Source organism: Zootoca vivipara, chromosome 14, assembly GCF_965207765.1.
Source record: "Zootoca vivipara chromosome 14, rZooViv2.hap1.1, whole genome shotgun sequence".
NCBI classification, from domain to species: domain Eukaryota; kingdom Metazoa; phylum Chordata; class Lepidosauria; order Squamata; family Lacertidae; genus Zootoca; species Zootoca vivipara.
In genome coordinates this window covers 28,109,776-28,379,798 of record NC_142597.1, presented here as the reverse complement: position 1 = coordinate 28,379,798, position 270,023 = coordinate 28,109,776, and the positions used below count along the sequence as shown (strand labels likewise).

The 270,023-nt window shown below is 44.7% G+C and overlaps 4 protein-coding genes, 1 long non-coding RNA gene and 1 other non-coding gene across 22 annotated transcripts; 4 read left to right on the top strand and 2 right to left on the bottom strand.

Moving 5' to 3' along the window:
* Window positions 1-27,899: 27,899 nt before the first annotated feature.
* On the top strand, window positions 27,900-112,997 carry PRDM10 (PR/SET domain 10). Of its 7 annotated transcripts, XM_088657549.1 has the most exons (25): window positions 27,901-28,027; window positions 52,984-53,239; window positions 55,346-55,528; window positions 56,996-57,160; window positions 58,969-59,028; window positions 60,549-60,676; window positions 65,154-65,306; window positions 68,992-69,235; window positions 70,541-70,782; window positions 72,240-72,443; window positions 74,956-75,028; window positions 76,262-76,379; window positions 77,586-77,715; window positions 78,156-78,380; window positions 89,516-89,863; window positions 95,893-96,048; window positions 97,449-97,628; window positions 101,937-102,047; window positions 103,496-103,696; window positions 104,681-104,827; window positions 106,304-106,474; window positions 108,370-108,510; window positions 109,568-109,736; window positions 110,787-110,899; window positions 111,872-112,997. In XM_088657549.1, the coding sequence occupies exons 6-25, from the start codon at window positions 60,665-60,667 to the stop codon at window positions 112,082-112,084; spliced, it is 3,351 nt and encodes a 1,116-aa protein (XP_088513675.1). In that variant the 5' UTR covers window positions 27,901-28,027; window positions 52,984-53,239; window positions 55,346-55,528; window positions 56,996-57,160; window positions 58,969-59,028; window positions 60,549-60,664; the 3' UTR covers window positions 112,085-112,997. The 7 variants fall into 7 exon arrangements, with proteins under 7 accessions (XP_088513673.1, XP_088513675.1, XP_088513674.1 ...); XM_088657547.1 differs by lacking the exon at window positions 60,549-60,676 and having other exon boundaries at window positions 27,900-28,027; XM_088657550.1 differs by lacking the exon at window positions 52,984-53,239 and having other exon boundaries at window positions 27,917-28,027.
* On the top strand, window positions 59,199-59,271 carry TRNAW-CCA (transfer RNA tryptophan (anticodon CCA)). The gene has a single exon. It is a non-coding gene; the product is annotated as a tRNA-Trp (tRNA).
* A 3,918-nt stretch (window positions 112,998-116,915) lies between the features above and the next one.
* On the top strand, window positions 116,916-144,386 carry NFRKB (nuclear factor related to kappaB binding protein). Of its 6 annotated transcripts, none has more exons than XM_035138936.3 (28): window positions 116,916-117,094; window positions 118,779-118,928; window positions 119,544-119,644; window positions 120,491-120,646; window positions 121,805-122,006; window positions 122,590-122,717; window positions 123,520-123,694; window positions 124,611-124,712; window positions 125,632-125,705; window positions 126,872-126,956; window positions 127,833-128,034; window positions 128,903-129,011; window positions 129,447-129,573; window positions 130,608-130,673; window positions 131,505-131,584; window positions 131,669-131,712; window positions 132,615-132,672; window positions 133,804-133,978; window positions 135,980-136,086; window positions 136,962-137,085; window positions 137,805-137,884; window positions 138,127-138,347; window positions 138,851-139,139; window positions 139,540-139,809; window positions 140,197-140,982; window positions 141,310-141,416; window positions 142,172-142,307; window positions 142,655-144,386. In XM_035138936.3, the coding sequence occupies exons 4-28, from the start codon at window positions 120,512-120,514 to the stop codon at window positions 142,775-142,777; spliced, it is 4,005 nt and encodes a 1,334-aa protein (XP_034994827.1). In that variant the 5' UTR covers window positions 116,916-117,094; window positions 118,779-118,928; window positions 119,544-119,644; window positions 120,491-120,511; the 3' UTR covers window positions 142,778-144,386. The 6 variants fall into 6 exon arrangements, with proteins under 6 accessions (XP_034994827.1, XP_034994822.1, XP_088514244.1 ...); XM_035138931.3 differs by having other exon boundaries at window positions 132,612-132,672; XM_088658116.1 differs by having other exon boundaries at window positions 117,019-117,174.
* On the bottom strand, window positions 135,728-147,339 carry LOC118096779 (uncharacterized). Of its 2 annotated transcripts, none has more exons than XR_004693970.3 (3): window positions 147,040-147,339; window positions 145,210-145,354; window positions 135,728-136,147 (listed from the first exon to the last, which is right to left on the bottom strand). It is a non-coding gene; the product is annotated as an uncharacterized LOC118096779 (long non-coding RNA). The 2 variants fall into 2 exon arrangements; XR_009556809.2 differs by having other exon boundaries at window positions 147,015-147,275.
* Window positions 147,340-147,348: 9 nt separating this feature from the next.
* ST14 (ST14 transmembrane serine protease matriptase) lies at window positions 147,349-190,117 on the top strand. 2 transcript variants are annotated; one of them, XM_035138938.3, is made up of 19 exons: window positions 147,349-147,900; window positions 162,619-162,778; window positions 165,200-165,327; window positions 166,348-166,418; window positions 167,056-167,216; window positions 169,546-169,581; window positions 170,323-170,560; window positions 172,564-172,703; window positions 173,725-173,822; window positions 175,931-176,040; window positions 177,507-177,637; window positions 178,052-178,156; window positions 179,353-179,460; window positions 179,611-179,724; window positions 181,189-181,311; window positions 182,192-182,375; window positions 183,589-183,863; window positions 185,240-185,379; window positions 186,497-190,117. In XM_035138938.3, the coding sequence occupies exons 1-19, from the start codon at window positions 147,790-147,792 to the stop codon at window positions 186,656-186,658; spliced, it is 2,595 nt and encodes an 864-aa protein (XP_034994829.2). In that variant the 5' UTR covers window positions 147,349-147,789; the 3' UTR covers window positions 186,659-190,117. The 2 variants fall into 2 exon arrangements, with proteins under 2 accessions (XP_034994829.2, XP_034994828.2); XM_035138937.3 differs by lacking the exon at window positions 147,349-147,900 and adding an exon at window positions 159,593-159,851.
* A 44,512-nt stretch (window positions 190,118-234,629) lies between these two features.
* Window positions 234,630-269,559, bottom strand: ZBTB44 (zinc finger and BTB domain containing 44). Of its 4 annotated transcripts, none has more exons than XM_088657540.1 (7): window positions 268,990-269,541; window positions 261,127-261,207; window positions 253,850-254,916; window positions 240,842-240,926; window positions 239,100-239,263; window positions 237,775-238,075; window positions 234,630-235,342 (listed from the first exon to the last, which is right to left on the bottom strand). In XM_088657540.1, exons 3-7 carry the CDS (start codon window positions 254,865-254,867, stop codon window positions 235,060-235,062), a joined length of 1,851 nt encoding a protein of 616 aa, XP_088513666.1. In that variant the 5' UTR covers window positions 254,868-254,916; window positions 261,127-261,207; window positions 268,990-269,541; the 3' UTR covers window positions 234,630-235,059. The 4 variants fall into 4 exon arrangements, with proteins under 4 accessions (XP_088513666.1, XP_060124547.1, XP_034995263.1 ...); XM_060268564.2 differs by having other exon boundaries at window positions 239,100-239,284; window positions 268,990-269,122; XM_035139372.3 differs by lacking the exon at window positions 261,127-261,207 and having other exon boundaries at window positions 268,990-269,559.
* Between the last annotated feature and the right edge of the window lie 464 nt (window positions 269,560-270,023).

The following is a 270,023-nucleotide window of genomic DNA, read 5'->3' as shown; positions in this document are numbered from 1 at the left end:
GGGATAATTTGGAGATAAGGACACTTGGTTCATAGGAGACAGACCACTGAGTGCGAGGTCAGAGGGATAATTCTAATTAAAAGTGATGGTTCAATGGCAAGGCAAGATAATAAAAGGAATCCAACTGTATGCAAGGTTGTAATAAAAGTGTAATACGTGAGGTGAGGGAGCTGAGCCTTTCCATCACAGAATCGCAGAGTTGGATGGGTTCCCAGTGATCATCCAGTCCAACCCCCTGCAATGCAGGAAACACAGCGGAAGGAGCCCTGGCAGATGGACACTGTGATAAGAATTTTAAGGTCATATATATAAAAAAGATAAATGTTCATAACTGTATATATAAACCACATGTCTAAAACCCCACAGAAAAAAAGTCCTGAACAAATTGACCTCAAATATTTCTCTGCAAGGTCAAAGTGGGAAACCTCCCCATTGTCTTTTGTCCTCACAAATCCTGTCTTAAGGGCACATTTAAGATATGAATAGGGTGTGAGCCTGTGACCTGGCTCAGGAACTAAGTATTTATCATTACAAAAGACTGGCCAGGCTCCCTAGGTAATCCAGTCAAATGACCATTAACAGGTAACTTGCCAGACAGGATAAAAACAATGCACTCAGATTTCTGTTGTAAAAGGTAAAGGGGCCCCTGACCATCAGGTCCAGCCATGTCCGACTCTGGGGTTGCGGCGCTCATCTCGCTCTATAGGCCGAGGGAGCCGGCGTTTGTCCGCAGACAGCTTCCGGGTCATGTGGCCAGCATGACAAAGCTGCTTCTGGCGAACCAGAGCAGCGGACGGAAACGCCGTTTACCTTCCCGCCGGAGCGGTCCCTATTTATCTACTTGCAATTTGATGTGCTTTCGAACTGCTAGGTGGGCAGGAGCTGGGACCGAGCAACGGGAGCTAACCCCGTTGCAGGGATTCGAACCACCGACCTTCTGATCAGCAAGCCCTAGACTCTGTGGTTTAACCCACAGCGCCACCTGCGTCCCTCTTCTTTTGCGATGTATCTATGATGTTTCTGGGGGCGGTCTTGGACTCCAGGGCGGGCAATTTAAAATTTCTATATAAGAGCTTGCACACCTTTGTTCTGGGTCTCTATTGCAACAGCTTTTAATAAAGATCAGGCTTAACTAGCCACCTTGCTTTTCACTAGAATTGTGGTCTGGTCCGGTAAGGGGATTTCAATTGTGCTCTGCTGGAGGTCCAGGCTCCCTCCCGGAGAAGGACCCCTTTTAACTCTTATAACCCAACCTCTGCTGAAAAACCTCTGTTATAAAATAATATTGGGGGGGGGTTGCAGGGCACCATTACTAATGAACAGAGGGGTGACCGAACCTGACAGCTGCAGTTACCCAGAATCCCTCGCAACACCACCTTCTTCGCCTCTGCTCCACTCCAGAGACCCGCACCCCTCCCGCTTGGACTCAACCCTGCCTTAAGGAAGGCTTAAGGATCAGCATATGCGCACATTTCCACATGACTAGCAACTTGGGAGCCATAATTCGCTGTCAGTGGTATCTCATTCACAATGGAAGACTCCTCTGAACAAAAGACAGTGATCAAATGTTAATTTCTCTTTGTGTTTAGGAATTCACACCTGGGATGGGTGATAGGAGGACTAGGAGAGGTGTCAAAAGTGCTCAGATTTCTACCTTGAACCCTCCTTTTTTGTGAGGTATTGATTACATAGCTGTGATATAGGAATGATGTATTGGGGGCGTTTCTTGGTGATGGGGAAACTGATAAAAGTGGAGGTTCTCTTTTGTTCTGGATTCCTTCCTTGTTCTCCTGCGTGAGGGAAGGACCCTGTTGCAACAGCAAATAAAGGCTTTGCTTCTCAAACTTCTCTGGTTGGCCTCTGTTATATATTCTCCGACCGATGGAGAACCCAATAAGGCTCTTGTGTACCCCATAAGGGAATAAGAGCAGATTTTTGCTTAGAACACCTCCAATGTAGAAGAGCTCACCACCTTCTGAGGGAATCTGTTCCTCTGTAAAACAAACAAACAAAAAACTCTTTTTGGAAGCTGCCTTCCTCTGAGTCAGACCATTGGTCCATCTTGCTTAGTATTATCTAAGATTCTAAGACACCGTGGCTCTCTAGGGTTTCTAGACAGGGGTCATTCCCAACCCTACCTGCAGATGCCATGGGGGACTGAACCTGAGACCTTCTGTATGCGGAGAAGATGCTCTGCCATTGAGCTATGGGGGCAGCCAGCTTCCCTCCACCCAGGCTGGCCTCAGTCCAGCTGGAAACAAAAACCTAAGAAAAGTCCTGCAATTCAGAGCAGAGGTCTCTCTAATCCAGCAGCCATCTTCCTACGGTGGCCGAGCAGATGCCCCTGGGAAGTCTGCAAGCAGAATGTCAGGGCAGTGAGAGACGCTCTCCCGCTGCAACTGAAATTATAATATAGACGCATGATACCTCTGGATCTGGCAGATTAACCCATGGCCATTGCGACTTTGCTTTCTAAGTAGTTCTGCTTGCTAGAGAACAAGCCCGATGGAGTCCAGCAGGGCAGTTCTAAGTAGGGTCCTTTGAGGAAAGTAAGCCTCGCCATAGGAAATGTGTGTGGACCCCTACCCACATTTGATGGTGAGATATTTGTAAAGGGGAAACAGATGGGGGGAAAACCTGTGGCTCCCTGTATTATTTATCTATTGCTTGCATTTATATCCCACCTTTCCTCCAGGGTGCACAAGGTGGCGTACTTTGTTCCATTCCTCCCCATTTTATCCTCACAACAACCCTGTGAAGTAGGTTCGGTAAAGCGCCCAAAGCTTCGAGGCTGAGTGCAAGAGGTTCGAACCCTATTCTCCAAGATCCCTACTCCAGCGCTCTAACCACTGCACCACGCCGCCTCTCATCTCTTCCAGATGTTGCTGGACTTCCAAGTCCCATCATCCCTAACCCTCTGGTCATGCTGCCTGGGACCTGGCCACATCTGGCCACATCTGGAGAGCTGCAGTACATAACAAACTACATGCCTGCCATCCATAGTGGGGGCCCCGCAGTTTCAAAACAGCCCATTTGCAGAAGATGATTGGCAGGGGGAGGGGGCCTTAACACCTCCCCCTCTCCCCTGCCTGTTGATTATCCCTTACAAGAGCAGGACCTGCCTACAATGTGCTCAGGATTACAGGATCCAGCCTGAGATGGGTGAGTGTGGGAGGCAGCTTTAAAGCAGCCCCAGGGATATTTACAGAGGACCACAAGATGGTGAGGGAAAGTCAAGCCCTGCCCAGCTCCCAATTTTGCTCTGTCAAACGTCCTCATGCATTTTCCTTAGGAGGAACATGCAGTACTGGGAACCCTGGGTGTATATATATATTTTTTTCTGGGTGCAGTTAAATTTTGAAGAGCAGGCTCTCACTATGACAACCCACACCGCCACGTCCCCAAGGAGAGTCAGAAATGCAGGCTGCTGTGTTGCTCCATATTTTTTCACATGCACACATCAGATAGATTTCTGAGAATCAGGGTGACTGTGATCCAGGGCGTAACTTCCTGGGGCTATGCTCCATTGAACTCAGTGGAGTTGACGTCTGGCTGCACAGGACCCAGGTTCGAATCTCAGCATCTCCAGGTAGGACTAGGAAGGATCCCGGAGACCCATGGCCGGTCAGTGTGGACAAGGCAAAGCTGGGTGGGCCAGTGGTCTGACTCTGCATGAGGCAGCTTCCTGTGTCCGTGTTGTAATAAAGCATATGGACCTTTAACAAAAGGTCTTCAGCCAGCTTTAATGCAATCTTGAGTATTTAATTAGACAGGTAAGGCATCTTGCACAGAAGTAATACCATTTAAGCTTCCTGGAACCCCACCAAAGGAAAGAAGAAGTATTCAGCCTCTCTTGGATTCTTTTCCCCATTCTCTGACTTCCTGTATGCTAATCTGTCGCAAATGATAACTAAAACTTGAAAGACTCGTTATCACCTCATTCACTTGCCAGAGCAAGGAAGGACCATCAATTTCCCTGCTGCTACAGCAGATGATAGCATTTGCTTTTGCTCTGAAAAATAGTTCTGTAGCTGTTCCTTGCGGTTCGAGGACCAGCCCCCCGCGATAAATGAAGACACAGTGACACATGGTATTAGGGTTAATGGGTAGAATAAGGCCACAACTTTATTGGTTAAAGCAAGTGAGAGGTATTGGCTTAGGCATTGGACTCACTACCAAGCGTGACTCCACCCCGCTCTGCCGGGGGGGGGGTCATATCAGGTTAACACCCCAAGGAAGGAGCCTGTTGATGCAAATACAACTGAAAGCTCCCCCTGGTGTCACTGGGGGTCATGCCATGGCCCTAGCCACCCGCAGGGCGTAGGGCGGGATCCACGACCACCGGATCCCTTAAGGGGATACCCCTATAAGAGGAGGGTTGGATGATGGCCACAACCAGTCCTCGAACACACCAGACAACTCCATATTCCAATGCCTACCGCCAAATACCGAAGAAGTTGTGACGAATTGCTATGAGGTAGGCGGAAAAACCAAGAGGCCGGTGCCAATTAGCCAATTGGATAAAAAACTCCTACCAGGACTCTTTGGGCAACCAAAGGCGACCAACCGAAGTCCATAGCAAGGTCAAAGCGAACATCCTAACTAAGGGAAGACCTAAAGGGCGGGTGGGTGGGAGATCCGATGAGGCGCAGGGGCGAAAAGGGGCGATCTGGAGCCTGCCACACTTTTTTAAAGACCTGGTAGCCCCGCCCCCCAGCTGGCCCTATTGGCCAGCCCTGAGTGCGGCAGGTAAAGGTGGAGCAGGGGGCCGGCCCCGCCCCCTGCTCGCAGCGAGGAGCGGGTCCCGCTCGCAAACTCCCCCCTCTCTGAAGAGGAGGGATCTTCCTACATTCCCCCTCCACATCACCACTGTTTCATTTTATAGCCAATGTGGCATAGTAGGTAGCCCCCCATATGTTCCCAGACTACAACTTCCATCATCCTTGACCACTGCCCATGCTGGCTAAGAATGATGGGAGTTGTAGCCCAACAGCATCAAGGGACCCATGGTTGAGAAAGGCTGGGTGAGAGTGTCAGACTAGAACCCAGAAGGCCAGAGTTCATATCCCCACTCAGCCATGAAGCTCACTGGGTGACCTTGGGCCAGTCGCTTTCTCTCACCCTCACCTACCTCACAGGGTTGTTGTGGGGATTAAATGAGCAGGGGAAGACCTTGGGCTCCTTGGATAAAAAGGCGGGATCTGAATGCAGTCAATAAATCCATTTTCCATGTAGCACTCCCCTAGGCCAGTGTTTCCCAACCAGTGTGCCTCCAGATGTTTTGGGACTACAACTCCCATCATTCCTGACCACTGGTCTTGCTAGCTAGGGATGATGGGAGTTGTAGTCCCAAAACATCTGGAGGCACACTGGTTGGGAAACACTGCCCTAGGCAGTGGTGTCTTGTGCCCGTTGCAACTGGTAGGATGGAAGGCAGGGAGCCCAACTGTAGGGGGCGCCAGAGCCAATGGCAAGCAGAACCAACTGAGTCTAGTTTTGTCCCTGTTCTCTGGCCTGATGGGTTTTGCAAAAGCATCATTGAGACCGACGAGGAAGCTTGCAGGCAGGAGTGACACCCCCTGGCCACGTTGCAAATAAGAAGGCAGGTGTGTCTGAAATTTTGAGGTTGGTGGAGCAGCTCCCCATTTGCCCTGTAGGGCAGGTCTGTAAGTGGAGAACGGGGCATGGTGCCAAGAATTCTCTGGGCCCCCTGACACCTGAAGACCTTTTTCCTACTGTTTTGCATTCTCACTCTAAAGCGCACCATTAATCTGGCTTTCAAGCTGGCAACGCCAGGCAGGTATTTTAATTAAAATATTTTCTTAAAGGCTAATAGTGGCTTATGTTATCTATTATGCTGATGGATTACGATGATCCTGTCGCGGGGAGCAGGCTCCTTATTTTCTACGTATCGCTTCTCGAGCGGAATCTGCGATACTTTTGCAGAAGCACAAAGAACTCACCTACGGACGCATGAGGGGGAGAAGGGAAATTGAGTCTGGGCCAGCTCCCTAGCAGAAGCGACCGTGGTCTGGCCTTCAAAGTGGGCCGTAATGTATGCCACATGAAAAATAGCACTTAGCCAGCAAAATCATGACTCGCTTCTTAATGAGACGGGAGGAATTCTCTTTGTTCGGCCTGGGTTTCTTCGTGAGGCAGCTCTTCTCACTGCCTGGCAGTTCGGCAGCCCTGCTCACGAGGAATACAATGCATGGAAGTAACTGAAGGAGTAATAGTATGTGGAACAGCGACGGAGCAACAGCCTGTGGGCACACCTGTGGAAAGAGCTCACCCTCACAGCCTCTGCCTTTCCCCACACTTTCCTCTATCCTCTTGCCTCTTCCCTACCCTGCTGAGACACACACACACCAGAACATAATACGAGCCCGCTGGATCAGGCCAATGGCCCCTCTGGTCCAGCAACCTGTTCTCACACTGGACAACCAAATGCAAGCAGGATTCGAGCACAAGAGCACTCTCCCCTCCCATGGAAGCAGGACGTAGCCATTGTGGCTAGTTGCCCTCGATCGTCCTCTCCTGCAGGAATTTGTCCGGTCCCCTTTTAAAGTCATTTAGGTTTGGTGGCGATCACTGCCTCCTGTAGCAGGGAGTTCCATAGTTCGCTGCACGACGAAGTCCTTGTGTTTATCTGCCCCGAATCTTCTAACATTCTGCTTCATTGGATGTCCATGAGTGTTGCGGGACAGGGAGGAAAAACATTCCTCTGTCAACTTTCTCCATGCCGTGCGTAATTTTGCTTCCCGCATTGTCAAAAATTTTAATTGTAAGCTCCTTGGGGCAAAGCCTTACCTTCCTGTTTGTGTCATCCTGCAGAGAACAATGTGAATTGGTGGCTCTATCCAAATCAAGTGGGAGGCTTTGCTCAGGGGGTGGGGCGGGGCAGGGCCCTACTATTGGGCAGAGTGAGCTGGCTGCTTCAGGTTGCAGAGTCTAGGAAGCGGCGGTGAGGTGTTGGAAGCCAAGCCAGAGATGTCTGTGCCACACACGGACTGAACCTTCGCCTCCTGAACTAACCTGCTGCTGCTCCCAGGTGCAATGGGAGATTTATTTATTTATTTATCCAGTTTATTTGCCTCCCTCCCTCCAAAAGGAGTCCAGGGTGGCAAAATGATGGTCTGTCACCGGCTCCAGCAGTGATTCAACAGTCTAGTCAGCTTCTGAACATGGGAAGGTGCTGGACGCCATCTTGGGGTTTTTTTGCCCCCCCCCCCAAAGAGGGTACAGATTCATATAACATTTCCCTGGGCTGATTTACAGTGGTACCTCGGTTTATGAACACAATTGGTTCCGGAAGTCTGTTAATAAACTCAGGCGTTCATAAGCTGAAGCGAACTTTCCCATTGAAAGTAATGGAAAGTGGATTAATCCGTTCCAGACGGTCCGCGGAGTACTTAAACTGAAGCGTCCATAAACTGAAGTGAACTTTCCCATCGAAAGTAATGGAAAGTGGATTAATCCGTTCCAGACGGGTCCACGGAGTACTCAACCTGAAGCATACTTAACCCGAAGCATGGGTGTAATTGGTTCCGGAAGTCTGTTCATAAACTGAAGCGTTCATAAACTGAAGCGAACTTTCCCATTGAACGTAATGGAAAGTGAATTAATCCGTTCCAGATGGGTCCGCGGCGTTCGTAAACCAAAAATTCGTAAACCGAGGTGTTCATAAACCGAGGTTCCACTGTATATGCATAGATGCATGCTTAGAAAGCTTGGGTGAAGTTCAATGTGGCACTAATGGAATCATTCCATCAATTTCTGCTTGCCAAACAGAATGATCTTCCCTGCATGCTGTTCTGGGGGTTCTCCTGGCACTCCAGAGCAGTTTGGGGTGGGAGGTTGTGCATGAGGGGAGCAGAGGAAATCCCTGTTGCACTAGCAGTATCCTTACTCTGGCTTCTGCTAGTGTGCCGGATTAGTTGAGTCTAGCCCTATTACTATAAACCAGGCACCCCCAAACTTGGCCCTCCAGATGTTTTAGGACTACAACTCCCATGATCCCTAGCTAACAGGACCAGTGGTCAGGGATGATGGGAATTGTAGTCCCAAAACACCCGGAGGGCCAAGTTTGGGGATGCCTGCTATAAACAAACGAACACTGCATCTCACCCATTGAGCTGTTTGTCAGCCCTTATTACTCTCTTTTCTTAGGGTTCTTTTTGTTGAAACAGGACGTGGGACCAGGCAGCCCTACAAACAGAGGTCCTCTGCAAGGCAGGACAGATGGCCACCCTACCTCAAGCTGCAAAATACGTTAGGGCAGTCCTCTCCTCTAAGGAACGCGGTAAGCACTGCAAACTTCTCAAGATCAGGGTGAGGGGCAGAGAGCTCAATGGAGCTATGCAAGATGTCTGGGGTGTCTGCCGGTGTGGTTTAAGCTGTGAGCCTCCACCCACACCCACCCCATAAACTTGTAAATAAATGCAGGTCTTGCCAGAGATGAGCCAGTCTGCAGTGAGTGCACTCTGCAGGAAACTGAACCCTGGTAATACAGCACTGGAATCCCTGGGCCATCGCCTGCTGGGGGACTTGAGCCATGCATCGTGATAGATAAATAAAACCCAAAGTTCCTGCTCACAGAAAGTTACTCCATAGGCCACAGAACTTGGAGGCGCAATCGTACAAACCCAGGTTTTTTTGGGGGGGGGGATTTGTTTTGTTCTCTTTCTACCCGCTTTCCGGAAAACCAAGTCCTTTGGGGCCTGATTCACCGGCTGTTCATCCAGACACTATGAAATGAACCTGTGCCGACAGGCCTTTTTCTTAAGGCATCCTGAAGTCACCTTTTTATTGTTCCTCATCATTTGTTTGTTGTGGTTACTCATTTCATGAGCGGCAAGGCTGTGATAACTGAGACTGTATGACGCACAAACGTTGCCTCCCGAAGAAACCTAATTGCTGCCACCCATCCAGTAGGCAGCGTTTGTAAGGCAGTGTAAGGTTTTTTCCCCGTAGATACAAGGGATTCATCTCTTTATGTAGGCCATATCATCTAGAGCATTTTTTCCTCCTTGCTTTCCCTGATCTTCCTCTGCTTCTGTTCCCCAAACCATTCCATTTATAAGTATTTTTAAAACCACCTAATATTTTAATACCTCCAAGTCGCCATCATCATCCATTAATAGCCCTACTCACAGTTGACCCATTGAAATTAATAGACATGGCTGGCTACATCCATTAATTTCAGTGGGATGCAACATAATAATAATAATAATTTCAATTTCCAACATGAGGTCCTGGGGCAATTTAAGAACACAGTATTAAAAAACAGTTTAAAACACATTACCGTTACAAGAAGAGTCAGAGGGTCATAAAAAACAGGCATGCAGACAAAAAAACAGCAAAACGTTATTATAAACACAGAGATTCGGTAGTAGCAAGCTCTGATCTTATGGGTCATGGAAAGCCCGCACCAAAAGGGTTGTCTTTACAAGACCTCTGAAACAACTGGTGGATGATGTTTCACAGAAGGCAGAGGGAAGAGATCCCTAGAATGCCACCCGGGCAACGGCAGAAAACATCCATTTTCACGGCACCACCCTGATATTTATAAAAATATCCGTATACTGCTACGTCATTAAAAATATATATATCAAACCGCTTTACAGCAATAAAAACTTAAAACCGCACAATACAAATTCATATTAAAAGGCTAAAAGCAGACATCAGTTAATCACTGTGGGATATGTGTTCTAAATTGCCTGGCAGAACAGTAAAGTTTTCAGCGGGTGTTTAAATGTGGGTGCTTGCTGAATCTCTAGTGGCAGAGAGTTCCACAGGGCTGGGCCGATGACATCAAAGGCTTGGTTCCTTGTTGTTGTCAAATGAGCCTTGCTAACTCAGAAGACGCCCAGCGACGCTCTTGCAAATTATCTCAGTGCTCGAGCTACAATAGAAGGGTTCAAGCGATCCGTGAGGTACCGCGGAACCACGTTGTTCAGGGCTTTGTGAATTTTAATTCAAGAAGCTTGAACCTGGCTCAGCAGCAAGCGGGCTTTGTAAGGTATAGAGTACTGGGAGTAAAAGTTCCCCCCAGAGATGATCTAAGTCCATCAGGGAACAACAGTGTCACATCAGGGCCAACCCATTCCTGGGACAGATGCTGAGAAGAATGACTACCTGAGGATTTTGTGGCCAGACGCCAACCCCCCACTGTAGTTCAGGCCACAAATCCACCAGTTATATAGACCCCTTTCCTGTGGTCTCTTGGGGCCACAAGAATCTGCCTTACCCTGAGTCATAGGTTGGTTGATTTGACTCAGGGTTGCCTACAGGAACTGCAGCACCTCTCCAGGGGTTCAGGCAAGGGGCAATCCTAGCCCTACCTGGAGATGTTGCCAGGATTGAACCTAGGACCTTATGCATGTGCAGCAGATGCTCTGCCACTGAGCTATACAGCTGTACAGAAAGGAGAGACTGAGGATCTGGCAATGTCTCCAGGCTGAAGGCTGTCGGTGGCAGGGGTAGAACTCCTTCCACAAAGGAACTTTTTTCCAAGGGAAAACAAGGCCCAATTATTATTATTATTATTATTATTATCCCTGTTCTCCATCAATGCAAAGGTCCTCAAAAGACAGCCCCTGAGCTCCGCCGGAGTACACAGCACCTCCTCTCGCACCCGCTCCTTGCTGCTGCAATGTCTGCTTTGAAACCTCTTGTGTTAAAAAATATAAGCCGTATGTGTGTGTGTGCGCGCAGGCTGAGTGCTTTGCAGCTCAGCGCTTCCAATTATGAAAGAAGCTTCTGCCTCGGGGTCTTCAGGAACAATTCACTCCTAGATATCTGGGCTCCAAGTCAAGAACACCAGTTAGAGCAGCAGCAGCAGCAGCAGGGGATATAGCAGGACACAGAAACAAACCAGGAAGGAAAAGCGACAGCTCAGAGGCCCATGTGGTGTCAGTGAGATGACTCTCTTTTTAAGAAATGAATGGCAGGGCAGCTGATTCTAAATTTCATGGGCTTGTTTCAGTCATTTGTCAGCACCCCAAAGGTTTACAAGCAGAGATGGAGATAGCTGCTGGGTATATATAGAGGCCTGTGGAGATGTTCAAGTTTCCTTTAGAATGCAAATTGCTGGTAGTTAATTCTTCATTGGAGTTTGAAGGGAGGAGAGAGTTCTGCAAAAGAATAATCGTGTGGGGAGGAAACACTGACTTTTGATTCAGGAAGCGTCAAGATACTTTACCAGTGACTGGCACACCATAGTCCTGGCTGCAACTAACTACATATTATTATTATTATCATCATCATCATCATCATCTATATTCCTCCCTTTTCCCCAAAGGAGCCCAGAGTTGCAAACTGATGCACATTTTAAAAACAAAGCAAAAACGTTCTAGAGCAGTTAAAATATTCTGGGCAAAGGGAAACCAGTTACAACATTCTAAACATGCTCCACCTATTGATTCACCACCATATTAGAGACAGTGGAAAGTTCGGTGTGGTGTGGTGTGGTGTGGTGGATGATGTCTGGGTTGAAGACTGGAGAGGTCTAAATCCCTTCACAGCCACATCGTTTCCTGGGTGATATTGGGCCGCTTATTGGTCTCTCAGCATTGAGCTACCTTACAGGGATATCAGCTTACACTTCTGCTGTGGTCTCTCTAGCACACTTTATTAATGTAACAACATTCAAATATGGCACAGTCACTTCTAGAAAGGCCCAGGGGTGCTTTTGGGCCTAAGGTGTTCAGCCACCATAAAAAAAACCCTATTATAAATGGATGAAAAATTCATATTGTTCTCACATGGGGAGAGCTTGAAAAATTGCTGGACGACAAGGAAAAGGAAATTGTTTTGTCTGCTTTTATTGCCGCGCCGAACTGTCTCCTCAGAACACAACAGGCTCTCCCACTGGAGACAGAAAGTTCCTGGAGGCAAAGGCAAGTCACTTGCAACGTGATCCCTGGAGAGATGGAGAGGGCAGGGATTTAAACCGCTTTTGCAACTTCTCTGTACAGTAGCTTCAATTGGTCAAAAGACCCCACAAACGCTGTCAGGTCAAGACATCTTTGTTGTGGAGGAAAAGAAAAGAACAAACGGGATTTCAGCTTGCTAATTCTCACAGAACCGCATCTATTCTTCCACCTGTGGTTACTGAAAGGAAGATCTAACACTAATTGAAAAGTAAGCAGGAAGGAAGTAAAGGCTGAGAGAAAAACAGCCTACAGGTTGTTCATAAAAATGAACTACTGTAGTGAGAGAAGAATAGGCTGCCTTTCTCTCTGTCGCCCCCACTTGTACAGGTAACTTATTACAAGCATTGTTACTTTGCTTCCAATGCCATGAAGGGTGCCTTACCCCAAACATTTGAGCTCTCATTTTGCCCAAACACTGGAATTCCCTCCCTGAGAAGATTGGAGCCATTGTTGCCATTTTAGAGGCACCAAGCTAAGTCTGTCCTGTTCTCCTGAGCTTTTATTAGCAACTGAAGAAAAGGAGGAGGTGGTAACTGTTTGTGTCCTGAACTGCGAGTCGCTGGTTCGGCTTAGGCCACCAAGAGGCTACTGGCTGCTCCCGGCTCCAGGTCACTCTCTTCGCCAGGCTTGTGTTTCATAACAAACCCATTAAAAAGCTTGCTTCTTTTTTTTAAAAAAAGTAATGAATTCCACACCTGCTGTGCAAGTGAATGATTCACCCAGGCCCTTTTAGCTGGCGAATGTCAGCTACTTCGTGACTATTTATGGTGTGTTATTTGGGTGTCGTTTATGGAAAGATTATTTCTATCTGACAGATGAGACAAAGAAATGAAGAGGGCATCAAGCACCACAACCCCAGATGAACCCGTGGTTCTTGTTGAGAGACACACAGAAAAAGTCCAGGGCTGTATGTAAAGCTCTGGAACACCCCCCCCCCAATAATAATCCTGGGAATTGTAGTTTATCCCTCCAGAACTATTATTCCCATGGCCCTTAGCAAAGTACAGTCCCCAGGATTATTGGTGTGTGTGTGTGTGTGTGATATTTAAATATATGGTGTGAACCATCGAGAGGGATTCATGGTTAAACCACTTTGGAAGGAGAACAGGTACCTCATGAAAACTCTCGGCACCCTTAAAAAAAATAACCACAGCTCCTAGAATTCTTTGGGAGAAGCAATGACTGTTTAAAGCAGTATCATAGCACTTTACATTCATGGTGTGAATGTGGCCGTCGTCTTGCTTCAGTCTGAACTTCACGTCTGAACTTCGCTCTGGACCCAATTTGAGTGTTGCATCGCCTCACACCAGATCCTGACAGGAGAATTCTGGACCAAGTTGCAGGTGGCGGTTATATTTTGCTCCCACCAGGCTCCAGGGGTGCTGCATTACAACATCAGTATTTAGTCCGGGAAATGATATGCAAGGAAATAACTGCCTATGATAACAGAGGAGGAGGAGGAATATGTTTCAAATGAATTTATACATAGGATTTGGCAGCTCTGAACCTGATAGAGCTGTCCTTGCACTGATCTGCCTTTTCTTTCAAGGAATCACTTGCGTTCAAGACTCTCATGTGTTCTTGCTGATTAAAAAAAAAAATTCTTGACTAATTGCTTGCACTTCAAATTACATCCCAGCATCACTTTTACACATAGCTCTTCTCCACCTTCCCCTTGCTCTGCTCATCAGACATGTGCTAGGAAAACACAGTTGCTCTGAAGCTGGTTTATCAGAGATACCTGCCCAGCTGCAGTGTGTGATGCTGCCTTAATGCCCATGCGCTGGATGCTACCTTAGTGCTCCTGCGCATGCACTGACAATGGAGACAAAGTGTTGGCTCTCCAATGCTTGTCCTACTCCCTAGGACAGTGATGGGCAACCTTTTGAGCTTGGTGTGTCAAAATTCGCCAAAAAAGAACGAGCATAACTTGGGTGGTGTGTCACTTCGACGATATTTCACGATATTTATAGCTTAAATAACAAAAATGTATAATTGTAATATATAACTGTATTTAATAAACCAAAAACTAATTATTTAACCAAACCAAAACAAACCAAAAACCCCTTATTTATTACAAAGTGCCCAGAGTTGTTGAGCTTTTTTGGGGGAGCTGCTGACCAAAGTTTTGGAGGTTTTTTGGGGGTGCAAAAGTTGCTTTGCTTTTTTGGGGGGGGATGCCCCAAAGCTGCTGCGCTTTTTTTGGGGGGAAGAGAACAGAAATAAATGGCGAATAATACTTTCGCTAGAACTAACATGCAGCACCGACATAGTCTGCCAAAGCGCCAAAAAGAAGCACAGAATGGGTTAAAAAATGAACGCTGTTACACCCAATCATAGTCTGCCAAATCGCCAGAAAAAACAGCACAGAAAGGGTTAAAAACCAATCTCTGGCTACCAGCAACAACAACAACAACAACAAAGAATCCGGGTTTTAACAGCGGAGACAAGCTGTAGGAGGAGCGGGAGAACAAATGGGGGGAAAACAACAACAGCGCGAATGGACCGATGGGGCGCATGCCAGCAATGAGGGCTCTGCATGTCACATCTGACACACGTGTCATAGGTTCGCCATCACTGCCCTAGGAGACCTATTGAAATTCAGGAAGGTTCGACTGGTGCCTTCATTGTACACCTTTAGGCACCAGGCAAAAACGTTTCTCTTTGACAAGGGCTTTGGCTGATTGACATCTGGTGCCCTTTTAAATGTGTTGTGGGTGGCGGTTATTGGTTTGTTGTTCTTACTTCTATTATGTATCTTGTGGTTTTTATATTGTGATTTTATGATGTGAACCATTCTGAGATCTAAGGGTATAGGGCAGTTTACTTACTTACTTACTTACTTACTTACTTACTTACTTACTTACTTACTCCATCCATCCCACTCTTTTCCTCTAAGGAACTCAAGGGGGCATCCATGGTTCCTCCCCCCTCCTCATTTAATCTCCACAGCAACCCTGTGAGGTAGGCTAGGCTGAGAGGCAGTGAGCGGCCCCCAATGACGCCCAGTGAAGTTCATGGCTGAGTGAGCATTTCAACCTTGGTCTGCCAGCTCCTAAGCTGACACGCTAACCTCTCCAAACTTAAGGGAAATCAACTTTGTGAAACAATCCCTGAAGCAAAACACAGCCAATTTTGCAGTGCAGCACTCAAGCCAAGTAGTGTGTACTAGTATCAAGTGTGGGCGGGCCTACTTGGAATCAAAATTAGTTGCATGCCACCCCACGCATTTAAAGCACTTTTATATACCACTATGGGACCCAGGTGGCGCTGTGGGTTAAACCACTGAGCCTAGGGCTTGCTGATCAGAAGGTCTGCGGTTCGAATCCCTGTGACGGGGTGAGCTCCCGTTGCTTGGTCCCAGCTCCTGCCAACCTAGCAGTTCGAAAGCACGTCAAAATGCAAGTAGATAAATAGGAACCGCTACAGCGGGAAGGTAAACGGCGTTTCCATGTGCTGCTCTGGTTTGCCAGAAGCAGCTTTGTCATGCTGGCCACATGACCTGGAAGCTATACGCTGGCTCCCTCGGCCAATAATGCGAGATGAGCGCGCAACCCCAGAGTCGGTCACGACTGGACCTAATGGTCAGGGGTCCCTTTACCTTTACCTTTATGGGACCCAGGTGGCACTGTGAGTTAAACCACTGAGCCTAGGGCTTGCTGATCAGAAGGTCGGCGGTTCGAATCCCTGTGACGGGCGGGGTGAGCTCCCGTTGTTCGGTCCCAACTCCTGCCAACCTAGCAGTTGGAAAGCACGTCAAAGTGCAAATAGATAAATAGGTACCGCTCCAAGCGGGAAGGTAAACGGCGTTTCCGTGTGCTGCTCTGGTTCGCCAGAAGCGGCTTTGTCATGCAGGCCACATGACCTGGAAGCTGTACGCCGGCTCCCTCGGCCAATAATGCGAGATGAGCACCGCAACCCTAGAGTTGGTCATTGTAAATAAAGGGTTAAATAGTCACGACTGTACTTAATGGTCAGGGGTCCCTTTACCTTTATATACCACTATAACAGTCATGGCTGCCCTCCCCACCAAACCCTGGGAACTGTAGTTTGTTAAGCGAGTCCCCATGCCTGTTAAAGTGGTATAAAGGTGTTTTGCGTGTATGGTCTGAATGAGACCTAAGAGTCTGTGCATGTCCCTAGAAGAGCCCCCTCTGTCGACAGCAGCCTTCTAAAGACCATAACTAACTGACTTAACGAAGAAGAGAAGTAATCTGAATATAATAGAAAATGAAAGCCTTCTAGTGAGAGCTAAAGCTGGGATTTTTTAAAGCACCTAAGCCACTCAGAAGCACAAATCCCATTTACTTTGCTCGGCACGTACATGTCAAACAGGGAAGGCCTGAATGTGCAATTGTACAATTTGTTGGCTTCAGTCAGTCTGAGTGCAGCCCTCTTCCAACCAAATGCGACTGTATTTATAAATAGGACTGTTGCCTGATCTCAAAAATCTGTGTTGCTTGAGTTTTAATTGATTATATCTGCATACATTTGCATATTAATAGAACGAACAGGCCTTCTTGCCTCAAAACGCTGCAGTGTGCCCTTTTCAAGTTACTTCCTTTCATCCTATTCCAGTTTTCTGTTCTGCTCTAGAAGGGCGTGTCAAAAATAAAATAAAATCCAAATTCCAAAAATGAGAGGTGCTAAAAAGTTGTAATGTGACTTGAGAATTCAAAAGGGTATTTTGGTGAAATAAATATAATTTAGTTTTGCTTGGTAAGTAAAATGTGTTTAAAGTTGTATCTACTATACAGCATCAGTCAGTCAGTCAGTCAAGACAACATCTTAGAAGAAGCATCCCTTTCTGTGTGCACGAATGCAGACACTCCAAGCGTTCCTATTTTCCAGGGACAGTCCCAGATTTACACAAGCCATTCCGGTTTCCGATTTGATCCTGGAATGTCCCGCTTTTCCTTAGGACATCCCTATTTTCATCAGACAAATGTTGGAGGGTATGGAGTTATGCAATGCCCGAGCCATCTGAAAGCAGCCCTGTGGGTTTGGGGTTTTTTTATATAAAAAAGCTTAATGTTTTATTATGTTTCTATATATGTTGGAAGCTGCCCAAAGTGGCTGGGGCAACCCAGTCAGATGGGTGGGGTGTAAATGTTATCGTTCTTCTTGTTGTTATGGAATAGCACGTCCCTATTTTCGTTGGAGAAATGTTGGAAGGTATGGGAATGCCTCTCCTAAGATGGCTCCTGCCTGCCGTGTTTGTTGTGAGTGCTCACATTGGAAATACGGCTACAAAAGCCCGTTGCCTGCCCCCTCTCTCTGCCAAGCAGTGGCAAGAGCGCATGGGATCACAGGAGCCCCACATGGTCTGTTTTCCTTTGGAGAACAGAAGACGCAATGGAGGCAGTCGTAGCTTTAAGAAATAGGGTTTATTCACCTATTTACACCCTCAGTCTGCATGGAGGGAGTCCAGATCTTACAGCATGGCCCAAAACATTGCAGGCAGCTCTTCCTGTTCCCTTGCCAAAATGAATCTCCCCCTTTCTTCTTCCCAGTGTTATAAGAAAAAACTGCTTCCTTTCCCTCATGGGGTATTCCAGAGCCCATATAGAGGCTTTGACGGTTCCCTATTTATAGGAGGAAATAACAGAGGCCAACCAGAGTGTATTTGATAAGCAAAGCGGCTAGTAAGCCTGATCTTTATTAAAGGAAAATAAACTGTTGCAACAGGGTCCCCCACTCACCACACACAGGAGGGGGGAGCACCCTGAACAATGGCGTGCAAGCCCTTATATAGATTCTTGAAATTGCCCACCCTGTAGCTGAAGACCACCACCCCAAAACATCATACATACATCACAGAAGGAGGCGGTCTACAACAGAAATCCTGTCTGCCGAGATACCTGACAATGGTCACTGATTGCATAACCTGGGCAGCCTGACCATTCTTTTGTGATGGTTAATACGTTGGTTCCTGAATCCAGGTCACAGGCTCACCCTATTCATATACAAATACAGGTAGACCCTTAAGACAGGATTTGCAAGCAAAAGGACAATAGTAAGGCTTTCTCCATTTGCCTCCCTTACTTCAGAGGAATATTTGAGGTCATTGGGAGAGTCAAAATGGCTTCAGGATTGCTCTCCCATACTATTTCAAACACATGGTTCATATATTTAGATATGTGTACATTTATGAATATTTATTCTATATTTGAGACCTTAAAATTCTTATAACAGCAGAAGCCCCTTGCCCTCCCCCAGAGCAGTTAGCCTGGCAACCTTCCAAATCTCCAGTCTCTGGTCACACCTGGGCAAGAAGTTACGTTGTCTTGTTGGCGACCCTTAATGGTTTTCTACTGTAATGCTAACAGGTCCGCTCTTCCCTAAGCCAGCCAGGCTGGCTTGCATAAGGCAGCCCAGGAATTCCCTGCCTGGCACAGCCCTGCAGTTCATGTTTTAATCCATTCCCCAATGAATCAAAACCCTGGGATTTGTTAATTTCTAGGGTTTACCCCGAATCTCTAACAATACTTTTAAAAAAATTAGAAAAAAGAAACCAGAGCATCTTTAAAAATTGAGTAATGGGTTTTAACTGATTAATGGAACCAATTCATCAGCTAAATGTTGCAGCCCTGTTCACAAGCTATGAGTGGAATTCAGTGTAGCACTAAAGAGATTGTTTCATCATCAGCACAAGAATTCGTGCATGCGACTGAACAACCTTCCTTCTCTCTGTCCCCTCCAGAGCAGATTTTGGGGGACAATGTGGGGAGGAGAGGCAGGAAAGCCTCATTGGGCTAGTGGGAGTCCTTGCACTGTAGCTGAATCTGACCCTGTGCATCCAGAATATCACCCCTACATGTGGTTATGTAGCAAGTGACAAACCTTATTTGGGGCAGTATTCTGATGTGAGCAGCTTTTTTATGGCTCCCACCTCTGCACATAATTTTGTCACCTTTTAAAAACAAAGTTCGTTATAAATAAATGTTGCCCCATCTGAGGGTTTACGGCAAAGAAAAATGAACTGATTGGAATGGAGTTATTTCCCCAAACTGACTTTTCGTATCTAAACCTAGAGGGACTTTTGTTTAAGCAAGGTAAGAGTTTTGAGGGAATTAGCTGGGGACTATTAAACTGCACATTCAGCCGTAACTCCTTTAATGATGTTTTCTGATTGATAACACTAATATAATTAATATTCCTTGCCAAGAGGAAAGATAAGTACTTTAGAGAAAATTTGAGAACCGATCCAGGAGAAAGGCTTCATTTGTTTTTATAGTCTTTTGTCATAATATTCTTTTTATTCGAAAAGTATGATGAACTTCTCCAGCTGAAGTTCCTGGCACTGCAACAAAAAGGAGTGGGGAGGTGCAAGCAAGCCTTTCGCTGCAACAGCTTGTTTCCAATTCATTTCTCTAATATCTTGATAATATTTATCATTTATAAAGCACTTTAGGGAAAGGGCTGCAGCTGAGAGCCAGAGCACCTGCTTGGCATGCAGAAGGTCGTCCCAGGTTCAGCCCCTAATGACACCTCCATCTTCTAGTAGCAAAATGGAACTTCACCTCCCTCTCCCTTCCAACTCAACAATTCTATGATTTCTCTGCACACACCCGATATCTATTCTGGGGTTACCCCAACCCTTATAGGAATTTTACTTTATTAGATATTTTAGAATGTGACCCCCCCCCCAATATGCTCCCACAGGGATCCTCCTACCCTCCTTGAAGAGTCAAACCTGGAACTACCAGTAATTGGAGTCTCCAAACCTTCTGAACTAAGCAGTGGTGGGTCAGACAAGCTCAAATGATTTTAAAGATTTGTTAAGCTAAAACTGTAATGGAATATAAAGTACAATTCATACAAAGGTTCTTGCATGTCTGAGACCAAGTCCTTTTTGCTTGCTTAGTTCCTCCATTTCAGATCTTTCTTGCATCTATCTGACCGTGTTGTTGTTTAGTTGTTTAGTTGTGTCCGACTCTTTGTGACCCCATGGACCAGAGCACGCCAGGCACTCCTGTCTTCCACTGCCTCCCGCAGTTTGGTCAGACTCATGTTGGTAGCTTCGAGAACACTGTCCAACCATCTCGTCCTCTGTCGTCCCCTTCTCCTTGTGCCCTCCATCTTACCCAACATCAGGGTCTTTTCCAGGGAGTCTTCTCTTCTCATGAGGTGGCCAAAGTATTGGAGCCTTGCCCCATTTCCATCCAACTTGGGGTGTCTCTTTCTGATTGGTTCCCAAACCTGCCATTCGTCTCCAGTTCATTGCTTATTACTGTCCTGGGCAAGAACATGACTTCATCCTGTCTTACAATACACATGATCTGGCCTCGTTCCACTCTTCTCTCTGAGACAGTCATCAAGCTAGAACGCCTTAGCTAAGCAGTTTATTGCTGAAATCTGTAATGTAAGCATATTAGCTATTGAAATCCCGTGTTCATCAGTTTCTACAACTGGAATGTTAGAAAAATGTTTTGCATGTTCCTTGGTATGCTTCTGCTTTTGTCCTGAATTCCTATTTGCTTTTAGTTGAAACTTGATGCTAATTTCATGATTCCATGTCCTCATAATCTTGAACCTTCTTGATTTTCCCTTAATCATAAAATTATCCATCACCTATATCAGGCATCCCCAAACTGTGGCCCTCCAGATGTTTTGGCCTACAACTCCCATTATCCCTAGCTAAGAGGACCAGTGGTCAGGGATGATGGGAATTGTAGTCCAAAACATCTGGAGGGCCAAAGTTTGGGGATGCCTGACCTATATCAATGTTTCCCAAACCTGAGTCTCCAGGTGCCTTTAGGCTACAATTCTCAGCATCCCTGACCACTGGACTTGCTAACCAGGGATGATGGGAGTTGTAGTCCAAAGACAGCTGGAGATCCAAGTTTGAGAAACACTGACCTAGATTAATATGCACATTCTTTTTCTCTTACACCAGCTATGGGGCAGGTGTGTGGGGAGCATAGCTGCCAAGTTTTCCCTTTTCTCGCGAGGAAGCCTATTCAGCATAAGGGAAAATCCCTTTAAAAAAGGGATAACTTGGCAGCTATGGTGGGGAGACGAGAAGTAAAGGAAGTTCCATTGTGCAAGCCCTTGTGCTAATGGAGCTGCTTGGTTGGATATTGCACCATTTTTCCTGGTATAAGGCACCCTCCTGTGTTGCTGTCTAAACTCTAAATGATAACTGGTGCAGTGATGACTACAGCTGAGATGGCATGAAGGAGATGAAGCTATAACAGTTTAATTATTAAGGGAGGAAATGCTACAACACGGGTGTTGTTGTTGTTTTTAGAAAAAAGGGGAAACGGGGAGGGGCATGACAAAGGAGTATCAAATTATGTACGGTGCAGAGAAAGTGGATAGATCTCATATTATCTATCCCTTTCCCTCAATTTTCTCTTTTTGGACTTCCTCTTTTGGAACTCTACAGCTCCTGGCTCTTCTTAGCCAACCCCTGGGCTCATCCATTACACAGGAGGCAAGCCACACGTGTTGCGAGTCTGAGATTTGGCTCAGACTTGTTTTCTCTACGTGTTTTGCCCTACAAATGTGACTGTAACCACAAGATGAAGCCTGCCTTCAGATTACTGCTGTGAACTGAGTAAGAGGGGAAATAAAGGGGAAATTGCCAGGAAGAACCCCAGTCTGCACAAAGGCATCCTTTCCTGGATTGCTTAATTAAAAGACTGAAACCATCAACAGCTTCCTACAAGCTGCAAGGGAATGTGCTCTGCTGTTTGCTCACTAGCTGAGTGAGGAGGGATTATATTTAATCAATATACACTGGTGCCTCACTTAACGAATGCCCTGCTTAACGAAATTTTCGCTTAACGAAAGGTTTTTTCTAGCGGAGGTTGCCTCGCTAGACGAATTCGTTTTCGTCTAGCGAATTGCGGTTTCCCATAGGAATGCATTGAAATTCAATTAATGCGTTCCTATGGGCAAAAAAAAATTCAAAAAAATTTCAATGCATTCCTATGGGGTTTGCTAGACGAATTTTTTCGTTATAAGAAAAGACCCGTGGAACGAATTAAATTCGTCTAGCAAGGCACCACTGTATCATCTCCTACCTTCCTAAACATTCCCACATTATTAAATTTTTTTGGGGGGGTGTTGTGTATTTGGGGCAGGGTTGTTTTAAATTGTTTTTAAGTATTATGCTAATTTGAACTGTATTTTGAATTTGTATTTCAAATTTTGTCTTGTTTTGTAAGGCTGATTTAATATTCTACTGCAGGGGTCCCCAATCACCTTCTAAATCTGGCCCGCGGACAGTCCAGGAATCAGCATGTTTTTACATGAGTAGAATGTGTCCTTTTATTTAAAATGCATCTCTGGGTTATTTGTGGGGCATAGGAATTCGTTCATATTCCCCCCCCCCAAAAAAATAGTCCGGCCCCCCACAAGGTCTGAGAGACAATGGACTGGCCCCCTGCTGAAAAAGTTTGCTGACCCCTGTTCTACAGCCTTTTAAATAGGTTTGTGGAGTGGGGGTGTTATGTACTGAGTTGAATCCTAGAACAATAGGATTCAGAATCAGCGGGAGCTACCCAATCCAACTCCAGGTGGAAGTGAATCCGCAACCTGATTGGCCTGCTGGAGCAGCCAATCAGGCGGCTGGCAGAAGTGAATCTGCTACCTGATTGGCCTGTAGGAGCAGCCAATCAGGCTGCAGGCAGAAGTCAATCCACAATATAATTGGCCCACAGGTGTAGCCCTGAATTAGCCAATCACGCAAGGCCCATTGTGTAAATAATGTATATAAGCAGATGGTTTTGGGAAAAGAGCTATTCGTCTTCTCTTCTTCTCCTTGATGAATATGAGCTGAATAAAGAGCATGAAATTCACTCTCGACTCCGAGTATATTTCACTGGCGACGAAGGTGGGATTCTTGGCAGGTCTGGCAGTGTTGGACCCAGGACCCAGTGTATGCAAAGAATTTTGGGGCAGGCCCAGCATGGGTACCCGCCACAGTCACCAAGGTGACCGGTCCCGTGTCGTACGAGGTACTAACGGAAGGGGGGCAATGTTGGCGCCGCCACTGCGACCAGCTACGGCGACGATTCCCAGGAGGAACCCGGGAGGAGAGCGGGACAGAGGGGTCCCAAGGGGACAGCAGGGCAGTGAGGCCTGTAGAGCGAGAGGGGTGGGCAGGGGAAGCAGAAGCAGTAGGCACAGAGGGGCGCCCCGAGGCTGGAAGGACACCGGAACCAGAGTCACAACCTAGTGGTTCAGTGGCGCCAGACCAGACAGCCCCGGCACAGCCAGCAGCCTCGGAACACGAGCCAGAACCAGAACCCCTGACCAAGGAACACCCCAGGCCACAACGCACACGGAGGCGGCCAGCAGACCTTGGGGACTACGAATGCAACTTCCCGGGCAGGACTGGAACTTAGAGGGGAGGGGTGTTATGTACTGAGCTGAATCCTAGAACAATAGGATTCAGAATCAGCGGGAGCTACCCAATCCAACTCCAGGTGGAAGTGAATCCGCAACCTGATTGGCCTGCTGGAGCAGCCAATCAGGCGGCTGGCAGAAGTGAATCTGCTACCTGATTGGCCTGTAGGAGCAGCCAATCAGGCTGCAGGCAGAAGTCAATCCACAATATAATTGGCCCACAGGTGTAGCCCTGAATTAGCCAATCACGCAAGGCCCATTGTGTAAATAATGTATATAAGCAGATGGTTTTGGGAAAAGAGCTATTCGTCTTCTCTTCTTCTCCTTGATGAATATGAGCTGAATAAAGAGCATGAAATTCACTCTCGACTCCGAGTATATTTCAGGGGGGTTATTGTTTTGTTGTTTTGAACTATTTACTGGCGTTTCAACCTTGTATTTTCAACTTGTGAACCGCCCTGCGATCTTGTGATGAAGGGCTGTACATAAATCTAAATAAAAATGAATAAAATACTAGAAGCTGGGGGTGACCCAAGACAGACAAAAGGAAACACTTTTCCCCCACTTTCCACACAGTACAGTTACACTACAGAATTTGCTACCACAAGTTTTAGTGCTGGCCACCAATTGGGTTGGCTTTCAAAGGGGATTATACAAATTCATGGAGGGATAGGGCAATTGGTGGCTCCAGCATCAAAGATGGTATGTCTCCAAACATTAGTGGCTGTGGAACACAAGTGAAACATGTTCTGATTGCTTGCTGCCCATAGGATCTGGTTGGGCACTGTAGGAACAGCATTATGGTTGAATGGGCCTTTGGCCAGATACAGGTCTGATCAAAACTCATGGTCTTAATGGAAACCAGTTTTGGAGTCAGTATGCCAGTGAACACCAGTCACTTGGGCGGCAACAGGAGGAAAAGGCAACTGCCTTAAGTCCAGCTTCCTCAAAACATCTAGTCAGTCACTGCAGAAAAACAGAATGCTGGGCTAGATGGAACTCGGGTCTGATTTAGTTTGTTCCCTGTTGTCTATAAGATGATCAAATAGAAAGTCATTTGCTTAAGACACCAGAAAGCCTTGGCTAGTCAAGGGTAGACAATATTGGGCTAAACAGACAAGCGTTTCATCTGGTGTGCATGTGACCTTAAAGTGGCCCAACTCCACTTTGGTTGTAACAGAGATGCAGTGTGCTTAACTGAACCCAGAGGGCAAGTGTAGCAAGCGAGATGGTTCTGGCAGAGTTAAATGTGTTTATTGTTTCAAATGTTAAGAAACAAGACTTGAACCTCACCAAAGGAAAATGACAAACCAATGATGGATTATACAATTTTAATGCTCAAACTCCAGAACTTCCTTCATACAAATAGCCATTATGTACATGAATAGTTCCAGTAAAGTTAAATTTTTCATTGTGCAATTATTCATTTAAGGACCTGCAGGATCCGACATACCATTTCTTTCAGGAAATATTTACCCCACCCACCCACTCCACTCCACTTACAAATTCAAGGCCAGGATTCTGCTAGAACTCATGGTGGGGTTTCATTATATACAATTCCCAGTACAGAAAAAGAAGCCATTTTTAATACCGGTATCAATCCGTATCCTTGCCAAGGTGTTTGCTTTCTGCTTAGTGCCCTCTAATTGATAAAAGCCTGAGAGCAGATGGTAGACCCAAGAAATCACTGTCACACATATCATCTGATACCACGACAGAAATATGTTATTAAATGCTGGTAAATTCAGCTTACATTTTGCAAGCATAGATGGATGTTCCTGGCTGCTGTCAGAAATACAACGGTTCCCAGTGCAAACAGGAGAGGGATAATGGAACTCCCAACAGCCCAAATTCCTCTCCACATGTGACTTCATTTCTTCTGCATTGGAACACTGACTTTTATGTTAGCAGGAAGAAGCTGACTGAGTGGATGTGGGGAATGGTTTATGCTTCTTTGGGGGAGAAATACTGTATATGGTACAGGTTGTCATGGATGAGGTGATGCAGCCGCTTCTTAAGAAGCCCTTCCCAGATCCAGAGTGTGACATATACCACCCTTTTTACAAATATTCCCGTCAGGTGCAATGCTCAAGAGGGTGGTGGTTGTCCAACTTGAGATGTGCATGGAAGAAACATTACCTTGATCCATTTCAACTGGGCTTCAGCAGAAATGCCAAAGCTGGAAGATTTTTAGCAGGACCAACCGAGAATGCTGACACAGTGGAAGGGTGGGTGTGTCTTCTGTTTGGGAATTGGGAGTGGGCAACCTCTTTGTGATAGGATTGCAATCGCCTTGAAGAGGATGTGCGCAGCTTGGTAGTAATCCTGAATCCAGTACATATTGTCATTAGAAGTTCAAGTGGCTAGGAGTACTTACCTCCAGCTCTAGCTGGTTCACTAGCTACTTCTGGACCAGAATAGCCCAGCCACAGTAATCCATGCCCTGTCAACCACCCGGTTTACTCTAAGGCACATTATATGGAGCTACCTTTGAAGATGGTCTGGACCAAGGGGAACCAGTTATGCCAGATTGATTAACGCAACCCTCAAGCTTTTCAGCACGGTGACAGCAACATCTGTGACAGCCTAGGTAACTCATAGCTGTATTTGCTAAACCAGAGATAACTGTTCACACGAATGTGGTGGCCTGGGGTGTTGCTTTCCTGAATTCTGATTATACCATTTGCAGCAGAGAAGGATGGGCAAAGGAGTATCCTCTGCTCCTAGTTCTGAGCAAAACCAGAGACGTGCAAGATGCTGTTTTAGAGCATGCATGTGCGCGCACACACACACAGCACTGTTCTCCTCACAACTAGAGTCCCAAGATTCACAGCAACATTTAAAGGCCTGCTCTTCAATTGTTACTTGCAAAGGAAGAAATTTCCTTTTTTAAAGCGCTAGTTGCAGGTTCTCTTTGGAATTGCCAATGTGGCACCTTTGATATATTGGACATGCTGGCTGGGGCCGGTGGGAGTTGTAGTCCTAGGCTATGTGCCTCTGACAAGCATACTGAGTACGGGAGCTCATTCAGTTACTTAGAACTTTAGTCAGTGTGCAGGACTAGTGCACTGCCGACAGGTATAGGTGCTAAATATCACAAGAGGAGGGGGATGAGACTACGCCCTGTTATTAGGGTAGCCACTTAGGCATTACCCAAAAAAGGCACAACCAAAAGAGGAAATTGATCTACATGAGCTAAAACATGCAAATTTTGAAATGTAATTTAAATAGGACTGCATCTCTGTGTGGAACAAGACTCTGAACAAGTGACCTGTGTATTTATTTGCTCAGTCTGCTGCCCATGTGATATTTATTGATGTGCACCTTCAGGGCCCCTGCTGCTCTCCCTTCTTAAGGTTTTATAGGTTTGCATAGGACTTGGGTATGAGAGGCTTTCAAATAGAAGACGTAAGGACCCTACCTGCCCGTGGACTGTCTTGCCAGAGTGGTGCATGCTCTAGTTATCTCCCGCTTGGACTACTGCAATGCGCTCTATGTGGGGCTACCTTTGAAGGTGACCCGGAAACAACAACTAATCCAGAATACGGCAGCTAGACTGGTGACTGGGAGCGGCCGCCAAGACCATATAACACCGGTCCTGAAAGATCTACATTGGCTCCCAGTACGTTTCCGAGCACAATTCAAAGTATTGGTGCTGACCTTTAAAGCCCTAAACGGCCTGGCAGTTCCCTCACTGTGAGAAGCAAAGCTACAGGGAACCAGGCAGAGGGCCTTCTCAGTAGTGGCACCCATCAGAGGTCAAAGAGATAAACAACTACCTGACATTTAGAAAACATCTGAAGGCAGCCCTGTTTAGGCAAGTTTTTAATCTGTGACACTTTAATTGTATTTTAATTTTTGTTGGAAGCCGCCCAGAGTGGCTGGGGAAACTCAGCCGGATGGGCGGGGTACAAATAATAAATAATTATAATTATAGCAACAGCCTGCTGGATCAGGCCTATGGCCCATCTAGACCAGCATCTTGTTTTCACAGTGGCCAATGAGATGCCTCCGTAAAACCCTGCCATCATGGCTAGTAGCCGCAGATAGCCCTCTCCTCCCTTAATGCGCCTAATCCTCTTTTAATATCATCTAGGTTAGATCCCAATGGGAATACAGTAATCATTCGGGAAGCAATGCGGCTTTTCTTATTCCTCACCAGCAGGTGTCGCTTCCCACTCCCTGCATGCAGCCATAACCCTTTTGTCGCCACCCCACCTGTAGGGGGCACTGCTAAACGCGCCCCGGTCGCTCCCTTTTTCCTACAGGGGGCGCTGGCCCGTGTCACGTTTACCGCCGCTAGAAACGCTCGAATTAAGACGACGTTCGCGATTGGTGGGCGGCCCCCTTGCAACGATGCGGCAGGATGAGAGCTTTGCCGTGATTGGCAGACCGAGGTCCCCGAGTTGTGCTGGCCCAAAGGCATATAGAGAGTGGGGTCTCTCTCCCCACAGATTTGAAGCCTCCCTCCCTGAAGTTTCCGTTTTATTATGTAGCATAGTCATCCCGGAGATGTTTTCGGCGTCATCCCTTAAAATAAGCGTGGCGGCGTACCAATCAGCTCTCGGCCCCGGCTGCGGTTGCTAGGCAGATTATGGTAATAAGTCTGGGCAACCTCTCCCCCCCTCCCGCTCTGCAGCTACCATTGTGAGGTGAGGACAGGTGGGCGGGTTTGGTTTGCGGCGGGCCCTGGGAGACGGTCCGGACACGACACCGCCACTGAACCCCCTCAGGTAATGCGATGGGACGGCCCGAGTAGGGAACGCGTGCCGGGGCTCCCGCAGGGCTCCGGCAAGGGTTTTGGGGGTTGTTGTTTTAGTCGCACCCAAGATGGCGCCGGGACCGGGACAAACCGTTCGCTCCCGCGGGTGGGGGATAAGGGCTAGGGCGCTGCCATTCCCCCCTCCCTGCCGGAGAGGTACAGTCCGCTCCCCCCTCCCCGCCCTGATCGGGATACCCCATCCGCCCCGGACGTGGGGAGAAAGGGCTGCCCCCGTCTGCGCCTCTCCCCCCTCCCCGCTTGGTATAGTCCGGGCCCCAGCACCTCACTGGAGCAGGGGGGGTGTCGAAGCCATCTTAATACCCCCTTCCCTCCCCAACACTTCCACCCACCCTACCCGAGGCAGCTCTTTCCCCCTCCCCCGCGGTTGGATTATTCTTCTCGGCGGCTTGTGCAACACGTTCCCCACTTTAACAGCTTCGCACGGTGCAGGCTCGATCTCCTTTCTATCTCTCTCCCCTCCTATCGCCCAGAGTGGTTGGGACGGCTGTGGGTGGCCGTTGGGCGCGAGCGGATGGGCCTTACTGACGCCCTCGGCTGGGGGCAGGCGAGGGGGGGTAGCCGGAGGCGCCCGAGGCGCGGAACTGATTCTTCCCTTTGATTGGCTGGAGACTTTTGCGCGCCTCTCGCGCCTCAGGCTGCGCGGGGCAGGGGGGGGATGCACGAGGGGCAAAAACGCCTCTCGTTCAGTGTCCTCTTCCCGCTTTTTTTTGCCACTCGTTGACTGTTGATGTATGGTAAAAAAAATGCCCCTCACGTATAATACTGGTTGAATGACGACGTCCATTTCGTTTCTATTTGACAGCAGGGGTGGTGTTGGTGTTAAAAAGTGGTCAGCTATATGGCTGGCAAAGGTACCCATTTTACCGCAGTTCTAAGCAACAGTTTGAGGCTGGGTTGTGGTAAAGTTTCCCTGCTACCTGTGTGGTTGGTAAATCTGCCCATTAAAACATTTTTTTGCTGTCCAATAGGGTTGAAAGTGATGGCTGTTTTACCACACATCTCTTTACACACATTGGCTGTGGTCATGCTATCTGAAAGGATTGATACAAATCCCATTTTAATGTACCATTGCTTTCACATGCTGGCCATTGGCACATGGTAAAAGCTTACCTTTCCATTGTGAATTTGAATGAGACAACCGTTTTACCACACATTTCCACTGCACGTGGGCAGTTGGTGTGTGGCAACAAATTTCCTTCCCATTTGTTAAGGATGAATTGGACATCTGACTTGCTCCCATTCTTTTGTTTATTTTAAAGTGTTTACACAATACAAGTCTCTGAGGGTAGCTCACCCAAGTGATCAGGAATATGCCATGTTTGTTGGTCCATAGTATAAATAAGCTGTTCTTCAACAACTCCTTGGGCTTTCATCTGATGTGGCAGTTGGTATGTGTTTTAAAAGGGTGGGGCAGATGACCAAACCTTTGAATCTCATAAAGGCAGCTGATATTTGGGGAAAATTTCCTTACCATTCAGTAAGGGTTAATGCAGGTGGTCAAATTCTCCTCAGTATTTTATTACACTTTACCCCACATTGCCTATTATGCTCCCACCAAAACCGAGTAGGGCTGAGTACTGTACATATCTGGATCTCACTCCACCTGTGATGAAAGCCATCTTACCTTGATGGTAGTTGGCAGGCAACATAGTAATCCTCTATTTGACACAGGAAGCAGGGAGTATAAAACAAAAGATTGGCACACAGAGGTTAGTTATTCTCTCTGTGTGTATAAATATAACCTGTTGATAATGAACAGGTTGATTTTTGACCAGATGATGTCAGCTTCTGTGATGTATGGTTGCTACAGCAACTGTGCTACCCCATGGCAACCACCTGACAACTTCCACAGCAGAAACGGGGGCATTCAAGTCAATGGCAGTATGGAATTGCTAACGAGCTATTTTGTTCAAATATTCCAATACTGTAATTCATTATCAGCTTGTTAGTACTTGCAGTTAGGGTTGCCAGACTCAATAGAGGACAGGTCTTCTGTGTCTTTAATTGCCCTCTCTTTTGAGTCTGGAAACCTTAAAGAGAAACCAGCAGACCCTTTGTTTAATTTCTAAGCAAAGGGTCTGCTGGTTTCTCTTTAAGGTTTTCAGACTCAAAAGAGAGCAGGGCAATTAAAGGCACAGAAGTCCTGTCCTCTTATTGAGTCTGGCAACTGCAGTCCCTGTAGTATTGACATAAATTGGGTGTGTCACCACCCACAAAGGATACAAGTCATCTTGGGAGGGGGGGCAGGTGGTCCTTAAAAGCTGCAGCAGGGTGGCATGAGTTGTGGCTCTTCCATGGAACCGTGTGATTCAGTTGCACAATGCTATTTGGGGAGTCGGGGAAGAGCTTATGATAAAAAGGCAGAGCTAATATGGCAGGTACAACAGGCCAGTTTTTTAAAAAACATAAACCATGTGTGGAGTGCAAGATGCAATTTCACCAAAGGGGTCCATTCTCAATGTCATTGTGATTGACACTGAATTGGCTGGTGCCAAAGAACTGTACAGTGGTGAGTTGTAGCTTCATCCATAGATCATCATAGCCAATGATTGCTTTCTGTTCATTACCTGAAGCCCAGGTTATGCGTCACTGGAGTGACTTTGGTCACATGATTTTCCAGTTTGTCTTGGGCTGTAGCCATACTTGGTATGTTTTTACCATAAGTTCCTCCACCACCCCTGATTTGTTCATGTTCTACCCCTGCCATTGCCCCAGTGGGCTTATCTTTCTCATTCCAGTTTCCTTTATCTTAAAGTGATAGGATGCTTTCTAAACACCTGGATATTAAAGAATTTTATAAGTGCATTCAGAAAGTGAGTGATGACCTATGCCATCTATCTATGTTAAGTACCCCATTATGTTCTTAGTTCCAAGTCTCTTTAATGGAAAGAGAAATTACGTTGATTTCAGCATCTCAGTTTCAATCACTAGCTGCCACCACGTATTAACCTGCATATAGTGAATATACTCAGAATTGTTCTGTGTCATTTTACTTTTTGGATATTTTTGATCATTTTGTGAAAATAAAGCCATTATTGGATCTGCCGTATTTTGGGATAGGTTGAATGCTTTTCATAGAATTGTCTTGAGAGGGGGAAAGTGAACCAGAAATTACCACAATTGAAATGTATAGATAGGACATTTCCCCCCAGTGCTGAATGCGGAAGATGCATCACGATTAATACTGTATATTCCTGCGTATAAGACTACTTTTTAACCGAGGAAAATCTTCTCAAAAGTCGGGGGTCGTCTTATACGCCGGGTCGTGTTTCTTATACTGCAAGTATATCCCAAACTCTATATTTTAACTGGAAAAGTTGGGGGTCATCTTATACTGTACAAAAAAAGTACATGTTCACTACAGTCAGTTTATTTTAGTTACAAAAAACCAGTATCTGTTTGCTACAAATGGCAGTGATGAAAGTTCTTGCTCATTCTAATCCCCTTTTATGTAGGATTACATGAATTTGTACCAATACACTGCAAGAAGCAAGACTCTTGTGTACTAAATTATGCATCAATGTAACAGAAATTGAGTCAAGCAAACCCATGTGTCACAACTAGAGCAGTGTTTCCCAACCTGGGGCTATATGGTACCTGGGGACCCCCAGAATATTCCGAGTGTGTGTGTGAAAATCATGTAAATGGGGGGGGGGGCACAGCACAAGGCTCGGGGGCCACAGAGGGAAGTGATGGGGGGAATCATTTTTTAAATTAAAAGATATCCTGACTGACTGGTTATCTGCTTGGCCAATCACAAGTGGATAAGGGGGTGGCCCACCAGGGCCTAGCGCTCCTTTTTGCCACATGCATTTTATTTGAGCACTCCTGGTTTGTTTCCTGAGGGAGTGGGTGATTGCTGAGACTCCCATTTTGACCAGTAGAGCCCATGATCCAGAACCCCCAAGTCAAGTAAGTGTGGTGGTGGTGTGGCAAGGGGTAGGGCTGGGCGAGCCAGAGCTGCTTGTTGCTGCCGTGAGTGCTGGGTCTGGTGGCAGCCTGGGCCTAACTCACTAGGCGCTGCAATCCACCCCAGTGCCAAGTGGATCAGGCCCCTTGGATGTTGCCAGGGGGCACAGGGCCTGTCGGTAGCGTCAGCTAGGCTCTGCAAGGCGCGGGGTGAAATCCACCCCAGCGTCTAGCTGAGTGGGGTTGTTGGGTGCTGCTGACTTGCATCTAATAACTATTCAGAAGAAAGCCGCACTGAGTTCTGTGGGTCTTACTCCTAGGTAAGGGTGTGTGGGACATAGTGTTTTATCTAGGCAGCCAGGGCTCCGCTGGATGACAGGGTCTTTTAGTACCAGGTCAGTGAGGACCACTTGCTTTTTAAAATTCTCCCATATATGCAGAACTCCCTGTGAGCCTTTTGGAATGTATCTGTAGGTTCCCCCCTCTGTGTGAAATAAATGGGGTAAATTAAATGGTGTTTACTTTTTATAATACATGGAAGATAGATCTCCCTTGGGAGGTTCTGGACTCTCCTTCCTTGGAGGTTTCTAAGCAAAGGTTGGATGGCCATCCGTCATGGATGCTTTAGCTTTAGTGTTGGTGCTGACCTTTAAAGCCCTAAACGGCCTCGGCCCAGTATACCTGAAGGAGTGTCTCCACCCCCATCGTTCAGCTCGGACACAGATCCAGCGCCGAGGGCCTTCTGGCAGTTCCCTCATTGTGAGAAGTGAGGTTACAGGGAACCAGACAGAGGGCCTTCTCGGTAGTGGGGCCCGCCTGGTGGAACGTCCTCCCATCAGATGTCAAGGAAATAAGCAGCTATCCTATTTTTAAAAGACATCTGAAGGCAGCCCTGTTTAGGGAAGTTTTTAATATTTAATGCTGTATTGGTTTTAACACTCGATTGGGAGCCGCCAGCTAGATGGGCGGGGTATAAATAATATATTATTATTATTATTATTATTATTATTATTATTATTACTACTACTACTACTACATTGCAGGGGGGTGCACTAGAAATATGACACTTCCAGCTCTATGATTCTATGTTTTTCTGCTTCAACAATATTTCATTATGTTCCTATCATTTTATGTAATTGTATTTTGTATAAATGATAAAAATTATGAATAAAATATGTTCTGTTTACAAAAAAGCAACAACATTTAAATAGTTTCCTTTCTACTGGTATGACAGAGTGGGGGGGGCACAGGAAGGAAACAAGGTCGGAAGGGGGCCAAGGTTGGAAAAAGGTTGGGAAACCCTGATCTAGAAGAGTATATTGTTATGAGTGGGGGTGGGTGGAGTGGAAGTAGGCTGTATGTGAAATCCTTCTAACCCTTGGATCCAGCAAGCATTAAAATATAAGACAGACTAGCTTCCTGTGTTGTAGTGATAGGCTGGGTGATGGGACATTTAGGGAAACAAAGGAAGGGGGCTCTGTTTGAGAAGGTAAATGTGTGGGAGACATCCCACAACTCATAGATAGAAGGACAAAGCCTGAGTTTAGAGTTGAGTTGCAGTGATGTGACGTAGAAGTAAAGTAGGAAGCTAGAGAGAGTCAGAGCAACATTTGAGAGCAATGTTTGATTTCGGTTTTAATCCAAGACTGCAGCTGTGGGAGAAACAAGACCCTTTTGGGGTGTTAACCCCTCCATCACAGGCACAGGTTGTACTGTATATATTTGTAAATAAACCATGTCATAAAGACACCCCACGGGCTCCGCTGTGCCTCACTCCTAAAGGAAATACGAACGCCTGTTAAGCACCTGGAACCCCTGGAATCTCACGCTGTGCAGAGATTCTGGTGGTGTGCAACAATAAACAAATTAAGCAAACATGCAAATGGCTACGAATACTGGATAATTTATTTTGCTATCAAGATTCTAGATTTTTCAATAATTTGGAATAGTGATTAGTACTATAGGAAGTATAATGGGGGAATGCAATAGGAGAGCTCTAGGAACAGAAGTCAATGTATTTCGTGCTAAATGAGAAACAGCTATACAGTATTTGAGGCACTGAGTACAGTATCTCTGTTCAGGAGCGATTTGGCACCTCTGGCTGAAAGACTTCAGCAGAACAGGGAGAGACGTCTACCTAAAACCCCTAAAGAATTACATCCAGTCTAGGACTACATAGATCTTTGGTCTAGTTGGAAATAAGGCAGCTGATGCCACCCCCCCACCCCCATTATGGGCTGTTTTCAGGCTAATATGTACTCATTGAGCATACACAGTTTTTAAAAAAGTTATATATAAGCAAACAGAACAGTACTTATTGCAGGCATCCCCAAACTTTGGCCCTCCAGATGTTTTCGACTATAATTCCCATCTTCCCCAACCACTAGTCCTGTTAACTAGTGATCATGGGAGTTGTAGGCCAAAACATCTGGAGGGTCGCAGTTTGGGGATGCCTGACTTATTGTCAAGACAGTGACAATAACATAGCAGAGACTTGGGCCCCCAAATTTTAGCTTAACCTGAGGCCTTCTTTTCCTTCAATAGTTTATTTCTGGATAGAATCTAAGAATGGTCAGGGGCTTTTATGTTGCTGGTATTACTTACACACACACACATTATTTTTTTTGCTATTGTGCTGTTGCTATGTAGTTTTACCCTGAGGTGGGCTGCAGTCCTATACACACATGCTTCAAAACTCATACCTGGTTACAAACATACTGAATTCAGTGGGGATAACCTCTGAGGTGACACCTGTAGATTGCATTGTTAAGCACTGATTTGCTATAGTAGCACGTTTGAAAACTGAGAATGACTAGGGCAAAAATACAGTATACAGTTTGTCATTTACATAATGCAGGTGGGTGGTGACATGTCTGTATTTCCCCAGATATATGCTTTATATTAAATTGTGTAAACCTGCTGGTTGTTGTTTGGATCCATGCAAAATAAACCCATTATGATTTCCTTCACATTAACTTACCCGGTAGTAGTCAAGCACATTTCTAATGTGTTTCTGGCTACCTGCAGTCATTGCCAGCTGTGCAAACCAAATTGTAACGAACTTGCAAAGGCAGCTGCAGTGCAAGGCACTTTTAAGACCAGGGATTTATTTATTTTTATCTGTGGAGAATGTTAATAGACCTGCTTACCAATTTTGTGTGCTGAATAAGTAATAAAAGGAGGAAAGAAGTTGTTGGAGAGTAAATTAAAAATGTGGCTTTCTGTACTAAATAGTTACCTTTCTTCTTTGGCAAATCCTGTGCAAATGAGATAGTTTAGCAGATGTAATTATTTTGGAATCATTGAGTGTGTCTGCTTCTTGCAGGGAAATTGTTCCCATCATTGCCTGTTCTAGATGTTCAAATGACATGAGCTGAATCTCTTGCAGTCATGAAATTGTGTGAAAGTAATGAGGGGATTGGAGAGGTGGGAAAAAGTGACTAGCAATTTGCTTTTCAATGGAACTGAGCAGAGCAGGAGTATGAATGTCCTAATCATGCATTGCATTATTGGATTTGAAGGCTTTTATTGTATAATATATTGTTATATAACTCTAGCAGCAGTCCTAAAGTTTGCTGGGATAGAAAAATGGGCTTCCCTCTCCATTCATTGATTTTAAGGGAAGCTCAACAGAAGTTGGTACCTTTTCCTTGTAATCTTGAAGTGAATTAGAGAAAACAAGTGAGACCTACAACAATAAAAGAAATTTTGTGGTACAGTCTGTGAAAATCTTATTCATTTGGTCCAGTGTAATGGTAATGCAATGATAACACCAGTGTGGTGTTAGCTAGCCTATCATTCCTTCATTCTAAATACTTCATTCCATCTCACCAAAGATACTTAACTTATCCTCAGTCATGTCCATAGCTATCCCTGCCAAGTTTTCCCTTTTCTTGCGAGGAAGCCTATTCAGCATTAGGGAATTTCCCTTTAAAAAAGGGAGAACTTGGCAGCTATGGTCATGTCTGTACTATTTGCGTGTTCAGACCTTTAAACCTCCCCCTTAAATAAATTCACACAAGACTCATAATTTTGGTTTGGTTTTTGGCAGAATTTAGGCCACAACTTTATTGATTACAGGGACCCAGGTGGCGCTGTGGTTAAACCACTGAGCCTAGGGCTTGCTGATCAGAAGGTCGGCGGTTCGAATCCCTGTGATGGGGTGAGCTCCCGTTGCTTGGTCCCAGCTCCTGCCAACCTAGCAGTTCGAAAGCACGTCAAAATGCAAGTAGATAAATAGGAACCGCTACAGCGGGAAGGTAAACGGCGTTTCCATGTGCTGCTCTGGTTTGCCAGAAGCAGCTTTGTCATGCTGGCCACATGACCTGGAAGCTATACGCCGGCTCCCTCAGCCAATAATGCGAGATGAGCGCGCAACCCCAGAGTCGGTCACGACTGGACCTAATGGTCAGGGGTCCCTTTACCTTTACCTTTTATTGATTACAGCAAGTGAGTGGTTGCATAGGCTCTGATTCGACTAGCTCCCTGGCATGCAGGTAGCGCTGACCCAGGGTTCCAGCATAGGTCAGCCAAGGGTGAATACCCGGATAGATGGAAAGCCAGGGACATGCTATGTCCACTACCCAGATGTTCCCCTGGACTCAGGCATGGGCACAGCCCCTCACAGGGTTGACCAAACCATTGTGTCCCTGGATTCCTTTAACGGAATACCCTTCAAATAGGGATGGCGAGAGCATTCCCCCATCCCTATCACTTGAACCAGAGCCTATCCACAACCTTACAAGTTGTGACGATTTGCTACGCAGCAGGTGAAACCCAAATGGCACCGGCTAATTAGCCAAGTGGGGGAAATTCCTGCCATGCCCCTGTCCCAACAACAGACGACACACGACGGCATAGCAAGGTCAAGTGCACAAGCCCTAAAAATAGGGAGCGGTGGATGGGTGTTCCAATGCACACACCAAAAGAGGAAGCTCTGGGTCATGTGAATGGGCATATATAGGTCCCTTGATCCGTTTAGCTCACTTCCCATTGGCCTGATTGAACCCAGCATCAAGGGACCTACCAATAGGGTGTTGTGGCTGTCCAATCCTTCCCACCCACAACACAAGGATTTGGTTGCTAGGTCTCACCGCAACACGTGCCTTCTTTAAGGGAGGACACGATTTGGGGATGATTTCCACCCGCACTTAGATTTTCATTCTTAAATATTTTCTTCTTCTTCTGCAAACTTTGGCCTTCCCCTGGGCACACTGATACATTCCTCTCTCTTTTTCTCCAGGAGCCCCATTTTGACTACATAGAAGTCATAGCACCTGAGTTTGCTATTAGTGTAGTTGCTTCTCTCCCATCCTGTAGAATAATAATTTAGGCACTTTTATAATACTGATATGAGCAATATGTTTCAACATCATAGTAGTGCTCTGCATCTATAATTGCCAGGTCCCTAGCATTCCATCCCAACAGAATGCAAGTGGGACTATGCAGATCTGATCTGATTGGTATGGAATATCTTTTAGGACACCAGACCATACCCTGATGATGCACACTTTATTTATGACATATAAATTAATAGCTGCTTGGCAAGGGGGTTGGACTGGATGGCCCTTGTGGTCTCTTCCAACTCTATGATTCTATGAATTGTTCTTACTTAGGCATAAAAGCAAAGTGCTGCATTTGGGGGACAATAGCAATGGGTCTGAAACCTGCCCACCACTGATACTGAATGGCCTGGACACTTAAGCAGGGGTGTTGCCTGGGAAGTTTCAGTGCAAAATGGTACACAGTTCACATATTGCTCCTTCAGATCTATAAATATATACACTATATATTGCTCTTTGCAAATATGTACACTATGAACACCTATCCTGTGGCAGCACCAGAAAAACAAACAAACCGGGAGGCACAGAAGGGGCAAAGTATATTTCTAGGTGCACAAGTTGTGTCCCACATGTTAAGATCTCTGAAAGAAAAGAATATATCAATAATGAGTCCAGCAATGGGTGGGCAGGGTGTGTGAGCTTCTGGTTTGGGGAAGTGTTTACCCCCCTCTGGTGCCACCAACAACTCTATCTGTACCTTACCTGGCATAATTTTGCTAGTAACTGTTAGTATTTGAGAGGTGGGATGGAGAAAGAATTTTGCTAATGGTTAAAAGAAGAAGAAGAAGAAAGAAATCCGTTTGTGTTGTCACATACAATAGTTCAAAAATAATCTCTGCATGACAAAGGAGGGGTTTGTCCCACTAATCTGCTAAACACATATGGATAACAATTGGCTTTACCTGGAAGCCATTTCCTGCTATAGCCAGCCTCACCTGTTTCAATCTTGTGTCCAAATTCTCTTTTTGCCCCACTAATGATATATAATTTCTGTGGTCGTAAATGCCTGATTTCAGCCAGCCAGCCAAAAAACCACTACCGCCAGTTTCTTGAAATACTGTAATAGGTGTGCTTGATGAATGACAATGCAGAAAGGAGACAGCAGTCATGACCCAGTAGTCAATGAGGCTATAAACCTATAGCACTTTGCTGCCATATCCTTGTCAAAGGCTCTCAGGAAGTGCACTGACTTCCCCTCCTGTACATACTGTGATAATTAAGCTAAGTGTGGGATGTAGCTTTTTGCAGGCGTTCGTGGTGCTGCTTCTAAGCACAATGAACCACTTTGATGTGAAAGTCTGCACAATGACCTGGAGCATAATTCTATACAAAACTTGCCTCGCGCGGTAATCTTGCAGTCTTTGCATATGGCTTGTGGTAAAAGAGCATTCAGGGCTTGGCAGCAGCAACATAAAACAAATAGCAATTGCTGAAGTTGCTTCAGGGAGCTCCAACCTGGGTGTCTGCTCCTCTGTATCCCAGGGCTAAATCAAGTACAGTGGTACCTCTACTTACAAATTTAATGCATTCCGAACACACATTTGTAAGTAGAAAAAAATTGTAAGTCAAATCCCATAGGAATGCATTGGGAGAAAAAATTCGTAAGTCGAAGCAACCCTATCTAAAAATTCATAAGTAGAAAAAATCCTATCTAAACCGCATCCAAGATGGCGGACGGAGCTCCATTCGTAAGTAGAAACATTTGTAAGTAGAGGTACCACTGTAAATCCTTCACTGTGCTGATATTGTGAACAGGCTTTGACATAAAACAGTGGCTTTATGACATTGGGCAGAAGACTGATGATCTGCATTGTAAAGTATTTTTCCAAACGTATCTGCATGCACCAAATGTACCAACATGATAATAATAATAATTTATTATTTATACCCCACCCATCTGGCTGGGTTTCCCCAGCCACTCTGGGCGGCTTCCAACAGAAAAATAAAACACAGTGATCTATTAAACATTAAAATCCTCCCTAAACAGGGCTGCCTTCAGATGTCTTCTAAAAGTCTGGTAGTTGTTTTTCTCTTTGACATCTGATGGGAGGGCGTTCCACAGGGCGGGCGCCACTACCGAGAAGGCCCTCTGTCTAGTTCCCTGCAACTTGGCTTCTCGCAATGAGGGAACCGCCAGAAGGCCCTCGGTGCTGGACCTCAGTGTCCGGGCAGAACGATGGAGGTGGAGACGCTCCTTCAGGTATACTGGACCGAGGCCATATGATTTTCATATATGGTGATATGCAGAAGTGCACATTGCTTTCCCTCATACAGATAGCCCATGCCTTTAACATTCCATATGCTTTCTTGTGGATCACTGCCTTGTCGTGGCGAAGGGGCTTGAATAACTCAGAGAAGCTATGAGCTATGCCGTGCAGGGCTATCCAAGATGGACAGGTCATAGTGGAGAGTTTTGACTAAATGTGATCCACCTGGAGCAGGAACTGGCAAGCCACTCCAGTATCCCTGCCAAGAAAACTCCATGGACAAAGACAACAGGCATATAAAAGTTATGACGCTGGAAGATGAGCCTCTCAGGTCAGAAGGCGTCCAACATGCTACTGAGGAAGAGCAGAGGACAAGTACAAGTAGATTCAGAGCTGATGAAGTGGCTGGGCCAAAGCCGAAAGATTGCTCAGTTGCGGATATGCCTGGGAGTGAAAGGAAAGTCCAATGCTGTAAAACAAATATTGCATAGGAACCTGGAATGTAAGAACCATGAACCTTGGTAAGCTGGATGTGGCCAAAAATGAGATGGAAAGAATAAATATTGACATCCTGGGCATCAGTGAACTAAAATGGATGGGAATGGGAGAGTTCAGTTCGGATGACCATCATATCTACTACTGTGGGCAATAATCCCGTAAAAGAAATGGAGTGGCCCTTGTAGTCAACAAAAGAGTGGCGAAAGCTGTACTGGGATGCAGTCTCAAAAATGATAGAATGATCTTGATACGAATCCAAGGCAGACCTTTTAACATCACAGTAATCCAAGTTTATGCACCAACTACCGGTGCTGAAGAAAGTGAAATTGACCAGAAAGATACAGAGGTCTTGTACACCCCAGGTAGTGTGGTTGCTGATCTTGAGCCAGACATCCTGGAGAGTGAAGTCAAATGGGCCTTAGAAAGCACTGCTAATAACAAGGACAGTGGAAGTGATGATATTCCAACTGAACTATTTAAAATTTTAAAAGATGATGCTGTTAAGGTGCTACACTCAATATGCCAGCAAGTTTGGAAAACTCAGCAATGGCCAGAGGATTGGAGAAGATCAGTCTACATCCCAATCCCAAAGAAGGGCAGTGCCAAAGAATGCTCCAACTACCGCACAATTGTGCTCATTTCACACGCTAGCAAGGTTATGCTTAAAATTCTACAAGGCAGGCTTAAGCAGTATGTGGACTGAGAACTCCCAGAAGTGCAAGCTGCATTTCGAAGGGGCAGAGGAACCAGAGACCAAATTGCAAACATGCGCTGGATTATGGAGACAGCTAGAGAGTTCCAGAAAAACATCTACTTCTGCTTCATTGACTACGCAAAAGCATTTGACTGTGTCGACCACAGCAAACTATGGCAAGCTCTTAGATGAGATCACCTCATCTGTCTCCATTCATAGCTGCCAAGTCTCCCGTATTCCCCGGGAAACCCCCATTTTTCCAGCTGTTCCCAGCCAAAAAAAATGATTTTTTTGTTTTTCCCCGGTTTATTCTGGCGCGGCGGCCATTTTGGAACTGGGCGGAGCATGCTCAGAAGCGACTTTTGATGCTGCTTTGCCCAGTTCCAAAATGGCTGCAGCGTGACTTCTGGTGCGATGGCCATTTTGGAACAGGGCAGAGCAGCATCAAAAGTCGCTTCTGAGCATGCTCCGCCCAGTTCCAAAATGGCGGGAGCGCTACTTCCGGTCTGCTACTTTCGGTCCAGTCCCTTATTTCTCAGGCCGGAACTTGGCAGGTATGTCTCCATTGTCTCTATGTGGGACAAGAAGCTACAGTTAGAACTGGATATGGAATAACTGATTGGTTCAAAATTGGGAAAGGAGTATGACAAGGTTGTATATTGTCTCCCTGCTTATTTAACATATGCAGAATTCATCATGAATGGATGAATCCCAAACTGGAATTAAGATTGCCGGAAGAAATATCAACAGCCTCAGATATGCAGATGACACAACCTTGATGGCAGAAAGTGAGGAGGAATTAAAGAACCTTTTAATGAGGGTGAAAGAGGAGAGCGCAAAATATGGTCTGAAGCTCAACATCAAAAAAACCAAGATCATGGCCACTGGTCCCATCACCTCCTGGCAAATAGAAGGGGAAGAAATGGAGGCAGTGAGAGATTTTACTTTCTTGGGTTCCATGATCACTGCAGATGGTGACAGCAGTCACGAAATTAAAAGACGGCTGCTTCTTGGGAGAAAAGCAATGATAAACCTAGACAGCACCTTAAAAAGCAGAGACATCACCTTGCCGACAAAGGTCCATATAGTTAAAGCTATGGTTTTACCAGTAGTGATGTATGGAAGTGAGAGCTGGACCATAAAGAAGGCTGATCGCCGAAGAATTGCTGCTTTTGAATTATGGTGCTGGAGGAGACTCTTGAGAGTCCCATGGACTGCAAGAACATCAAACCTATCAATTCTGAAGGAAATCAGCCCTGAGTGCTCACTGGAAGGACAGATCCCGAAGCTGAGGCTCCAATACTTTGGCCACCTCATGAGAAGAGAAGACTCCCTGGAAAAGACCCTGATGTTGGGAAATATTGAGGGCACTAGGAGAAGGGGACAACAGAGGACGAGATGGTTGGACAGTGTTCTTGAAGCTACCAACATGAGTCTGACCAAACTGCAGGAGGCAGTGGAAGACGGGAGTGCCTGGCGTGCTATGGTCCATGGGGTCACGAAGAGTCGGACACAACTAAATGACTAAACAACAAATGCTTTCTTGTTAGTGTTCCTTGCTGAGACTCTCTGTGTCCTGGGAATACCCAATTTAGGGACAGTTTTAGGCCACGTGGTTACATGTCTTGTCTTTTCTATGATTAGTGCAAAGTAAATTATATTTTCTTAGGGAATTGCCTAGGAGAATATTCCAAAAACATTTCCAGACAAATTGTGAAGCAGGTTTTCATATATTACACCTAGCGGTTTTGCCAAGGGCCACCCACTGTGGGATTGGAACAAGGCCTAGAGACAGATGCCTCCACCACGTGGCCCAACTTGGAAGGCGTGATAAGGGATCAGTGCCCAGATTCTTATGATGGTTATGGAATCTTCATGGCCGTTATTGACTGAGACCCCCTAATAGTGTCCTGAGCATTCTGTCTGTGAGCAGAACGAGCTAGCACGCTAGAAAAAAATCCTGCGACAATTTGATCGCCCTCTCTAGCCCTATCTTCCCTTGTTTATTCCTCACCATACCACTGGTCTGCCTCATCATCATTGTGTGGATCCCACTGAGACCACCCCAACTGCCAACTGCTGAATCTTTGGGGAGTTCTTGGTTGTTGGCCCAGCTTATGAAAGGTTCCTTCTTTTATACTTGTGTGGCATCAGAACAAAGTCATCTACAACCCTATAAAAGTAATTTCCAGGTAGGGAAATTAAGTGGACATATGTATACTGGGGAGTCCATTGGCTATGGCCCCATGAACATGCCCACTGCATGTAAAGGTAAAAAAAGGTAAAGGGACCCCTGACCATTAGGTCCAGTCATGACCGACTCTGGGGTTGCGCGCTCATCCCGCATTATTGGCCGAGGGAGCCGGCGTATAGCTTCCAGGTCATGTGGCCAGCATGACAAAGCCGCTTCTGGCAAACCAGAGCAGCACACGGAAACACCGTTTACCTTCCCGCTGTAGCGGTTCCTATTTATCTACTTGCATTCTGATGTGCTTTCGAACTGACGGGGTGAGCTCCCGTTGCTTGGTCCCAGCTCCTGCCAACCTAGCAGTTCGAAAGCCCACTGCATGTACTAGCATGCAATATCATACCATACTGCTCCGTACAGAATTGTGAATTATCCCTAAATTGTAATAGAAGACACAGGTTTCTATTAAGGAGTAGCTGGCCCTGCCACGCGTTGCTGTGGCCTAGTCTGTGAAATGGGCCCTCAGAGTCCCCCTTCTGACTCCCCTGTAGGTCCTAAATGGGCCCTCAGAGTCCCCCTTCAGATTCCCCTGTAGGCCTTAAATGAGCCCTCAGAGTCCCCCTTCAAACCCCCCCCTGTAGGCCCCACTGTGGCTTAGTCTGTGAAATGGGCCCTCAGAGTCTCCCTTCTGACTACCCTGTAAGCCCCACTGTGGGTCAGTCTGTTAAATGGGCCCTCAGAGGGTTTGCGGATACTCTGGGAGGCCTTCTCCTTGTACGGGCCTGGTGGTTTCTCCCTGGTGGGACCGAGATGGGGGGGGCGGCGGATTGTGTAGCGGCCTTGTGCCTACGGGGCTTGTCGGTGGGGAGATATCTGCGGATCGCGGCCTGGTGGTTGTTCCCTGCCGGTCGCGAGTTGGGGTGGGCGGATGGGGGGGTGCGATTGTGGCTATGGGGTGGGCTGTTTCGTGTCGGTGGGGAGATCTCCGCCGAGGGCAGGGATCGTGGATTGTGTGACATATGAGTGGAGGGCATGGATTGTGGATCGGGTAGGATGGTGAAGGCCGAGACCTATGGGGGGATATCTGGGGAGTGGGGGGATCTCTGGGGTAGGTACCTCCATGGCGGGAGGGGGTCCTTGGAGAGCGGGCTACTGTTGGGGTGGCCTGGTCCCTGGCAGAGGTCTGTTCTCCGGGGTGAGCTGTGTGGGTGGTGGGGTGGATGGAGAGTGGCGTTATTTTGCCAGTGGGAGGGATTTTGGGTGTATGTTTAATTTTTTTTAGGTGGGGTGGGTGGGGAGTGGGTGGGAGTTTGGGTGTATATTTGATTTTGTTTTGTGGGGTTGATGGGGAGTGGGCGGGATTGGGTGTATGTTTGATTTTGATTGGTGGGGTTGATGGGGAGTGGGCGGGATTGGGTGTATGTTTGATTTTGATTGGTGGGGTTGATGGGGAGTGGGCGGGATTGGGTGTATGTTTGATTTTGATTGGTGGGGTGGATGGGGAGTGGGCGGGATTTTGGCAGTATGTAGGATGTTGTTCGTAGGATGTCCACTGGAGGGGGCAATTTTGGGGTATACAAATCCAGGTTTCTACCTGTCCTAGGTGTGTGTATGGACAATGTAAGTAGATAGAGACACTCTCACATGGGGTCCCGATGTTGTGAGCAAATTTGAGGACGATCGGGTAAGCGGATGTGGGGAAAGGTTCGTTGGAACAAAAAGCACCCTCTACATTTTTATATATGTAGATAGCAGGATTATTATTTTTTACTGCATCATACTTACCCCTGTGCAAAGCAAAGCATTACATCCTTTCAATTACAGATTTATTTATTTTTTTAAACCAGAATTATCCACTCAAGTATATTTTAACATGAATCAAATAGACTCACCATAGTACTGGTTTTCTAGTTCCCACTGGGATTAGGTTTCGAGATCTAAGCTCACAGTGAAGGTTTCTTTATTTATCACTTGTGAGCTGTGACTCTTTGAAAGAGAAATGGTGTTTCTGTATAATTGCTATTTGGTGTGCCAAAGGGTCCATTTTTCATTCTCCAATTCAGACTCTCATCAGTTCAATATATGTCTGAGCAAATTTATTTTCCAACAAAATTTCACAAAAATAGAAGATTGGTTAAGCCTGCACCTGAATCACTCTAAGAGCAGTTTATTGCCTAGTAGGTGCTTTTGAAAAGGAGCTGCCTAATGCATTTATCTGTTCACCAGTATCTGCACTGGAGAGAGAGGTCTTTTCTTTCAGTGGTCCTAGTTTATTTATCACTGAAACAAATAGTACACTTCTGTTTTTGAAGACATAGATGGATCTTTGTTTACTACATCAAAAGAGAACTTTAGGACTTCATTGTCATCCACTGCAATGTAGCAAAGCTTCTGCTGTTCCTCAATTTCAGTGTTTCTGTAATAGACCAACTTCAAAAGCCAACCTGTCTTGCCATTCACAATGTAAGTTGACAATGAAAGAAGCCATATTGAAAAGGGAGGGGCAACACCTTTTGCCTCGTAATAGTACCTTTGGGACAGGTATTTTAGGAGAACATGGCAGCCCATTTGTAGAAGGCGTTCTATACCACTGGAAATGCCAGGAAAAGTGGTTAAATCCAAGGAAGGGAGATATTGCTGCTTTTACCATCCTCACACTACTTTTCACTTTTTCCTATCACCCTAATGCAGCTTTCCACTCCCACCCCCACTTGTATAATCAATTTTTATTAAAAGTTTTCCACATAAGATACAATAAAAATCACACTAATCTAAAAAAGAAAAACAGAAAAAAGATGAAGAAAGGAAGAGAAGAAAGAAAGAAAGGAAAAGGAAATTGCAAAGTCCGGTATCAAAATTAACACTGATTCCGCACTCTTTCAGTCCCAGCATCCACATCCCATTTGCTGGGTAGGTGTCCAATGATAATTAAAGCTTTGGCTTAGCACGACACAAAACAGACAACTGCTGGTAATTTTACAGTACAAGGCCTAGAACTCTACAGAGATTTTCTGCCAGAGCTAGACTAGGGCTGTGGGTGGCTGTGTCTTACTCTAGGGCAGGGGTCCCCAAACTAAGGCCCGGGGGCCGGATGTGGCCCAATCACCTTCTAAATCTGGCCCTCAGAAGGTCCGGGAATCAGCATGTTTTTACATGAGTAGAATGTGTCCTTTTATTTAAAATGCATCTCTGGGTTATTTGTGGGGCATAGGAATTCGTTCATATTTTTTTTTCAACATAGAGTCCGGCCCCCCACAAGGTCTGGGGGACAATGGACCGGCCCCCTGCTGAAAAAGTTTGCTGACCCCTGCTCTAGGGTTCTAAGCTTACACCTGCAGTGCAATAGTCAGAAGCTGTTCCACAAGGCAGAGGCAAAGACAAACTCCTATTACGGTACTCTATCAAACCTGGCCAAATCAAGATGACACACATCTTCCGTTACTGAAGAAGGGCCCGAGGGCAGAGCACACGCAGTCCGAGATGGCTCACAAAGCTAGGTCCAAGTTCAAGCACTGCCTCACCGGTACTTCCCGACTTTGAGGTGCTCTTTTGGGGAAGACGAGGAGAAAATTCTATTCACTTTTTGTGTCTTTGGATGCAATCAGTTTTGTGCAGTATGTATGTTGAGATGTTTGTACCTAGTGCTAGAGTTGTCTGGAAGGGTGATTTTGGATGGTTCCATTGGGTGTAGAATCTTGAATCACTTGCAGTTCAGTTAATGAGGGCCATATTGTTATACATGTTATATATCACATATGTCCAGTATCTTGCACATGTGTCATTTCCAGAGTAGAAACTGCATCTCACATGTATACTGTGAGATACATGTGTCATTTTGCAGCAGGAAGCCCTGACTGGTGGAGGTCTCCTATGGTGTGAAGCTGTGATGAAACACTTGTGTGTGTTGATTGACTAGGACATATGTTGTTTCCAATATGGAAATTAATCCTCGTGTTGGAATTTTGTCGTATGTGAGGTGACCCAGAGATAGCAGTGTAAACCAGGGGTCAGCAACCTTTTCCAGCCGTGGGCCAGTCCACCGTCCCTCAGACCATGTGGTGGGCCGGACTATTTTTTTGGGGGGAAATGAACGAATTCCTATGCCCCACAAATAAGCCAGAGATGCATTTTAAATAAAAGCACACATTCTACTCATGTAAAAACACCAGGCAGGCCCCACAAATAACCCAGAGGTGCATTTTAAATACTGTAAAAGGACACATTCTACTCAAGTAAAAGCAAGCTGATTCTCGGACTGTCCGCGGGCCGGATTTAGAATGCGATTGGGCCGCATCCGGCCCACGGGCCTTAGGTTGCCTACCCCTGGTGTAAACTATGTAGGATCATTGACAATGAACATGAACATGTTGTTTCTGGAAACGGGTAGCTGTATCTCCACTGTGCTTGACTTCTTGGTGCATTTTTGCACTGTGATACTGTAATACAGGGGCAGAAAACCTTTTCCAACCTAAGGGCCACATTTCCTTCTGAGCGACTATCTGAAGGCAGAGTGGTAGTAGTAGTAGGTTCTGTATTTTGCAATTCAATTTTTCAGGTTTGGAATCTTGGTATGATTACACATGCTTCTTCCTTCTAACTGAATTCGAAGAATTTAGTAACATGGTTTTTCCTTAAGCAAGCCCTTGGAGCTGGTAATATGGGATCCAGTTAAAAGGAGAATCACAGCACAGACAGTGTGTGTGAAAATAGATGATGGGGAAGCATCAAAAGAGAAAAGATGACCTCCTCGCATAATTTGGAAGGAGAAGGGAGGATAGATTAAAGAGAGCTTTATAGAGAACATTCTGCCAACATTAAAATAAAAAAGTGGGTGGGAGGTTAGAGTGTGAGAATAATAATTATTTTAATCCTTAGGTTGGTTTAAGAAAGAAGCATAGTTTGCTCTATATTCTGACAACAGCCAGCCAGTGAGGACATGTTCTCATATCACAACATCATGTACAGTATTGAATGTTGATGTTGATATCTGTTTCAAAGGGGTTTCCCCCTCGTAAGCGCTCCAGAAATTTCCTGTATATACTGTACTACCTTAGTAGCTATTAACAATATAGCCCTGTAAGGCAGACCAGTATTCAGACTTGGGGCTCTCTAAGAGACCCAGTGAGTTAATGATTGAGGTGAGATTTGAAGTGTTCCTGCTCTTAACCCCCTACATCACACTATATTTTATTTAGTGAAACTTACTGTTGTGTGAGAGACCATTAGGCTTAATTTCAAGGGCAAGAATATAATGCCGTAACATAATAATGCAAATACTGTACTGTGCTTGCATATTATGTTACACACAATATAGTGCAGCAACAAGAGTTTTAGATTTGGAAGGGGGAAACACAGATTTAGTTCCCCCCCTTTCTTCTCTTTCCCTTGGCTATGAAGCTCATTCTGTGGGTTTGGGAAAGTCACTACCTACATCGCACTGTGAGGCCAAAAATACTATGAATTCTTTGGAAGAAGGGCCGGATACAAATGTCATTAATCACTGAAAGGGATGTTAGGGAACGCTCCCGATATGGCATTGCGTTGAATTTAAAACAAAGATTTTTCTTGACGCAAGGGAACTGTGTGGGCTTCCTCTGGTGCCCTCATGTACTGTTTGCACTGCCTTCTGTCAGCGTTGCGTTGCTTTCCCACTCTAGGATGATGACACAATGCATTTATATCCTCCTGCCACGCGCCTGGCTTTCTTTGCAGCTGCTCTTAGTGGCATAGCCTCCTTTCATGCAGACATACTGCTTGCTCTCGTCACACCCACACTGCTACCTTGCCTTAAGATGCTAGCCTAGGGGATGTTGCAGACATGCAAGGGATTGGCTGATGTCCTTGCATCAGTCTCGCAATGCAGCAGACTGCATTTACTCCCTCCACCCTCCAACACAGGCTGCCACAGACATGCTGTTGACGTTCCTTGTTTTGCAGTGGTAGCTGTCAAGTGTCTGTATGCTATGTGAAAATAATAAGGGAAAGAAACACAAATATTCTATACAGGGCTGTGTGGTGATGGGGAGGGGGAATTCTTCCACTGTGCCTGCTGTGGAGGAAGAGACAATTCTAACGATTTTAGAAGCCCAAGGAAATCTTTTTTTGTTTTTTTGCATAATAATAATAATAATAATAATAATAATAATAATAATAATAATGTGTTTCAGCTTATGAAAAAACAATGTAATTCTTAATTTCTTCTAATTATTGTTGCTTGCGTGGACTTACCTTCAACCCTATGGGGTCATGTCACAGAATAAAAACAAGGCTGAGATCAATGTCCTTGCTTAACACTATCGCTCTGTGAAATAAATTTTGTTTCTGTATGCTGTCATCTCCCTGGAAACCTACAATGGGTAGGTGGCGGAGGGGGGAAGAGCCACACTCTGGTAGCTACGTATGAGATGAGTAGAACTAGCACACCAGTCATTTAAAAAAGAAACAACAAGAACACCAGAATTGTGTGCACAAAAATTATCCATATTCTAGAGCAGGCTTCCTCAACCTTGGCCCTCAAGATGTTTTTGGCCTACAACTCCCATGATCCCTAGCTAGCAGGACCAGTGGTCAGGGATGATGGGAATTGTAGTCTCAAAACATTTGGAGGGCCGAGGATGAGGAAGCCTATTCTAGAGGCTGTATCTTCTGCTAAATGTACACAAAGTAGGTCCATTGAAATAGATGGACACGACTAGCTTAGGTTCATTTATTTAGATGAGTCTATGGTCCACGGGGTCACGAAGAGTCGGACACAACTAAACGACTAAACAACAACTCTCAGTAGTAGACTGAGTAGCAGGCGTTTCCATGTGCTGCTCTGGTTCGCTAGAAGTGGCTTTGTCATGCTGGCCACATGACCTGGAAGCTGTACGCCGGCTCCCTTGGCCAATAACGCGACATGAGCGTCGCAACCCCAGAGTTGGTCACGACTGGACCTAATGGTTAGGGATCCCTTTACCTTACTCTGAGTAGAACGTAGTTGGATACAACCCTGGATGTTTCAACTTGAGCAGAGTATGCACATTTAGTTAGTGTTTCACTTGTCCATTATAAAAATACCGAAGGTGGCTAACAATAGAATTTGCAATTTAAAATAACCAATCCATATAAGATGATAAGGAACAATATAACAAAACTTTATAAAAATAAGTTATGAACACACACACACACACACACACACACACTTTTGGCTTGTTTGGCATAATTAATTGTGGTTCTGTGCCAGAGCTCCATGCGGTGTCCAGTGCTGTGTGTTCTGCACAGCCTTTTTTCTTTTGGAAATTATTTCCAGTTTTATCAATATATTTCTAAGCTTATTGGCTCAGAGTTGCAGCAGAAGAGCTTGCATTATGAAGATGTTTCTCTCATAGCTTTGCTCAGATACAGTCAGAGGTGGGGACCCAGGGGCAAGGAGGTGGTTCAGCAGGCAGCCCAGTCTGCAGCAGCCTGACAGGTTGCTCAGATGGAAGAGCCAGGTCAGGCACAGAAGCTTTATAGGATCCAAGAGGGCACTCTATTGGCTCTGTGTGTCATCTGATCCCTTTTGGCCTAGTAGTGGCAGTAGCAGCCTCCAGCCATGTGAAGCGGTGCTGCAGCACCAGCATAGATCAGGTGAGCTGCTTCCTCCATACTACCTCCAAGTTGCCAAAGTGACAGAGGAAATAAAATGCCTGGAACAGGTATGAGAAACCTGGGGACATCTTGTTGCCGGACTCCAACTCCCATTTTCCATGACCATTGGCCAGGTTGGCTGGAGCTCATAGGAGCTGAAGTCCAACATCTGGAGGGGCACAGGTTCCCCATCCACAGCTGAAACTCTTGAACACGTCCTCCGTTTAGGACCCCAGCATCTCAAAGATGCCCCTGAAATAACAGTCCTAACATAATTGCTGCACTGAGCAGAGTTCAGCCCAGATATTGAACAAAGTAGTAGCTGCTGTTATTATTATTGCTTGTTATGCATCCAGCACAGGTTTTTTTTGTCGTTTTCTCCTCCTCTCAATGCTTGGTTGTGTATTTGTCGGTTGGACTGTTTTCTGGGTGTATAAATGGAATACTGTAACACCCCAAAGACTCAATTGGGAAGACAACACTTCCCGACTTAGCCTTTGATCTTCTTCCCTCCCTTCCCTCCCTTTGTAGAATCAGAAGGGACCATGAGCGCCATCTAGTCCAACCCCTCTGAACGGCAGGAATCTTTTACCCAATGTGGGGCTCGAACCCATGACCCTGCAATTAAGAGCCTCATGCTCTACTGACTGAGCTATTCCTTCTTTTTTTAAAACACACACACACACACACACACACACACACACACACACACACCTTACTTGGGTAAGCCACATGCCTTAGAAACAATTCTGTCCTGAGGGATCTTAAAACTATCCCCTTAGTCCTCTTCATTCCCCCTCACACAATTGCATAGTTGGAAAAGCAGGGTTGCGCCTGATATTTCCGCCATTGCACACCGGCCGCTGGCTGTCCATGCGCAGGAAAAGGGATGCATAGAGGGCATCCGCTCTACGCAGATGAGTTCTGAAACATGCTGCTGGAGCCTACATACAGAGAACAGGCTCGCCTGTACAAATATCCTGCAAACATCATGCAGACTTGTCTGCTAACTGCATTTTTATTTTCTATCCCACTGCTTTCTCCAAGGAGCTCAAGGGGGTATCCTCATTTAATTGGGTCCTCATTTAATTGGGTATGACTGAATTGGGTTCTAACTTCTGGGCATACAGTGCTCAGTTGAAATCCCAACAGCGTTAGTGAGGAAGGCAGGAGTCGAAACATTTAACTTGCTAAAGAGTGTTAAATCTATCTCTGTTTCATCATTCACTTATCAATATATGCCCATGGAGACTGTTTCTCAGCTGCTGTATATATAAAAAATTGGTTTGGAAACTCAAGAGCATTTCTCATGTAGTCTGTGATATGACACAGGGGGCTTTTGGTCAAAGGATTAAAGTAAAAATTATCGAGGGTATGTGGAGTTCCTTAGGCACACGTAAAGTAGTTCTTTGGATCCTAGCCATAGGAACACTTGTGGATGTTTTCGTCTCACCATGTAATAATAATGTATTAAGATCAGTTATCCTGGGGTTTGCTTGTGATGCATGTAAACTTGCCAGATGTTCCTTGATTCCAAGGGGGTGTTTCAACTGCAATAAATTATTATGGATGTTTCTTATTTACCACTGCTGCAGCTCTCCTGAACCTCATAGCACAGAGTGCTCTATTTTTGCAGTGTCTCTTTACCGTATTGTCATGGTGTGGTGGTAGGGAGGAGAGAGAGGTTTGGCAGGCTGGGATCTTGCGCTAAGCCTGAGAGGGAGGCACTGTTTGGCCTCTAGAGCATTATATGCAGTCCGATAAATGTAGAGAAGGCAGTGCCGTGCTGCGTTCAGATGCAGATACCGTGCTGATTTTTCTACTGTTCCACTGAGGGACATTATTGTTCGCCTTTCCTGCATTATTGATTTGAGTCTTCTGTAAAAAGTCATGCAGGGGGGGAAATGTATCGACTCAGAGCCTGCAAGAGTTCTAAAATGCTAGCAAGCAAGATGAATGGAAGGGATGGTATTCACACACACACACACACCGTGCTTAATTTACAAGCCAAATGCCATTATAGGGGCATAAATTATGTCTAAAAATGATTTGCATTTAAAATTGAAATGGGTGGAGCAGTCACCGAGGAGCCCTTTGCTTTCTTTCTTGTGCATTGGCAAGGGTTAACAACTATTAGATCAGCTCAGCCAGCCAGTCAGTATAAAATAAAGTTAATTGGACTTGCCGAAAATCAAATGGCCTCAGTCTTGCACTAATTCCTAAGTCTCTGATTTAATAATGACACGGGAGACGAAGGACTGGAAAGGTGCTGAATGACTGTCTAAACCAATCAGCAGAGCTGTAAATTACACTTCTGAGATTCCCAGTGGCAGATTGAGACGTGTGGTTGAAATCGCAAGGGGTGGATAAAGCTGTACATGGAAGCAATTTGTCAAGATTCCCCAGCTTACGTAAATTGGAATTTAAGCTTCATTTTTAATTCTCTCTCTTTCTCAGCATTTCAGCTGCCAAGAGGGACCACACATTTGGGATCAGGAGGAAGAGACGCCCCTGAGCGGAGGGGCTGGTTAAACGCTGGACTAGAAAATAAAAACAAGTCAATTAGGGACTGAAGGTTTTTTTTTTATTAAAAAACAAAACAACAACAACAACAACAACAACAACAACAACAACAACAACAGACCAGTGTCAATGTAACATTTCATGCTTACATGATGACTCTTCAACATCATCTAATGAGCACATATGAGAGGTAGTTATTTTGGAAGGTAATCTGCATAACTTCCAAATGTCATTCATGAATGTGAAATGTTGCATTGAATGAGCTCATTTGAAACAGGATAACGCTAGTTATAATCAGATAATTTGCTCAGTGAAATACCACCGAGTGTGCGAACAAGTCCACTGGTTGTTTCCTCCCTGCAAATAAGCTGCAAAGTTTGTTGCTATGGAGCACCCCCTCCTGGACAGCATGAAAGCAAGTTCAGTGTCTTGACTTTCCATGCAAGTCTGGCTTTCTGTCTGCTGGAGATTCACTTTGATTTGGGGAATGCAAATGGGTAGGAACAACTTGTTTGTAAACTCTATTGCCTCCCTGTTAGGGGAGTGCAGCATCAGTCAGGGCAAATAATCGAATCGAGTGTCTGTCACTGTCAGGCCTAACATCACTGTTCAATATGACAGTTTGTGCTCCTCTTAAATGTATGCTGCATTCTAAATGCTTCAGGATTGAATAACCGAATAAACTTTCACAAGTGGCACCAGGGGTGTTTTTTGTTTCTGTTCTTGGGACTAGCCAGCGTTGTATGTTTGCTGTCAGTTGCCAATCATCCTAACTGGCCACAGGGAAACAGCACCATAGCCTTCACATACTGGAAGGTGGTTGATATTTCCAGACCCTTCAGGTGTCCCTATTTTCCAGGGACGTCCCTGATTTAGACAAGCCATCCTAGTTTCTGATTTGATCCTTGAATGTCCCCCTTTTCCTTAGGATGTCCCTATTTTAATTGGAGAAATGTTGGAGGGTATGGAGTTATCCGACCCCCAAGCCGTCTAAAGGCAATCCTGTATAGGGAAGGTTTTTGTTTTTTAAAAAAATGTTTAATGTTTTATTATGGTTTTATATATGCTGGAAGCCACCAGAGTGGCTGGGTCAATCCAGTAAGATGTGGGGGGCTATAAATAGTAAAATTATCATTATGGAATGGGATGTCCCTATTTTCATCGGAGAAATTTTGGAGGGTATGTATTTCTAAGAACACAAAAACATGAACATTCGAGCATGCTCAGTCTGGGTTTGCGTGACACCATATTCAAGATCTAGGACAGGGATGGGCAGACTTCAGGCTTGCAGGATCTGCTTCAGTTTTCTCTCATTCATCACACACACACACACACACACACACACACACACACACACGGTCCATCACCTAGTGCCAGGTGCAAAATACATACACTACACTGAAAATTAACGAAACCTAAACCCAGGCTTTTGTTCTGAGTACCAGAACTGAATGGAGCTCACAGTCCTTGCATGCAAAACCCCACTCCCAAGTTACCCTAGGATTTCTTCCTTTCAGCAATATTTGGTGGTGTCAAGTTATTCTGTTGCTGTCATTATTGAGTGTTTGAAAGTCAAAATCCTTGCTGATCAAATTATCCAGAGATGTACTTATAGATCTATCCCGATCCCTGCCCACTACTGATACAGGAAACTGACACTGGTATGAGCATCTCTTGGGAAAGGTGCCAAAGCTCTGATTATATTTACGTAAATAAGGATTTGTATTGTTATGGTAGAAGCAAGATGCCCATCACTGTGCCCGCCAAAGGTGGTGTGTGTGGAAAAGTGCCTGTATAATTCAGAAATTCTCAGGGTGGAGACACTATTGCAGTGTTTCCCAACCTTGTGCCTCCAGCTGTTTTTGGACTACAACTCCCATCATCCCTAGCTAGCAAGACCAGTGGTCAGGAATGATGGGAATTGTAGTCACAAAACATCTGGAGGCACAAGGTTGGGAAACACTGCACTATTGCAGTGGCAGCTAAACCAGCTCAGCTGCTCATGGTGACTGATTGCAGCATCTAGTTTTGTGCTCTCTCTCTGCTGTGACCCAGATTGCATGTTCATTTTGTCCCATAGAAATCAATGGGAACCATGGACAACTGAGCTATTCCCTTTCTGTATAGCTCCACACTAGAGCCCAATGAAGCCTGGGGAGCTGGATTTTTAATTGTATAGATTTAAATACATGGTGGGTGGTCAAGCTTCATGGTTCCCTTTGTATTACTGTAATGTATGCAGTTCTTTGATATATGTATATATATATATATTCTCTCCCCCTCTCTTTCTGTATAGCTATGGTACAGAAGGTTACCTTGTCTCGAGATAAAACAGCCAGATGAATCTTTTCAGCCAAGCTCAGTTTCGATAATTAGTTATCACACTATGGAGCCCGACAGCAGGGACGACATCGACTTGAAAGAGGAAACCGCACAGGTGTGGTCTGAATCGGCTGAGCAGGAACAGAATACTGCTCAGGTGACTAGTGCTTATCGCATTTTTTAACTGCTGATGTTCATGAAGTCTGAATAGGGCATCCCTGCAGTAGTTCAACCTGCTTCTTAAAGGGATTTGTGTGTGTAAATTGTTATTGGATATATATGAAACTGTCTTGAGGGTTGGATTTTTGCATGATACAGAAATTTCCCTGGCTATAGATTTTGTTCTATGAAGTTCTCCTAAGGTTTCAGATACACCAACTAAAATATGTTGGGTTTTTAAAATGTTTTTATTAAAGGGAAAAAGTGACTATAACACAAGAAAGAAAAGGGACATTATCATTTGTGTTCCAGCTTATTAGAAATATCACCTTTCCCATAAATCTTATCAGTCTCTACATTGCTTTTAAAAAGTTACGTTGTATTTCTTATACATATATAATGTAATGCAGACTTAGATAAGAGAGGAAACAGAGGGTTTGAGGATAGCACATTCTGTCATTTATAACTTAATAGCTGTACTTCACAAAACAGTTGTTGGTAACTGTTTTGTATTGGTAAGGCCATTGAAGATTAACAATTAGGCTCAACTTTCATTTGGTCCAGGTATCCTTAGGGTTGTCCCCTTTTCCCTTGATACAGGATTTGTACTTTTAACAGCAGCATAACAGATAGAAATCCAACAGGCCAAGTTTCTTTCACTGCACCTACCTGCCTGCAAGTATTACTGTATATGTAGTGGATCCATATGTACTATGAAGCTGATAGAGGTGCACAGCCTTTTAGGAAACAAGACGGCTGTAATTGACCTCAATGGTACTAAACTGATTTCATTCATAGTATCCCAGTTGAACTGGGTCTTGGGATTGAACTGTTACTGATTTCAGTGGCCAGTTTCCAACAAAAGTGGCATTTTAGGTTAGACTTTCTTATTCACCTAGTTTTGGTTTTTTTCTGTGCTGATTCTGTATGAGTTGCCAATGTAGTCTGGAATATTACTAGGGATACACAGGCAACTCCCCATTTATGTGCCTGCAATTGACACGCAACCACGCAAGCGTGCATTGTGCTGAACCAAGAAGTGAATATAAAAGTGCAAAAACGGCACTAGAGGAGCACAGAAGGGGCAAAAAAGGCGCGGAAACAGTGCCTAGTAAAACCAGGAGCCCTTGCACTGACTCTTGAGGCTGTGGAGAGTTGCTGTTTGAACAAGGAGGTTTGGAAGGAGCGATTGTGGAGTTTAACCAGTCTGGTAAGTGCTACTGGTTTTTTAATGTTTTTATTCAGGGGTTTTCAGAGGTTTAGCGTGTGTGTGCAGGCTTTTTCAATGGTATTTCAAATATACATGATTTCACTGACAAACACAGTGCCTTGAAATGTAACCCCCACGTGATCTGGGAGTAGCCTGTACGTATGTAAGTATTCCCGTACATTCTTATGCACAGCTTTGTGTCTGGACACTTCCTGACATTTCTTCTCTGCCCCTGTTCCCCTTCCCTTTCTCCAGGTCCACTTTGTCCCTGAAGGTGGAACTGTGGCTCAGATTGTGTACAGCGATGATCAGGACCGTCCTTCACAGCAGGTGGTCTACACTGCCGACGGCACATCTTACACCTCTGTGGACACCTCGGAGCATACACTGGTGTACATCCACCCCGTGGAAGCCACTCAGGCATGTGACATCTCGCACCCCCCCCCCAATGTCTCTGTCTACTCATGGCTGCAGAGAGCAATAATTTCATTCAGAACTTGGGCCAGCTGCCTGCAAAGCTGTGTGAATGCCTAATAGTCCTCAGCTGTGCATAATCATCTAGTCATTGGCGAAGGGGGAGTTTGGACTTTTCATGCTAAATGAGAGTGCAGATGTTGTAATCAAAAATGCTGGGAGGCTATTGAGTATGAAGCCCCATCCATTGCGCTTCTCTGAAACTGGAATAATTTAGCCTCCCTCCCCCCTTCAAAAGAGGACACGAGTAATCAGTGCAACAATATCAGCCATCACAGTGTTTTGTAAAACAAGGGGGTTCCTAATCCATTCTTTTCAGATTCCTTATTTGCATAGCCAAGTTTAGGTAACTACTAATAATTTGGGCATTGGAACTTCTATTTTTTTCTATCAATTGTGCTAGTCCGTAGACTTGAACTGGACAAATCTATTGATAGGTTTTCAAACTTTGTGCCTTTACGAAATATTTTAAACAGTGATTTGTTTGCATGCTCTATGCATTACTTGTGCATTGCGGAGGACCTTGGATCCTCTTCTAGGGTGTGCATTTTTTTAAATGCTTTATTTTTATTTCAATATATATAAACATATTACAGAAAATAAAACGGAAAAACAGAAAACATGCACATCCATACAAAAGACAAAGTACATTGGCCCAAGATAAAAAGGATTTTCTCCCCCTCCCCCCACCCCGCCCTCTTCTTTTTCTCACTTTAAGGTGTGCATTTATAGGGGGGGAACACAGGGAGCTGGCTGCCTTGACATAAGTCAGACCACTGGTTAGCTAGCTCAGTACTGCCTATACTGACTGGCAGCAGCTCTGCAGGGTTTCAGATGGCAGTCTTGCCTAGAGATGGCACCAATTGAACCTTGGACCTTTTGCATGCAAAGCATTGCAGTGCTGCTGAGCAACAGCCCTTTGCATCTTTACTGATCAGACTTGTTTGGATTCTCCAGTGGCTCATGTGGGCGAGAGACCGCAAACAACTTGGTACACTTTGGAATTTGTGTTAGTACTTCCTGGATGGAAATGCAACCTCACACTCTACACTTCTGTGTTTGCACATTGCTGAGGAAGATCAGTAGTGGTTGGAAAGCTGTCTTTCAGGAGAGCGTTTCTATTGTTACTGATCTTCTCATTGGGAGACCTCTAAAAAGCTTCTAACGAACCACATGATTTAGAAACCACCGTTCTAATTTAGACAAACCATATAGCTGCTGGTAACAGTACCCTACTAAATTCCCAAATCCCAGTCCATCCTCCATAATATCCTTACGCTGCCCGTTCCTATCCCCCCTCCCCCCTAATCTTCATTGCACTCCATTTTGGTGCTTTACTGTTCCTGTTTTAATCAGGTCCTTCTACTTCTTTACCCCTTGGCTTAAATTGTCAAGCAGGATTTTGCTTTTAAGCTTTGATGTGAGCACTCTTGAGTCTTGACGCAGAGAGAGAGAAAGCACCACGGGCAAACAACCTGCTACAATTTGGAATTCGTGTTAAGTACTTTCGAGATGGAAGCTGTTGTGTCAATGTAACACCACCACCTCACACTTTATAGGTGGACTGTTGGCACTAAGAGTGCATTTCATAAATATTCTGTAGTGGCCAAGGTATTTGGCCTTATGAAAATTGAATGAAACCAGCCATTTTTCCACTGTCACTTTCCTTTCAGCAAGTTTGTTCCGTCACTGTGAGCTTCGCATAACCAAGCGTTACCAAGACCCTCTTAACCATTCTTCATTATTTTGTTCAGACTTTGTTTACAGACCCGTCCCAAGTGGCATACGTCCAGCAGGATGCAGCGACACAGCAGGTAAGGTTCAGGCCTTTCAGTTGAGCTTTACGTGTGTCTTTTGACGGGCTATGCATTTATTTTGTCCTGTTCTTGTCTCTGCAAAACCTGTTCCATGAGAGATTATAGTGGGATTGGCGTGAATGAACATTCACCTTTCTGAAGGAACTCACCTTGGTAGCTCAGTATCCACCTTGGTAGCTCAGTTGATAGAGCAGGAGACTCCAAATCTCAGGGTTGTGGGTTCGAGCCCCACGCTGGGCAGAAAATTCCTGCACTGCAGGGGGTTGGACTAGATGACCCACAGGGTCCCTTCCAACTCTACAATTCTATGATTCTATGATTTGTTTCTTGCCATAGTCATGCAGTTCTAGCATGGTGGCAATAACAGAGAAACCTAAATTTTTAGTTTAGAAAAATGGTAAGTGAGTGGATAGCTCAGGTGGTTAGAGCGTGGTGCTGATAATGCCAAGGTTGCAGGTTTGATCCCCTTATGGGACAACTGCATATTCCTGCACTGCAGGGGGTTGGACTTAGATGATCCTCAGGGTCCCTTCCAACTCTGCAGTTCTATGATAGTTCTGTATAGAAGGTGTGGAGAAAGCTAGTGGAGCTGAATGTTGGAAGATTCAGGACAGACAAAATAAAAGTACAGTGGTACCTTGGGTTATGAACTTAATTTGTTCTGGAGGTCCGTTCTTAACCCGAAACCGTTCTTAACCTGAGGTATGCTTTTGCTAATGGGGCCTCCTGCTGCCGCCGCACCGCCAACACGCGATTTCCGTTCTCATCCTGGGGCAAAGTTCGCAACCCGAGGAACTACTTCTGGGTTGGCAGAGTTAGTAACCCGAAGCATTTGTAATCCGAGGTGCCACCACTGTACTTCTTCACATAGGGCATAGCTAAACTACGAAATTCACTCCCTCCCGCAAGATTAGAAATGGCCACCAACTTGGGTGGCTTAAAAAGGTTGGACCACTTCATAGAGGATAAGGCTATCAATGGCTGTCAGAGGCAGCATGCCAGTTACTGGCAATCCTAAGTGGGCAGAGTTGCTGCTGCACTCAGGTCCTGCTCACTGGCGGAGGAAGAGGAGTGCGGGGGGAGTGCAACGTAACCAGCAGCGCAATCCTGGTGAGGTGCCATTGCGGCTGCTCCCTGCCCGCGCTGGGTGCCACGCCCCCACAGGCAGCGCGCCACGCCCCTGCGGGCAGTGTGCCCCCGCCCCCAGGACACGTACCAGCCCCGCCCCTGCCTGCTCTCCGCCCCCCCGGTGCTGGAGCATGAAGCTCCGCCACTGGTCCTGCTCATGGACTTCCCACTGGCATTGGGTTGGCTACTGTGAGAACAGGATACTGGGCTAATAGGTGGGCCTTTGGCTTAATCCAGCAGGTGTCTTCTTAAATTGTTGAGGTGCTCTTGGGCCAGCTGACATGATGAAAGGCCACCTAGTGTCTAAAGCAGGGGTAGTCATTCTTTTTATACCTACCGCCCACTATTGCATCTTTCTTGATGGTAAAATTTCCTTACCGCCCCCCCAGTGCTCGATGGAAGGAGGATTCGGCTTGTGGCGTAGAACCCCCTACCGCCCACCTAGAATCCTGAAACGCCCACTAGTGGGCAGTAGGGGCCAGGTTGACAACCCCTGGTCTAAAGGATGTCCTGTAAGGTCAGTTTTAAGAATGTTAAGAGGACTGCTTAACTAAGATTTCCTGTTCTGAAAACATACTACTATATCTTTCATTTAAGCTATCAAAAAACAAACAAACCCCCCAACCTGTTTTATTGTTTTGTTTGTACACCCACATAATTGGGAGATAACAGCATTTCCTCATTTATACAGGCAGAAGCTTTTTCGGGTTTTTATTTGGGATATAACTGTAAAAGCTAAAAATTCCAATTATTTGCTGCTGTGTCTGATGTATATAGTCCTAGTTTTGTGCTTGATGTGCTCACTAGTGTGAAATTGACTAGGAGTAGCATGAAATTGAGGACTGGGGATGTGAAGATTTGAGGATGCAAAAGGAAGGGGGGGAGGCCTGTATTTGAAAAGGACTAGCTTCTCATTTAATCTCCCATGGCACAGGAAACTGGATGGTTAAGGTCCAAGGCTTGAGATCCTTTCAGTCCTAAGCCACTATGTACAACACAGGTTTGTGGAAGTAGCCACTTGAAATGATTTGATAGCTGTGTTATCAACTTATAAAGTGAGACGATACATTTCAGTTAATATTCCGGAAACCTCTGGTAATATAGGTGTGAACCCACCACTGATTTGAAGACACTAGGGTGTTTTTTTTAGATGGGATTCCCCCAAATTAATGGCTTGATGCTTTAGTGCTTGGCTTCAGGCTACCTACCCTCACCAAGCAAAAAGCAGCCGGATTCTGGTGGCTCTGAATTTTCCAGCCTCCCTCCTGACAGTTAAGGGAGGGTTTTGGCTTATAGGTATTCATACTGAGAGTGAAAGAGAGGTAGCTACCTGGTGGGCTTTTGTGGTTCTTTCTAATCTCTCTCATCTAATCTCCCCTGCTCCCCAACCAGCTGGGGTGATTAGCTGAATGAGATAACTAGAAATGTCTCTTTCCTTTTTAGTATGACTTCAGGTGAGGTGCCTTCAGCTTTCCTTGACTGCCAGCTGTTGGGAGGAAGCCTTCAAAGCTCTCTATAGCCTGGCAGTTTTCTATTTGGTGAGTGTAATGTGTAGCCAGGCTGTTTGTCCAAAGACAAAAATATGAGAAGCACAGGCATTTTCATTTTTATTTTTAATGGAATATTGTATCTCTATCTCATATCCAGTAACGCCCAGAGCTTACTTGTGGGCAGTGAACAGGTAAATTGAATGGACCCAGTCTCTGTTTCAGATCAGGTTCGTTGTCATGGGCCCTGCAGGGAGTGGCCTGGCCAAGTCAGGGTGAAGGAAGGAAGTGGTTAGCCAATGATTCTGGGGAGAGATCTAGTGGGCTGGGAAGGTCCTTGCCTGGGATAGGAGGGCCCAAGGTTAGGATCCCATAGAGGGTTTTTGTGTGGGTGGGTGTTCGTCCCTGTCATCCTGTCCCATCTCCCTGCTAGTCCCAGGTGGCTCTTTTGATTTCCAAAGTAGTTTCTAGCAAAAGCTTCACGTATACCCTAAAAAGCATCTTCAGTTCTACTGGTGCTGTGGGGCTTCTGCCAGAGCCCATCAGCAAGCAGATCTCAAGTACTGTACAGGATTGCATCTTAAGAAACACATAGAGCAAGGTTAGCTACAAAAACAATAGGAAAATGCCAGCAGTGAAGAAGAGAGGATGTACGGTACGTTAGCAAACTGTTTAGGAGCATAGTAAAAAAAAACAAATAAAAAATACAGGTTTATTTTGGAAAAAGAACAGCAAAGGAAAACACGCTTAACAGATGCATGTTCATTGAGCAGAAATAAGAAAGACAAATTTAGAGAATTGCAGCATGACAGGGTTTATTAAGGCAAGTGTCATGAAGAATTATTTTGAATTTGAATCCTTTTTGCTTCAAACACTAAAAAGGCAAATGGAAGCAGTGGAAGGACTGAACAATAAGCTGAAAACTATTAATGATGTTTTAAAGGAAGAAAAGATGATGGGAAGGAATACATGTGAATTATTGGCAACATACACCTGCTGTATCAATGTTTGATAAAGCTTGCATGTCTTTAAAATGTTAATGTAAGTTTTGAATGTTTTTTTGGTCCAAAATAGAAGAATTAATTTATGGAAAAAAAGAAAGGGGGCGAGGTAATAAACACCTAGCCTGGACATGAAAAAGATTGATAGATTGATAGCTCTTTCTTCTGTTAACCAGAAGGTTGGTGGTTCGAGCCCATGCAGGGATGGCTGTGGACAGGATTCCTGCATTGCAGGGGGTTGGACTAGATGACCCTTGAGAGTGGCTGGGAAATAAATAAATAAATAAATAAATAAATAAATAAATAAATAAATAAAACAATAATCCCTTCCAACTCTACAAATCTATGCTTCTATGAAGTTCTTTTAATAAAAAATATGCATAGAATGTTCACTATAAACAAGAATAAAAAAACAATATTCAGGATCAAAAGAATGTTGCATTTAATTTGTAGTAAATAGTGATTGGGGGGGTGGGATCAACACAAACCGTAGGGACAGAATATTCAAACAGGCCAATTTCCCCACATTTTTCCTAAACCTATTATTATTAGAATCATCATTGTATATGGTGCTTTACAGAGCAGTAAAACCGAAGGAACTTGGAACAATACAATAACTCTGAATTTCCCTGTGAAACAGGAGATGCATAATGAGTGGCCCAAAGGAATGAACATCTCTCTCAGACCTTTCAAAGTCGAGACACAGGAGTCCACAGAGTCCAATGCCATATATTTGACATTAACCAAATTCACAGTTTGATCTTTGTGACATTAACCAGCATGAAGCGAAGGCTGCAACATACTACATTCCCTGTTCTGTGGTAAAAACAGGATGGCATCCAAGTCTTTCCATCAGTCCCTTTTCTTTAGGCCAGAAGAAACAAATTGCACCCTGCCCTCTTTCTCGTGGTGCGCGTGTGTTATTTCAGCAGGCTGGCAGTGGCCAAGAGTAGCAACAGCCTAAACACACACATCCCCTCGTATGCTATGCAGGTCGTGTATATTTAACCCTGGTGCACGCATGCCTTACGCAGACTGATGATAATAGGAAAAGCATGCAAGTGTCACAAGTGTGTTATCGCTGTATCCTCAGTCCTCTTGCTAAAGGCCCGGCGCAGCCTAGACAGCAGCCCTCTTGGCAAGCCAAATGTTCCCATGGAGAGATTTCCAGTTTGTTTGTGAGTGGTTATCATTTTATTAGAGCAGCTGCTAGCCCTGCAGGTGTTGCATGTACCCTCTCCCTGTGAGAATTCCCTGAACTACTATAGCTGCTAAAATAATAATCGAGGACCCTGCTGTTTTTTGGGAAAGACCTATTGAAATCTTAGCACTTCAAAAGCCTTTTGTGTATTCGTGTCTTGGTTTTTCCCAGCATATGTAACCGGGATGAAACAAGAGTTCACTAAGGGTGTTTTTGCTTGTAAGTTGTGTTGATACCCTGCCGCTTTGCGCTGACTCCTCCCTGCCAGCACACCTGGAAGTGTGCTAATGATGCCTTGTGGGTGTGCCTTGTGGGTGTGCCTTGATGCCTTGTGGGTGTGCGCCTGGCAACAGGGAAAAATCACTATGTTCACGTCAGCCCCTTTCGACTTGCCACCCCCCGCCCCCTATTTGTGGCCACTTTATTCCATAAAGCCTTTTGCGGCCATGATTTCCAGCTATTCTGGAGATAAAGCTGAAAAGGCTAAGGAAGAACAGCTATTCAACGCGTTAAGGGTTGGCATGTTGGAAGGATTAAATATATATCTTGCAATAACAATTTTCCAGGGGGGACACACTGGTACCGTCTTCTGGAATGGGGTTCAACAGCAGCACAAGGTTTCTTCTAGTCGAAATCAGGCTCTCTGAGCGGGGCGTTGCCATCCCCCTTCCCCAGTTATCAACCCAGAGGGAGAGGAGGATTTGTGGAATATGAGATTTGGCAACATGCCATTGTGCACGCCTCGGGCAACGCCCTCGCCCTTCTTAAACTGGCATCCCCTAGGCTGCTTTGGGAAGAAACATGGGATACACATTGAAGAAAATAAATAAATAAAACTTGTTTCTGGCCTGTACTGGATAATTTTAAAGGCCCACGTTAACTTCGGGAAGGGTTGTAGCTCAGTGGTAGAGCATCTGCTCTGCATACAGAAGGCCGCAAGTTCAATCCCTGGCATCTCCAGGTAGTGATGGAGAGCCACTGTCAGTGCCAGCAGTGCTGAGCTAGATGGACCAGAGGACTGACTCAGGATAAGGCCACTTCCTCTAGTTCCTAACTTACAGCAGTTGCACAGGCAGCTCCACTGTATTTCTATAGCAGAAAAGATACTCGCATAGGGATTGGGGGGGGGGGATGTTATATCTGCATTGTCTCTCGAAGTTTTAAATAATTACTGACACCCATTCAGACACCTTTCGGATACTGTATTTTGCAACCTAAAAGACCTGGCTTGCAGGACTTGCTGTAGCCAGACAAATCTGAATGGTGGAGATGCCACAGGACTAAAATGAGTGCCTGTGATTTTAGGTAACTGTGCTCTTGCCTGCTACTCCTCCTCCTCCTCCTCCTGATGCTGCTGCTGCTGCTGCTGCTCAGAGCATGAATCCCACCCACCTCTCTGTGCTTGGCAGCGTTGCCGACCCCTCAGCGGCTCTGGAGCAGGACCCTCAAGCAGACAGAGTAAGTTGCCAGTTGCCCTATTGCTTTTAAATTTGAGCTCTCGATTTCATGCCCCCATTAAAAGAAACCAGGACCCAACAAAACCAATAGAAATTTGAGGATCGGCTTTTGTTGTGTTTGTTAAAAGCCACCTGGAGCCAGGTGTAAAATAGCAGGGGGAAGGGGGTTAGCTCAGACATAAAATAATGGCTGCAAGGGCAGCACCAGTTATGTACCGCATCACATCAGCAGTGAACCGTATATTAGGATAGCCCACATCACCCTACCTTAATGTTACTACCGTGTTTCTCCGAAAATAAGCCATACCCCGAAAATAAGCCACAACCCGAAAATAAGCCATAGTGATAGGCAGTTTAACCTTGTAGGTTAAACTGTACCATACTTTTTAAAAAAAGACATCCCCTGAAAATAAGCCACCGTGTTTTTTTTTGAGGAAAAATAAATATAAGACGGTGTCTTATTTTTGGAGAAACACGGTACCTGCCTCAATGGCTCTGCTCTCTCACCTACTACTGGTAGAGATTAGATTTGCAGGGATTAGAACGCGGCTTCCTCTGTGGTGGCTGCAGCATTGCAAAATCCCTGCCAGTCCCCTTTTTATCAGCTTTTGGATGTTGCTTGAAAACTGTTTTATTTCACAAGGTCCTTGTAGTTTGGTTTTAATTTGACTTAAAAAAAATGTCTGCTGCATCTTTTGTGTGCTGTACAGTGGTACCTCTGGTTGCGAACGCTTCTGGTTGCAAACGCTTCGGGTAACGAGCTCTGCTAACCCGGAAGTACGTGCTCCTGGAAGCGAAGTTTGCCCCTGGATGTGAGCGGAAATCCCGCACCGGAGGCGCCCTTAGCGAAAGCGCGCCTCAGGTTGAGAACAGTTTCCGGTTACGAATGGACTTCCGGAACGGATTAAGATCATAACCGGAGGTACCACTGTATTACTGTTTTATTCCTTTCCTTTTTTTAGTTAGCCTCCTTGGGGGAACTTGTTCTTAAAGGTGGATATAATGTAAAAACAATCACACTTGTGTAATTCATATGGACTAGATAAAATAATATGCATATGCAGTAAAAATCTACCTCTGAGTGGCTACAGATCAGGGAATTGAACAGAAACTCTAAAACTGCTCAGCACAGTTACACCAAGATCAGGTCAAAAGCAACCAAGCAATATTAATATTTTACAATTAAAGAATAATGAGGATAAGAGTAAAGAATAATGAGGATTCATTCATGGCCAGTCATGGTAGATTATTTTTTTTTTAAAAAAACCCAACAACTGATAATTTAACCAGAAATTATCACCCTGTAATTTATGCTCAACTGTCTTTTGAACATTTACCTGCGTCAGTATAGAAAGGATTGACAGTGGTAGGCAAGCTGGATTTCAGATTGCCTATCTGCCATTGAGGAATTCCTATAAGCTTTCTCAGAACATGGTTTGGAAAATGCTGAAGTGCATTCTATACTTTTGCAGCCATGCCACACCCTCAGGGAGTTCTGTTATTTAGTGCAAAATTCAGCATTCCGATAAGCTGTTATAAAAAGCAATAACAGCAAACCCCTGCAGGTTTCTAGTCCTTATTGTTGACTGTGAAGATAAACTTAAATAGACATCTGGCAATGCCTTGTGGAATCTCAGAAGCCAGCGTTCCTGCAGCTAGCCTGTGGGGACTTCATTCATCTGCATTCCACTTTATTCTCCAGCTAGGCCTAGAAGAAGTATAATGAACCAGCATAGGCAGATTTTTATTTTCACCATGTATTCATTCGGATTGAAGAATTTTGCATAATTTATTTAGCTCACAAATTCATTCATTTGTTTATTTGAAAAAAGCATCATTTTGGCTACCTTGACCCAGAATTTGGGTCCATTTTATTCAAAATGGCAAGTATACATAGTTCTAAGCATGCCTGGCAACCAGGTTTCACTTCTAACTTATTGAAAGACTGTAATGCTTTGTGACACACGTGTGTGTGTGTGTGTGTGTGTGTGTGTGTGTGTAGCCTGTTCCTTAAGCTCTCTTACAGCAATTCCCTTCCCCCTACACACACACACACATTATACTGATTTCTGCCTCATCTGCAGTGCACTATGGGCATTTAACTCTTCTCTTCATAGAAAATAAAATATAACACTCTTTAAAATTAGAGCACCCATTGCCCTTAAGCAGTTAGGAGGTTGCTTTTTGTTACAAAGTTTTTAGATTTTAATTAGCTAGTTTCTTAACCCGATCCCTGTATTTTGAGTGCATTGGTGTTCTTTTCTCTTGCTTCCATGGAGTGAGAAAATTATAGGCAGGATCATTTTGAGGGCATATTTTAATGTCAAACTAATTAAGGCAGAAAATGGAGACCCTGGGTGACTTCATTTGGAGATGGAATAAGGAAAGGGGTAAGCTGAGTTGCAAAAAGCCTTTCTGGGGAGCCAAAGGTTTTTCTGATTTAATGCCGCCTTCTTGCCAGTCTCCATCATTATTAGTGTGCTAAATACTTTTTGCAAGGCTAAATAATACGTTGGTCTTGTGAAAGCAGGTAATCATACCCATCAACTCCTGGATTGAAAAATACGGGATCAGCAGCGGCGTGGCACCGGAAGTCGCTTCTACGCATGTCCAGACATGCATAGAAGTGACTTCCGGTGCCGCGCTGCCCGATTTCTGGTGCCCAGACATGGGCAGAGCGGCACCCGAAATTGGTTCTGCCCATGTCCAGACATGTGCAGAAGGAGCCTCCCTGGCCGGCAGGAGCTGTTTTGAAAATCCGGGGGGAATTACAGGATATTTCGTCATTCGGGATAACAGCGGGAAACGGCTTTAAAAACGGGGGTTTCCCGCGAAAAACGGGAGACTTGGCAGCTCTTAATATTCTCTCACTTTACAGCAAATAGACCTGAGATGGTGGCTTGGCTCAAGATGCCTACTGTATTCATGGTTGCAAAAGCATTTGAAGCCAGCTGTTCTAGAATCAAGTGTAACACTGTCTACCAGACCCTTAATTGATATGAGATATATTTTCAAACACTTAGTAAAGTTCCCCACCTGGCAATTGTCTCCTATGCCTGAACAATGTGGAGAGCGAACTATATGAGATTTGAGCCCACCTGTAGTCAGAAATGTGGCAGTGTCCAATGGCAGCAGGGCAATTTAGGGAGCAAACGGAAGCCTGTGTGATCCACTCTGCGCTATCCTCCAACACTTCTCTCTCCTTCCCCTAGTTCCCCCCGCCCAAGGCAGCTGCTTCCATCGGCCTGATGGTAGGGCCGGCCCAGCGTGCATCCCTTTCAACATTCAACATGGCAGTAGAGGATTCAGCCCCCATGCTGCCTGCCACCCGTCACACCACCCAGTTGTCCTACTTGCTATAGGCAAAAATTGAAGTCCGGCTTAGGTTCTCCAAACTTGGGTCATCTCCAACTAACTTCTACTGGGAACAGACCCATTTAAATGAATGAACCTAAGTTAGTCATGCTTGTTGTTTAATTATTTCATAAATTTAGCACACTGCTTGATTGTAAAAACAAAAACAAAACAAAACTCAAAACAGTTTGATTTCACTGGGTCTATTCTGAGCAGGGCTAGCAAGGGGTACAACCCCAGATGCCACTGGTATTAGCTGAGGTATGATTACTATTATTTTCTGGTTTGCTGTTCTGGATCACAGCACATCTTTGCTGATTTCCGCTCCCTAGGTATCAATACCAGTGCACAGCCAAGTTTTGCCTCCTATGGAGGCCGTGGATGAGTCTGGTCCTCTAGAACCTTTGCACAACCCAATAAGTGATACGGAAGCGAAAGAGGAAAACGATGAGGATGATGACGATGATGATGATGACGATGACGAGGATGAGGAAGATGAGGAAGAAGAGGGAGAAGATACCGACATGGATGAATGGGATCCAGATCCACCTCATCCCTTTGACCCAAATGACCTGTGTAAGCATTCGAGGGTGTCTTGTTTTTGCTATGCCTCTTCTCCCTTTCATTGGCTTACCACTGCAATATTGGAATGAACCCAAAGCCATTTCGTTTGAATTGCACTCCAGGAATCAGTACTTGGAAGCAAGGGGAGTGTTGAAACTAGCATCACTGAGCAAGAGAAGTAGGGTCCCTCTTGTCGGATTTACTTTGTTTTTAGTTGAACCCTGAAATCTTATCAACCAGTGCCGGGCACCAAAGACAAACATTTAGAATTAGAGAATATGGGAAGGACCATAGCTCCATGGCAGAACATCTGCAGAAGTCCCAGGTTCAGTCTCTGACATCTCCAGGTAGGAATGGACACAGATCCATGTCAGAGACCTTCCTAGAGAAACTGACAATCAGTGCAGACAACACTGAGCTCCTATGGCAAGTTGTTTCTGAGCACATTCTGACTCTAGGAATAGATTTTCTGTACTGGAACCGAGTTCACAGTCCAGTCCACATACTCCTGGTTAGCTTTCTGCATTTTAACAGCCAAATAAAGATGGGGAAAGTCATTTAGTTGCTACTGTTGTTAAACTATTGGGAGTCAAGAAAACCTTGGCAATCTACTACAAATCACCCAGAGATCTACAAATAGATCTGTCTACTTAGTCAGCTGCTCACAGCTCCCTGCTACACAGGATCTAGTGCAATGCTACTAGTGCTGGCACAAGCTGCCTCTTCAGCACCAGTGGGTGGCGCGCCAAGAACTGTTTGTTCATCTGAATTGTGCGGGGGGAGGGGTTGTGGAGGGCAGAGTTGAGTGGAAGGCAGTGGAACAAGCAAAGTGGACTGGGCCACTTTCCTCTGAGCTTTTCTACAACCTTTCCCTGTTGGAATCTTTAGGGCAAAGCTCTCTGCATTAAAAGTCAGCAGCCAGGTGCTGCTACCTCTCAGGAGAGGAGGAGAATCTTTCCTCCTCCAATAGATCCAACTGATCTGGAGATGGATTGAGTTCAACTAAGCCCATGAGGTTGAGGATTTGTGCAGTGGGGACAACCCTTTCAAACAATAGATGTCCTTTAGCTACTCTGAATGTGGAGGCCTTCGTTGCTAGAATTTGGTTGAGAGTTTCCGGGTTCTGTGCCTCCTGCTTTTAGTATATAAATTAAGGTTACCAGATGTCCCCGTTTCCCGGGGACAGTCCCCATACAGAACCCATTGAAGTTGAAAAGTGTCAGCGGATTCATTGAAAAAAAAAATCTGGTAACCTTAATATAAATGGGATGGGGGACTGTGTCATGTATTCCTGTCCTTTCCAATTATGTCTTTCAGGGTGTGAAGAGTGTAATAATGCACACCCCTCAGTTTGCCCAAAGCATGGACCCTTGCACCCGATCCCAAACCGGCCTGTACTGACCAGAGCAAGAGCCAGCCTTCCTTTAGTGCTTCACATAGACCGATTCCTGGGAGGAGTCTTTTCCAAGCGGCGCATTCCCAAGCGCACACAGTTTGGCCCTGTGGAAGGACCCCTGGTCAGGCAGTCAGAGCTTAAAGACTGCTATATCCATCTAAAGGTAAAGAGGCACCATGCATTTGCCGTGCGACCTACACGCTTTGAGACACACATTTTGTGCAGAAGAAACTCCAGGGACTCGCAAGAAATGGGATCAACATAACTATGTGATCATACAAGACATTTCATGTAGCGCCAGAAGCATCTTGGCATTCAGTATGCAGGAGTCCCACTTCCTTATGGAGAACTAGCTCATAACAATCAGGAGCAACAATAAGTCTAGTGCTAAATAAAAGACTGATTATTGTGGCATGAGCTTTAGAAGACAAGAGCCTACTTCGTGAGACACACAAAGTGAAAACAATGGGCATAAATTTCTGTCTGTATGTAGATGCATGGGTCACTGACTCACAGAGGTATTGAAATCGCTCTGGTACTTGGAAGTGAGAGTTCTATAGCCTCTTTGGGTTTCAATTTTCAGGAGGGGGGGGGGACTCGCAGGAAGCATAGATCTCTGCAGACGGAATTCAAGTTTCATTTAACAGCAAATGTTAGTGATGGGACTGAACTTCAAATCAAGGGGCTTCAAATTCCAGCTGTTCAAAAACACCTCCCTTGCAAAGCTTATGTCAGGTCAGGGCCAGCCCCTTCCAAAATTATTAGGGGCCACCTCAACTCGCATTCATTTTTGCCTCCTCACCATAGCTGACCCCATCCATGACTTAAACTTGGGGAGGACTGATCAAGCAGCTTCCATCAGGCCTTCCATGGTTGTCCCTTGGGTCATGGCCCTAGCTGTCAAGTTCTCCCTTTTTTAAAGGGAAATTCCTTTATGCCGAATAGGATTCCTCGCGAGAAAAGGGAAAACTTGACAGCTATGGTCATGGCACCCTTGAAAGTGTTTGTGTATGGGTGTGTGTAAATACACATACATATTATTATTATTATTATTATTATTATTATTATTATCATTATTAATTTGTATGTGCTAACTTGCCAGAATTGTGTGTTTATGTGTGGATAGATGGATAGATAGTTAGACATGCATATATGCATGTGTGCTCACACAAGCAGAGGCCCGGTGTACTTAAAAAAGGACTGTTTCGCAAGATGACTCCAAAAAGTTGAAAGCATAGATTGCATTCTTGAATCAATCAGCTGAAATAAATGACTTGAGATAAAGTATTCTATGCTAAGCCCATATATGTAAATGGGTCCAGGTATACTCAGTCCTGCATGTTGGTGCTCAATTAGCACAACATCACCTGTGAGATAATAACTCTTTGTAATGACTTCACCAACCTAGACTATGATGCAAGCTAACAAAAGCTGCTGACAAGTCTGCCAGTCTTCAGCAGCTTCATGCTCTATCTGCCCCATAAACCTTTTTTCTTCTTCAAATTACCTGGATTCATGATGCAGACTGTTTCTTCCATTGTGGACACAACAGCCACATCTCACCGACCTGCTCTGTTTGTGCCTGTACGTTTATAGATAATATATTTTATCTTGCCTTAGGTGTCCCTTGATAAAGGTGACAGAAAAGACCGGGGTCTGCAGGAGGATCTCTGGTTTGAACTGTCTAGCGAGGCTCTTTGCAACTGGATGATGTTTGTGCGGCCAGCCCAGAATCACCTGGAGCAGAATCTGGTTGCCTACCAGTATGGCCACCATATTTATTACACAACAATTAAGAATGTGGAGCCCAAACAGGAACTCAAGGTATGGGGCAACCTGCATTATATAGCTTCTTTTTGCTGAGTCAAACAGCACAGCTTCGCAACCTGCTAGAAGGGCTCCCTACTACTCAGCAGAGAGATAAAGCCTTAGGGCTTGATTTATTCATTCATAATTCCCATGGTTCTTGTTCTGAGATGTCTTCCCTATCTGTACAACCATGGCATTCCAGGGTGTATGGGCGACATGTTTTGTTGTCTGTATTGAATCACTATAGCATAATGAACATTGGTCCTCACCTACCAGAAATAACAGCCCATTTGATCACTTATGCTGGAAATGTAGGTCAAGAATTATTGATCTTGCTTGGCTCTGTTGACTCTCAGTTCACTCCAACCCAGGGCAGTCTCGAGCAGGTCACGCGCCCTGGCGCTGACGGGCGGAGATCGCTCCGGCGCCTCCCCTCGCAGGGCGCAGCATGGCTTCCGCGCGGCTTTGCCGCGCAGCGCCCTGCCTACCGGCCCGGGGCCCTAGCACCCCGCACCGCCGGGACTCTACCTAGAGCCAGCCCTGCTCCAACCACTGGTTCACCTTGAACGTGTAAGCAATTTGGAAGTTGAGATTCGTCTGATATCAAAGACCTCCTGTATGCACTGAAGCATCTTGGTTTACTTTTAATTCTCTCTCCCTTTCCCCCTTTGTGGCACTTTCCCCTGCCCGCCCATGAATGGGATTGGCTTTTCTCCATGACAAGGGCTTTGACAACTAATGAGGTACCATTTACTTCAATCAGTGTACCTCCGAGGTTTGCAGTTTGGCCTGTGCGTGTGATAATCTGACTTCTCTGCTTGTGATTCCAATTACCGTGAAGTTATTTTTATCCCATGCTTAAAACAAATCAAGTGGAACTTGGAACAGTTGGGAGAATAGCTTTTTATATTAAGCTTACAGCTTGAGATCTGGAGGACAGTCAAAAGATGAGTGCCACCATCTGGGCTTTTCCTGTTTCTTGCTTTCTCCACTTCCTTTTCTGCCTTGTGCCCTAATCCTGCAAGTCCTTGAAATGTTCAAGATCTTGACAGGACCGAGAAGGAATATGTAATGTGTGATCCAGCATCGGCTCTTGACTTAACAACTCTCGTTTTGAACCCTGTAATGCATTACACAAGCGCAGTCACTAGAATTAGTTAGTACTGTTTTATTGCTTCCAACTGTTTTTAATGGTTTTACCAGAGAACACATGAAAGGTGTAATCCAAGACACAAAAGAGAATAATGTATTCTCCCCCTCCCTCCCCACAGTATAACTTGTGGCATTTTGGAAAGTGCTTGCCCCTCCTGCCATACTTTCACAATTGTGATAATCAGTGAATGAGGATTTGTGATTAGAGTCGAACCACTCAGGCACACTGCCTGTGGAATAAGATGAAATAAATTGCTATAGGAACAGCCTCTTCAGAATATTCATGGCTCGGCACACTTATAAGGCCTCTTGACACTTGTACCAAAAAATAAAATAAAATCACTTTTGGAGCTACTAAAGTACTTGAATCTATCTCTTTCCCTTTCATGTCAGTGTCACCCATGTATAAAATGAATAATAAAATGCTAGCTGATTCAAGTGACAGCCAGTGTGGTGTAGTGGGTAGACTTAGTTTGTTACTAGAAAACCCCAAGATCCACTCACTGGAGCCTAGTGCAAACAGCATATTTGGAATTATATAATCCTGAGCCTGTGGATTTTCTTTGAGTACCAGAAATGAACTCGTAGTCCTTCTGCACAAAAAAATTACTCCTGTTTACCCTCATCCCAGCTTTTCATTTAATTTCAGCTGTATAATTTGGGCAGCAGGGGTGGGTGGAATCATTTTGTTGTTGTCATTGTTCAACAATTGGGAGTCTTAAATCTTTGCCAGTAGATCCTATTCCACCATCTGCCCAGACATGTTGTAGTGAATTGAGGTGGGACGTGGGTGGTGCTGTGGTCTCTTGGGCTTGTCAATTGGAAGGTTGGTGGTTCGAATCCCCGCAACGGAGTGAGCTCCCGTTGCTCTATCCCAGCTCCTGCCAGCCTAGCAGTTCGAAAGCATGCCAGCGCAAGTAGATAACTAGGTACCGCTATGGCGGGAAGGTAAACAGCATTTCCGTGCCTTCTGGCACTCATCACAGAGTTCCGTGTGCCAGAAGCGGTTTAGTCATGCTGGCCACATGACCCGGAAAGCTGTCTGTGGACAGACACCGGCTCCCTCAGCCTGTAAAGCGAGATGAGCACCACACCCCATAGTCACCTTTGACTGGACTTAACTGTCCAGGGGTCCTTTGCCGTAGTGACTTGAGTGTCAGACTTGGACCAGGATGACATGGTTTTGAGTCACTGCTCACCCAAGAAGCTTTCTTAGGAATGCTGGGAGGCCACTATCTCCCAGACAGGATGGCCTCTGTATATGCTGCCCCCAGTTCCTTGGTGGAAGGGCAGGATATAGCTGTGATAGACAAGCAGTTAATTTTTTAGATTCTCCCGTGAAAATTCTAATTAATCCCATGTGAATTTGCTGCAGGTGTGGTACGCTGCTTCATATGCTGAATTTGTCAATCAGAAAATCCATGATGTATCCGAAGAGGAAAGAAAGGGTATTTATCTCCTTTTTACTTTTCCTGTTGATTGTTTAAATCATAGAGTATATTGCAGCACTGAATTAGCACTAGCAGGTGGAATTTTTCATGCCTAGCCCCAGCTATACTCAAATAATAATTAGATCTAGGTTAAGGCTGCATTGCCAAGTTTTGTTTGTTGTTAAATATGCTTCTGCATAATTAGCGGTACACATTAGAAGAGGTTGCCTTTTATTGATGCACATGGTAATAGCTGCTGTTGGCAAACATGGCCTGCAATTGAAGTACCCCCCCCCCCAAACCCTTTTTGTTCCCGTCACTATGATGGATGGTGCACAGCCATTATCAGATCAAGTCCTATGCAAAAAAGGAGCTTGAAAACAAATATGAGTTCTTGTTGCTTCATGGAAAGATTCTGATAGAAACTAAACCTCAGAAATCTAGTCTGATCTACAGACTGAGCTCCTCATCGTCTGTGATGCACTGTGGCGCAGAACTTGTACTTATTTTAAAACAAAAATTCAAGCATCTAGTTGTCATGATTGAGATAGGTTTGAAAATGTGCTGATCATGGGTTCAATCCGTGCCGTTCGTATATATTTCAAGCAGTTTGTGCAGTAACCATATTCAATTGGCTGCTAGGATTTTCCAAAGCTGCAACAGACAGGAGCAAAGACCCTGCTTGGTTTCCTAACTTTCTTTCTCTCATTCCAGGCACGTCCCTCCCCCCCCATTCCCATTCCTACTGTCCTTGGTAGTCTTATACATTTAATTCCTGTCCTCTCCTAGCCAAAAATCCCATGTTATGCAAAAAAAAAACAAAAACAAAAAAACCCACCATTTAATTCAGAGTAAAATATTCAAACTGAGTGAGTTTATACAAAATAAATGTTGTAGGAGTGAATAACTTATGTGGAGTGCAGAATTTAAGTTACAGCAACAGCCAGAAAGGCTTTTTCCTGTAGGTAAACTACAGAGCAGCTGAGCATTTCTGCACTTCTAGAGGGAATGTAGATGTAGTATTCCCTGTCTTCTTATCATCTTCCTGTCCTTCTGTGCCTAACCCATGTTTAGAGGGGAATAAAATACAGACTACGAGCAAAAGGTGTGTAGAGCATATTCCTTAGTCATTCTGATCTCTTTGGCCCCCTGAAAGTACAGAGGATTGGGGGGAGGGTCTTTGGTAGAAAACTGAAAAGCTTGGTGGCGTCTGAAGTTTTCCTTATCGATTGGTCTAACTTGACAATGCAGTTCTCCGAGAGCAAGAAAAAAACTGGCCATGTTATGAGTGCAACCGACGGTTCATGAGCTCAGAGCAGCTCCAGCAGCACCTGAACTCCCATGATGAAAAGCTGGATTTCTTCAGCAGGTATTTATTTATAAGTGTGCAGAAGCTCAGCTTTTCAAAGCTGAGTTGTTCCCTGCAGGTTCTTGTTTGAAAGCAGAGAGAGAGAGAGAGAGAGAGAGAGAGAGAGAGAGAGAGAGAGAGAGAGAGAGAGAGAGAGAGAATGTACACAGACTATTTTCTCCCGAAGGTTGTGTACCACAATCTCCTGAGCTCAAAGGTGAGAGCCCCTTTCTCCAGTAATGGGCCGGATTGCTCTTGTGCCACGTAGAAGCAAGTGGGGCACATTTATGTATTGCAGAGGTTCAAAAGGTCAGGACCACAACCAGTTAACTAAATGGCAGAATGGCTCTAATGTCCACATGGAGTGTGTTTCAGGCTGGTGCCCTCCTTGACTGCAGGAGCGCTATTGTATTTGTTTCCTTCTTTCAGGCCTCTCCCCTTTGCCCAAGGTCCATTTGGGTTTCAGAGGCTAGTATGTTGCAGCTCACCTCTGGAATCCCCCATGCTGAATAGCGGGAGATAGGGGAGGTGCCTGGGGATCATTCTAGGGTTTCATAAGTTGACCCATGTCCCAAACGATTGAAAACCAGAAGTGAGTGTTCTTTTGGAAGCCGAACATCCAACCGGGCTTCTGCGGCTTCCGATTGGCTGCAGGGGCTTCCTGCAGCCAATCAGAAGCTGTGCTTTGGTATTTGAATGTTTGGGAAGTTAAATGGACTTCTGGAACAGATTCCGTTCGACTTCCAAGTACGACTGTATAGCCTCCAGTTGCCTCCAGTGCTAGTCATATTCAGAGTAGCCCCCTTTAAATGAATGAACATGGCTAAGTTAGGCACATTAATTCCAGTGGGGCTACGCTGAGTAAAGCCAAATTGGATACAAGTCTTTGATGGAATAGAAGAATGGGGCAATTTCAGGAGATATTTGGGGCCGCATTAAATGAGGATGTGACCCTGGGGCTGCAGGTTGCTCACCCATGTTCCAGGGGAAGCATACCCCTGGATACCAGATGCTGAGGGCAAACAAGAGGGGAGGGTTATTGCCTCTGGCTGTTCATTTCTGGAAGCCCCATTGTACAGCCTGTTCCCATGTTTCTATCAACACAGGAATATGTGTCTTTGGCACCTGATAGAAGGATGAAAGACTTTTGGTAAATTGACTGGACCCATGAGACTTAGGAATACAGATCGCTCCCCTCTCTAACGCAGTTTCCTATATATTTTGCAGAGCAAGAGGCCGAGGTCGTGGACGCGGAAAACGAAGATTTGGACCAGGCAGGCGACCGGGTCGCCCTCCTAAATTTATGCGCTTAGAAGTAACCAGTGAGAATGGAGGAAAATGTGTGGAGGGGACACAGGTATCGTTTGGTAGGAGCAGGCAAAGGAGTTTCCAGTGAAATTGGGGCATGAGTCTGCTTAACTGTGTTCCTGATCATCCCCCCCCCCAGTTCAGTTGACTCAGAACTAGCCTGGGAAGGGGTATCTCGGTAGCTTCTGTCAGCAATGAATTTCCAGGGCTGAACACATACAAGGGATGTTGAAGTAGCACCAGATATATCCTCAGCAGCATTTGCCCATCAGCAATTCTGTGCTGCAAAAATTTAGCAGAACAAGGAGGACAATCTTGAGCCATCCTGCAGTATACAAATTTAATAAACAAAATATAAAACCATGCCCCTACTTTTTCTGGTATGAAATGGACCTAGTTCTGCAAAACCAGCAGAGCCTAACCGTCATTGCTATGCCATAATACGGTGGGTGGCGATATGACCACCATCCATTTGATTTGCAATTTCAGGACTTGCTGCATTTCTCCAGCAAGGGGCAGTTTGATGAGGCTGGGCAAGCCACGCTGAACGGACTGGACCAACAGGAACAAACACCGGTGCCACAAGAGACGCCATCATCCTTGGATCAGCAGCCCGAGAGCCACCCTTTACAGCTCCAGCCGCATGAACAGACTGTGGTGGCTACCCAGAGCACAATGACAGCAGACGACATGCGGAGAGCTAAGCGTATCCGGGTAAGCGAAGAACTCAGCAGCTGGCTGGGGCTGTGTGTGCTCCCTGCGTGCCTGTGGGTTTACTGTTAAGGTCATCACCATTTTTACTGGTTCTGTTTGAACCCCTTTAGACAGCAGACTGATATGCAGAAGTGAAGCAGACCAATATCCCCCACACCCCGCCCCATAATTATATTTCCATGCTTAAAAGGTTTTGTCTCCTTAATTAATGCATGTCAGGCTAATCTCTTAAAGAAAGGGTTGCCAATGTGCTGTGCTCCAGATGTTGCTGGACATCAGCGCTCATCATCTGTGCTGATGGTTTATTTACTTAGATCATTTGTACACCACTCTTCAGCCAGAAAAGTTTCCCAGAACGGCATGCATACAGTCTGTTAAAACCAGACAATCCCTTCCCGCAGGCTTGCTATCTAATAAACACCATGGCCATTCTGGCTGGGGCTGATGGGAGTTGTAATCTGACAACATCTGTAGGGCACCATATTGACTGCCCCTGCTCTAAAGGCTCAGAAGCAGGGCTAGTAAAAATAATTGGGAGCCTTATTTGTAAGTGTGGAGTCGGGCATTTTGTGGAAAAACTGATGCCTCGAGAACCTCAGATTTCACGTTGTAAAACAAAGAGCTTTAGCAACTTTGTGGCACAGACTCAGAAGGTAGAAGCTGATAGACCTAGCAGTCAGTGGCTGGAGTTTCAGTGCCCCCAATAACTTCCATAGCCATCTATGTTGGTTTATTTACCATACTTTCCCGCCCTATTCCTTTCATTATTTGCCTTCTCTTGCTCTCCTGCTCCAAAAAGAAATTATATGAAAATCTGTGTCTTCTAAACAGTAACTTTTGCCGGATAAAACATACATATTTAATATTCATACTTAATTTACATGGGGTATAGAATTGGTGTCCTTTATTCAAAATTGGGGAAGGATGGTTTGCTGTAAAGTATGCACAGCCCCTCATTTGCCATTTCCCACTCGAGGTTTGATTTGCCTCTTAGTTACTGCTGACCTTTTACCCAAAATTGGTGTCAGCTTCTAAACTTCATACACCCGACATTTCAGGCAGAGAACATCTCATTGCTCATAAAAGGAAGGCAGACTTCGCGCTAAGAAGTTGTTGCCTCTTTGCGGATGCTTGATTTGCCTGCTGGTTACTGCTGACCTTTTTACCTCAAATTGGTGTCAATCTCTAAACTTCTTGCATGACATTTCAGGCTGAGCACATCCCACTGCCCCTGCAAAGACAAACTTCACACAAATTGCTCGGTGCCTCTTGTGATGCTAGGAGGAACTGGGCAGCAATTGAAGTTGATTAGATTCATGATGCTCAGCTAGTCCTTCCTGGGAATCTAGTGCTTCCAGTCTGGCAGGCAGGCGTATTCCAATCTGCTGCATGAAGTGGGGTGGACTAGCAGGCTGCTCGCAGCACCATCTGTGTGTATGTCGCTGTGCTCTTGGTGTTGGAAGACATTGGCAAAGAGGCACCATGACCTTGGCCCATATCCATTTTTCCTTTGAAGGCAAAGATTTCATTTAATGATAAAGTTCTTTTGCGGGGGGCTGCAGACCTTTGCGATATTAAAGCCTACATTGAGAACTCTGTACTGTATACCAAAACCCCGTGCTTTCTGGCAGCTACATGCTGCTCTTCTGTCAAGTTTAAGAGGGAAATTATTCAGACAAGTAATCCTCCAAACTGTTCAGTTGGGAGATCAGTTTGTGTAGCTTAAATACTTCTTTCCCCACCCTTCTTTCTGTGTGTAAGATTTTGGTTGCAAAAAGAAACAGCTGCAAACAGGTTGAGCTTTCATTCGCTTGTAGCTTCAGAGGGCTGGCTTTTCTTTCCTTTTCAAAAAGTGTGTGGATGCCTTAAAGAAAGAGATTGAGCAAGATCTAAGGTAATTGCACTGGGGTGAATTCAACACCATCAAAGAACTTGCTCCACATGCAAGATGGCATGTTAAGAGTACACCTTGGCAATGCTTCCTTATTGGCCGAAGAACATTCACCTCCCCCAATACAGAAGTAGCAATGCATATCAAATAGGTTTTTAAAATGTAATTTGTTCTACAAGAAGCTTTCTTGCATACAAAAGTGTATTTTTAAAAATCACTCGTTTTCTGTCTTTAGGGTTTTTTTTGCATAGCAATGTGGAACTAGCTTGGGCAAGAACTGTTTATCAACATTCTCTGAAAATCTTTTGACTTCACCTTCAAATGCATTGGGTTAGAATCTCTAATGGGATGTTGTGAGAAGTATCTGAGTATTCAAGACCGGGTGTCATTTTTAAATGCATCATTTATGTGAAAACGTTTTGGAGGACTACATTATATAGGCATCTGTAGTCTGGTTGTGCATTTCGCATTGCAGCATGATTAAACTTTGCTGTATGCAGTTTCCATCTTCTGCTGTGTTAGGTGAGGTTTATTTGCTTGAGCTTCTCTGCTGAGCTTTTTCCTTGGCAGTTTTGGCATGCCACATCTCGCTGTCTTCTCGCTGGATCCTGACCTTGCTTCCTCGTCATTCATGTTAGAAGATTCAGGGCAGACAAAAGAAAGTACTGTATATTCCTGCATATAAAACTACTTTTTAACCCAGGAAAATCTTCTCAAAAGTCGGGGGTCGTCTTATACGCCGGGTCGTATTTCTTATACGGCGAGTATATCCCATACTGGAAAAGTTGGGGGTCGTCTTATACGCCCAGTCATCTTATACGCCAGAATATACGATACTATCCACGCAGTGCATAGTCAAAACTATGGAATTTGCTCCCACAATATGTTGTGTTGGGCACCAACTTGGATGGCGTTATAAGAAGATTAGACAAATTCATGGAGGAGAAGGCTAGCAAGGTCCACCAACCCTGACGGACAAATTCTCCCTCCATTGTATGTATGCTTCTGAATACCTTTTGCTGGAAACTTCAGGAGGGGAGAGTGCTGCTGCAACCTGCTGAGGCTCTTCGGGCTGAAATTACAGAGATACCTATGGGACACAGCAGAGGCACAGAAAAACAACAGCAGCCACCAGCTCCTTAGTTCTGAAAGGCCCCATTCTAGGAAAACACTTCTCTTGGGCCCCTACGGGGTTGCATTCTGCTAACCTTTACCTGGAGTAGACCCAGCACAGTCTTTAGCATATGTGCAGCCGGGGTGCAAAGATCCGCCCAGCGCCCCCAATTTAGTTTTGCCCCCAAATTAACTTTTATTATGCTTATGTCAGACACCACCCTTACACCTTATTTCTTGTTTATGAGTCACGCTGGCACTGCACGTCTTTGGTAAATGAGCACACAAAGTCAAAAGTCCTTTAGTGAAACAGCAGGTATACATTTTGGTAATACCTAGGTACCGGTACATACGTATTTTGTTTTTCTAGCTTGATCAAAATTATTTATTATTTCATAACAGGTTAAGAGCTTAGGTGGCTTCCATAGCGGGCGCCCCCCAGAATTTGGTACCCGGGTGCCCTGAACCCCTTGCACCCCTGGGTAAAGGCAGCCCTGAGTAGATCCATTGAAATGAATGACCATGACTAACTTCAGTGCGTCTGCTCTGAGTAAACGTTTGTTGAATACAACCCTAAGTGTCTTGATTCTAGAATATCAGGCTACAAAAGCCCTTTTGTAATGGTTTCCTGCATAAACTTCTGTTTTACAGTCTGTTTTGTAACAGATATTTCCCCAATCCCACCCCACTTGGTTGGGTTTTTTTTTGCTTGGTTTTTTTTAAGCCCCTCCCTCCCTCCACCCTGCATAACTTCATAAAACTGCCTACCATGTCACTTCCTGTTAGCTTCTAATGGATTTGCCTGTCCCATTTTTCCTCCTGCTATTAGGTAACAGATTTCATCAGTCATTTTGTGGCTTGTAGCATAGACAGCCTGTTGTCTTTGTCCATGGAGTTTTCTTGGCAGGGTTACTGGAGTGGCTTGCCAGTTCCTTCTCCAGGTGGATCACGTTTAGTCAAAACTCTCCACTATGACCTGTCCATCTTGGGTGGCCCTGCATGGCATAGCTCATAGCTTCTCTGAGTTATTCAAGCCCCTTCGCCACGACAAGGCATTGATCCATGAAGGGGAAATCTCTATGTGGGCCTTAGAAAGCACTGCTAATAACAAGGCCAGTGGAAGTGATGATATTCCAGCTGAACTATTTAAAATTTTAAAAGATGATGCTGTTAAGGTGCTACACCCAATATGCCAGCAAGTTTGGAAAACTCAGCAATGGCCAGAGGATTGGAGAAGATCAGTCTACATCCCAATTCCAAAGAAGGGCAGTGCCAAAGAATGCTCCAACTACCGCACAATTGCGCTCATTTCACACGCTAGCAAGGTTATGCTTAAAATTCTACAAGGCAGGCTTAGGCAGTATGTGGACCGAGAACTCCCAGAAGTGCAAGCTGGATTTCGAAAGGGCAGAGGAACCAGAGACCAAATAGCAAACATGCGCTGGATTATGGAGAAAGCTAGAGAGTTCCAGAAAAACGTCTACTTCTGCTTCATTGACTATGCAAAAGCCTTTGACTGTGTCGACCACAGCAAACTATGGCAAGTTCTTAAAGAAATGGGAGTGCCTGATCACCTCATCTGTCTCCTGAGAAATCTCTATGTGGGACAAGAAGCTACAGTTAGAACTGGATATGGAACAACTGATTGGTTCAAAATTGGGAAAGGAGTACGACAAGGTTGTATATTGTCTCCCTGCTTATTTAACTTATATGCAGAATTCATCATGCGAAAGGCTGGACTAGATGAATCCCAAGCCGGAATTAAGATTGCCGGAAGAAATATCAACAACCTCAGATATGCAGATGACACAACCTTGATGGCAGAAAGCGAGGAGGAATTAAAGAACCTTTTAATGAGGGTGAAAGAGGAGAGCGCAAAATATGGTCTGAAGCTCAACATCAAAAAAACCAAGATCATGGCCACTGGTCCCATCACCTCCTGGCAAATAGAAGGGGAAGATATGGAGGCAGTGAGAGATTTTACTTTCTTGGGCTCCTTGATCACTGCAGATGGTGACAGCAGTCACGAAATTAAAAGACGCCTGCTTCTTGGGAGAAAAGCAATGACAAACCTAGACAGCATCTTAAAAAGCAGAGACATCACCTTGCCGACAAAGGTCCGTATAGTTAAAGCTATGGTTTTCCCAGTAGTGATGTATGGAAGTGAGAGCTGGACCATAAAGAAGGCTGATCGCCGAAGAATTGATGCTTTTGAATTATGGTGCTGGAGGAGACTCTTGAGAGTCCCATGGACTGCAAGAAGATCAAACCTATCCATTCTTAAGGAAATCAGCCCTGAGTGCTCCCTGGAAGGACAGATCGTGAAGCTCAGGCTCCAATACTTTGGCCACCTCATGAGAAGAGAAGAATCCTTGGAAAAGACCCTGATGTTGGGAAAGATTGAGGGCACTAGGAGAAGGGGACGACAGAGGACAAGATGGTTGGACAGTGTTCTCGAAGCTACGAACATGAGTTTGACCAAATTGCGGGAGGCAGTGCAAGACAGGAGTGCCTGGCGTGCTATGGTCCATGGGGTCACGAAGAGTCGGACACGACTAAACGACTAAACAACAACAACAACAAGCATAGACAGCTAAGATGTTGGGCTAGAGCCCTTCTCCCTGACATTATGCTTTTCTGTTTGCAGGAAAGGTACGTTGTTATTTTCTCACATATGGCCTTAAATAGTAATAGTCCTTGAGGAGAGTAGGCTGCATCACCTTATGTTTCCAAGTGTGTAAGTGCTTTTTCAGTCCAGTATACTGGAAAGAGCGTCTCCACCTCCATCGCTCTGCCCGGACACTGAGGTCCAGTGCCGAGGGCCTTCTGGCGGTTCCCTTGCTGCGAGAAGCCAAGTTACAGGGAACCAGGCAGAGGGCCTTCTTGGTAGTGGCACCCACCCTGTGGAACGCCCTCCCACCAGATGTCAAAAAAGAAAAATAACTACCAGACTTTTAAAGGACATCTGAAGACAGCCCTGTTTAGGGAAGCTTTTAATCTTCAAGAAATTAGTGTATTCTGATATTTCTGTTGGAAGCCGCCCAGAGTGGCTGGGGAAACCCAGCCAGATGGGCGGGGTATAAATAATAAAAAATTATTATTATTATTATTATTATTATTATTATTATTATTATTATTATTATATTTTTCTCCAATTATTAGGCTTCTGATGCAAATAATGAGCTGCCAGATTCTTTTCCAGCATAGCTATTTATAGCAGTATAACTTTACCCTTTCTCATATCCACCTGTTCAACAACCCTTTGAGGTAGGCTGCTTATTATTCCCCTTTCCATTCAGGAGATAAAAGCTGAGGGGGGTAGTGGCTGCCTTAAAGACACACAGGGCCGGTTTACACAAGTTATGTCTACAAATGAGCTTCCTGACTATTCTGGATATGCATTTCCATGGGGGAGGTTTTTAGCAAGCAAACTGATCAATCACAGATACAGCTGGCAGCAATTCCTGCGATTGCAGTGGCAGGAAAAAAATGCTGCTGGGATTCCAAGAACCTGCCAGATCTAGTTGTGATTGCTGTATTCAACATTTTCCCACGCAAGCAAGTGGCTGTGGAACATTAGGATTATTTGTAATTAGGGAGGGAAAAGCCATATTTGACTCGGGCACCATCTGCACTACACATTTAAAGCACTTTTCTTTAAACTAATGGTCTTCCCCCAAAGAATCCTGGGAATGGTTGTTTGTTAAGGGTGCTGAGAGTTGTTGGGAGCCATGGAACTATTTCCCTCATGGAGCTATCATTGCCAGAGTTCCCTTGGAAGAGGAATTGTTCGTTTGACCCAGTGATGGCCAAACATGGCCCTCCAGCTGTTTTGGGACTACAATTCCCATCATCCCTGACCACTGGTCCTGCTAGCTAGGGATCATGGGAGTTGTAGGATCCTTAGCTGGAGGGCCAAGTTTGGCCATCACCATAGCTGCCAAGTTTTCCCTTTTCTCGCGAGGAGGCCTATTCAGCATAAGGGAATTTCCCTTAAAAAAAGGGAGAACTTGGCAGCTATGGCCATCACTGGTTTAACCAGTCTGGAAATTTTAGCCTTGGGAGGAAAGCAGGGGTCTCCTAACGACTCTCAACACACTTAACAAACTACAGTTCCCAGGATTCTTTGGGGAAAGACACAGCTGCTGAAAGCAGCATCACGGGGCTTAAATGCATAGCGCAGATGGGACTGTGAGCTCAAAGACTCCCTTGTGTACGGCTCGGGTGCTTCTATAGGTAACCCAAAGGGAGTCTAAATTCTCCTTCTGACCATATCCCCTTGGGCAGCATCAATTGCTATTCCAGTCGGTGCTCTAACCATTGAGAGCAGTGGGAGGAGAGAGATGTGTAGGAATGAGAGGGGGAAAACCAGTTTCCATGTAGCCCTTTGGATTGCGGCTATGGCATGCTGTGCAACAGCTGTCCCTCATATAGCAGCAGAGGTAAATACACTTTCCTTTTTGTAGCCAGCACCGAAGGAGCCTAAACTGATTTCAGCAAACATTTACGACCATGAGGAATCTTGCAGTGCTCTGTGGTGCCCTGCACCTTCTTTAAGAGGCTGGGTAGGACACCTGAAGGAGAGACCCTGGCGGGTGTTTCTCAAGCCCCAGCTCTACGCATCTGACAGGCGCTTTCCAATTCCAAGCAGAGTTTCTGTCCATGTGGCATTAAACTTTCCTTCACCACAGCTTAGTTGCAATGCTAACTTGGGAATGTGAAAGCGTTTCCCCAAGCCTGACGTGTGGGGATGTGCGGTGCATACTAATAACTTACGTGGTTAAATACAATTGCTCCCTCTGTCTCGCCCTGCAATTCCCCCCCCCCTTGTTGGTATGGATCAGAATTAATATTTAATGTCTGAGAAGTAGAGTGGAAAACAGACAATGGTTAATAATAGAAGAGAAATTGCAGCCCGAGAGTGCAAATTTCCTTTGCTGTTTTCTCCCACTCGGTGGGGGTATATGGAGTCCTGCTGCCTTTTCAATCTTCTGCTGGGCTGGTGTCTTGTAATTGGAGATCGCATGTACAAAAACATAGAAATGGCTCCCATGCCAGCTACCTGCCAACATCAAAATTCCTCTTTAATTACTGAAGCACGCAGGACACTTGGAAGCAAGGCTGCAAAGCCAGCTGTGACCTGTTTCTACTGAAGCCAAAGCAGAGATTAAGAGAGATGACTGTTGCAGTGGGTTAATCTAGAAGGACATAAGTGTGCGTGTTGGATTTTGTTTTAGTGAAAATGAACGTAAGTGGATACTAAGAGTGAAGGTACACATAGCATCTGAAGAGCAACAGAGGTGTGATAGCATCTTCACTGCCCTTCAAACACACATGCATTATTATTATTATTTGTCCTAGGCTGAGCTGTGAAGAAATAATGAAGTGGTTCTACAACGTTTTGGGTATAGGCAAGGTTGAATCAAGTGAAAGTCATTTCCTTTGTTTTAGGGAAACAAATGCTAATTGTGGTGGGTGCCTATTGGTTAGCACCCGTGGCATCATAAATACCCTTCTCTCCCTTTCCCTTCCTGCATCTCAGAAAAGTCAACCGTTTTTGAAATTATTCTGATACTCTTTGGAATGCAAAAGACAGACACATGTGTCTTTCAATTAAACAAACAAAAATATTGCAAGGTTGTGTGCTTGCCCACACAGAATTGCCCTGTGATATATGTGACTTATTTTCTTCTTCCATCTAAAAAACAACAACCAACCTTTTGCAGTGGATGCAGTGCATTTTTGTTTTCCACTATGTAGCAAACATCTGAATATTATTTTATTAAAAGAGCACTGAGGCTTTTATTGCAGTAACAAAGCTAACACCTTAGCAGCAAAGTTCCCATTTACCTTTTGGTTGGTTGTTTCAGTTTTGAGACTGAATAGGAGCCATGGTAACTGAAAGACTTTAGAAGAATTAACGCTGACTATTTATCCTAATGTTACATCTATCTTTACTGAAGATAATTAAGCATAATTAAGATCTTGCACTAGCAGAAGACAAGGTGCATTTCTCCCCAGTGTGGATAAATGGTTAAGTCCAAATCTGCAGTGTTGTTTGTGAGCATAGATAATGTAGAGGTTAGTTGTTCTAGATCAGGCATGTCAAACTTGCGGCCCTCCAGATGTTTTGGCCTACAACTTCCATGATCCCTAGCTAGCAGGACCAGTGGTTGGGGAAGATGGGAATTGTAGTCCAAAACATCTGGAGGGCCGCAGGTTTGATATGCCTGTTCTAGATTAACTCATTTGTGATGTGAAATCATGCATGTACCCTAAAAATTACACACAGGGTGGGAAGAAGACTACAGTATTGTGGCTCAGTTCAATCTATATCCCAATTAAGTTCATGCAAAAATTCCCCTTGAATTAGTGACTCTAAATCAATCCTGAATATTATACTGGAGGCATTAATTTTTACCTGCTGCCCTTTTTTAATTGTGATTCCAGGCTTGGTACAGTAAAATCTCCCTTTATTGCTATAAAATAGATGTTACAACCTGCATACAGATTAGTATAGCAAGTATTTGTAATTGTATTTAAAGAGAAAGAAAAGCGACAAAGTGGCTCCAAGAAAGGAGAAAGTTACAGACAAAAAACTCCATAATTACTTACTTTAATAAGTTTTTGTCACATGTATTAATGACAGCCAATTATCGTTAGTTTTTCTACTACTAAACACATTTTGTTCTCTGTGACTAAGTTTGATTTGCCTGTGTTTTCCCAAGTCTGAATAAGTAATGTTTTGTTTGTAGTTACAGTGGTACCTCGATTTATGAATTTAATCCGTTCCGAACGGACCTTCGTAAATCGAAAAATTCGTAAGTCGAAGCCAATGGGGGGAATTTTTTTAAAAAATCGTAAGTCGAAAAAATCCTATCTAAGCCGCATCCAAAATATGCGGACGGAACTCTGTTCGTAACTTAAAACATTCGTAAGTCGAGTCATTCGTAAGTCGAGGTACCACTGTACTGTAATATTTTGCCTCTCACAATTTCCCCATCCCTGTGCTAGGCCAACTTGTGCTGGTTGGAGAGCCTCCCCTCCTGTTAATCTGTAATTAAGGAGACCACAGCTCAAGTGGAAGCAATGGTCATAGAAGGTCACAGGTTCAATCCCTGGCAGCTCCCAGGGAACAGGAGTCACCATGCATTTTCTGAGAATTACTGCCATTTGTTTTTCCGCCATGGAAGCATTTCTTCCATAATGCAATGGGCCTGGAATAAATTGCATTTCAAACACCTGGGGGTTCTCTTTCTTTCTTTTGATTGAGATCCTCAAGTGTCACTGCCAGTCAGAGCAGAAATTATTGGGCTAGATGGACAAATTAATCTGACCTGGCATAAAGTGACATCCAGTGTTCCTCTGATGTGATGTCTTCACACATCTGGGGTTTCCCTTACCCAGTTTCACATTCTTGCTTGCAAGGGGGGCGGGTTGCTAGGTGAGGAGGAAACACTTAACATGATGATGCCGCCATGTGTTTCCTTAATAGAAATAGGAGGGGGAACCTGACACAGGAGAGTCGCTTTGGGCAACAACCCAGTGATCTATGTGTGATGAACCAGTGCAAATTCAACAAACATTGCTCACCAGAGGTTCTGTATGCAGATATAACCCTTATAAATCTCCACATATAGCCATACTCTTGTCAGGTGTGGCTGGTCTCTAGGTGCAGATCCCTCCTTTGGCCTAGGCTGGATGGTTGTGTTCAAGCTGGATCCCACCCCATATGCCCCAATGAGTGTGCATGTGTGAGCTTTTGTGCATACGAGCCCTTTCCATTCATTTCACTGGAGGGACCCTTGTTTTCCTCATCTATTTAAATGAACGAGGCAGGCCTTGCAGGCAGAAAAGCACCACGATGGCAATAGAGATACCGCAAATTGCTGGATCAGGGCAAGAATCTGTCAAAATGTGTCTTGGTGCAAATGATAATTCAAGCACTAAAGAGCCCTGTGTCTTCCTAGGCTCTGCTGCCGACTCAACATTGTGTCCCTAGGCAAATCCATTTACCTCTCTTTCTGGTTCTCCGTGTGCAGACTGCAGATAGGTGCTTTTTTATGGAAAGACAGCTAGCTAGAATCTTAGCTAGTTGACACGGCTTGTTTTTTTTAATGTATCTTTTCAGAACGCAGCTCTCCAGCACTTGTTCATCCGAAAGTCATTCCGTCCCTTCAAATGCTTGCACTGTGGGAAGGCGTTCCGTGATAAGGAAAAGTTAGATCAGCACTTACGGTTCCACGGGCGGGAAGGAAATTGTCCTCTGACCTGTGACATCTGCAACAAAGGCTTCCTTAGTACCAGTGCCCTGGAGAGTCACATGAAGTTCCACTTGGACCAGAAGACCTATTCTTGCATTTTCTGCCCCGAGTCCTTTGACCGCTTGGATCTGTTGAAAGATCACGTGGCGATCCACGTCAACGATGGTTGTTTCACCTGCCCTACCTGTAAAAAGCGCTTTCCAGATTTTATCCAGGTGAGTAGTAGGTGAATCAAAAGCACTGACTTCCAAGGCTTTTGCCGGCTTTGTTCTTAGTTGAGTCTCTTTGTTGTTTTGTTTTCTCACAACTGAGAGTTTGTAAGGAGTCCCAAGCTGCAAGATTAATTGAGCCCTTTCCTTTGCACAGTAATTTCTGTGCGTAGGAAAAAATGTGCACACAGTCATTTATGAAATGCATTTTGAGAGTTTACACTGCTTTCAGTGCAGGCGTTTGAGAGCTTGACTTACTAATTAAAAGAAGGGCTAGAAACCAGTTACATTGTTTTAACTCAGGCACCCCCAAACTTCGGCCCTCCAGATGTTTTGGACTATAATTCCCATCATCCCTGACCACTGGTCCTGTTACCTAGGGATCATGGGAGTTGTAGGCCAAAACATCTGGAGGGCCGCAGTTTGGGGATGCCTATTTTAACTGATTAATCATCTGCCTTCATAGCAATTAATTGAATAATAAATTGAATGCATTTAGGGATATTTACAAAAATGCAAAAACACAATTTAACAGACAGAAGCTATTGTTTGTTACTGGAAAGGAAGTCTTTAATTCCTGCACTGCAGGGGTTTGGACTGGATGACCTTTGGGCTCCCTTCCACCTCTGCACTTCTCTGATACTTTTATTTTATTCTTCATTACAGTAGAAGTTTAGAAACAAAATAGCTTCAAAAACAGACAAACTGTGCCCTTCACTCCATCTCGCAAATCAAAATTTGATCCTGGAGAGAGTGACTGGTCCAAGCTCGTGCTGTGAACTTCATGGCCAAGGGGGGATTCGAACCCTGGTCTTCCAGGTCCGTAGTCTGACACTCTAACCATTACACCATACTTGCCACAAGTAGATACTTGCCATCGCTGTCAGATGTTTACAAGGTGAGCACAGAAGAAACTGAGCCTCATTGTTGGAGAAGGCCCTTCAGGTGTCTGACAGGGTCCAGTCTAAGATCTCAAAAAGGTTTAAGAATTATTCCAAAACAGGTCTGGCTTCAGCTGTGTTGAAGGCTGAGCCTTCAGCTCCTGTTGTTGTGCCATCATTGAAGGAAGAGGATTCCTTTTTGGAGGCCCATGGATCCAAGCACCAGGAATCTGCTCCCCACCCAACTGGTGGCTAGCCTAGGCCAGCCTCCCCCACAAGGAGGCAACCACTTCTTTGGTATTGAAGCTAGAGAGATCCTTGGATTCAAAACAGCCAGCATCTTCAGGCTCTTTTGGCCTAAGAAACTGGCTAACGATAAGCTAATTTTCAAGACATGCCTCCACATCCTCCACATGTTACTGGTTTGCTGTGGGAACGTTTATGGTGCTACAGCGCTGTAAATATATGATCCGAGCAGCTACATTTCTTGTTTCTGTTTTGGAATTTTTTACTACCCCATTCCATGCAGTTTTGTGTGCATAATTAAATATGTTTTATCTGTGAAGTGGCTATTACTTTTCAACTCCCTAAGTGCTTGCTTTGAAAAGATAAAGTAACAAAATCCCTCTGCGGTGTCATTAGCGCTGGAAAAAAAAAGTAGGATCTGTTTTATCTTTAGTGCTCAGATGTTGAGGTTTCACTGGATGTTTTATCAGAGATCCTGCTGCGACTCAGATGAAACAAAGGCAGGATTCTTTCTTGGTACCACTTAGTACCTTTTTTGGGGAGAGAGGTGTGGGGGAGACTTCTCTACTCCCCAAACGCTGAACAGAGCTGGATACAATTCTCAATCACAGCTCTGTTATGTAGTTGTTTGCTTATTGCAATCACTTGAGAGGACTCTGGATGAACGTGATATTATTGCACCTGAGCGTCCAGGGGTAGGGGCAGGAAAGTTCCCTGGGGCAGAATGTGCACTGGCAAAGGCAAGGTCAGCCTCTGTTCCCCACAGTCCCAGGCTCTGGAGTATATATGGTATCTCAGGCATATTTCCAATGTCTGGGCCATTGTCTGGCAAACAAAGTAGGAGGAGAATACACAGGTAAGCCAATTTCTTAATTCCGGAAAGTACTCGAAATGAATGAATGCCACCCTTGATTTGTGTAATTGAGAACATAAGAAGAGCTCTCCTGGATCAGACCAATTGCTCTTCTAGTCTGGCCCAGATGCCTGTGGGAAACTCGTGAGCAAGATTTGAGCACAAGAGCACTCCCTCCTCCTGTGGTTTTCATCAAAGTGGTATTCCAAAGCATTGCTTCCTCCCAACTGTGGAGGCAGAGGAACTGGACTCAGGCATGGGGCAGCAATAAGACAATAAAGCACCTGACAAAACAGCTCAGTCCTAGTGGTCACAGCAACCTTCCCAGTAGGTCTTGCCCCAGTGAAAGAGCTGCAAGGACTGAAGGTTCCCACCTTCCCACTGGTCTCTAAGACTGCTCCCCAGTTCCTTCCCCAGCAGTCTAAGGCTTCACCGTCTTGCCTCTCATTGCTCCACCTGATTCATTTCTCTGTGAGTTCTGGGAGACTAGGGGGGAGAGGAGGTGGTCACAGCAGGAGGGGGAGACAGCCTGGCTTCCTCACCAGCCTCCGCTTCTGCCTCTGGTTCTGGACTCCTCTCTGCCAAAACCTCTTCCTGCTCACTAAAGCCTGCTTCTTCTTCAGCTTCCGACACCTCCTCATCCCAGTCTGCTGCCTCTTCTCCCTCTCACTATTCATTGTCACCCTACCACCAATCCCCTGGCTCTGAGCCTGCTTCCCTGGGGGGTTCCAACTGGTGCCTCCTCCCTCCTCTGCATCCAGCCCGTCCATGACATCAGCCATCATGGCCAGCCATTCAGATCAAGACCTTTTGCAAGCGACAGGAAGGGGAACAAATGAACTCATTCAAATTATTTTATTTCAGTGACCAAAGATACTTTTGTCATCATACAAAATAAATATTCTTTCTACTCCCCATTTCTCTCAAATAGCTCATCACTCGTTTTGTCCATTCTCTGAATCATAAACTCTTGATAGATCTCTGGATCCGATTATAGTTCCCTAATCATTGTATCTTTTTAAAAAGACAACTCAGTCATGCAGTGTCATCAGTCCTAATAATTACTGATGAATGTGCGGTGGAGGATCATTTCCCCAAAGCTTCAAAACTCAGTCTTTTGGCCAGTAATGCAGCTATCCACAGCCAGCATTTTTCATGCTCATCATTGGCCCAGATTAACTGGATATATCCTAGATAGCAGCATTTGCCAGTTGCCTGTTCCTCTCTTCCTAAGGCCACAGACCTACACAGTGGGCCAGAATAATCCATGCCACTAACAGATGATCGAGTTATATACTATTACTACTACTGGTACTTATAATGGGACCCTAGTGGCACTGTAGGTTAAACAACAGAGCCTAGGGCTTGCCGATCAGAAGGTTGGTGGTTTGAATCCCTGCGACGGGGTGAGCTCCCGTTGTTCGGTCCCTGCTCTTGCCAACCTAGCAGTTCGAAAGCACATCAAAGTGGAAGTAGATAAATAGGTACCGCTCTGGCGGGAAGGTAAACGGCGTTTCCATGCACTGCTCTGGCTTGCCAGAAGTGGCTTTGTTATGCTGGCCACATGACCCGGAAGCTGTACGCTGGCTCCCTCGGCCAATAAAGCGAGATGAGCGCCGCAACCCCACAGTCGTCCACGACTGGACCTGATGGTCAGGGGTCCCTTTACCTTTACCACTTATAATAATCATAAACCACCTAAAATCACTAACCACGGTACTAAATTTAAAACAAAACAGGTCTTGCCTGCAGACTTACTGTTTTTAAAAATGGCATCGCCTAGCAGACAGGACTTAATAGGAAGAGAACCTGTGCATTGAGATGGTGTGAGGTCATCAGTGGGGATGGGATTGAGAAGCAAACGTGCTTGCGAAAGAGCCCCTCGAGGATTTGATTTGCTCTGTGCCTTTCCAGCAATGCAAAGAATAAGTTGCAGTATACTCGTTGTATGAAGTACACAATGTCTCACTTGTTTTCATAATAAATGAAAGTTTGAGCACTTTTTTTACATACACATCTTGATTAAAATGTGGTGAGACTACTGGCAGCTAGATAAAGTTCATCTGGCGACCATATTTGGGTATTCCTGTTCTGTTATTATTTTTTTAATATCATTTTTTATTAATTTTTCAAAAATAGAATATAGAATAAAGTACAAACAAACCATAAAAGAAAAACACTCTACAACAAAGAAATACAGATAAGAATATAACAAAAATAGGATAAAAATATAAAAGCTTCTTATATCCTTTACTAATTCCTTTCTTGTATTTGGTGACTCCCTCCTTCCCTCCCTCCACATTTCTAGTATTAACTATATCAGCGCTCTCGTTTTCAACATTCTTTACTTTTTCTAATACCAACCTATGATTATTATCATTTCCATTCTTCTCATCATTCTTTACTCTTATACATTGAATCTTATATACTTATAAAAACAAATATCTTCCTCCTTACTTCTTATATACTAGTGCCTCTATAGCATCTTCGTACTTCCACTCCCTTACTACTCAGTTTTAATCTTATAATTATTTTCCAAATATATCTTAAACTTCTTCCAGTCCTCTTCTGCCTTCTCTCTTCCTCTGTCGCGGATTCTCCCAGTCAGTTCAGACAGTTCCATATATTCTATCAACTTCATCTGCCATTCATCAATCGTCGGGAGATCTTCTGTTTTCCATGTCTTTGCTAATACAATTCTAGCAGCTGTTGTGGCATACAGAAAAAGTGGTATCTTTCTTTGGTATCTCTTTCCCTATAATACCAAGTAAAAAAGCCTCTGGTTTTTTAACAAATGTGTTTTTAACACCTTCTTCAACTCATTATAAATCTTATCCCAGAAGTTTTTTACTCGAGGGCAAGTCCACCACATATGGAAAAAGGTCCCTTCCGATTCTTTACATTTCCAACACTTATTGTCTTTTTTATGATAAATCTTTGCCAATTTCACTGGCGTAAGATACCATCTATACATCATCTTATACAAATTCTCTTTCAACACATTACAAGCAGTGAAATTCATGTTACATTTCCATAACCTTTCCCAATCCTCTATCATAATATTATGACCTATATCCTTTGCCCAATCAATCATCACCGATTTCGTTTGTTCATCCTTTGTATGCCATTCCAGCAACAATTTATACATTCTTGACAGATTTTTTTAGCTTTTGGCTCTAGCAATTCTGTTTCCAATTTAGACTTTTCTTGTTGAAAACCAATTTTCTTATCCATTCTATACAATTCATTAATCTGATGATACTGCAACCAATCACACAATTGATCTTTTATCTGGTCATATGCTTTTAACTTCATCTGTTCATCTTCAACTATTAATAGATATTTATATCTTAACCATTTTTCTTCCATATTCAACTTTTTCCTAGTTTTTACCTCTAAGGGTGAAATCCACCTGGGTGTTTTCCTTTCTAGCAAATCTTTATATCTAATCCAAACATTGAACAATGATTTCCTTATTATATGGCATTTGAAACCATAATGGGCCTTGACCTTGTTGTACCTTTGGTATTCCTGTTCTGTTAATCATGATAATTTCAAGATGCTGGTTTGGTAAAATGCTTTCCATTTATTGGATGCTGTTCTGCTTACAGTAGTAGACGCAACACTTTGGATGTTGTCAAAAACTATTCTGAGCAAGCTCACATTGTTTCCCCAGTTAATGGATGAATATTCATTCACATTGCTCCTTTCCCTTCCCTGTGGGTGCTGTGAGCAACCCCTACACTGCCACTTAAAGATACAGTGTTTTGCTGGAAAAGGCCAAAGAGCTCTTCACAGTTGTCGTCAGTTGTCGTCCTTTGTTTAGAACTGGATTGCAAAGAAATCAATTGGCATTGTGTTTTCTTGAATGGTTCAAGGTTTCTTTTACCGTACAGTATGTGCAGATGGATACAGTACTTAGCAAAGGAAGAAACTTGAGCAATAACAGCAGTAGAGTCTCCCACTAGTGACACTAGGTGGAATTGCCTGTTGGTCTATTTGCTGGATGTTTGAGGGATGACGTTTTGGTTTCCCCCATTGATAATCTCTCGCAGGTGAAGAAACATGTACGGAGCTTCCATTCAGAAAAGATTTACCAGTGCACTGAATGCGACAAGGCTTTCTGCCGCCCTGACAAGTTGCGACTCCACATGCTGCGGCACTCGGACCGCAAAGACTTCCTGTGCTCTACATGTGGCAAGCAGTTCAAGGTAATGTGGTCAACAGGTTTGGCATGTGCTGTTACAGGCAGGGATAGAGCGACAGCTTTCTCTCTCTCCTCACCAGAACTGATTTTTCACAAACAGACATAATCTGCCAGCACAGTGTCACACTGTATTTGGCACACACCAACCCACACTGTGAAGATTTTTTTTGCAATGTGCACATGTGCAAGCATGTGGGTAGTGCTTTACCTCAGCAACTTGTGAGCAAGTGGCTCCTCATGAAGAGCCACGTTAGAAATATATTGCAAACTAACGAGTCACAAATGCCTTCCTTTTTATTCCAGCATAGTACACAAGTCCACGTAGTATTTCTGTTACAATTTCTGCTTAGGAGATGAGACCAGCCTTTCAAACAAATCTGTAGCAATCACTAGACCACACAAATTTTTACATGCTATCGTGCCATAGCGTGCCTATGCTAGGGAAGAAAAAGAGACAAGTTTTGTAAATCTTTTCTGCCCGGTAACCTGGAGGTTTTTCTTAAATGCCACAAGTGACCGGGTAAGTGGCTATTTACAACCCAGGATGAGATTTTCTGGTGTGAAATTAGGCCTGCTGGCAGTGAACTGAAATCTGGAATGTGTCCATTTCTTATCAACATTAAATTGTAAATTCCTTGGGCCTGGAATGTGTCTTTTCAGCTTGTGGCACTCTGCAAAGCACCCTATACCTTGATTTGTTTAGTCGTCTTAGTCGAGTTCAGCTCTCCGTTACCCCATGAACCAGAGCATGCCTTGGAAACTCTCACTTTCTTCTCAAAGCTTCTCCTTTTTTTTTTAAGTCCATGGAGTTTTCTAGGCAAAGTACTGGAGTGGATTGCCAGTTCCTTCTCCAGGTGGATCACATTTAGTCTAAACTCTTGGCTATGACCTGTCCATCTTGGGTGGCCTTGCACAACATAGCTCATAGCTTCTTTGGAGTTATTCAAGCCCCTTCACCACAACAAGGGAGTGATCCATGAAGGGGATACCTTGGTAGAGCTGTGAAATAACAGTAAGAATCTCAGTTTGCACTTACTAGTGCTCAGCCACACAAGTAACATGGAAGAAAAATATTAATTTAATGTACATGATGCATCAGGTTGACCTATTGTAATGGGCCTAAATGCTGGTAGGACCACAGTGGTGAAGAATTCTTTCTCTTTCGTTGTGAGCAGTGCTGTTAACAAGCAACTTCAGTGACTCCCGGAAACGTTTTCCATTTTCTGCGTTAGAAATCCTTCCTTCAAGTGCCAAAGTGCTTTCTCTGCTTTGCCAACCTTATTTTTTGACCCTGTGATTTGCCCAGCGTTCTGTCATCTTACAGTAACGTATAGGTAACTCGAAGCGTAAGTATTTTCCCCATCTGATTGTTGTGATTTTCCTTATCCACCCCTCACCTCTCAGAGAAAGGACAAACTTCGGGAGCACATGCAGAGAATGCACAATCCGGAAAGAGAAGCAAAGAAAGCCGACCGAATTAGCCGCTCCAAAACATTCAAGCCCCGGATAGCCTCCACAGACTATGAGAGCTTCATGTTCAAGTGCCGCCTGTGCATGATGGGGTTCCGGAGGAGAGGCATGCTGGTTAGTGTGAGGATGCTGGAAGGGCTGCGTGGATAGCTCAGTTGGTTATGTTGTAAGAATTTTGAGGTCATATATAAAAATTAAATGTTCATAACTGTATATATAAACCACCTGTCTGAAACAATACAGGAAGACAGTTCTGGAACCATTTTGACTCTCCCAAACTGACCAAATGTTTCTCTGCAGAAAACCTCCTCACTCTCTCTCTCTGTGCTCACAAATCTTGCCTTAAGGGCACATTTAAGGTGTGAATAGGGCGAGCCTGTGAGGCTGTCCTGGCTCAGGAACTAAGTACAGTGGTACCTCGCAAGACGAATTTAATTTGTTCCACGGGTCAATTCGTTTTACGAAAAATTCATCTTGCGAATCGCGGTTTCCCATAGGAATGCATTGAAACATAATTAATGCTTTCCTATGGGCGAAAAAGCACAAAAAAAGGCACTGACTCACCCGCCACGGCCGCTCCGAAAGTTTTTAAGGCTCTGGCGGTGCCAACGACTCCGAGCTGGCGAGATACAGCGGGCAGCAGATACGGCGGGCGGAGGGAGGCAGGGAGGGAGGGCACTTTCCCGGGAGGCAGCAGTGCTGAGGGGGCTGATCCGGGCCGGCCAGAGGGCGAGCGCTGCACACTTTCTCCCGCTCGCCTCGGCGGTGGCGGCACTCAGGCAGCCGATCCCGGGCCAGCCATACGGCGAGCGCAGCGCAAGCAGCACCCGCCATGCTTCAGCTCGGAGCTGAAGCGCGGCGGGCACTGCTTGCCGGGGCTTGTCGCTGCCTGCTTGGCAAGCCCCGGGGAACCAGCTGCAGCGCGGAAAGAAGGCAAAGGAAGATCAGCTGTCAGCTTCCCTTTGCAAGACGAAGCGGCGGTCATAGAAAACCTTGTCATCTTGCGAGTTCCTCGCGCAACGCAAAACACTTTCGTCTTGCGAGTTTTTCATTGTGCGAGGCATTCGTCTTGCAAGGTACCACTGTATTTATCAATTACAAAAGGACTGGCCACAGGTAGCTGACAGACATGGGAAAAACAACGGACTCAGATTTCTGTCTTAGACCGTCCCTTTTCTGTAATGTATGATGTACCAGGGAGGGGTGGTAGTCCTGGGTTACACCCCTTCTATGATGTATTATGACGCTTCTGGGGGTGGCTCTGATTGGAGGTTTTTTTTTTTAAATGTCTATATAGGGGCAGGTGGGCTTTTGTTCTGGGTCTTTCTTTCCTCCTATGTGAGAGGAAAACACCCTGTTGCAACAGTCAATAAAGATCAAGATTACTAGCTGCTTTGCTTCCCAATATTTTCTGGTTGGCCCGTTATTTCCTCCTAATGATGGAGAACCTACAAAGGACTATGCATGAGCTCTTATGTACCCCATAAGGGAATAAGGCCAGATTTTGCTTAAAACAGTTAGAGCAGAGGTTTTCAACCTTTTTGAGTCCACGGTTCCCTTGGCCAACTACATTCTTTGTGCAGCCACCCCATGGGGCTCAGGAGCCCAGTTATGTCACCCCTTCCCTGCAGATCTGGCAGCCTCTCACACCTTGGGGAGTGTTCCCTCAGCCTCCTCTCCTCTCCCCTCTCCTTGGGAGTCCTCTGGGCAGCCACTGCTTCCACCCCTGGTCTCTTGAGCTGCACCCCCTGTGTCAAAGAGAGGTGCTTCCTCACACTGCCCCACGGGGCCAGGGACTTGTATGTCCATTCCCAACAGCAAGGACTGGTGGACTGGCTGGCTGGGCTTCCTTGCCCACTTGCTTGCTTACTCCGAGGCCGCCTCAGCTCCTGGCAACCAGCACCCCCTGGCCAGCCCCAGAGGCACCATTAGCCTGCGGAGTTTGTAGCCAGGGCTGCTGCAACAAACAGCTGCACAAGCCTTTGGAAGGCAGAGTTGTGAAAGGGCGTCAGAGGAGGGAGAGAAGGAAAGAGAGACAGAGGCCAGTGTTGCCCATAGCACCCCTGACCAGCATTCGAGGCACCCCAGGGTGCCACGACACACTGCTTGAAAACCACTGGGTTAGAGCATGGTTGTAGGTTTGAACCCTGTATGGGACAGCTGCATGTTCCTGCATTGTAGGGGGTGGACTAGATGGCCGTTAGGGTCCCTTCCAACACTGCAATTCTATAATACTATGCCCCAGCTTCCCTTGAGATCTTAGCCAGTCAGTCGCTGCCTATTGGGGATTGGTTTCACTAGGCAAGAAATTTAGAGCAGGGAACACACAGGTGCAGAGACAACTCACTCTTCACCATTCCATTATTTTGTTCTTTCAGTTCTTCAGCCTTGTCCATATCATTTATCACATTCCTATCCTCCGAGGAACTCAGGGCACTTCCATATAACCTTTTTATGGAGCAACCATCTTGATTTGTTTTCAGGGACCTTAGGCAACGCCAGCTATTTAACAAGCATTCATTCTGATTTGTTTGTGTGGCACTTAAATGATGTGCCCGTGCCCAAGCAAGTGCTTTTATTCCATACTTTCCAATGCATTTTCCTGCCACTTCCCTTATCACAAAAAGTCTGATCTTTTAGGGAAATGGCTTTGTTGCGGTCTAGCGCCAGATCACCTTTCATTGCACAACCTAAATTTGCTGAAAAAAGTGACAGTCTGGAAGTACCTCTCAGTTTAGCATGTGTGATTCTATGCTATGTTATCCTATGAAACGGTGGGTGGCTGCTCAAGACTTACCCATTCAGCTGAGTAGGGGTTTGGTCTCCCAGATTCAGGTGCTACACTCTGCCCATTCGTCAGAGTGGTTGTCAAATATGGGGCCTCTTTGCACGAATGTTGTTGTTGTTTAGGCAGAAAATTCAGTGTGCAGTGGTTTGTGAAACTACTATTAGTAGCGATATGAGCCCCCACAGTTTGCAGAGAAAAATTAAGCAGCTGCCACGAGTCCAGGAAAAGTGTTTGCCCTCTCTGGACAGGCCGATACTGTTCTGTGGCCCTGTAAATTTTGCCAGCACATGCTTAGTTTATTAGCCAGTTTGGAATTATTTGGAAATGGTGCCAGGGAACTTGTGTTTTCCTAACTCAGTGGATTTGATATGGCTGAGCAGTGTGTAGACATTAAATTACACCTGTGTGGACAAGCTAGAGCAGTGTGAATCTGGCTTGTGTGGGTTTGGAAGGTGCCTGAAGATCTATGGCTGCATCAGCAGGTGCCCACCTGACAGCTCAGCTCGTACGACTCACTGTGCTAGCACCCACTTGCTTTGCAGTGGCACAGTGCAGGATGAGTTATAAGCCGAGCACATGTTGAAAAAAAAATCACACAGCTGCTTGGGCATGTGCTAAGCATACTGATTCACTCAAGTTCTATTCACAACGCTCCTGTTTGGTGTTGTGAGTTGGCCCTGCGGCACATGACACCTTCCTTAGGCACTTTAGTAAATCAGACTAGGCTTTCAGCATTTTCCATTCCCATACTAGAATAGTGATAATAACACTTAGCTTTTATACAGTTCATTCCAAGGAGTTAACAGTGATTCACATGCATAATCACAATGATCTTTACAAGAGCCTTGGAAATCAGGTCAGGAGGGAGACTGAAGGTGAGAGAGGGCTGCTTGGCTTCAGGCTTTCTTGTGAGGGAGGTGAGATTTAAACCAGGGGCACCCAGTTTTACAATTTAAGACTGTGCAAAAATTAAAACATGATCATTCACCATAGCACATATCTTCTAGTGCCATTTTGTTTGCCTTTTCATAACCTGCTAATATAGAAATAGGTCTATTAAATGGCTGGTTGATAGCTCAGTTTCATTGCTGATATTATGGTATCTGCAAATGAATGCCAACCATCTTAAACAACAGATAGATCTGGCACAATATTTCCCAAACTTGGGTCTTCAGTTGTTTTTGGACTTCAACTCCCATCATCCCTAGCTAGCAAGAACATTGGTCAGGACTGATTGAAATTGTCCGAAAACAGCTGGAGACCGAAGTTTGGGAAACACTGATCTAGCACTTCTGAATAGGTCTGTAGTACTGAGCAAAATCTATTTATTCATGTCATTGTTACTCTGCCTTCCCTCCAGAAAGCTTAACAGTGGTGTGCATTGTTCTACACATACATATTTTATCTTTATAACAGTAGATTAAGCTGGGAGGTGCTTGGCCCAAGTCACACAGTGAGCTTCATGACCCGAGTGGGGTTTTGAACCTGCGACTCCTTGGTCTAGTCTGACCCTCTGGCCACACTTGTTCTTAACATCTCAGTGGCTTGAAGCACAGGCGTTCCTGTTCCTCACGGCCACATGAGCCAGCTGTTTGCTGTAACATATTTTTTATTCCGCTGCTTTTTCATCTTAGGTGAATCATTTATCAAAGAGACATCCAGACATGAAAATAGAGGAGGTGCCAGAGCTAACATTGCCCATCATCAAGCCCAACAGAGATTATTTCTGTCAGTACTGTGATAAGGTATGAAATGAACCTACCTATTCCTTGGTGCATGCATGGAATCATACTCCATGTATAAATCTGTAACAGATCTTGCAATTTCCCCCTTTTCTGATTCATTTCTTTTCCTGTTGAGGAGAGGACCAAAAAATATTTCTGCCACTCTAATAAATTAAATGGAAAGCACTTGAAGAAGAGAAGTTTGGGTTTGAGCTCACAGCCTACTTCCAGGAATCTAAATAGCACATTTCCATAGAAGATGTTCCAAGGTGCTTTACAAATTGGGGGATTTGTTGTATTGTGCTGTTGGGTGGTGTAGAAGGGTCTTGCTCTTAACAAGCAACAAGTCATTTTCCCACTTGGAATTTGTAGGATTTGAATAAGTTATAGTTTCACGTTGAATGCCTACGTTTGTCAAAGTCGATGCATGTTAATCAGAAAGATTGACCTAGTGTCGGACAGGGGAGCACAATCAGGAAAACTGAAAGAACTAAGGATAAAGTATTTACCTAGCATATTTCCTAAAACTGAATTGTATTCAAATAAGCTCAGAATACCAGTCACAGACCTAAGCTCTGTTCTGTAAGGTACTCCATAAAGTTTGTATCAGTAAATATTGTGTAGAATCCTAGAACTAAAGTCTGCAGCAGTGCATACTAGAGATTTATGTCATTTAACTGTTGTATTTAGAATCGGGATGGTGAAAGAATAGTAAAAGGGTAGGATGATGATGATGATGATGATGATGATGATAATTTATATGCTGCCCATCTGACTGGGTTCCCCCAGCCACTCTGGGTGGCGTCCAACAAATCAAAACACAACACAATATCAAATATTAAAAACTTATCTGAGCAGGGCTTGAACACTAGATTTCAAGTGCTTGCTACTTTTTCATGCTGATGTGGTAGTTGATCTATATCAGGCATCCCCAAACTGCGGCCCTCCAGATGTTTGGGCCTACAACTCCCATGATCCCTAGCTAACAGAACCAGTGGTCGGGGAAGATGGGAATTGTAGTCCAAAACATCTGGAGGGCCAAAGTTTGGGGATGCCTGTTCTATATTCATTAATATGGCATAGAAATGTGTGATCTTGCATAGCGATGCAGAACGCCAGACGAAAGGCTCAGTGATGGGACACCTGTGGCCCTTGGATGTTGCTGGACTTCAGCTCCCATCAGCCCCAGCCAGCACGGCCAATGGTCAGGAATGATGGGAGTTGTAGTCCAGCAACATCTGGAGAGCCTCCACAGGTTTCCCATCCCTGGGCTTTCCAGCTCTGTAACACAGATAACAATCAAAACCTGCATATGTGAGTTGTGTGCATATAAGAAAACCATGCATCTGATATGGCACTCAGCTGCTGAGAATGTTTACTTACAGAGGATTGCATATTGTGTGGTTGGAGATAGATGCCTGCTTTCAGCAGAGCGTTATTTATTCACGGCCCAAGTCTTCGTCTCACAGGTTTACAAGAGCGCCAGCAAACGCAAAGCCCACATCCTGAAAAACCACCCAGGTGCTGAGCTCCCTCCGAGCATCCGAAAACTACGTCCAGCAGGCCCAGGAGAGCCAGATCCCATGCTAAGCACACACACCCAGCTGACGGGCACAATAGCAACGCCGCCAGTTTGCTGTCCTCACTGTTCCAAGCAGTACAGCAGTAAGGTACTGTGGGACTATTACTCCATCCAAATGTGTGTCCTGCTCATGGATACTTTCAGCAATAATAAGTTTTAATGTATAGATGCAGTATGTCTATTCTCGTATCACATGTTATCAAGCATCAGAGATGCCTAAATGTACCTCATTCATTAAATGGCGGACTAGACTAGGGGACTGATAGTCATGACTCTCAGATCAGATACTTCCTTGGTTTTGCGTCGCGATTGTGATGATCACCTCACTAACTAGTGCTTTTACTACTAAAGCTCCTGTTTAGGCATTAGCTTGCTATACAAGTGCCCTTTTGAGATAGGCACCTCTTAAGGGCATCCCATTTGCACCCTTCCAGGACAAGTCACGCATTCAGGTACTAAGGAAGAGTAGATATCACCAGTTGTCACACACATAGCTGTTCTATGCAGTGATGCACCTGCAATTAGTAGGTTGCGCTACAGCCGTATTGTTCCTTTTCAGGAATGGTTTAATGGCTAGATTATAGAGACTGGCCTTGTACCTACCGTAAGTGCCATAGCTTTTTATTCACAGTGCTGAATAGCTAATCATTTTCAGTTGTATGCCACCCAGGTACCATCTGGCGAAGAGCGGGTTTTAAAATCCCATAAATAAAAAACAATGAAAGTAGGGTTGCCAGACTCAATAGAGGACTGGACTTCTGTGCCTTTAATTGCTCTCTTTTGAGTCTGGAAACCAGCAGACCCTTTGCTTGGAAATTAAACAAAGGGTCTGCTGGTTTCTCTTTAAGGTTTCCAGACTCAAAAGAGAGCAGGGCAATTAAAGGCACAGAAGTCCTGTCTTCTATTGAGTCTGGCAACCCTAAATGAAAGGCTGTGGTTTTGTGCTACCAGCCAAGCCACTTGTGCAAAATGACCACTCGGTGGTCAGTACTGATTTGAAGGTGGTATAGGAATTTAATTCATCATCATCATCAAACTATCCTGTCCCTATCTACTTTCCACCTCTCCACAGACCAAGATGGTGCAACACATTCGCAAGAAACACCCTGAGTTTGCTCAGATTCCAACTAACACGATACATGTGCCGTTGACAACAGCTGTAATCAGTGCTACCCCTGCAGTATTAACTTCTGACAGCACTGCTGGGGAGACCGTTGTGGTAAGTATTTGAAGGTACATAACAAAATTATGTAAAGAAGTAGAGCTATCATAGTACCATTGGGAAATTCCAGAAGATGATGGCCCAGTTCTGACCAAATGACAAACCATGGTTCCTTGTGACTAGTTAAAACAAACCAAGGTATCATATCACAGTGCGGCATCCTGGTTTGCTTTAATTAAGAACAGTCAGAACAAACCACAGTTCCCTGAATCTGACATAATGGGAAAACATAGTTACTTCAAAAATGAAAGTTGAAGCTTTCAGCCTCCTCTCATGCATGAAGAAGTGGGAGCAGGGGAGTGCACAAGTCCCATGTTGGGTTTTCTGAGAACTCTAAAGGCTGCCTGAAGTGGAGCGTGATACAGTAATCCAGTCTCCCACAAAGTATGAATTAGGCTCTCCCACATCAGATGTTTCTTAGCAGACTGATGAATGTGAAAAGTGGTTCCTTGAGAGCAAGAAATTTGGAAACCATTGTCCTGCAGATGGAACTTTACTTGCATTCCCTTCTGGGCAGCCTTCTGAGTGCCACATGCTAGTGGAGGGCAGGAGCAGGCAGAGCAAAAGCAGACAGGGCAACAGATGTAAAATTAACCTTTGTACAGTAAGCTTGTTTCTACCCACACACCCCTCTCTGTTTTCCATTCAGACAAGCAAATGGCATTCTCAGAGTTCAAGGACATATTCCAGCCAGACAAAAACACTTAAGAGTGCGAGAAGCTGGGACTGTAAGGGGTTGGCCTGTGGAGAGTGTAAAGGATTTAGACCTGTGGTTCCCAAGGTGGAACACACACACCACAGGGGGGCAATTTGATTTTTAAGGGGGCATTTTGAGAATGAGTTATTAACAGTTAATAGCCTTTCAAGCTTCCTCCATTTGAATAGGAGTTCACTTTTTGAATAATAAGAATTATATGTCAGGGGGGGCATCAGGATTTTAGAGATGCTTAGGTGGGGCATGGCCAAAAAAGGTTGGGAACCACTGATTTAGACAAAGGCCTGGAGGGCCACATTTGACCCACAGGCCTGAGGTTCCTCACCCATGCCCTACAGAATGTGGCTTAGGGTCTTTTGCAGAAGACACCTGGAGATGTTTGCTTAGTAGGCCCATTTTTTTCTAGCATACCTCTTCTGATTGCAGCACACTGTCATCTGCATAGCCTAGGCCAGGCATCCCCAAACTTCGGCCCTCCAGACGTTTTGGACTACAATTCCCATCATCCCTGACCACTGATTCTGTTAGCTAGGGATCATGGGAGTTGTAGGCCAAAACATCTGGAGGGCCGCAGTTTGGGGATGCCTGGCCTAGGCCTCACCTTTGGGGTAGAGGGAAGCTGGGACAGCCTGTGAGTAGGGTTTTCTTTTAACTATTCAGTGATACGTTTCCGCTAGTTATGTCCCGTGCAATGAAATAATGACCAGGTTGCCAAGCGTTCACCTGTCTATCCCTCCGCCTATCTTCCCCTTCTTCAGACAACAGATTTACTGACCCAAGCCATGACAGAACTGTCGCAGACACTGACCACCGACTACAGAACTCCGCAGGGCGATTTCCCGCGAATCCAGTACATCCCCGTGTCACAATCCACAGCCGGCTTGCAGCAGCCTCAACACATACAACTGCAGGTTGTACAAGTGGCTCCGGTGAGTGTTCCCGTCTGGTTTGCTTTTGTCTTTCTCGTTGTCACGGATGCCTCTACTGTGCCTTTGTCTGAGAGGCACTCCTGAGAAAACTGACCATCACCTGACGATGAACTAGGGAAGAAAGGTCCACCAGAGGGTTGGGGAAGATTCATGAATTGCCCGCCAGTTGGGTGTAATGGATATGTTATTGGACTTGGGCCAGGGAGATCTGGATTCAAATATTTGCTCAGTCATGAAGCTCCCCGAGTGTACTTGAACCTATCACTCTCTCTCAGCTTCTAGTGAAGATTTTTTTAAAAAAAAAATGCAAGGAAAATGCCATGCACAAGCTCCTTGGCAAAAGGGTGGGAGACAGATCAGATTAGATTAATGGTGGCAGTGAGCATTGGGCATAGTGCAGGTTAGGAGGTAAAGTTTGGCCTCTGCTTTGGAGGGATGGAATTGACAGGTGGTCCCAATGTAAAAGCAAAATTCTCAGCGACTAGGAGGCAGGGAAGAAATCACCTTGCAGGATTGATGGGAGAGTGAACTATGAAATATATTGTAATTAGTTGTGAGCCTTTTAGGTAGGCTGTGAGACATCGAGATGTATAGATTTGAAAATGCAGAGCAGACAATCTTTTCAGGCCTATAATTTTAGTTGCCGCGGATAACTGGCTAAACAGTGCTGTCGTTGAATCAATCTGAACATTGATTGAGTCCATATTATCGCAGTCTTGCATTTCCTTTGTGGTTATTTCTCATTAAATTGCTAAAATTAATTAGGCTTTGTTTAGCAAGTAATATTCTAGAAATGTTTTCTGTTTCCCTGGTGTAAGATTGTGCACCTAATCAAAATGTTAAAAGCATTTTCAGATACATGAACAAATCAAGATAATTACTTCTTGTTGGTGGTAAATTTCTTGTTTAGCTTTAAGTGGAGAGTTTGATTTTTTTAAAAAAATGGTTTATTAATCAGCAGCCCTGCCCTGCTAGACCAGTGATGGCTCATTATTACTTGATGTATTCATATCATGTTAGTCTCTAGAGGCAGTATGCCCAAGGCATTAGGCCTCTGACATTAGTTTCATTACGGTAGCAGTGTGGTTGCTGTTGCCTTGTGACAAGATTGCACACTGTTCCCATAACAGATGAATGAGAAAGCACATGAGAATCACAAGAGGACAATAAGAGCAGCCCTAGCATTAGGCAGGGCAATGTGGTCTGCTTAGGTGGCTGGTTTAGGAAGTACTTTCAAGGTCAGCAAATTGCTATTTAGTTTATTTTTGCCATCATTTGGATTTTCATCCCCAGGCACTACAATTTGGGGGGCATTGTGAGATTCTCAGTGGCTTGTCAGCCTGGGTTATACTGAAGCAGGCCATCTATCCCAGCACTCTCCGCTCTGATTGGTAACTTCCCTCCAAGGTCTCGTGGCGCCCAGCGCAAGTGGGCAGGGGCAGCTGCGATGGCACTCTGCCGGGATCACGCTGCTGGGGGCGGTGCGCTCCCCCCGCACTCCTCTTCCTCTGCCAGTGTCTGGAAGGCTTTTATTTCAAATAGTTTCTGTGTTCTTACATTACCAGACCAGTGTGGGATAAAGCTACAGGGAAGCTATAATTGTGCCCCACAATAACATGTGAATCCAGACCCTGGTACAAATGCCATGAGTAGCAATTCTGAACTAAATGCAGCCGCAGCCCTATCATATATTTATTGTTACTGTTATTGTTGCTGTTGTTGTTGTTGTTGTTATTATTATTATTATTATTATTATTATTATTATTATTATTATTATGCCACTCATCCGACTGGGTTACCCCAGCCACTCTGGGTGGCTTCCAACAAATTAGAACACAATAGGACATCAAACATTTACAGGACGGAGTTGTGCTTTTATGTTTCTTTCCTCCCAGGCTACCTCACCCCACCAGTCTCAACATTCCACAGTGGACGTCGGACAGTTGCAGGACACTCAGACATACGCCCAGCATGCCATCCAAGTGCAGCATATCCAGGTCACAGAATCAAGCCCAACAGCCCCAGCATCTTCACAGGTCAGCCATATATACACTATGTAGTTATTTCTTACAGCGACTAACAAAACAGAAATGTTAAATTCTTTATTTTAGCTTCTGCCTTCCTCGGTCTGTCTGATGAAAATGAAAAAAAAGGCAGCTGTTATAGAGGTTTGAGGATGTAATAATGCTCAGAAGGGCTCCACTCACTGAAGCAAAGTAGCGCTGGTCCTATCTTCCGGGCTGAAGCCATATTGTGTTAATGTGTCCGGTGTGTACATCCAGACACACTCCCTTTTTGCTAAATCTGTTGCAAGTATTGATAAGTAAGACAGGCTGTAGTTGCTTTTTATGACCCTTGTTGTGAGAAAAACAATGAAAAGCCTTTAAATGCTGCTGTGGCTGAGGTTTTTTGTTTTTGTTTTTGTTTTGGCTTTACAACCCAAACCAGTGTTTATAAATTAGAACTGTGTACAGGCATACCTCAGAGATATTGCAGGTTCAGTTCCAGACCACCGCAATAAAGCAAATATCGCAATATAGCGAGCTACACTTTTTAAATGTTTTGCTTCCCAGTGCTTATAAAAGTCAAACTATACTGTAGTCTATTAAGCCAGCACCCCCTGGCTGCAGGGGTGGGAGGGGAAAACCCCATCTCCAGCCCTAGCAAGCTCTATTCTCATGGCCAGAAGAGGGGCGGTGGTGGTAGCAGGGGGCCATGCTGCCTGTAGCTACCTGCGTCCTTGTAAGGGACAGTACCTGTAAAGTGCAATAAAGCAAAGCACAATATGAGGTATACATGTATTGGCCTAAATTGTGTTTATTAGTTCCAATGTAAAAGCACTGAAATTAGAGGTGGTGTTCTTAGCTCAGTTGTGAAAGTACTGTAGATTTAGTCACCGCAAATCGGAAAGTTATTGCTGTAACTTGCTGTAGGTGAAAAGTGCTACATTAATAACTTTTGTCTTGCCTTGTGTTTTCGTTTTTCACTGATTGAGAAGATTAGTGACAGGACCTTTCAACTGGAGATAGTGTAACTAATAGAGTATTGAGATCCTGAAGATCTATGCTGCAACTGACACTTCTTTTATTCCAGGTGGGAAGTCAGCCCTTAAGTCCTTCATCCCAACCATCTCAGCAGGAGCTCAGCCCTTCCCAGATGCAGGCAACCAGCTCGTCACAAAGCCAAACTCTCCAATCACAGCAAGGTTCTTCGGTCCAGCAAGCATATCTTCCCAGTTCATGGAACTCATTCCGCAGCTATCGTAAGTATGCAAGAAGGCTCTGCTACTGCTTGCTCTCAGAGGTGTTAGAAAAGCGCCTGCACTTCATTTGCAGTTTGCAAGCTGTGATTTAATAAATAATGGTTGAGAAGCCCCTTAAAGAAGAACAACAGCTGTAAGGCTTCTTCGTACAGTCGTACCTCGGGTTACGACCCGCTTGGGTTGCGAACACTTCGGGTTACAAACTCCGTAAACCCGGAAGTGTTTTCGGCGCGCGTGTGTCCCGCGCATGCGCAGAAGTGGCGCGCACGCTTTGCGCATGCGAAAACTGCGCAGAAGCGCGCGCTCGGTTTGCGACCTTTTCGGGTTACGAACCGCGATCCGGAACGGATCGTGTTCGTAACCCGAGGTACTACTGTATTACATATCCAAGCCTTTTATTTTTCAGGTTGAGCTACAAGCCATACATTTTTGACATCTTATACAAGCAGGCCAACTTCTTGTTCTAATTGCATTGCTTTGAGTAGGGTGTTGTGTAAACTGAAAACAATGTTCATAGCAAGACACAGCTGATAAAATTTTGTAAGCATCAAAAGATGCTTATGTTAATACACCACCACAAGAGAGGGTGGGAAGGCACATTTTCCTTGCTTCCTTTATTAGAAGGCCAATGATACTTCAATTGCATCCATAGAGTGTAAAAAAATCACAATTAGGACTGGAGGGGTTAAGCTAGGAGGTCCCAGGTTTAGCTCTGACAAGTCACAAAAAGAGTTTACAGAGATCTCAGAAGGCACCTTTTGTTTTTTTAAATGCACTTGTAGCCTACAGATGCTAGGGCCATGTGTTTTCAGACTTGGATCTTCTCAATATATTTATATTTAAGAGCCATAGGCTGAAATGTAGACTTCAGCGAGCTTCAGGTAAACCCACAAGGCTTACTTTGACCTTCTGAATGTTTTCTTTTTGTATTGATGGTGTTTAAATGAGAGTCCAGCTCTCCTTATATGGGAGCAGGCCTGAGACTAAATTCAGTGGGGTTAGGGCTACATCTTAACTCTATTTCTTTATCTTCTGAATTTCCCCCTCTAGCCTCTGATATTCAGATGATGACCCTCCCACAGGGCCAGTATGTGATTGCGGAGGCAGCTGTAGGAACTCCTGTCACTACAGTGAACACAGGGCAAGTGAAAACAGTCGCCCAGGTAAGATGACTGAGGAAATATAAGTGAAGCACTTTGAACATTTGGAATGTGTTGCATGCATCCTAAGCAGAATTATTATGGGTGGTCAAAGAAACATTCAAAATTCTTGTTAATAATAACTGGAGGCTATAGTATAGGGCTTTTTCTAAATGTTCCAGGATTAATCCCATATTTTGGATGTGGGGACTGAGAGTGCCTAAGAGTGAAATTATTCTGGCAAAGTCAGATCACATACTGTATATGCTTAGCAGAATGAGTCAGTTATGTTCATGAAATCTGTTGTTTTAGAAATATTAATTCGTCCCTTTTATATATGCTAATCCCTCATCTTGGTTAAAAGATGTGTATGTGAAAATGGCATATAGTTAAAACACCCCCGGCATTCCCAGAGCTGGTGCACAAAGCAGACCTTGCCCAGCAAGCAAGGTCAAGAACTTAACAGTTCTTTTAGCGCCAGGTGTGCTTTTTAGCTCTTGGGTTTGCTTGTGGGCAAGGCCCACTTAGCACGCTGGCCCTGGAAGGCTAGGGATGCTCACATTAACTTGTGAGAGCATCCCAGATCCTTTCACAGTCAGTGTGCCGAGTGGGCCTTGCCCAGCAAGCAAGGTGGAGCACTTAAAAACCATTTTCACACCAGGTAGCCCCTAGTGGACCTGGTGCGAAACGAGCTTTTCGGCTCTTGCTTGGGACTTGTGCAGTTTCAGCCAGCCCACCTTCAGCTACGTATGGTTGAAATCAGGCAAGTCGGATGCATGTAAGATGAGGGATTACATAAAAAATCACCTGTGTGCCACAGGGTGTAGCAAACACCAAGATAGTTTACAGTTCCTACTTTCATTGACTTAACCTATATTTTTTGTGTATTCATAACATGCAACAACCAAAGTTGAGGCAGAAATAAGTTATTGAGGATATGAGAGAAAAATATTAAAAACCGGATAATATAACCTATGTTGGTTTCTTTTCCTGTAGACACATTATGTATTAGCTGAAGGTCAATCTGACTTGGATGTAAAGCCAAACCTCTCGCTTTCTAGTGGCATAGAAGTGGGTCTGTCTCAGTCATCGACACATTCTGACTCCTTGGAATCACAAACGGCGAATCAGCAGCAAACGACGCAATACATCATAACCACCACAACCAATGGCAATGGAAGCAGTGATGTGCACACGGAAAAGCCATGAATTCTCCTTTGTGGCAGAGAAAGGAGGAAATCCAGCCGCATCTGCTGACTTTTTAGATTCATAATCCTGAATATCTGAGACACTAAGAGATGTTTTAACAAGTTTGTTTGTATAACTTGAATTTCCTTGTCTCGTGCTGAATTCACAGAATTTCAGGTCTAAATGATACCTAAAGTAGTTCACAGCCCTGTTAGGATGCCAGCAATTCCCAGAGCTCTTGAACAAAGAATGGTGTAAAACAAAATGGAAACTAAGATTCTTCTGGACCCCCCTCCCATTTTTAATTTATTCCAGGGGAATCCTTATTTTTCATTTGTTGAAGCCTTCGCAACAACGAAAGGAAAGGTTTGCTGAACACGTAACTGCTGGCAGAATATGTCTCATGTATGTGTTTCATACCTGCAGTTTTAAAAAGCAGTCTGTCTCACTAGCTAATTACATTTCTTTTGGCTCAATTTCTTGTGTAGCCATGGACGAAGGGAATATACCAGCATGGGAAAGGAGGAAGGGAGAAATAAACAAATAAATAAATAAATAAATAAGAAAATTGCCTGAAAGGAAAGGAACAATTACTGACCATTGTTTCCCACAGCATTTGGGACAGTTGGGACAGTGAAACTGTGAAGCTGTGCAGAAGCAGTTAAGTTATTTTTCTTTTCTTTTAAATTTTTTTAATTTTTGGAATCTTGTGAACTGTTTACATGCCGTCTGCACTGTCCTGGTACTCAATTCTGGAGAGTATGAAGGAAGCTATCTTGGAGCCCTCCCAAGTCTCAAACCTATTCAAATCACAGGAGCATTTAAGGTAACACTGAGTTTCAACCTTCACCTTGTTGACTGTGTTCCTTCTGTGCAAGGGGGAAGATTCCTTTTCTCTAGTAAATAAGAATAAAAAGGCTCAGTGATGTTTTAATGCGTCCGGCAGCTTTCATTGTATACGTTACTGGGGTTTGTATTAGGGCTGGGGTTTGAAACCTAAGTGCATTTTATTAAAAGAGCTGCTTTGAACTTTGTTCCTTTTATACAGCTGCTGTTCGAGGGAACCCCTTTACTTCACAGTAAGGTAAAGGGACCCCTGACCATTAGGTCCAGTCATGACCGACTCTGGGGTTGCGGCGCTCATCTCGCTTTATTGGCCGAGGGAGCCGGCGTACAGCTTCCAGGTCATGTGGCCAGCATGACTAAGCCGCTTTTGGCGAACCAGAGCAGCGCACGGAAACACCATTTACCTTCCAGCCGGAGCGGTACCTATTAATCTACTTGCACTTTGACATGCTTTCGAACTGCTAGGTTGGCAGGAGCTGGGACCGAGCAATGGGAGCTCATCCCGTCGCGGGGATTCGAACCGCCGACCTTCTGATCAGCAAGCCCTAGGCTCTGTGGTTTAACCCACAGCGCCACTCGCGTCCCAGTTACTTCACAGTATTGGATGATAAATCCCCAACCTTCAGTTCAGCATAGCTGGAGATCTTGTATTTCTGCTGCCTGAAATATTTAATTCATTCCTCTCACACCCTTGCTAGGTGCTGTATAAAAACTGCTAATAACTGGGCTGTTTCATAAAATGACCAACCTTGCACTCAGGAAAATGAACACGAAGACAGCAAACCACCATTTCAGGGCAGCAACAAAAGACATTAAAAACAACAACTGCCTGACTGAATACGCCTGGGGCATCCAATGGGAACATCCCTTGTGAAAGGCATATTATTGAAATTCATGGGGTTGTGCAAGAGAGCTGTTCTGATCTTGTGGGTCCCCCCCCTTCATTTCCCTGCTACAAGAGGCATTCCAGGTGAGACAAGGATAAAGTTTGGGACCAGATAAAGGAGAAGCTGTTTCTTTAAGGCACTTTATTTGCGTGCTGGTCCTATTCAGGAGTCTGTCTGCTTTTGAAACCAATTGGGAGGCATCATTTCAACAGCAATATTAGGGCAAACAGAAGCTACAGATTTCTTTTTACTACTGTTGGGAGATATATACTACCTTGGAGTGCGGCTGTGTAATACACTGCTTTTATTCCAGGCCTCTTCAACCCTCTGGTGCTGTGATGAATTGTATATGGAGCACCTTCATCCTTTCGTTTTGAAGTGTTAAGTCGTTTAAATAGGAACAGAAGTTGTTCGGGCCATCTCAGCCATCACAAAATCAGCCTGGCACCTCAGTCATAAACCTATTACTTGGAAGAAAATCCAATTAATTCCAGTGAAATGGACATACATATACAGTAATGCAGACAGGAGCAGGGAAGGAGGGAGATGCCTTCCTCAATAAATGGCAAATGCTCCACAGCTTGATTCCATGATAACACAATATTGTTTTTTTTAAAAAAAACCAAAAAACCCCACATGGCTACCTTTATTAGTTCGAGGTATCCACTCTGGAAAGATGTACAGCAATCACCACATTGAGCAAGTAGGTGCTCTGTGATTTGGCAAAGCAGAATGTGTTCACTAGACCTCACAAACATACAAAAACAAACCCTAAAGGGCATGCAAGGCTCTTCCAAGTTGTTGCTAAAAGCAGAACAATGTTACATTACTGCAGGGCAGAAACTTGTTGTTCTTTGTCTTCTCACCTACATCACTAGGCCACCAAGTAACAAGGATGGTGGTGACCAATGTACATGAACAGATCTGCAAGGGGCAAACAGAGGAGAGGCAGAGAATCTACTGCATGAGTGGAAATCCTTGTACAAATAGGACCAACTTCGTTAGATCCAACCTAATGTCCTTTTCTTCTTTAAAACTGCTAAAAGCTGGACATTAAAATCACAACATTTAATGAAAGAAGAACCTAGGACAAGTTACTCCAATGTGCTGGTCTAGTCTTATTTAGTAGTGTTATATTCATTGTACACTCAGTGACTGATGTAGCATGCTAATATTCTTGCACTACCTTCCCAGGTGTAAAAAGAAACACCCCCCCCTAATATATAAACTATATTGATTTGTTGCTAGTGTTACTTTGCAGGGCTAGCATAACCCACACTCTGACCAGTCATGCCTGCTGCAATATGGTTATAATAACAAACTTTATCTGCCCTGGGTTAACAGTGTGATTTTTTAAATCTTCACCTCTTTTTGATATAATGTACCTGGGAATCTAAGAGGGACGCAGGTGGTGCTGTGGGTTAAACCACAGAGCCTAGGGCTTGCTGATCAGAAGGTCGGTGGTTCGAATCCCCGCAACGGGGTGAGTTCTTGTTACTCGGTCCCAACTCCTGCCAACCTAGCAGTTCGAAAGCACCTCAAACTGCAAATAGATAAATACCAGTAGGGAAGGTAAATGGCGTTTCCGTTTTGCTGCTCTGGTTTGCCAGAAGCGGCTTTGTCATGCTGGCCACATGACCTGGAAGCTGTATGCCGGCTGCCTCGGCCAATAATGTGAGATGAGCGCTGCAACCCCAGTCGGTCACAACTGGACCTAACGGTCAGGGATCCCTTTACCTTTTACCTGGGAATCTAGGGATGCGGGTGGCACTGTGGGTTAAACCACAGAGCCTGGGAATCTGAGGGTTATAGTCTGGGGATGCCCCATGCACTGCAGACATCGATGCTCACTCTTCATGAGACTACAGTGCTGCACCTGATTTCTTGGAAGTAAGCCCCAGCTGAACTCAGTAGGACTTACTTCTAAGTAAACAGAGGATCCGTCCATAAGGTCTTTTTGCTTATTTTGCTCATGCATACATTCTCTCATGATAGGAATTATAACAGGTACCATTTTATGCATGGGAAATGTGTTAAAGCAGTCTAGTTGTTTCAGAGCTATGTTTGAACCTGTGTATTTCAGAGTAGAATTTAATAGGATCCCTGTGCCTTTATTGGCACAGCTGCATAAATCAGCAGAATCAGCAGGCAAAACTTGTTTCAGTATACAGTAAACATTCAGTGATGTGACAAGCCTTAACTGCTGCTTTTCTCGGTGTCAAAAAGCACAAGAGCCGTGCCAGAAAAAAAAAAATCAGCCTTGGCTCCTGTTTATTTGTATGCATTATAATTTCCAGATACGGCGATAGAAATATAAATTGCGTGTTGGGGAGGAAACAGTCAGAAGCCCCCCCCCCCCGCAATTTTACTTGATGCAAAGATATATAGAGTTGCACTTGGGAGGGAAGCTGCGCGCCCGCCAGCCATATAGTTAGCGGGGTGAAGCTTCCATCCTAAGCCTTTGCAGGGATCGCGCTCCGCCCCCCAGGCTTGGGAAGGAAGATGCCCGCCCGCCAGCCATATGTTTGATGGGGAGCAGCTGGCGGGCGTGTAGGGAAAGGGGAGAAAGCCACGCAACTCCCCCACTCGCTGGGGCACACCTGAGTGGTCGCTGCCCTGGCACAACGAACCACTAAGCCGTATGGGAAAGACGGATCTGCCTGCGTACCTCAGAAAAAAGCACTGTGTGTGTATATATATATTTATAAACACATAAAATTTTACAATCATAAAATTGACTGTAAAACAGAAGCCTCAAAGCAGTTTACAACAAAACAATAAATTTATCAGTTTAAACACTAAAAACAGCTGTTTAAAACACTCCAAAATTAAAACCATGATTGCACTAAGAATTCTACATGCTCTAAAAGGCATGCTCTCTAAATAAAATAGCCAAATAGATCATATATGTTGAAATCTGACACGCTGACCCAGAAATAGCCCCCTGCCTTCAATCAATCAATGGGCTCAATCATTCCAGCCGCTGGAGACGCAAACGGAACACGAGGCGCACCGCACCGCCGCTGCGCATGCGAAGAAGACGACGGCGAGTGCGGCTGCGCGCTTTCGCCCGTCTGGAGGAGGAGGAGGAGGCGCGCATGCGCGACGTTTTGTTCCTTCGTTCCTTCCCTTCCTTCCGCGGGAGGCAGGGAAGGATCAAGCTTGGGCGCGCCCACGCGCCGCTCTCTCTCGCGCGCGCGACTGAAAGGGGAGGACTCGCGTGCTTCGGCGCATGCGCTCTTACCACCACCACCACCACCACCTCGACCTGGAAACGGAATGCCTGAGCCGGGTGCAGGTGAGTGGGGGTTCGGGTGGGGGGCGTCTGTTTGGAACGCGGAGGGCCGGATCCTCTTACTCGCCTCAGAGGCCTCTGAGGTAAAAAACGGAGCAGGCGCGTGTGGTGCTGAAGGTCTCCTGTGGGTCAAAGTTTGGGGGGGGGCATTGACAACTTTGGGGAGGGGGTGCGAATAGATATACCTGGGGGCAGGTAGGGACAGGATAGGGAGGCGGGTTTGTGGGGGGCAAGGATGAGGTGCGTGTGTGTGGGGGAACTGTCTTTGCTCGTGGGCCCTCCCCTCCCCTTCTCCCCCCCGCCTTTTTTAAGAGTGTAACTTCCTCGGGGGCAGGGGGCTGTCTCCTCTTGCGTGTGCAAGCTTGTAAGGCGCACACCCTACCCTTGCTGTGCAGACAATAAAGGCTGTCGCTTCATTAAATTGTTGGCAGTGGGAATAGATTAACAGTGTATTTGACAGGCTAAGCTTGTACCATGAGGGAAATTCTCCCAAAGGTAGGTTGGGTGAGGAAGCATGTGTTTTAAGGGTTTGGCCACAATTATTATTATTATTTGTGCTGGCTGAAGACACATCTATTCGTGCAAAATTGGGTTGCCCGCTTCCCACTAACCAGCCATGCAACTCCCAAAAGCTGCTCCTATGAGAGTCAGGTGACCTTCCAAAAATAATATACGGTAGATGAAGGGTTATTGTTGTTATTATTTATAGCCTGCCTTTTCCTAGACCAGGGCTCAAGTTTGTTTATACAAATTAAAGCAGGGCAGGTGGAGTACGGAAAGCTAAAAATACATACAAGGTAACGGTTCAAAAGTGATTAAACTATAGGAGAATTAAAACACTATAAACATTAAAATGCACGTGAAAGTTGGTCTCTAAGGTGCTACTGGACAATTTTTTATTTTTTATATATTAAAATGCAGATTATCAAAACAGTACTACTAAAAGCCCTTTTCTTTAAAACAGAAAAGGGTAATTTTTTCATCAGAACATTTTGGAATGTTCTGAAGAGTGATCTAATTTAGCATGTCTGTTTTATTTGTATTAAATAAACAAAGATCCATTCATTGTTACTAATCAACTTTAGAAGTGGAAAGCATTAATTGGAGAAATACAGCTCTGAAAAATTTCCCACCCCAAATGGTATGACGTTTAGAGTGTTGGACTAGGACATGGGAGCCTACAGTTAGAATCTCCACTTGGCCATGCAGTTCATTGAGTGACATTGGGCCTGTTACTGTATCTCAGCCTAACCTACCTCACAGGGATTTTGTGAGCATAAAATGTTAAGGGGGAGAACCATGCACACAATCTCGAGCTCATTGATGGAAAAGGTGGTACATAAATGTAATAAATTACCAGAAATTTGCCATGTACAGTTCTTATAAGTACTGTATTTGTGCTAAACATAACTCTTAAAATCTGTTCCTTAGTAACTTGGCAGCATATAATATTAGAAGATTGCAATGCTTAAAATTGGTTACAGATCTAGATTTTGGAGATGCATTACTTTTGCTTTTTGGTATTTTATTTTTGTATTTTATTGTGGGGTCTTACTTGGTTGTTTAATTTGATTATACTGTATGTTGCTCATCGTAATCTTCTGTTAATTTGTGTGCCGCTTTCCTGATGAAATTATTCCCAAAATATGCAGACTGGTCAAACTAGCCATACTTTGCTTTTTGACAGCAAACCACAATGTGAAACCAAGATTTGTTGGTGGTTTATGAACTGTGGCTTGTTTCAACCATCATTTGGTGTCATGTGTGAACCAAACAGCCTTATTGAATCTTGGTTTGTTCCGTCACTGCATCTCAGATGCTTACCAAGCTGCACGAGGTAAGAACAGCTGGAAAACAAGCTAGTGAAATGCACTGTAGGTTGTGTGCTTGACTGTGAGACAACTCTTGATTTGTTGAGCAAACCATAGTTTAGATAGAGTCAGTGACTCTTCCTAATAAAAGTAGAAAGATGCATGACCACAGAAACTGAAAGCCTTATTGTTCTCATTGAGTTCCCCAAGTTAATGAACGTTAACCTAAACTGACCAATGTTACCAAAGACTAGCCAAATGGCAACAAGAATCCCAGCAATGTTGGCAACCAAATGTTCTTCTGGGGCCAAAGTGCAAATTCTCTGTTTGACTAGAAGGTAAAACTTCTCATTGAAGTCTGGTGCGTTGCAATTTTTATTGCTGGCATAGCAGATAAACCTCTGGTTCCCCTTCCCTTTTTTCTTCAAAACATTGATGAAGACAGAGACTTCATTTTTTATTGTCTGAATTTCTATCAAAGATAAGTGAGGTGTACTTATTTTGATAAATTATTTTTTGTAATGGGGCACTAAGAAAACCCACCACTCAGTGGAAATTTATTTGGTTTGGCAGTATTAATTAATAAAATACACTGTTTTAAATGTGACTCTTGTTCATTTGAGAATAAATCTTTTTCTCAGGACCAATATATTTCAGATGGCAGCTATATGTCTGCTTCCATCCTCTGTAACTGATGTTCCAAGTCCCTAGCTGGAGAAGCTTTGTGTTCTTCAAATAAAAGGTAAATATCACCAGTTGCAAGTAATGGACTTTCCTTTTTAGTAATTCCTCAAGACATGGCACTATAATTATTTTGGAACATGAATTACATTATTTTGCCACATAGTCATGTATTTTTATTATTTCAGTTAAATGTTGCTGTTGTCACACTGAAATTGTTCTGTATGCATAGACGTAATTCTTTAGAAGCGGTTCTATAATAGTTACACCTTTTATTTACTCAATCATAGAACAGGCTTGCAAAAAAACACATCTTGCTTGGTTACCTGTAACTAAGAAAGACCTCCTGTTGACCAGGCATTCTCTGGCGGCAGTTCACACTTTGTATATTGTGTTTTTACTTCCCTTCCACCACACACAAATCCTGAGGAATTCAGCAAGGCTTCTTTTTCTGCTTCCTGGTAAGCATATCTGAGCTTTTTTTGCAAGAGCTTTTGTGGAGAAGGACAGAGAACAAACTATACCATACTGTAGCAGAACAATATATTTTAAAGTGTGAGGTGTTAAACTGGGCTATCTTTTCCAAGAGCAGTAAGAGCTACACACACAAACATGATTTTCAAATAAGTGCCAACTGAGTTGGTCTATAACAATAATTAAATTGTTATGGTTTCTAGTGTATCTGAAGAAGTGTGCATGCACACGAAAGCTCATACCAAAATATAAACTTAGTTGGTCTTTAAGGTGCTACTGAAGGAATTTTTTTATTTTGCTTTGACTCAGACCAACACGGCTACCTACCTGTAACAATAATTAAATAAACTTTGTTTAATATTAAATCTGCTTGTACCTGTAGTGGAATTGTGAAAATAGCTTCTTGGCTACAGTAAGTTTCTTTTTGTTCTAGGGTTTCATTAGGGCATGAACAATGGATTCTTTGGATCACATGCTCACCGACCCATTAGAGTTGGGGCCACCTGGAGAAGGAAATGGCACACAGATTATGGAGGATTGCATGCTGGGATCCATTCGAATTAGCTTGCCAGAAGATCTCTTGGAAGATGTAAGTAGAACTGGAGTAACCTTTTTTCTTCCACATAGTGTAAAACAACAGTGTGATCTGAGAAGGAACCATTGCTATCTTTTGGAGGAATAATTCAAAAGTGGTGGAATCTCAGCAAACATTTGATAACTAAATTAGGTAGGAACAGCTTCAGAAACAGATACCTCTGAAAAGTTCGCAAGTAGGGCGTGAGAGAGGCAGCAGGGTTTTGTTACTTGAGCAGCATCCAGTCCTTGGGTATATGGCAATTGTTGTGAAGACTTTGTGAAGGAAACCCAAATAATGTGTCTTTGCTTTCATTGTCTGTAAGAAACCATTAAGTAACCCAATTTGCATGTCCAGATAAGCCAAAGATAATTGCTCATCTCAGTTCTCATCATCCTTGACCATTGGTTGTGTTGGCTGGGGCTGATGGTAGTTGGAGTACAACAACATTTAGAGGGCCAAGGTTCCTGACCCTGGACATAAGAGTGATTGTGAGACATGTTAGTGCATGCTACCTGATCGCTGCCTGCTTAGTTCCTCCCTTGCAGCAAGCAGGAGCAACAAGTTATGAAACATGGATTATCATTACATCCTATACCTGGGATCATGGTCTTTTCTCCCAAGCAAACAACGCTCATGAAGCCTTGTTCATCATAGTTTGTTCAGGAGAATCATAAATCTTGGGTTCAGATCTAATGACAAGCCAAGCTTCAATGAAGCATGAGTGATTGCGCAGCATGCATAAGATGCTGCCTGTTCACAGTAAGTCATTATACAGATACTTCAGGTACCTGAAGAAGTGTGCATGCACACGAAAGCTCATACCAATGACAAACTTAGTTGGTCTCTAAGGTGCTACTGGAAGGAATTTTTTAATTTTGTTTCATTATACACAGCTAACCTTGATGTGCAAACTAGGCCATTGGGTCTGTAAACTCTTCAGAGCCTTTCAGTGTTTAATGGAACATACTGTAACTTAACAGCTTTTGCTGCTAAAGAACAGGTTTTCTTAGTTTATCTTATTATTAGTCCATAACAATTTTCATTTTGTTCTTTTTTGTATAAATACAAAATTGTGGAGCTTTATATGACTTTCTCAAAAGTGGAATTTTTGGATCACATTTGAAGGATTTTATTTCATTCATCTCTCTCTCGCCCTCCCCCCTTCTGTAGCCTGAAATCTTTTTTGAAGTTGTCAGTCTTTCAACATGGCAGGAGGTGCTGACGGACTCGCAACGAGAACACCTGAAAAAGTTTTTGCCTCACTTCCCAGAAAGCAACACTGAACATCAAAATAATCTTATCCTGTCCCTGTTCAGTGGAGAGAACTTTCGGTTTGGAAACCCCCTGCACATTGCACAGAAACTCTTCCGCGGTCAGTGGCAGCTTTGTCTATATTTTAATCTGGCTTCATGACTTTGCTATTTAAGGTGACAAGTTGTAGGTCCTGAAAGTAGAAGTCACCTTTTTTCTAATTATGTGCTGCTGTATGTGTTGTAGTGCTGCACATTTGTAAGTGCTCCCATATGCAATACATTCACACTCTGTGTCTCATCCAATCTCTGTTCTGTCCTGCAGTTTGATGGGGGCGGGGAGAAGGGAAGGGAAGGGGATGTCTATCCCATTTCCTTCTTTCCTTGTGTGTGTTGAAATTATTCAGTCGTAAGTCTAGCATTGGCAATTTGCATTATCCCAGTTCCCTATTCTATGTGGTCAGGGTCCCATTGACAGGGTAAAAGCTAGATATTCAATTTCTTCTCGATCCTTTGTAATGTGCCTTGTACTCTACCCCAATATACATGATTATTGCATAACGGGGTTTTTTTTTTTGGGGGGGGTGGAGTGCCTCCTTCTCTTGAGATCTGACATGTGGCAGCTTTTGGATAATAAATAAAAAATAGCTTTCAGGCAGCAGGACGCCAAAACAGCAGTAACCATAGTATATGTTCTTTTTGCAGATGGACACTTCAATCCTGAAGTGGTGAAGTATCGACAGCTTTGCTTCAAGTCTCAGTACAAGCGCTACCTCAGTTCCCAGCAACAGTACTTCTACCGGTTGCTGAAACAGATCCTTTCCTCCCGGAATGTAAGCATTTGAATAAACTAAAATGTTCTGTAGAATATAAGATTTAGTGCAGTATTTGTCATTGAGGCTGGAGAAATCTCTCATTTGGTTGCCCAGGTGTCTTCACACAAGGCTGGGATTCGAAGAACTATGAAACTAACTCTCAGCGCTTAAGGGGTCTGTATGCTTGAGGTTTCTTAAAGAGCACTATTGTAACTATGAACATAGAAGCTGCCTTTAATGCATTCGGTCATTCTGCCATCTAGCTTGGTTTCTTTTGGTGGCAGTTGTCTGGGGTACAGAGCACTCTGAGAACCATTTCATGGAGGTGCTGCCAGGAGTTAAAACATGTGCATGCAAACCATATGTTCTAAGTCTGAGCAGTGACCCCTCCCCTATGCCACATACCAAAGTAAATAATATTAGAAAATGAATGGACTTCTGAAAGCAGCTTATGATGCAGCATGGGAGTCTCCTTTTAAAAGTTTTGATTTGCTTAAACCTTTTGGGAATGTTCAATCCTTTCTGCATACAATTATTAGCTTTTTGGATCCCAGCCTTTGTGGTGGCATGCATTGTGCAGGGACCAGTGCCTAAATGAAGTAATGTTGGTTCCTAAGGCTTTGATTTTGGTCCCTGAATATTAGAACTCCTCCATCCTTGCATATCACTCATTAAGAAGTTTGTGTATCTTGCCCCATCCACTTGGTGACTTACATGATGGGCTTTTGTTTAAACGTTACAAAATTAATGTATATGTTTCCTGCAAGTCATTGGCGCTTAGATGGAATTCAGTATGTTGCTATGCATATGTCTGTTTCAGCATCTGTTGGAGCTTGCCAGGAAAGGTGGTCCAGATCTGGTCCTGAAGAGGAAATACTCAGCAGCTGCTTGTGCTGCTGAGGAACGGGACCGGAGAACACATCGACGGTTCCTGAAAATCCTCAAGGAAGTGAAAGAGGAATGTGGAGACACCACCTTATCCTCAGATGAAGAAGGTAATGGCGGGGTATTCTTTAGAATAAACAAAAGCTTCTTAAGTGAAGAGTAGATGGAGAAGTCCCTAATGCTGTATCAGCTAAAAACCCCAACATGGAAATCAGTGCTGATATACACTTGCATATATACCAGTTGAATCTTGTTGGCCACTGTGAGAACAGGATGCCGGACTAGGTGGGCCATTGGCTTGATACAAGAGACTGTTACTATGTCCTTAATAGTGGGGTACCCCAGACATACCATATGTCCCTATAAAAATGGAGCAATGTCATGGATATTTTTATTTGTACTATATAATAGTATGACTTTAATGGAAGGTGCACATTCAGCCTAGCATTTATAACACATTTCCTGATACAGGGAAAACATATTCATGTCTAAGGTTAGGCTAATAGTACTTTTAAACATCTGTAGGACTAATGTCTTTCTAAGTATGGGTTAGAACTTTCTAAGTTCTGGGTGATCTTTTCTATCAATGTAGTCCTCCTCTTGATTCCCCTCTGATGTCCTCTTCTTAAACCCTGTTCTGCTTGGGAACAGAGCAGATCTTATATCCAGTTTGCCCTTCTCAACATTTTTACTATCCTTTAACTAAAATTGTGCTCACTGAGCTCTTTATTTTGGGTGCTTTCTAATAAACCTAAATATTTTTCTCATACTAAAACATCACGGCTGGCTTTATAAGTTTTAGAGCTACAATTAGGAAAATATCCTGATTAACACCTACTTCCCCTTTCTATGGACTTTCAAAAGAGCCATGCCTTTTCAACTCAGTTGATTGAAAAAGCAAAATTACTAAATAACTTGGATGTATGCGTGCATCTACTGCCTAGAAAAATGAGCCTTGTGCTCAGGTTTGTTGCTTCTGTTCTGCTACTATCCCTGTAGAAACCTCACTATTGTGTTGCATTTCAGATCTGAGCTCCTGGATTCCAAATTCTCCAGCCCATTGCCCAAGCCCCACTGTTCCTCTCAGAGTAATCCCCACATTATCAACCCAAGACATGAAAACAGCAGGTAAGCTCAAGTGGTATCTTGAAAACTTTATACATTAAAAATACATTTTCGCATAGGATTTTGCTTCTTAGTTTTAGAATTTAGAGATCTCCTTCCATTTTATAAAGACCATTTTCTTTTCCTCCTATGTTGGGCATTATTGCTCTCAATCCATGATCCAATCAAGTTTTCCAGCCAGGTTTATTGCTTGTTAGCCAGTCAGGGCATTCACATACACAAACAATAAAGAGAACAACAAAATAGGTACATATAAAATACATTAAACCAGGCATCCCCCTCCTATGGCCCTCCAGATATTTTGGACTACAATTCCCATCATCCCTGACCACTGGTCCTGTTAGCTAGGGATCATGGGAGTTGTAGGCTAAAACATCTGGAGGGCCGCAGGCTGGGGATGCCTGCATTAAACCATACTAAAATACAATTAAAATTGTACTGTTACAACTGATTGACATATATTGCCAACAATACACATTTGTATTGGCATTTTTCTTGTAGTAGCTGCCACTATATTAATGCACATTGACCTACTTTCTCTTTTTTTGAAGTGTCAAGGCTCATTTTATATCTGCTTAATTAACTATGCATCTGCATTATGCCACCAAGTGAAAATGACTTTGTTTTACAAAATAAAATATTTTAAATTAGATTTATGCCAGTCTAATATGAGATGCTGATTTATAAAGGCTTATTGCTTTGAAAGGAAAAGTATAAGACCCTGTTTCCCCGCTCCAACTTATAGCAGAAGATTTCACAAGCTGTAACTGATGGGCTGTAACTGATGGGAATTTATAGTCAATTGAGAAAAGTTGGTTGTAAGCCCTTAAAGCTTGTTGAAGATGGAAGCATTTCAGTTAAATGTGTTATGTAAATAGATTTACAGCAAACTTTTGATAGTATTGACTTCATTTTCCCCTAGATAAACTGGAATTTGGTGAGAATGACCTGAAGATGATACTGAAAAAACATCATGAAAAACGCAAGCGCCAACCTGTAAGCAAACCATGAAGAGGCCACTACTTCTCAGTATTCTTTTGCTAGTGCCTGTTTCTGCAGCAAAGGACCTAGAGAATAAGGCCCTCCTCCTTCCTTGCTAGCAGTCCTATCCTAAAGCATGTTTACTTGGAAGTACATTCCACTGTGTGTAGTGGGGCTTACTCCCAGGTAAGTGTGCATTGGGTCACAGCATGAATTCGTCATGAGAAGCAGATTTTCAGGTTTTTTTTAAAAAAAAAGTCCAGGGAGCTTGAGAGAGAACTTGATCCTCTTTCCCCTGGAGCCACAGTAATATTTGCAAGCTGATCTTATACTGCAGACTCAGTACAGTATGGGAGTGAAAGGATTCTGTTGAGATTTCAGTTGCTTTTCATTTGTAGGTTAAGTTTGGGCTGTTCAGGTGGAAGAGGTTGCAGTGGCAAGTTGGGAATCCAGCCTATATCCTGGACAGGGCTTGGGATACTTGAGACAATTTGGAACCTGCTGGAATGTTGTACCTTAGCTGCATGATGGTGTCATTTGGTTTTTATTCTGCCTTACAGAAAGCAAGACTGAAAGTTTAAGCAAGGGGTGGGGAACCTGTGGTACACCAGTTGTTGTTGGAATCCAGCTCCCATCAGCCCCAACCAATGTTGCCAGTGGTCAAGGAAGATTAAGGAGTTGTAATTCAACAACATCTGGGGGGCCAAAGCTTTCCCATTCCTGGTTTAAATAAGATGTTGCACGAGCCTAAGCATGTTTACTTAGAAGTAAGTTTCATTGACTTAAACGAGGCTTACTCCCACTGAAGAGAGTTCAGGATTATAGCCCAAAGAGACTTGGTGTTGTGATTTCTGAGTACAGGGGAATCCCTGCTTATGTGAGGGTTCCATTCTGGGTCGCTGTGCACATCAGTGGGATGCGTGCAGGTCCGTTCTGGCCCGCCCTGCCCCCTTTCAATGGCAAAAACAATGCACGTCAGTGGTCGCACACGAGTGGGGAGGTGCTCGTGTTGTTTTAAGTAGAGATTTTCTCTAGGTATATCTGATATAAATAATAGTTTTTATTGGCAAACAACAGGAAAAGCAATGTATGATAGTTCAGTCTCAACAGGTGTCTTTCATTCCCCAGTTTTGCTTTATGGTTGCCGTTCTCCTTGTTGAATCTCTTTTTGTCCTGTATAGAGCCATCCTGACCTCATGACTGGGGATCTGACTCTGAATGATATCATGACGCGTGTGAATGCTGGTAGGAAGGGATCCTTGGCAGGTATGTGAATCAAGTTCCAAGGCTGCTACATGACTGCATTTTTACTATTTTCTTTAGCTGGAGTTGTTAGCAGATGAACATCTGTCACTGTATCTTTCAGGTTTTACTACCAATGGGAGCTAAAACTATAAGCAAATAAAATGTGGCAAGATTTGCAATGTCACTTAGTGATAATCAGGAAGAGTCCACAATAACTTGATGCTTTCCATGTTGGGGATGCCCTTTGCGTCTAAGCAACCATTTCTCAGACAACATAAATTTGGTTGAAAGATTCCTGCATTGCAGGAGGCTGAACTAGATGACCCCAAGGGTTTTCGGAGCTCTCCATATTTCATTTTTGTTTCAAAAGGAGACTTGCTTGCACATCTCTTGAAAATGTGTCTAGGAATCAAAATACTATGTATTTATGTAAATGCAAAGAACATTGGGTTGGCTTGATCATATTTGCTGTTTTGGTTAATTATACTTGCCTGCCACATCCTACAACTGGGTTATATTTCATTTCAATTCATGCAAGAAATGCTCTGATTCTAAACCATATTGGTTTAGATTCACAGAGGTACATGTTTTTAAAACCATGTGCCTAGTTTTGCTTTTTAGCTATTTCCTGTAATGTGGCCAAACCATTTCTGAATTCCTTCAGCAGCAGCTCTTGAAACAGTGTCAGCAGCTGTAACTGTCATAAAATGGAGTATTACATCTTTTGCATTGAGAGCTTTTTGTTATTCTTGACATGGCGGAAGAGGTGGTCACACCTGCACTTCTGTATTCTTCTATAAGCTAAAGTCTGGGCAAATGTACCTCTTGGCTAATATTTGATACCCTACTTAACCTGTAATGTGCAACTTACAAATTCTTCCTCTTTTTAAACTGAAGCTTTGTTTGACCTTGCTGTCCTCAAAAAGAAAGTGAAGGAAAAGGAAGAGAAGAAGAAGAAGAAGCTAAAAGTGATTAAATCAGAAGCAGAGGATTTCTCCGAGTCCCTTGGCAACACTGAAGGGATGCCTTCAATGTCTCAGAATCCATCCCCCATCCCGCCTATCTGGGATCCCCCATCTCTCTCATCTGTTAAAGAAGAGTAAGTTCCTTCCAGAAGAGAGTGCACACAATGGATGTGATCCACGAATTACATAATGAGGCATATTTACAACGAAGCCAGTTCTAGTCATACTGGAATGAATCAAAATAGAAAAGTTCAGCACAAAGAAGCTTTTTTTGTCCTGGTAGAAGTGATGCAGCATAGTTAATATATAGCCCATATAAATTGCATGTATGAATAAGGTGTCTGTCTATATTCTGTGTTGCATAGTGGTTGAAAATAAAATGCATGATGTGCAGTAATGCAGTGATGTAATTTAAAGTCAGCCTGCAGGGCACACTGACACATGAAAGATGGCAGGAGGAGAGAGTGTAATTTGAAAATATAAATGTAAATAGACTCCAGGTGAGGAATAATGATGTTGTATGTTCCTCTTGTCAAAAAGTGGAAGACCCATCAGCGATTAGTGCCTTTTTGCTGCCTTCTGGTGGAAGATAGATTCATAACTTGCCTCAGCTGTAAATTCATTAGATAACCTTAAGCTGATCAACTCCATCTTGGCTTTAAACCTCCCCTTTAAAAACTGTATCATGAAAATAGGTCAGTATTACTATCTCTTACAGCAGGTGTTGGGGAACCTGTGGCCCTCTAGATGTTGGTCTCCAACTCCCATCAGCTCCAGCCACCATGGCCAGTGGTCAGGGATGATGGGAGTTCAGCAACATCTGGAGGCAGGCCACAGGTTCCCCACTCTTGTCTTACTGGTTTGTTTGTAAGATTGCTGAAATATTGTACATGAAAGTACTTTGAATACAAAGAAAGAAACAGGTAGCTATGCTAAGCTACTCCTCATTCTCATAATTCAGTTAAGCAAATTCAGTTAAAGCAAATTCATCTTCTATCAAAGGCCTCTTGAAGATATCAAGCCGTGTCTTGGAGTAAATGAAATCTCCTTCAGCTTCTTTTCTCTGCTTCTGGAGATTCTGCTTCTAGAAGGCCCTGCTAGTCTCTCAGTGGTAAGAGTTTTTCCTGGACATCTTTCTTCAGTTGGGAGTTGAATGAATTAGGATGTAACCCTATTTATACAGTTAAGTGGGAGTAAGTCCCATCAAATTCAATGGGCCTTCTAAGTTGACATGTTTAGCCAAAGAGTGTTTAGATTTGTTGCCTATTCATTTGTTAAAACAATCTGTTGTTTCTTTTTTGTATTTGTTGTCCTTCCTTTTGTCCCCACCAAGAGATCCTTCCAAAATGATGGTTTTCAACCATCATTAGATAGTTCATTTCTGTGGATTTGCAGTCTTTTTGATTTCATGTGCTGTGCTTTGATTTGAAAGTGCTTTATTTATATTTATTGATTAAAATATTTCTGTCTCAGTTGTGAGTTCCAAGATGGTTTGGGATTTCACTATTAATTCTCATTATCACCATCCCTCCCTTCTTCGGCTCAGCTTGAGGATAAAGTCATGGATTGGCAGTCTTCCCCTGCCAGCACATTAAACAGTTGGTTCTCCTTCGCCCCCAACTGGTCAGAACTCGTTTTGCCTGCACTGCAGTATCTCACAGGTGACAGCAGAGGTAAGTCCCACTTTTTCGATCAACAACCAAAATAACATTTACTTTGAACCCTATTTCCATCATTTCAAGGTTTTTTCTTCTTGAGCTGTGCCAAGAATGAAGTAAGTTGGCTGTCTGTCATGGCCAGTGAACAGCTATTGCTTATAAAATTGCATTGTGTCATAGATGGCTTAGATCCAGCCCTTTCTTCCTGTTCTCTTTATTTATGATGGTAGCCACTTGATGTGAAATGGTAATTTTTTGCAGAAGGGATACATTTCTTGATATCCAAATTGTCATCTTCCAAATTTGTTCCCTTTAACCTTGATGCAACATCCGATTCTGTTCCTGAAAAACTGAATTCAAAACCGTTTAGTCAACAAAAATAGCCAGCAACCTGTTGTATCTTTGGGTTGAATCCAGTGAAGTAATTGCTTGAACGGAATGAGTTCTGCTTGCACAACAGAACTCCTTCTCACCTGCTCCAAATGGTATGGGGAGCCCTCTGAACAGATTATGTGGGTGCATAGGGGAAGGAAAAGGGAAAGTTCCATTGCACAAGTGAAAGTTGTTCCACTTGCACAGTGACTACATTGATTCCAGCCCCACATCTTTTGTACCGTCATGGCGGCTCTTGGAGACGATAACTTGGGTTCAGATATGCCCATCCACTTTTGTACATGGAAGGGTTATTTCCATCTTAGCAAAAGAGCATTGCATAAGAAAAGTGAACTGAAATCTAGATGTGATAATTTTGTGAAAACCCTTGTACAAAGCATTGCACAAGAGCATTTGCTCTCCTCCGCCCTGACTGCTTCTGCAGAGGGGAATGCAGACACTCCATGGATGGATGTGACAGAGCTCTAGGTACCTAGCTGCACAAAGCCTTCTGGTGGTGCATATCACCAGCACTAAAAACTGAAACTGCACTGAAACTTATTGGGTCCAGTCCCATACTTTAGAATAAGGTGTACCAATAGCCAACAGTTGACTATCTCATCCTACAGGAGTCAAATTAGAGACAAAGGGTATCCCAATAATGTCTTTTATTACAGATGCTCCTTCCAGTTTTTCTCCATTTGTTGAATTCAAAGAGAAAACTCAGCAGTGGAAGCTGATAGGTAAAGTAACTTCGCTTCTCTGTGCCCTCCTGTTAATAAGTCTTGACTGCTGTTCTCTTGAGGCATTTAGCTTCCATTTGGAGCTGGAGTGACTGAACATCTTCTGTTTCATCCTCTATTACTACCTTTATAGCTGTATAGTCCTATGTGTATAGCAGACTCTTGACTATGTAAAATCAATTGTGTGTGTGTGTGTGTGTGTGTGTGTGTGTGTGTGTGTTTAAATTCTCTTTCATGGATCTTGCATTATGTTACCATCCCAGTTGTCTACTAAGAGGCAAATAAATATTGCTTTCCCTATTTTTTCACCTCCTTGGTCATGGCCGAGCCTTTATATCAGCTTCAAGGACTGGGAGACTTCTTTGAGATGTATCAGTACAATCCCAATTCCAACTGTATGACAGGGGAGAGTGAAGGCACACTTGCTGACCACTCCACTGTGCTCCTGGCTGCCTCAGTGCACTGGAGTTATGTCTATGCTGGGATATCAGTTCTACTGGTGGAGGCTCTCTGTGCAGTTTAGGACTCTGTGCAGTACAGGGGGCTTCCAGGAATCAAACAAGGTCTGTGCTGCAGACATTCAGCCCTCCAATAAGTGGAAGGCAACTGGGATGCAGCACAGCATGTGAATCAGCAAACTGTAGTCACACTATGCCCCCCTATCACAATTGGAATATTGCAAGGGGGAATGCATTGAAAGGCCTTTGCTTCGTGTCCTTTTGCATAAAGGCCCTGGCTAAGGTGGGTGCACCCCACGTCATCTTTAGTACAACTACTGTAGCACAGATAGCAGCTGGTAACAACTCTCCTCTTTTTCGGTTCTCACCTTAGGCTCTTCACAAGACCATGAGAAGGAGCTGGCAGCGCTCTTCCAGCTCTGGCTGGAGACAAAAGACCAAATCTTCTTCAAGGTGAGAGAGGATATTTGTAGGAATGTGGCAGCAGCCCAGCTGGCTTGTCCAGTGTGCTGACAAAAATCTTTCTTTCATTGGTAGGACAACGAAGACAGCTCAGATGCCACCACGCCTAATCCCCGAGTGTAAGTATATATTCAGTTCAGAAATCTGCTCAAGTGTTAGTTAGGGTTACACTTATTTTTTCCTATTTTGAATTTTATTACAAAGATTATTCTATCAGTTACGTAATGCGAAACAGACAAGTTGTCTAAAGAGAAAGCTCAACATTAACTGTTACCCAAATGTGTGAATTAGATTGTTCTGTGTGGTTCGTTTTTCCAGTCAATAAATAATTGAGAAATTAGCTAGATTCTGCTCCTTTCTCTTGCATCTGTCTTAGTTTATTTCTGACTGTAAAATCTTGGCTAGCACTGATCATGCCAGAGGCAGAAGGAAGTTGGCAAGAATACTGAGTGTGCATTGGACAAATTACACTCTTCCCATATATTCTCCCTATAATTTAAGTGTTGGGCTGCCTTCTACTTCCAAATATTAACTGCTGCACAGGGTAGCTAGCTGTACTTTGCTTTAAAAAGCTTTCACCAAAAGAATTTCAGCATTTAGCAGCAAATGAATGCATACTTGCCAAGAAGTGTTAACCTCCTTTCTACATTACATTTTATCTTGCTCAGATCCGAATAACATGCTGCTCCTTACATCTTGACCTTTTGTCTTATAATGACAAAAGGTAAATCCTAGAAAGGTGATTTGTAATTTTTCTGAGAAGTGCCGCAAAAACAGAACTTGTGAGGTAATCCAGGTTGCTAGATTATTATTTTTTCTTCTGTTACTTGGACAGCCCCAACACTCAAAAATATGTACCTTCTGGATAAAATTTTTCTTCCTCCCCGCTTCTCTCTCACAACCATCTTTTTAGTTGGTTTGGGGATCTGACTCTGAAGGGTTCTGATCAGGTTTGGAGTGAACCATGTTGGGGAAGGTGGATGTATGCGCTCCAACCTCATGCTGTTGTTTGTTTCAGAAGGACTGACTATGTAGTCCGGCCTAGCACTGGGGAAGAGAAACGTGTTTTCCAGGAACAGGTGAGGGTGACGCACATTTCGTCCAGTGCATTGCCTATGCTTTGCCAGGATTGGATGGGGAAGTTTTATTTTATTATTTGTTTATTTAATCAATGGATACACTGCTTAACTGCAATAGTCTCTAAGTAGTTTACAAATATACAACGGGGTGGGTGGAAAACACTTAAACCTATAAAATCAGTTAAAATGCCTGCCTTCCAATTTATACATATTTTGCTTTTCAGCTTAAGGAGTCCATTTTCTGAGTAAAATATTCATCTGCATCAGTAACAGCCAGAAGAAACAGAAATTCCTAATGACAAAGAACTTTATTTCATTTCAGTTTCTCTCCTTTTTTCAACCTGTTTTCTTAAATGTTCAAAAAAAGGAACTAGCACACCATTTGACAAGAGGGTGCTTAAAAAATAGCTAGCAGAAAATCATATAAACATTTAGACAATCCTCATACCAAAATAAAAACTTAGCTCATACCAAAATAAAAACTTAGTTGGTCTTTAAGGTGCTACTGAAGGATTTTTTTTATTTTACTAAAAACACACAGAGATTGTGTTTTATGTTCTCATGTAGCATTAAGGTGTCAAATACTAATGTCCCAGTAGTTGCATTGTGTGTGCTCACTGCATTACATCACCTAGCTGAGGCTTGCTCTTTACTGTAGGCTAAGCCCTGATATTTGCAGCAATAAGAGATTCCACATGAGCTGTTGGGCTTTATAACTTATTATGCAGACATTAGATAATACTGGCGTGTAACTAGAGATGTGGAGGCTTGGGGGGGGATAATAATAATAGGGCTGAAAGATATACACATTTCTCCTCCATTTGTCTTTACCAATATTATCAGTATTATATCTGACCAGCATTGATCTTTGAAAATGCAAAACTGAGAGATGCTCGAAACTAAGGGATTAATGCTTAGTATAAAGAGGTTTGCTGCCTATATGCTCCTCAGTATACGTGACTGAAATATAAGCAGTTGCCCTTCCTAATCTTTGCCTTCCCCTAAGCATTTGTTATTAAGTCAGTTCACATTAAGTGTTAGCCATAGATGCTTATCTAGAAACCTGCCCTGTTCTTTTGCCCTTTCAATCACTTGCTCATCTGAGCACTTCTCTTTCTCCGACATGTGCAGGAACGTTACAGGTACAGCCAGCCCCACAAGGCCTTCACCTTCCGCATGCATGGCTTTGAGTCGGTGGTCGGCCCTGTGAAGGGTGTGTTTGACAAGGAAACTTCTCTGAACAAAGCCCGAGAACATTCTCTGTTGCGATCAGACAGGCCTGCATATGTCACAATCTTGTCTCTTGGTAAGTTGACATTCTCTCTCTCTCTCTCTCTCTCTCTCTCTCTCTCTCTCTCTCTCTCTCTCTCTCTCTCTCTCTCTGTGTGTGTGTGTGTGTGTGTGTGTGAGAGAGAGAGAGAGAGAGAGAGAGAGAGATTTCAACATGTTACAGTCTTATTTAGGTTCGCAGTGACAATAGATTGTAAGAAGAGAGGAAACACAGCAGTGCAGCGGGGTCAAGCTTTAATTGTTCACAATGATAAACTGTTATGTTAGTCACCTTGAGAATTAGACACTGAAGAGGGGGAAAAACTATCCTAAATAAAGGAAGGTCCCAGGTTCAATTAATGGTGTTTCCATTTAAAAGACCCTTGCAAGTAGGACTAGGAAGACTTCCACCCAAGACCTTTGTGGCCACTGCTGGCAATAGTGACCAAGACAGGTAATAGCACTCTGTTTCTTGTGATCCTCTGATACTGGAGGTAATTAAGACATCGCCACCATGTTCAGTGGGTGCTGCTAATCACGATGACTATATATATCCCCAGTATTGGGCAAGATGCCTCTGACTGCCAGGTGCTGGGGAATGTGAGCAGAAGGATATTGTTGCGCTCATGTGTTGCATTGTGCTTCTCATAGGCATCTGGACACTGAGAACAGAATGCTAGATAGGCCTTTGGTCTGACCCAGCAGGGCTCTTCTTATGTTCTGACACTGCATAGGGCAGCTTCATGGTTTAGAGAAAAAGATTGCAGTGAAGAGGCTGAAGATACGAAGCTCCCTTATACCAGGTCAGAACATTTGTCCCTGTAACCTGGTATTGCCTACTTTGAATGCCAGTGGCTTCTTGGAGGCCTGTCCCCTCTCCTGCTGCCTTTTTGGAATGGGAGATGCCAGGGGTTCAGCCTGGTTGTTCCATCTAGGAAGCACAGTCCATGAGGAATTTCTGTAGCCAGGATTAACAAGGGACCGAGTTACAGCATAACACAGGAAAGGAACAGAGGGAGGAACAACCTGTCGTGTGGAATAAGCATGTCCTTGGAAAGCATGCAAGTAATAAAAGTTTGTTAAACTTGCTTAAAATAGGTAGAAACATTTCAGTCTACAGTCATACCTCCGTTTAAGTACACTTCGGTTTGAGTACTTTCAGTTTAAATACTCCGCGGACCCGTCTGGAATGGATTAATCCACTTTCCATTACTTTCAATGGGAAAGTTCACTTCAGGTTAAGTACGGACTTCCAGAACCAATTACACTCATACTTCGGGTTAAGTACGCTTCAGTTTGAGTACTCCACGGACCCATCTAGAACAGATTAATCCACTTTCCATTACTTTCAATGGGAAAGTTCGCTTCAGGATAAGTACGCTTCAGTTTAAGTACAGACTTCCGGAACCAATTGTGTACTTAAACCACTGTATTTGAGGGAACGATTACACACAGTGTGTGTGCCCTCCCATCAGATGTCAAGGAGATAAAGAACTACACAACTTTTAGAAGACCTCTGAAGGCAGCCCTATATCAGGAAGTTTTTAATGTTTGATGTTTTACTATGTTTTTATATGTACTGTAAGCCGCCCATAGTGGCTGGGGAAACCCAGCTAGATGGGTGGGGTATTATTATTATAAATATAAATATAAATAAATAAATAAATGTGGAAGAATGAGAGAGAGAGGAAGAGAAACAGAAACAGGAGACATTCTTATTGGACTGGTAGAGAGCCATACTGCAGGGTTTGGGGCTGTAGCCCAAGATGAAATGAGAACACTGGCAGAAGATGAACAGCAAGGAAGCTCAGATTTATTCTTAAATCTAGCTGCTTTTCTAAGTTATAAGTAGCCAATGACCTTGAGGATTTCTTCAGGGTGTGGGACTGCTATCTAAAGCAAGTGTTCAATTGGTATAAAGCCCAAAGTTAAAGTTAGAAACCCACACAGTGAGTGGAACCTGAATGGTTCAAGTGTTACTTCAGTCTTTGTGTCAGTTGAGGTCTTCACGATGCTTTGATCTTTTTTGCTGTCTCAGTTAGGGATGCTGCTGCCCGTCTTCCTAATGGAGAGGGAACTCGTGCTGAGATTTGTGAGCTGCTTAAAGACTCTCAGTTCCTCGCTCCTGATGTCACCAGTGCTCAGGTAAACTGGGAGAGCACAGAGGCATTTTCTTTTCAGCGTTCCTTTCTGATGAGAATTGCTCCTGTTGAATGGAGAAGCACCTTGTGATTGATTTTTAAGGTCTACAATTCCATAGCTTACGAGAGTGATAAAGCTATAGACCAGGGGTCCCCAGACTTACCGGGCTTCGGGCTGGAGGGCAGGGGAGTGCGCGCGCAGTGGGCCGGAGGGCGGGGGAGTGCGCGCCCGTGCGCATGCGCACACGGTCGGAAAAAAATCGCCGAAAATCGCTTGTGCGCATGCGTATGGGCCTCCCCCGACCCGGAGGTGCATCGCAAATGACCTCTTCTGGGGTCATACACATGCGCACAAAGGATTTTCGGCAATTTTTTTTGTCGATTTTGAAGATTGTCGCCGCGCCGCACGACGTAAGAGCGGGCGGCGGGGGTCGTCACGGGCCGGATTGGGAGGCCAATTGGGCCGCATCCGGCCCGGGGGCCGTAGTCTGGGGACCCCTGCTATAGACCAACTTATGGAGTTGGCAGTGCTTTTTTTTATATAATGAAGTCTGAACACTGAAACAACAGTTTTTGGTAGAGATGTGTATAATACACTACAGCTTGCCGGTGCTGTCATCTTTGTTGTAGAACTACAGCACTCGAGGAAGCTATACATGGTAATGAGCAGAGGTCTGTTTTGATCTAGGTAGCCTGAGAGCTTGATGTATGTTTCTCAGACGATTTACCATCTCAGTATGGGGCTATTTTAGACATCCATTTTGCTTCTAATTGTCATGCCCCTTTTCTTCCTTCCTGCATGTGCAAAATATATTTGCTATGATGATTCTGAGCTGATCGGTTTTGCACCCTCTGTTTAATTGTGAATTCTGTTCTCAGGTTAACACTGTGGTGAGTGGTGCACTGGATCGATTGCATTATGAGAAGGATCCCTGTGTGAAATATGATATTGGACGTAAGCTATGGATATACCTACATCGAGACAGGAGTGAAGAGGAGTTTGGTGGGTGTTCGCTGAAGGGCCTTACAGCAACCAGATTGCAATATAATGGATAGAGGTGGCCTTGTCTTAAATGAAGAAGAAAACTGGTGCTGAATTTTTAAAATCCCATTTCAAAAACCCACAGCATTCTACAAATTCAGCAACAGGGTGGGGGTTAGGTGTAGTTCCAACTCCCAGTCCTGGAGAAGGATCCTATATCCCCACATGTGTTACTTGGGATAACCTGATTGTGCAAGGATATAGGGTGTTGTTCATGCCTTAGGGTACCCACATATACACACACACAGATACATATCCAATTTTAGTATAAATTCCCCCCAAAAGGTGTATTTAATCCTTGCCAGCTACTAAAAATGAGATATAAACAAGTTTTCCCCTGTTTACTGTAAATTCTGCCATTATGGAGATGGAACATGTAATTTGCCTCTTGTTCCTGACTAAACAGCAATCACTTTCTCTTATTCATCATTCAAATTGAAAGGCATAAAAGCCTTCTCCAGGGGACACATTTACAGAAAATGTCATAAACATGCATTTCATGCAAGACCTGCCTCTTCATGGCTAACAAATTATCTAGTTTGGTATGTTTTCTATTGATCACAGAGTAGGAATTCTTGGAAGAAGAAGTGTACTTCAAGGAAAAAGAGAAGCTGGCTACATAGGTGGGCAGCCTCATTCTTAGCATCTGTTTGAGAACCCTTCCTTATTCTTCCTTGCAGAGCTGATTCATCAGGCTCAGGCGGCTGCAGCTAAAGCTAGAAAAGCCCTTCAGCAGAAGTCTAAACCTCCTGCAAAGATAGTAAGTTGCTCAATGTAAATACATGAGGCACAGATTTTTAGACTGTCAACTGTTTTGGTTGAATAGGCTTGCCACCCAATCTCATCTCAAAGGTTTATTTAATTATCACCAATAGACTCAAGGATAGCTCTGGTCTATCCCTAAACAGCCCTCTTCCCACTCACACAGGGTTGTCCGGGCTTAGTGCATTTCCACCCCCCACCCCACCCCCATTGATGTCCACTATTTTGTTGCCTTTGCAGAAGTCCAGTAGCAAGGAGAGTTCAGTGAAAGTGGCTACTAGTGGCACCTCTGAGCCTAGCCAGCTGAGCCTTAGTGATTCCAGCATGCCACCAACCCCTGTGACTCCAGTGACACCCACTGCCCCTCCGCTGCCAGCAATGCCCATTTCACCACCACCAGTCTCTGTGGTTAACAAGAGTTTGCCAAATGTTGCATCAGAGCAAGCTAAACCCAACCAAAGGTAAGTCCTTTTCCTGTCTTTGCAAAAAGCAGGGGTTCACAGGATTTGGGTCATAGATATCTCTAGTGAGGAGTGGAAATACTGTTGGGGGTGCTTTAGGACCATCTGGAGTTAAGAAAGAAGTTCAGCCAGTCTGCTGTCCTAAGCAGAATCTTCCACAAGTGAACCTTCCCCCAAGTGGTACAAAAAAGGAAGACTATATTAGAAAAACCATTCAACTTGGATTACTTGCCTGAGTGGGGCAGGGAAGGTGAAAATCACATAGATATCGCAAATCAGTTGTAAAAATCTGTTTATGTAGTCTTGCAATGAATTATCTGTTCAGTGAGCTATTTATTGCTTGGTTGCAGCTAGAATTATTACCTGTTAATAACCGTTTTAAATGCTTGATTGATTTTGGTAGCTTAAGGCAAAATAGTGAAAACTTTGCTGATTGCTGGACTGTTCTAGAACAGACTTGTGCTTTTAAGTTAATCAACTTACTCTTTTCAACTTATTCACAGCATCCTTCTGGTGTCGTCTCCCACCATGCCACAGCTGGGGACTTTGCTCTCCACAGCACAAAGTACCCAATCACAAACTGGGCCTCAGCAAACCCCCCCTCCTCGGGTGGCCAGCCACACATCTTCCTCAGGACTCCCACAGGTTCGAGTGGTTACAACACAGTCCAGCCTCCCACCTGTGTCTCAGCCAGCCCCACCAGTGATCCAGCAGCAGCAACAGCCCCCACCAGCACCTGTTCCTCAGGTCCATGCCCCTTCCACTTCTGCACAAACCAAAGCACTGCCTCAGGTGAGGGATATCTCTGTGGGAAGTTAGCCAGAAGGATTAGCAGTCTTCTTCCCAAATTGTCATCTGAATTATGGCCTATGGTCATCTCTTAGACACATCACATACTTTTTGCAAGCAGTTAAATCCCATGGGCAGTTTATAACTGAAGGAAAGCCATGCAAGTGTACAGAGAGAGCGTGATTGGAAGAGAGAGCATTCCTGAATAAAATAGGTTTTAAAGGGCATTTGGAAGAGAAGCATTTGGAAAGAGTATCCTCAGTAGTTAATTCTGCAAGGGTGAGGACTGTTGTCTCAGGATTTCTAATAATGTTAGGGCATCATGAAACTGAATAGAAGGGTGTTGCACCAAATAGGCAAAAAGACAACCACCTTGACGACATCTACTTTTTCTTGTCCCTAGGCTGTCAACACTGTCACGGTGAAAGCTCAGACCAGCCCAGTCCAGGTGCAAAGGCCAACAGTTTCTGTCACAGGACCAGTCAGTGTTGCTGGGACAGGGATCTCTGCAGCCCTCAGCCCTGCCCCAAAGCCAGTGACCAGTTCTCCAGGCAGCTCTGCCCCCAACTCCTCCTCTGTGTCTCTGTCGTCATCATCCTCCTCCTCCTCGACTTCTTCCTCTTCATCCACCACAGTCCTCCAGAACGTAGCTGGCCAAAATATCATCAAACAGGTGAGGGGCTGTACCATACTGAGAAATGGTTTTGGAGTATAAAAGCCAGCCTATGCTGATCAGATTGAGTTCAGTGTTCTGGCTCCAGCTGTGGCCAGCCAGATGCCCTTGAGAAGCTGACAAGCTGAGCACGATGACTTTGTGCTTTTAAATTACCAATGGGTCCCTGCCCAAAATGCTATGGCTGGCAAAATATACATGGGCATGTGAGCACTTGCTGAAAATCTTGCCCTTTCCTAGTAGCTTAGTTTGGCGTGCCTTGTCTCTCTTTAATGGAGCATGGTATTCATCCATGCACCCAGTGCTGTATAGCATTCTGCCTTGGAAATGGTATGTGTCTCTGTCTGTGCAAGAGAGATATTCAGCACAATCCATTTTTCCTTACAGGTGGCTATTACCGGACAGCTAGGGATGAAAAGCCAGCCTGGGAGCAGCATCCCGCTTACCGCCTCCAACTTCCGCATCCAAGGCAAGGACGTTCTGCGCCTGCCTCCCTCCTCCATCACCACTGATGCAAAGGGACAGACAGTTCTCCGCATTACTCCTGACATGATGGCCACCTTGGCCAAGTCCCAAGTCACCACCGTCAAACTGACACAAGACCTCTTCACTGCTGCAGCCACTGGAAACACTTCTGCCGGCAAGGGCATCTCGGCCACTCTGCGTGTGACTTCCAGCCCCATCCAGTCTTCTGACTCTCCCGCCAAGACCAGCACACCCACCTCTGCCTCACCGGGCCCAGCTGGGCCCACAGTGGTCAAAGTGACTCCTGACTTGAAGACTGTGGAGTCCACTGGCTCTGCGTTCCGGCTGATGCCGGCTCTGGGCATGACTGTAGCAGACCAGAAGGGCAAGGCCATCACTACAGTGGCATCCACCGAAGCCAAGCCAGCTGCCACGATAAGGATTGTGCAGGGGATGGGGGTGATGCCACCAAAAGCTGGGCAGACCATTACAGTGGCCACTCATGCCAAGCAGATGACTGCTGCCTCGTCTGTGAGCGTCCCTGGCACAGTCCACACCTCCGCTGTTTCTCTGCCAACCATGACTGCTTCTGTGTCCAAAGCGGTTGCTGTTGTGTCAGGGGGGGCAGGGACACCCATAACAATAGGAACAGGGACCACTATGCGACAGGTTCCAGTGAGCACCACAGTCGTCTCCACCTCCCAGGCAGTAAGTCATCCCTGCAGGGGATAGATAACCCTTTGGGTCCCTTCCAACACTACAATTCTGTGATTCCTGTTTTTTGGTAGGATAAGCTTGATTGACAAGCATCCGTTTCTAAGTGGGGATGCCACCCTGTCTGTCATAAGTAGGCACTGACTTATGGAAGAGCATTGAATGCCATTAGCAACAACTGTGTATGTATTTTGGGAACCCCTCAGCATCCTGAAAACTTTAATTTGGGGGAGGGCCTTTCCCCCCGTTCTTGGTAACTGTGTGGCAGAGAGGTGGTTGCTGAACCTCTATAATTTCTGTGTCTGATGCTTCTTTTCCCAGGGGAAGCTGCCTGCCCGTATCACAGTGCCCCTCTCCGTCATAAGCCAGCCTGTGAAAGGCAAGAGTGTAATGACGACCCCCATTATCAAAGGCAACCTTGGGGCCAAGTGAGTAACACAGGAGGATTATGTGCAATCTTCAGGACTGCATTTGTGTATGATGAGCGACTATTGCAGATCACAATTAGATCAATGGAAGGCCTAGCCAAAAGGACTTTAAAGCAATCAAATTTGCAAATTTCCTCTTAGTCACAGAAAATGAGTCAAACAAATTCTGCCTGTAGGAAGTGCTAATTCACACTACTGAGTCTTGCTTCCCAAATCCAACTAGTGGCCGACGAGTTTACCAGTGTTGGTGGTGTTTTGATTTGGATACCTCACATACCCACCTTCTGGGGTTGCCAACTTTTCAGCCTGCCCTTTTAGGTGTGGCTTTGACAGTTGCTTGGTTTACAGATGTTGGCAGGTGGGAGTGTTTCATTTCTAAGCATGGAAAATCTGTCCCGGCTGGTTTTTTACACAAATTCAAGCTGCCCTTTTAAAAGCTCAAAAGAAGGCTTGGTCGTTTTTCCTACTCATTAGGCAGTTCCCCTCTAAAGCAGCATGGAATTGTGCAGATATTCTGCAGCCAACCCTTGGAAGGCGAAGGGTAAAAAGTGCAGCTGTTGGTTAATCCTGAGCACAGGGTTGTGTTTAGACACATTCTTGTAGCATATTCAGAGCCTGATGGTGGTTCTGACCAATACTCAAGGCCAATGTGGTACAAACACACTTTCTAAGTTCTGCTATTATGCAAGAAGCACCTTAGCAAGATCCAGCCCCACTGTGTCACCACTAACTTCTTAACGGGTTTCTTCCAATAGTATCAGCGGACTGGGTAGAAACATTATTCTCACCACCATGCCAGCTGGGACGAAACTGATCGCTGGGAACAAGCCAGTGAGCTTCCTGACCGCACAGCAGCTACAACAGCTGCAGCAACAAGGCCAGGCCACACAGGTAAGGCCTGCATCTCATTTCTCCCCCTTATCCTCTGCTGCATCAGGACTTTGCATTGACATGGCACACTCACAGTCCCAACATCATTGTACCACACAAATGTTCTGATTATTTTTCATTTTTGACATTCAAATAAGAAGCTTAGATTTGGTTGGGGGGGGGGTCCCTACGAACACACTTGCTTAAACATTGGAACTGGTAACCTGAAGACAAGGGCAAGATGGGAGTGGAGGGCTTTGCTTGATTACAGTTCAGCTCCCAGTAGTATTTATGTTTCTGCAACGTGGCAGAGGGTCAGCTGAATGATTAAATGTATTTTCTTTCCTTCTGCATGCCGTTTTGCACAGGTGCGAATTCAGACACTCCCAGCCTCCCATCTCCAGCAGGGAACGGTGTCTGGCTCTACAAAAGCAGTCTCCACTGTTGTCGTGACAGCAGCGCCATCTCCAAAACAGCCACCAGATCAGTAAATTCAACGGCAAGCTGTAATTTTGCAAGAGTTACTCCAGCCCTCTTATTCCATTTCTGCCCAACTAGGGCTTGCTAGAGTCAGACTCTACTTACCCGCAAGTTGGTTCCTGATCTTTTGGAAGCACTTGTGGGAAATGCCCGTCGTTTGGTTTCTGTTAGAATAAGCAGAAACCCTAACACAAGCGTCCTGGAGTGCTGCATTTTAATAACCTTAACACCTTCATGTTAAGTTGCTGGACCCAGCCATCCGCTCAGAAAGTCTGGTCTCTTCTTTTTTTAAATTTTCAACCTAACAGAATACAAGTTTCAAAGAAACCTGCTGAATTAAGGCAAGAAGGTCTTAGAAGAAATGGACAAGTTATATTGCACCGGACTTCAGTTTTATCATTTCCAGGGTGGTTCTTATGGACGTTCTGATGCTGGATTTTAAATATTTGGTGCCTAAGCTTTCACCTGTTTATTTGATAATTTTATTCAGTTTTTTTAAAAAAAACTAAGTTTCTTGGCAACTTTCCTTCCCTCTCTGTGCATAAACTTCACCTATACTGCTTTATCCTCATCAAACTAAGTGTTTATATAAGGTGGTATAAAATTGACCTTATGTGAAATGCTCACCATAGTTGAAGAAAGCCTAGAGAGAAAGAGAAGAGGGTATTCTAAGCTGGTTGTGAAAAAGAGCCAAAAGCAAACCCTTCCCCACGAAAAGCTTAACACCTTGGACTTTATGTGACGGGGTAGTCACCTTTTGGAATGAAAAGCTAAAGAAAGCTTGACACTGTGTACCAAGCTATCTTCATATAAATTCATTTTACTGATGTTGATTATCACTATTGACTTTCCTATTCTTAACTGAATCTCTTATCAAAATGCATTTTATCCAATTAAGAACATTTACACACTAACGGGGGGGGGGGGAGGAATTATTGTTCGACACAGCCACACATGCACATACTTTTTTATATGCTATCTCTGCCACAGCTGCAGCATTGGAATAATAAACAGATTGTCAGTTTCCGTTTTCCCCTTTTTAAAAGTGAGCAAATTGTGCTTATTAGAACAAAGTAGAGGCAAGATTCCAGGGCTGCTATTCATGCACAAAATGACCGTTTTGAGACAACTGGGGCAAAATACAGAATAATATTAAAGGAGTTTAAACCCGTTATTTGGTAAGGCCTTTCAGTTGCTGAGGTAACTACTCTTGGGTGTCCCCCCCCCCAGTAAATTTGACAAACACCTGCTATTTATCTTTTTTAAGGCCAGCTAAGTTTATAGCCCTCTTGATTAACAGCATCTGCTACATTCAGAATCAAAGAAGGAGATACTATGTGCCGTCTGCTGGTCCCAAGCTGTGACTTACTATTTCCTCCTCCTATTTTACAAAAAAGCAGTGTAATGATATAATGCTGTAAGTTACTTTACTCAGTTTCCAGGATTGCAAAGTACTGGTTGTCTGTTGTCTAGTTCAGGAGTGTTCTGTGTTGAGGTAACACGGCACAGCTCCTTTGGGACTGACAGAGGGAAGTTTTGGCCAGTAGAAGCTGAAATTGTGTATGTTTGAATTGACCCTGATTTCCTGGTTAACTAATTAAAGGATATTTTTCACTGGAACCTGACTGGGCATTTAACTTGGCCTATCTCTTCCAGTCCAACTGCCTGAAGCAAAAGTGGACAAGCTTAGTCCTTTCTTCTGTGGTTTTTTGCTGTCTTTTTAAACCCACATTTACTTGTCAGGTGCATTTATACCCCTGACTTTCCACTGTTCTTAAGTGCTGTTGGTTACTTAAAAAAAAAAATCAAACAGAGAACAGTTGGCAGGTAAAATTAAAAGTGGATCAGTGCAGTAAAATTCCCATCAGCCCAATAAGTGTTCTCAGGAACCAGAAGACAGAAAAACCAGTAGGAGAACACTTCAATCTCCCAGGACATTCTATACAAGATCTCAAAGTAGCTGTCTTACTACAAAAGAATTTCAGAAATAGACTGGAAAGAGAAGTTGCTGAATTGCAACTTATCACCAAGCTCAAAACCATGGAGGGACCTGGTTTGAACAGAGATATCGGGTTCTTATCTCATTATACATGATAAGCGATCTTCAGCCATCTCCACCCTTGCTTTTTCATGCAAAACCATTTGCAGTCGTTTCCGGTCATCAACAGCTATCAGTCAGTCAATCACCCATTTCCACCACCCTTCTGAGTGATCCCCCCATCCCCACCCCTCCCCACCCCTTCTCTACATAAGTGCCTGGAAACTTCCATTTCACTGTATCTGAAGAAGTGTGCATGCACACGAAAGCTCATACCAAAATAAAAACTTAGTTGGTCTTTAAGGTGCTACTGAAGGAATTTTTTTATTTTATAAAGATCCAAGAAATTTAACAGCAACAACCCCACCTTCAACAACTCCCCCCCCCCAAAAAAACCCCCAATACCTCATCCCAAGATTCTGTTCAGCAGCCTCAGCTTTTGTAGCTGGAGTCAGGGCCCTGCCCTCCCAGGCCAGGTGGAAAATATTTGCAATGCAGAGAGTAGGTCTTCCAGGACTCCCAGCCATGACGGTCCGGTGACCTCTGCTTCCTAGTGAAAAGGAACCAAAACCCAAGGAAGACCTTGTAAACCTGAAATGCAGCATCAATCACATGCTGTTAATAGTATTCAGCATCTGTTAGGGAGATCTTCATTTTATTTTTTCTTCAATATAGCAGAAGGGAGACTGAGAGAATCTAGAGGCTTATCTAAATTTATCTGGTGTGTGTGCATAGCAGAGATCAGAACTGGCCACTTTTTCTTGGCTACAGCTGTTTATATATCACTATTTGCTGTGGGACTGTGTTAATTTAGATATGGTTAATGATAACAATATGTGGGTGAACTAAGATAACTTGGCCCTTGTGATGGCTGTGACTTCAGACAAACAAATATCTGACTCACTAATTTGGCTTGTGATCAGAAGTTGTGATTGACTTTCACTGCTAGTGAGCGGCACTTCCATTTGTACCACCCCAAAACAGCATTTCCACTTAATATTTACAGAACAGTGGGGAGGTTTACAGGCTCTACAGGTGAAAACAGCCACTCTCAGGAACCCCATTCTGCTGTGCAAAACCATAAGCAAAACCATTATATATAGCAGGGAGCAGGAACTGAATGCTTTTAACAGCACTTTGTCCGTACAAATTTTCCTGTGTCTCCTAGCTGTTATGGAGGCTGGAGAAGGAATGAACTGGGCCTAGCAGTGTACCAGAGACCTCCTGAATGTATTAATGCACAAATACTGAACACCTAAAAGGAAATGAGGCAAACACCTGTCTCCTTTAGCAACTGCTACTTTTTCTGGAGTGCCAGCTCTTCAACAGCCTTGGCTTCTTTTTTACCATGCTCTTTTGTTCTGTAACACATTTCTTTGTTGCATATTCTTACTGTGCAGGGTAATTCTTGATTATTATTGTTTTGGGCTGCCGCTCCCAATGATTCACTCTTTCGTGTGCTCTTTGAACCTGAAGCCATCTTGCTGGCTAGCACACTGCCTCGCTAAGATCCCACTGGGATTTTAACACTGTTGGGAAATTACTCTTTGCAAGAGGCACATGGTCGTAGGTGGGCTGTGGGGCTGGTCCCATCAACAGACATCTGAGATCTGCACTGAGAACGCAGGGCCTTTATTCTGAAGTGCGTGCCACATAAACCACATCTGCACTATATACATCTAAAGCAGTTTCATACCACTTTGAACAGCCATAGCTTTCCCCAAAGAACCCTGGGAAACTGTAGCTTGCAAAGCATCCTGGGAACTGAGAGTCGTTAGGAGACTCCCTCAGGGCCGGATTTAGGTTTGATGAGGCCCTAAGCTACTGTAATGGGGCCCTTTATATGTCCACTTGTCCTTTGTCAACAACAAATTGTCACTTTTTTTGTGTTGAATATACGCTATATGTGGGGCCCATTACTTACATCATAGGAGCCTACACAACGCAAACACTGTTGCTGTATGTAGGTTTGTTTTATTTTATTTGGTTTTTTATCTTATATTTTGGAAGTGCACAAATTTCCTTTAAATTTTTTTTGGGCCCCCCAAGAGAGTGGGACCCTAAGCTATAGCTTGTTTAGCTTATGTGTAAATCCAGCACTGGCTCTCCTGCGTAGGATCAGGCAGCAGGCCTGCCACTGTTAGCACCAAGTTGTAAAATGGGCTTTCTTCCCAGCATACCTGCTTTACTCTGAGCCAGATCCCACTCACCCACTGGTCCATCTAAGTTGCTTACACTGGCTGGCAGCGCCTCTCCACAGTTCCAGGCGGGAATCTCTCCCAGTCCAACCTGGAGATGCTACTTGGGGGCTTGAACCCGGAGCCTTCTGCATGCCAAGCAGGTGCTCTCTTCCTCACGCCGCCAGCCAATCGCCTGCCCCGCAAGGATGCCGAGAGAAACCGGTGCGGGGGGGAGGGGGGACAGACACTGACTTCCTGCTCAGTTCACCTGCCGGGAAGGCGGGGCCAAGAGGCCCAGGTAAATCTGAAGCGCGCGAGCGAGCGAGCGCGCGCTCTTCCTGCGGCCCCACCCTTGAAACTGGCTACCTGCGGCGGAAGGGGCGACCCACAAGGAAGTTGCTGAGCGGGAGAGGAGGAGGGGAAGCGAGTCACCCAGCGCCCGGGAGAAAAGACCCAGCCAGCTGGGGAGAAGGAGTCACCATCGAGGCTGCAAGGGAGGAAGAAGAACACGACGCCTTCTCTTTTCGAAGAAAGTTGCTCGCTGCTTTCGACTCGCCGACGAGGATTGCTCCGGCCATGGCTTCTGGCTAAAGCCCCCACCCCCGCCCTTCCCCGCCGCGATTCTTCTTTTCTGTTTCACTGATCTAGCCAGGAAGAGATTGGGACATCTCCAAAGTGGGGATTCTCTCTGGAAACTTTTCTTGCCTTGCTTTCCTCTCGCTCTCTTCTCCCTCCCCCCCCCAATCGCACTTCATCATAAACTTTCCGTAAAAAAGAGAGAATAAAGCGGGGGGGAAATCTAAATATGAAGGATTACCGGCTTCCCAGCGAAGGAAAAATGAACATTTATCACCCACCTTCCGGGGCTCCACCGAAGGCGTATGTTTCAGGCCTAAAGTACAGCAGTAAATTGGAGGTAAGTACTTGTTTGGGAGATTTCGGAAGGGGGGGGAGAGAGAGATTGGAGTGGGTCATCTGTCCTCCCTTTCCAGATCTTGTGGATCATTCCCAGAAAATTGTACGGGACAGGAGTCTTTGGTGGCCAGTCTCTTTGCTGCTGTTGTCCTTACCTTTTCCCCAAGCTGTATCATGAAAAGTGAGAACGTTTAAGAGTTAATGACGGGGCCAGGATCGGGCCCCTTAAACGCGCGTTTCAGTGGGGCTTACTTGCGAGGAGTGGTGTGTGTGTGCGTGCGTGTGTTAGGATGGCAGCGTTTCACTAGAAGGGAAGAAAAGAAAGATTCCTCCTTTAGGGGGCTAGGCTTGTATCAAGTTCGGAGGATGAACTGCCTTGATCCTGTATGGCAGGAGTCAACTGGAAGGGACCGGCCATCTCTCTCCAAGAACTGTTAAAGCCTCAGCCTTTGCATGTTCTGGGACAGAGTAAGGCAATTGCGTTCATACAAGCTGGCTTTTGGTGGCCAGGGAAAGGGCAGACCAACTTTTATGAGGAAGAAAGAAAGCCATTCTATGGCCTTGGAAAGGATGCCGAGGTGCCACACTTTGAGCTCATCCTGGTGCCTGACATCACCTTGTTTTGAAGTGAGCAGTTTGGCAGTGGACCCTCTTGGGTTCCCCCATGTTGGGTGGCCAAACTTCCCCAAATGCAAAGAGGTGTTTTGTTTTTGTGCTGGAGATTTTGAAAAGCAAAGCTTGATGTCGGCGGCTGTGTGCTCAGCCTCAGATTCCATTTTAGTGGAGTGTCAAAAGCAGATTGTCCTTTCTTGGTCAGTTTTTCAGGGTGGCTTTAAAGTGTAGGTGCTGTAGATTAAAATTTGAGGTCTCTGCTGCAGATTTCCTTCCTGTTATGCTCTTTTGTGTAGCGCCAAAAAGGGTTAATTTGCCATCTCTTAAGGTCAGAGGCCTGGCTGTTCTTATTCAAGTAGACTTTCCAGTTGAGCCAGTGAACTGAGGACACCCGGCTGGTGGGTGAGGTCTGTGGAGGCCTCTCTATTATGTGGGAAGAGTGTGGGCTTTCCTTAATTAAAGCTAATCCTGTTTTTAAATGTGTAATTTTTTAAAATTAAAACTTGAACTTGGCTCCATTCAACCTTGCTCTTAAAATGTGCTGCGATGATCTGGACGAGACGAAATGTACTCTTTCCATTTGATCAGACTTTTAAAGATTATTGTGGATGATAAATGTGGAAGCCCATATCTCTCCTCAGCGCTTAGAACTACAAGACAAAAATGCAGGGCCAGTTCCAGGTGGGTTTTTGCTTTGAGGGGGTGGGGCTCAGTAAAATCGTCATCTTACATATGGGCCCCCGCCTTTCAGGCTTTCCGGGGGACAACGGCTGGGTTGATAAACCACCATTTAACATTTCCCACCGTGCCATGGAGGGCAGATAAATTGGGGAAAATCCATATACATATTATTATTTAGCTGTGATTCCTGCATTGCAAGGAGTCGGAATACGTGACCCTTGGAAATCCCTTCCAACCTTGCAATTCTATCATCATTATCATCATCATCATCATCATCATCATCATCATCATCATCATCATCATCGTTTTAGAGTATATTCTTCCTTTCTCTTCATTGCACAGTCCCAGGCCCGGTTTCAACTATTTAAACATACAGTCTTAAAAGTGATTAAAACAAATTGCAGTCAGTATACATGGTAGGTCCTTATATATACACACCGTGTCAAGGCCAGAAGAAAGGGTTGTATCTTTAGGGAGGAGATTGCAAAGCCCAGGGGCAGCTATAAATAATGCCTCCCCCCCCCAATTTCTGATGCCTGAGAAAATACCAAGCAGAAACTACCATTTGCTGATCTTAACACCTGTGAGGGGCTGCTGGGGGGAACTCAAAATGGCAGCTGCCCAACCTAAAGATGGGAGGTGGCGGCAGCAGCAGCAGCAGCAGCAGGGAAGATACCTTTAAAAAATGGGGAGCTGCCATCTTGGCACCACCACGATCAATATCCCTTTACACTGGATTCCCCCCCCCCCCGAAACGGTGGGAGGGAACAGATAATCTTTGCAGAAGCCTCACTGGATGCCTCTGGTTTCCTTTCTCCTCTTCCTTCCTCAAAACTCCTACTGCTGTTGGCAAACCTCCCCTCCAATACATAAAAGCATCCCAGAGGACTGTAGCAGCTGAGGGTACATCCTCTCTGCTTCTTCTTTCTTAAAAGCAAGCAACATACCTGTCCAAATAAAGTCAATCCCTGTGGCCTGAATGAATTGTGTACCTGAAGCAAACTTGTGTCGATGGCTTGCTATTTTGGCATAACCTATGATCAAATGCTATGCATATTTACGCAGTAGTAAACCCTACAATATTAGGGGACTTGCTCCCAGATAAGTGTGCAGCCTTACTGCACAATCCTGTGTTTTACTCAGAAGTAAGCCCTGCTGAGCTCAATGAAGCTTACTCCTAGGTAAGCAGGTTTTAGGATTGTATATGAAATGTATGAAGTGGCTTTATACTGAATCAGACCAATGGTTAATCTAGATCAGTACGGTAGTGTCTGCACTGACTGGCAGTGGCCCGCCAGGGTTTCAGGCAAGGGAGTCTTTCCCCAGCCTTAGCTGTAGATGCTGGGAATTGAACCTGAGGGCTTCTGCATGCAGGACAGATGCTCTACCACTGAGCAACACTCCCCCCCCTTAGCTGTAGCCCTTCCCCCATACTTTAGGAAGAGGCTAGAAGCTGTTCCTTTGCTTTGATCTTACTGTATTTCCTGTCTCATTCCTGACTCTGCTTTCATTATAAACTTGGAATTAGGTTCAGTTCCTTTAAAAAAAAAGATGTAACATTAAATGCAGCTCAAAATGTTGTTCTGCATTCCAGCATAAAACCAGGAAGGGGCTCATCTCTACAGCACAATTTATTTTATAAAATTATGAACACATTCAGCTTGAGATTTTGCTGAAGCTTGAAAAGCCACCTGATGAATTTCTTGGTGCTGTGGCCAGTCCATTTTTAAAAAGGAAAAAGAAAAACTTGGTAAAAAATATCCTTCAGGCTTCAGTATATTGAGAGAGATAGCTCTGTCTCTCTTTTGCCCCCTCTCCAGTTTGTGCTTTGTGATGGTGAGTCATTGATGAAGCAGTGATGAAGATCCTTCAGCTTGATGACTAGGGATGTTGACACTTTCTTTTCTCCTAACTGGGTTCTTACAAAATTCCCCTTCCCTTATGAAAGCCAGCAGGGAATTTTAGTTTTCAACAGCATCTCAGTAAGATGTCAGTTTTAGTTGGCCTAGTGAAGCCCAAGGGATTTGATCTTTGCAAATCCCTGTCCAGAAATTACCTGATTTGTTCAACTCTGAATGGGGTGAAGATTGGGGCTATCCACCCCAAAGTATCAAAACACATACCCGGTATTTTGAGGGGCATTTTAGTTTGGTAGATCATAGTGGGAACAGAACAGATTTATGGGGTAAAAACAGACTAAGGTCACCTATGCAATATACATTTAAAGTATGCCCACTCCAAAAATCCTGGCAACTGAGATTTACAGAGCTACAGTTCCCAGGAGTCTTTGGGAGGAAGAAATGTGTCATGGAACAGATTTCACCTCTTCCCAAGTTTACTATGCTTTTTTGAGTGTTTGGTTTTAATACATTTTATTTCTTTTTATTTACTCTGCCTTTACATTTAAAATTGCTTAGTTATTGCAAATGAGCAATAACTAAGAAGAAGTCTTCTAAAATAGCCACACACAAAAACACCAAGTGGCAAATAACTTGAAGCACTTTCCTTCTGTGTTTTTTTACTTTGCCCTGTGCTGTTAATTATTCACCTTTATATTCTTTCCTTCTTCCAAGATACACAAGCTATATATACACAGGAGCCAGTGTGGTGTAGTGACTAGAGAGCTGGACTAGGACCTCTGAGCCCAGGGTTCGAATCCCCACTCAACCACAAAGCTTACTGGGTGAACTTGGACCAGCCACCCACTCTTAGCCTGACCTATCTCATGGGGGGGAGAATGGGGCTTTGTGAGGATAGAATTAAGAGGAAGCGATGTATGTATGCCACCTTGAGCTCCTTGGAGGAAAGGTGAGATATAAATGCAATAATTAAATAAATACAGATTGCCCTCCTCGTCTTCTCAACAATCCTGGGAGGTAGCCTAGGCTGAGATGAGGTGATTGGTCCAAGGCTACCCAGTGAACATCATGCCCAGGCCAGAGATTTTGGGTCTCATCCTAGGCAGGGCTGTGACCCAGCTGCACAAACTGCCTTTTTCTAAGCTGAAAGAACCAGCAGGCCGGCTGGCCAAAGTATTTAAATGCAAAATACCTTTACAGTGCTGCAGAGCATCTGTCTTCTCATAAATTCTTACAGCCACCCTGTAAGAAAGGCCAGTATTATTACTGGGCTTGTGTTGCAAATGCAGAGCTGTGTCTGCAAACTAGCAGCATGTTGCTGATCACCTACCGGTAACCAATGGAGACCTTAGGCAGCAAGGACTTTGTGGCCAGTGGAAGCACATTATTTACAGCTGTAGCCCTGTGATACCTGGAAGTAAACCTCATTGGACTAAGTGGGATTTCCTTTGGAGTATAGAAGAACAACAACAACAACAACAATAATAATTTGTTATTTATACCCCACCCATCTGGCTGGGTTTAAGATTGCTCTGTGTGCAGCACACAGCCCTCCAGATCTCCCCCCCCCCACACTCTTACAGCACGTTCTGCAGAGTCCTTTGACCTCCTACACACTGTCCAAAAACACAGAGCTTTCAAATGCGTAGACGGAGAGCCTTGATGGTGTCATTTTTGATACTCCCTGACCTGCCTCATCTTGTCTGCCATGGGGAAGGGAGGCTGGCCTTTGCTTAGTTCCGCATTGTAACTTGCACACCCAGAATGTAAACAGACTCTTCTGCAAAGTAGAGGGGGGCAGGGAGGACTGTTTGCTTGCAGAAGATGGATATGGATTGCGATCAGGTTTGTTTGGGGCTCTTTAACCCTTTATTTACATATATATATATAATCTCATTGCGTTTGGGAATAATAATAATAGGTAAAGGTAAAGGGACCCCTGACCATTAGGTCCAGTCGTGGCCGACTCTGGGGTTGCGGCGCTCATCTTGCGTTATTTGCCGAGGGAGCCGGCGTACAGCTTCCAGGTCATGTGGCCAGCATGACAAAGCCGCTTCTGGTGAACCAGAGCAGCGCACGGAAACGCCGTTTACCTTCCTGCCAGAGCGGTACCTATTTATCTACTTGCACTTTGACATGCTTTCGAACTGCTAGGTTGGCAGGAGCAGGGACCGAGCAACGGGAGCTCACCCCATTGCGGGGATTTGAACTGCCGACCTTCTGATTGGCAAGCCCTAGGCTCTGTGGTTTAACCCACAGCACCACCCGCATCCTAATAATAATAATAATAATAATAATAATAATAATAATAATATGTGTTAACTACTGGTTAGGATCAAAATCTCCTGTTGGTGCCTGGGCACTTTTTAATGCGTTGTTGCATTAAAGTGTACACCATCAAATATAATGTGTGAATGTGACAAATGGGTGTTTAAAAAGCCATGAGTTGATCTGCATGCTTGCCAGAGAGCCAGGACTGGCCCCTAACTTCCTGTTGAGTGTACTTGCTGTGGTAAACCCAGGTTTGTTGCTATGTAAGTGTCGAGAGTGGGCAAACCCACACGCTATGTGCAGCAAAGAATTGGAGGAAGGACTTTGTTCATAAGCACCTGTCTCTAAGTCTGATCAGCCTTATCTAGAACGAGCAGAGGGAGAGAAGGGGAGGAGGGCCACTCCATCGGTCCTATAGAAATATTAGCTCCTTTATGGTTTCTCCTCTGCTTGAACTACTTCCACCCTAGCTGGTTGTTTGTAGGCAGTGCTTTCTTTTCTGGGGGGACGCAGGGGTACACATACCCCCTACCAGGCATGGCCAAACGTGGCCCTCCAGCTGTTTTGGGACTACAGTTCCCATCATCCCTGACCACTTGCCCTGTTCGCTAGGGATGATGGGAGTTGTAGTCCCAAAACAGCTGGAGGGCCAAGTTTGGCCATGCCTGCGCCTACACATTTTGTGAATCTTAAATTTGGCCTCATTGAGGGGGCAGTATTTCAATATGAGTAGGAAAATGAGAGTACCCCTAAACATTTTTTTAAAGAAAAAAACCACTGCTTGTAGGAATTCTGACTCAGAACCTGCCTGTTTGCTTCTCCTCCTCTCTGTCTTTATATTTGTTATGCAATCTGGGAACCCTTTTGACTGAACAGTACAAGTGCATTCATTTTTTAAAATCAAAACAAAACAATTTCAACAATCCTTAGAATAAATCTGGCAGATCAGTATTTTATGGCTACAGGGAGAGGGCTCCGAGACTTAACACAGCTTCCCTGACAAGGCAGTTCTACACATGTTTACTGAGAAAGTAAGCCCCGCTACGCTCAGTGGGGCTTACTCCCAGGTAAGTGTACATAGGGAGTTGTGGGCTGTAGGCCTGATGAACTCGTGTTGGAGGTGAGGACTTCCTTGGTCCAGAGTACAACTTTTGCTGCTGGCACAGTCCCTGAAGTAGGATTATCATGGTTAATCTTTACAACAAACCAGCTTTATGATCGATCAAGATTGCACTCTTTGTATTGCAGGTTGGGTGGTGCAGAGTCTGACCGTAATTGATTTATTTATTCAATTTCCAGAACTTCACTTCTTTACTGCCCAATAATAACCGAATCTCTCTTGACAGATTCCAATAAAGGTTAAAAATATTAGAGTCATGGGAGATGGAGGGCACCACGTGGGTCATCTAGTCCAACCCCCTGCAGTTCAGGAATCTTTTGCCTAATGTGGAGCTTGAACTCACAACCCTGAGCTTAAGAGCCTCATAATCTGCTGACTAAGCTGTCCATTTTAACATGGAATAAAAACAGAGCAATGCAAAACCAGAATAAAAACAACATGGCAGGTCATAAACCTGCAGTGAGATTTGAACTGGATAGCTGGCATTTTTGACTCTCTTTCTGTCCCCCTGTCCTCCCCCCCCAACCCCCCCTAAATTCCTGGCATTATAATCCAATGCTGCCATGGGGATTTCTATGAAAAAGTGATGGACAAACTTCCGTTTCTCGGAACTTGCTCTTTTCCTCCTCTCTCCCAACTCCTTTTCCTTTTGTGTCGTGCCTTTTTAGATTGTCATCCCAAGGGCAGGGACTCCTTTATGATTGTCATAATACTTGAAATAAACTTGCTGACTGCATATAGAAACAGTGATGTCAGCATTCCTCGTGTGTGTGTATCGATTGCTACACCCCCTGCCCCTTGTTTCGGGATGCCTGCAAAGAGGCTGGCACAGTCACACGCTGGATAGATCGGAAACTGACTTCTGCGTTTGCCGTTTCCCTTTTCCCCTTTAGGAAAGAGTTGAGCAAACTTTACACCTCAGTTTGCTTGAGAAGTACTAGCCCGAACATGATCTGTCCTCTTCACCCCTCTCTGGCTGTAGTTGGAATCTCCTAAATTCTTTGGTTCCTTCCTCCTCTGGCCTCTTCCCTCCAACAACAACAACAAAAAAAGCAAATAGAAAGTTTTTCACCCTTTCTACTCATGGTCATCCAATGGTGAGATATTCAGAACAGGCAAGAGAAAATACTTATTTAGCACATAGTCAAATTATCGAATTAGCTACTGCACAATGTGGTCCAACTCAAGACAGCTTTGAAAAGGGCTTAAGACGAATTCATGGGGGATAAGGCGGGTGGCGCTGTGGGTTAAACTACAGAGCCTAGGGCTTGCCGATCAGAAGGTCGGCGGTTCGAATCCCTGCGATGGGGTGAGCTCCCGTTGCTCGGTCCCAGCTCCTGCCAAGCTAGCAGTTCGAAAGCACATCAAAGTTTAAGTAGATAAATAGGTACCGCTACAGTGGGAAGGTAAACGGTGTTTCCGTGTGCTGCTCTGGTTCTCCAGAAGCGGCTTTGTCATGCTGGCCACATGACCCGGAAGCTGTACGCCGGCTCCCTCGGCAAATAACGCAAGATGAGCGCTGCAACCCCAGAGTCATCCGTGACTGGACCTAATGGTCAGGGGTCCCCTTTACCTTTTTAAGGCGACCAGTGGCTGCTAGTCATGCTGGTTGTACATAGTATCCAGAATTGGAGGCAGGATGCTTCCAAATACCAATTGCTGAGTGATAGAGGGCTGTTGCTCTTGGAGTCTTGCTTATCGGCTTCTCATCAGCACCTATGAGCAGGAGGATGGGAGAAGGGATAATACTTGCCACAATGACAAGGCAGGATGCAACATGCAAATGATCTGAAAAGTCAGAATTAAAGAGCCTGTGCTCTATCTCAGGACCTAGAGAAATGAGAGCAGGGATAGCCAACATTGCTTCCTCCAGGCATGGATGGAACTGCGTCTCCCATCGACCCTGACCATTGGCTATGCTGGCTGGGGCTGATGGGAGTTGTAGTTCATCAACATCTGCCAAGGCACCATCTTGATGATTTTGACTCTCACCCCTCTAGGTACTGAGTTGCCATTCTGGCTAGCCCTTTGTGGGTGGCTACCCAAGGGGCGTAGCATGGGGGGCAGTACCAGGGGGGTTGTGGCCTCGGGCTCTGACAATGGGTGTTACACCACTGAGCTACTCTCATGCTTTTTTCTAAGCTAGAGGATCTGAAACTGTTGTCTGTGGACCACGAGTGGCCTGTGAGCTTCAATAACTTAGCCCATGACATAAAATCCTAGAATTGTTGGGTCATCTAGTCCAACCCCCTGCAACACAGGAATCTTATTTGCCCAACGTGGGGCTCGAACTCACAACCCTGAGATTAAGAGCCTCATGCTCTGCCGAGCGAGCTGTCTGTGCATTTGTGGCTGAGTATGGGAGACCACTCACCCATCTTATTAAAAGTTTCTAATGATTTTTAGGAACTTTCTTGGGAAAGATGGAGGGCACTAGGAGAAGGGGACGACAGGACAAGATGGTTGGACAGTGTTCTCGAAGCTACCAACATGAGTTTGACCAAACTGCGGGAGGCAGTGGAAGACAGGAGTGCCTGGCGTGCTCTGGTCCATGGGGTCACGAAGAGTCGGACACGACTAAACGACTAAACAACAACAAATGATTTTTAATTGTCTTCTCATTGCATCTTTTATTTCTTATGTTGCATTCCATTGCATTACAGTTTGAATTCCTCGGAATGCAAATTGTAATGCAGGATAAGGAACAAAAGACACGGCTACACAATTAAAAATCTTGCTGCACCTAGCGTGGCGCGTTGCAATCATTACAGGGGGCAGGAAACCCATTCAGTGGTCTGTCAAGACCTCCAGTCGTTTTCAAGTGGTCCATACCAAGGGGTGGGGGAAAAGGTTTGGGAGACCCTGTTCTAATTCAAGCAATATCAGCTGGGTGACTCTGTGGCTGGAGACCTTCAGTTGGCCTTGGGTGTCACTGAATCAGATCCTGGGAGCAGCATGGAAGAAGAAAAGGGCAGTTCCTTCCCTCTGGCTAAGCCTCTAAACTTGTCTGGAATGGCTTTCGCTGACCAACTTACCGGTGCTTCACATATGGCCTAACTTGGACATATTTCCTCTGTGTTTCATTTGAGGTCTGAGTCATCAAAGGGATAAGTAACAAACAGGGTTGAATGAAACCAGACTTACGCAACAGCAGCGTGAGAGGACTCTCTCTCTCTCTCTCTTGGAGAAGGAAGTGAGCCCTGAGTAAATGATTAGAGGCAGTGAAAGAGGAGAAGAGGCAGCTGCCTTATGCAAAGTTAAACCCCCTGTCCCCATCTAGCTTAGTGTTCTCTGCTCTGATTGGCAGCAGCCAGCCAGGATTTCCAGGGCCATCCCAAGCATGTTGGGCGCCTTGGTGCGGAGATCGCTCCGGTGCCCCCGCCCCATTTCTTGTCGCCACCCAGCCTACCCCTAGAGCCAGCCCTGAGGATTTCAGGCAGGCTTTTTATCCCAGCACCTCCTGCAGTTGTCAGCAATTGAACTTGGGACTTTACTTCATGCAAAGCCCTTCCCTGATACTGTACTTTGATTTAGGCAGGGGATACAGTCTCCCAGTGGGCTCTGGCCAGTGGCAGAACAGAGGCCAGGCCTGTTTTCCTTCTGCTTTCTTGCCGACAGGAAGATGCCTTACATTGAGTGAGTCCATTGATGCACCTAGCCAAGTACAGTATTGTCTTTCCCCAGATATAAATTGTGAAGGTTCCCAGGTGGATTATATTCTCTCTAAGCCAAAACCAACCTTACAGGCCGGTAGTGCTTTCAATAAATAATAAAAAATAAAAATTGGCCGTGCTTCCAATATTTATTGTACAATGTAGGGAAGGCTGAAACAAACGATGCCGGTAAATTCAAAAACAACCATTTGGCAGAAACTGAATAAATTCAATATTGCAAGATAAGTCAATAAATTTAGGCTCAAGTATATAAATAACAATATATATACGTATATAAATAACAAAGGGATGCGGGTGGCGCTGTGGTCTAAACCACAGAGCCTAGGGCTTGCTGATCAGAAGGTCGGTGGTTCGAATCCCTGTGACGGGGTGAGCTCCTGTTGATCAGTCCCTGCTCCTGCCAACCTAGCAGTTCGAAAGCATGTCAAAGTGCAAGTAGATAAATAGGTACCACTCCAGCGGGAAGGTAAATGGCATTTCCGTGCACTGCTCTGGTTCACTAGAAGCGGCTTAGTCATGCTGGCCACATGACCTGCTGCCTGCGGACAAACGCCGGCTCCCTCGGCCTATAGAGCGAGTTGAGTGCGCAACCCCAGAGTTGTCCGCGACTGGACCTAACGGTCAGGGGTACCTTTACCTTTATATATAAAAAAGAGTAAACCGAGAGTTCTGGTATGGTCCCCTGAAAGTTTCCCCAACCTGGAACCTTCCAGCTGTTGTGGATGGCATTTCCCATCAGATCCAGGCAGCACAGCTGTGCTGATGGGTGATGCAGTGCAAAACATCTGGAGGGCACCAGGTGAGTGTGGAGGGGGAAGGCTGCTCTGCCCTTTCAGTGGCTCCCAAGAGCAGTTCTGTGCTCGGAATGGCTTTGCCACGGAGGACAGTTACGCAGCTGTGGTTTGGGAGCCCAGTTCCTCCTTGATCCCTGCATGCTTCCTCCTCTGGTTTCTTAGTGGTGGAAGAAACACACGGCCCTCCGTATGCTTTTGAACCACAACCCACACCACCCCCAGCGACTGATCATGCTGCCTTGAGCTGCTGGGGGAGTCCAACCACATTATTATTATTTTATTTTTATATCTATAGCCTGTCTTTTTCAGGGACTTGAGGCGGCTTACGGATCAAATAGAAACAGTTAAAAACATAGGAAAACAACAGCAATACCTTTATAGAACTAAAATGATATCTAAGTATAAATGATGGATTAAAAGCGTCCAGATAATTACAATAAAAACAGCACGGTGAAGCATCTGGTCGGCCACAGATTGACCTGTAAATCAACCATTTCCTGTAGCAATGCTTGGCCACAGCTGCAGAACCCTGGCGGCTTGCCTTGTATTCAGGTCCGTTGGTCACAAGCTGCGGACAGACAGAGCAGCCGAAAATAAAGTCATTGTGCAAGGCCCGGCTGCTGTTCTTGCTCATCCGGCGCTGAATGACTTGGTTTTGCATGAACAGCAGAGGTCTCAGTTCACTAAGGCACTAAGTTTTGCTCAGCCACACAGCTCCGAGTGAGGATTAAGGCGTTCAAATCCGAGTCCTCAGGGAAAAAAGGTGGGATTGAAGAATGGATTTAAAAGAAGAGATAGAAATGGGAACCTGCCAAGAGAGCAATGCTCTGCCTCCACGGCCAGAGGCAGTAAATCAACTGAATGCTGGGAGCTGGAAACCACCGGCAGTGGAGGGGAGAACGCTCTTGTGTTTGAATTCTGCTTGTGGGTTTCCCTTGGAGGTACAGTATGTGGTTTGGCCGCTGTGAGAGCAGGGATGATGGACTAGATGGGCCATTGACTTGTTCCAGCAGGCTCTTTGGATGTTCTTAGAAAGGAGGATGTAGGGTTCTGTCTTGCTTCTAAGAAAGTGCACCGGGCAAAAGGGGAAGGCAGGGAGCGGGGAGAGACACTCTGATCTTTTTCAGTCAGCTGTAAGTTGCTGACTTCACAGGCGGAAGTCTGTCACCTTGGAGCTGTGGACGCCAAAAGTGCAAGCCACGAGTGAGGCGTGACACGCCTGGCTGAGCCGGCCTGACTTGGTTCTGCTCCACAGGTGCTGCTTGAACAGGGATGGGCAGGAGCAGCCCAGAAAAGGAACACGGAAGTCCCCGAAACTCTTGCAGAAAGTGTGTGAGCAACACGTTTTGTTCCGCCGCACTTTCTGGGGATGAGTGTGTGTGCCTTCTGGGGGCCAGATTCTTTGTTCACAGTTTCAAGGTTGTAGACATGAAAGGGGAGTGGTTCCCCCCCCCCTCATTTGACGGCTGTTTTCCTGTAGGGTTGCTGCTTTTTAAGCCGGTGTGGCCTAGAGGGATGCAGGTGGTGCTGTGGTCTAAACCACAGAGCCTAGGACTTGCCAATCAGAAGGCTGGCGGTTCGAATCCCCGCGGCGGGGTGAGCTCCCGTTGTTCGGTCCTAGCTCCTGCCCACCTAGCAGTTTGAAAGCACATCAAAGTGCAAGTAGATAAATAGGTACCGCTCCTGCGGGAAGATAAACGGTGTTTCCGTGCGCTGCTCTGGTTCACCAGAAGTGGCTTAGTCTTGCTGGCCACATGACCCAGAAGCTGTCTGCGGACAAACGCCGGCTCCCTCAGCCTATAGAGCGAGATGAGCTCCACAACCCCAGAATTGTCCGCGACTGGACCTAATGGTCAGGGGTACCTTTACATTTACCTTTAGCCTAGAGGGAGGAATGAAGAATTGGCAAGCCCCAAGTTTGTTTGTTTTTGCTTATTTGTCACGAGTTTAATGTGGCCTTGGTCAAACGGATGGGTTCTCTCTTTGTCCTCCTCCCCTTTACAACAGGTATGGGGTGGGGTGGTTTTTGCAGCTTGATGGCCACATTCCCTTCTGAGAACTTCCTGGGGGCCACATGGCCATGGTAGGCAGGGCCAGGGGCAAAAATGGGTGGAGCAATTGGTGTGCATTTTACCTTTACCTCTACTCTCTCGCACGCCTTTTTCTCTGGCACAAGCCAGAAGTTCAGGGACATTCCAGCCAGTGTGGTTGAATAATCGGACTTAGCTCTGTGAGGGAAATAGGGGCTTGCAGTTTCTAGTTTTCTAGTAGTGTTCCCTGAAAAGGGTCCCGTTCCTCAGGCTGGTTGTAAAAAAGGCAGTCAGGTAAAGCCTGGCTGATGGTAGACTGAGCATCCATGTACTCTAATGGAACAGCCTCGGTTGTTTCTAATGCTTATCAAAAATTTGGACTGTTTTTCACGATCCTGGGTCAACTATTCACTACACAAAGGTGATATTACTTCCTCTTTATCTGCCTTTTCTCTGTCTGCTGTAAAGCTAGAACTTCAGCCGGGTTGAGGGCTGGCTTTAGCTTTAGGGCACACAAAAGGGAAGAAGTCATTTTTCAAGCAGCGCATGAATAACCTGCGGAACTCCCTGCCATTTGATGTGATGGGCGCTGTCTTACATCGTTTTCTATTTCTTGTTTTAATTATTTTTGGGGGAGGGGGATGAAAGGAAAATAGATTTGTCACTGTTTGTACGATAGCTAGATGTAATTGTTCCTTTACAGTTTTTTACTCTGACATGTCTCTTAGGTATTTCGTGGACAACGATTCATGAATTGAATCAAATTTAATTTAAAAAATGGAACTCACATGGGCAAGGGCTGTATACCTTCTGGTTTCCTCCCTGCCGCACTTCAAGGCACTTTGTTGCCTTCTTGCCTTGCTTGGGAGCCTCGAGGATCGTGCTAGGAAAAGGAATTTCGACTAGTCCCCGGCCCTCTCCCCAACCTCCAGATGTTTTGTCTGGGTCTGCTAGGAGCTGTGGTTCAAAACAACTGGATATCTCTGGATTTGGGGAGAGATCTTTTAGCCCAGGCATCCCCAAACTGCGGCCCTCCCATGATCCCTAGCTAACAGGACCAGTGGTCAGGGATGATGGGAATTGTAGTCCAAAACATCTGGAGGGCCAAAGTTTGGGGATGCCTGTTTTAGCCGGATTTCCACAATGGTATTCCTTGCATGTAGGTAAAAGTAAAGGGACCCCTGACCATTAGGTCCAGTCGTGACCGACTCTGGGGTTGCAGTGCTCATCTCGCATTATTGGCCAAGGGAGCTGGCGTACAGCTTCCAGGTTATGTGGCCAGCATGACAAAGCTGCTTCTGGCGAACCAGAGCAGCGCACGGAAACACTGTTTACCTTCCCGCTGTAGTGGTACCTATTTATCTACTTGCACTTTGACATGCTTTCGAACTGCTAGGTGGGCAGGAGCTGGGACCGAGCGATGAGAGCTCACTCCCTTGTGGGGATTCGAACCGCCGACCTTCTGATCAGCAAGCCCTAGGCTCAGTGGTTTAACCCACAGCGCCACCTTGCATGTAGAGAGATTCATAAATTCAATACACAGTAATGATTGGCTGAGCTCCCCTATTCCAGCAGCGGAATATATTGGGCTGGCCCTGTCCTTGGGTTTGGGGACCTGCAGGAGTACATGGACACCTTGTTGGGATGGCAGCCTGATTCTGTGTTTGCTTCGCCCTAGGATATGAACGGCCTGGAAGAAGGCTTGGAGTTCCTCCCCACAATGAACGCCAAGAAGGTGGAGAAGAGGGGTCCCAAGCGCTGCATAGTGGCGTTAGCCATCGTCCTGGTCTGCCTCCTCCTCTCCCTGCTTGCCGGGTTCCTGGTTTGGCACTTTAGATGTAAGTGAGCCCTGGTTTACAAGGTGTGGGGTTGCCATATCGTATTATGATTACTGTATATTTATTTAGATCTTGGCTTTTTGCCCAGACTGGGATTCAAGGCAGGCTTACAAAAATGAAGCAAGACAGCTAAAATGCAGAACGCTAAAAACATATAAAAGATCATCATTAAGGGAAAAAAACAATTCGACGCTGATAGAATCAAAACAATATAAAAAACTAATCTACTGAAATACAGGTAATACAAACAAACACAAACAAACAAACAAACAAACAAACAGACAGTGCAGCGCTATTAAAAGCCCTTTCCTTCAAAAAACAGTCAGTTATGAAAACCTCCTGCCTTTTAAAGATATTGGAAGAAGGAGAGGAGAAACCACAGTTCAATAAATAAAGCTTTTTGCCACCTTTAAAATTTCCACTCTCTGTTACAAGGACACATCGGAGCAGACCGGGAATATCATCTGTCCTCAATAGGCAACCCCACCAATTAAAACATTTCCCTTGGTGGATCAGTTGGCCAAAGCTTTAGTTTATTGACCTGTTGACTAAGCCAATTTAAACTTAAAATCCAGCCGAGTCACTGCGTGAGCAGAACAACAACTGCTCATGCTGTGGAACTTCCACCCCCTTGTGTCCCCCATGGGCCCCCAAACCTGCTATGGAGTTTTCCCCAACACTTCAGAGTGGGATTCAGATGTATATGTCCATTGTATATCTGATATACAGTTAGTTCTAAAAACAATTACGGTTGTAAAAACAAGTAAAACCATACTAGCCAAAGCAGAAGAACGTAGATTCAATCACCAGGCATGTGTGTGTGACACACAAAATTAGGTGACTGTTGGCTGCATGTGGCAGAAGTTGTATAACGCCACAATTTGGGAAAGAGAAATGTAACTTGAAGAAGACTATTGATTTTATTATTCATAAGCACCAGCAATGTGCATAAGCTAATAGTGGTCTTCGCCCCAAGGAGCTTGCACTCCAGATTAGTGTTTCCCATCCTTTTCCAGGGCCCTGCCCCCTGGGTTTCAGAAATTCATCCCCAATGCCCTCCACTCTACCCTATGAAAAGCACGATTCAGAATACAGTGGTACCTTGGAAGTTGAACAGAATCCGTTCCGGAAGTCCATTCGACTTCCAAAACTTTTGGAAACCCAGGCGTGGCTTCCGATTGGCTGCAGGGAGCTCCTGCAGCCAATCGGAAGCTGCGCCGGACGTTCGGGTTCCAAAGAATGTTCACAAACCAGAACAGTCACGTCTGGATTTGCGGCGTTTGGGAACCAAAACATTCGACTCGCAAGGTGTTTGGGATCCAAGGTACGACTGTAGTGGTTTGCGTGACCCTCTAAAGAAGAGAATAACACGTTGAAATGAAAAACATTAGCAATTAATTGCACATTTATTTGAAATCCAATGAAAACAATTTGGTTTAATCAATTCTCCAAAAGGGGTGAACTTGATCCAGTGAGACCAGCTCTTCAAATTTTGATAGTCATTGACACCTCCAGCTGTTGCCCCCTTGCCCTCTTAGCAGCCCCCTAGGGCAGGCATAGGCAACCTTGGCTCTCCAGATGTTTTGGAACTACAACCCCCATGATCCCCAGCTAACAGGGATCATGGGAGTTGTAGTTCCAAAACATCTGGAGAGCCAAGGTTGCCTATGCCTGCCCTAGGGAATCCCACTGCCCACTCTGGGAACCACTGGCCTAGATCTTAAAAGCTGGAGAAGTGAACAAGTGGAATTGCGGAAATGAAGAGGCCAGGACTGAGTGTGATTGAATGCAGTTAACCATACGTAAGCTATGGGTTGAATCCAGTGCTAGTCGTACCAAGGAGTTGACCCACTGAAATTAATGGGCATGACTACCTTTCCTCCATTACATTTATTCTGAATAGAACTTTTTTTTATTCAGTCCCTTGATTCTCTTGATGATGGAGACACGCAAGCAGGGTCCTGGCTCTCCCTACCTGGTGCCGTTACATTTTGCATCCAAAAAGTTACATGATATCCCCATGGAATAGTTCTGCCACTTGTGGGGTCTTTGGGGAAGAATGGTAATAAAAAAGGTAGATCCCTGAGTGCAGATCTTGGGAGCCACCCACAAAACCTGCCGGATTCTGTGTGTTGAGAATGCCTCCTTGAAAACCAGATTGCAGAGCTGCAAGAACGGAAGTGAAAGGAGCGTGTTGCCTCTTTTCTGAAGCTTGACGGAAGGTCGCTTGGTTCTATTAATGGGCACCCAAGAAATAAAAGCCTCTCTGGATTCAGAGCAATTGGACTGGGGCAGAACTGTCCAAATAAAAATAATAATAACTGGAGCCCATTTGTTCCAGGCACCTCTAGACCTGTAGGTGTAAAGCAGGCTCCATTAAACACTGTTCTTACCTTTCACCCGCAATATGGCTTCTCTTAGACAGGAATGCCCATGTGCAGAAAGTCTACAATGGCCACCTGAGACTGGTGGGGGGCCACTTCATCGATGCTTACGAGAATTCCAGCTCCCCTGAATTCGCTGACTTGGCCAGGGAGGTGAAGAAAATGGTAAGCAGCTCCTGAACTCATAGGGCAAACTTGGGGAAGTGTTGTTGACTGTGTAGCATGTGCGTCTCTGGTGTGTTGGGCTGGAGGCACAGGACTGAACTAAATGACGCCAGCTCCCATCGGCTCCAGCCAGCATGGCCAGGGGCCGAGGATGATGGGAGTTGTAGTTTGACAATGTTTGGAGGGCCGCAGGGTTCCTCCTCCTCCCGGTTTGCATGCTTCTGGGCTCAAGTGAGGTGAACCCCACCCTCTCTCTTTTCAACCTTGAATCTTACTTCTGTATACATCCTTTCAAACCCAAAGATGGTTCTGGTTTGATTCTTTATCACTTGAACTGCTTTACTGTGAGACTTACCCAAGAGAAGCTCAAATGACTTAAATGCTCTTATTACTTAAATGTAATAAAGCCACCCTCCCATTTGCTTTTCCAATCAGTGGATTCCACATTTTGAAATCCGCTGAGATTCCTGGAGACAAGCTCAACTTGCAGCCCAAAGCAACTTCCTGGAAGGGCAATATAGAAACATCCTGAGAACAGTGCCTCTCCATCTGTGTCAGTAGAGGACACTATTCATTCTATGTTGTACTGTATTTGAAATTCCGAGGGCTAAATACTTAAAGAAACCCCTCGGGATTGGCAGCTTTAGTGACATCGATAAAATAAATTACCTGCTGTCTAGCTCGAACAAACCGGTTATGTTTAGCACAGCGAAGTTTGCACTAAAAGCCTCTCAACTCAGGAAAACCCTAGAGTCTTGCGTCCAGAGTTTCTCGCCATTCTCCTCCATTTGTGTATATCTGTGAAGTGTTTTATAATGTTTTAATCATATGTGCTATGATACGTTTTTGAGACCTGTCTGTTTTAGGCTATAACCTGTATTTGGTTGACCTATAGAATGTGATGACGATGACAAAATGGTTATAGCCAGAAAATGTAGTTCCCTTCTGACCTCTGAATTTGGTAGTCATCTACCTGTTCCTTTATTTAAACTAAATTGTAACCTCTTTTCTCACCTTTAGCTCATAAACATCTATAAAAATAATCAGGATGTCAGTCCTTTCCACAAGGAAACTCAAATCGTCGCATTCAGGTGGGTAATGGCCAAGTTTAAGAAAAATCGCTCAGAATTATTGTTTAAAATGTCATTTAAAATGATTTCTAGTAAGGCGGGGGGGGGGGGAACCCAGCTATGTAGCATAAACAGTGTCTGCAAACGACGAGATGTGCAAACTCATACTTGCTCTTCCGAACATGGGTTTGCCACGGTAATGGGGCAAAAATCCCTTAAATGATACTCCTTTGCAACATGGCCTCTGTTATCCTGCTAGTATGTTTGAGAGAGTCAGGCCTTAAGGAAACCAATATTCACAATAGATTATAGCAGAGCTTTCCAAACCTTTTGGACGTGCATAATTTCATTCAGTTTTCCTAGCAAACTGGAGGTTAAACTAACCCCTTTCCAGCCCTGGGAGGAGTGTGGGGAGCGTTTGCGCGGCACATCTACACACTGCAGCCGACACACTAATGAGTCGCGACACACAGTTTAGAAAGCTCTGGATTATAGTGATTGGGGCAGTCAGGGCTGGCCAAGGCTTCCTGCATTGCAAGCAGTTGGGCTAGACGCCCCTTTGGGTCCCTTCCAACTCTACAATTCTGTGATTCTCTTTGCAAACCTGATGGTTTGGTCCAGATTCCTAACCTGCCTCTTTTTCCTCCTCTCCGAGCAGCGAGGGCAGCATTATTGCCTACTACTGGTCAGAGTTCAGTGTCCCTAAACACAATGTGGAAGCCCTTGACAAGGCCATGGCCAACATCCAGGCTTCAAATCAAGCGGGGATGAAACAGAGGGGGAGCTATGAAATGCGAGTTGAGACGGTCGTTGCTTTCCGTAAGTCTCTTTTCTATTCTGCCCCCTCCTGTTCAGTCACCTCAGCCTTGATTGTGAGAATCTGAGCTGCCTATTTGGCTTCGGAAAATGAGACCCAAACATATGTGGGGTAAGACATGGCTAGAAGTGGCTGACTAGGGCTAGATCTGCACAGCTATAAAACAAACGCTCTGAAAACAATATGCTAAAAACCACTGTAAAGCTCACAATTGGAAAGATCATTTCAGCTCTACAGCACCATCTGGTGTCACAGTGTTATAACACATTTATAACGCTGTATTTTGACTAATGTAGCTGAGTCCTTGGGCTGTTATGGGCAGCTGGGTTGGGGACTCAGCCATTCGGAAGGCCCAATTCACCCATGCCCTGAGTCCTAACTTTTTGCAGCTGCTGAGTGGTTAGGAACAGTTTGGAGAACTTTCCCTTTTAAAAGATCGGTTCTCCAAACTTGTCCTAACCGCTCAGCATCTGCAAAAATTAGGACTCGGGGCAAGGGTTTATTGGGCCTTCTGACTGATTTGGTCAATAGCCAGGTGCAAAACGCCCGAGGCGCTTGTGCATTTCAGAGCATTGTCAAGGCAACCATGTAGCGGGAACTGTAAGAAGTGTCTTTTATTTAGAGTAAGACGTGAAGGCTTTTCTTTTGTTTAAATGTTACAAAAATGTTGTTTTGTTTAAAGGCTATGCTATTATAGGTGCCACATACCTGTTCCATGCTTGTAAGAACTCAATTTTTCTGTGTGGCGGCACCCGCACTTTGGAACTCCCTGCCTATTGATTCAGGCAGGTGCCTTTGCAATCCTCTTTCTGGCGTCTGCTAAAAACATTCTTCTTTAGACAAGCCTACCCACATGTTAAGAAAGCTGATGCGAGTTTTAATCTGTTTTCAGTCTTATTTTTATTTTAGCTTTCTGAAAGTTTTAAAATTATTGCTCACTTTTCTTATTGACAATGTTATTGTTTTATCTTTTTCTGTAAACCCCTTTGAAGCGTTGTTTTTGTTTTTTTAACAATCAAGCAGCGTATACATTTTATGAAATGAGTAAATTTAAATATTGCACCCTTACAATGAGGGGGAGAGAGGCCTGGGGTTGGCATATAAAAGGGCCAGAAGACATTTGAACTTTCTCTTCAGAATAACGGATGTAAAGATTGCCTCTCCTACCCCCACTGCCCCCCCCTCGGGTGCTCTGATTCTGATGGTAACATCTCCCTGCCAAAATCATCCTAATCAAAAATGTTCCTGCAGCAAAACTTGTTAACTGAGGAACTTACAAGAATGTTACTTAATTCGTACTTCAGAAGTTTATTTATGGGTGTGCAGTACAGACTGCAGCATCGGGTGGATTTTTGGGGAGGGAAATCCACCAAAATGAAATGAAATACATCTTTTTCTTTTTTTCAAATAATTTTATTCATTTTCCAAATACAAAATCACAAAAAAAACAAAACAAAAACTCAAAACAAAACAAAAACTCAAAACAAAAAGAACAATAAAGAACAATAAAACAAAACAAAAAGAACAATAAAACATAAAAAAGAAAAACATCTCAAATCATATATTGTTTCCTTAACATTGTTGACTTCCTCAATTCCCCCCTCACTGGGTCCATTTTATAATTCCAATTTCTTAAATCTTAAATTAATCTAACACATTTTATCATTAACACTCGAATATTCTATTCTAAAAATATCATCTGTTCTCCACCAATAATTAATTTATCCAAATCAAAAGTTATTTTCCCTTCCTTCTATCTTCCGTTTCTCCCCTTAGCCTAGAATTTTTTTCCAAGAACTTTCCATAAATTTAAATATTAATTCTTACATATACTAACATTTAAACACATTATAACAAATTTAACCCCCCTTCCCCAGAACTCAGGGTCTCCCAGATTCTTCAGCGAGTTCCATAAGTCACTCCAGTTTCAGACCATCTAAATCAATCAAAAAAGTTGCATCCATTACTACCCCTCACCCCACTCCCACCCTGTCCCAGCCTACCCACCATTCTTCCTCAATCATCCCCTGATGCCTCCCCAATTCTTCAAATGCTGTAGTACAAAACCATCCAGCAACAATTCCATTTTCCAGCCCTTTCTCAGTTTATGAAATACATCTTTTCGGCTGAGTCATGGTGACTCATCCACTTCTGCTGAGGACTTCAGCCGGCATTCTCACGAAGGACTCTTGCATTGGAGTCCATCAAAGTAGGGGGAGGGATGAGCCAACCTTTGTGTCTCCAGGGCAGGGAATGCAGACTGGTTGGGTTCCCCCTACAACGGGGCCTGCACAATTAATGTATTTCTCTCTCTCTCTCTTTAACTCCTAGCTTCTGATCCAGATATCATCAAGGCAAAACGGGACAGTAAGTACTCAGTTTGGTTTTGTGGGCCAATAGCCATACAAGACTCATTGGGTCGTCTGTACAAGGGGGCCTGTTCCTCCTCCTCCTCCGTTTGGGAGACATAGGAGCGTCCAAGTCTGGGGAACAAGGCTCTGCTAAGTTATGAAGGGGAACGTACCCAGAACAGCCCCTGCGGAGTCCAAATCAGTTTCGTGGCTGGGTTGGTTTTCTCAAGCGAAGCTTCCTAAGATGAATTTGCTTTGGAGACATAGAAGCCGCTTCTTAATGCCTTGTTTTTGACATTTGGGGTTTTTAGAAGTGCAACAGAGCTGGACAGACTTCAGCCTTGCACGACCGACTCTTACGCATTCTTCCTTGCCCACCCAACCTGGTTTATTTAGCAAGCAAAAATTGGGGAGGGGGGGGGAAACCAAAAGCATGCCCCAAGCATTGTGAAAATGTCCTCTTCTTAACACGAGGGGAAAGAGTTTAAATTGCGTGCCAAAAAAATAAAATAAAACCATGCATGTTTTAGGAGCGTTTATTTTCCCCCTATAATAGCCAAGGATATCGGTGAACATGGTGGGTTTTTTTTTTAACTATTTGGCCTCAACTTAGTACCCTGCCCCTGTTGGACTCTTTCTTGGGGCTTTGTTTGAAATGGACCGCCTGGTCCTTCATTGCTTTTGCATTCTCCCTATTGAGAGCCCCTCCTCCTCCTCCTCCCCCCGCTCCTCCCTCCCTCTCTCCCCACCTACTCAGACAGCTGCAACTATGCCCTGCATGCGAAAGAGGGTGTGGTCACCAGCTTCACCACGCCCGGCTTCCCAAACAGCGCCTACCCGTCCAACACGCGATGCCTCTGGGTCCTGAGAGCCGACGCAGATTCCGTCATCAGCCTGACCTTCACGACGTTCGACTTGGAGCCCTGCAACGTGGGGAACGACTTTGTCAAGGTGTATGACACGCTGAGCCCCGTCGAAGCCCGGGCGCTGGTGAAGTAAGTCGGTTGCCCTTCCCCATTGAATGAATCCTTTGGAGTGCAGGGGCAGCCAGCATTCATGGCACGCCTGGGAGGAGACGGTGGGCTCGGCCTCTGCTCTTGCCCGCCTCTTTTAAGTTTCAAAGGCTCTTCACGAAACAGTGGTACCTCTGGTTACAGACTAGGGCAGGCATCCCCAAACTTTGGCCCTCCAGATGTTATGGAGTACAATTCCCATCTTCCCTGACCACTGGTCCTGTTAGCTAGGGATCATGGGAGTTGTAGGCCAAAACATCTGGAGGGCCGAAGTTTGGGGATGCCTGGACTAGGGTGATGACTTTTTCATTTTTTTTCCTCTCAAAAATTATTTCCTGTAGCACAAATGGATTAACTTTTGCCTATTAATGACTAAAATGAGGTATATTCCATTGGAATATTAAAAAAGGTTACGCACAAACCGTTTTTATATTTTTTTGTATGCCGTTTTACCATTTCATAAAATGGTATTAACAATTCTGTATATATTTCATATCAAATTTGGACACAACGCCACATTCCACAATGGGGAGTGTTCTTAGCAACATAGGGTATACAAATGTCACACCTGAGCAAGGTAAAAGCCCCTTTTTTGGGACCTCAAAACTCAGCCAGCAGACCCTGCCGGGCATGCTGGGAAAAGAACCTACAGGAGAGGTAGCAAAACATCGTCCTCTAGTGGCGTCTATACTGTTACTGCAGCTAAAATACGCTTCCTTGTGTGTTTGATGACCCTATATAATGTTGTATATATGTGACTCTAAAGCTTGGGTTCAATTTTATATCTGCTTACAGTGACTTCAAAAATGGTCAAAAAACTGATAAATAAATTTTTTAAAATGATTTTGTGCGTGAGGTTTTTTTTAAAATCAAATCTCTTTGAAAGTAAGATTTTATCTAATCTTTAATGAAAGCTCATCAAATTATGATACAGGGAAATGAGGTTGTAAAAAAGTCACCACCCTATTACAGACGCTTCGGGTTGCAAACACTTCAGGTTACAGACTACGCTAACCCAGAAATAGTACCCAGGGTTGATTCAGGATGAGAACAGAAATCGTGCGCCGGCAGCGGGGCGGCGGTGGGAGGCCCCATTAGCTAACGTGGTACCTCAGGTTAAGAACAGTTTCAGGTTAAGAACGGACCTTAAGTTCTTAACCCGAGGTACCACTGCACAGAGAGAAGGGCCATAGCTCAGGAGCAGAGAATGTACAAGGTTCAAAAGCAGAGCCATACCAGCCTGGCACCAGCTTGGCTACAGAAAATGCCCGAAGGAAGGGTACAAGATGCCATCCGACCATCTTAGGGACTCCACTCTGGATTTGTATAGGGTTCACTCCTTGGCCTTATCTTCTGAAGGCAGCCCTGTTTAGGGAAGTTTTAATGTTTGATCTTTTATTGTGTTTTTAATATCCTGTTGGAAGCTGGCCAGAGTGGCTGGGGAGGCCCCGCCAGATGGACAGGGTATAACTAATAAATTATTATTATTATTATTATTATTATTATTATTATTATTACTATTACTATTATTATTATTCCAAAGATGTCCCGCAAGCCAGCGGAGGTTTAGGATCAGAGTTTTCCTTTCTCCTAGCAAACGGATTACAATGCAGTGTGCCAATGGCTCGATTAAAACCAGCTAATGTTAAAACATTGGAGCTTTTGTTTTTTTTATGCGGCATCCTTCTAATATTTAAAATGCAAATGGTTGCAATGCTGAAGAAGAGCAGCTTTTTCCTGGTGCCCCCCCTCCCCCCAGATCCAGTGTCAAGAGGTGGAGGGGCCAATCACAAGGACTGTGGTGGGATTTGGATTCGTTGGGAGCAACCGTAGCTCTCCTGGCTCGTCTCCCGAATGAACTTTGTGGTTCTTAAGCCCACTTCCAATATGGCGGAAGAGGAGTCGCTGCAAAGAGTGGCTGTTGGGGGGGTTGGCTCTCTTTTCTCTTCCCCTCACCCACCACTTGGCTTTTTCCTCCCTCCCAGGCTGTGTGGCAGCTATGGACCATCCTACAATCTGACCTTTGTCTCCTCTACAAATGTTCTCCTGGTCATGCTGATCACAGATGCCACGGAGCGGTATCCCGGGTTCAAGGCAGAGTTCTTCCAGATGCCAAAGAAAAAAAGTAAGAGCCCTTGGCAGCCACTTCTTGTCTGTCTGTCTGTCTGTCTGCCTCTCTTTCCCTCTTCATTCATTGTAGAGTTGGAAGGAACCCTAAGGATCCTTTAGTTCAGTGTTTCCCAAACTTGGGTCTCCAGCTGTTTTTGGACTACAACTCCCATCATCCCGAGCTAGCAAGACCAGTGGTCAGGGATGATGGGGACTGTAGTCCAAAAACAGCCAGAGACCCAAAAGTTTGGAAAACACTGAACTAGTCCAACCCCCTGCAATGCAGGAATCCCTGCTAAAAAGCAAAGGCCACTTGCGTGCATGAACATATATAGTATAGTCTTTTTCTAACCCAAGGGCCACATTCCCTTCTGGGAAACTTACCAAGGGCCACATGCTGTTGGTGGGAGGGTCTAGAGGCAAAAGCAGGCAGAGCAATGAATGCAAATTTTACCTTTCTGCAGTAGGCTAGTTTCTGTGCTTCCGCACCTCTCTGTCCTTGAGCAAGAGGGCACAGTCCTGCCAGGTGAAAAGGCCTGGTGTGGGGCAGTGGGGGGGGTTGACCTGGGGAAACTTCAGGGGGCCAGATGCAGAAGCTTGGAGGGGCCACATTCTGCCCCCGGCACCTGAGGCTCCCCACCCCTGATTATGAAAGATTGAGTTATAGCAGAAGAGGAGAAGGTTGGGTTAAAAAACCTTGTGGGTAATCCATCCTTTCATAAGAAGGAAGCTGGGGCATAATTTCCCCTTTTTTTGTCTTGGAACAGCCGGGCAATAAATAGCATCCCTCTTGTTGCTACTCTAACGATGCCTTCTAACAAGAGATGTGCATGGGGCTGAGTCAGAGGACAGATGTGAACAGGTGAGGCGTAATTGGTCTCCCGAGTCCAATCCAGGCCTCAGAGTCCGCCTGGTACCTCCGGAGACCGGCTTACCCTCATTAAGGACGTTCTGCCCACGTCTCTCTTCCTGTCGGCTTGTCCTTGCAGCCTCGTAAGTAGGGCTCACTTTGTTTGCTTCCACCCCATTTATTCTAGGTTGTGGCGCAGATTTGACGGGAGCATCCGGAACCTTCTCCTCCCCTTATTACCCAGCCCACTATCCTCCCGGTACAGATTGTGTCTGGAATATAGTGGTAAGAGCTCCTTCTTTCTTACTTGGACCTGACTTAGTTTATCTGCTGCCTTTCCACAGCGAGGTGGGCCCAAAGCAACACACAGCTCTGTGTGTGTGTGCGTGTTGGGGGAAGAAAGCAGTTTGCACGCCGCGCCAATAAATTTTAAAAACCACCCAAAACAATTTAGCAAACAAAAGAAGGCTGCTTTCACATGGGGTATCCCATTCCATTTTCTCGACGTTTCCCTTAACTGTTGATTTCCGTGTTATATCTGAGCTTCCACAATGTGAAAACCACTTCCAGAATTAAAGCGGAATTGATTGCCGGGATAGCGCTTGCTTCCGTGTTACTGGCTTCTAGTTTACAAAGCATGTGCTCAGGTGGGCTGCTGTGGGGAAACAAGGGGGCAGGAGTCTGTGCCCCATTGTTCTGGTCTGGCAGGCTGCTCTTATTTATTTATAAAAATTTCTATACCACTTTATATTTTTAATAAAAATCTCAAAGTGGCTTACAGCCTATTAAATCAACAAATCAATAGCCGGGCAATGTTCCTCTAGCCTCATGAGGAGCCTCTTAAGTAGGACTGGTGAGTCTGGCCAGGTGAAAAGGGCCTTGCGGGGAGCGGCCTTCGCACTCGCAGCCGGGCGATGTTCCTCCGGCCTCACTGAGCTCTTAGGCCCTGGTTAGATTCCACCTAAACATTAGGAAGAACTTCCTGACAGTAAGAGCTGTTCGACAGTGGAATTTGATGCCAAGGAGTGTGGTGGAGTCTCCTTCTTTGGAGGTCTTTAAGCGGAGACTTGACAGATATCTGTCAGGAATGCTTTGATGGTGTTCCCTGCTTGGCAGGGGGTTGGACTGGATGGCCCTTGTGGTCTCTTCCAACTCTAGGATTCTGTGATTCGACTCCCAGGAAAGATACATGGTGCTGGTGGTTCTTTTTAATCTGATGCTCTGTTACCAAAGTAGCTCGGGAGCATGAAGGAAACGAAAAACTTAGCTTTGTAAGAAATCACAGAGGCGTAGAGTCGGAAGGGACCCAAAGGGACATGTAGTTACAGGAACGTTACAAAACGTTGCAGGAAAATGTGTTCTATTAAATTGAGGCTCATACAATAAAAAATAATATTTTTTACGTTTGTTTTAAAAAGGGCTATCCAAGATATCCAACAGTTGGAGATGCAATAGGGATAATAAACCTCTAAAACATATGTTTTTTCATGGTCCTATATTGAAAGATTTTTGGCAGAAGGTAACTGAAAGTATCAACAGAACTGTACAGAACAACCTTAACTTTTACAGAGCAAAATATCCTTTTGAATTATATGCGCCCCCCCGCCCTCCGAACCTTACAAAAGGACAATATGAGTGAACTCTCCATGCCCTTTCCATGGCAAAGAAACTAATACTGATGAATCGGAAAAATAAAAATTCAGCTCCCTTCTATGATTCGATCGAAGACTTACAGGTGAAACTGGAAAATTAAAATGTCGTCAAAAAGTGCATTTATTTCAGTAATGCAGCTTATTTTAATTTTAATTTTTACAAATGCTTTCTTTTGGAAATTCCACAGTAATAAAACAAACAGTTACAATAATACAAAAATAAACATCGCTATTACATTTCATTAATTACATTCCATTTATAATTGACCCACCTAACAACAAATAATTACAATTATAACAAAGGCTTGACATATCTTGCTTTGCATGTCATGCATCTATCTCATATATTGCTTTCACCTTTTAAGTTGCGTTCCTGAAATAAATGCGCTTTTCGACAATATTCTAATTTTCCGAGTTTCACCTGTATACAAACTCGCAGCATATGAACAACTTGCATGGTAACACAGACTTGCCATGGACAAATTCAACGATATTTGGAATCCGTTCTTACAAATACTGTAATAGGTTAAGATCTGGTGAAGTACAATAACAACTTTGCAAAGTTAAAATAGAAAGAAAAAAAATGCGTTCTAAAGCTCATAATGAAAAATCCCATAGGGCCTTTGGGCTGCTCTTCTGCGCCCTCTGGTGTCAAATGTTTGTAATGCAGTTACAATGATATAATTGACTAGGTGTAGCTGAGTCCGTCATCTCTCTTCCCCCCCCCCATCTTGTCCTCAGGTCCCCACGGAGAAGAGAGCGAAGGTGCGCTTCAACAACTTCTTCCTTGCCGAGCCTGGGACCCCACTCAATTCCTGCCCCAAAGACTATGTGGAAGTCAACAACGTCAAGTAAGAGAGCTAAGTGCCAAAACTGGTCTGGGGGGAGAAGGGGTGAAACTAAAATCTGGGACATGGTCTGCATGGCTAGGTTTACACAGATGGTGAGAAATAGAGAGGGCAGACAACAGGGCGATGCCTTTATGGAGAAACTGAGCCTTTATATAATGTTTTGGGGTGGGGAAAAAGTGCAGGATAATGTAAGCCCATTTGGAACCTGGTGGTATTAATTTATCACATTGGATTTTGGTATGGAATTTTGTTCCGATGTGCTTAGGTCTTGTTTCTGCTTTTGTTTTATTTGGCACCTGTTGTTATGTTATAAATAAGCACAAGTGTTTTTGGTTTTTTTAAAAAGTTGTAGCTAATTATTGGATCTGGGGACCCCCAAGTCCTGCAGCTGTTTTGAGACTACAATTCCCATCATCCCTGACCCAATGGTCCTGTTAGCTAGGGATCGTGGGAGTTGTAGGCCAAAATCATCTGGAGGGCCGAGTTTGAGGAAGCCTGCCCTGAGGCTGTGATTTCTTAGAAGGAGCTGGAATGTGAATGTTGTTAGGAAAGAGACCTGGCTTCCTGCCTAAAAGGCATCAGGGTCCCATCCTGGGGCAGGGCAGGGTCAAGGCCAGCTTGGCTCAGGGGCACTGCTCCTCCACATGGCCTCGGCATCCCCCGGGATGCTGTTGTGGCACCTCTCTCTCCAGCTGCTCCTCCTATTGGCAGTGGGGCTAGACAGGGTTTGCATCCTGAGTTGGAAAATATCTGCAGACTGCTGCAGCTCTGGAATAAATGGGCATTAAAGACACCGGTTCCAAAAAGGGCTCTTATGAACTGAAAGCAGAGACGCTTTGTGCGTACTTTTGTAACCCAAGAAAGTGTTTAATAAAAGCAATTAGAAAAAAAGCAAAACAAAACGTAGTTTTTTTTAAAGAGGAATGGCAAACAGTGTATTAAAACAGCTTAAAACGGCAAATACGGTAGTTTAACATAAAGAGCACTGCTTTCATCTAAAAAGCCCAAGACGGCATGGCCAATGATTAGGGATGATGGGAGTCATAGTGTGTGTTGGCAAAGGCATATATACAAATAGGTTTTCAGAGAACCTGGCTGTGGGGCTACCACTAAAAAGCTCCCGTCTGCTATGCTTTCCATTGAACCTCTGATGGCGACAGGATGGAGAGCAGAGCATCTGAGGCCGAGATCAATGCACAGGCAGGCTCAGATGGGGCAAGGAGGTTCTGGAGAGAGCCTTAGGTTCCCACACTGTTCAGGGAAACAAGCTCCTTAGTGCAGCAATTCGGTCACTGGGCAAGACTAGTTTTGTATATACTGTATTGTGCAATGGGCTTGGTCTCTTAAGGTGGGGAGGAATGGGGAGACCCCCGTCCACCTCAGTGTCTGTGTTTGGAATGATGTTGTCTTAAAAAGAGGACCACCTCTCCTCTCATTAGCTCCCTGCCTCTGTGTGATCCCTTCAGGTACTGTGGCGAGAAGAATCAATTTGTGGTATTGAGCAAAACCAATAAGATTTCCGTCCGTTTCCATTCGGATCTTTCGTTTGTAGACAGCGGCTTTTCGGCAGAGTTCATGTCATACCAATCCAACGACCGTAAGTGGGAATTCTGTGAGGTTGGGGGTGAGGTGCTGGGAGTGGGGTGGGTGGGTCAGATGTGGGGTGGGGGGGCGAGACAAAGCATTTGGACCTTTTAAATGACGAAGGAGGGCATGGAAGAGGTTCATCGCATGGAGCACTGCTTGGAGGAAGGAGAAAAGAAGGGGTCTTGACCGCATTCCCTTTGCATGTTCAGAAGTAACTTCTGAGATTCCTTTTCCAGCTTCTTGCATCCAAGGGCGGCCTTAGCACTTGCAAGGGGAAGAGACTTTTCCCAGGGGAAAGAGACCTCCCGTGGGGCAGACTGAAAACATCCCATTGAAAAAGGAGGCAGGGAATTGGTACTCTGCACTGTTTGCAAGACTTAATGCACCTCTCCTCTCTCCCCTCACCCCAATTTCTGACCTGTAGCCTGTCCAGGCAAATTTGCCTGCAACACCGGCCGCTGTATCGCCAAGACGCTGCGCTGCGATGGCTACAATGATTGCACGGATGCCAGCGACGAGAAAAACTGCAGTGAGTCCTTCTTCTCTGCTCAGCTCCCTTTAGAGAATTTGGAAATGTGGATATGGAACGGGGCTATGCATGTTTTATGCCTTGATCTTGCATTATAGTGGATCTGGTTTCTGCCACCAAGTGAAAGTGTGCAAATTGGACTATGCCTCATACGGTTTGCAAAACTGTTCCAAAGATGAGCTGTTGGGAGTGCCAAAAAAATATATGTTTCTGTATAAAACCCCTGGAAATCCCAATTTCCACACCCCAACCTACCTGCCGACCTAGGAGGTTTTGGCAGGCAATGTCTTCTACATCCTTTGACGGGTATGTTTGCCATCATATGGTCTAGAAACTTGCTTTTAAAATAAAGCAAATTAAAGCCATGATTCTCTGGGTGGTGAATTCTGTGGCCAGCACCAAACTCAATTGCTATGGTGAAGGGTAGCTTCTAGACCTTTTGGCACAAAAGATGAATGGCATAGCTTCGCTGAAGGGCAAGTCCTGATCTGCCATAGAAAGAACATAGAGAGGCCACTGCCTTTCATCTAGGACCTGGGAGACCAGAGTTTGAATCTTCACTCAGCCATGAAGCTCACTGAGTGAGATCTTGTGCCTTTCACTGCCTCTCAGCCTATCCTACCTCACTGTGTTCATTGTGGGGAATTGAATGTGGGGAGGAGCCATGTATGCCACCTTGAGCTTCTTGGAGGAAAAGGTAGGGAAAATATGTGATAAATAAATTAAAAGGCTCCAGAAACCTGAGCCTGTTGAGGAAAAAACCCAAGAGGATTGTCTCTAATGCTGGTCCTCCTCAGAGCAGACCCATTGAAGTCAATGGACTTAAAAAAACCTCTTTTTCTTTTTAAAAGCAAGCTATACAAAATTCTGCAAAACAGGATCTGAGGACGATCTACATAGTCGATATAAAATTATTGATTATTGTAAAAACGAAACAAAAAACCAGACATAAAATAACTACTCATGCTCATAGATTTCAATGGGACTACTCTGAGTAGGACAAGCACTGGACCAGCACCAGTGTATTTTTCCTGCTTTTTGCATGCTTCCCTTCATGTCTCTTTGTGGAAGCGTTGGGTTCTCCCAACCTTTACTTCAGCCATCCCATATCTGACGCTCTGTGGGGCCCTGTTGCTCTGTAAATCCACCAGGTTGCGCTGCGTCTCTTAACTGCTTCTCTGTCTCCTTCTTCCCAGCTTGCAGCGAGAAGCAGTTCAGATGCCGGAACGGTTATTGCAAGCCGAAATTATGGTTCTGCGACGGCATGGACGACTGCGGGGACGGCAGCGATGAGGCCGAGTGCAGTGAGTGTGGATGCAGGGTGCCTGGGGAGGGGGTCTTGGTCACAGTGATGTGAGGCCAAGGGGGGCCTGTCCCTGTGCCAGGGACCTGTGCGGGTGCCTTATTCTATGTTTTTGCAATTTTGACGTGTGGCTTCTCCTTCTGTTGGGCAGAATGTCCGGCAAATAACATCCGGTGCGGCAATGGCAACTGCATCCCGGAGAGCAAGAAATGCGATGGCAAGGATGACTGCGGTGACGGCAGCGACGAGGGGAGCTGTGGCCGTGGTATGAATCTTAGCACCAAGGGGAGCTGTAGGAAATCATTGGGTTAGGAGGGTCTGTTGGCCCAGCTCCCTCTTTCTGCCCTCTGCCAGCCCCCAGACGCCTGCCTTCTCCCTTCCAGCCAGTCGAGGGTGCGAATCCCTGCCCATCAGCTTCACTCTTGCCCTTGTAGAACTTGGCAGGGAAGAGAAGGAGGGAGGCAAAACTCAAATTAGTTGGCTCTGCCCAGGGCCGGCTCCAGGTAGAGTCCCGGTGGCGCGGGGCGCCAGGGCTGGTAGGCGGGGCGCTGTGCGGAAGCCATGCTGCATCCTGCGAGGGTGGGGGCGCCGGAGCGATCTCCGCCCCTCAGCACCAGGGCGCCCGACCTGCTCGAGACTGCCCTGGCTCTGCCCATCGTCAGCTCTGGTGCCCCCCCTACTGTTGGTTTCTTTGCCTTCCACCCTGCCAGTCTCAGGGGGCACCAGCAACCCCCGCTACGCCAAGGTCCTCAGAACAGGACTTGCAGTCAGTTGCTAGGGACGGCACCGCTTTGGCCTGGGAGGGAGCAGGGTTCAAATCTCCCCCACTTGGCCATGAAGCTCCCTGGGTATGACCTTGGGCCATTCAACATTTCTCAGCCGAACCTACCTCCCAGGGTTGTTGTGGGGATACATTGGTGAGGGGGAAAGAACTGTGTACACCACCTTGAGTCCCTCAGAGAAAAAGGTAGTAAATAAATGAAAGGAAATAGCCAGAAAACTGGGGGAAATTTGCTTTATGCACTATGCATAAAGCACTAGTTGAGGTCTGCTTTTAGAATCCAGAGGCAGAGTGCAGCCTTCCTGTCCTTCCTGCGATTTGAGGAGGGGGTTTCATTGGCAGCAGGGGAGACAGATAGGCAACCCCCCACCCACACACCAGTGTCCCAGTATTTGTTCTGGTTTTCTGAAATCCCAGTGCCTTAGCTGTATAGGGGGCAGAACTTACCCTTGGAACTCCCTGCCTCTTGATATCAAGCAGGTGCCTTCACTGTGCTCTTTCCGGTGCTTGCTAAAAACATTCTTGTTTAAACAAGCCTACCCAGATATGCTTATAAAGTTGACATAGCTTTAATCTGTTTTAGCGTCTCAATGTTTGTATGTTTCAAAGTAGGGCTGTGAAATTTTCTATCCTTTTTTTATTTTTTGCAAATCGCTTTGAGGGTGTTTAAAAACAAGAACAAAACAGTCGAGCATTGCATAAATTTTGTGAAACGAATAACAATAGAAACATGCACGGCAGCAAACAGCCTTTCCCCACGAGGAGGATGGTTGTTTCCAGGGAAGCCCCTCTCCTCTGCTCTGCTCTGAATTTCCCCAGCAGGGAGATTCTTACCGGAAGCAACCAAGATCCTCTGTGGACGTGGATCTCTCTGTGCTTAGCTCAGGGAATGCTGCTGTGCTAGTGGTTTCCTGGCGCTGAGCCTCCTTGCCTGTGGTTTGCTTGCAGCGGACACCGTCTCCTGCAAAACGTACACCTACAAGTGCCGCAACAACCAGTGCTTGAGCAAGAAGAACCCGGAATGTGATGGGATTAAGGACTGCAGTGATAACTCGGACGAGGACAGTTGCAGTAAGTTATGGTTCTAAGCTGTCAGATTTTGGGAAGCCGGTGACCTGAGACGCACTCTTGCATGTCTAGCAGAGGGCCAGCAGCCCAAGAGTACTTGACTGGAATGTCACTCACACCACAAATTTAACAGAGAACAGCAGCAACAACAAGAATAATATTTATACCCCTCCCATCTGGCTGGGTTTCCCCAGCCACTCTGGGCGGCTTACAGCACATCAAAAAATTGTAAAACATTAGACGTTAATGTTTTAACCGATACAGGGTTGCCTACAGATGTCTTCTAAAAGCCAGATAGTTGTTTATTTCCTTGACATCTGATGGGAGGGCGTTCCACAGGGCGGGCGCCACCACCGAGAAGGCCCTCTAGTAACCTCAGTTCTTGCAGGGAAGGAACTGCCAGAAGGCCCTCGGCGCTGGACCTCAGTGTCCGGGCTGAATGATGGAGGTGGAGACGTTCCTTCAGGAGCAACAATAGGCTGCCTTCTAGGATTGTTGTAGCAGTATGATAATGCATGTGAAACCCTTCCAAGGGTTCAATCAATATATAAATGCTAAACATTCCTGCTGCAAGCCTCTTTCGCCTGTTTTGCAAATGCATGCAATGACAGCCCTCTAGCTGCCAGTTAATTTTGCAGAAGCATTTGGAGGCAAGGCTGGGAAACCTGTGGCTTTCTGGATATTGGTGGATTACAACTCCCAACCCGTGTGGCCGATGAGCAGGGATGCTGGGAGTTTTAGTTCAGCAGCACCTGGAAGGGGCCAAGGACTCCCTGCCCCTTCTATTAGGGTCTAGAAGCAGGAGTGATGTGTGATGTTGCTTGGGGATTGCAGGAGGGCAAATGTACTAACGCGCTGGTGTTCTGAATCTTGCTCCTTCCAGACTGCGGCAAGCGCTTCTACAGCAAGCAGTCACGGATTGTTGGTGGGGAGGACTCCGACCAGGGCGAGTGGCCGTGGCAGGTCAGCTTCCACACCAAGGACACTGGTCATTTCTGCGGGGCCTCCTTGATCTCTCAGAATTGGGTGGTGTCTGCTGCGCATTGCTTCCAGGATGACTGGAAGAGGTGGGTAGAGATCTAGGATTTATCCAGTAACGGGCTGGCTTACGTTCTCCATATACGCTTGAACCTGAGGGTGAGGCTTCTGGGTCCTTTGCGCAGTGTGCTGGGAGTATATTGAGTCCAGTGGAGCATGGGGTGGTGCCGTTTTAAGGTTGGGTCTCTGTTCAGACCTGAACAGGAGCTCAGAACAAGATTGAGAGGGGGCCAGCGTGCATTGAGGCACATGTGCTGTTATGAGCGTGACACGTGTTGCATGCACACAACGTCATGCCCCTGGTGCGTGTTGTGCATCTGTGATGTCATGCACATGTTGCTCTCCTGATGCCAGGAGGAGGTGGAGCATGGAGCTCAGCGCAGCTTCCTCTCTCGCGCTCAGGAGGAGCTAGCCACTGAACCACACTGCCCCACATTCTCTGCCCCTTCAACATCAAGGGGGCCCAGCCTCCTGCTAGCACATACTGAGGGGGCTGAAGACACCTGCCCCCTAGGAGCTGGCACCCCTGAACCAGAAGAAACTGTGACCCAGGAGATTGTCTGCTTCCAGTTTCCCCTCCATTGAGGGCTTTGCAAATAATTTTGGAAAGCTACCGTTCTCTTAAGACAAAGCTTCTTCTGCAATGTACCATGGGTGCATCTTATCCGGGGGTTTGGTTTGAAGGGTTCAGTGTAGACACGAAAATCATGCATACCCAAATAATTGGAGCCACCTCCGCCAATGGATTGGGGGGGGGAGAGGAGAGAATTTTCAGCACACCGACAGCCCCTGTGCCAAGGGGACCTCGTCCGGCAAGCAAGGCGGAGAGCTTCTAAGCTCTTTTCGCACTTGGCAACCCAAGCAGACCCAGCATAGATAGAGCTTCTAAGCTCGCCGCCTTCCTTGGATCTAACTTCTGTGACTTCCACCAGCCGTGTATAGTTGATGTCGCACAAGTTAATGGCATACAAGATGAGATCATGCTTTACCAGACTGGCTATACTTTTTACCACCGGCATTATTGGAATTACCAAAAGGCCATAGGTGAGGTGCTAGCAATTCTTTAGATGAGTTTTAGCGCTTCTTGCCAACCTTTTTGGGCCAGTGGGCACATTTTTTTGGGGGGGGGGGAGTCAGGGGTGTGGCACAAACTTGAGTGCTGCAGCATGCGTGGCATAATGGTTACCCCCTCTAAAAGAACAGAGCGCCCTCTGATCTTCTTACCTGGCAATTCCTCCGCAGGCATTTGGACCACAGGACGATAACAGCCTACATGGGGCTTCTCGACCAGGGGGACAGGAGCAACAGCAACGTTCAGCAGCGGGGCCTGAAGAGGGTCATCCGCCACCCGTACTTCAATGACGCCAGCTACGACAACGACATTGCTGTAGCAGAGCTGGCCAGCCCGGTCGAGTTCAACAAATACATCCAGCCTATCTGCTTGCCTGATGTCACCCATGACTTCCCCGTTGGCAAATCCCTCTGGGTGACGGGATGGGGAGCCACTCAAGAGTCAGGTGAGTTGGGGTGTGTGTGTTTTAAAGTATTTTTTATTAAAGATTTCTTGAATTACAAAGGTGTGTGCAGTGTCTCTCATATTTTTACATGTATCATTTTCGCAAATCAGTTTCATTTGTTAAGACACTAAGAAGAAAGAGGGAAAACGAGGTGGATAGGGGGTGGATGGGGTGGGTGGGATTAGGTGACGATGTTTCTGTTTTGCTTAATATATGTAGGGCTTGATGTCAGCTTTGTTTGTGTAGGTTCTCCTTTATTTGCTGTGAAGGGGGGGGGTGTTGTATGTCTTTGGTCTAGACGACTCTTGGTGCCCTCCAGTTCTATGATTCCAACTCAGAGGCGGTGGCGAGGGGAGTAAAACAAGGGCAGATCTGCAGTTTGGTGGAAGAAGGCAACATTACACACACACACACACACACACACACACACACACACAGTATTTTCTGTGTATAAGACTAGATTTTCCCCCTTAAAATTAATGTAAAAAATGTGTGTGGGGGGGTCTTATACACGAAGGCCATCTCCTCCCATTTTCTCATATCGGAGTCCCCCAAAATAGAGGCTGTCCTATAGATGGGAAAATACGGTGTGTGTGTATGTGTAATTCAGTGTGTGTGTGTATAAACAAAGATAAAACGAGAGTCATCTCCGAATCCACCCCAGTGGTGGGTTTATCAAGAGTGTATATGCTAAAATCATGACAACCTTAACAAGCACAAAATGATACACGATAACCTCTGTCGCTTGGACTCTTGTCCACAAGTGAAAATATATATTGTATCAGCAGCAGTAATGGTCTTGCAGGGTTTATATAAAGACAGGAGGAAAGAACCAGCAAATGCTAATTAAAATATGTGTTTCGTGCACGGCAAACTACGCTGGGGACCAGAGTTCCCCCAAACTTGGGTCTGCAGCTGTTTTCGGACTACAGTTCCCATCATCTCTGACCACTGGTCTTTGCTAGCTAGGGATGATGGGAGTTGTAGTTCAAAAACAGCTGGAGACCCACGTTTGGGAGGCCTTGCTGGAGACCATAGGCACCATTCCGCAGTATGCCTCATTGTTTGTATAATCTTACAAAGTTGCTCCAGACTACGTAAAAGTTATCGTAGGCAACATTTTACGTTAAAGGGAGCAGCAGCTTCTGAGTTCTTCCACCCTGATGCAACTAGAGGGCCAGAACCAGTGGCATCTCTTAAGGCATTTAAGAGTTTTTTGTGGGGGTTGTGTATCTGGGTGACTTGTAATCGGAGAATCCATTGCACACTTAGTAGGGCTTGTTTTACTTTTACCTTTTTTTTTAATGCTTAAAAGAGCATCCTGAATAAACGATATCCCTGCTCCCATGTAACTCCTCTGTGGTCCTCCTCTGCAGGAAACGGGGCCAGCATCTTGCAGAAGCTGGAAATCCGTGTCATCAACCAGACCGTGTGCAAGTCCCTGATGGTGCCCAATGACGTGACGGAGCGCATGATGTGTGTCGGGGTCCTCACAGGCGGGAAAGATGCCTGCCAGGTAGGAATGGTCCACAGGGAGAGAGGGGGGGGCGTGGCTGTGGAGAGCTCGGAATACAGCCCTGCCGACTTCTTTCTTACTTTAACTAATCAAGGGAGGCTGCAGTGAAAAGTCTCAAGGCGACTCGACGAAACAAAATGCAGCACAGGAAGGCCGTTTAAAACCAGAAAAGCTTGAAAACGGGCAACACAAAACATGCAATGCGCTGCAATTAAATAGCAACCTATTTAATAAGAAGAACTGCACTGTGATATCGGTAGTTTTATTTTCAGTTTCCCCACCACAGAATTTGCCTTTTCCCTAGCTGCCCCCACACTGAACTATCTACTACAGGCATCCCCAAACTGCGGCCCTCCAGATGTTTTGGCCTACAACTCCCATGATCCCTAGCTAACAGGACCAGTGGTCAGGGAAGATGGGAATTGTAGTCCAAAACATCTGGAGGGCTGAAGTTTGGGGATGCCTGATCTACTACGACTTCAGGGTCTCATCGCTGGTCAGTTGCTGCCAGTTCAGACCCTATGAATGCATATGTGAAACTGAGATTTATTTTATTTTATTATTTTTGCTGCATTCACAAGGCATTCACCCCCGGCATTTCCATGCCATGCATAATTTCAGTGCGCATACTCTTGAGTAGAACTTGGTTGGCTGCAGCCCACAGGCTCTGCTGTCCGCAGTGACACCCCTGCCTCATTGCCTCGCCTTGCAATCCCAGCTTCTTCTCCCTTGGAGATGCCCAAACCCAACCGAGGGGCACAGGAACCCCACCAGAGCCACAGTGCACCAGAGAGGCCATTTGGTGCAAATGCTGGTCTCTCCTGAGCTACAGCTGGACAACTTTCACACTTTCACACAGAGTGCGAAACCTAGCCAAAGAGGAGGTAGACCGAAAGGCGGCATTGCTCTATTTATTGCAACGCAAATACAGGCGGATATCATTCAGCTACCCTCGTACGGTGATTGGGTGGTCGCAGCAATGCTTGATTTCTGGAGCTTTAAGTTGTTATGCATAAACTTCTACCTACCCACCCACCCCCTGCACATACAAATCAACCAATTGTGGAAAGAGGTGGAAGCCTATGTTCTGAGCATGTGTGCTCTTGTCTCTTTGCAGGGAGACTCCGGTGGGCCACTGGTCAGCTTGGAGGCCAACAACACATTGTTCCTGGCTGGTGTGGTCAGCTGGGGGGAAGGCTGTGCCCAGAGGAACAAGCCAGGAATGTACACTCGTGTTTCGGCACTGCGGGCCTGGATCAAAGAGAACACTGGCGTGTAGGTGGCTGCGGCCACTGGGACGGTTCATACGACTCTCCTTTTTTCTCTGGGTCTATCAAGCTTGCAGCTGAAGACATTCCCCTGTGATATGGAGGGGGTTCTGCAAATCTTGTTCGCTCCTCTAATTCCTTCTCGCCCCCCCCCCAAATGAAACCAGTGACACTCCTGGATTCACTGTATGCGGCCAATTGGATGGGCAGTTGCCACTTTGAGAGCTCCCCTCTGCTGCTCATGCTCTTCGGCTCCAGAGACTTTCTGAAATAAGTTTAATGTGAACCTGCTTTAAATCTGCAAGGGAGCTGGTACCTCCAGTGCAGGCCGCCTGAGGCAGGGGCCCGGTAGGTGCGGTACCCCTAAATGACCACTAGTTGGCAGCATGAGGGCCAAGTAGCCTTAAGTGAACACCAAGTGGGCACTTTGTGTGTGTGTGTGTGTGTGTGTGTGTGTGAGAGAGAGAGAGAGAGAGAGAGAGAGAGAGAGAGAGAGAGAGAGAGAGAGAGAGAGAGAGAGGATAAAATGACGTGTCGTTCTGTGTTTTTAGGACCCATCTGGTCTGCTGTAGCATGTGTGATGTCTTCCCTTTTCTCCTCTTCTCCCCCCATTCCCGAAAAACCCCACCAGGATTCCCGCTGTGAATAGGATAGTTCCCAGAAAGTTGTTTGTTTTTCAAAGCAGCTGATAGATCGGAGAGGTTGCCTGTCTTCTGTGCTCTTTCCCCAGACTTCAAACACACCCAGATATATTAATATTGCAGGCCGGTGTATTTATCCATCACCCCCTGCCAGATAAGACATTTGTTAACAACACCCCATCTCCCAAAGGTGGCTGGTTTGATGGAAAAATGCCTTGGCTAATAGGATCAAATCTGCTATTTCATCTTGGTATTGTGTCGCCTCCCCCGAAAAGGTGTGCTTGATATTACGACATTAAGTGCAGAGTTAACTGCAAAGTTCTCCAGTTATAAAGGTAACTGAGATATAAATGGGTGGTCTTACCTCCATCCAGTCCTTTCCCGTCTGCCAAGTTTTAATTTCCTTGTTGCAGTAGGTTGTCTATTCAGGCAGGCTGCCTTCTGCACCTGAAGCCCCATCACAGGTCCCATAAAATGTGTTCAGGGGCTTAGGATTAGGGTATCCAGCACCTGCCCCATTAAGCTTTGCCTACCTGGGGCACACCTTAGACTTCATTCCCTGCCTGCCTGCCTTGAGCTCATTGTGTCTCTTTCCTCACCTGACTCCCTGGGATAATGGCTCTGGCTGCAGATGTCTCTGCCCATCGGCTAGTTAAAAGGTATATATATCTTTGGGTCAGTACTATTCCCCCCCCCCAACATCCTGCAATACTGTTTCTTCTCCTTGCAAGTTTATGTAACTGACACCGCCTTGACTTCTACCTTGTCTAAACCTGCACTGATGACTTTGACGCGGAAAGCCTAAAACGAAAGATGAGACTGTTGGGCTCCTCCTACGGAAGACCTGTTGGAACATCTCGCAGCCCTAAGTGGGCAGCAATAGCTCCGAAAATATCACAAGGGGGATCCTCTCTTGCAAAGCAGTTGCTTTTTGCAAAGGTTAAAAACATCCCTGTTCTAACTGAGGGTGCAGGTGTTGAGAGTGAATAGAAAGGAGTCTCAGACCTCAATATTTCAGATATTGGCTTTTTTTAAGAACCGAGGGGCATTGTCTGTGTCTCAGAATCCTGTATCCCCCCCTTGAGCAAGAAGGATTCTAAACCAGGTGACTGCTGGGACATGCAGGAAGTTCCAGGTGTCCTGATCCTGCACTGCTGGATCCCAAGAATGACCTTCTGGGACTTGTAGCCTCCCTCCACTGGGTTATTCTCAAGGATCCAGCTGGTGCAATACACTCAGACACTATAGTTCAGTGTTTCTCAACCAGTGTGCCTCCAGATGTTTTGGGACTACAACTCCCATCATTCCTGACCACTGGTCTTGCTAGCTAGGGATGATGGGAGTTGTGTAGTTTTGTGGGGAAGCTGTGGCCTTCCAGATGTTGCCGAAGGACTCCAACTCGGCCCCAGCAGGGCCAGTGGTTGGGGATGATGGGAGTTGGGTCCATCAGCACCCAAGAGAGCCATACCTTCTCCACCTCTGCCTTAGGAGAACATTCTGAGTCTGGGTTTTGTGAAGGGTTGGGGGGGAAGATACTGGCTTCACTTTTCAGTTCACCCCCCTGCTTTGTTTTCCTTTTAAAATAGGGTGGATGTCGGTAGAGCCATAGAGTGTGTGCGAAAGTGAGAGAGAACCCATTTGTATGCGTGCATGAATGAGATTTTTCTGGCCTGTTATGGGTCAGAATGGCATTGCCAATATGTGCCTTAAATGTATATCGTTGTTTAATGTACGGATCTCGGCATGTGATGCTGAAGTTTCGTTTCTGTTTTTGGTGTCGGTGGGTGACTGTAGGGGGTCCTTTTTTCTGTCTGCGGGTGCTGTATAGCAATGCAGAGAACACCTTTTAACATGGTGGAACCCCTGATTGTGTAGCAGCAGTACGGAGCAAAGGATATTGGGGTGGGGGCCATGTGCCCTGCACATTTAAACCGGCGTCTTTCCACTTTGAACATTCATGGCTCCCCACAAAGGATCCTGGGAGCTGTAGTTTGTTAAGGGGGCAGCGCGGTGTTTGGAGACCCCCCTGTTCTCCCTCCAGAGCTACATCCCTCTGGGAATTCCAGCTCTATGAGGGGAGAATAGGGATCTCATAACAGCTCTGCCCCCTGAACAAATGGCCGTTTCCGGTTTTTATGGGGAAGAAGCCATGACTCTTTAAAAGTGGTACATAGTTCCTTGAATGTGTGGGGCAGGTGGGGCCTTGGGTAATAAGCACACAAAAGTAGAGATAGATATGGGGAGAGGAATATAGAGGACGCTATAGGGAGAGACTGTCTTTCTCTACACTCCCTAAGCAGGTTTCCCCTTTTTTGTGCCTAATTGTGTTTTTGTTTTGTTTTTATAATGATAAAATGTTTTCTCTATGAACCTCTGCTATACTCGCTCCATATATCTGGTATTTCGCCCATTGTTGGTCTAGCTTATAGATGTGGAAAAAATAAGCAGGGAACAAAAAAGGAGTAGTTTTCTAAAATAGGAAAAGTGTCTATTTGCATTTTCAAAAGGGTATTTAATAATCTAGGAAATGCACCGGTGATTTCCATTTTTTGCAAAATGAAGCCACAAGAAGGGACAGATAAGGGGACCCCCCCCCCGCCAATAATTTATCTTTTATTTTTTTAAAGACAATGTAGAATTATTTTTAAATGAGTTGACTTTCAACTTTCTGTTGTTTATGTAAATATTGTACCTTTTAAAAAGAAAATAACACTGTAAATACATCTAAATGGAAACGTGACACCCTTTTTGCTGTTGAAGGTCTGAACTGAGATTGTTATGTCTGGTGATTTTTAATCTGCATTAAAACCCAACTTTTTTTGTACAGAATGTTAGTCTCGTTTGATAACATCAAAAGGTGTTGAAGTGTTTGTAACAAAAAGGATCTCAATACAGTACATTGCCCTTTCCTTTCCTTTTTTTTAAAAGCAGAACTTTTTAAATGCGAGAATGGGAATCAGAGAAGTGGGAGAGAAACCTCAAAGGTCATTTAGCTCAACCCCCTGGTTTAGGGACCTATATTTGTTGACCATGGTGGTTTGTCACTGTGAGGGCGGAGTGCTGGACCAGATGAGGATTTGGCCTGATCCAGCAGGCTATTTTTATGATCATACAAGAATAATGATTAAACGTTAAGGGGGGAAAACAATAATCTATCCTGCTGGTGCTTCCCCCTCCAGCAGATGGCGCTGTGGTCTTGCACAAAGCTAGGAAACCACCACAGCTTGTTATAATAAGGATAGCAATTGAAGCAAAGGATTTCTGCATGAAAGACCCATCCCATCGTGGAGTTAGCTGAGCTGCCTGTGAATTGGGGTGGCGGGGAGGAGTGGGGAACCTATTACCTTCCTGCTGTGGTATTCCCAGCAGACCCAGCCAGCACGGCCCAATGGCTGGGAGCTGTAGCTCAGCAGCGCCTGGAAGGTGACATGTCCCCCCACCCCGCTGCAGTAGCATGACACTTTAAACAGCTGTGGCTTCCCCCATAGACTCCTGGGAATTTTAGTGCAGTTAAAGGTGCAGAGAGTAAGTAAAGGTAAAGGTAAAGGGACTCTGGGGTTGCGGCGCTCATCTCACGTTATTGGCTGAGGGAGCTGGTGTACAGCTTCCAGGTCATGTGGCCAGCATTGGAGAGTTGAGAAAATCAAATGAAAAGATACCAAGAGCTCTGGCCAGGTAAAGGAATAATTTGTCTTATTATTATGAACTTAAAACTTTCTAAAAATCATTCCTTTACCTGGCCAGAGCTCTTGGAATCTTTTCATTTGATTTTCTCAGCTCTCCAAGGAAGGACAGGAAAAACATGAATGCTATGCTTTGACCTTGAAACTATGAAACTAGAGCTGATGAAGAATAATCCGAAACAGGGCCTTGTCCTGGATTTCTAAAAACTGGATTGCTACTGGAATTTGTCTTATTATTATCAACTTAAAACTTTCTAAATATTATTCCTTTACCTGGGCAGAGCTCTTGGAATCTTTTCATGCGGCCAGCATGACAAAGCCGCTTCTGGCGAACCAGAGCAGCACACGGAAACGCCGTTTACCTTCCCGCTTGGAGCGGTACCTATTTATTTACTTGCACTTTGACGTGCTTTCGAACTGCTTGGTTGGAGGCCCCTATTCCTCTCCCAGAGCTACAGTTCCCAGTGGTTTAACAACCGGGTCCTGTGTACGAGAAAATCTAGAAAAACATTGTTATGTTGTGTTCCGATTATGCAGAGTACAAAACGAGCCACGGTTGCTGCAGCAGGTGAAATGGAAGGCTGTGGATTGTGTTTGAAAATGGAAGCCTGTGGGTTGTGTTATGCTTTAGGATTCAGGTGCATCAGTTTAGAGCAGGCATCCCCAAACTGCGGCCCTCCAGGTGTTTTGGCCTACAACTCCCATGATCCCTAGCTAACAGGACCAGTAGTCAGGGATGATGGGAATTGTAGTCGAAACATCTGGAGGGCCAAAGTTTGGGGATGCCTGGTTTAGAGCCATGCTGTCAAAAGATGCTTGTGTGTGCATGCATAACACACACACCCCCAAATGCATGCACGTACACACACACACACACACACACACACACAGGCGCACATTTTAAGAGGATCAGAGGCAGGCTCAGGAAGCTCGGAAACGACACCAAGCTACTTTGTATTCTTAAAAGGCACCCCTCAAATTACCCCAAAGAGACAAGTCGGGGACAAAACGGACTGAACTTAATGGGGTTGCATTTAGAGCATTTTGTGTACTCTGCTCTCCAGGCAAAAAGTCTCCAGGAGTGGCTTATGTATAATCAATTTAAAACAAGGCAGCCCCTGTGTGCGCTGGATTACAATATTAAAAAAGACACACAAAGGGACAGGGAGGGAAGAGGAAAAACCAAAACCCAGGTACCAATTTCTAAGCAATTGGTTTTTGTTTTATAATGACCAGCTGGCACAGTTCAGGGGCAGGAGGTGTCTGATGGAACTGGAACTCCAGCAAAGTTGATGGACTTCACCCTGTTTCCTCTTCGTCCTACTGAGGCATCCTGGTGGAATGGCTGGTAGCCAATGTTGCTCTAATATAAGCAGCAACGGTTCCCCCCCCCAATCCCGGGTGGAATTTCTCCCTAATTTCTTCCTCCTTAACCTGCTTGGAACGAGTCTGCGAGAGCTGCTGCCTTAATCTCCCCCTCCGTGACTTGCAGGCTTCCCCTCCTTGGGTCTTTCCCCATCCTCTCGGTCACCGAAAAGAAAGCAGCGGATCTTAGGATTGGCACAAGAGAATCCAGCTAATCTTAGGTAAAGTTTTAATAACAACAACCCGCCCGCCCGCCCCCCCCCCCGGTCCACCCGCCAAGGTTCCACAAATCTGATGCAGCAGCAATTAAATGTAGACAAATCCATATGCAATCCATCCCCTTTAATTGGCTCGGAGTAATGGCGGTCCTGTCACTGCTAGGAAGGATTATTGGAGCTGCTTAGCCTTTGGAGGCAATTTTGCTTAAGACAGCCAAGTGCTGGTGTGCCTTGCACCTAGGCTGAAAGCTGGAGCTGCCCTGACCATAAAGCAGGTGTGGGGAAGGTTTTTTGCAGCCTAGGGGGCCAAATTCCCTTCCAGGCAACATTCCGGAGGCCACATGCCCAGTGGCGGGCGAGGGCAGAGGGAAAGGCACACAGAGTAACACATGTAAATTCCACCTTTGCATAACGTACTGGTTCTCTCTTATGCCAATTTTAATTTATGGATATGTTTACTTTTACTTGCAAGTTGCCAATAAGCTACTTATAAATTTAATTAGTAATAATAGTAGTTTCCTCATGCACTCACATGCTGCTCTTTGCTGTCCATTCAGATAAGCAAGAGGTATTGTCAGTGGTCAGGCACGCAGTCCAGCCAGGCACAAATTCTTGGGGCGCAAAGAGGAGCCCATGTGGGGTGTGGCCTGGGCAAAGGGTGTGTGGCCTGGGCAGCATTCTGAGGGCCACAGAGAGAGGACTGAAGGGCTGCATTTGGCCTCCATGTGTGTGGTTCTGTGTCCTAGAAACTGTATCTTTCAACTTTGAAAATGGACGCTCCCAGAAGCATTGCAGGAACCTGCATCTCCCCCCCCCCTCCAAAAAAAGAAATAGCCCTATGCAAGAGGTTCTACGATGTGGGTATGAATGTGCTGCCCCTGTAGATAATCACACGTTGACACATCTTTGTTAGAGTGAGCTGCTCTGATTTACTCCACGCATTTTCCTATTTTACACCGGGTCTTAAATTGCAGCGCTTTCTGAGATTTTGCAAGGTTAACAGCGCAATCTTCAGAGCCGCTGGCCTTTGGAGCGTCACGGCGAAGGCCATCAAGGTTTCAGCGAGTATCTTGCTGTCCCCGTGAGGAAGCTGTAAACACGGAGAAGCCCTTAAAGGCAAGTGGAGATTTATTCCTTTCACTGCCAAGCTTGCTCTTTCACCACCCGCAACATCCCCTTCTCACGTAAAGCAGGCTCTAGATGCTTGGAGGGGGGTGGGAATTAGCAAAGGGTAGCAGATGCTGCCAGGAAAACAGACCTTAAGCAGAACTGACAGTCCAGAAGGGAAATTCAGGTCTTGACTCATGAGTCACATAACATGAAAGCTGGTCCCTGCATTCCATCACAATCTAGTGTGACCAAGAAGCAGTCCTGACAGTGAGGTCACGCAGGTGAGAGCATAGCTGCCAAGTTATCCCTTTTTTACAGGGATTTTCCCTTATGCTGAATAGGCTTCCTCGCGAGAAAAGGGAAAACTTGGCAGCTATGGGTGAGAGAGCAGGTTGGATGCTCAGAAACCCCCAAGTTGTCTATGGGAGACTGTGCTTGAGACAGGCCCTTCCAAACTGGGGCTTTGTATTTTATTTTTGCGGGGGGCAGGTGTGCATATTATTCTGCAACATGTCATTGATGCAATAATAGCGCATTAGTGACGGCTTTGTACTGGGCCGTCCATACATAATTTCCTTTTTCCGTTGTTGTGTGATGCTTCTCCAGAGCTATCATTTTACTGGTGTCTGGAGGGGCACACACAAAAATACCCTGGAAGCTTTGCAGTAAGAAAAGCACAGCTTTCCGCAGGAAATAACAAGACCTGCACGGATTGGAAATGGAGTATCAGTCCTGAAAGCTTTGCGGATGCAGACAGTATTGCAATTGGGATAGTGTCTGCCCAGATAATATCATAAGTACTACTAATAATGAATGTACAATAAAAAAATAGACTCTGGAGGGCCTCTAGGGCTATTTGGGAATCGGGGGGGAGAACACCACTCCTCAACTGTTGTGCAGTAAGGTGTAGGTCCTTGGGGAACAAAAGTATGCTTGCCTCCCCTTCCGATTCTTTTAAAGCCCCACTCCCAGTTCATTCTCTCTGGTAAATGAGACCCCAGACTCCCTTCCATTCCCCACGAATCCTGCCCTGAAGGAACCGCACAGGGCTGGCTCTAGGGATAGGCTGGGTGGCGTGGGGCACCAGGGCGCCGCACCGGCAGGAGGCGCCGCACGCTGCGCCGGCCCACCAGGGCGAGGGTGCTGGAGCAATCTCCGCACCACGGCGCCCGGGCGCCCGACATGCTTGAGACGGCCTTGGAACCGCAGTTCACCACCACTTAAGACTCTGGTCACCAGGAGGAGATTTGTCACCCATTTAGCGTTCCTCCAGCAGATTTTCACCAGCGACCTGTTGCTTCGTGCTAGACACTGGGATATCTGGGCCCAGACAGAGTCTTTGTGTTTTGCGTTAGTATTGGAGAAAATGGTAACTTGCAAATCCAGTTCCAAGTTCAGATAGGTGCAGGGACTCAACAGGGCAGTGCCCCCCCTGAATGCCAAATGCATTCTGGGAAATGTCCCAGAATGCTCTGCAAACATGCAAGCGCTCCATGGTCAAGGCAAGCTAATGAATGCGGAGAGGACCCGAGAAGCCCTGGTCTGGCTCAAGGCAATGAAATATACCCAGGTTCTCTTGGGACAGAGCTGAAATCCAAGCCTGGGAATTGTTTATGCCGCATATCCCGTAGATTCCTCATCCTGCAGCTCCGTTGAGAAAAGAATGTTCCCCCCCCCTGCACTCCCTTGGCCATATAGCCCTCGGTCTGCGGATCAGCCTGTGTGCAGTTTGTTGGCGAAGGGGTTTGCTATGCCAAGAGTGGGATTTCAGCAACAGACAAACATTAAATCTAAAGATTAGTCTCTGCCTCTGGAGAGCCAGGAGATTACAGGTGGGGGTCTGTGCTGGTACTTGTGTCAAACAAGCAGGGTCTGTGTATTATCATAAGCTGCTTCTAATATCACAAATCATTCCCCCCCCCAATCGCCCCATGTAGACGTATCAATTCCCTCTCTTACAGAATAGCCCCATTTTAAAATAAGAGTATAACAAAATCCATTGGCAACAATAATAAATGTTAATAGACACTTTTGACTCGGAACTAGGGATGGGAGACTCTTCCAATTTCTCAGTTTCTCTTTTTTCCAACCTTAAGTTCAGTTCTCTGCATCTCCACATCAGTTAACAAATCGTTTTTGTTTTTTAAAGAAGCCCTCGTCAGGATTTTCACCAAATTTCTCCATTATATGTACACTTTTTTGCCTGCAATTTTGCTCAACGTGCATGTTTTTGCACAGTGGTTTCCACAACTATAAAATGCATTTCTGTGCCTTATTTTAGCTTATGTGTGCATTTTAAAGAATGCACGCTAGGCTATGCATGTTTGTACCATTCCTTGGCTGGAGGGCTGCATTGCAAAATTCAGAAAAGTGTGAATTTCAAAGGATGGCTGTGTTTCAGTTTGTGCATCATTTCCAGAAGTGCAGATCTGCCTTTAGATGCAAACTGAATGGAATTTATTCCCCGCCTCTACCGGCTCAGCACTATTTTCAGTAATCTTAAAGTTAGAGTCTGCCATTAAAATTGAGACATAGAGTTCATCTGAGTTCCCCAAGTGTAGAGAGAGCACTAGGCAGATAAACTGGATCTTATAACTGTATAAAATCAATAGTATAAGAGAACATGAGCTAATGGTTTGGCTGAATCCCTTTCACAAGCACAAACTCTGAAGTACTGATGGCAAAGCATTGGGCCTAGCTATTACAAATTCTTTCCTGTATCTAGGAATATGTAATACAGTCGTACCTTGGAAGTCAAACGGAATCCATTCTGGAAGTCCGTTCGACTTCCAAAACATTCAGAAACCAAAGCGCGGCTTCTGATTGGCTGCAGGAAGCTCCTCCAGCCAATCGGAAGCCGCAGAAGCCCCGTTGGATGTTCGGCTTCTAAAAATAGTTTGCAAACCAGAACAGTTTGTGGCATTCAGAAGCCAAAACGTTTGAGAACTAAGCTGTTCGAAAACCAAGGTGCCACTGTATTGCTAAATTCTTAGCAGGCTGATAGCCACTACTCAATTGTAGACCCAAGTTTAGCAACTCACTTTTCGCAAAAGGTAAAGAATATTGCAAGATCTAGATGCCTTTGTTTAGTGCAACCAGTGGCATGTATAAAATGGTCCAGCACCCTCCGGACGCCACTAGATGTCACCCTTTGATAGGTGATGGTGGTCCCCTGTCTTCCAGCTGCAGAACATCTGGAGCAAAAGAGTTAGCCTGCCTATTACTGCTCTTGCTTCCATTTTCCCAAAGCCAAGCAGGCTTACTAGTGGCCCTGGTAGGGCCAAACTCTCAAATCAAATTAGGGGCCTCACAGGAGCACGCTGGACCCCTGGCACAGTTTAGTACAGGTGGTGGTCGGAGGGATTTCCCGGCAAAGTAGGAGGCGAGGCAGTGGCAAGAACCCTCTCCTCTTTTGCGGTTTCCAGCAACTGGTATTCAAGAGCATTGCTGCCTACGACAGTGGCTAGTAGCCATTGATAGCCCCTGAGATGGATTTAGGGCAGCATGAACATTCCCCCACACTGGGTGCTGAGCCTTAGCAGGTGCCGCAGACCATTGCAACTATGGCGTAGTGAATTGAGAAGAACAGAAAGCAAGAGGCAGGGTTGGGGTGAATTTTGGCCTCACACTCGGCACCGCTGAAATTTGGAAGCCCCAAATCCGTTCCTGAATGACCCTCTCCTCCAAGAATTTGTCTAGTCCTTTTCAAAAAGCCATCCAAGTTGGTGGCCATCTCTGCTTCCTGGGGGCGGAGTGAGATTACATTCCAAAACCACAGAGGGGTCATGGCCAGATATCTTCTGCATAGAGCAGACCCACTGAAATCAATGGATCTAAGTGAGGGGGTCTACTCTGAGTAGGGCTAGGAGTGGGTGCAACCTAGCGAGCCTTGCGGCACACACACACACACAACAGAAGGCTGACACCTTCACTGTGGCAACAAATGCACATTTCCATATTTCTATGCAGGAGTGGGAGGGATTCTAGAGAACTGATGTCTCAGTTTATCCAGGAAAGGACATTCCCATTCCAGGATTCCAAACTGCTGCCTGTTTTAGCCCGTCTCCATTTCTCAGGTCTGTGCAAATTGCTTCCAAATGGAAAGTCACATGTTGGGTACTTGATGCTATTTGATTCATTATGTGTCATTGCTCCAGAGGCCCTGTGTGTGTGTGTGTGTGTTTCTTGCCATCTCCTGCAATCCATTTGGGGTTGGGATGGGCAGGGGTCCATGTCCTCCGCTCCCCTCCCAGTCAAAAACACGGCATAATGAAAAGTTCTGGAATTGTGCACTAGGAAGTCTGAAATATTTTCGCCAGAAGAATCCCCTAAACGTTCTTCTTTTGAAATGAGCTATTTTGAGAAATAGTGTTTTTTTAACAACAACAACAACAACAACAAGGTTATTTGGATTGCTTTGGGGGGAAATGTTTATTCTTGTCTGTTCCAAGGCTTCCTGTAAATCAGAAAGATTCATAACAGGACAATAGATGTATATAGAGGCACAGAGAGTGTTGGTGGCCCTGGGAAAAGACTAATTTATATGGCCCAATGAATCTTCTTTACCTTCATGTGTTAGAATCATAGAATCGCAGAATTGGAAAGGGTTCCCCAAGGGCCACCTAGTCCAAACCCCCTGAAATGCAGCTAAATAATTCCCGACAAATGGCCATTCAAAACCTCTGCTTAAAAACCTCCAAGGAAGGAGAGTCCGCCACATTCCGAGGCAGTTAGTTCCACTGTCGAACAGCTCTTACTGTCAGAAAGTTCTTTCTAATGTTTAGTCTGAATCTCCTTTGTTGTAATTAGTATTCGTTGGTTTGGATCCTACTGTCTGATGCAGGAGAAAACGACCTTGTTCCATCTTCCACATGACAGCCCTTGAGATATCTGAAGACAATTCTCCTGGCACCTCTCCATCTCCTTACTTCCAAGCTAAACATAGCCACAATGTTCATTTATTTTAAAAACGGTTTTAAAAAGTGGGCGGCCGTCTGAATTACGTAGTTCTAATGATGTGCACATTTTTACACACAAAGAACTTCGATGTGATGCTGTTTTGTATGTTATTTTTCACTCACATTTTCACTTTCATTCATGCTTTCCTCCATCTTATCTGCTTTTGTGAACAGTGGTTGGAGAACCTGCTTTGCAAAACTCAGAGGAGTGTGAATTTCAAAGGCTGGCTGTGCTTCAGTTGTTGTATTATTCCAGGAAGTGCAAATTGGATAGGGTCACCTTTTAAATGCAAATGGAACTGAATGGAACTGAATCTCTCCCCACCCCCCACCCCCCCACCCTACTCAAGGCCTGCCCAGTTCACAAGCAGGGGGGCAGGGCCCAGATCCCTCCCCCCTCCCCACCAACTGCTGCCTTCTGAGAAGACGTATTCCAGGAGAGGGAAAGGCTCCCTCGGGTGCACTCCGACCTGAGGTCTGGGGAGCCTGTGGAGGTGGAATGCGCAAGGAGTCTGCAGCCTCTCCTTCTCGCTCCCTTACATGGGCATGTGAGCCACGGCACAATCAAGAGATCGCTGGGCAGCTGCACAGGGAACAGATAATGGAATACCTGAAATAAATAATATCTGAAATAAATCCCATTCCGCCCCTCAGAACAGAATGGTCAGGCAAAGCTGCAGCTGCCAGCTTCAGCAGCTCCCTTTGACTTCCAAAATTCCAAAATAGGGCAGATTTCAAGCTTGCAAGATTCGCTGAAGACAGAGAGGGTGGCTGCAGAAGGTGCTTGTGTGCATGGATACTGGCTTAGCAGTCTGTCTGTCTGTCTGTCTGTCTGTCTGTCTGTCTGTCTGTCTGTCTGTCTGTCTGTCTGTCTGTCTGTCTGTCTGTCTGTCTATATCTATCTATCTATCTATCTATCTATCTATCTATCTATCTATCTATCTATCTATCTATCATCTATCTATCTATCTATCTATCTATCTATCTATCTATCTATCTATCTATCTATCTATCTATCATCTATATCTATCTATCTATCTATCTATCTATCTATCTATCTATCTATCTATCTATCTATCATCTATCTATCTATCTATCTATCTATCTATCTATCTATCTATCTATCTATCTGCCATTGCTGCTCATTGCTCACCAACCCCTTCTACCCTTTCCTCACACCTGACCAACTCCTCTTTCTTTATACTTCGCCCACCCCCTCGCCTGTCTGCCCTCAGCTTGCGTGTCTGCTGTTTGCCATGCTGCAGTTGGTGTGTGGAGCTGTGGGCAACCACGTAAATTGCAGTGTGATGACATCCTTACATTTCTATGTCTATAGGAATATATATATATATATATATATATATATATATATATATATATATATGCACACAGTATATGAATTTGCTCCTCTCCTTAGGAGATGATAGCCCTAACTTCCAAATGACTTCAGCTTGGGCTCCTCCAGACAACCTGTTTATTGAGCATTTACCATGATTCACTTGCACAAAGCTTATCCAGAAGTCAAACTACATCCAGGTCTTTTTTTTGCCCATTTGTTCAGATTTGTTTGTGGGGTGGTTGCGTGTGAATGAGCATTCATCCTACATCCATCCTGATTTCCTTGTGCTCTGTTTATTTGTATTCCGATTAATAATGTCTTCACCCCACACTTGTCAGTGCATTTTCCTAACTGCAAATGTCTTTTTTAAAAAAAGAAAAGAAAAAAGGTGTGTGTGTATTTGTTGCATTAGGGTGACACAGCACTTTAATTTTGCAACCCCTCCCACAAAATATTGACAGTCTAGACTCTGGAGGTGATTGTAGATTCTTTCTTTCTTTCTTTCTTTCTTTCTTTCTTTCTTTCTTTCTTTCTTTCTTTCTTTCTTTCTTTCTTTCTTTCTTTCTCTTTCCATTGCATATCTCTTGTGCAACCGTCTATCCCTGGCCTCTTGCCCAAGCATGAACTCTGCAAGCCCAACATTCCTCGATCACGCGAGATGAGGTTACGAGCTACTTCTGTCAAGCATGGAGACTCCCCTCCTTCGCATTCCTGTCTGGCTGTCTTTCCACCTTCCTTCTCCCTCCCATTCCCGCGCTGCAGTGCTCATCTCCTCCTCTTCCTGCCGACAGGTGGGAACAATCGAGGCCCGAGGCTGTCATCCCAGTGGCTCCGATTGTTTTCTAATCTTGGAGGGAATAAATGGGCTTGAATTCGCAACCCTGGCTTGAACTATACCGATATTGACGTCCCTGTGGCAGGAGCGATATGTTGATTACGGGCAGGCGGGGGAGCTGTTGACAGTATGTACAGTGGGATTAAGCATGCGGCAAGGTAGAAACAGTTGATAGAGTCTGATTTAGAAGGCAGCCTATTTATACTGATGCTGTTGAGAGGCCGGCATCTCTCTATAAACTCACATCGGTGCAAAAGGTCAATTGTCTTTTTCAGGATCTCTCGGGTGGCCAGAGCAGCCTCTCTCCCTCCTGTCTCAGTGGCGCTTTTGGAGTGTGTGCATAATGCCACACAGAAGCAGAAGGGCAATCGGAGGACCTGATGCTCTAGAACAAAACTTTCCCAAGTCCTGGCTTTCAGAGGAATCCTTTCCCTTGTGTCTCATTTATATAGGCACACCTCTTGGATCTCTTGCTCGCTTGGACGGAGGATAGAGAGGTGTGTATAGAAGCAAACCTAATGTACCCAGGTAAAATTTGCATCAATTGCTTGACCCACTTTTGCCTCTGGCCCCGCCCAACACTAGCATGAGGCCCTGGGGAGGATGCTCATTGGGTAAGGCAAAGCAGCACAGGAAAGGGTGTGCAGGGTCAGGGTGGAGATGGCAAAGGGTCCTAGTTGGTGACGCAGTGGCAATGTCATGAGCTGGCTGAGGATTTTGCATGGTTGGGGGGGGGGATGACGACCAGAGATGCACACCATGTTCTATGTGCAGTGGCACCACTCTGTATAAAGTAGGGACAACTATGTCAACATCTAATTTTTGCAATCTTACATTCAGTTCTCCACATCTCTGCATCAATCTGCAAGTTGGGTGTGCGAGCCCACACACTAAAACCTGTCCCTGGAGCCTTTGTTGTTGTTGTTGTTGTTGTTGTTGTTGTTTAGTCGTTTAGTCGTGTCCAACTCTTCGTGACCCCATGGACCAGAGCACGCCAGGCACTCCTGTCTTGCACTGCCTCCCGCAGTTTGGTCAAACTCATGTTGGTAGCTTTGAGAACACTGTCCAACCATCTTGTCCTCTGTCGTCCCCTTCCCATGGGCGTAGGCAGGAGCATAGCTGCCAAGTTTTCCCTTTTCTCACGAGGAAGCCTATTCAGCATAAGGGAATTTCCCTTAAAAAAAGGGAGAACTTGGCAGCTATGGGCAGGAGGGCAGGGGGGCAGTTGCCCCCCCTAGAAGCGAAAGGCTGAGGGGCGCAGCGTGGCGGCCCCAGGCTGCGCACGGGGAGTGGGAGCCTGGGGCCGCCTCCTCGGAACAGCTGGGAGGCACGGAGGAGGCGGCCACAGGCTTGCGCTCCCCTCGCGCCTCTGGAGCTGCGCGCGGGGAATGGGAGCCTGGGGCCGCCTCCTCGGAACAGCTGGGAGGCGCGGAGGAGGCGGCCACAGGCTTGCGCTCCCTGCAACTTAAGTAGGTGAGTGGGCATATTAGTTAACTTCATTCTGTCAAACCTGTGTTTTGTAATGGTCTGATTTCTAGATGAATGAATCCCAAATCTACCAACTTTCTAAAACAGCTCAGGAGTGATGAGTTGGCCATTGGAGCATAAACTCTGTCAGGGTACAGAACTGTCCTTCAGAAAGGAAGGACAGAAACCTCATAGTTTCAGTAACTTAAAACTGGACAGAGCACAGGAAAATCCAGAATCAAGGAACAAATCAATGGTGGTGGAAGAGTGGGGGTGTTGGGCCAAGTGACCCAAGCGGTTTCCATCCTGATAGTCTTTTCCAGTTCTAATAGGATGGTCTGTGCACGGCCAGAAAGATGGATGACTTTAGAGTGTGTGAGTGGTAAATAGCAGGTGCCTTGGCCTGATCAGAGGCAGCTGCAAGATTCAAAGGACCACAATGCGGAGAGTTGTGAGAGCAGTTTTGAAAATGTGTCGGGTTGCATGTGGAACTACCATGCAGGGTGGTGGTGGTTGTAGCAAAATGGACACACAGAGAGAAAAAGGTTGTGTGCTCTGCTCTTTAAAGCAGCCTTGGCCAAACAGAAAAGAACTACCAAAAACGATCAAGGGTGAGTGGAGAGATTATCCTACAAGCAAAAGTTGCAGCGGTTGGGAACTTCTGAGTAAGAGGCAGTGTGACGGAAGCTTAGAAAATAATGCATGGCATGTAAGAAGTGGATAGATAGAAGTTTTTTTCTCCCTCTCTCGTAACACTAGGCAGACATGCATGAAGCTGAAAGTTGGGAGATTCAGGTCAGATAAAAGAACCTTCTTCATGCAGTCCATAGTTGAACTATGGAACTCCCTCCCACCGGAGGCAGGGGTGGCCACCAACCTGGATGGCTTTAAAAGAGGAGTAGATAAATTCATGGAGGAGAGAGCTATCAATGGCTGGAGGCAGCAATGCTTTTGTACCCCAGTTGCTGGAAACCACAGAGGAAGAGAGGGTTCTTGTGCTCGGCTCCTTCTTCCCACAGGCATCTGTTTGGCCACTGTGAGAACAGGATGCTGGACTAGGTGGACCATGGGCCTGATCCAGTGGGCTACTCTGATGCTCTTATGTTCTAGACTCTTGGCCAGAGCTGATAGGAGTTGTAATCTCTGCCCAGCAGAACTCCCTACCTGCAGGGGTGCGACAAGAGCCCTCCCCCTCTCATTCAGGCGCCCCTTGAATACTTTATTGTTTGGACAAGCGTTTGCCCATCAGATGTCAAGGAGATAAGTAACTATGCAACTTTAAAAGACATCTGAAGGCAGCCCTGTATAGTACCGAAGTTTTTTTCCTTTAAGTTTATTGTTTGATTATGTTTTTGTATATGCCGGAAGCTACCCAGAGTGGCTGGGGCAACTCAGACAGATGGACGGAGTACAAACAATAGCATTATTATTTATTTATTTATTATTATTATTATTATTATTATTATTATTATTATTATATTATTATTATTATTTTGCAAACTGATGCAGAAATGTGGGGAACTGAACTGAACTCCACTGAAGACTGGGAAAGTGAGAAACCAAAATACTTCAGTAAGGCGGTGATGTCTCAGAATAACAATGGGGAAGGGTTGGTGCAGAAAGAAACGCTGAAAAATATCTCTGGCTCTTGCCAGACGGTGGAGAACAGATGAGAACAGCTGGCCTCTTGCCCTGTGTGTGCAAATGGTGTGTTAACCAAGTGGGTCCTGTCTGCTTTTTGACACATTTGAAAGGGTTGGGCTGCATCCTTCAAACTAGGCTAAATTCTCAGAGTGTGGGAACAGTCTCCCTAGGTTCCAGCAGGCTGCTGGATCTGCCCATTGGCTACCATTCGATCTGCGGGCTGGCTGGGATAGGCCGCTGAGGAGCAGCTAGGACTGTGCCACAACCGGCTCACTCTGAGGATCCAGGCCAAAGTTGGTAGCGTTACAGGACAAGGCGACGTTTGGGCCCCATCTGCACAGTATCCTACCACTTTAAATAGTCGCGGATTCCCCCAGGGAATCCTGGGAAGTGTAATTTGTCAAGGGTGCTGAGAGTTGTTAATCAATCAATCATCATCATCATCATCTATACCCTGCCCTTTTCGCTGACAGGGACTTTTGGCAGCTTGCAAATAAAATAAGAACAGCTAAAAAGCACGGGGGGGGGGAATCATTAAAATAATTAAACATTAAGGGAATTAAAACTCCATCTGTCAGAGCTCTTAAAAACATACATATAGCTACAATAAAAACACCACGGCACTAGCGCTTTCATTTAAAACATTCAGTTCTCTAAAGCCTTTTGGAATAAGAAGGTCTTCACCTGCCATTTGAAGGACAATAAGGAGGGAGCCAGTCGGACATCTCTAGGGAGGGAGTTGCAAAGTCTGGGAGCAGCCACCGAGGAGGCCCTCTCCCGTGTCTCCACCAAGCGTGCCTGTGAGGGTGGCAGGACCGAGAGAAGGGCATCTTATTCCCCTCAGAGAGCTGCAATTCCCAGAGTTCCTGTGAAGGAGAGTAGGATTGTAGTTTTCTGAGGTGAATGGGAGCCCCCCCCCCAGCACCCTTGTCAAACTACACTTCCCTGAGGGAAGCCCTGACTGGCAACTAAATGTGTAAACTGACAGTGGAACAGACCACCGTGGAAGGTGGCAGTCCTTCAGTGGAAGATTTTAAACAGAGATTGGATGGCCATCTGTCAGGGATTCTTTGGCTGCGATTCCTGCCTCGCAGGGGGTCAGACTAGATGACCCGTGGGGTCCCTTCCAACTCTACAGTGCTATGATTCTGTGAACCTGAATAGCATTGTGTTTCAGCAGCGGTGAGGCTAATCTCCGCTCGACATTGCAATCATCGTTTCATCGAAGCTACCTCTAGAAGGAGTTGCTAAATAAATACGAAATCCTGTTTTGGCTCGCTGTTGTACCTTCAAATGAACGAACACAAATGGCAGAACTGTGAATCTGCCCCATTTCTCTCTCTCTCTTTCTCCCCCCACCCTCTCTAAAAACCATTTCCCCTTTGCCCATATAGTTGAACCACTGCTGAAAAATAAATTAAAGCACACTGCTTGAACAATTTTACCCTGGCGTGTGGAAGCGTCTGCTTTCGAAACGAAAAAAATTCTTCTTAACTGCTGCAGACACATTTATCTAATTCTCTATAGCAATAACGGAGGGGACCGGACAGATAAAACAGAGACCTCTGGCTGGCTTGAAGCTCCGGCCAAACTTTTGCAACCCCCCAAGGGAGACCGTAATTGCAGTTAAAGCAGACAGATGCTTCTGCAGAGACATCTCACTCTCTTGGCCTGGGTTGCATGATTTCAGCAGAAGCTTGTTAAATTCCTCACATGCCTCCCTGCTCACCCCTTATTTCATTGAGAAAAACAACGAGATTTCTCAAGTGTCTCCCAGCATGGAAGCCATCCCTGGAAACACAAATGTTTCACTTCACTGTGTGGCTCTAGGGTCCTACATTACTGCCTGTTCTCTGTACAAAGGTGTCTCCAACGTGCTGTAGGAATAGAGAAATCTGCCCATTTCGGTTTCTCTCATTTTCTCATCTTTTCTGTTCAGTTCTCCTCATTTCCTTATCAGTTTTTTTTTTATGTCCTCATGAAAATTCACCAGATTTTTTCCCTAATATACAGTTTTTTGTATGCAATTTTGCCTCACATACACTTTCTTTCCTTCCTTCCTTCCTTCCGTCCTTCCTTCCTTCTTTCTTTCTTTCTTTCTTTCTTTCTTTCTTTCTTTCTTTCTTTCTTTCTTTCTTTCTTTCTTTCTTTCTTTCTTTCTTTCTTTCTTTTCGCAATGGGCTCCTCCCCCTAAAATAATCTTTTCATCACTTGGCTGGAGAACTGCTTTGCAAAATTCAGAGAAGTGTGAATTTCAAAGAATCGCTCTTCTTTCGGTTCTTCTACATCACTACACAAAGGGGTCACTAGCAGGGCTTTTTTTTTGAGCCGGAACTCTCTGGAACTCAGTTCTGGCACCTCTCAGGTGCACAGCTGCCACGTACCCCGTTTTTCCCGGGAAACCCCTGTATTTTCTTACCGTTTCCCGCTGGTCTCCCGAATGGATTTATATCCCATAAATCCCCCGGAAAGCAGCTCCTGCTGACGGCCATGTTTCTGGTGCCGCTCTGCCCATGTATGGACACTGGAAATCGGGCAGCGCCGGCATCGGAAGTTGCTTCTACGCATGTCCGGAAGTGCGTAGAAGTGACTTCCGGTGCCGCTCTGCCCATTTCCAAAATGGCCGCAGTGCCAGAAGTTGCTTCTACGCATGTCTGGAAGTCGCGTAGAAGCGACTTCCGGTGCCGCTCTGCCCATTTCCAAAATGGCCGCAGTGCCAGAAGTTGCTTCTACGCATGTCCGGAAGTCGCGTAGAAGCGACTTCCGGTGCCGCTCTGCCCATTTCCAAAATGGCCGCAGTGCCAGAAGTTGTTTCTACGCATGTCCGGAAGTCACGTAGAAGCGACTTCCGGTGCTGTGCCACTGCTGGTCCCGGATTTTTCAGTCCGGAACTTGGCACCTATGCTCAGGTGGGCGCCATTGCTATTATAAGAGAACAAGGTGAGTTCTGGCACCTCTTTTTTTTTTCTAGAAAAACAGCGCTGTTAGTTAGGTAGGTCCACTTCTAAGAGCAAGCTGAATTGAATTTCTGTCCTGTTGCTATAGGGCAACAATGGAGAATGCAATTTGGAGCCCTCATTTCACCTGACAGCTGGCAATACTAGGCAGCAGGTGTGTGTGTTGGGAGGGTGGGCAAGAATAACAAAATTTACTTTTTCCTCATATTAAAGCTAAACAAATATCTGCAGATCGAAAACTGGGGAGATGTGTTGCTAGGCTGGAACCCTCCTTCCTGTCACCTGATTTTCTGTGGGAAATAAGATACTTCTTGTTGTTATTTTGTGTCGAGGAGCATTTGGTGATGGTGGTGGGGAAGAGAAATGCAATTCATTTTGTGTTGAAAGGCAAACACACCTGATTTGCACTTTCTGAAACAATATGCAAACTGAAACACAGTCAGGCAATGAAATTTGCATTTCTCGGAATTTCGCAGCGCAGTTCTCCAGCCAAGTAACATGTACAAAAATGCAGAATAATGGGGCAAAGTGGGCATAAAGATGCATATATTAGCATAAACAATGTAAAAACATTAATTAATTAGGGGAAATTGTTTTGCAATGTGTGTAAGCAATGTCTGCAAATATGGATATACTGTGGTAAAGTCAGGCCTCACCCAACATCACCACATCCTCTGCTAGTGGCTATGCATTCTTTTATTATTGTAGGAATTTAATAGTGTTGGGTTATAATACTGTTGCTGATCAGCTGTTTTATGGTTTTTTAAGTTAATGTTTTTATATGAGTATTTAGCTGCTTTGGTTTGTGAGGCGGGATATATATGTTTTAACAGGTACATACCATAGCAGACGGACGCAGGTGGCACTGTGGGTTAAACCACAGAGCCTAGAGCAGGGGTTCCCAACAAAATTTTCTCGAGGACCCCTCATCGAGCCGCTATTGTGACAAGGACCCCCATTAATTCCTAATCCTAAAATTAAAAAGTGAGAGCCAAATTAAGAGTCTTTTTATATTTTATATTTATACGTTTTTTTACAGTTACAACAGAGTACTCCATCAGTATACAGTTTTCAGTTCTTAATGAGATGAGTTAAATCTGTCCTTTGAGTCCATTATTTCTGAAATATTAGGTTCCAAACTTGAAACTTTCACTCTGAAATCCGACCGCATGTCGAGCCGATTCCTATACAGTATTTGTTTTTCATGAAACACATGTACTATACAGTATTTGTTTTTCATGAAACACATGGAAGAAAATGCTTGCTCACACCGATATGTGGTTGCAAATGGAAGGATCTTTTTCATTGCCTTATCTCCAAGTTTCTTGTAGTCCTTGCGGCATACAGCAGAACTACTGCCTCTATCTAATTCTAGTTTTGCGCTAGACTCTGCTCATGCAGGAAGCGGCCAAAACAAAAAATCTGTTATCATACGAAATATATTTAATATTTTTTTTATTCTAATAGGATCTTGAGGACCCCTCTGGCATAGCTCGCGGACCCCTGGGGGTCCCCGGACCACCTGTTGGGAACCACTGGCCTAGAGCTTGCCGATTAGAAGGTCGGCTGTTCGAATCCCCGCGACGGGGTGAGCTCCCGTTGCTCGGTCCCAGCTCCTGCCAAACTAGCAGTTCAAAAGCATGTCAAAGTGCAAGTAGATAAATAGGGAAGGTAAACAGCATTTCCGTGTGCTGCTCTGGTTCGCCAGAAGCGGCTTTGTCATGCTGGTCACATGACCTGGAAGCTGTACGCCGGCTCCCTCGGCCAATAAAGCGAGATGAGTGCCACAACCCCAGAGTTGGTCACGACTGGGCCTAATGGTCAGGGGTCCCTTTACCTTTACCCTAGCAGAAAACGATTGCCTAGTTCTTACTGGGATGGTAGACTTGTTGGGCTGTACAACTTCAGATTACAATTGGGAGCCCCCCCCCCTATTTATGAATTATTTCTTGCACCAGAACAAAAACCTGCTCTACATAGAATGGAAGCTGCAGAGAGATTAGCTAAGGCCCAAAAGGCTGTAGAAAGGAGCAAATAGACGAAGTGCAATGTTACTAAGAAAAGTGGCATTTATCTAGGCTAGCATGAGGTGGAAGATATATATATAAAAAAAACCCTCAATGGAAAAATTGAGACTGAATCAAAGGAGAGCGGGTGGAGAGGAGAACCCTTAATGGGAAGATTGATTAAAGTGTGGCATAATCTCCCCAAGGGATGTGAGGAGAAGTTCACCCATCGGGACATCTAAAATTAAACTCCGGAAAGCAATGGGGAACATAGGAAACAACGGTGCAATGGAAGAGGGAAGAGGCGAGGTGATGTTGTTTGTTGCAGAAACCATTTCTATGGAAATCTGCCCCTTTGTCCTTGGTGACCTCCAGTCAGAATAGCCATCCCTGTTGATGGTGGTGAGTTACAACTCATCAGGGTTCAATCCTGCCACTTGGGGATTGAACCTGGCTTGAACTCACTGCTTGAATTCACACCGTTTCTTTCTTTCTTTGCTTGGATGCTTGTTTGTTTTTAAACCGTGATTTCAGGGCAGTTTATAAAGCAAAATACTGTGAAAACAGTACGTTTGGTTAAAAAAGAAACCCCACTTGAAACCTCAACCATTATTTTAAACCATATTCAAAGTACAAGGAAAGGGAAAAGCAGCACGTCTGAACTAAAACCCACCGCTCTCTCCCAAACGCCTGAGTGAAGAAATATGTCTCAAGAGGCTATAAAAAACTCTGGAAGTTGGACACCGGTCTTCTCAAGGATTAAGGTGGTTGGTGTCTCAGATAACATGCCTTAACTTTCACCTATCCTGTTCTCAGTCAGGTGGCCCAATGAGAAGCCCCAAAACAGGACCTGGGTGCAACAGAGCTCTCCCCACCTGTGATTCCCAGCAAAGGGGGCTGAACCATGAGGCTCAGAAGCCACTGACAGCCTTGTTTTCCTCCGAGAATTTGTCTAATCCTCCTTCAAAGGCATCCAAGTTGGTGGCCATTGCTGCCTCTTGTGGGAGCGAGTGCCATTGTTTAAATATGCGCTGTTTGAAGGAAGATTTTCCATTGTCTGTCCTGGACATCCAATTCTAGTGGCGAGAGACAGAGAGAGACGATTCTCCTGAGCCCACTCTCTCTGCACCAGGCGTGATTCTGTGCACTTCTATCATGTCTCCTGTTGCTCACCTTTCCTCTAACCCAGGGGTCAGCAAACCTTTTCAGCAGGGGGCCAGTCCACTGTCCCTCAGACCTTGGGGGGGGGGCGACTATATTTTGAGGGTGTGTGTGAATGAATTCCTATGCCCCACAAATAACCCAGAGATACATTTTAAATAAAAGGACACATTCTACTCATGTAAAAATACGCTGATTCCCAGACCATTCACGGGCTGGATTTAGAAGGCGGTTGGGCCGGATCTGGCCCCCGGGCCTTAGTTTGCCTGTTGTTGTTGTTGTTTAGTCGTTTAGTCGTGTCCACCTCTTCGTGACCCCATGGACCATAGCACGCCAGGCACTCCTGTCTTGCACTGCCTCCCGCAGTTTGGTCAAACTCATGTTCGTAGCTTCGAGAACACTGTCCAACCATCTTGTCCTCTGTCGTCCCCTTCTCCTTGTGCCCTCCATCTTTCCCAACCTCAGGGTCTTTTCCAGGGAGTCTTCTCTTCTCACGAGGTGGCCAAAGTATTGGAGCCTCAGCTTCAGGACCTGTCCTTCCAGTGAGTTATCAGGGCTGATGGGTAGTCTAAACCAGGGGTCCATAGTCTAAACCAGGGGTCCCCAGACTTACCGCGCGGCGGGCCGGTGCCCGTCGCGCCGACCGCGCGGTGGGCCGGAGGGCGGGGGAGCGCGCGCCCGTGCGCATGCGCACACGCACACGGGCGGGAAAAAAATCGCCGAAAATCGCTTGTGCGCATGCGTATGGGCCTCCCCCGACCCGGAAGTGCATCGGAAATGACCTCTTCTGGGTCGGGAGAGGCCCATACGCATGCGCACAAAGGATTTTCGGTGATTTTTTTGCCGATTTTTAAGATCGTCGCTGCGCCGCGCGCTGTGAGAGCGGGCGGCGGCAGCGGGCGGCGGGGGTCGTCGCGGGCCGGATTGGGAGGCCGATTGGGCCGTAGTTTGGGGACCCCTGGTCTAAACTAAAAAGCCCCCAGTACTGTCACTTTTCCTCTTGGAGGACTTGCTTCTACCCCTTGATCATTCTGGCTATCCTAGTTCACGCTTTACCCTCTTTGTGAGCGAGTCTATGGAGGCCGGTCCCGCTCTGCCCTCTGTAAACCCTTGTTACTCTCTTCCCCTGACTGTGCCTGCAGGGCAAGGAAGGCTGAAGAGGCCTCTTGCCTCACCAGCAGATCATCGGCTGGCACATGCCTGTCCTTGGCAGGACCAGTGCCTAGCCTGAGGGAGGGAAAGGCTGTTGGCTGGCCTCACCGCTTCCTTTGTTATCTCTGGTGTGGCCTGCCTGTTCAAATATTTCTGCAGGACGTGGCCCATCTTGGGTAGAATTACCCGTCACACAGAGATGCTGCAGGGAAAAGGAACGGTTGCAGCTAAAGGTCAGAGCATCTGCTTTGCATGAGTTACATCTTGGGTTCAATTCCCTGCTCGAAACCTCAGAGAGCTGCTGCCAGTCAGTGTGGGCAATACTGAGCTCAATGGACCAATGATCTGACTTAGTATAAGGCAGTACCCTCAGTTCCTGTTTCAATTGCAAGTTCTCGCTCCCCAGCCTGTTAACCTGTGGTGATGCTCACTTCATGTGGCCAGACCACACCTGGAGTCCGGTGTTCAATCCTGGGCACCACAATTCAAGAAGGATGTTGGCAAGCTGGAACATGCACAGAGAAGGGCAACTAAAATGATCAAGGGTCTGGAAACCAGGCCTTATGAGGAACAGTTGAAGGAGCTGAGTATGTTTAGCCTGGAGAAGAGGAGACTGATAGCCATCTTCCAATTTCTCAAGGGCTGTCGCATGGAAGAGGAAGGAAACAACTCTGTGTTTTAGTTGAGCACCTTTAGGTGTTCCAGAGGATGCTGAAGACACACCACTTTGCCTTGGCTTTTGGCAATTGAGGTGTATATTTTTTTAAGGACCCGCTTTGTTTTCGTCATTGTAAGTTGTTTAAAAGTGTTTTTCACATTGCATTTAATTGTTGTAAGCTGTCCTGGGACCTTAGGGTGAAGGGTGGGCTATACATATATATAAATAATAGCATTTGCAGGTATGAGACCAAATCCTACCAGGGAAGGGTGGCAATCTGGAAGTCTCCCTGCCTGCCAGAGTGGACAATAATAGGCCAAAGAGTCAGAAAGTCTGACGTGTTATAAGGCAGATTTCTACGACCCACACTATTCCTGTATCAGGGGAAGGAAAGATTGTGCAGGGTTGTTCTCTTGTGTGAACCAGTCTTGAGTCAAGTTAGCGTCATAAAATAGGGCAGTTATTACCTTAATAAAATGCATGATTACGGCATTAAGGTTTTATTGAGGTTTAGTAGCTGCCTTTGGATCCTCTGGATTATATGTTGGTTAATCCTCGGCGAAGGGGTTTTCATTTCTTCAGCTGATATTTATTTAACATGTAATGAATGTGTTGGTGAATCTATTAAATGCATATGTGGAGGCCTTAATTTGAAGTGCTACCCCCGAAAATAAAAATAGAAGGAAGGTGACTGTTCAATTCATGTAATCCTATTTAAACACGGAGCGAGCCAAACTCAATCCAAGGCCAAAGCAAACTGTCATATAAACTCCGCGCCAGATGTCCCACACGGGGCTGACTGAAACGCCAAAGAAAATAAAGGTTAAAGGAAGTGGCTGAGTTGTTCCATCCCCAGAGCAACCTGGATAGGAGGACTTTGATTCCACGGAGGAACAAAACCTCTTCCCCATGCAGTTGAACTGCATTTGCCGAACAAGTCTTCCCTTCCACGGGGCTTCTTAGCGAATGGAAAGCAGATCTTGTAGAAGGTGGTTTAGGAAATAAGAGTTTCAACTTTCCCCTGAAATTGATGGCAAAAATTCAATGAGCAAGGAGAGGTTTCCTCCCCCCCCCATAGGACACCCTCCAGTGACAGAATCTGGTATTGACCTGAACTGGAAGTATACCCCAGTGTTGAGGGGCACTATGTTTCTCAAACAGCAGGCTGGGCCTCACCGGTGCATTTTGGGCCCCTTTCCAGTGGGCTATGTTCTTCTTATTTTAAGACCTGCAGGTGGCAGGCTTCATTCTCAGAAGAAGCATCCCTATATTCTCCAAAAGCAAAGTACTATATTCTCCCAAAGCAAAGGGTGCTTCTCAGGAACATAGGACTCTACCTTAAATGGAGCGCCAAACCATTGGGCCGTCTAGCTCAGTACTGTCGACAGTGACTGGTAGCGAGTCTCCAGGGTTTCAGTCTGAGTCTCTCAGAGTCTTTCAGCCAGAGTCGAATATTGAACCCAGGACCTTCTGTATGCAAAGCAGGAAAGGTCTGTGGGCTTTAGGTTGGAAAAGATTTCCCACCACTGATGTTAGAAGACAAAGTTTTCTCTTCATAGATCCTGGGTTGTTCATCCGCGTGCCGATTGTTTAGTGGAGGGTTTCCCCAATGTATTTTAAATAAAGTTGTAGTCTGGAACTATTTGCTTGGAAAGGCAAAGCATGCCATTTCTTCAAACTCCAGCTCTCTTTACCCAAATTCTCCCTCCTTTTGTCTTCCTGCTTTAATTGTTCCTGGTAGGATTACTCACCTTTGGCATTCATTTTCCAACTTTCCCATGTCTTTTGTGAGGGGAATCCCACACTCTTTCCCAGGAAGCAAAGGAGCAGGAGGTTTTGTTTAAGTATGACACGGATGAACTAGCCAAGTGTTAGGTGCTCCAAATCCTCCAGCTATCAACACTGTCCCATGAAAAACACTCCTCTTCAAGGACGGCCCAAGAGGATTCCTGCATGTGTGTAGACACAGCTAGGGTTGCCAGACTCAATAGAGGACAGGACTTCTGTGCCTTTAATTGCCCTGCTCTCTTTTGAGTCTGGAAACCTTAAAGAGAAACCAGCAGAACCTTTGTTTAATTTCCAAGCAAAGGGTCTGCTGGTTTCTCTTTAAGGTTTCCAGACTCAAAAGAGAGCAGGGCAATTAAAGGCACAGAAGTCCTGTCCTCTAATGAGTATGGCAACCCTGGACACAGCTTGTACCTGTGTTTGGTACAATGTGTGAATATGGGCTACAATCAGGAAGAGCTCAAGAAACTCAGCGCCTCCTCCCTCCCATATGACATAGAAGAAGCTGGGATGGGGATGAATTTGCTCAAAGGGGCAACAGGGTTGCTATGGGGGTGGGTCCAGGGGCCCCATTTGTACCAGGCCAGCAGGGGCCTCAGACTCTCAGCTTCCAGTTTTTGTTTTAAAGTAAGCCATGCCATCCAAACATGAGCACTTGAACAGAATCGCTGTAACTCTTAACTCCCTTTTGACACCCTGTCATCTGAAATACGATGACTGGGTCTTGCACTGACTGTAGTATTGCCAGCCTAAGACCAGCAGGTGAAAGATCTACATTAGCACAACTCATGGAACTTGAGTTCTTTGCATGGTTTGGGGTTGACGTTGGAGGAGAGCAGGGCTCTTGTGCCCTTAACAGCGATGTGGCAGGGAGATATTAAACACAGCAAGTATTTAGTAGTATGAAACTATAATTGTGAGGAAAAGCTTCACTTGTTGATATTGTGTCTGTCAGACATCTTATTACCTGCTTTCACCTGCCAAAGAAGATACCAATGTGCAGGGGAGATAAAATGCATGAAAATTTAATGCACACCTTTGCCTTCGTTGGCGAGCACAGCAGAGAGCCCAGTCTATGTACAGTATATTCGGCCAAGAAATCCCCAAGGGAACAGTACAGTGACAGCTGGCCTGTCCCCCCCTCACACTATTTTGCCACTGACAGAACGTCTCCATTTGCACACCTGCACCAATGACCTCAGTGTGGGTTGATGGGTGGCATGTGTGCTGCAAGCTTCTTGTCAGGTGACCCGCTGGCTGTGAGCAGGGAGCCGCCGTCTTGCCTGTGAGAAAACAAAACAGCCGCCATGTTGGGGGTGAGTCACGTGTCCCAAGGGACGCAGTTGTCCCTTGGCTGCATTTAGAAACGCACGGATAAAATTGCTTTTTCAGATTAAGTGGGGATTAAGGTGTGTTATCTGAGACTCAAGCCAGCTTAATCCCTTAAAATGGAAGGGTGTCTAAACTATGGAGCTTTGCTCTGCCAGAAGGCACCCCTTCCTGTTTTGCTTTGCATTCTGGGTATGTGCTGCCACGCTCCCTTCCTCTTCTGAACTGGGTCCAAGTCTGATTTCCTGCGTCTTTGACTCCCGCCAGCTTGACACAGCCTGCCCTGGTGATGAAATCACCAAGTTGGCTTGCATTTGGCCTGAAAAAAAGAAGAGAAAAATCCTTCCTCGGGGCCTTTCATCTACGCAGAGGACGTTGGTTTCTCAAACACAGATGGGCCTTTGCCAAGTCCTTATGGCCTGGTGCCTGAGTAAGCTGGTGTTCAGCTGTTGGGTTTTGTGCCTTTTTAAATCAACTTTTGCCAGCTTGTATTTTTTAACGCTCATAAAATGAGGAAGAGGGCTTGGGGGTAGAGTGACCTTTCCTCTTCGTTGCCTTTTGTGAACTTTGAAAGGAAGGCATGTGCGACCAGCCATTCAAATTGCAAGTTCTAGAAAGGCCAGACATTCAATCACCTTTTAAAGGATTAAAAGGCGCGCAATGAAGTTGGGGACTGTTCAGGGGACTCAGCTACATCAATAATAAAAAAGCATTTTATGTGTTAAAACACTGTGACACCAGATAGCGCTGTCTTTCGCCAATTTGATTCCCCACTTTCAAGTTTTCATAAAAGGCTTTTTTGATTTGTCTAGATCCAGCCAGGGTTTCACGATCAGTTTGGTGATACGTGCTGGAAGGATGAGTGGACAGCGTGCAATGGCTGGAGCAACAAAGGCTACTGACTTGCAAAATAATAATAATACCAACCTACTAAGAGTCTAGTAGCCTGGTATCAATGCTGGCTGTGGTGGTGGTAAAGAGAATCTGTCTCCTCTAGAATCACAGAAACTCAGTCTGCTGCTATTATTGCCTTCTCTACCAGGCAGATTGGTGGTAGAGGACATAAGGACCCCTCCAGACTGGTTGTTTTGGTGGGTTATCGTTCAACATGCCATTGATGCAGTAATGGTGCATTGGTTGTGAATTTCTGCTAGACAACCTGTCAGGGGTTGTTGCGACTACTCCAGAGTAACGATGCTCCACATGCTTGTCTTTCAACAATATTTTATTGGTGCACTCTATTTACAGTGAGACAGGTGTGGAAAACATGTCTGCTCATTCCGATGCAGAATCCGGCACTGCTCCTCCGCGTGACTTCCTCCAACATAAGAGTCTCGGGACAGTGAACCTCCTTCCCCTTTTTCTCCTGCGTAATTCCGGAACCGGAGGAAAGGGTCTACGCTCCGTGCTTTCCTTCTCCCCCTTTCCCCCCTCTATCTCCTCCCTCCTGTGTAGCCGGGGCTCTCCCATGCTGCCAGAGCCCTGGCCCTCTCTCTCCACTTCCTGACTGGTTTCCTCAGCATCCTCACTTCCCTCACTGCTTGGGGATGAGCTACTTCTGATGCACGGGGGAGGTTCTCTATACTGATACCCCTTACACAACACAACCCACACATTGTTCTGTTATGACTCCCTGGTGTTTCCACAATATCACTGTCTGGAGGGTCAATCTTGCTCTACAGCACAACACCAGCTGGAGAGCATCCATGATGCTGTCTAGACTTTAGACTGGAGAGTTCTGGATTCAAATGCTTCCTCAGGATGGCCTGGTGGGACCATTGCTACTCTGTCTAATCTATGTCCCAGGAGGTATTGTGGCAAGAGTGAGATCACAGGCTCTGGCCTGAGCTCCCTAGAGGAAAGGCAACATTGCAAATTAAGGAAAGAGATAACAAGAGCAATGCAGGAAACCCCTGCCTCTGTTCTGTTCAAACCTCTTCTGACTTCTGACGTGCCTTCAAGGAATGCCCCTCCACCACCATAAGGTCTAGAAACTTGCCTTTTAGACTAATGGTGGCATTGAAACCCTGAGATTCGCACGGTGCTAGAATTGTGTGCTTGGAACCAAACTCCCTGCTGGCATGATGTAATTGTGGCAGTGTGGGATACAGAGTAAACAGTAGTGAGCTGATAGATTGCAGCTTGATATGAAAGAAAGAAAGAAAGAAAGAAAGAAAAGTCAGTCTTCTTCAATCCTGCTTAGCTTGATGTGATTCAATAACATTGTGGTTGTGTTGACTTGAGATCAGGGTGGCATTTTTGGTGCATGCACAGACTGCGTTCCAACACACATGTGCACACAGAGTTGGTTTCAGACAATGCCAACCCTACCCTGTCCTGCCCCTTCCTGCCCCCTTGCAAATCCTTCTCCTGCCTGGGAAGTGGAGGTCCAGGAGAACCTGCATATGGTTATCATTGGGTATTGGGGGAAGCACATGGCCAGGATCCCGAGTCTCATTTTCCTCTGGACCACACTCCATCTACCCATTGTTTATTGTGGGGGAAGATGGCCTGGAAAACAGAATTGCCGGCTGAAGGAACATAGCGTTTAAACACTGACAACGGAAACGCCTCTTCCCAATCAAGCTCTGTTGGGTGGGCGAGTGGCTTTGGCAGAGGCAGGCTGTTCTCGCACTGGGAATGTGGGAGGATAAAAGGATGGCAGCCCAGTTATTCCGGGATTATTGCACTCCCCCCACCCCCACGGCTTGCAGCCCACCAGCTTGGGGCTGGATCTACCAGTTAGACACCTGAAGCAGCAGGTCACCTAGTCTAACCAGTTGCTCACATACCCTCCAATATTTCTCTGATGAAAATAGGGACGTCCTATTCTGTAATAATAATAATAATAATAATAATAATAATAATAATAATAATTTATTATTTATACCCCGCCCATCTGGCCGGGTCTCCCCAGCCACTCTGGGCGGCTTCCAACAGAAGAATAAAACACAATAATCTATTAAACATTAAAAGCCTCCCTGAACAGGGCTGCCTTCAGATGTCTTCTAAAAGTCTGGTAGTTGTTTTCCTTTTTGACATCTGTTGGGAGGGCGTTCCACAGGGTAGGCGCCACCACCGAGAAGGCCCTCTGCCTAGTTCCCTGCAACTTGGCTTCTCGCAACGAGGGAACCACCAGAAGGCCCTCAGTGCTGGACCTCAGTGTCCGGGCAGAATGATGGATAATAATAATAATAATAATAATAATAATAATAATAATAATAATATGATTTATACCCCGCCTATCTGACTGGGTTGCCCCAGCCACTCTAGACAGCTTCCAACATATATAAAAACATGCCTCCAGATATCTTCTAAAAGCTGTATAGTTACTTATCACCTTGGCTCGGGGCTCACGTAACTCCATACCTTCCAACATTTCTCTAATGAAAATAGGGACATCCTAAGGAAAAGCCTGCCTGCCTGCCTCCCTTCTTACTCACAAGCAGTCCAGGGAGTGGCCCTCCCTGTCAGCTGCCTCCTCCATAGTCTCAGCCACTTGCCCTTGGACCACTGAGCAGGGAGGAGGGTGGGGCAATGAAACTAGAATTAGCTGGCTCTGTCTGTCATTGGCTCTGGCGCCACCTACTGTTGGCCTCCCAGCCTTCTGCCCCCTCCACTCCCAATGGGCACCAACCGCCACTGGATCCTGGAGAGGGATAAGTCTGTTTATCAACAATATGCTCACGGACACCCCCCCCTCCTCTCTTGAAAGTGCGTCTGCATGCATCCAGATGCTCTGTGATTATTCTCCCCATAGGCACACCAGCTGCTCACTCTTGCACACCATCCAAGAGGGAGAAGCCAATGGTGGCAAGAGGCTGAGGTGCCTTTAAGGAGATGCTCTGCCAAACTGTCTGGTGCTGTTCATGCTGCAGGAAAGCGAGAGCGTCCTTTGGCTCTCCTGAGGATCCTCCAAGTCTTGCTATGCTGAAAAAAACATGGGCCCTATATTTTAAAAGAAAAAAATAGCTGCTGACTGGGGTTGTAGCAGATGAAGCTGCTCCCCCCACTTCACTCCCCTCTCCTCCCGTCTCACCCAGACCGTCTAGTGTCCAATTTATCCAAAGCAGAGGCTGCTGTCCAGGGATTTTGAACAAACAGAGGACCAAACATCTGGAAGGAGCAGATGGTTTTAATAGCCATGGAGAGTACATTTCAGCACATGCCTGCCAGTGCTCATCTCCTGACGAGGAGGCGGAACAAAAACTCCCAGACAAAAGCAGCACCCCTTCGCCCTCCAGAGGTGGGGTTGGGGGAGGACATCGTAAGAAAGGTGCAGGTGGGCCAATGCTCTTTGATAACTTGAGCTGTGTTTCCTGCATCACAGGCATTGGTCTCAACGTTCCTTTGGGTCCTTCCGCACTATATAATTCAATGTTTCTATGATTTTGTGAAACGTTGTCTTGTCCTTGCAGCAATCTTTGCGCATTTTCCATACATGCGTGTTTCCACTTTCTGGAGTTGTGAGTTATGATGATCGTGTTGATGAGTTCTTCCCTTTAATAGCAACAAAAGTACAAAGCTTCCCTATAACTGGTTGCATTTACCGGCATTTAACCTTCCATGTGTGATGTGGTGGGTGGTGCCCAATGGGCGGAAAGCAGGGAGGCAAACAGCAGGGGGCGCCAGAGCCAATGACAGCTACAGCCAACTCCTTCTAACTTTGTCCCTGTCCTCTTCGCTCCTAAGTTCTAAAAGGGCAACCAGGAGAAGGAGGAAGTTGACTACTTGTAAGTAAGAAGGTAGGCAGGTGTGGGCTAGCTGAGGGCAGACTGAGACTGGTGGGCCTGTGTCCCACCAGCCCCAACAGATCTGCACCCCCCCAGTGCACATGTGTGTAGAGAAAGAGAGAAAGGAGACCCAACCTAGCAAATTTATTTTACCAGAGGTGACAGAGTGCACTGATAAACTTTAATTGCGCAAACCTAAATTTCTAGTATGCACTTGGATAAACTCCTGCAAAATAGGCAAGACGAGACCGGAGCAAAGAGTTCTATTAAGCATCTTAGAGGACTGTCTGGAGATCTGAGGTTGTAACAATGGGCTTTGGCTGCCTGCTGGTGTTGAAGCCAAGGCTGAGGAACCTGGGGGTTTCCAGATAATGGTTGGCTCCCATCTCCTAGCTAGGGGTATCTTCAAGGTTTGGCGTGGTTGGCCCGTACCCCAGCAGGGGAGCCACTGGCAAGAGGTCTCTCACCTGCTCTTTCTGCTTGTTCACTTGGCCCTTACTCTGGTCCAGGCATCAGTGGTGGAGAGGAGGAGGAGGAGGAGGAGCCTGCACTGTCTACTTGCTCATTGGTTCTTTGTAGGTGCTTCTTTGGGGCGTGAGCTTCCCTAATAGCTGCCAAGTCTCCCGCTGAAAAATGCAGGATCAGTAGCGGCGCGGCACCAGAAGTCGCTTTTACGCATGTTTGGACATGCATAGAAGGAACTTCTGGTGTCGCTCTGCCTTATTTCCGGTGCCCAGACATGGGCAGAGCGGCACCAGAAATGGAGTCTCCCTGGCAGGTAGGAAATCTGGGGGATTTCCGGGATTTTTTTTGTATTCGTGATAACAGTGGGAAACGGAATAAAATCCAGGGGTTTCCCGCGAAAAACGGGAGACTTGGCAGCTATGGCTTCCCTACGAGAGAGCTTGGTAAAGGAGTGATCAACAAGAACAAACACTGGCAGCAGAGTTGGCCCTACACATTAGACCAGTGTTTCTCAACCTTTTTTGGGCAAAGGCACACTTGTTTCATGAAAAAAATCATGAGGCACACCACCATTAGAAAATGTTAAAAAAATTAACTCTGTGCCTATATTGACTATATATAAAGTAATTCTCCCACGGCACACCAGGCAACATCTCGTGGCACACTAGTGTGCCGCGGAACAGTGGTTGAGAAACACTGCATTAGACAGAGTGAGGTGGATGCCGCAGGGGGCAGAGGCTGGGTGGCAGCGAGGTGTTGGGGGTCAGAGCTTCCTGTGCTCTGCAGGCTATCTTGCAGCCCCCTAAGTTAGTTCACTGCCCTCAGGTATGGTGGAAGATGTTGTTCTGTCTCCAGTGCTGAAGGAAGGATGCTTTCAAAGCACCTTCAGAGCTTGTTCTTTTCCTCAAAGAATTCTGGGAATTCTAGTCTACCCACCAGATACTTACAATTCTCAACAACCCTGAGCAAACTACACTGCCCAGAATTCTTTGGAGGCAAACACACACACACACACACACACACACACACACACACACACACACACACACACACTTACTTCCAAGGTGCTTTAAGAGAATACTGTGTGTGCAGCCTGAGAGTTGGTTGTCATTCTGGCTGGTGGAATGAGGGACTGTTTTACCCTTTGCCTCAGGCAGCAAAAAATATTGGGCCACCCCTGGGTGACTGAGTGCAGTAGCCCTAAATCTGATGGAGGCCATGTGGAGGTTAATGGACTCTTTTGGCCAGCAATATGCAGAAATGCCGCAGAGCCCTTTCTAGCATTTGGCTACAGATATGTGGGGTCAGTGCATACTGCTTTGAGACGTTGACATTTTTCAAACCCTGTGCATCCTGCCCCGGGGTTCTGTTTTTGGTTTTTTGGTTTGGTTTCTGCCTGGAATTGCTCTCAGGATTGCCCAGTCTGCATCTCTGGCTGATGTTTATCATGGCCAGGTGCAAATCTTCTTGCTCTGGAGCAGAGCCACGGAGGCCCTCATGTTTGGAAGAGTTTTCGCTTGCTACCACCACCACCAGACGCTGCCTTCCAGGATTTTGCTTTAAATCTTCTGCTGTATTTGATTAACCCGCCCCAGCTGTTTTTCCACTTGGACAACAAGCATAAATCTAGGAGCTTGTGTGTGAGAGAGTGTCTGTGTCTGAGAATGTGTGCAAGTCTGAGAGACTGTGTGACTCTGTGTGTTGCGTTGCATTGTGTGTGCGGTGAAAGTTCAGCCTTGCCAACATGAAGAGTTGCCTCCTTCCTCCCTCTGCTCATATGACACCTACCACCTACTCATTTTAGGTGGGGGGGGAAGCTCCTGCTGGTGCCAAGGAAAGGGTTAAAATGCCCTGCTCTCTTTCTGGGGGTCCCAGTGAAAATGACACCCCCACAACTGCTAGCAGTTGGGGAGGGGACTATGAATTGGTCTCCAATGATGCCTTTGTCCTTTGGTCCTAAGTCAGCCCCCCCCAACTTCGGCCCTCCAGATGTTTTGGACTACAAGTCCTATCTTCCCCGACCACTGATCCTGTTAGCTAGGGATCATGGGAGTTGTAGGCCAAAACATCTGGAGGGCCACAGTTTGGGGATGCCTGTCCTAAGTCACAGAAGAGTTGCTAGAAACTATCATAGAGTTGGAAGCACCATCTAGTCTAGGGATGAGGAATCCTTTTCAGCCAGAGGGAAGCGTTCCTTTCTTTGGGCCCCCAAGAATGAGGTTCTCAATCCCTAGTCCGAGTGGAGGCTGACCTTTTAAGGCAAATGGGTCACTCTCCCACCAAGCTCAACCAGCCCCCAGCTGCCTACCTTCCCACATTTAACTGGTCCGGGATGAGGACACTGCCTGTTTCCTTGTTGCCCTTTTTAGAACTCAGCGGGATGGGGGACAAAGCTAGCTGCCTTTGCCTGAGCATTGGCTCTGGCGCCCCCTACTGTTGTGCTCCCTGCCTTGCGTTCTGCCCCTCGATCAGCACCAGCCACCACTGTAGCCTGAATCTTCTGAAGAGCAAGGAACTCAGGCAGGGGCAGGGTTCTATTCTGGCTCCCAGTTGCAAAGCCTGGAGGAGGAGCTCTTTCCAAAGGCTGTAATAATTAGATCACACAAGCAAATTGCTGGCTTAAGGTACGTCAGGCAATGCACATGGTTTATAGGACCTGAGAGACAAGGGTTCAAACCCCCATTCCGCCTGGGTGACCCTAGACCAGCCAATGCCTCTCAGCTTAACCTACCTCACAGGGTTGCTGTGATGATGAAATGAGTAGGGAGAGAACAATGTATAGCACCTTGAGCTCCTTGGAGGACAAGGTGGCATAGAAATGCAAAACAAGGAAACAAACTGAAATAACGCCACAACAAAGGCAGATGCTGCAACTGCAAAGCTTTGGGCGTTGATCTGACACTATCACATCTTTCTAAGTTCCTGTGCATTACCTATAGTAAATGCATGTGTGTGTGTACCAATAGGTCATCTAGTCCAACCCCCTGCAATGGATTTGTGATGCAAAACTGGCTTCCCATGTTCAAGCATGAACTGGGAACATGGGTCTTGCAAACGTGTGTGTTTCCCAAACTAAATCCCAACTGCAAACAGCTGAGATAAGAAGCAGGAAATAGTTGGGTATTGTTGTTATTACCTTATGCATTTTGAGAGAGAGCGCAAGACGGAGAGAATTAAGAAGTGTTGTTCAAAGGCTATAAAAGGCAAAAGTTTGGACGAAGGTGATTGCGGAAGGTTTGCCAAGTTATTGGAAGGGTGTGTGTGTGTGTGTGTGTGTGTGCAGAATCGAAACCATTATGCGGTTAGGACTTGGCGCAAGTATCTCTGCTTGGATAAATCAGCCACTCGGGTCTGATGGTTGTTCCTGCTGACAGGCTTTCAAACTCCTTGGCTAGATGAACAGGGCATGTGCTTTATATGCACTCACAGAATAGTAAACTGTTATTAAAAATTGTGGCGGAGGGAGAAAGGCGTCCAGGGAAGGTGGGGGGGGGCAGATAACCCCATTATGATTTACGTGTGGCTTTGCTTGTCTCAGAACAGAACAAACTCATCCATGCCCAGGGCAGGCTGAGGAAGATGAGGACGTAGCTGGCTGAGGATTAAGAACCAGGAGTTTGTGTGAGAGAGCTACACATATTTTAAACAAACCTGGCTGCTTTTTTTGGGTTTTGCTTCTGAAAATCTAGATTAGGGATGGGGCAGACTTTTGACCCAGTTCACGTTTAAAGGCAAAGGTACCTACTTTGCTTTTTCAGAAAGAATACGCAAAGCGAAAGCCAGGAACTCCTTTCAAAATTTGCACTGCTCTGAATTTTGTAGCGCAGTTCCCCAGCCAAGTAATGTGTACCAAAGTGCATCTATCAGAGCACAGAACTAAATGCCTATGTTAGAAAAATAAAAATATACAAAAACACATTACAAAAAATGTATATATAAAAAATCTTCCTTGTTATTATGATTTTTCTTTTTTGAAGAAGGCGGCTGGGATTGATTAGGAAAGGACTAGAAAACCAACTATGTATTCTGATACAATCTTTCCCCAGCCCCCATTTTGTTTGTAAAATGCCTCTTTAATTGCACCTTTGAAACATGAGCCAGTAGTGTCGCAAAGCAATGTATTAAATAAAACCTGGGACTTTTCGTTAGCTAGAGGGCCTCTCCATACTTTGCAATTTTCACCATTTTATTATTTTGTGATGCTTTTCCACCTACACTGGTGGAGACAGTATGCCTCTGACTACAAGTTGATGGGAGTTGCAGGTGGGCAGAGTGCTGCTGAACTCGGGTCTCTCACAGGGATCTGGTTGGTTGGTCATTGTGAGAAAAGGAAGCTGCACTAGCTGAGCTACTGTCTTGATCCAGCAGGCTCTTCTCAAGTTCTTATTACTTTTATTATTATAATTGCCAGTTGATGTGTTAAGGAAGGCACTTACAGCTCTCGAGATCCCAAACTGTACCCACATTTAGATGTAAATTATTATACAAGTATGTGTGGTAGAAAAGTATGAAGGGGGGGAAAAATATTGTTCCTTATTTATTGCTCCCTGTGTAACTACCCCAGGGATAGAATTCTCCAAGGAGCTTTTCGGAGTGTTTCCTTCTTGAATAGTAAGGGGGGTGGGTAATGTTAATTTTCTAGCGGATGGGGATACACACACTAAATATAAGGTCTCTATGCTTTCCTTAATAGCCCAATGGATCCTAACCCTAACCCTACCTACGCAAAAATGTACTTCTATAGTGTTTGCACTTTTGCACCGACCAATGGTTTTTAACAAATGAATTGGGATGACTGACAATATCCTGAAGCTTGCTTATAGATGAAAGAAGCCAACTGCTAAATCTCGAGCCTTGATTTCACGAGATACACATGTCAAGGGTAACTTAACAGAGACTCAGCTAGATTGGTAAAGAAAAAGCGATTTATATGTGTTGTCTTCTTCTTCTTCTTCTTCTTCTTTGGCGATCACTCATAGCAGAGTAAGATTGTCTTCCATAAACATGGTTTTAACAATGGGTCCGTAAGTGACTGTGGAGGCCAATTCTGGATCCACACGTCCTTCCACAGTGGGGACGTTGGTTTCCAGACGGGAGTTGATCATGGTGTGGATTTGCCAAGCGTGCCTTCCTCTTAGCACATTTCTTCCTTGCGTCCTGAGATCGAGTTTCTTCAAAGCCCATGACACCTTTGGTAAAGGCTGTTCTCCAACTGGAGCGCTCGCAGGCCAGTGTTTCCCAGCTGTCAGTGTTTCTACTACATTTTTTTTAGATTTGCCTTGAGACAGTCTTTAAACCTCTTTTGTTGACCACCAGCATTACGCTTTCCATTTTTAAGTTCGGAATAGAGTAGTTGCTTTGGAAGACGATCATCAGACATCCGCACATGACGAGTCCAACAAAGTTGATGTTAAAGAATCATTGCTTCAACACTTGCAATCTTTGCTTCTTCCAGTACACCGATATTAGTTCGCCTGTCTTCCCAAGCGATGTGTAAAATTTTTCGGAGACACCATTGATGGAATCTTTCGAGGAGTTGGAGATGGCGTTTATAAGTGGTCCATGTTTCACAAGCATATAGTAAGGTTGGTAGTACAATAGCTTTATAAAGGAGCATTTTGGTTTCCCTGCAAATGTCCCGGTCCTCAAACACTCTGTGCGATATAAGATTGTGCCACCAGATGGGGCTGTGGAGTCCCGTTTTTCTCTACCTGTTTGCCTTGTTTAAATTTACGTGTTTTAACTGAAATGCTTCTTTGACGTGTCTATCCAGCCCAGGTTTCTCTGCAGCTTAACACAGGTCTGCAGCAGGGTTTCTTCCATATCTTGAAGAGCAAAAAAAGAGGGCAGCCCAAGCCGCTGCCAGCCCGAGCTGGGGAAAGAGGCACACGGATGCAGACACGGGGGGCTGCTGCTGCTGCGCCCATGCACCTCTCTCCCCAGCTCAGGCTGGCAGCAGACACAGCGTGCAGAGCAGCCACCCAAGTCCTTTAAAATGTAAAAATCTGCCTGGATGGGCATGTTGGCCCCCCAAAAGAGGACATGTCCGGGTTTTCCCGGACATATGGCAACGGTAGTTTCTCATAGGCCAAGCAAAGAGGGCAGGGGGAGGAGTATGCAAAGTGGGCTGCACTTCATGGGGCAGTTGACACTGGCAGAACTTAACATGCAAAATACTGAGTGACTGTGGAGACAATGAAAAATTAACCGGAGCTGCAGGTGTCAGCTGGAGCGGCCAAATTTTAACCTGGCCCCCATGGCTATCTTTTAACAGACAGTGGCTAAATCTGCGGCAATTTAACAGCTGATGGCCGGGGTTAGATCCACCTGCCAATTTTCTGCACACACAACTACTCTGCATGTAAGATGGGCTGCTTTATCTAGCCAGTTAACAACCTGGGTGCCTGTAGTTTAGGAAGCAGCATCCCAGCCAATTGCAGTGGCAGCAAAACTGGCTCAACCAGGCCCCAACTCAAAGACAAAGGCAGGCAGGCAACTCAGCCCGCTTCCCGTATGTGGGCTTTTCCGTAGCAGCACCTGTCCGCTGTCAAATTTATTTGCTAAAAGCCACAGGTCATCACATCAATACAAGGCATCCGTGGGCAGGGAAAGGGAGAGGCGGCAATGCATGTATCTGAAGGCGCTTGGCTACTGTTTTGCGATGCATTTGTTGGGAAACATCAGGGGTTGCTTCAGGTCTCAGATTAAGGTCCCTTCCAATCTACAATTCTATGATTCCAGGCAGCACGGTGTAGTGGCTAAGAGAGTGTTGGACTATGACTTGAGAGAGACCAGGGTGCAGATACCCACTTGGTGGGTGATCCTTGGGGGCACCCTAACCTACCTTCCCAGGGTTGTTGTGACGATCGGCTGGGGAGGAGGGGAACGCATGGACACCACCTTGAGCTCCTTGGAAGAAAGGTGGTAAATAAGCGTAATGAGTAAATCAATGAATAACAAACTGCAACAATGTTAAATCTTGAAACCACCCCAAATGTATGCAGCCCTAGTGCTCAGTCCCGCAAAGGGCTGTCTCATGGGAACAAAAGTATCATCTCTGACAAACACTCCCCTCTCCTGAAGAACATTTAAGATTCTCCGAGTGTATTCAAAGGAAACCAGAACCAAAATAATTTTAAACTCTTAAATCACACCACTGGGCTTCTCCAAAGTATAACGTAAACATGAATTTGCTTCTGAACACCCCCATAGAGATTTAACCCCCCTTCCCTTTAGAACATTTCTTTGACACAACCCTTCAGCCTTTTGTGAATTTGTGGAGGAAAATGTCAACCTTAAAGCACTCTTTTAAAAAAGTTAACTGGTTCTCTATAGTCCTCCCGCCCCAACGTGCTCTTTTAACTGTACTAATTTCAAATCAATCAACTGGTGGTTATGTAAGTTGTTTATAATTTCTGTCACGTCAGCCCTGAAATAAATCTGTAGCTTGCCAATATTACATAAAGGGGGGGGGAATCCCCTGAATTGGGGAAGGAGATCGGGGTCTATGCTTGGAAGACGCTCTTTTAAAAATACTCTGTTCCCCATTACGCAATGGTGACTCCCCCCACGCCTAGACCTTCTTACATAACACATGAGCTTGTTTACACTGTTGTAAGCATAGCTTTAAATGGGTCCTTCAAAAAAAGGTGGAAGGTTAGGAGAAGCAGAACTCGAAAATCCAGTTCAGACTTTAGGGCTTGTTTTCTTGCTATGGATATATGTCCTGCGAGGGGAAAAACGCCCTACATGGTTGTAGAACACAATTTCTTAGATGCAGAAGCAGTAACATGTAAGGCTGTTTGATGCAGTTAAGCCAGTATGGACAGCTCTTGAGTAGGTAGGTCTGCTTTTATTTTAAAGCTGTTTTGACTCCCAAGTGAACCTGAACCGAAAAACCAAATTTCTTTCCCAAAGCAGGGGTAACCAGAGCTGTCATTTGAAAGGCTATTGGCTGAAGTGTGTGCTCATCCTAGTGAAAAAGGTGATGCATGTATCTTCCACAGTATCTTATCCCCTAGGAACACTCACAATTCCATTACCTACAGATGTTTCCCTAGCCAAGGAATGGCAAATGTAGCCCTCCAGGTTTGGCCCCTGTCTGGCCCTCAACACCCTCCCCAGGCCACACCCCTCATTGGTCCACCACTGCACCTTCCTTGAGTTTTTTTGCCTTGCTGAGATGTGCCCTTGAACTCCAATGCGTCTTGCATGTCTGGGTGGAGGAGTTAAGTCAGGCATCCCCAAACTACAGCCCTCCAGATGTTTTGGCCTACAACTCCCATGATCTGGGGATGCCTGAGTTAAGTGGTGTGTACAAACTAGACCACTTTACAAAGTTAAACTCTTTGCCCCTCCCACTCTCCCTCTGGCCCCACCCACCAGTGGCATGTGACCCTCTCCCCCTGGAAGGCTGCCCAGAAAGGAACGTAACCCTTGGGCTGAAAAAGTTCCCCCAGCTTTTCCCATAGTCTCATGGGGTAATCCATGCTGTTGAGCAACTTCCACTTTGAGACTTGCCAAATGCATAACTAAATCTCAAGCTATTAAAAAAACAAAACTACAGTCCAACACACTTCTGGTAAACTCTCCAGCAGCTCCCTTTGATGGGAGCCAGCTGGGGCAAGAACTGAGAAAGGGATGGGAACTAGTCCCTCCCTCTCCTGGTTAGCAAACCATCACTTGAGAAAATGATAAGTCAAGTTGCACTAAGTGTAAAAGTACCGTAAGTGCCTGACAACTCATCCGTAGCACTTTCTTGCATACAAAGTGGGACTAATGGTTTTCACACCTAACTGCATTGGATCGTACAGAAGAGGGTCCCCCAACAATTAAAGGTTGTTTGCCCGCCTTCTTTAGCAAACCAGAAGCCAGTAACTAGGCGTATTCTCTTAAATGCCAATGACACCTGACTGCGTGGAGTCTTTCACACCTGGCGAGAATGCAAGATTTCAGCCCAAAGGACAGAAACCTTGCAGAGGGCTTTATGCTTGCTCCAACAAGTTGATTTAAGAACTGGATCAGGCCAGGGGCCCATCTAGTCCAGGAACTGAGCACAACATATTGTGTTCTATTGGCTGCAAACCCGTTTGCAAGGGTATCAGGTCATAAGATAGCGTAGGGTGCATGAAACCCAGTACAGCAGAATGACTCACTTTGGTTCTTAAAATAGGCCTTAGCTATATGATTTCACCTCCTGTTCACCCTGAAAGCTTGCACAGCTAGGATGGTAGTTTACATTCCAGACAGTCTCTCTATTACAGCACTTAGTCTACGGGACTGCAAGTTGGCCTTCATCCATGTGCGCAGAAAGTTCCTCATGAGCATGGGAAGCATTCCCCTTATAAACTATAAGGCCAATGTGCCCTTTGGATCCCGCCTGGTGTCTGAAAATCAAATGCACACAGACATGGAGAAATAACAACACAAAAGTAGGTGCTTACTCCATAAAACATTAATATTTTAATGAAAAATCTTATCATGTTTCTATCCAAAGACACTCAAAACTAGTTTTTCTTCCCGCTCAATTTTGACTTATTAATGGGACCAGTCTGGATATTTTTTTTGTTTTTGAACTTTTTTTTAAAGATTAAACAACCAGGCTAGCAAAAAAGGTACCCAATACATATTCTTCTTATATCAAACAAGCTAATATTTCAGTACAAGGTAACTATACAGAATATACCCTGTTTCTCATATTTTAAGGCATACCCATAAAATAAGCCATAGCAGGATTTTTAAGCATTCAAGGAATATAAGCCATACCCCGAAAATAAGACATAGTGATAGGCACAGCAGCAATGCCGGCCGCGGCAGGAGGAGGAGGAAAAAAATAAGACATCCCTTGAAAATAAGCCATAGTGTGTTTTTTTGAGGAAAAAATAAATATAAGACGTGTCTTATAATATGAGAAACACGGTATACATCACACAGAGAATCACAAAAGCGAACACTACAGGCTCAGAACAGATTTTTGAAAAAACCATGATATTCACATTGATTACAAGAACTCTAAAAATGATTGTAACAGTGAAACGGCACTTTAGTTTACAAAAAGTCACAAAAATATATATATAGCCACCAAGAACTATGGGTTCCTGAAAAATACTAATAGCCAGATATAGTATATAAAATGCAAAGTGTATTTCAACATTAAAAATAAAACCAAACCCAAAAAACATTTTTTCCTCCATTAAGTTCAATAAACATGCCAAGTAGCCTAGCTGTGGTCGGCACGGACAAGAAAAGCTGTATGAGATGGGCAGCTGGTGACTGAAGACTGGCACAGTTAGAAGAGGGAGGGAGTCACACACATAGCGGCTGGGGAGCCCCTTGAGAGTTCAGTTCACATTCCCAGATCCAGCTTTACTCCCTTCCCTTTTAAGGATTCTACAAAGGCCCAGAGACAAGACAGCACTGCAAAGATGGGGCCTGGAAGCACTCTCCAGCTTCCGTTGGGGGGTGGGGTGGGGGGGTGGAAGTCAGAATAAAGCTGGCAGCATGCGGGCAGCTGAAACCAAACAAAACCAAACTGCAACATCCTTCCGAGGGTCTCGCTAACCCCGCCCAGAAAGGAGGTCACAACAGTGCTGCTGGAGAGCATCATCAAGGTGGCCAGGCCCCTGGGAGAGATTGACAAGACCCACTGAAGTACTCTTGATACCACACAGAGAAATTAAAATAAAAACAACAACACACCACAGAGCTTTAAAACCAGTTATCTTGCATTTAAAAATATTTGCATCATTTTTTAAAAAAATTACCAGCTTTTATTCTATGATGAGTTCTAGTATTTATTCATTTCTAATATTACCCCGCTTCCCAGCCAAATGTGACCCCCAAAAGCCTTGAACGGCAGAGTATACCCCTGAATCCAAGCAGGAAACACTTGTTCCTAAAGAAACTTAGGAATGGGCAATGACTGTTAACTTTTTTGTTTGTTTGTTCTGTTTGTTTCTGGGATAAGAAAAGCAAGTCTTTCTTTTCTGCAGAAAGGTAACTAAGGAGCAAAAATTGCCTCTGTTATAGTGATCCTCATCCAAACCATTCCTGGTGCACTACGTTCTGCAGACTTTTAAGAAAAAGGCAGAGAAACAGGATCTAACCCTCTGCCATCTTCTACCTTAAGGCTGGTGAAGAAAAATTAGTAACAATCCCTCCCCCCCAAAAAAATCTGACCAAAGCCACTATTTTAAAATTTGCAAATGCATTGTTAAAAAAATACAGTTTTAATCTCTTTTGGGAACTGGGGCCTAGGGACTTTCGTTTTATAAAATATATAATATATATATTCATATATTTTGCTACACTGGCACTGGTTGCTTAAAAACAACACTTTTTCACATTTACACTTTTCAGACTAAGGATAAGTGCCGAAACTAGAACTAAGGACACAGATACCATGTTCTGTGTTAGAATGGGGAGCAAAAAAATTGGTCAGTCTGAGAAGAGAGGCTGAACTGTCTTCCAAAAGACGCATAAAAGGCAAAATGAGCCCTAAGCTGGTGACAAGAGATTTGCTATATGAAACTGACATTCCATGTTGCGCTTTGGGGGAACATGGTCTCATTTCCTACGTACACATACCCTCTTCGTAGGTGTTTGTGGGTATCACCTGTTGGCACACTGAAACCAGCCTCACTAGTGTGCAACTTCTGAGAGATGAGGAAAATGTCAGGTGTGGATCCTAACTCCCACCTGCACCCTTTCCAAATTCTGTGTGATAACAGATGCTTCTCCTCTGGATATAAATCTCTCTCACACACAAATCATGGAAAGGCTGTACAGTATATCCAGATTCTCTGGGTGGCTACATCACATGTGTAGGTCTCACTGAGCGACCACTGGAATAACTTGGGATGGTTAACTGTAAACCCCAACACTACAAAAGGATCACCTGGCTCCATCACCAAAGAAACTCCCATTTTATTAGCTTGGGTTGGAAACATCATTGAGCCCCCCGCTCCCCCAAGTGCAATTCTTGTGATGATGCCTTGGAAAAGACGCAGGCTCAATGGGATTTAAAACAGGGATGGGCAAAGGTTATTAAGCCTTAAGAAGGGTTGTTCATCCAGCTGGTGGCTTTTAGATTGGTTCACTGAAGCTCTTTGAAAGAGAAGACTGTGGCAGCAACCTAGGGGAAGATGGCGTCATTCTCTTTGAGAGCCCAGGTTGGGATGGATAGATGAAGACCAGTCACTCAGGCTTTCGTAAAGAGATTATTTCTCCACAGCACTGGCCAAACTTTCAAGGAGCCTATAAATACCCCATGGGGCTGACTGTTTGCAACCCCCGATTTAAAATATGCTATGCATATAGCCTATTTAAACTAGGCACACTTTAACTGGAAGTAAAGTTTAATTTAAATAAGTGGGGTTATGTTTTCAAGTTAAACATGGGCATTGCTCAAGGTAAGACCCCAAATTCAGCTACACAATTTCATTTTAAATGCTTCTAACAGACGTCTGACTCAGCAAGTTAACATTTCCAAATGTCAATGTATAAAAACAAGGACTCTTTTTCACAGGTAGGTAGCTCTATGGAGAGGGTGGGGGTATTCCTTCACCAGGAAACATTTATGTACAGTATTACAAAAATGTTTCTTTCTGTGGAAGAGAGATCCTTTACTGGGCTGAGATTTAAAAATACTGAATAAATACAACAAGGTATGGGTTTTTTTGTACTGTGACATAACACAGTAGCCCATAATTCATGTAAACAGTAACTATGCTCAATTTTACTTATGAAAGAATAAGAATAAACTTGAGGTTGAACACACTTTTTATGAATTTCTTCATTTAGTGTTTTTTCCTTAGTATTACTTCTGATACGAAGTTTCACATCTCCTAAATGTAGATCACCTGCTCTACATTTGCACATATCAAATATGCAATTTGCGCTTGCGAATTATTACTCGTAACTGACCTTATAGAAGAGATAGGATGTACTGTGCAGGCAGACACCCCTCCATCCCCCAGAAAAGAGGTTAAACAACTGCAAAGCACACCTGCTGGATGGTCTGCCAGGTAATGAGTTTACATGCAACCCATGTGCTTCCTGCATCATTTAGACTTGTTGCCTTAATATGATTTGTGACAAGACAAAACAAAACATTTATCTATTGGAATTTGCAACTTCAAGTCAGTTTCATCCTGCATTTATGGGATAAAATAAATGGACAGTCCAATGTATCCAGAGAAATAATTAAAACTGCGGTACAAACGATTCTCTTTTGCTGATTTTTGTTATATGATGGAACCGTCGTACTTCATACAGGTTCAACCTGAGAAGAGGGACAGAGCCTCAGAGGGGGCTTCTTCTGCTGAAAAGAGTGGAAGTGTGATTTTTTTTATTCTATTTGAAAATCATGGGAAGAAAAACCTAAATCTATTTAACAGAACACTTGTACAAAAAGATGCCTCCTTAGTTTTTTGTATTAGTAGAACATCAAATTTCTTCAAAACTATGATTTCCAATTATTGCTGTATAAAGTATCAGCCCTGCTATTTAACCTTTGCAGTGACTAAATTATTTTTCCCTATCAGCCCCACGCTTAAAAAAAAAAAATTAGTTTGATGATAATGTGAAATTCATTTCATTGGTACCTCCCTCAGATAAATTTCACTTAAAAAACACCAAACCATTTGGTGAATTGTGAAGCTTCGATGTGTCAGGATGCTCAGAACCAAACAAATGAGAAAAACAGATTAAAAAATGTAGTCCAAATTAAATTTCCAAGCCTTACCAACAACAGAAGATGTTGGCAAAAAACCCAAAAACTGCTGGCCTGAAAATGCCCTATCATGTGTTTACCACCTTTTATAAACTTTGCAGGGAAAAATGAAATGGCAAGTCTTTCTGACTATTGCTTGCTGGATCTGTGTATGTAGCCAAGGTAATGGCTTTTATGAAACCAGCTTGGCAAGGGTATAAAAATGTTTTAAAACAGGAAGATTTTATCATTGCTAATAGGCCTTCTGTAAACAACCCCTGTTGGGTTAGAAACTTGGCCTCTAAAAGAAAATAAATTGCTTGCATTATCTAAAAACAGTATAATAAAACCGAAGTGCATACATAGATGTGTAACTGCAAAAGTGTACATTAATGCACAAAAGCTCTTTTGCCTTTTGTAAACTCTCTCCTTGTCATGTACTCATACTACCCCATGATGTTAAATACAATTAGGACTTCTTGACTACAGAGTTTTTTTTTATGTACCACTTCGGAGAATGAAATCCAGATAAGGCCATCTGCATGAACAGTTTCTAAAAAGGAGTGGCATGCCAGAGGTGAGCATACCTAGGCATGTTCCCCTTTGCTTTGCCAAAGCCAATCAATCATCTGCTTCTAAAAACAGAGGTCTTGTAAGCTTTAGAAACAGTATAGTAAGCATTCCTTAAAGAAAAGCACAGACCGAAATTATTCCTTCTAAACAATACATGGTCTACCAACGCAGGCAAATTTTTCTCTTCCGTACTTGTTTTTTTTGGTGTGTGTGCATGTGTACTCAAAACTCATCATTTTAAGTGCCATTCATTTTTCTTCCTGTACCAGAAATCCTGCAAAAATGGGGTGAGCAAAGCAATCCATTAATAATTAGGTCTAAACTGCAGAATGAGAAACCACAAATGTAGTTTGAGTGTGCTTAGCTTTCCTTTAGAAGTGCATGTGATGTTCTGATAGAACCTTACTGTGCATTTCAGTCATAAAATGTTTCCACAGAAGTGACCGTTTGGCTGTGAAGAATAGTGTAATATCTTTTGCAGTTTATGGTTTTAACAGCATAGCTTACAAAATTAAAAAGGGGTACATTCTTCCCCCCCACCTTTTCTGAAAATTAAATTAAAATGTACAAGACCAAACACAGGCACTTTCCAAAAAGACAAAAATGAAACCAAATTGCGGACTTATTCAATAGTGATAGACGAGAGCCCTGGTTTCGGGGGGTCATCCCGGCTCACGTCGGCACTTGCAGTCGTCTTTGGCTGCTCTGGCATGTCTTCTTCCTTTTCTGCCAACCCACCCAGAGGCCCCAAGGGGAAAGTGCTTTCACAATTCTGAGTTGATGAAACCTGTGAAATGACAGGCATTTGGACAGAGGAGCTGCTTTCAAATCCATGCTCTCCTAGCTCATACTGGCCAAGGGTTTCTTCCTGTTCTTGGTTTAAGTAGTCCGGTACTAGGAAATCACTAGAGGGGAGGTCAAAGGTCAAGAGAGACAGTTACTTGTTAGTGAAACATTCAACATGCTTGTGCTAGCTACAGCATGTTGTAAGGCAACGATAAAGCTAACTTCACAGCATGGCCTCAGGAAAAGCTGCCATTAAGAACTCAATCTCTATTTTATGGCTCCCATGCCTTTCAAAGGCGCTGTGTGACACCTGTGTTATATAACATGCTAGATCACTCCTTCAGAGCAGCTTGTCCTGTGACTCTAGCATGGTTATTGTCTTCATGCTACCACAAAGCTTTCTTTTCAAATGTCTGTGCTAGCATGGAGAATTCCAACATGCAGCAACCCAACAAGCTTTCTGCATGTAAGCTGAAACTTGTGAACTGCCCCCAAATTGCAGTGATATCATGCAAAACTACAGCAGAAGGTCTATTTTGTATTCCACTCCCCACTCCCCAGTGGTAATTTCGTTATCTGGGCATAGGTTCAAACCTGGCCACCCATCAAGACATATGAAAAACACACAGTACAATCAAAGTGCATTCATGCCCAAAAAAGATGGGAAAAGATTTAGTGTTTATCTGCTTTGAAAAAAGAGGAACCAAACCTAAATAAAAGAATATGGAAAACAAAACAAGTATCAGGCCCATGAATTGTATTTACCCCACCCTTGCCCCTGGCAGAGATAGCCCTATACCAAGCTAGCTGCTCTAGGGCCAATGGCCATTAGTTGAGGATGATGGGAGTTGTAAACCATAACATCTGGAGGGGACCACACTAGCTGCTTCTACTCTGGGGGAAGCTGCAGCATGGGGAAAAGGCGGTTGTGGAGAATTTTGCCAGGGAAAAAGCTATGGTGGGCATGAGACCCTCAGTTCTCAACCTGATTGTTTCACTCTCCCATGACACTGGGTGGTCTTGTATTGCAAAGTCAGGGCTTATCCACACTTAATTTTCCTCCACTCTTTCCAGGCATGATTTAAAGCTCCATGTCTGAGCACCCTATTTTTACTCTGGAATTGTTCCCACGAAAACTCGCTTTCCAAAGCCCTGGAAATCTGCAGAAAACCTGAATTGACGTTTGCTCCGATTCAGCTTTAAAGAGCAGGTTTTCATGCGGAAAGCTCGGGGAAAACAAAACAAAACAAAACAAAACATTAAAGCACAGGCCTCTGCCTGAAAAGAGCAGGGCAAAAGGTAAGTGTGGGTGAAACCCAATGAAAAATATTTTTGTTGGACTAGGATTTCAAAATTTAAAAATAATATTCGGAGGTGTTTGGACAATTCAATTTTTTTAGTTAACTTAGTAGTGGGAAACTTAAAGAGACACTGAAATGTATCTGCTACCCAAGAAAATTAATCATAAAAGGCTCTGAGAAAACAAAAGTTAAACAAAAATACATACCAGCATTTTGATCTGTGACTGAATCAAAAACCAAAATGGCATACATAAAAAAAAAAGTTTTGAAACAAAAGGTTCCTTAAGTTTACTGTTTTGTGGTCAATTACATATTAGAGAAAACTGATATTAGAAGTAAATAATAAAGGGTTGTAACAAACATTTCTGTGCAGTTGGTTTTAAAGGGAGCCCTACCAAGTACAAGCCAGTCGATATAAAGCCGTATCAATTCAATTATCTTCAATGGGAGATTTATTTAAGTATTTGCTGAACGTCTGGCGTAATCAACATTGGTTGGTGCCCTTCCTTTCTGAAACTGGGAGGGCTATCCATTTAATGTCAGCTGAAATTAATTCCCCGTCAAAAAGAAGTATTGAAACATAACTGGACATTGCAAACCAGACCAGCTACATAAAGGGTACAGTGGTGCCTTGCAAGACAAATTTAATTCGTTCTGCGAAAAATTCGTCGTGTGAATCGCGGTTTCCCATAGGAATGCATTGGAATATCTTTTTTTGCCCATAGGAATGCATTAATTAAATTTCAATGCATTCCTATGGGAAACTGCAATTCGCAAGACGAATTTTTCGCAAAATGAATTCATCTTGCGAATCACCATCAGATCGCAAGACGCATTCGTCTTGCAGGGCATTCGTCTTGCGAGGTACCACTGTAATTTGTTTCATTTGGATGCAGCTGTTTAAGCAGTTATGAAAGCAAAGGTGAGAAGATGGGAATACCCTATTCAGTTCTGCTAACCTCCTCATGGATACTCCTGGTCAGTAAACCAAGGGGAATATTAATGTGAGGCAGTCTAAAGGCAACATGCTGCCCTGATTATGTGATATATAGAATATATACAGTTTTTTACAACCCCAAAAGCAGAATAGAGATTATTGGTGACAAGGATGCAGTAGCCCACTGGATTGCAATGAACTGGCAATCTGGTGGGAAAAGATACTACAGGCTGCCCCAAACACAGGAAGAGATGGTTCAGGAATGAAAAAAAAAGGCATGTTTCCCTGATAGGTTTTTTGCGGTGCACCTCACCTGCTCTGGAAGTAGTTTGCTAGCTCTGACGCTTCATGGTTCAGACTCCTCAGATGAACGATTAAATTTCCAGAGTTGGTGAACATGGCGCCACATGTTTTGCACTCGTAAATCCGAGGCTTGCGGATAATGTGCCGGGAAACCCGCATGTGGTGTTTATATTCCCCGAAGGAAGTGAAAGTGGCACTACATATCTGGCACCGGAAACAGCGTTTACCTTCGTGCTTCAGGCGATGCATCTTTAGCGAATAAGCCCGGGTGAACTTTTTCCCACAACGGTCACACTGAAATGGTTTAATGCCTGTGGGAAGACAGAGAGGAAGGAAATTGACTCTCCCCCACTTAAGCCAATGAGGGGCAAACTCCATTCTTCACGGACTGTAAGGGCAGAAGCTCTATTAACACGGAAAGTGCTTTCTGAAGCTTCTAAGACCTGTCAAAGGCTGAAAGTAACAGCAGTGGTTTTTCAAAAAGCTGGGAATATGAATCTTTCAATTAGATACCAATTAGGTGCAGGATACATAACTTAAATCTGATGTACAGTGTTGGGGCAATAATGCCTGGATCACATGCTTGGTAATTTTGTTATGCTTGCAAGAATGTTTTCAGTCAGCCACAGTACAACATTCTTTGCACTCTTCTCCTCACGGTAGCCAGATGTTAAGACTAAGCAGTCTTTCCTCTCTGCTCTTGATTATATGGGTTGACTGAAAATGCACTCCAAAGTTGCAATCTATGCACACCAGCTAGGAGCATGTCTTACTGAACTCAATATGTGGTATGTTCAGGGGGAACAAGTTCCGATCACTTCTCCCCTCTGCATATCTCCTGAACCCCCTAGAGTAGATTTAAGGGGCACAGGAGGACATGGGGGAAGTTCTGTTGCATGAGCACTGAGCAGACCTTGTTCTGCGCACTTAACAACTTAATTGAACCCCACGCAGTGGAACTTCTGAGTAGACATGCAGAGGATTGTGTTGTTCAGTTTTATTGTTTTACACAGCTTCAAACCCTTATGAAAAGATCCTTGTGCATCATTTTAATTTATTTTTCCTAGGAAGGCTTTGAACTCCTAGCAATATAGCTCCAATGTGGAAGAATATTAGCCTAGTTATTATTATTTAACAACAACAACAACACAACAACAACAACAACACAACACAACAACAACAACAACAACAACAACAACAACAACAACATTTTAAAGGCCCAGCACCAACAAGGATATGGCTGCTGAGTGAAAAAAGATGTTGCATGCTCTTTAAGTAACATGGGGGTTGCGATCAAACAATGCATTTCAGAAGCACAATGTGGAAGGTCCTTACCTGAGTGGATGAGCATGTGCTGTTTTAAGTTCTGAATACGGGTGAATCGAACACCACAGGTGGGACACTGAAAAGGTCTATCAGGGCCATTTGGGCTGGGTCTCTCTGTGCTACTGGTTGAAGGAGCAATATAGAGCTGGTAAGGATACTGGACATTCTCCAATCTGAAGAGGCAAGCAATCACTCTTTTAGAGGGAGATCAAGGAGAAAAATGTGAAATATCTAAACACAAATATGAATGTATACAAAAAACAACAACAAAACCTCAACAACACATTCAGAAGCAAAACTGAAGTTCATTCTGCTAAACTGTATTAAATCCCTCAATCTCCTAAAAGGCTGCAGTGGAATTGTTATGGAAACTGATGAATAGCATGCTGGTAGTCAATGCATGGAAATGAATAATTTGCATTAAAATACTGTCACAGTGAATTTGCAACTGAATCATTGCTAAAGTAAGCCTTTCAGAAAACTGGTTACATTTGTGATGGGTTAGTAAAATCAAGGGTGTGGTTGCAGTGTCTGGACCGAGAACCAGGCTTAAATCCCACCTCTCATCTGAATTGCTCAGGTGGCCTTGTACAAGTCACAACAGCAGTGACTTACCTCACCATGCTGTTAAGATTATTTATGAATTTGTACCCACTGATTTAATGCAGTACAAAATGGATAAAAATACAAAATAAAATAAACTACTAAATAAAGCAAACAGCAGTTTTTAAAAAGCTGCCAATTATACAGTACGAGACTGGTAGTTCTGAGGCTGCACACTCCTTCCCCATACCCCAGCTCAAGGTTTTCCTGCCTCAACCAAGGTTGAAGATTGGCATAAGAACTGTTGATACAATGATAATGGTATTTAGTATATGCAATTGGTTATTACTTTGGTATTCAATCACATTTCCTCCATGGTGGAGGAAGGGAGTTACTGTATATACCTGCGTATAAAACTACTTTGTAACTCAGGAAAATCTTCTCAAAAGTCGGGGGTTGACTTAAATACGCCGGGTCATATTTCTTATACGGTGAGTATATCCCAAACTCTCTCTATATTTTAACTGGAAAAGTTGGGGGTCGTCTTATACGCCCAGTTGTCTTATACGCCGGAATATACGGTAGGGTGCCTCACCTAACTGAATAGGGAGTTGAGTTAGGCTGAGAATTGGTGACTGATCCAAAGTTACCCAGCAAGCTTTCTGACTGAAAAGAAATTAGACCTTCCGGGTCAAAAACTACTACCACACTGGCTGTTTTATTCTGGAAGGCCTTTGCCAACTTTTTTTTTAAAAAAAAGGAAAGGATTTTAATAGTGTCATGCTGTTTTTATTATCTGTATTTTAATAGATTTGTGTTTTTTTAAAGTATGGTTTTAATTCTATTACAGTTTAATAACTTTTTAACAATCATCTTTTATATGTTTTTAGCTTTTTGTATTTTATCTGTGTTGTTTTAAGTTGTTTTAAGCTGCCTTAAGTCCCAGTCTGCAGAAGAGGCAGGATACAAATAATAATAATAATGATACAATAAATAATAACAATACCCCTCCTCTCTTCTTCAGTTAAAATCTCGACCTCAGAACCATTTCAGCACATAATCAAGCACTAGCATTCACAGCCTTTCTAAATCATGCGATCCATTAGATATGAACTGTATTTTACTCTGCACAGAAATTGCATACATGTGTGCAGTCTCACAGCATCCTAGGCCCTGCAGAACACTTCTCACACTGTGTGGGTACGTACCGGTCATCATCCTCTGCATGAACGTTACTACCAGAGGTACTCTGGAGTGTTGGCAATCCCTCAGTGACCCCTTCATCTATTGAACCTAGGCAGTTAAAGAAACAACACACATTAATCTTCAGTTTAATGGAAGCATGTATGCACCAAGATATATAATCAGCTCCGTAAAAAGCCAATGATCGTAAGGATGGCTTAATAAATAGTTCAATAATAAGAATGTGTGTCTCAAAATAACGGACTAAAATCACAATCTGTTTGATTTAGGGCCCATGGGTCTGGGAACTACCTATCCATGTTCTGTTATTTTTATCTGCCCTGGACTTGTATTAAGCTTTCTATCTTGCTTTTATTTTGGACCAGCTTGTAGAGAAAGAGTAAGTTAGAAGTATTTTTCTGTAAAATAAACAAATTATACTTTTTATTTAGCTGTAAATTAATTTATCAACTCAGATTTAAGTAGAAAATACCTTGGGAGGGATATCGAACTGACATGTTAAATGGTGCAATGCATGCAGAAAGATGCAAAGACAAAGTGCTCAACTAAAAAGTAGTCTCTGAAGTCCACATCTTTTTCTCACATGCTCCCTCTTCTAACTGTGGCCTCCCAAACATGATTTGTTGTGTGGACGATACACTCCCAAGCAAGCTAAACACAATGACCTGTTTTCTATGCAGTAACTTTAGAGCACGGGTAGGCAACCTAAGGCCCCTGTGCCAGATGCGGCCCAATTGCCTTCTCAATCCGGCCCACGGACGGTCCAGGAATCAGTGTTTTTACATGAGTAGAATGTGTCCTTTTATTTAAAATGCATCTCAGGGTTATTTTTGGGGCCTGCCTGGTGTTTTTACATGAGTAGAATGTGTGTTTTTATTTAAAATGCATCTCTGGGTTATTTGTGGGGCATAGGAATTCGTTCATTTCCTCCCCAAAAATATAGTCCAGCCCACCACATGGTCTGATGGATGGTGGACCGGCCCACGGCTGAAAAAGGTTGCTGACCCCTGGTTTAGAGGAAAGGTGAGCAACAGGAGACTTGATAGAGGCAAATACTTGTTTTACTTAGTCTACATTTAATTCTTTGTATCTCCCAAATCGTAATTGTAGTATATCATAAATATTCAAAACAGAAAAAAAGGAACAGCCATTTTATTAAATCATATTAGAGATTATGTGATTTAATGTTCTTTTACAGAAAGCACTTCTTGGAGAAGATCACTGTTGACAGCAAGTGTGGCTTTGGAAAGAAAATGCTTAGACATTGATTACTGAGGTTGATAAATTTTGTATGCCTACTTTTCTTGGTCAGACCTTGTCCACCATTCTTAAAGCGTCAGCTCCTGGCTTGCTCATTATTAATCTGAGGCTGTGATCCTAAAAATACCAGGAAGGCCCATCAAACTCTGTGGGGCTTATTTCTGAGTCAGCACTTAAGTCTACAAAGCCATTTAAATGGTACAAGATCTCTAAGTGAAGATCTGTTGTTTAATTATGTTAAGAATTGTAACTTGTTAAGAAAATAAAAGCAATGGTTTTGTACATTCATATAGTTAGCATAGTTTTAACAACTTATTCAGATTGTGATTATATAAAGCAGCAGATTCATAGAGCAAGCTCTAGGCTGCAGGCATAAACAAATAAAAACAACATAAATGTTAATTATACAGTGGTACCGACTTCCGGTTTTGCCGCGGGACGCGCTACACGCTCTTGCCGAGAGCTCTGCAGCCTCGGTAAAAGTTATTAAGGAAAAAGGGGGTGTCGACGGCATTTCGCGCCCCCCCCCAAAAAAGGTTGGGAAGGCGATTCTCAACTGAAGAAGCCGGCGGTGTCTAAAAGGAGCTCCTGGCATCCCTCGCTGGAAAGCTGAGGAGAGGGGGAGACCTGGACACGGAGGCGCTGAGACCAGTTTCCTTAATATAAAGCCTGCAAGAGCGACGCGACCAGGGTCGGTAAAATCTCCTTTTTCTTATTCTTACCTTGAACCGGAGCGTGGGTTTAACAAGAGCTGCGGAGAAGATCCCCTCCCCCCCTAACGAACTGAGCTCTAGAAGGAATTTAAAAGGAGGAGAGCGCAACGTGAGTGGGAAGCACAAGGAAGGGGGAGGGAGCCTTAAGAACGTGCGAAAAAAAAAACAGTATTAAGATCTAAGGAACGCTGCCGGGATAAGATTGAAGCAAGACAAAGATTTTTAAGCTTATGAAGTTCTTTTAAGCGAAGTCTTCCATATGTTGAGATTAAATTCATGCATGCAATTGAACCTTGCCTGAAAAGAAAGGGTTGAGAAAGAGATAACTGCGTGAGAGGGGAGCGATTGGAAGGCTTGGGAAAAGCAGCGATCGAGTGGGGCTCTGACGGGCTGTGGCGCTACTTGAGTGTAAGACTGATAATTAGAAGTTCTGCGTTTTAAAATGGTGGATGCTTTTACAGTAAAGATGACTGAGCAAAAGAGCTAAGAGAAGAAGCAGGAAGTAGGGGGAGAGCTGAAGACAAAGAGAGGTGATTTAAGAGAAAGCTAAAGTCCGATTGTGACTCAAACAGTGACGCCAGAGGAAGAGTCTAAAAATACAGTCCTTTTTGAGTGAAATAAAACAGCGACGCCAGAGGAAGAACATAAAAAGACAGTCCATTCTAAGTGACTTAAGGGGCAGACCCCATCTGGTGGACAAAGAGAGTAACTGCAGTGAAAAATAATTAAAATAATTAAAATGCCACCAAAATTAGTAGGAACAGGAAGTCAACAGCAGAGAAGGAGTTCCACAATGGAGGCGGAGCTGGACTTGAGGGAGCTTATTTTAAGCTTAAAAAGTGACATAGGAGATGTCAAAAAGGACTTGACTGAGATTAAAAAGGAAATGAGTGATAGAGTAAAATCTTTGGAAGAAAAAGTAGACAAAATGGAAGAAAAAATGGACCAAGGCGAAAAAGAAAGAACTGAAATAAAAAATGAGCTGAAAGAAGTGGAGGATAAAAGTCGAGCAACGGAAGTAGAAATTCAAGAGATGAAAAATAGAATTTTGGCACTAGAGAACAGCATCCAGAAAGCAAACAAAGAAAAGAAAGAAGACAGAAAGGAGATGGAAAAGATGAGAAAAGATCTAGAAGAACATAGAGCACTACAGGAGGCCGCTTTGGACGCACTCGCGATGATGCAGCTAAAATTAAGAGAGAAGACGTTAAGGTTTCGAAATATCCCTGAAAAAGATGATGAAGATATTGAGAAATTAATTGTGGAAGAAATAGCAAGCTGGTTGGAGGTGGAAAAGGAGGGGATTGAAGAAAGAGTGGAGAAAGCCTTCAGAGTGAATTCAAAGAAGGCCAAAGAGAACAACTGGCCGGGGGACTGTCTGGTCACTTTCACTGCCGGATGGTTAGTGGAAAAAATCCTACAGAAAAAAGGGAAAAAGAAGTTGAGAATACATGGAGTGGAGATAGTGATCCTGAAGGAAATTCCACCCAGGCTGATTCAAAAAAGACAGAAGTACCAATTTCTAGCTAAACCATTAAAAAGGAAGAGAATAATATTTCGATGGGAATATCCTGAGGGACTATCTTTTTATTATAAAGGAAGGCGGAGAAAGTTTGAATCAGTAGGACAAGCGGACATTTTCTGGAGAAAGTACTGGCAGGAGCTAGGTGGCGAAAGGGTGAGACCAGGGGAAGAACAACTAGACAGCAGCCTGGAGGACGAAGATGAAGCTAGTGCCAAAATCGAAGAAGAAAACGTTGCAGAGATAGAAGAGGAAGAAGAAGGGCAGATACAAGAGACTTAAGATGCTAAAGGAAACGGACAAAGGGAGTCACAATGGGATGTAAGGGAAATAATGTTACACGCCTCTAGATATAATGGATATTGGGAACTCCCCTGAAAAAAATGCTTCTTCTGTTGTGTATTGTTGTGTTTTTTGTGTGATTAGTGAATGATAAGAGAAAGAAAAAGTGGGAAAGTATATATATCTTTTATTTTTCATATACATATAAGGAGAGAGACTCTTCTTCTTTTTTTTGATAAATAAATTGATAATAAATTGAGAATTTGAAAACAAATAAAATGAAACTCAAAACAATTTCATGGAATGTGAATGGTTTAAATAATAAGAAAAAGAGAAATAAATTGGGACATGTGCTAAAAAAATCTAATTGGGATATAATCTGTCTCCAAGAGACACATATTAATAAAAAACATGAAAAAATTCTTGAAAATGAGAAATTAGGGAAGACATTCGTGGCGGCTGCGGATAAAAAAAGAAGAGGAGTTGTATTTTATATCAAAGGAAAATGGGAACCGAACCTAATTTGGAAAGATCAAGATGGGAGAATATTAATGGTAGAGATAAAAGTTGAAGGAGTAAAGTGGTTAATTGTGGGAATATACGCACCCAATGGGAGAAAAAGTAATTTTTTTCAAGTTTTGGAAAGGAAATTATTTGAACATATAGAAAAAAATATATTAATCATGGGAGACTTTAATGGAGTTCAGAAACCAGAATTAGACAAATCAGTGAACAGAGGAAAAAAGAAAGAAATTAAACTTCCCCAAAGTTTCAATAATATGGTGGAAAATTTTAATCTGGTTGATGCGTGGCGGCATAAATACCCAATTAAAAAAGATTTCACTTATTATTCCTCCGTGCACCAGACAGCGAGCAGAATCGATGGAATCTGGGTTTCCAAAGAATTAACAACTAAAATTGGGAGAGTAGAAATACTCCCCAAGACATTAACTGACCATAGTCCAGTAACACTTGGTCTAGAGGACACAGAACAAGAAAGGAACAGGAGGTGGAGGATGAATATCTTCCTATTAAATGATGAAAAGATTGTACAGGGAGCGCGCGAGCTAGTGAAAGAATATTTCGAACTCAATTGGAATGGGGAGGTAAATTTGAAAACAATATGGGATGCAGGAAAAGCGGTGGTGAGGGGCTATTTCATCCAGCAAAATAAAATTGATAGGAAATTAAAGGAAAATAAGAAAATAGAATTAATGGAAAAGATAAGAAAGGAGAAATTGTTATATAAAGCAAAAAACAAAGAAATTGAACAAGAAATTAAAATTTTAAGATTAGAGTATGAAAACCTAATAGAGCAAGAAATGGAAAAACAAATGCAATTTTGGAAGTACAAGTATTTCGAGTGGGCCAACAAACCAGGCAAGTTGCTCGCATGGCAATTAAAAAAAAGGAAAAGTGAGAGGATAATTAATAGATTGAAAATAAGGGGGAAGATGATAGAAAAACCCAAGGAAATAAGGAAAGTATTTGAGGATTTTTACACAGAATTGTATCGAAAAGGAAATGAAAATGAAAGGGAAATAGAAGAATATATAAGCAATGCAAAATTAACAAAAATTATGAAAGAGAAAATGGAAAAAATGAATGAAAGCATAAGTGAATTGGAAATTAGAGAAGTAATACAAAAAATGAAAATCGGGAAATCTCCAGGGCCTGATGGCCTACCAATAGAATATTATAAAAAATTAGAGGATATATTAATAGCACAGTTGAAAAAATTAATTAATGAGATTTTAGAGGAAGGTAAGACACCAGACACCTGGAGAGATGCAATTATTACTCTATTACCCAAGCAGAATAGTGATTTGGAATCCCCAGCAAATTACAGGCCCATATCACTTCTAAATAATGATTATAAAATTTATGCGGGAGTCTTAGCTAATAGATTAAATTTAATATTAAAAGAAATTATACACGAAAATCAGGCCGGATTTATCAAAAGCAGACAGATCAAAGATAACATAAGAAACATTGTTAATATCATTGAACACCTGGAGAGTAATAGAGGAAAACAAGCTGCAATATTAACAATAGATGCCGAGAAAGCTTTCGACAAAGTGTCGTGGGCATTTCTCAAGAAAGTATTAGAGGAGCAGGGATTTGGAGAAAGGTTGAGAAGAGCAATAGGGGCAATATATGAAGACCAAAGAGCTAGAATTGTGATAAATGGGGTAATTTCTGAAGAGATTAGAATCTATAAAGGCACGAGACAAGGGTGCCCATTGTCCCCCCTGCTATTTATCATAGTGCTGGAAATCGTGATGAAAAAGATCAGAGAAGAAAAGGAAATAGAAGGAATTAAGCTAGGACTGAAAAGATATAAAATTAGAGCGTATGCGGATGACATAATCGTCACCACCGAAAACCCCCTACAAAGCATCCCCAAAATTTTGGAAAAGATTAATGAATTTGGGAAATTAGCCGGATTTAAAATAAATTATAATAAGAGTGGTATCCTAACAAAAAATATGGAAGAAGCAGAAAAGAAAGAATTACAAGAGGTAACTGGCATTGAAATTAAGAAAAAAATAAAATATTTAGGAATCTACATGACAGCAAACAATATAAATTTAATTCAAGATAATTATGAAAAAACCTGGAAAGAGATTAAAAGAAAAATGGAAACGTGGACAAAGCTAAAAATCTCACTGTTAGGTAGAATTTCCGTTATAAAAATGAGTGTGTTACCAACGATGATGTTTTTATTTCAAAACCTACCAATCTTGGGAGGGTCCAAATGCTTCGATAATTGGAAAAAAGATATCAGCAAATTTATCTGGGATGGGAAAAAGCCGAGGATCAGATATAAAGTATTAATTGACAAAAAGGAAAGGGGTGGATTAAATTTACCGGATCTCAAATTGTACCATGATGCGGCTGCCCTATTTTGGCTAAAAGAATGGATTGAATTAAAAGACAGTGAAGTTCTGGACCTTGAAGGTGCTGGGCTGGGGTTTGGCTGGCACTGGCATTTGTCAAGAGAAAAATTAAATGTCCATAATGCCTTGTGGAACAACATCATTAGGAAATCAATCTACAGAACATGGATAAAATACAGGGGGATATTGGAGCCGAAGACACCGTGGTGGATATCACCTAAAGAAATAATATCAGTTAAAAAAATAAATATGGAAAACAATTGGCCAACATATAATGAATTATTAGAAAAGGTAGATGGAAATTTAAAATTAAAAGATTATAATGAAATTAGAAGATATTGCAATGTGTGGTTACAATATTTTGAAATTAATGAAAGATTTAAAAAAGATAAGATAATTGGCTTCGAAAAAGAAATGTCTAAATTTGGTAAAATAATATTGGAAGGGAGAAATAAATTTATAAAAAATTTGTATGAATTGATTCTGGAATGGGAAACCAAAGATGAATTAACAAAAGATGTAATGGTCAAATGGGCACAGGATGTGAGTAAACCAATAATGTATGAAAATTGGGAAAAATTGTGGATAAGGGATATCAAAATGATAACTAGCTATGATTTAAAGGAAAATATCTATAAAATGCAATTTAGGTGGTATCTAACCCCGGTGCGTTTGGCAAAGATGTACAAGGGAAATGATAGGTCTTGCTGGAGGTGCAAGGAAGAAATTGGAACATTTATACATGTCTGGTGGTGGTGTAAAAAAATAAGAAATTTTTGGGATGAGATATACAAGGAGTTAAAAAAGATAACCAAAACATCATTTAAGAAAGATCCGGAAATATTTCTTTTGAGTATGCTAAGTGATGAAATTAAGGTTGAAAATAGATGTGTGGTAATGTATGGTACCATAGCCGCCAGAGTCCTAATCGCACAAAATTGGAAAAGTGATAAAATTCCAAATGTAAAAGATTGGCTATTGAAAGTAGTGGGATATAAAAATTTGGCTATTAAAAATGGGATTTCAAAAGGATTGGGCAGGGAAAAAGCGGGCAAAAATTGGGAATCCTTCGAATCTTATATGAAAAATAAGGTTGGATAAGCGAATCTTGTGGCAGAGGTAGGAAGGGCAAGGAAATTAGAGAGAAGGAAAAAAAAACCAAATCGAGTATGCATCAGAAGAAAGAAAGATAATCAACATATAGGAATGACTGGAAGTCATCAGGGGGAGAGGGCAGGGGGAGGGCAGTTAGCAGTTAGCTTTTTAACACTAATGGTCAAAATGATTTAGATTAGAATTTGGGAAAATAAGGGGCCAAGTATGGATGACCTCCGGAAAGAACTGTATGATTTGTCTATTCATATCTGGCCCTATCATAAGTTTTTATGTTCTGTTTGACGATTAAGGTTTTTTTTATGTCAGTTAATTTTTCTATTTTTGTTACGTTATAATTATGATTTAGATATATTATAATATCATTACATATTATAATATTATTTTGTTTAAGTTATTGTTTCTGTTAGTTTTCTTTTTCCTTTTCGTTAACTTTTTTCTTCTTTATGTTAATGTTATATGTGTAAGTGTATGTTTGTAAGTGTATTGCTTAAATAATCATTAATAAAGTGTATTTTTTTTAAAAAAAAAATTATACAGTGGTACCTCAGGTTACATTACCTTTGGGTAACGTAATTTCGAGTTACGAACGTGGCAAACCCGGAGGTTTATACTTCTGGGTTTTGCCGCATGCGCAGAAGCGGTGCCTCCAAATACGGACTTTGGGGGTAAGTATGGACCCCTGGGACGAATTAAGTTCGTATCCGGAGGGTCCACTGTATGTACTTTATATATTAAAAACGTCTGCATGTATGTAGACATTTGCTTGATTTTTAAATCCATTTATTAAACAAAATTGAAACTATTAGGCAGCACAGATTATCTCTGTAGTCACCTTCACAATTATAAGTGAAAAATCTGGCAGATGCTGCCAAAGGCCCCCTTCCAGCTCTAATCACATGCAAATAAAATGTACATATGCAGTAAGTTGCACAATAATGTGGTTGGGGATTACCATTCAAATACACAATAAAATGTTCATGCCGTCCAAAACGATACAGAGCAGATAAGACTGCATCTTCACTTTAATACATAGTAGAATTATGTCTACAATTCTCAATTCAGTGAGGGATATGTCTGTGTTAAGTCTGATTATGCATCCAGATCTACTGCTACTTAAATGGATCAGGAAACGAGGTCCCCAATATTGTTTCCTTCTCTCTGAACTCTGCAAAATCTTTCCTCATATTGCCTTCCTTCCTATAAATCAGCTATGAAAAATACACACAGTTCAGCTGGGTTTCTAAATGTCTGCCTCAAACCTCAATATAAAGCTAATTCCCCAACCTTTAGCCTCCCTCTGCTATCTCAATACTATTAATTAAGCTTATGGCCAAGGCAAAGTGGGCTGGGGTGGCCTATGTTTTGTTTTGCATTAAACCAATGATCTTTCCCATTCTGTTACACTGCATCAGCTGCGTTTAAAGCTTCAAGGCCATTTTATGCACTGCCAGTTATTTTGTATAAATATTCTAATCATAATAAATTGAGTGCTTCTTGTTCTTTCCCCAAAGCAGGCAAGATAATATTGGCATATACTGTACTGTATTAGTTTCTGCTATTTCCCCCCAAATAAGCAAAGCAATATTGATATTTACAGAACTGTATCTAGTACAAAAACTTCTGTGGTGTGCAGTAGTCTCCAGTAAAGATGTAAGATATGGATTTATATGCATGTGCCTGTAAGTGCTAGTCAAGAATGTGTGACAGAAAAGTTTGATTTTGCTGGGCAGGTTGGTTCACCAAGTGTTTTCTTTTTCTTATTTCCCTGCCAGCAAACGGTTAACGAATGACAGCTTCTGACTGGCTGGGGTTCCAGGAGAGGGAGTTGAAAAGGAGAGGTTTTGGAGAGACAGTTTGGAGGTTGGGAGAACAGGTAGGGAGAGGAGAGAAGAGAAGAGAAGAGAGAGCTGGTTCTGGGTAGAAACATCCACTCTGAGGAATATATCAAAAGCTAGAGAAAGGAGTCTCTGTGCTTAGTGTGAAGGACAGTGTGTGATGTCCTTTAAGAGTAATAGGCCAGGAATTAACTGGGAGGCTGAGGTTGAGCCAGGAGAAGTAGAAGCTGGAAAGATACAGTCTACTTAGGTCTCATTCCAGTCAGGAGGGAAGATTCTTCTACAAAAAGAGCAGCAGTTAAGAGGGGTGCGGTGATCCCTTTGGGTCTGTTACTTGGAGTACCTCAGGAGTAGGGTTGCCAAAGGGGTGTGTAACTGACAGGAAGTACCACCTTGTTTAAGAACCAAAGTATTAAGTGGCAACAGCTGTGCAACAACTGAGAAAGAACTGAAGGGAAATAACATTATAACCTGAAGTATCCTATGTTTTACCCACTTTGTGTCATAAACTTCCTTTGTTAAAATCTTTCTTGTTTATTTGATCAAAGCCTGCCTGAGACTCCAAATTATTAAGTTTTCCCTCACACAAGTCCCCCACAAGATAATCTGGGGTAGTTTGTAGGAATTTGTGGAATTGGTGTTCTGTGAAGTAGGCGCACTATATTTAAATGAGGGCGGGCTCAACAGCGCCAGGGGGAAAAGTGCCGTTGCACCGTCGCAGAAGGCATCTAGGTACTTCTGTGACAAGCATGCAATAATATCCCAGCCAAAAAAGGAAATGATCGTTAAGTTTAAACATTTAGTTTAGTGACACAGTGCTACTCTAAAATTGTGTTTTTAAATGGTATATTACTGAAAATATTTGGCAAATGTAATTTCTGTATGCCCCCTGCCACAATGCATGATGTGGATTATGGATCAATAAATAGATTAACCAGAGAAGCATCAGATACATGTGCTCTCTTAGGACTGCTGCCTGCCTCTCTCTGATGATCTTCATTCTAGAAGTGGGGAAGCTCAAGTAAGGAACAGAGAGGACTGCAGTCAAGCAAGAATCATCAAAATGCAATCAACTTCTTGGGCAAGAAACCCACTGAAGTGAAGTTATGGAAGATGCTTAAACAGTATTTATTTCATAGGGGATAGTGTACCTCCTGGTGGATTGTACCCCTTATCTTCAAGGACTCCAAAGACAGCCACCCTGCAGAGAACATTCTGTTTCCTGGTGGCTTGTGTAAGTTACTAATGGCAGCCAGCAAGGCGCCTGTTCTGAAGAACGTCAGAAGAAAATCCTGAGGGCCTGAACCTTAAACAGTGCCCCAGACCACCAGCTTCTCCTTGAAATCCCATCTTACAGGACTGGTAAGAAAAAAGGAGCAATTGAGGAACAGAAGTCACAAAGCAGACATTACCGCAGGGCCCCCCAATGCAGGAATAAACTATAACAAACGAAACTCAAGTACACACCTGACATACAGCCCATCACTGAAACAGAGGAGGCAAACAAGTATGCCTCATGCCATACCTTAAGTTAGATACATGTTGATTTTTGAAGTAGCCATGGCTAGTATTGCCTCCCCCCCACTCAAATGTCTGGGATTATACCTCTAAATTCCCAAGAAAACTGAATAAAGTTTGACCATCTGCTACAGCAGCTACTTGCTGCACCAATGGAGTTCCAGGATAAACAAGGACTTCCCCATTCATTTCAATGTGGGACAAACTCTGGGGACATGAAGAACTGCCTGTGACACCAGACAGGAGAAACCCTTTAGATGCTGTACCCTTGTGGACTTATATGTATCCAGAGCACCTGGAGAGTTTTAGATCAGATTGTAGATCTTTTAGGCTGGCAAGGTAACACACCTCTTAAAGTTGCTGTTTCCCCTTGACGCTGATTTCAGGTGGTTGTTGTTTTTGTCTGCTGAAGCTTCTGTTTTCCTTTAAGTGATTCAATAAACTATATTCCACGCTTTTCATGTAATGATTTTTCATAACTGATCGCATGTCACTGGCAACTTCTTCCCTGAACACCCACTTCCATGTGTTTAAGGGCATGGGTCAGATTACATCAGTCAAGTGAACCAGCTTCTTGCTAAAGGAAAGCTGCCAGGGGGGAAGAACACTGTCTCCCCCATTAATTTATAAACCACATTCTCACATTTCTGGCAGATTAGTTATAAAGCGTCTAGTAAGATAATGAATAACACATTCACATTTGTGTGCCTTCAATTCAAAGAAGATTCACAACGGCTAAAGTCTGCAAAAGCTCTAGTAGGTGAAGCAATTTAATTTGAGCAGAAATGCTACCAATATAGAATGTCAACATAAGAGCTATTCAAAGCATGATGCAAAAATAGCAACAGAAATATGTTGAGACATGTGCCCCTGGAAAACTGTTCCTGCTTCCTTAAAGCAACAATGCAGCTGAGGTAGCATGACTGGACGGCTCAAACATTTCCTCCCTGAAAGGATCAAGGCAGAGAGACCAGTCACCACCCCCCTCAGGGCTGTAAGGCCATAATCATAAGCACACTTCCTAGGGTGTAAGTCCCATAGAACTCAATGGGATTTATTTCTAGTTGAGTCCACTCTGGTTAATTTTTATCCCACTTTTCTATAAGAAATATCCTAAGCAACTTACAACGAGGATAAAAAATTCCCACAAAAAGCATTTACTTCTGGGTAAATGTGCTTAGAATCAAACTATAAATAAAAGGTTTACCGGTAAGTTGCAAGAGAGAAGATTCAACACTGTGTTGCAAAGCCCATCAAAGGCACTTCACACTATTTAGAACAAACAAAACAGTTGAGCAATGAAAAGCAGTCAGCACTATTAGATGGCACTAATGGAAAGCCTTTAGAACTTGTTTGAAAAAAAAGTGTCACTCTATCAGAAGGTCTGCGGTCCAAATCCCTGTGACGGGGTGAGCTCCCGTTGCTCAGTCCCAGTTCCTGCCAACCTAGCAGTTTGAAAGCACATGAAGTGCAAGTAGATAAATAGGTACCGCTACAGCTGGAAGGTAAACAGTGTTTCTGTGTGCTGCTCTGGTTCGCCAGAAGAGGCTTTGTTATGCTGGCCACATGACCTGGAAGCTGCACGCCGGCTCCCTTGGCCAATAACATAGCTGCCAAGTTTTCCCTTTTCTCACGAGGAAGCCTATTCAGCATAAGGGAAAATCCCTTAAAAAAAGGGATAACTTGGCAGCTATGGCCAATAATGTGAGATGAGCGCCGCAACCCCAGAGTCAGTCACGACTGGACCTAATGGTCAGGGGTCCCTTTACCTTTATTATTCGAAATTTACATAACAAGATGAAGCCTTTGCACACAGTATCCAACAATATCCAATAAAACCACAACAAAACATATAGAGTGATTGTACCTATAGATGATGACTGTGGGCTGATCAAGAGGTCCTCCTGAACTTGTTCGCTTCCTGGAACTGTCTGTTGATCACTCAGAGAACTTTGGGATGCACTGACAGGCTGTGATACTTCCTCATGGACTTCCTCGTCGCTTAACCTTTCCACTTTAACACGCACATCTTCTTCAATGACCAGAGGTGAGCTGGCCTTTGTGCTCTCACAAGTCACATAATCAGCAATTCTTCTAGCTGCTTCAGATGGACCAGGCACTTCTAGAGTCCGAGAATTTTCTACTTGCTTCACCTTCTCTGACTGAAGTCTTCGGTCGATTCCAAAAGGGAAAGTCCAAGGAAAAGCTAAAGAAGAGTCTACAGGGTGACTTCTAGACTCTGCATAGGAAGCTGAAGGATTCAGAACCTGTGGTGAGTTTGTCTGAGTGCTACATTTAAGGGGACTTTCTGGCGACATGACTATGTAGCTTTTACGTTTCCGTCGTGACTCTCTGCAAACAGGAATGGTTCTTTCCACCACACTGCATTCAGAGGAAACTGGAGAAAGGCTGCCATCTCGAGAGGTAAAGTTGCAATTTGCACTGTTTTCCTGTCCTGTATCTAGCACCTTTTCTTGCTGGCTACTAGGAGTGTTCCACAAAATGCTCGACTTCATGAACTCAGAACACGTGCTAGCAACACTGAACATTTGCATATAGCTGGCCGCGGCCAAGACGTCAATAATATTTTCTGTGTTAATAGACAATGTTGCTGTGTATGCATATTCCAGAAGAGGCATGAACCCAGTCACTGTCACGTGATGCAGGTCAAGTACACTTTTGCCGTCATCCTCTGCTTGGCCAACCAACTTGGAACGGAAGAAGTCACTGCAGGCTGCCAGTACCACCTTGTGTGCTCTGAAGATTTTGTCTTGGACACGAATGGTGATGTCGCAGAAATGTCCATCATTACGCAGCATGTTAAGCTTCCCAAGCATCTCCTGGCTGTGTGCAGGGGAATTGTGGGTAAATGTTTTGACGCCCATTTTCCTCTGATTTTTGCTAGGATCCACAATGCAAGAGATCAAAATGCACCTAGAAAATAAATAAAAAGTCAACAGTGAAATTAATGCTGTCTCACAATTACTATGAAAAAAGTTCAGTGCTTGGGAATTCATCAGAAAATCAGCCATCACTATGTGTTCAAGTCCAACTCCATAGGAATGCCAGTAATTTATTTCTATGCTGCTACAAAGGAGAAACTATTCTGGTTTGCTTCCCACTCCAAATGACAGTACGAGGCTGAAATTCTACATTACTGTTGGTTGAGACGAGGATAAATTACTGACCAGTGTTTGATATGTTATAGAAACAAGCCTGCCTGAGCTTCAGGATCAAGTGCTCCCCATTCTTTTTTTGGGTGCGGCTGCAAGAAAGCAACTGAAATCTATGGGTTACGGAAGTTTATTGAAAAGAAGCCAATCTCAAACCACAGTTTCTGATCATGGCCCATTTCAATAAACCATATTTTAATTTAACTTCAGTTCCCAGTTCAATATGAACTAAAAAGTAGGTATTTTCAATCTCTTTCTCAGTTATGCTAGAAGGCTTGTGTGTATGTGTTTGCACCTGAGACACAATTAGGTTCATTCTCTGAACACTAAACTATGGTTTAGTTGTACATCCAAGCTGGGCTACTAACTTTGGCAGTACAGAGTAAGGATTGTTCTTAACAGCAAGTTCTTAAAAACTGAGGAGTTTCATTTTGGTCATTCACTGATAATTGGGTTAGGGTTGGAATAGGAGCTGGACAGGGCAAAAGGAGGGCCAAGATATCAGGATCTATGATAGTTCAGCTCATAAGAATGTGGCAGACAAGGATTTGTATGGTGACTCAAGTTCCAATGAAATGTACACTTTCCTGCGCTTAAACCCACCTGAACACAAAAGAGTTTACTTCTAGGTAAACACGCACAGAATTGCATTATCATTGCAGGGTTTTTTTTTTAAAAAAAAGATTAATTACTATATCAACAAGGCAAAAATTTGCATCTAAATGCAAGACTAGCACCAGTGTGGCTAAAAGTATAACATTATGGAAAGAGAAAAGATCATGCATGTTTAAGGAAGCCTGGCATCTACCATATATTTTACAGGATAACTAAAACTTCATTTTAGTAGCAGTCTAGTTGTCCTGGTAAATTACTCATCACTCTATTGAAAAACAGCCAATTTTGACCTCATTTTCCTGTCTTGTTCCTGCTTTCTCACTCGTCATATTGCAAATTACTTCAAGAGAAAATAATTTGTCTTCTGGAGCACAAAATCAACTGACTAGCATTATAGAGATCACATGGTTCATCTACTTCAATAGCTAAAAATTATGAAGGAAACGCTAACAATATAACAAGGCAGAGACCTACTAGATTGGTTATATGGAATTAGAAATAGTGCCCCATTTAGGAAAAAAGAATTAAGCACAACACATCTTTGGAATGAAACTGTCTGCAAGAAGACAGAGGTTCTGAATATCTATTAGCCAACATAAAATCGACTTCCATAAGTCCAAAATATTACTGATTATAAGCTGATCTTTAAAAAAATCCTCCCTTCTGATTTCCCTATCAGGCCCAATGCTGGATTAGGATACAGTGGGTCCTGGGCTCCTCTGGATTCCTCATTTCAGGGGTTTCTGCTACCTGGGAACCAACTGGAAGCACTTCTACCAATCTGATCATTTGACAGGTGTACAGGGAGCTCCACACTGGCGGAGTGACACTGATAGCATTCTGCAGTGTCTAGCAAGACTGGCTGGGGGAAATCTCTGCCCATTCCAACACACACACACCCTGGCACAAATCAGGGTCTGGAATGCACCTGTAGTCATGGGAATGATGTGGCAGTGGCTTTAAACCTCAACAGCAATTTAATCAAACAAGCCATAGTACACCTGAGTGGCTGGATGTGGCCAACAGCTTTTCTTTATTCTTCCAAAATGATGTCTCTTCTCATCATTCTTAGCCTAAATAGTAACCCGATCTTCCCTTCCCCACTTTCTTGCTGTAATCTATTAGGTTGTGTTAAGTTTAAGGCAACTACCGTAACTAATTACTATAGAATGATTTTGTGGGACATTGGTACACTCCTGTGAGGCTAGTGGTTTTAATATATAAATGCTGAGGTGCACAGCACTTGAACACGCTAGTAAGCAGAGCCTTTAACCCTACTGAAGTATATTCAACCTTTGACTTTCTGCCTTAACCCCATGTCAGAAACTTGCAAACCCAACCAGAGGTCCACATCCTTGGCTCTTTAATCAGCCACATCTTTTAGACTCTAACCTAGCAGAAAAGAATAATCTTGCCAACTCACTGCAACTTGGCAGGATGATTATGATCTAAGGGCAATGACAAAATCTTTAAACAAAAAGCACACTACTCTTCAGAAACTTTAGCACTGCAAGATGGCTATCACTCCAGTAGTATTTCTAGACCAAGTGAACAAATAACAAGAGATGAGGCCACAACCACTTTTCAAATCTTGCTGCTTTCAATAATACTCATGGAATTCTAAATATAGCACAACATGCTCCTTATACTGGAATGGGCATCTCAGGTCAACTTCTTAAGACAGTCTTATCTGAAAGATAACTTATAAGTATGAAGTTTCCAACGCTGTGCTATCCAAAATAAAGCTCAATAGCTCCTGGTAGCTTACAATGCAACCCTGCACCATGTCCTACAGAAGTTAGAAGTATTTACTTTATTTAAGGCATGTGGATATTGCCTTAATCTTCAAATAATTATCCCAACACAGTTTACAATGGAAACAAAACAATTAAAACCAATGTAACAAATAACACAATTAAAACAACATAGCAATAAACTTCAATTTCCAGTAAAGTACAACCTTCTTTCAATACTGGTCTGTAAGGTTCCTGGGTTTCATGCCATGAAGTGCTTTAAAGGGTTAAAACTAACATCCTGAATTGAACATGAGAACAAACAAGTGTAGTATGTTTCTCAGAACTAGTAGTAATATGTTCCCAATGAATTTAGAGGAGCTAAATTCTGCTCCTCTATTCTGAAATAACTGTATCTTATTAAGAGTCTCAAAGGGCAGTTCTGCCTAACACATTATAGTGGCCTAAATGAGATGTCACTGGTGTGGATCAGCATCTCCCCAAAATCCCTGTCCAGGAGAGGTCACAGCTGAAGTACCAGCCTCAGCTGCTAGAAAGCACTGCGCCACCACAGGGACCCTAAAGCAAACCTGAAAAGGCTTGATCAATGAGTACTTCTAAGCTGTGAATCTGATTTTCAGAGTTCTTTCTCAAATAAGGGAGCTGCCCAGCCCCAGTGCCTTTGTCTTATTGTAATTTATTATCATCATCATCATTACTACTACTACTACTACTACAACAGTACTACTATTACTATCAGTTGTCTTACATGTGGCTGATGTGGAAAAGGTGAATTTCACAAAGGGGATCATTAAGAAAGGAATTTTAAAAAATGCCTTTATACAAATCTATGCATCCACATTTGGAATACTGTGTACACTTCTGGCCTCCACACCTAATTTATTTTTTTTTGCAGAGTTGGAAAAGGTGCAGAGCAGGGAAAACAAAATAAGCTACTCTCTTATGCGGAACTTTCAGAATGTCCAAGGCTTTACAGTGGAACCTCGGTTTATGAACACCTCGGTTTATGTATTTTCGGTTTATGAACACCGCGGACCCATCTGGAACGGATTAATCCACTTTCCATTACTTTCAATGGGAAAGTTCGCTTCAGTTTATGAACGCTTCAGTTTATGAACAGACTTCCGGAACCAATTGTGTTCATAAACCGAGGTACCACTGTATAGCTTGGGGGGGGGGGGAATTGAGTTGGTGGTGGTGGGGACACATAATAGCAGGGTATAAAATTATGCATGATGTAGAAAAAGTAAATAGCAAGAAATTTCTCTCTTTCATATAGTACTAGAACCTGAGGCCATCCCATTTTCACACACTGTACAGTTAAACTTGGGAATTTGCTCCTACAAGATGTGGTGATACTCTCAAACTTGGATGGCTTTAAAATACGGTTAGACAAACTCATGACTAGCCATGGCTATTATGTTCTACCTCCAGCATAAAGAGGCAATATTCCTCTAAATACCAGGTGTTGGGGAACAACAGTAGGCGAACGCTAGGGTGCTAATTCATGTCCCAATTACTACAACCAGATGAATCAGCTCTCTTCTACCGTACTGCCCCACCTGATTTAGACCAACTTAGGAAACACAGACACCAGCATACTGAAGACACGTAACTGCAAACCCCTCTCACACTGGTTTCAAAAAGGTGCTAAATAACATGGCTGACAAGTCACACTCTCCCAGGCCATATAATTCACTGGTCTTCCTCTGTGCCTTTCTCTAGTGCTTTTGCCTGGCTAGAATATGTTCTTGATTTGTGGCAATAACTCTTTGATTGTCTAGATGGAGAGTAGTGTCTGACTGCAACCACCTTTGCTACACCTCAGAAGGTTGCATCACAAGGGACTATGGCCATCAGGCTGAATTAGGTTCCGCACTCCTTGACCAGAAGATCAGTTTCACCCAAGGTACCCTATTTACACAGTCTTCACGCACTGCAGCACTTTACCCCAAAAGGGGATTCTTTGTGAAGGGCTGACAGCTGTTATACCCCTTGGGGTCCAGAGTTGTTATAATTCTTAGAGGAGCAGTTGTCCCAACTGCCTCTTACAATGACATTTTCCTGAACCCAGGCAGTCTATCCCCTATGGCTAGCTGCTATTATGCAAGAAGGGCAAGGCTCAAGCATGTAAGTTGATGGCTGTACCTCTCCAAGAATCCTGTTTACCTCTTCAGGCTGCAAATAGAACCAGTTCATTTTCAAAGACAAGTTCCAAAATAAATATCCCTAAATGTAAGTAGGTTAAGCAGCAATACGTTAGGATATTGAATTAAACCTTATAAAAACACTTAACTCTTCAACAGTATCATGAGGAGAAGCTGAAATCCTATGCTTGCTTACCTGGAAGTAAGTACCAATTGAGCTCAATAGAATATGAGCATACTTATTAATCAGTAGCAAGTCTGGTAGTAATGGTAAAGTTAGCTATCCTTCATTTGCATTCATCTGATTTATCCTGCTCTATTCCAGTCCATAGTATCTTTAAAAGGAGAAAGCTGTTTTTTTTTGCTCAAAACCTATGACTGAAAGATCTGCACATTTCAACTGCGAGCTTTCACTTTAAGCTTCACAGATGTTAGAAAACTGAAGGGTTGCTTCAATTGAGAGCAGCTCCAATTTTTTAAAAGTATGTTCCACAACTGTATTTTCAAACATTCATTTTTTACTTAATGCAGAAATTTAATGCAAGTGAGAATAATTAAGAGGCTGTTATCAGTATGACCTTGCTACTATATTGCAGAAACAATATGTGTGGCAGACACCCAGATTCACTCCTGTATGAAATACATAAAGACAGTGTGCATTTTCATTTCAAGTTGATTACTTGGGTAGTAATTTCACAGTAGCTGCGTTATCATGCAGCTATCGCTGGAACCCGAGGACAAAGTCTAGGGTCCAACACCTAGGGGGAGGGGGGAAGCAGGAAAACAACCAGAAAGATTTTGGGGGATGACCCCCCATGTTAGCACCTGTGCCCCACCAGGACTGATGCTGGTTGCCAAACTTCCTATCATATTATTTCTATAATATGTTTATACTCAGGAGGAAGCCAGCCAAGCATGGGAGGGTTACAGATGCTCATTTTATTCTACCAGTACTGCTGGTAGAAGACTAAGAAATGGATTCCCAAATGCACATTTGGGTTAAAGGCAGGTCTTGAGTCTGAAAAAGTTTGCGACTATTGGTCTATTCTAGATGGTGTTATGATTTAAGCAAGTTTAAAATGAAAACTCATGCTCTATAGAATTTTCTTTTTTAAAAAAACAAGCTTGGCAAGTATGGGTTTTGTTTTTGATCTAACATATCAGAAATCAAGAAATAATTGTAAAGCATGGATTTACAATAGGAGAGAACAAATATATCAGTTGTCTTCTTCACAAGTGGAGCAACATACAAGGATCTCCATCTTCCCTAGTGAGACCATTAAGTCCAGCCTCTAAAATTATCTATTGATCTGTAAATTGCAGCAGTTGTTGACTTAATTTTTTCTTATGAAGCTTTTATTTTCCCCAAAAAACTTTTCACTTTTTCTTATTTGTGTCTTTGAAAAGTTATCTTCCCAAAAGTGGTTTTTCTCCCCTGCAGCTTCCCACTGTTACCTGTTTTTGTGCTTCTGTGCTCAGATGTTCAAGTTGTGTATGCATTCATTAACCCATCCATTCAACTTATGTAAGCCACTTCTGTAAAAGGAAATGACTTTCAGGAATCTTGCTCAAGTTTAAACAAGACAAGTACTGTACCTGGCATTGTCCTCACCCTTTCTAAATCAATTTTTAGTCAATTGTCTGAACAAAACAGTATCTTTAGAGATGCCCCTCTAGGTTTTGTCACCCCACTACTACTGCAGAACTGATGGACACATCAACATAACTAGACTGTCTTAGAAAAACTGCTGAGTTCAGATGTGTTGCTCTGCTGTGTTTGTTTTTTATGTGTGAATCAAGACCTGGCAAATGAAGATAATGACTGAGTTGGCAGATTTGGCTGCAGTTTTGGGTGTGTTTTTGTCTCTGGAAGGAGCTCTTCCATCTATTTACCTTTTTCTTGCCCTGAGCCATAGGGAAAGGTGACAAGTGAGCTTTAATTAGCTATTTGCATTTGTTGCAGACGCCTTAAAAGAAATAGCCTGGAAACTGCTTTTGCATGGAACTTATCTGAGGGCTGTGCAAGACTGCTTATGGTATAGCACAGAATGGCAGTGGGGGAAAAAGAACCACAGAAGAAAAAGACAGTTTACTAATGCTCAGAGACATCAATGTATTACTTCAATGTACATGGGCTAAGCTCTTAGCACTGCAAATCACTTCTGGTCTCAATGGCAGAAAACCCTGGTTCAAATTAAATGGAACCAGGGAAGAGAAGGTAAGATGTTCATCTGTGAAGTCATACATTTTACTGCCTATAACTGCCAGTTTGCACAGAATTACTGTTTTGTTTTTTGTCAATTAGAATTTGTGGAAGGAATCCAGGTAACTGTGGCCTCCTATGCAAAGTATATTTATTTGAAGTTTATTATGGTGAAAAGGCCCCACATCACCTCCTCCCACAATGGAACTTTTTTCTTAACTTTGCAAACCCAGAATAAACCTATGTATTATAAAGTTTTAGATTCCTTCAAAAAAAAAGTTGCTCATATTAAGGTACATCAATAGGGTGGCTTTTTGTAGGCTAATAACTTTTGTGAAGTTATTTGCAAGGCTCATAATATACATGACTGAACATAAAACCTTTGTTATTTTACCCAAACAGAACAACTAAAGCAGGCTAGGTATTTAACTTTCCAAAAACTAGATCCAGCTTTGTCTAACTCTAACTCAGGGGTGGAGGGTGGTGTGGGGAGCACCTTATGAGATCCAAAATTGGGTAACTTGTTTTGAAGGACAACTTCAACAGGCTGGTAAAATTCATTTGCTCATTAATATGACAGCTACTTCATGTTACTATCTCAAACAGTAGTTTCTTGAATGTCAAATTATAAAAGCCTTCAAATGTGATATGATACTTCAAACGAGGACAATCAACTTGGCATGAGCTCCCAAATCCCTTTCACTTGCTCTTCTTCTTTCTGTAGCTGCAGAGCAGTCTGAAAAGCTATGCTATAACTGCTGGCTGCTAGACACTAAACTGGAGTTAAGTGATTTTAGTGCACTATATTGAGGTTTTGCAAAAACCAACTGGGATGTTGCTATCTAATGGGAACAACTGAATGCTGAAAAGAAACACCTCTACCAACTACTGTATAGCTTGTTGCTCAGAATAATAGCTTTCATATTCAATTTAGATGAATATCTGAAATAAGCAGATTGGGTCCACTTTAAATAGTTGAGCAAGCTGCCTACCGTGTTTCCCCTTTTTAAATACGTAGTCAAAAAGTAAGCCAGGGCAGCCATTTTAAGCATTTGAGAAATATAAGACATACCCCGAAAATAAGACATACCTCCATGCCTGCCAGCTGGGGGCCTGGAACCAGCTGCTGCAGCGTGGAACGCTCAGCAGCGGCGGGCAAAGCAAGGAAGCAGAGCGCGGAGATACAGATAAGTTGTAGCGGGGAAATCAGCTGTTCCTGGTTCAGTTGTAGCACGCGCCTAGCGAAGTCAGCCCTGAGGGAAAATGGCGTTTAAAAACGCCTTTCGAAGTGATTTCAGCTTGCCTCCCTGCCACCCGGAACCGGCTGCTGCAGCGCGGAGTGCTCAGCAGCGCCGGGCGGAGCGCCCAGCAGCGCCCAGGTGGAGCGCCCAGCAACACGGACGGAGCACTCAGCAGCACCAGGAGGAGTGCCCCACCGTGCCAGGCGGCAGGGTGGCAGGCTTCCTTGGCAGGGCCAGGAAGAGACGAGGCCGCTGGCTCGGGCGCTCCTGAGTCCTGACCCCAGCCGCTTCCACGCGGCAGCAGCAAAAGAGCCGTGCGGCCACATGGAGAGGCGAGTGCCCGAGCAGGAAACGCGCTCTCTGCAAAGCTCTGCACTCGCTTCATCCGCCCGACGGGAAAGCGAAGTGGGGAAGAGAAAAAGAGCCGCTTCGGTTTTTTCTCTTTTTCTCTTCCCCACTTCGCTTTCCCGTCGGGCGGATGAAGTGAGTGCAGAGCTTGGAGAGGCGAGCGCCCGAGTGGGAGACGCTCTCTCTGCAATGCTCTGCACTCACTTCATCCGCCCGACGGGAAAGCAAAGTGGGGAAGAGAAAAAGAGAAAAAACCGAAGCAGCTCTTTTTCTCTTCCCCACTTCGCTTTCCCGTCGGGCGGATGAAGCGAGTGCAGAGCTTTGCAGAGAGCGCGTTTCCCACTCGGGCACTCGCCTCTCCATGTGGCCGCACGGTTCTTTTGCTGCTGCCGCGTGGAAGCGGCTGGGGTCAGGACTCAGGAGCGCCCGAGCCAGCGGCCTCGTCTCTTCCTGGCCCTGCCAAGGAAGCCTGCCACCCCGCCGCCTGGCACGGTGGGGCACTCCTCCTGGTGCTGCTGAGCGCTCCGTCCGTGTTGCTGGGCGCTCCGCCCGGCGCTGCTGAGCACTCCACGCTGTAGCAGCTGGTTCCGGGCGGCGGGGAGGCAGGCTGAAATCACTTCAAACAGCATTTTAAAATGCCATTTTCCCTTCTCAGGGCTGACTTCGCTAGGCGCGGGCTACAGCTGAGCCAGGAACAGCTGATTTCTGCGCTACAGCTGATCTGTATCTCCAACTGCATGTGCCAGAAAGTGTTATGTGTGATTGCACTGACTACTAGAGCACCAAGCCTTAAGACATCCCCTGAAAATAAGACACCGTGTGTTTTTTTGACGAAAAAAAGTTATAAGACGGTGTCTTAAAAAGGGGGAAACACGGTATTTCTGCTGAAGCAGTACCTGCTCTGATTTCATCACATGGAAACCTACTTTCAGGTAGATGCATTTAGGAAAAGGTTATTCTTTCCAAGACCAGTGAGACTCCTGGTAAACATTCTGAGGTTTGCAGTTTTATACACCTGTCTGCTTTGGGAACTGTTTGGCACAACAGACAACAGGCCTGCTGCACAAAGCGACAGAAAGATAAGCAGAAGAGAGCTGTCCGCTTCAGTTTGGTACAGGTGCCTTTCTACTTTTTGTAGCAGTAATAGATGGATGGGCTACTGTACAGAAAAGGGACAGAAACTTACTTTTATATAACCTGCACTATCTACATAAAAGGAAGCAGTAATTACCATCACATTTTATCCCAAATCTTAGAGAACTAAGTGCCTTAGAATTTCACCAGAAATAAGTTCTTTGCTGCTAAGCAGTGGTTAACTGCATTGATCACAAAGTTGATCTATGGAACTATTAATTAGATCCATTATGAACAAAGAGCACTATTTATTTACTTTTCATTCAGTCTAAGAACTCCTAGAATAATTTTGAATACGAATGCACAAGACTGCCAACTAACAATGTATGCACCCCAAAATACTACTACTACTACTACTACCTGAATTGTTTCTACCATGATAAGCTTCAGAGTTATACCACCAGTGATTTGTATAGCCCTTTTAATTGTTCAAAGTGCTTCACATGCATTATCTAGTTTATACAAGAACCCTGCAAGGTTGATCAGTATATTCTTCCTCTCGATATTACAGATGGGGAGGACTGAAGCTGTGTGTGTATGCCACCTAACCATTTCATGCCAGAGGGTATAAATGAACCAGGGACCTCCTGATTTGTAACTCGTCTCTATAGCCACTACATTATCTACGCTATTTCCCTTGCTTCCATGATAATTTTAAGCCAGTGTGATGTAGTGGTTTGAGAATAAACAATGGCACCTGAATTTCTCATCTTGAATTAAATACTTGTTAACTGTGAAACTCATTGAGCTGCCAGTATCTAATTTCCATCTCTCAGTCCAACTTACTGCACAGGTTCGTTGTGAGACCAAGAACATCACCCCTGCTTCCTTCTTGGAGGAAGAACACAAATGAACATATAGGAAGAGAAATATGTGGGTTGTGAAACAAAGTCAGGTTTTTCCCACTTTAGCTCCAACCTTAAAATTTATCCCTCAATAGGACATTTCCTGATGCAAATGTGTCCCAGAATGTTAAGCAGTCATATCAAATGCTCACACCTGGTCTAATATGCACATAATGCTAAACTAGGGGTAGGCAACCTAAGGCCCATGGGCCACAAGGGGCCCACGGGGGTCGTTTAACTGGCCCACTAGCCACCCCTGAACCGAGCCACCTGCTTGGCAAGTCCCTGTGCGCTGCACTTGCTTCCATGGCGCCGAAATCGCACCTTCGCAGATGCCGATACTGGAAATCGCGCACGCACGCAATCCAGCCCATGGAGGGATCTCCGCTGGAGTGAACCGGCCCAGGCAAGGTAAACCTTGCTGACCCCTGTGCTAAACCATAGTTTAGTGCTATGAGGACAAGCCTTTACAAATTTGAGCCAAGCTTGAGCTTGAGCCCTTCTCCTCACACGTGGCTGGGAGGAGGGCTTCTACCAAGTTAGTTTGGCTTAGTTTGGACACACAAACTGGGAATTGTGGTTTACAACAAGCAATGGTTAGTTGCTACACAACCTGCTTCAAGTCATGAATTATGGTATAAAGCTGGAGTGCTTAACTAACCGTAGTTTGTGGTAAACCATCCTGGGCATGTGGGAGGATAAAGAGGGTGGGTGGAGATACAAAACCACTGTAAAACCACTGTTTCACTCAAGCACAAAGAGGCTTATCCATACAATGTTACATGTAAACACATGCTACCTTGAGCAAGTTGAGCATTCTATACCTTTCCCAACCTGGCAAGCATAGACATAGGTAAACCCTGAGAATAACCATGATTTGAACTTATAACCTGCAACACTATGGTCAAAACCTTCTTCTGTTTACCAGCACATTTCTCCAGAATGAAGGCTCCATTATCTTACTACCTGAAGTAACAAAAAGGTAAAGAAAAACTGCACATGCACATTTCTTTCCTTGTGAATTACCAATTTGGTACTGGGCAACAAAATGTGTTCACTGGCAAACGTGTGAACTACAGAGGAGAAAGCAAGCCCCTATTTTTTATCAATTACCACAATGTGGCCAGTCATATTTGCAATCATCTTTAGGAAGAAAAGTCAATACAGACCCTCGGGTTACGCTGCCCTCGGGTAACGTAAACTTCAGGTTGTGAAAGCGGCAAACCCAGAAGTATTCTTCCAGGTTTCGCCGCTCGCGCAGAAGCGCTCTACATGCCGCATGTGCAGAAGCAATGCCTCCGGTTGCGGAAACCCATGTCAGATGGGCATCCTTCCTCTGCTTAAAAACCTCCAATGACGGAGTGTCCACCACCTTCCAAGGCAGTCTGTTCCACTGTCAAACAGCTCTTACTGTCAGAAAATTATTCCCAATGTTTAGTCAGGATCTCTTTTCTTGTAACTTATATGCATTGGTTCAGGTCCTACCATCTGAAACAGGAAAAAACAAGCTTTCTCCATCTTCCATGTGACAGCCCTTTAGATATTTGAAGGTGGATGTCCTATCTCTCCTCAGTCTTCTCTTCTCCAGATTAAATGTACCCAACTCCTTCAACTGTTCCTTTATTATACAGTAAATCAAGGCTAAATCCAATGCATATGCCTACTGATTTTAATGAGAATCCACATGCCTAACTTCACAAAGGATAATGCTGCATAGATTAGAATCCTTACTTTCTCACAATAATCTTGTAAAGCAGACTACAGGTGAGCAGAAACAGAAACTCATCCAAGACCATCCCCAGTCAGAGCTGGGATTTGATTCCAAGCCATCTCTACACAAGTTCAATACTGTCAGCTGGCCTATGGTAGTTTATCTAGAGGTACATGCAGAAATTAAACACCTTACAACCAAGAGTCACTGATAATAATAATAATAATAATAATAATAATAATAATAATAATAATAATAAACTTTCTGTAGTGAGATGTCCCAGTTTGCACGAAGTAACTTGAAGGGAATGAGGTGGAGAGTTACATAGGAAATTATTGTAAAGGAGCAACAGATTAGGTACTTCCCAGAATCTTCTGGGTTATTACTTGCTTGTTTTTAAACAAATGTCTGTGCAGTCACTATTCTTCTAAATAAGTGAAAAACTTCTACTGTATTAGCTTCCAGTGTTCCAGTTTTTTTTTTTTTAAAAAAAAATCTTATGTTGCCTTTCCCTTATATTCTGTAACCTTCCATTACCCCAAAATGTCTGCCTAAAGGTCTGCTGGGCACTGTGGCATATTAAGGAAAGTGATAGAAGTCAATATGTAAAGGAAATGGCGTTTGAAGAAATCATGTAAGAATTGCTGCACAAAGCGTGAGGTTTTAAGAACAGAAGATGTATTTTAAAAAGCCTTGCATTGTCAACAGGTGAGATGCCTATGGTATGTTGTGGATTAGCAAATGTGATCTACATCACAGTGTAAATAAAATTAGCCATTAAGAAAAGATATGATGTAGAAAGAGGTATAAGATCAGCTTTTAAAAATAGAAGCGGAAGTGCAATAGGGCCCAATGGGAAATCTCTTAAGGGGTGACACAAGGTAAGGATGGCTAAACTATGGACTGCTACCACTGTAAAATCTGAGAAAGGAAAGCAGGGTGGGTAAATGACAGACAGCAAGGCAAACCTCAAGGAATTAACAATGATATTTAAAATAGATAAAAACCTGAAGCAATGCCAAGACAGTCTATTACAGCCTTTCCTAACCTGTTGCCCTCCAGATGTTACTGGACTCCAATTCCCATCATCCTAGACTATTGGTGATGCTGGCCAGGGCTGACAGGAGCAGAAATCCAACTCCAACTGGAGAGCACCAGGTTGAGCAAGACTGGTCTATTCAACAGTTAATGGGTAAGGAACTAAGGGGAAGCAAGAGAAAGAGGCAAAGCCACTATCAGGAATGAATTGAACAGATGCCTGGTTTTAGGAAATGGTGAGTAGACTTATTGTTATTGTTGGGAATTATTGGCATGGGAGAAGCTTGCATGCATTTTTAATAGATAGATAGATAGATAGATAAATAAATAAATAATAAACAGGTGAATAAATGCTGCTGAGGCAGTCATACTTATATGCTGTGTTTGTGTGCAACCATGCAATACATGAATGTATCAAAATTTGCTTATACCCCTTATCCAATCCCCCCCCCTTCATGGCTCCTTTCTTTTTGTTTCCCATTATATTCTGGCGGGGTGGGGGGCCTTCCCCTTACCTAAAACCCAAGTACAGTAAATAAATCACAAACAGCAGACGGAAAGCGACATGGCGGGAAAATCTCACGCAGGAAGGAGGCGAACGGGGACAGGGGGATGCCGAGGGGTACCAGCTAAGGAGGGTCACAGAGCGCGCAGGTGGGGGTTAGAGAAGGGGCGGGGTAAGTGAAACAAGGGGGCGGGGCTTGCTTCTGTGTTTCCCTCCACCCGCCCCTCCTCCTCTTCCTCCCGAATCCCAAACCCACCCACCGACCCCCGCCGCCTCTTTTAAGTCGCCATTACCTGCAATTGGCAAGGCCCTCTCCTCCTGGCCCAGTCGGTGTGCGTGTATATGTAGAGATATATATAAATATATACGACTTTCTGTATATATAAATATATGTGTGAGAGGCCGAGCTTTCCTTTTCCGTATCCCTCCACGGGCCCAGAGGCGGCGGCGCCTCCTCCTCCGCCCCCTTATCTGGGCCCGCGTTGGGCCATGGCGGCCACCGTCGCCGCCACTAGCCCCCTCAGCCGTTGGTTCTTCTGGGCTCGCGGTGCGGGCGTCAAAATAATAAAAAGGGTGAGGGAGGGGGGAGAGCAAGGGAGGCCCGCGCGCCCTTACGCAGGCGCTCTCAGGCGGCCGGGGGTGAAGCGGCGGAGGGGAGGGGGGGTTGATATTAGAGGAACCGGCGACGGCGGCGTCGCGGGGCCACTCACGCGCTGGCTGGGCGGCTGGCGCGCGCGCGGGGCCCAGGCACTCGAACAGCTCTCCTCCTCCCCCCGCCCTCCTGTCTCCCTCCCTCCACTCCAGCCAGCCAGCCAGCCTAGCCTAGCCGGGCACTTTGTTTGTGTCCCACAATGCAACGCGGTGGCGGCGGCTGTTGTGAAGCGGGAGGAGGGAGGGTTGTCGGAGAGCAGTGGGCGGGGCCAAGAGCGGTGGTCGGAGAGGGCGGGGCCAAAACTGGATATTGGGGAGGGGGAAGGGGAGGCAGCGAAGGGGAAAGCGTTTGGCGTTGCGTCGGCGCGCGCCGTGAGCGCGGTGAGCTCGGGCGCGAGCTCGGGGGAGGCGAGCCGCGAGTAGCGGGCCTCCTGAGGGGGAGTCGCTATATATAAAGCTTATCTTTCAGCGTATCCCCAGAGAAATGTATGCGGTGTAATTATTTTATATATTTATTTTTATTTCATTTTTAAGTTTTACCACAGCGCTCCACGGTAATAGGAGGCTCTTCTCCCTGCCTCTTAAACAAAGCTTCGCTCTGAGGTGATTTAAAATCACTGCGAGCCTAAAATCATTTTTATCTCGGTGGGGAGCGGGGTAAACTGCATTGGGAGCG

Bases quoted from the DNA above. Each gene is read 5' to 3' on its own strand.
- PRDM10 (XM_088657547.1), top strand. From the start codon at position 55,436: ATGGAGCCCGACAGCAGGGACGACATCGACTTGAAAGAGGAAACCGCA. The intron at 59,029-65,153 runs GTAAGGTTCAGG...CTGTGATTTTAG, and splicing joins AGGATGCAGCGACACAGCAG to GTAACTGTGCTCTTGCCTGC. The intron at 102,048-103,495 runs GTATGAAATGAA...TTCGTCTCACAG, and splicing joins TCTGTCAGTACTGTGATAAG to GTTTACAAGAGCGCCAGCAA.
- NFRKB (XM_035138931.3), top strand. From the start codon at position 120,512: ATGGATTCTTTGGATCACATGCTCACCGACCCATTAGAGTTGGGGCCA. The intron at 130,674-131,504 runs GTAAAGTAACTT...TTCTCACCTTAG, and splicing joins TCAGCAGTGGAAGCTGATAG to GCTCTTCACAAGACCATGAG. The intron at 137,086-137,804 runs GTGGGTGTTCGC...TCTTCCTTGCAG, and splicing joins CAGGAGTGAAGAGGAGTTTG to AGCTGATTCATCAGGCTCAG.
- ST14 (XM_035138937.3), top strand. From the start codon at position 159,687: ATGGATTTAAAAGAAGAGATAGAAATGGGAACCTGCCAAGAGAGCAAT. The intron at 173,823-175,930 runs GTAAGAGCTCCT...TCTTGTCCTCAG, and splicing joins ATTGTGTCTGGAATATAGTG to GTCCCCACGGAGAAGAGAGC. The intron at 179,461-179,610 runs GTGAGTGTGGAT...TCTGTTGGGCAG, and splicing joins CAGCGATGAGGCCGAGTGCA to AATGTCCGGCAAATAACATC.
- ZBTB44 (XM_060268563.2), bottom strand. From the start codon at position 254,867: ATGGGCGTCAAAACATTTACCCACAATTCCCCTGCACACAGCCAGGAG. The intron at 239,285-240,841 runs GTACGTACCCAC...TCCCTCTAAAAG, and splicing joins CATGCAGAGGATGATGACCG to AGTGATTGCTTGCCTCTTCA. The intron at 238,076-239,099 runs GTAAGGACCTTC...GTCTTCCCACAG, and splicing joins GCACATGCTCATCCACTCAG to GCATTAAACCATTTCAGTGT.